This window comes from Rhopalosiphum padi, chromosome 4 (genome assembly GCF_020882245.1).
Source record: "Rhopalosiphum padi isolate XX-2018 chromosome 4, ASM2088224v1, whole genome shotgun sequence".
NCBI lineage: Eukaryota > Metazoa > Arthropoda > Insecta > Hemiptera > Aphididae > Rhopalosiphum > Rhopalosiphum padi.
In genome coordinates this window covers 44975755-45264112 of record NC_083600.1, presented here as the reverse complement: position 1 = coordinate 45264112, position 288358 = coordinate 44975755, and the positions used below count along the sequence as shown (strand labels likewise).

The 288358-nt window shown below is 28.4% G+C and overlaps 18 protein-coding genes, 4 long non-coding RNA genes, 1 other non-coding gene and 1 pseudogene across 50 annotated transcripts; 21 read left to right on the top strand and 3 right to left on the bottom strand.

Moving 5' to 3' along the window:
- Positions 1-26635: 26635 nt before the first annotated feature.
- On the bottom strand, positions 26636-30316 carry LOC132930307 (maltase 2-like). The gene is made up of 10 exons (XM_060996099.1): positions 30046-30316; positions 29460-29618; positions 29156-29335; positions 28928-29082; positions 28544-28669; positions 28257-28474; positions 27997-28189; positions 27412-27836; positions 27206-27349; positions 26636-27116 (listed from the first exon to the last, which is right to left on the bottom strand). The coding sequence occupies exons 1-10, from the start codon at positions 30224-30226 to the stop codon at positions 27047-27049; spliced, it is 1851 nt and encodes a 616-aa protein (XP_060852082.1). The 5' UTR covers positions 30227-30316; the 3' UTR covers positions 26636-27046.
- Positions 30317-37179: 6863 nt separating this feature from the next.
- LOC132929860 (helix-loop-helix protein 2-like) lies at positions 37180-52070 on the top strand. Of its 3 annotated transcripts, none has more exons than XM_060995472.1 (5): positions 37180-37533; positions 42453-42591; positions 47119-47416; positions 50973-51075; positions 51246-52070. In XM_060995472.1, the coding sequence occupies exons 2-5, from the start codon at positions 42477-42479 to the stop codon at positions 51387-51389; spliced, it is 660 nt and encodes a 219-aa protein (XP_060851455.1). In that variant the 5' UTR covers positions 37180-37533; positions 42453-42476; the 3' UTR covers positions 51390-52070. The 3 variants fall into 3 exon arrangements, with proteins under 3 accessions (XP_060851455.1, XP_060851453.1, XP_060851456.1); XM_060995470.1 differs by having other exon boundaries at positions 37184-37533; positions 47116-47416; XM_060995473.1 differs by lacking the exons at positions 37180-37533; positions 42453-42591 and adding an exon at positions 45602-45807 and having other exon boundaries at positions 47116-47416.
- A 23757-nt stretch (positions 52071-75827) lies between these two features.
- On the top strand, positions 75828-82245 carry LOC132930310 (T-complex protein 11-like protein 1). 8 transcript variants are annotated; one of them, XM_060996100.1, is made up of 12 exons: positions 75855-75873; positions 75940-76018; positions 77725-77837; positions 77904-78056; positions 78147-78267; positions 78335-78448; positions 78523-78642; positions 80420-80543; positions 80616-80749; positions 80817-81001; positions 81076-81242; positions 81308-82245. In XM_060996100.1, exons 3-12 carry the CDS (start codon positions 77755-77757, stop codon positions 81508-81510), a joined length of 1404 nt encoding a protein of 467 aa, XP_060852083.1. In that variant the 5' UTR covers positions 75855-75873; positions 75940-76018; positions 77725-77754; the 3' UTR covers positions 81511-82245. The 8 variants fall into 8 exon arrangements, with proteins under 8 accessions (XP_060852088.1, XP_060852083.1, XP_060852084.1 ...); XM_060996102.1 differs by lacking the exons at positions 75855-75873; positions 75940-76018 and adding exons at positions 76272-76288; positions 76360-76513; XM_060996105.1 differs by lacking the exon at positions 75940-76018 and having other exon boundaries at positions 75828-75902.
- A 2406-nt stretch (positions 82246-84651) lies between these two features.
- LOC132929585 (probable dolichyl pyrophosphate Glc1Man9GlcNAc2 alpha-1,3-glucosyltransferase) lies at positions 84652-88889 on the top strand. Of its 2 annotated transcripts, none has more exons than XM_060995036.1 (8): positions 84652-85107; positions 85227-85499; positions 86538-86739; positions 86820-87041; positions 87103-87208; positions 87283-87416; positions 87877-88016; positions 88082-88889. In XM_060995036.1, exons 1-8 carry the CDS (start codon positions 85049-85051, stop codon positions 88437-88439), a joined length of 1494 nt encoding a protein of 497 aa, XP_060851019.1. In that variant the 5' UTR covers positions 84652-85048; the 3' UTR covers positions 88440-88889. The 2 variants fall into 2 exon arrangements, with proteins under 2 accessions (XP_060851019.1, XP_060851020.1); XM_060995037.1 differs by having other exon boundaries at positions 84659-84755.
- A 537-nt stretch (positions 88890-89426) lies between these two features.
- LOC132929587 (troponin T) lies at positions 89427-97947 on the top strand. Of its 5 annotated transcripts, none has more exons than XM_060995041.1 (12): positions 89427-89585; positions 90835-90888; positions 91961-91978; positions 92718-92744; positions 93374-93401; positions 93514-93858; positions 93960-94181; positions 94573-94665; positions 94770-94850; positions 95244-95322; positions 97433-97569; positions 97657-97947. In XM_060995041.1, exons 2-12 carry the CDS (start codon positions 90863-90865, stop codon positions 97753-97755), a joined length of 1155 nt encoding a protein of 384 aa, XP_060851024.1. In that variant the 5' UTR covers positions 89427-89585; positions 90835-90862; the 3' UTR covers positions 97756-97947. The 5 variants fall into 5 exon arrangements, with proteins under 5 accessions (XP_060851024.1, XP_060851025.1, XP_060851026.1 ...); XM_060995042.1 differs by lacking the exon at positions 95244-95322 and adding an exon at positions 94914-94992; XM_060995043.1 differs by lacking the exon at positions 92718-92744.
- A 2166-nt stretch (positions 97948-100113) lies between these two features.
- On the bottom strand, positions 100114-242424 carry LOC132929584 (ATP-dependent RNA helicase DDX54). Its single transcript, XM_060995035.1, has 13 exons — positions 242415-242424; positions 104576-104668; positions 104316-104495; positions 104066-104239; positions 103348-103556; positions 103126-103272; positions 102849-103017; positions 102536-102746; positions 102227-102456; positions 101936-102136; positions 101114-101445; positions 100749-101044; positions 100114-100571 (listed from the first exon to the last, which is right to left on the bottom strand). The coding sequence occupies exons 3-13, from the start codon at positions 104484-104486 to the stop codon at positions 100369-100371; spliced, it is 2343 nt and encodes a 780-aa protein (XP_060851018.1). The 5' UTR covers positions 104487-104495; positions 104576-104668; positions 242415-242424; the 3' UTR covers positions 100114-100368.
- Positions 104935-107145, top strand: LOC132929586 (GPI mannosyltransferase 3). Of its 3 annotated transcripts, none has more exons than XM_060995039.1 (2): positions 104935-105148; positions 105347-107145. In XM_060995039.1, exon 2 carries the CDS (start codon positions 105421-105423, stop codon positions 106909-106911), a length of 1491 nt encoding a protein of 496 aa, XP_060851022.1. In that variant the 5' UTR covers positions 104935-105148; positions 105347-105420; the 3' UTR covers positions 106912-107145. The 3 variants fall into 3 exon arrangements, with proteins under 3 accessions (XP_060851022.1, XP_060851021.1, XP_060851023.1); XM_060995038.1 differs by having other exon boundaries at positions 104935-105162; XM_060995040.1 differs by having other exon boundaries at positions 104935-105166.
- LOC132929015 (mitochondrial import inner membrane translocase subunit Tim17-B) lies at positions 107976-112862 on the top strand. The gene is made up of 3 exons (XM_060994039.1): positions 107976-108114; positions 111164-111344; positions 112298-112862. Exons 2-3 carry the CDS (start codon positions 111198-111200, stop codon positions 112631-112633), a joined length of 483 nt encoding a protein of 160 aa, XP_060850022.1. The 5' UTR covers positions 107976-108114; positions 111164-111197; the 3' UTR covers positions 112634-112862.
- On the top strand, positions 109339-110900 carry LOC132929014 (protein artemis-like). The gene has a single exon (XM_060994037.1). The coding sequence runs from the start codon at positions 109442-109444 to the stop codon at positions 110648-110650; it is 1209 nt and encodes a 402-aa protein (XP_060850020.1). The 5' UTR covers positions 109339-109441; the 3' UTR covers positions 110651-110900.
- Positions 113017-129739, top strand: LOC132929011 (acetyl-coenzyme A transporter 1-like). 4 transcript variants are annotated; one of them, XM_060994030.1, is made up of 11 exons: positions 113017-114450; positions 114514-115514; positions 123566-123836; positions 123951-124077; positions 125461-125620; positions 125695-125849; positions 126890-127080; positions 127535-127722; positions 128121-128247; positions 128504-128719; positions 129156-129739. In XM_060994030.1, the coding sequence occupies exons 3-11, from the start codon at positions 123618-123620 to the stop codon at positions 129375-129377; spliced, it is 1605 nt and encodes a 534-aa protein (XP_060850013.1). In that variant the 5' UTR covers positions 113017-114450; positions 114514-115514; positions 123566-123617; the 3' UTR covers positions 129378-129739. The 4 variants fall into 4 exon arrangements, with proteins under 4 accessions (XP_060850013.1, XP_060850010.1, XP_060850012.1 ...); XM_060994027.1 differs by having other exon boundaries at positions 122457-123836; XM_060994029.1 differs by lacking the exons at positions 113017-114450; positions 114514-115514 and adding an exon at positions 121964-122365 and having other exon boundaries at positions 122457-123836.
- Positions 129424-130107, bottom strand: LOC132929016 (uncharacterized). The gene is made up of 2 exons (XR_009662079.1): positions 129898-130107; positions 129424-129838 (listed from the first exon to the last, which is right to left on the bottom strand). It is a non-coding gene; the product is annotated as an uncharacterized LOC132929016 (long non-coding RNA).
- LOC132929012 (acetyl-coenzyme A transporter 1-like) lies at positions 130088-140294 on the top strand. 6 transcript variants are annotated; one of them, XM_060994032.1, is made up of 11 exons: positions 131412-133233; positions 133329-133419; positions 133735-134002; positions 134137-134263; positions 135548-135710; positions 135776-135930; positions 136416-136606; positions 137518-137705; positions 138678-138804; positions 139399-139614; positions 139758-140294. In XM_060994032.1, exons 3-11 carry the CDS (start codon positions 133787-133789, stop codon positions 139962-139964), a joined length of 1590 nt encoding a protein of 529 aa, XP_060850015.1. In that variant the 5' UTR covers positions 131412-133233; positions 133329-133419; positions 133735-133786; the 3' UTR covers positions 139965-140294. The 6 variants fall into 6 exon arrangements, with proteins under 6 accessions (XP_060850016.1, XP_060850014.1, XP_060850015.1 ...); XM_060994033.1 differs by lacking the exons at positions 131412-133233; positions 133329-133419 and adding an exon at positions 130088-130513; XM_060994031.1 differs by lacking the exons at positions 131412-133233; positions 133329-133419 and adding an exon at positions 131303-131395.
- LOC132930720 (acetyl-coenzyme A transporter 1-like) lies at positions 140469-147057 on the top strand. Its single transcript, XM_060996745.1, has 10 exons — positions 140469-141464; positions 141966-142198; positions 142311-142437; positions 143128-143287; positions 143362-143516; positions 143849-144039; positions 144679-144866; positions 145180-145306; positions 145544-145759; positions 146638-147057. The coding sequence occupies exons 2-10, from the start codon at positions 141980-141982 to the stop codon at positions 146857-146859; spliced, it is 1605 nt and encodes a 534-aa protein (XP_060852728.1). The 5' UTR covers positions 140469-141464; positions 141966-141979; the 3' UTR covers positions 146860-147057.
- On the top strand, positions 147282-155223 carry LOC132930719 (acetyl-coenzyme A transporter 1-like). The gene is made up of 9 exons (XM_060996743.1): positions 147282-148555; positions 148669-148795; positions 150583-150742; positions 150817-150971; positions 152042-152232; positions 152872-153059; positions 153375-153501; positions 153727-153942; positions 154728-155223. Exons 1-9 carry the CDS (start codon positions 148337-148339, stop codon positions 154947-154949), a joined length of 1605 nt encoding a protein of 534 aa, XP_060852726.1. The 5' UTR covers positions 147282-148336; the 3' UTR covers positions 154950-155223.
- On the top strand, positions 163007-163970 carry LOC132929900 (uncharacterized). The gene is made up of 3 exons (XR_009662172.1): positions 163007-163219; positions 163286-163596; positions 163665-163970. It is a non-coding gene; the product is annotated as an uncharacterized LOC132929900 (long non-coding RNA).
- On the top strand, positions 171393-179215 carry LOC132929812 (acetyl-coenzyme A transporter 1-like). Its single transcript, XM_060995390.1, has 9 exons — positions 171393-171655; positions 171769-171895; positions 173463-173622; positions 173697-173851; positions 175820-176010; positions 176952-177139; positions 177596-177722; positions 177962-178177; positions 178807-179215. The coding sequence occupies exons 1-9, from the start codon at positions 171437-171439 to the stop codon at positions 179002-179004; spliced, it is 1581 nt and encodes a 526-aa protein (XP_060851373.1). The 5' UTR covers positions 171393-171436; the 3' UTR covers positions 179005-179215.
- On the top strand, positions 184924-185394 carry LOC132928912 (uncharacterized). Its single transcript, XR_009662068.1, has 3 exons — positions 184924-185059; positions 185159-185260; positions 185318-185394. It is a non-coding gene; the product is annotated as an uncharacterized LOC132928912 (long non-coding RNA).
- LOC132930721 (acetyl-coenzyme A transporter 1-like) lies at positions 187218-193613 on the top strand. Its single transcript, XM_060996746.1, has 9 exons — positions 187218-187909; positions 188015-188141; positions 189589-189748; positions 189823-189977; positions 190498-190688; positions 191227-191414; positions 191871-191997; positions 192222-192437; positions 193268-193613. The coding sequence occupies exons 1-9, from the start codon at positions 187643-187645 to the stop codon at positions 193487-193489; spliced, it is 1653 nt and encodes a 550-aa protein (XP_060852729.1). The 5' UTR covers positions 187218-187642; the 3' UTR covers positions 193490-193613.
- LOC132929438 (acetyl-coenzyme A transporter 1-like) lies at positions 200187-208363 on the top strand. 2 transcript variants are annotated; one of them, XM_060994780.1, is made up of 9 exons: positions 200187-200496; positions 200624-200750; positions 201775-201937; positions 202008-202162; positions 202641-202831; positions 206370-206557; positions 207172-207298; positions 207742-207957; positions 208055-208363. In XM_060994780.1, exons 1-9 carry the CDS (start codon positions 200278-200280, stop codon positions 208271-208273), a joined length of 1605 nt encoding a protein of 534 aa, XP_060850763.1. In that variant the 5' UTR covers positions 200187-200277; the 3' UTR covers positions 208274-208363. The 2 variants fall into 2 exon arrangements, with proteins under 2 accessions (XP_060850763.1, XP_060850764.1); XM_060994781.1 differs by lacking the exon at positions 200624-200750 and having other exon boundaries at positions 200187-200374.
- LOC132930540 (acetyl-coenzyme A transporter 1-like) lies at positions 213756-223896 on the top strand. 2 transcript variants are annotated; one of them, XM_060996473.1, is made up of 11 exons: positions 213756-213870; positions 217193-217266; positions 218229-218386; positions 218527-218653; positions 218902-219061; positions 219136-219290; positions 219391-219581; positions 219928-220112; positions 222412-222541; positions 222681-222896; positions 223157-223896. In XM_060996473.1, the coding sequence occupies exons 3-11, from the start codon at positions 218291-218293 to the stop codon at positions 223331-223333; spliced, it is 1437 nt and encodes a 478-aa protein (XP_060852456.1). In that variant the 5' UTR covers positions 213756-213870; positions 217193-217266; positions 218229-218290; the 3' UTR covers positions 223334-223896. The 2 variants fall into 2 exon arrangements, with proteins under 2 accessions (XP_060852456.1, XP_060852455.1); XM_060996472.1 differs by lacking the exons at positions 213756-213870; positions 217193-217266 and having other exon boundaries at positions 218042-218386.
- Positions 233339-237977, top strand: LOC132930541 (acetyl-coenzyme A transporter 1-like; annotated as a pseudogene).
- An 8971-nt stretch (positions 242425-251395) lies between the features above and the next one.
- On the top strand, positions 251396-260368 carry LOC132930212 (acetyl-coenzyme A transporter 1-like). Of its 2 annotated transcripts, XM_060995950.1 has the most exons (10): positions 251396-251534; positions 252838-253069; positions 253918-254044; positions 254269-254428; positions 254497-254651; positions 255302-255489; positions 257282-257466; positions 259050-259176; positions 259654-259869; positions 259999-260368. In XM_060995950.1, the coding sequence occupies exons 2-10, from the start codon at positions 252860-252862 to the stop codon at positions 260209-260211; spliced, it is 1581 nt and encodes a 526-aa protein (XP_060851933.1). In that variant the 5' UTR covers positions 251396-251534; positions 252838-252859; the 3' UTR covers positions 260212-260368. The 2 variants fall into 2 exon arrangements, with proteins under 2 accessions (XP_060851933.1, XP_060851932.1); XM_060995949.1 differs by lacking the exon at positions 251396-251534 and having other exon boundaries at positions 251955-253069.
- A 6489-nt stretch (positions 260369-266857) lies between these two features.
- On the top strand, positions 266858-266976 carry LOC132931076 (5S ribosomal RNA). The gene has a single exon (XR_009662326.1). It is a non-coding gene; the product is annotated as a 5S ribosomal RNA (ribosomal RNA).
- A 10963-nt stretch (positions 266977-277939) lies between these two features.
- LOC132930550 (uncharacterized) lies at positions 277940-279325 on the top strand. The gene is made up of 3 exons (XR_009662250.1): positions 277940-278213; positions 278281-278499; positions 278569-279325. It is a non-coding gene; the product is annotated as an uncharacterized LOC132930550 (long non-coding RNA).
- The last annotated feature ends 9033 nt before the right edge of the window (positions 279326-288358 follow it).

Genomic DNA, 288358 nt, shown 5'->3' with positions numbered 1-288358 from the left:
GGCGATCCCACCGCATTGTTATTCGTTTCCAATCTTACGTTTGTGAGGAAAATACACGAAAGTGTATTATATTTAATATTGACATAACAAAACGATTTTTAACATCTTCACAAACCTATAGGTATCTCTAAAAATTTAAAACCATCAATATAAGGTATTTTATAAGAAATATAAGTGTCTAATAATTGATATGTATATTATTTAATACATATAGTTATTACTAATTTATCATTAGAAAAGTGCTTTCGTATAGATGTATTATAGTTAGTAGGTAGTAATGAATTATATGTACGTCAAGTAAAAATAACGCGTATAGACAGTATACCGTACTTAGGCGATGTTATTATAATATTATATTGCTTGGTGTGTGGACACACGTCGTCGGCGGCTGCAGACAGAGCCTGCAGGAGTTGGTCCGCCGAGCAATGATGTACACAGATATACAAGAGAGATATAGAGAGACGTGTCTGCGTCGTAGCCCAAAAAATGTACTATACACACACACATACTCGTGTAGGTACATACAAAGATACAGACACACAGCCGACGGGAGTATATTATAAAACTTTGCACCTGCTCTCGGGGCGGCAGCGGGAGTATCGAGCAGCCGCCAGCGGGTAAACGCAGGGAGAGCTCGCGCGACTGGCGCACGCCACCGATCGGTCGGGTAATCTCGCCGCCGCCGCCACCCACTACGAGTCGTTCGCGCGCGAGGTACCTATCCAATACCAATACATGTGCGCACGAAAATATAACAACAATAATAATAATAATAAATAATATTAAAATATATAAAATCATGTGTGTGTGTGTGTGTGTGTGTGTGTGTGCGCATTATGCGCTGCATATCATATTATACGCGTATACATTGTTATTTCCACGCACATTGTCCGGGTGCAGCAGCCCGTGTGTGCCTGGCCTAGGCCAATATCACATATTCTGCGACGGTGGCACGTTTTGGTGTATGGAAAAGGGTTGTGCGTTTTGTTGTCCGATGTATACGCGCGCGCGCTTGGTTGTTATATTATATTATATTATATTTTATCGCGATGATGATAATGATGACCGGTGGCACGCGAAATCCGTTTCACACCGGTCGTTTCATTTCATAAAAATAATAATAATATGTATAGTATATATTATTGTATAGTGTTCATCCGCTATAAACGACTATATGTGCACCATTGCTACTGCTGCAACAGTTGCACCGCTCGGTATTATATCTATATCATTCGATGTATTTACATAATGTTGTATAGGTGCGCGTATTGCACTACTGTAGTAAAGTGTATATACCTATAGTCATATATATTATGTATTATTATTTCCGTCGGCGTGATAAATACAAATAATCGTACAAAAACTACGTTTTCCGATTTCGATGTGGTCGACTGTAACTCTTCGTTGTCTCACTTGTAAGCGATTTTGGGTACTTAGTAATTTTGTAAAATTAAATTTTTTGTAAGACTTTTTTCGTCCATTTTCGGTAGAAGTTTAAGTAACAGTTTCCTACACTTATGTTCTTTTAATTTACTATTGTCCTTAATAACAACGAACACCGTGCATTATAGGTATTCATCCTGGGTATATAATCTACAAAAATGCACGTGAAACATATTTGTTATAGTTAACGTTATAAAATGATTAACTGTAATGATTGTACAATAGTAACCGGTCTATACATTGCTGTTGTATATAATATTATTTTTTTTTTGATATTTGGAAAATCAATTAGATGCGGGAATAGAATTTCTGGTTGAAAATTCATCGCAAATATTACTCATTCTTCATTGTCATTGATCTTAAACACAATAGATCTATTTCATTTTATTAGGTATATTATAATATACCATTGTAAGTATTAATGTATTTAAAAAAAAAATCTTTAATGATGACCATCGTCAGTTGGCAGGTCAGACTATCGGCTTTATCAAATATCACCTGGTATATAAACCTACGAGAGTTTCTATACATATTATATAATATGATCCCTAATTTCCTATAAGTGAATGTAAAAAACATCAATAATTTTAATTTTTAGAGAAATATATTTTATTTTAAACCAGTTGAAAAGAATTAATTAGTATTTATACATTTTTTATTGACATCTGATAGGTAATTATTTAAAATAAATTAAAAATTTTTAACAGTAAATTTTATTATATTAAGAATAATTGTATTTTTTTATTAAAATATTCAAAACAATGTTGGACTCTCCCCTTCCTACATTTTTTTTCGGCTGCGGTCTTGGTACATTTTATACTAGTGTTTTTTTATGTGTATGGCACAATTAAAAACCCGTATTAAATTACTAGCAAAAATACAAACAAATATTACACCCTTTTTTAAATTCATTAGATACATAATATATTATATTATTATAGGTACCTAACCTATATGACAACCTACAAAAATATTCAATTAGTTTAGCTGAGTCATCAAATATAATTGTATGTAAAATAAACCCGATCATCTCCATTTTACTGTATTTGGTTAGCATTAACAATAAGTAATTTTCTTAATTGAGAGACCAGTGAAATATAAGTTTTAAAATAGAGTGGAAAGTAGTGCCAGGGAAATAGAATATCTGTTGATGGGGGCGTTAAAGTTTTTGGATCATTTCCAAAATATACGTCCTAAGTATATAAAATTAGATGAACATTTACATTTATACATATTAATTTTACTAGATTATTTCACTTATATTTATATTTAAAAAAGTTTAAATACTATTTCAAAATTTTATTTAATTTCAAATGTATGTTAACTGGTACGTATACGCACAGAACACCAATCAGTATATGGTGCAGTGAAATCACATAAAAATAAAACTTAACTAAAATATTAGGTTTATTGCCATTTATTCTTTTTCAAAGATAGCTCTTTTTCTATAGGGTTCCAATTTATTGTCAGTTATTATACAATTTAGAATAAATTTAACTATTGGTATAAAATATAGTACACTAATTTTTTTTTTTTTACTTAATATGCTGTGCATACATTTACGAGTAAGTATATTTATGAAAAATACGATATAATATGAACACTTCATACTATATTTTTATTTTGTACGTAAAAATGAATATAAACACGTTATATTTTATTATATCAGTAAAATTTGATAATAGTTTATGAAATATTTGGATTTTTTAGTGTATTATATGTACTATATTTTAACGACTAATTTCTATATTAGAAGATTCTTTGAAAATAAAAGAATTTTACATAAAATGTATTTATTTATTTTTTGATATTATGTAATTGTGTATTAATAGTGTCTAAATTATAAATGTAACTCAGAGTAAATATGTAATCACTAATCACTAATTATACAGTATACACTTATATTTAATAAATTTTACATAACTATATAATGGTTATTTTTATCAAATTCTACTAAATCTTTTGATAATTTTAATTTTTCGTGTTTTTACAAAGTATTCTAAATATTTCATAACAATGTTTGGATAGTATGAATAAATTATAATTTTTAAAGTATATTTTAATACTGATATTAGTGATATTTATATAGTAATATATACCTAATAAATATTTTTTACAGTATTTTTCAAATTAAATTTAAAACATATATCATGAATATTCATAAAATGTAATTAATAATTATATATTATTAATAGTTAATTAGTTAATAAATCGTAAATTCAATATTTTTATCATTTTAATTTTTTTTAACGGGTATTTTAAATTTTAGTAACGTTTAAAATTAAACATTCATCTGATTATTCTGATTATATAATCTCGTAGTATCTAGTCATCTAAATATAGGTAGTTAAATAATATTTGACTTTTATAGGATCAATCGTAGTAATGGCTATTTCAAGTTGATTATAATATTGTGAAATAAGTTGTTTTACTTAATTTTGTTAAAAAATAAAATAATATATTATATAGATACAACTATACAAGGACACGGCTAATGCCTCAGGATAAAGCGATAAGTATTTCTTCAAAACAAGATTTTGTAGAAGAAATTTAATTCTCAATTGTTTAAGTAGTTTAAAATTGTTAAATATATATATTATATATATTATATATATATATATATATATATACTAGCTGTCCCCGTGCACTTCGTCGCTCGTATAAAATGCATCCGTGTTAAGTTTGGTTGTCTAATAATGCTAACAATGCTATCATTTAGCGTAAGGATAAAAACTATTTTTGGTTTTCTGATTTGGAGTACGATTATATGATATCTCTGACATGTCAATTTTACATAACTGTCCCGCCTAAAGTTGCATTTTTTCAATCGATTAACCTATTATCATTATGTATCATTCGTTAAAAATAATCTATATTATTCAAATAATCGCACAGCTCTAAATATTAAAGAGGTAATATATTGAGATCATTAACCGAGATAAAAACTATCATGCGTCATGACGGAGATCATAATTTCATCAAAATCGATTGAGTAGTTTCGGAATGCATCGAGAACATCATACTCGTCGTACATCAAATTTTTATGTATAATATGTATTATTTAGGTATTTTCGTATTAATAGGTATATATTTTTATTGAATATTACTTAGACTTAATGTGATAAACAATGCAATTTGGGTTTTATAATAAAATAAATTATAATATAAATATATCAATATCAGTTTGTGATTGTGTGAGTATATAGTAGTCACCGACACCGAATCGCCGCCTATATATACTCGTAGATAATCAATTTACACGTTAAATATTTAAAAATATTAGAGCAAGGCCACCCTTTACACCTAGGGGTATGAAAAATAGTTAACATCACTCACTCAGACCTACTGAATATATACACAAAATTTTATGAAACTCGGTCAAGCCGTTTCGGAGGAGTTTGGCGATATACATTTTTCATTGTGAAACGAGATTTTTATATAGGCATATATTCAAAGAATTTAATTTTTATGCAATTTCACTATCAAACAATTTAACATGTAGTTAAATGCCTATTTCAAGTCAGGCAAATAATGCAAATGAAACATTTTGTATTATTTTAACAATTTAACTATATTTTCTATTAATTATTTATTGCTATTTTATATAAAAAAAAAACTATATTTTATTTATTAATATGTAAAACACGTAGGTATATGAAATATGTTTAATTTCGTGCCCATCGGTACTATTGTTTTAAAACTTAAATCATAAATATAATATATATACAGTCGAGTTGCGATAACTCGGAGTTGAAGGGAGATTAAATTTCGTTTCGAGATAATATGTATTATTCGAAATATCTAAATGACTAAATTAAAAAATCAAACTAATTTACATTGATTACGATTCAAATTATTAATCAATAATAGTCTGTGAAAGATAAATTGTAATTTTTGTAAAATGTTAATGAATATATTATATTGTATATTTTAAATTTCTATGTCTGTAACTTAATTTTTAAAATTACTAATACGTTTTCTTTAAATTTTAATTAATTAATTCGTATACTATATTATAATATAGCATATATTTTGTTACTATCATTAATTTTTATTAAATTAAATATAAAATTAAAAATAGCATCTTAGACACATACGTCATTATAGTCTTATTTAAAAGCAATGCTAGGAATAACAATAATTTTTTTTCTAACATAGGTCAATTTTCTGTTAAAATATTATTTTCAATTGTGAGATGGGGAGGTAGTAACCTATTTTTACTTATTTTGTAGAATAAATATGATGCATATTATAATATAGGTGGAAGTTTAGGTCATGGTGGGCGGTGAACTCATAACGTACAGTTAAGTGTGTTTTTCATTTGATGATGAGTAGGTACCCGACAACAGCCTTAGGTAGTATATACAATGCTCATAGGCCGTATGTCATCATATTATTATAAAAACCACAAATTAATCGAATACGTATATTATTATATGAGGACCACACTATATAGGTGTTGGTCCAAACACCTATCTACCTAAATGTGAAGGTGCCCCTATTGTTTTTATTTTTTACCAAAAACATTAAATTATGCTCGAAATAAGTATTAGATTTATCGTTTTTTTTTCGAAAAATTACCGTTTATTAGTAAACATGTATATATTTTTTATTATTGAAAACACAACACTACGGTGGTTACAACTTACAATGAGTCCAATAGCGCCCGTGGTTATGGAACAATTTAAATTAATTTAAAATTATTACTCCATAAGGTGTTGTATGCACGCGTACAAAAGGGTGTTGGCGTATACACTTTTTAATACAACATGATTCCATACATTATTCACACTCCCTTAGACGGTGTATATAGTATTATAATAGTAATTGCCACCCGTCGAAAATTTTAGAGGTCTAGGCTTTGACAAGAAAAAAAGTGGAATAAAAGTAAAAAAAACCAAGTGGCAATGGAAACTGCTCTTCTTTATATTGAAAAAAAATGGTATCGTTAAATTACAGAATAAAAATGACTTATACATAGTTTTGATGTACTATTTTAAATAATTTGGAAATCATATTAAATATGATTTAAAAATTACATATGTTATAAAAATCGTAAATAATTAAATAACAGTAAATAATTATTATACATTTTAGAGATATCAAATATTGTTTTTTATTTTCAAAAATAATATTAAAGTATAATTATAATTGCGTGTATAGTAAAGTTATTTTTATGTAATTTATAACTCTTCTAACTTAACCTATTCTTCTACTAGTCTATACAAAAAAATTAAAGCAAAATGTATGTATTTTTTAAAAAAATATTCAGATATAAAATAATATATCAAAAGAACGTATTCAATTATAGGAATAGCAAATGATAATTATATGAAATTTTGATTGTTTCAATAATTAGGATCATCTCTATATATATTTACTTTTTTAAGCAGGTTCTACCACTATTTATGTAAAAAAAAGAATTCCTTGTAATGCAATTAGTTTAATAACATATTATGTTCAATGTAATTGCATACAATCATTTTTATATTTCATTATTTTTCTGAATTTAATGGTAATATGATATTAAAAATAAAAGAACTAAAAAATCTCGTAATATGCAAATTTATTTATTTTCTTCTTCATCATTTATTATAAAATATCATAGTTTAATTCAATAGATTAGGTAATTTACATTTTCTCCAATAAAAATTGTTTATAACAAAATAAATATAATAAGACACAATTATATAACTTATGAACAAATTCACAATTCATAACACAGTATAAGTACTATATAATTAATTAAATTATTTTAAAATTACTCATATTGTGATATTTTGTTTTCTAAACAAATTCATAACTAAACCTTTTATTTTATATATTTTGTGTTGTGTCAGTGTATTATTACTATCCAAAATATTCTGCAGTTGGTATACGAATATAACATTGTTATATTATATCGTATTTTCATATTGTATATTTATACTTATATTTATAATATAATAGTGTAGTCATTTTCAGAATGAATTTTTGTGCATGGGGTTTTGTGTATAATGTATATGATTCACAAAAATACTTGACTTCACCCTTTCTTATAATCGATTTTAATACATTTGACATTTCAGGATCGAGCATTGAGACAGTATTTTTATTACAGTTGATTTTCGTTTCACTAGACATTTCTACTAGCGTTGCAAAATGCGTATACAATCATGATTGCAGTGCCAAATCCCGAATATTCCATTATGTTACTCTTCGGGATATGGATGTTTTCTTCGTCGGGTAAATACATGTATTTATTATACCATGTTCCATGTTTCATTTTTGTCCAGACTACCTACCTGCCTGCCTACCTACCTGAACTGCTCGTACCCAAAGGTGGATTATTATATCGGATGCTTTGTATTGTGTCTCGTTCCCAGGGTATAAGATCTAGTTGTTTTTTTTGTTGTTCATCTCTTATATTGCACGTACGTATAATAATATATATATTGTGTTCTCTTCCATCTGAAACTGGTCGGAAGTCGCCCAGGAAGCCCGGTTTCTTGTTCAAATAACAAGAAAAGTATAGGATTTCATTTAAACGCGTTGTTTACTCGGTTAATGGATCGAATTATATTATTTTTTTGGCATTTCCTTTGCACTTAACGTTTGTCAAAAAAAAAAAAAAAAAAAATCGACGATATTTGCTCTATTATTCAAACGCAAGGCTTTCACCCTCAAAGAAAATAAAAAGTAAAGATTGTTAATTAGATCAGCCCGGTAAGATGTGTGCGAAGAACGTCTGATATTTTTATTTATTGTTATTAATTTCGTTTTTTTTTTGCGCCGGCTGCTGTGACCAAATATCGTGTTTTCAACCGTTGTCATCGGCGTGCGGCGGTGGCGCGGCAAAAACCATATAATAAATAAAAAACAATCAGATGTGTTTATCTACATACGATTGTACGCAGGCAACTATAGATGGATGTATTTGATAAAAAAACATATTTATATACATACCTCGATATCTATAGGTACGTGTATGTATACGGCATATACGCATTCGGAAAATCAAAAATTCTATCAGCATATATATATTATACATATACGTGTATGGCGGCGACGATGATAATAACGTCCTATTACAATAGCCCGGTAATAACTACCTACGTGCGCTCATAAATAACACCCTTAACGAGACAGCTGTCCCGCAGTAAGACTGTATAGGGGGCGTTTTGAAGGTGTCGGAGATTGCGTTTTCGCCGTCATCCCCGCATATACAGCATAGTACGCGCCATCACACCGGGTCATAATCATATACATGTATGATTATTAAGCGTGTACTTATAATGTGTGTATACTTTTAGTGACGAAAAATGATTCGTGTGTCTTGTGTACATCTGGTGCAATGATGCATGTTATGTAAAGGCCTAGAATGGAAAAATAATATTTATAACTTTAAGACGTAATAGAATAATAATATTTAAAAAAGGATATTATATTGTTTTGTTTTGATTATTCACGAAGAAAATTTAAATGTTTATATATTTAAGCATTTAGTATTATGCATTCTAACTTATTTATATTATAAAGATGTAAGAGTATATTTTTTCAAAAGATTCAAAACAACATAATTTATATTTTTTTCTACTTTTGTGACTGCTATAGTTTATCACTATAGTATGGATTTATTGATTTATTAAACAAAATTTTGGTCAACGAATACTATTATATACCTAATACCTACATAATTATTATTTATTATATAGGTATATTTTCGTTCCCGAGGAAAGAATTTTTGAATAGAAATCTTATTTAAGTGTTGAAGAATATCATATATGCTCGTGGTATTCGCCTGAGTATATTATGTTATTATTGTATATTATGTTTAACATTCGTGGCCAGAGGATGTCTGACAAGAGCTTGTCTCGCTCATAAGGCCTCCTGCATGTTTTTGTTATTGCAGGTCAATTCCGATTTGTTTATTCTTTCGCAAAAATCAATGTTATTTTTCGATATGAGAACGTCATCCGAAACCTTATACACGTCTTTACTGGGCGTAGCCGACTGTTATTTGTGCTACAGACCGCGGGTGGCCGGATGTCGGATTTACATGGTTTCACTGTAAATCTCGAAGAACTATCGCCGACGTTTCCGGCCCGATCATAAAAAGTCCGAAAAGAATTCTCTCCGACAAAATAGAATATCACAAAATATTATATCTAATTCACCCTTAAATTACATGTTATGTGGTTGTCATTACGGGCCCTGGTCTGAGCGCGCGTTCATAATCGGACACGAGCATCCATATAATAATTACGTCTGGAGTCCCGTAGGGACGTCTCGTTCACCTGTCTTATTTCATCTTATTCCACTTTTTTCTCTTTTTTTCCCCACTAATTTCCATCAGAGATTTAGAGATTTGTGAAGGACGTCCCATTCAAACGTTAATCGTCATTCGATGCCGACTATTCGAAATCTACAAACGAAAAGAGCCGCTCGTTCGATGACCATCAATCGTGTAAGAGCCGCAACCCTTTATATAGTTTTCTTTATACTTAATTTTTTTTGCCCGTGAACTGTGATGTAGAGTATGAACATTTTACCAATATTTATAGTATTTTAAAATTGTATCGAACGATATTTATGTACATATTATAAGAGAGTGAATTTATACAACACCTATAAAACGTGTTTTTGAAATTCTATGATTTAATATAAACACAATTATTTTTCATTTTTAAATCATATAGTATTTTATTCTTTGAAATATCACGATTTATGATAATATATAATATGTATATACAAGTATAACTAACTACGTTCAGATTTCCTTCATGAGTTCTTTTACGAATACCAAACAACATTATTCACATAGCCCGATTATTTATGAATAGATAATACCTCCGGCACTGAAATTGCCTAATATAATATCACGTATAAATTCGCAATCTATTAAAATTGAATAGCTTGAAAATAAAAATCTGAAATAAAATTGAAAACGTAAAATATTTTAACAATGAAGGAAATAAAACTATACTTGATAGATGATGGTTTTATTTTAACTTGTATGCCTTGGAGGGATTAGTCTAAAACAAATATGAATAATGAATGAGTCAAAAATAAAAATAATAATGATATCCGAACATATTTTAATGTATTAATTTACGACCAAAGATATAATATTCATAAATCCCTAACGAAATACCCATGTCAAAAAGTAACGTGTACGATATATTTTTGGTAATACATTTTTAAATTTTTATAAGAACTAAAAAATACGTAGGTATCTCCTATCGGTAATAATTATTTAAAATAGCATATACTACCTAATATTATATACTGGAAACAAATGTTACTTAGGTATTAGTTAATAATAATAATTAATAACTATTGAAAACTATTAGAAGACTATTATTGACTATTTCTATTAATTGTATTATTAAACATCGATGAAACTTAATATTTTTATATTTTAATTACATACAATTTTAATATGGGTACATAAACATTCTCCTGACTTTAAGACGGTATTTTTTTTTTTTTTGAAGACTAAAGTTAGTCATGTGTAAATTAATTTTGAACTAAATTTATTTAAATTTTAAATACACTAATATTAAGACCTAGTTCATTAATACTTAGATATTTATAAATGTATTTATACATTTCTATCGCACCATAAGTAATTTTTAAAACATTATGTTTAACATAATAATATTGTATTCATCGAAAGTGAATTATTGTTATTTTAAGGTTGTTGTTTATGAAATCGATTGATTTCTCCTATTTATTTTGTCTTAAAAATACAATTATTGTTACCTAACTTTCAGTTTCGTTTAGGGGAATATACTGTAATTGGTTAAAAGATTTTTGAAACAAGTTTTATGTGTATGAATAAATATTAATTTAAACAATGTCACGGACGGTATATCACTGACGCGGTGACGCATTTAACATTTCGTTCATCGGCCTTATAAATATTTTAATAACCATATTTATATTTTATAAATTATATGCATATAGATTATAATGTGTGTAGGTACTGTAGGTATAACATTATTATTATATTATCGACCCATCCGTTAAGTTTTCGGCGTTTGAAACCGGTCCTTTTATGACTTTGGAATTTAATGCGTGTAAAAAATATACACTTTTACATACGCGCATATAATATATACGCGGTAGTCATTATTTATAATTTTTAAATAATAAAAAAAAAATTACTGCCGATGACCAAAACGATTTTTCAAGAACCGAACAAAAAATAATATAATTTTATATGAAATAGCTGCGCGAGAGAGACCGGGTGATGCGATGGTGGCGAGCGAGAAACGATGAATAATGTGAAATAAAATAATATAATACAAATGAATATATACGCGTATAGGTATACAATATTATTATATATACATATTCACCCCTCGTACGTCGGACCGCGACGATGACGACGGCTACGACGACGACGACTACAACAATGGACGTGTTCGCGCCGAAAAGTTGTTGGGGTCCGCGAGGCGGACAATGAGATATTTCGCGCATAACGTCTCCCCCTACCCCCAGTGCCGCCGCCGCGCACCAAACTGCCGGCTCCCCTGCAACCGCCATTGAAACGGAATGAGAGACGCGCGAGCTGATGTATATATGCGATATAAAAATATTTGTGAGCGAGTCGTGCGCGCGCGGTAAGACGAGAAGTGGAGAAAAATAAATAATAAAAACCTTTTTGCGCCCCGCGCGATTTTATATTTCACGTTATTATTATTATTAAAGTAGTGTGTGTGTGTGTGTGCGTGCGCGGCGGAAGAATGTCCTGCACCGGGGGCGAGAACGGTGCAGCAGAGTTTGTGCGCGCGCGTAACCGGTTTTCGTATTTATGTCGCGCGCACAGTCGCCTCTGCAGTTCATCCCTCTGCACCGGTGCACATATATTATTATTATTATATGTATATAGGTGCGCGTATATAAATGGCATACCTATATACCTATATATATATTATGTACTCGCACCGCTGTAATACCGTATATTTATATAGGTCCCCGTGCCGGTGACGTGCGTGCGTGTGTGCAGCATATATACGTTACACGACGAAATTCACCCTCTGTGGCGAAATCCCTCGGGTACAGGGCGGCGCGTTTGTACGGTGTATACTGTATAATATTGTGTTGTGTAATGTGCATATCGTACATGTATAATGTGCACGTCGATAGTCGTACGGTAGTAGTGAGTATAACGATATAGGTAGATGTATGTATGTATAGTGTATACACGAGCGAGTATTTGAATTTCGCCGCCGACCTCTCGAGACTGGTCATGTGCGGCGCGACAAACGACACCGCGTGATAATCATAATTATACGCATATTATAACACTGCACCAGTGACTCTGGAAATATCATATGGCCTGGTATATCGATAAAATGGTTTATAGTCGTCGTGTGTTGCGAGTCCGCGGTAGGCGTTCTATTAATATTTGATATACATATGTAATAAGTATACTTATAAGTACTTATTAAATATTGGAGCCGCGATGTCGTCGATTTCGGCAATGCACCTCACGCCACCGTCGTCGCCTAAAAGTGGTCCGATAATATTATATAGCTGGTGTATACCAGTGGATGCGTACGTACCTATGTAACATTAATATACGATAGTATCATGAGCAATTATCTCGTGCACGTCCTTCGTTGAATAAATATATTCGTCTATTTTCGCGCCTCGCCTAAAACTATGCGATTTTGCATATATCGTATAATAATAAGTAATAACACTTAAACGTCATATTATTATTTTATTACACCACACCGGCTCTACGAGTATATCATTACAAATTATATAACTGCTATCAGGTCTATACGTTCTCATTAAATCTCTATATCAATATAATAATATGCGTATATTACTATAATATAATAATGGGTATACGCGTTTTATATATAGGCAGACACTAGACGTACTTTTATGTATATATGTATATTTTTATATGAGGTGGTAGTGATTTGTTCATAGATCCAGGACTGAACAATACACGTGCATATTATTATGTATAAGCAGGCATAATTTATAATGAATTATTAAAGGGCATTCTTGTTCCTGTTTCTTGTTATCTTATATCCTATACGTATACAATATTATTGCCGCCAGTCACCCTTCGTTTTATTATTCTTTTTTTGCATTCTACATAGATTTTGCTTATTGTTGATGAAATACCAAGAAATTCTAAACGAACGACAAAAAAATATTTTTCGTTTTTCCTTTAACTGGGCAATAATAAGCGAAAATGCAAAAAAACCTTCTCTATTTTTTTTTTGTTTGATTTCCGGTGTTTTTTTTTATTATGTTCAAGTTATAAGATTCTGATAATTTAAGACCCTATTTTTTATTTATTGTTCGTTCACTTGTAGATTAAGTTTTTATTTTTATTGTCAGAATTTGTGATAGATAATAAATAATAATATATCTAACGTGAATACATATTTCTCTCTTTTCTGTTAGTTTCGTATACTTAATATGTATAATATATTTTATATTTTAAATTTAGTATCTAATAAAGAATAACGATTATATTCTACAATAAAAGTACTGTTTGGATACTTCCATGAATTTCATACTTTATTAAATTAATTATCTAGTTTTTAATATGTTAAAAGAAATTACCAATATTATATAATTTGAACGTAATATAAAGTAGGTAAAATTGAAATTAATCTTGAAACACTCTAAATGTAGTGTATTGATATTATATAAAATATTGTTATTTGTTTAATTTACTATTTTAGTTTCAATGAACAATCGTCGACCTAATGACGAGATCACTGACCGAGACTATAGTTCGTAATTTATATTTTGAAACAAAAAAAGTTACAAATGTGTGTTTTTAAATGAAAATATTAAAACCGCAATTTTCGAGCGCTTTGTTTTACTTGTCAGTAAGTGTTAAGGTTATAATAAAATAATCATAGCGACTAGCGATTAACGACGAATGACGATAGAACGATAGACGTATAAAGTATTACGTGATAAGCAAATAACAGAATCTATGTATATTTGAGATGAGAAAAATATAAAAAGTTATACAGTACATATACATTTTTAACAGTTTTCATTGATACTTATAAACGTTTAACATTATTACGACGTGGGTTTCATTCATTATTGTATATAATTCTAAACCCCACCTGGTTATACAACTTATATATTACACTTGTATTCTAAAAATGGTTTTCAATTTTACATTGGAACATTATAAATGAGGTTTCGTAAATGTCTCGTATAGGTAGATTTTGCAGTGTATACATTTTACGTACCTATATCTATAATATTATATACATATCTTCAAATGTAAAGATGTATCTACATAATACATGTATATTGTCATATTTATGATTTATACGTATCATTTGATATTATATGATATACGTATCTGCAGTTTATATTATATACATGAACATTTGATAATTAAAAAACGTTTATTGGCAAAATGCCAATTTATAGGACTCATGTATAACAAATATGTACCGTTTTCAAAAGATCCCAATGTTTGTTCGACTTTTTGTTCAAATTGAGATGTCTATCAGCGATTGGAGAGGAAAGGGTTTGCTGTGTGGGAACTCGAAATAACGTCCCGTGAAAAACCTTTCAAAATCCTCCGATGCGCTTAAATTGATGTGACCCAAACGGGCAACAGTGATATTTTGAATTCATACGATTTCGGTTGATTTTTTTCAAAATGACCGACCCCCATTGTCAATGTCGCGAATCGCGCCCACCTGCATTCTCAACGATGATCGTGTGGAAAAAAATGATTTATATATTCAGCCACCCCAGGAATTTTGGTAAAAACGATATTTGCGAACTGGTTTATAACGCATAATATATTTTAGTATATACATATATATATAGGTATAACGAAGTATTTTTTCGATTTTAGAATTTCGTAAAACCTCCATTTGTGTTTTATTCTATATATATCCACATTGTTCGTAGTACAGACATAATATCACATTCAATATAATATATAATAATAACCATAAATCCAAACGTTTTCTTCCCGTGTATAATATGATGTAGTCATAGTGAACAGTGTGCATATAAATTGTATTATATTTATCGATACGTTCTTAGATATTTCTAAGAGGGGCGTGTACAACAGTGTATAGCGATATAAAACGTTAACCACGGTTCCCGTCTGATAGACGGTTATCGGAACGGACCGTGAAGATTTCCAGAGTCACAAATTTAGACGGCGTGAATATCATCATCGCGACCACCGCGAGGACGTGCGGTATAGTAGTGGCAGTAATAATCTATGCGCTCCTCAATTGGCTGCCGTGCCAGACAGGTGTGCATCGTATTAATATATATATATATATACATAGTGTACTTGACGCGAGCCCGAAAACTATATACTGTATAATCGCCGTGTACGACGCGTTAATATACCGTGTTCGGGTTAGGTCACCGATCGGTTTTTATATGTATATTTTTTTTTCGTCGCGGCTGAACGGTTGGCGTGCACCAAAATTCTCGATCGGCCGTCTCGTCTCGAATGCCGTGAACTCGAATGAAATCAATAATATAATAGTAATAAGAAGAAAAATGCCCAATGTAAATCTATACTCCGCGGAGCGAACGGAAACGATTTGAATTTCAACACCACTGATTATGTTTATCCGGTAAATAAACGCTGTAACGGATTGCGATAATTTGACAGAATTCAATACAGCTGCAGCTGTCGTTATTGCGCGAGTTTGAGGCCGAAAAGACGTAAAACGGGATCGTCTTGGGATACCGTTGTTTCCATCAGAGTTCTATACTTATTATTATTAAAATTATTTTACTTTTAGAGTACTCATATTTACAACGTATACTGATGACTCAACAATATACTTTCGTGAATATATTTTCAATACTTATTCAAACGAATCACTCATTTTTTGCGATTCTAATTACTCGACAATGTCCGACCGACATCATTGTTGTAATATAAGTCATACTGCAATTTTAATTAACTACATAACTATTTAAAAGTTTTTTAAAAATATTTTTATAATAATATGATGTATGTAGATGTGCATAATATTCCATTTTTTTTTTAACAAAAACGATGTATGACGTGGTCATTTTTACTTCGTATATTTTACACAATGTGCTTGGTAAGTAATTGATTGTGCGTTATGAAAAATTGAACGACTGTCCTTCGGGGACGACAAATCTCCTGATTGTCAATGTCGATTGTATCCAATAGTTTATCCTGTGACGTGTTTGATTTTTATCTGACATTGTCACAAAGAAACAAGAGGGAACGCGCTACTGTCGACTGGTTCTGGTATATAGTAGCCAGTTTGACAGGATCATACATAGAATTCCCTCTGTTATGCGAAAATGCTAATACAATATTAGCGTATATAATGTATATATACAAATAAATATAAATTGGAAATAATGTGTATATATGTCTTGTCAAAATATATTATGATTAAAAACTACATCAGACGATGAAAAAATCTAAGCCGAATATATTAAACGTATGTTGAAATGTTATATATTATGATTATTATTTACATTTAGTATCCCAATTTTAAAACGGTATGTAATTATTACAAAAATATATAAGCATGTATAAGTCAATACACGTCTACAATATTTATATAATTGATGCGAGAGACTTCAATTTGGATGTATTTTTGTATAGTAGATATTATTATTTAAATATACCTATCGTAAATATATATATTATTTATTAATAATTTAAAAATAAAATCATTGGATTGTGGGTATACTGGATACCGTCCAATATCTATGGTAATCAAAAACCTATTATGAAGTATATCTCGTAGTATAATGTATTTACAAACTTGAAAAAAATAGATAATCCGGTGAAAATGAAAAAATTAATTTTTTTAAATACCCTTCGGCTATTTTTTTTTTATTATAGGCTAGGTGTTCTTGTGCTACCCTTGTATACGCATTTACTAATATGCGTTCAACGGGCGCTGATTTAAAGGGTGGTAAATAATAGCAATGATTAGATGACTCGTCGATTTTTGCACCTTTTTTAATTAAAAAATCTAACAAGGGTATTTATTTCATAAATCATCAGGTCCTATCTATATTTTTTTAACCGTCACAGGATCTTGTTATCCCGTCAGTTTTTAGTCCTTTAATTATTTCTTGTAAAACCGTTTAGTTCCAAGCATCTTTTCGATTGTTCCAATAATGCACAGTCACAGCGTAGCGTCCTATTTTATATTTCCTAAAGGCATAACAATAATAATAATTTATTTGTTTACTTACTTTGAAACGAAACTAATTCATCATGTGATCGCATGTTAACTTTGAAAAATAGTAATATATTTATTTACATAAAATAATTATTTCTATATTTCCTTGTCGAGATTTAAGATATTCGATTATTTATTATATATTTATACAAAATTTCCTTAAATTGTTTTGTATAATTAAATAAAACATATTTAATTATTATTAATAAATATTATTTTGCTAATAAAAACCAAATATAGTAGGATTATTATCGTGATTATATTTGTACTTTAAATATATGGTTATTTAAAAGAAAGAAGTATTTAATCCTTTTTTTGTAAAAATATACGTACCTTGCTACTTCTTTCAAATATAGAATATTTATACTGCAGATAAAAATATTACATTAAAATTTTTATATTACGATATAATGATGATTTTTTTAAATTATGTGATTATGTTTTACTTTTTATAGTTTTATCACTTTAAAATGTAAACCACAAGATTATTCACATAAAATAACTATTTATCTAAGTTTACATAATTACGGTAGCAAAAACAAAAACTAAAAGTGATTTAGTGTAGACATCGTTTACTTAATTACTTGTAATGTTGTAGATGTGCAGCAACAGTTTTCATTAGTTATAGCAATCATTACTGTATATTGCTTAGAGCTATTTAAAATTTAATAAACATAAATTTACTTACGTCAAACTAAATACCAGAAACTTAATAAAATTAATGTTTTTTTAATATGAATTAGAGCTATAGATAATCTATAAAATGGAATACAAAAATAATGTACATAGTATAAATACATACCTATAGTTATTAGTGTTGTTAAAATTATTGTATATTAATATGGTTGGTATTTATAAATCAATCAATAAAAAATGCATAGATATATAATATCATTTTGTAACTTGGACTCACAGTTAATAACGTTAATAAATAGTAATAATTTAAACTGAATTCGAAAAATACTTTAAAGATATTTAAATTTGGTCTAAGTTTTTAATTATATATTACTTTTTAATAATCTAGTATATAATCTCCTCCCATAAACATCGAATTGATTAGATTTATTTATTATATTGTATGCATTAATATTACAGAATCATAAATGATAACAACTTAATTCTATTAATTTATTCATCAAAACACAGCATTTAAGAATTTAAATTTAAGTATTTAAATGTTGTTATAGGAACTGAAACTATTAACATACTTATTAAAAAGTATCTACTAACAAAAAATTAAATATCTTACAAAATCTATTATAGTTCTTTTAACACATCATTTGATATCAGTACAATTTTTTATAGAACAACTTGATATAGAAACAATTATTCAAAATAAAAACCAAACTGTTATATAATAATGTAATAATATAATATGCACTGTAATAACTAATAATGTTCAAAACCCAACTACTATATTTTTGTTTTTATATAGGTATAATTAATTTAAAATAGAGAATACATTTTAATTTTACTTGCTTCAATTGTTTATCTAAATTTTAAATTGTCTATTAATTATCCTGGTTATAACTCAGTAATTTTGTTTTGGTTATTAACTATATACGCGACTTAAAAAAATTTAAAACCTAACTCTTAACTTAACATATATCTTATACTTACTATAGTAGTATAGTTATAATTTTATGAAATTTCTGAATTCTCATTGAATTGTAATGGCCAATTAAAATATAATATAATAATACATAATATTATGTACCCAAGTAGGTATATTATATCTGTAAAGATTAATATTCACTTAGGTATTTCCATAAAATACTTTTTTGGATTTTTGACAAAATATTAGACGCTGTATTTATTATGTTAAATGAACATGTTTATTTACTAACTAGTAAAGTAAGATTTAAGTATCGAACAAATAATATAAAAAATATCCTTTCAATATTTTGAAAAATTATTTTTTCAGTATTTATCTTTTCAAGTATTTAATAAAAAAATAGAAATTTATTGTCTTAAATCGTAAAATATATCTAAACAAATTAAATTAAAAAATACAAATTATGCTTAATTAATAAATATAGATTTTTTGTCTTAAATCAGTATTCTAAAAATCTAAGGAAACTTATTTTTTATGGACACTATCGTAAAAAGATCCTAATTAGTTGTAATAATATTATAGTTTAATTTATAATAATAAACTATAATTTTGAGATTAATATCAATTTATAATATATTATTATTTTATATACCCCTTTAAGCAGACTTAACTTTAATCATTAAAGGATATTATCCTTTTTTCAGGTAAATTGATATAAATCTTCATTAAATTATTATTATTAATGAATGAATTCTAAAATAATAAATTATATCCAAGACATTGTATTACAGAAATTTTAAATCAATAATAAATTGTGTAAAGTAGGTACAATATTTTTAATTAATTGTTAAACCTTTTGCATTGATTAATTAAAGTATAGTTTTAAAAAGTATAATTTATTTTTAAAATTGGTTTTTTATAATTAATTCGAAGTTTATCTAAAAGTTATTCCTCTTAGCAATACTTCGCTAGGTTACAATTTGTGAAAAATAAGAACTATAGTATTATTTAGTAGTTACTAAATATTTATGACCGAATTAATAAAACGCTGAATCTAAAAATTCTACGCATAAGATACATATTATTATAAATGCTGCTTATTACGCTATGTATTTAGTTCTAAAAATTAACAGAGAAAAAAATAAAAAACAAATAATGTCATTTATCATGCCATGTAAAAATGTTATAGTTGGAATTAAATTTTATTTTTGAAATCCCCACACAAAAAAATGGCCAAAAAATGTGTGTTTTCGTTGGTAGAAGAAGATTATAAATAGATTACACATTTTTTAATTTTGATTATTCATTTATTTTCCTGTGTACACACATACACTAAACAAGTGTTATTAATTTTATAACAAAATACAATAATATTACAATAATATTGGCACGTATAAATAAGGTATAATAATAATATTCTTGAACCACCAAGTAAACAATAATATTAATGTCGTCTATGGTGAATGTGGTGATGTAAAATATAACACAGTATACATCCTATATTATGCAAATAATATTATATTACATGATATTATTATTATACATCAATAATAAATAATATGTAATCAACGTAACAGTAGCTGCAAATAACAAACTGAACACCGATATAAGTACACACGCACTCGTATTTGTCGGGCAGGAATATACTCGTGTTTTGACTTCGTCGTCATAAGTCGTATGCATACATAATAATATACGTCATATACAGTAATGTAATATAACGTTTAGTAATTACGCATACTTATACAGACACGCGCGTACACAATATACACATATTAGGAACTCATATACATATATATATATATATTATAGGTACAGATATTTACAACTCGTTGTCGCGACGTATACTATATAACGTATAATATACTATAATAATTTATTATGCTCGTACGTGTGTGGCATAGTTTCGTTTATACTATACGGTCGTGTGTGCGGCGGCTGCCGAGAGTGGTCCAGAGGCGGCGGCGGCGGTGGTTGCAGGAGCAGCGTCGGTCGCACGCGCTAGACACGCGTCTCGGGCGGCCCGCAGCCTCCTCTGCTCACGTACGCGGACCCGATGGCATGGCGGAGCCTGAGGAAGGAGGACGGCGGTGCCGAGAAAACCAGGTGCAGATCCCGTGCGAGTGAATACAAAACGCGCGCGCGTCCTACACATACGATGTTATAATACATATTAGATATATGTATATATGTATATGTATAAAATTATACATCGTTGATATAGGTACGCATGGAATAAGACGTGATATGCGCATAGATATAACTACGATGTAATAGTTTAGAGGCGCTAGAAAACTAAAATTTAGAATAAGACATGGGAGCAAAGATCTCCATACCCGCCATCATGATGAGTGTCACTAGAGCTTAGCAATCACAGAAGCCCTGTAAAATCAAAGTTTGAAATAAACCATACAATAAAATCCCTTTTTTCATGTCATTAAAATAAAATGTAAACAACAAAATGAGTATGACGTATAATTTATGACTCCGTATTCGCTTATAATTATACGAAAATGTCTATGAAAAATTATTATCGATAATCTTATTAGGTAATATTTAATTTATGCTTAATATTGCCAGATACCTGAATTTGTTTTACCTATATAGAAGACTAGAAGTATTTATTTCATTTCTTCCTAAATCATATACTCATAATCGGTATTTACATCCGTAATATTAATATAATAACAGATTATTTATTATTTTACACTTTAAACCGACGAACATTTTTTTATTATTTATGGATTTGAACTTAAACCAATATGGAGTATAAAAAGTTCTAGAGTAAGCCCCCCCGTCTCCTAGTTATGCCGATGGAGTTACACTGCAGCTGTTACAGACATTTGCTATCGTTTCCTTAGACACCTACGTTCGGGTTGTATTTTGAAGTGCCACGCGACCGCGGGTTCTTCCGCACCAATCGTATAGGTTGTGTATTGGCGCTCACCGCGCGGGCTACCGGCGACGACTGCTACAGTCCCTTCGTCCGGATTTAATCGAGCTGCCAGTAAACCTGTTGTGCTCTGAAAAGGGGGATGCACCGCGCGGCACCCTAGGGCGAACGTCTCTTGAAGGTGGCTTCCCAACAACGACGACGACGACGACGAAGACGACGAAGGCGATGACGATAATAATAATTAATGTTGAATGGGCCGATGAGCAACAACCCCCGTATATGTGACGACCAAGGCCAACGTAGAAACGAATACCTATACTGATCTCTGCGATACGACTCACGGCAGCCCGTCATCGTGTGCCTATATAATATTACAACGATTAACTGTATAGTGTATACCATTTAATATTATAATACACATTATATGGACTTAACTATTAAACACATAATAGGTATTATCGGGTGGAATAAGTGCGTTGGTATACCTATAAATTATTATATGTTATGTACAACAACTTTAAGAGAAGACCATAACATTGTTATACAATAGTGCAGCCTACGGGTTTCACGTGATGAACGTATCTAACGAGTACGACGTACGTCTATAATAAACTATAATAATAAATACTAAAAACATGTTCGCGCAGATGTAAAGTAAATTATTGAACACTTATATAGATATTGTAAAAATAAATTAATAATAATATCAACTGTTAGTAGCTATTCCGCAAAATCTGAAAAGATATAGGTGTGACTTATTTATTATATAAGAAAATTAATTAAAATACACTAAACTTGGTATTCAAATTTACTTCTACGCGATTTGCATATTATGTACATAAATTGCTGCAATATTTTCACGAATAAATATTTAAAAATTACTGTGAAATACCCTCAAGTTTAACACTTACACAATGATTGCAGCAGATACGAAGTATCCATCGTGAGCTACGCGTATGAAACGATCGGCAGTAATCGTTCACAACATGACGTATTGACGCTGTTAATCGTATACGATCAGAAAATCGCACGTGCCAACATTTATATTTTTCGAGAGTTGTGTCAATGGTGGCTGACGGAATAGTGCCATGTGTTCACAATTTTAATATCAGTCGGATCTTGACGTCGTTAGTACGACGTATAATATTTCCCGTATAACCTATTATAGTATTTTTTGCTGTATTAATATTTATTATACTTTTTTATTCGTTTCGAACAGAATTATTCATCATAGTCTGAACTATATAAATAATTTTTTATATGCAGGACGATTACGAACCAGTTTCAAAATCCTAGTTATAGTCTGGCTGCGGTGACTATTAATTACCAATGTATTTAAACAAGATGATACATTTAAGTGTCAACCCTCATTAATTCGAAAAGTTGTAACTTTTTTTTGAAAATGTATATTACATAATTTGATATTATTTCAAAACACAAATTCTATTTTTTTCTGTATAGATAGTTAGTTATAACTTGAATAACTTTATACTATATAGAGTATGTATGCCTATAAGTTGTAACTAATTAACTATTCATTGACATTTTGAAACAACGAATATCTTAAAAAATATCCAAGCTGCTACACAACGCGAAATAAAAAATATATTATGTTGTCATTCAAAAAAATAAAATACTTCAAAAAATGATAAAAAATTATGAAATTACAATTTTTTTTTAAAAAAACGATATTTTATGTCAAATTAAATATGTAAAATAGTTATTTTCAAAAATTAAAAATTAAAACTGAAATGATGATTAGACACATCTTAATTATACATTTGGTTATAATAATATAAAATTTGGCAATGTAGGGTCAAATTATAGTAATTATCTAGAATTAATATTCATTATTTATAGGTATTTAGCTGATGAATGATTTTAGTATATTTTTACTATGCAAGAGTGTAAATAAATTATGATGATAATATGTGTAATCATAATATTAATTAAAAATCAAATTACTATACTTTTTAGTTGAACTTTCATTAATGTATGATAAAAATAATGTTTGGTTTAATATTATTTATTTATAATTTATTATACGCCTTGTACTTTTCGTTCATAATTTTATTAATAAACCATACCTTCTATTATTTATGGTTAGTCTCGTGTATTATATTTTATTATTTTGTTATATTTTTTGTACCTATTTCATAAAAGTAATGGATTAATAAAAGATTTTTTAAAAGGTTAATTATGTTTTTCATATAGCTAAATATTGAAACAGTTTAAATATAATTTAGATTTTAGTATATTTTTATACAAGGACCTCTTTCTAATAAGATATTGTTGCTAACCCTTTTTCCATTTTTTAAATTACAGAACATGTATAGACAATGAAAGTGAATCCAATTAAAGAAACCGTTGCAGGTATACCTACAAGATGTATGTATATGTATATACATAAATATATGACCGATTCGAATTTTGAAAAGTGAAATTACAATAGGTAAATTGTTTTTTGTCTCAGCCTATAGTTATAACAATAACATGTAGATCAATTTTTTTTGGAGTAAAAACGTGATTGTCTTCAACATATACTGATTTTTTTTTAAAGAATATCGTTTATTCGTTATATCATAATTTGTTTGAATTAAATATCATGATTTTTTTATTCAATAATTATATGAATCCGGAATTTCCACGTGTTGTGTATAAGTATCACAGACATACTAAAAGGATCTCGATCATCTTCTGTACTGCCGATCTTGTTAGAAAATTATAGGGGCAAAACTAATATGAGGTCTTGTTCTCTACACACGTGGCACGCAACCGTGCATCGCATCGAAATGTTCACATTAATAACTACTTTATAATTTTACGTTCAGTACGGGTTTCTTCTTCAACTTAAACTTAAATATATATATATATATTAATGTTCTCGATTTATGGCATCGCGAGTAGTTCGAAAGTAAAAAAAACACCTGTATTTATACAATATTTATTTCATACAATTATAATAGTACAGTAGTATGCATGGTGGCAGTAGCCGTTGCAGTGCCTTCATAATATGCCCAAAATTAATATTATATTATTAATATTTTATTCGTTATTAGGTCAATAATTATTGTTTAAGTAATATTTTAAACAAAGAGAACACGCAATATAAATATGCTGTTGTATAAATTATAAATATCGAATAAAAAAAAATATATTTAAGTATTTATATATTATCGAATAATGAAACTGATAAATATTTAAAACAAATATAAAATAATAATATATATAATATATAATGTTGTTTTTAAATTTTGTTCGTTATAAATAGGGCTGGGATTTTAATTCCTTAAAAAATATCATAAAATGCATTATAAGAATAAATTAAAATGTATTAAAAAATATATTACAAGCGTATTTTTATTTTTTAAATAGGTAATAGTAGTATTAGTATAAATTGTGAAAAAAAGTTGTGCAGAAAGCTAGATTTCAACTCATAGTTTTAAATAAACCACGTTAGTCTTACCATAGACGTATCGTCTAGAATCGTTGTTTAAGTTTTGTCATTTCGACTATTGTCCCATAACATAATATGAATCATGAGAACCTACTTTATATTCTGTTATATTTATAAAAAAATATGTTGGTGTGTAAAAATCTTAAAATAAAATTTCATTATATAAATAAATTTTCTTTCTAAAAACTCTAAAAGGCCCTAAAAATTAAGAAATTACCTAAATTTAAACAATTTCAAAAAATGCAAAATAAACTTTCTTATTTTCATTTAAAAGTATGTAATAAACAAATTCGTGACAATACTAGCATCGCACAGGAAGTTATGGAAAACAATGCAAAATACATCGAAATATCCCAGCCATAGTATTAAGGAATTACAAATTATAATATTTTGTCATGTACAAACATAATAGTCATGACTTACAATAATCTAATATTATATTTTCATGTGTATCACATATGCAATTAAGTTCAATAGGAATAAAATATTTAAACATAAATTTGTTTATAAATTAATTAGGTATAGTATAAATAACGTGCATCGTGCTTGATCGTGTTAATAAACTAGAGCGTACTCATTGCACATACGTTTATTATAAAATTGTCGAAACGACATTGGTGTCATATTAAAGACATCGATGAGTTGTGTTATTGGACATTGTAATACAGCAAGTATAGAAGTCGTTCGCCGATAAGACACGCGCACGTGGTGAGGACCGATTACGGATTATAATAATAATTAATAATACTAATACACAAATGGTACTTTGGTCATCAACTAATATTATGTTTCTGTCGTATACTTAGACACATTTAATCTAAATATTGTATTAAATGTATTATATGTATGGACCGGTAAGTGGAAGTTTACAATGTCTTACCCATAGCACAGACGAAAACAACAAATGCGTCCATACGGACCACACGTAATATTATACGGTTAACACGTCGTTTTTTGTCACTGTGACAATGCCAACAATTCAGTTGACAGAGTACGTCCACAACATTTGGGACGTTGGAAATTAGTGTTATGAAAAAGATTATGACGGAATTAAGGTATATTTTAGTTAAATGTCGACGTGCGTAAACATCACAAATAGGTGCTACCTATAACGTGTTTGTATTATATATTTTTATATCGTACATGTACAACTTCTGCGTGTATTTGATTTTAATAGTTACATACTTACATACGTCAATCGATGAACATCATATTATAGGATTAATTATATAATCAAAATTAACTTAGATTTAAATTAGTATAATGTGCTATGTGCATAATGTCAAAAAATGTAATAAATGTTTATACTATGTAATTGGGTTTTCATTCGTTATTATTAGTTTTTTGCGAACATAAATTAAACACGTAGAGTTTAAATTTAAACAATAATAATAACTTAAATTTTATTTAAATTATATTATCTTTTGTTTTTAAAATATCTTGTCTAAAAATATTATCATTATTATTATTTATTCACTAAAAATTATTAATTAAAAAAATGACTCCAAAACAAGTGCTGCCGAAGGTCTCAAAGTAAACGATTTAGCACTAACAATATCTCTGTAAATTATATAAACCATTCATTATATTTTATAATATCTTTTAAAGATATTTTAAAGATTAATTTAATATATATGAATTATCTTTACCCATTATTTTGTTCAGCATACAAACTAGAAATTTTCACAACCAGTTTAGGAAATAGTCTCTTTTTGAATTTTTGAAGGTTAATATTTTCCAATTCAGATCCAAGGTTAATGACAATAAAGTAAGTCTTTGAAAATGTATTACTTCTAAAAATTAAAACTAAAATGATAGTAATAGTTTATGATAATTTTCATTTCCATATTTTTACCTTGAAAAAGCAAATACGTATTCTGATATTTCATACAATTCTAAATTTCCCGTACAAAATATTTCCAACTTTCTCAGATTTTCAATTTCTTTGAATATCTTCAAATGACTACGTTTAGCGTTCTGTTCAGATTTGACGTTCACAGTTACATAATTTGGATTAATAGGTAACCATGTCTTCGTCTTATTGGAGAATCCAGCTTGAGGCGAGGAATCCCATTGAAAAGGTGTACGACCACCTTCACGTTGAAGTAAATTGTGTTTATCAAAAATCTGATCATCTCTCAAATAAGTATCCGTCATTCCCAACTCATCACCCATATAAATAACGGGCGTTCCTGGTAAGAGCAATTGTAACATGTGAATACCATCTATCAATTCCAATCCAAACATCGATGTTGCTCGATGTGCATCATGATTTCCAATCTAAGCCATAACAATATTTTACAAAGTATTTTTTTATTTTTATTTAATTGATCAAAATTCCTAAACAAATTATATTTCTTATAAAACGTATGATATTATATCACAGTGCTCATAATTTGTCTGTATCAATAGAAGTGTCTTATATCTTATTTTTACTTACAAGCCAACTTGACCATGCTCCAGATGGCAAATTTGATATCCATTCTGTTATAATCTCAACATATTTTTTTGCAGATCGATGGCGTAAATGTAAAAGACATACATTTAGTGGGAAATGGGCTCCAGTATTTGTTTCATTTCCATAAAATTTCATCGTATAAGTATTATTTAAATAAGATTCAATAGTCATAAATCTGTGAATTGTATATAACAAATTTAAATTACTATTTTTTAGTTTTTACATTTGTTTATATTGTGTACCTTGTTTGGCCATCCTTTTTCTTATACTCATCTAATAAAGATCTCCAGTCATTTACTTCATAAAAACATTCGTCTAATGCCTGTGTATAACCAACTTTTTGTAGTTTTCCATCGTTTAATATAGGTGCATCTAATAAATCCTGCCTCTCATGTAGGTGTGAAACTGCATCCATTCGAAATCCGTCAACACCTTTATCCAACCAGAAACGCAGCATATCCTTATAAAAAATAATCAATAAGTTAATTAAATAATTTATTTTATCATTTGATCATAAAATTGTATGTACTTTTATATCTTTGCGGACTAATGGATTCCAGAAATTTAAATCTGGTTGTTGCTTATAGAACTGATGTAAGTAATACTGCTGCCGTTTTTCATTCCACTCCCACATACTATTTCCAAATATTGACATCTAAGTAGTAAATTTACACAACACTATAACATATTATCTTTAAAATCGTTTATTTTGTTTAAAACAGTAATTAATTTTAATATATTTTTTTTAATACTATAGCTGTTGACTGTATTTTATTAGTCTTAATAACTGATATGCACACCAAAAATTTAAAGATTCATATTTTTAGAACTTATAGTATCATATGTCATTAATAAAATAAAATACTTGTATAAATTAGCATTCAATTATTAGTTTTCTGTAATTTTTACTCACCCAATTATTTGGAACTTGTCTACTCCCATTTACATATATTGCATCAGCCCAAACGTAATAATCTGTATACGGTTCTTTTTTTTGTACAGATTTAATAAACCATTCATGTTCATCACTTGTATGGTTTGGTACCATATCTAGTATAATTTTAATTCCTGTACAATTTAAATTTATTAGTAAAAACAATTTTCTATATAATACTACAAAACAACTTAAAATTATATAAACCATTTTCGTGAAGTTTATTTTTTAACTCATCAAAATCTTCCATTGTGCCCATAATTTCATTAATTCCTCTGTAATCCGATATGTCATAACCCATATCAATTCCTGGTGAAGGGTATATTGGAGTTAACCAGACAGCACATACTCCTAAATACTTAAGGTATGGAATTTTTTCAATAATTCCTAAAATATTTAATTTAAATGACAATTAAGACATACGGAAAAATGTATAGTGAAAATAGTAAAAATACATAATATAATAATCTAATGGTAAACAAATAAAATATTGTTAAAAATCTTATATTACCATGCAAATCTCCAACGCCAGTGCCAGTTGAGTCCTTAAAAGATCGAGGGTATAATTCATAAATGATGCATGTTTGCCACCAATCTAAATTTTTTTTATTTTTCTTGCTCGAAATGTCTTCTTTTAAAATTTTTTTTTTTCCTGGGCAGTTTGAAATACCTTGTTGAACATTTAAAAATAAATATATAGGATTAATGGTATTATTAACATTAATGTACCTATTAGTTGTAAAATAATGTGTTTTGTGTGTATGTGATTTTGGTTTTGAAAAATTAAAATTCAATTGTTAACTTTTTTTAAATAATTGGGAAAAACTAACAAACAATAATTAATTTTTCTATTAAAATTTAAAAATAATAGTTAACTCGTAATTTCCGCTCAGAATTATGGTTTAGCATATTTAACAATGTAACTAATTTGTTACGGTGGCCTACAAAACTATGAAGTACCTCAAAACCGTATAATACATAGTAAAAAAATTCTTTTGTTTTTTATTATTTATTCATAGTTACCCTCGAAAAAATTGAAATTTGGGTGTGATTTACAGACTTGTTTGTAGATTTATATTACATAAAAATTTATTTACTTTCAACTCTCTTATTTTTATCTTCGTGTTCTAAATTTGTTTGATCTTTGAAAATATTAGAAAAGATATTGTTCGATTCCAGTTCAATGTTTGATTTTTCGTCATTCCAAAGGTCAATTAATTCCTTGTTACGAGCTTCAACACCAAGTATAATGAAACATAACAATATTAAATATAACATTTTTTAATATATAGAATAATTAACTAAATCATAAGTAACTTAGACATCATTATATGCACGAATGAATGACTGTTCCAAGAAATTATGTAGACATTAATTTAAATACTAAATAAATAATATTTATAAATTATAAGTACATCATTTAATTGTGTTTTTGTATTTATTATTTTATGATTATAATATATTTATGATATTTCAATTAATCCTTAAACTGTCACAAATTATTTATATAATATAATCACGCGTCATATGTATTTCAAAATCATGATTCGTGCATGAATCGTATATTGGTATACTTGATAATTGTTTTCTTCTATTTTACTTCTATTTTTTTTTCTATTTTTCAAAATATCTTTGTAATTTAATCTCTTCAATACCTGAAGTATAATAAGCTTAGTTATGATTATAGTGATTATACTATAAACAAACCACATTAGTTTTACCGTATACAATATCGTCTAGAATCGTTATCTATAGGTCTCGATACTTCAACTATTGTATGATAATATAATATGAATGACGAGTTCTATTACTTTATAATCTGTTATATTTATATAAAATCATGTCGGTGTGTAAAAATGTTAAAATAAAATTTAAAATTTATATGTTCTTTCCAAAACTCTAAAAATGCTCTAAAAACTCTAAAATGCCCTAAAAAAATAACAAAAAAACTAAACAATTTCAAAAAATGCAAATTAAACTTTCTTATTCTCATTTAAAAGTATATAAAACAAATTCGTATAAATCTTGGTAATACAAGCATTGCACAGTAAGCTCTTGAAAACAATGCAGAGTGCATCGAAATCCCACCCTTTTTAACATTTCGCTTTTAAATTTCTAAATTTACATAAACATAATGCTAGGAATAATATGAACATCGAAGTTCTAACCATGTTAAAAGTTGTATAAGACTGGATTTGATTTCCCAATTTTTAAACTTTTGTTCAAGAAAAAAACTATAGTTTTTAAAATTTTTAGCAATACTTTTATTGATAATACTCTTATTTATTCTCTATAAAGATTAAGTTAAGGTCTTGTGATGCTTTAAAAGTTTGAACTATAAAATATAAGTCTGCAACGTTATTTTTAAATGACTATAATATATGTTCGGAATATATAGTATACGTATATACGGTGAATTTAACATTAAGATATTATAACTGATAATAATACAATATGATACGGCCGTTGTCCGTCGATACGGAGATTTTATAACTTTAGTATACGTGTGACTGAGACAACCAACGGTCGGTGTCAAATGCAAAATTATACTCAGAAATAATTTCTAAAATACATGTACTTAATAAATTGTACTATGTAAAAAGTAAGTGAATTTTTTGTTTGTTATACTTAATTCAAAATACAACTAAAATAATTTTTTGTGAAATATAAAAAAAATCTTTAATATATTATTATAATACAAAATAAAAGTGTGAATGTACGAACCTAAAAAACTTATACTTAATTTCCCGTTCCACAAATTAAACAATATACCTAAATAACTTAATATTTAATTGTTTTAAAAATCTTAAAACATACCTACTTGCTTCTTATTTTTACTATTTATCACTACCATCTTACATTTATAGTAACATTTTTTTTCTTTGTAGACACGAAATAATTCGAATCATTAAAATTATTTTTAACACTACGTATAAAATTTGTAATGCATACATTATTAAAATTGTAACTCATTGTTTATCCATTTATAAGAATTTAAATTTTAACTATATATCTTCCTTTTTTTGTATTAACTATTAATGGATTTTATGTAGTTTTTGAATTAATATTTTAAGCTTAATTATTTATAATATAAGTAAATACTTGTATAATATGTTATTGCATTGCGATTTACGTCATGCTAAAGTGTCATTATTATCATAATATATACCGGATATGTTTATAATTTATATACTTTCATAGTAAATATTACACCTGCACTATACACTTTTACATATGCTTCATATTCATACTGCAGCTGGCTTGAGATTCCTATCAGCGACTTCAGCATATTTTTTATATCTGCACATCAAAGGATTTGAAAAACATTATATGGTCAACAAATTAGTTTTTAGATATATACTTAAATGTCGTACTTCAATACTAAATATATTTACTAAGTATACTTCCCATTTTCCACAGTCAAATGTTTTTTTAGTGGAATATGTATACTATGTATCATTATTTTTATTATGAAAATAGTTTATTTAAATGTATTTAGTTTAAAATTTAAAATTTAAAATTATAAAAAATGTATCTTTTTTACCTGAAATAACACAAAATGATGGGCGGCCCCCTATTCGGCCAAACTATACCCTTCCCTTTTCGGCCAGTGTCACTTTTCGGCCAGCACAGTGTTAACAACTTATGAGTTATGATTGTATCCAAAACTATGATTTAAAAAAAAAAAAATTATTACCTACCTAATACTTTATGAAAAAATAATAAAGTAAAATAATATAAAATAACAAAATGTTACAATAAAATGTTATAATATAATACATTATTCGAATAAAAATTAATATAGTATTATAATACCTATACAAAAATAATTGTAATAATAAAATAAATTAATCGGCAATACAATAAAATGTTATAATATAATACATTAGTCGAATACAAATATAATAATAATAAAATATGCATTCAGAAGTTTTATTTTTTATAATTATATGATATTTGTTTGACAAATTTGTAACGACATATTTTATTATTTTTATAGTCTTCAATGTAAGCTTCATTTCGTTGATTTTAGGTTAATATCTATATAGTTAATAGTTATATCAATTAATAAAGAATTTTAATTAATACCTTATTAATTTTTATTCGAATAATGTATTATATTATAACATTTGATTGTAACATTTTGTTATTTTATATTATTTATGTTATCATAAAGTATTACTCATATATAACTCATAAGTTGTTAAAAGAAAACTGTGCTGGCCGAAAAGGGAACTGTAAGTGTTGACCGAAAAGTGACACTGGCCAAAAAGGGAAGGGTACATTTTGGCCGAAAACGGTGACGCCCCAAAATGATTTCGGTGACTTTAACGCTTAGTCATTCAGTCTTCTATTTACTCGTAAAAATTATTATACGAGACAATTTTCTACGATAACAACTATTTTCAATTTACGCTATCATAATATAGGTACTTTATAAACGTTATATTATATATGTTTATAATGTTAATAATATGTTGTAGTATCATCATTTTTGAAGCATTTATCATATATATATATTATATAATAAGACTCGAAAGTTATCCCTGTCCATTTCACCCTATTATTGTTATTATAGTGTGGCATTGCCTGCCGCCGCCAACGGGCGTTCAAGTCACTATATACTGATGCACGCGCCTTCGTTAAGTACGTTGTTTAATGAATAGGCGGTGGCGGCGGTCAGTGTATTTTATTTAAGACTTCATAAAAAACATCGACCATTATATCCTCAATATAAATGGATCCAACGTTAAGGGTGGTCGGTCGGGTGAACAAACTAAAAAAAAAAACAACCCATCACTAGATGACCATTTATATATCTTCTAATTATATTCTAATTTTAAATCATCATTTATCTTGATAAAAAAATGTATACGTATAAAAAAAACCTCAACCACCGCCCCGCCGGGCTTTTCATGTTATAGGTAGGTATGTATAGAGGTAGTTTTTTTTACGTGTACCTATATAGGTACTCTTCCGTTAGGCAGATGCATTTTGAACATCATAAAATATTCGAATGTTATACGAAGTAATGAGAAATAATTGTTTGTGTAAAATGTTTTGACAATGAACGCAATAAATGGTTTTTCGTTTTGTTTAAGGGTAAATCGTATCATAAAGTATTTTAAAATTAAAAATACATATTGGAATTAAGTAACAACCCTCTTCTTTTTTTATATTATTTATCCAATGTTCAATAAAATATCATATAAGCAAAATTATATTATTTTGAATTCAAAATTGAAAAAGTATTTAGGATTTTAGCGATTATTGCACAATTATGTATTTTTTTATTTTTTTATTGTTCATAAGATTTGAAGTTTTACTATTATATAGGTATTAAAAATTATTTTACCAGAAAATAAATTAATTTTAGTTCTGAAGAAACATTGAAAAAAATCCCATAAACATTGTATTCTTGTTATCGTATAGTACTATCTGTGTTGGTTTTCTAAAAATTGAACAATATAACATTTTGTTACACTGCAAAGGCGTTAATGGAAAATTGAAAACGATAGATCGTTATTCACATCAATTGTGTTCGTGAACCCTGGGAATAAGACTATAAAAAAGCCAAGATATTTACTTAAGATTTTTAAATCGGGTTTTTGAACAATAACGATTATAATGTAAATCTTTACACCCTGGTGAGTGTAATTTATAGTATTTTATCGATACATTTTTTTTCACCATTATTATTAAGGCAATTCCAAGTACTCGAAGATAAATATTTTTTAATAAAATCGATTAATAACCCCAATTATAACGCCGACATTGTTGAATGCTGTTATTTTATTGTTATCATTATTATTATTCAAGTAAACACTTGTATACAAATATCGAATGTATTATATTATCATTATATTATTACATTTATCAATGAATTTACTTTTTACCTTTCAATTTATATAGTGATGCAAACTTAAATGAGTTTATTTAAATTTATACAATTTAAGCCAATGATCATAGAAACAACATATAATTGTTGATTAATTATGATGGACGTTTTCATTTATTATTTAAAATACTAATATTGGACATTATAATTTACTTAAAAATTAATAGGGTGGTAAGGGAATCTATTTTGCTATTAAGTAATAATATACCAAAATTCTCATGATTAAAATTTCCTTAGATTGCTAATAGAAAAACTCCACGCGTTATTTTATTACCTACCTATTTATTTGATTTATATCAATAAATTTGAATATTAGAATAAATCACAATAATTTATTGTAGCAGGTATATATTTTAAAATTATTAAAACTATTATTTGCCTTTGATCATTAGATTAACAGATTAATGATTGTTAAGACTATTTATAAAAAACATTTGAGATTTAAAAAAATTTCTGTATACACATAAAATTAATTAAAATAATAATACGTACAATTTTGAAAATTTAATCTGTAGGTATAACACAATAAATTTTCAATAAAATTATTTTTATTAATCGTATAAGTTTAAATTATTTGATTTTTTACTTGTAAATTATTGTATATTTTACGAAATTATTATTTTATTAAACACATTTAAATTATCTGAATTTGATTAAAGAGCTGATATTTGACAAAATGCTATACAGTTGTATTCCGGTATTAGCGTTTTATACATTTTAATTTTTAACTGTCGTGTTCTTATATTAATTGTATCTGACCATCACGTCATTTAGTATACCTACTGTTCAACTAGTTTGGAAAATTAAATTAGTATACTTCAGCGTTTTGATAGAACTAACCAGCAGTAGCCCATAACTGTTATCTATTTCTTATTTTTAAAACCTGTTTAAACGGTTGCTAAAAATGATCTATTTACCGTTTATCCAAAAATGATCTATTTATCTCAAGAAGCACATGTTCGACGTGAGATTGTACCTACTGGTAAACAGGTTCTGTCTGGATGATTTCAAAACTAAGCTTCAGAAGTTGTTATAAACAGCTTAACAGCATCTCATCTTGGAAATAAATTAGAATATTGATGGACGTTTATGGTTTGTATTTACATTTATTTACATCGGCTTAATAATATATTAGTAAATAAAATGCATTTTATGAATCTAACCAGTATTAATGTGTGTATCATATATACGTAGATACCACTTCAGCCTGCGGGGTCACACTTAAATCGATTAAACATGCACATTTATAATTCGATACTTTAATCTATATTTTTCAGATTTTAGACTTTGGATTTAAACGTTGCGGATACATCCACAAACGTGTCCTCCCAATACGCGCGGCGGATATGGAATTTATTATTTGTTCGGTTTGCGACCATTGCAACTCGCTGTCCGCGTATTTTTTTAAATGTAAAAGAAATCGGCCGATTCGTGGGTTGGGGGAGAAAAAAATCGCGAGACGCGTAGAATTCGGGTTTGATGCGGGATGGGACCCGACGACGCGTCCGGAGACTTTGATGAACGTCGACGCAAAACGCGTTTTCTCCGACAACGACGACTTATGTAGAGCAAACCGATACTATACACACACACACACACACACACATACGCTCGTGTTTAAGTATACGCGTTTTGCGCGGCCCGTGCTCGGACAAAGGATTTTCGCCGGTCGACTCCTATTACGATACACTTACACAAAACACACACATACACAAACACACACACACACACACACACACTTTATTACGTATATGTATATATAAATACATTTCGAGACGGTGGCGGTGGCCTTCGACGGTAGTCTGGTAACCGGAGGCATGGTGGCGGCGGCGACGGCGGCGACGACGACTAGAGAAGTGCACCGAAAAAACGACGAAAAAAAAACCGGTTGGCGTTTTAAGTTCCCACGAGCTGCTGCCCGCCAGCAACAGAGTGCTCAATGCGCGCGCCGCGAGTGTGTGCGTGTGTATGTGTGTAATAAATACTCGTCTCTTGGGTCGTTGTTTTTTTTTTCGTGGGTACAATTCTTTGCCGCCACCCGACGGTGGGGATGGCGCGTGCCTTCGGTGTATATGCTCGCCGCGCGCCGCGTTTCCAGGTGTCCGGTCGGGCGCGCGCGCGCGCGAGCCACCGGCGGCGTTGGCGCGGCAGTGGGGATGACAAGAGCCGCCGCCGCCGACATGGCCGCGCGCTGTTCCCTTATATATATATATATATATATTACATACAACGCTGCTATTATAATATATATATACATAAATGCGTATATGTGTATAGTGATATTATAGACGCGAACTGCAGCGCGGCTCACCCCCGTCGGCGTGTCGTCTCTCTCTCGCTTGCCACCGTCCCGTCGAACAGCGTATACTCCGCGGCGACACCGGCGCCGCAACCCCTGAACACGATCAGTCGCGTTTCGAACCGCACACGTACACGACGTTCGCTTCCCAGCTTACCCACACGGCCAAGCTGCACTTCCACACGCCGCACGGTATCACAACAATATTGTAATATTATTATCGTCGTCATATTATACCTATCCAATCCTCCGACGAAGCCGCCGCCGCTGCAGCACTCCACTGCTGTGCCGCAGGATCGAGTTTTCCACCGCCGCGGATCGCATTCGATTATAACACAGCTTTATACTGTGTTATTTGCCGTACTACCCGATTGTTTTTTTTTAAAGGTAATTTGTTTTCCATAATTTATAATGTAGTTATTATATTATATATTATTATTTACGACTATATTATTATGTTATTATTAATTTTTTTTATTATTATTATTGCTATTTGTGTTATATATTTATATTGTGATTAGTCAATATTATTTTTAACTCTTGTCGTATCACTAAAAAAATTCGATCGAAATTTCACGTCTAGGCCATATATAATCTATAGCAAAATATCTATACGCAATAATATAATACGTACATATTATATACTGTTATTGTTTGTTTTGATAAGTTCTCTTGGTGGAAATCATAAATTTCGTTATTTATAATTTATAAAATATTTATTTTATGCTAAAATTAAATAAATTTTCAAGTAAATATCTCATAAATATCTTAAGTTAATTAAAAAATATTTTTCACATTTTTATTTATTTATTTTACACAATAATTATACTTAATTTTAATTTTTTAAACTTTCCCGAAAAATATTAAAATAATATTTATATATTTTAAATCGGTATTAAAACGGTCAATTTGATTTCTTTAAAAGTCCGTCATACTACAGGATCTAAGGAGTATCCACCAAGTAAATTGTAATCTCTTCTACTCACGTTTAAAAAAAAATGTATTGAATTTTAATGTTTTCATATTTTGTTGTAGTTCAATATCACGAAACTTTACGGTTAAAATTTTTTTTGCCAAATTCTTTAAATTTATTTTATAAAATATTATAGTGTACCTACCTAGTTGTATAGGTACATATAATTTTGTTAATTATCTACGTATATTAAAAGTCTGCTATACACTAAATATATAATAAAAGTATACATTTAATAAAAGTGTCGGTTCTCCATATACATGGTTTTCAAATTTCCCGACAGTTAAACAATTATAAATCATTCACTCCAACCTCTCCCCTCGACCACGTTTTCTTGGGGCTACTCTGCCCTTCGGCCGTGGTTAATTCTACTCGCGTTGTTGCTACGTTTTGTTATTGTAAATTAAATCGCTCAGTATGAATGGGCGAAGGGGTGATGGAGAGAGAAATACATCGAAAAGCAATTTTTCTGTTTCCGCTTCGCACGGGTTGTTTTTACGCGGCGTATCCGGTGGAGTAAGTAATAACTGGTATACTCAAATGGCGGGAACTCTGTTTCACTCAGCGGGGAAAAAAGGGGTACCACACGTACGCGTCCGGTATAATATTTGTATTATTATTTATTTATTATAATATATTGTGTGCCCGTTTTACTGTGTACGGATTTAAAATTCGTATATAGACGTAGGTAGGTATATAGAGTAACTATATAATATATACGTATATGTATAAGGCCGATGCGGGCCTACCGAACACGTACGCGGGAGCGAATAAATAATGTCATGCGCGGTCACGATCCCGTATTATACATATTGTATCGTATTATGAATTTATTTTATTTTAACGCGAAATTTACAGCTCCGCCAGGTTTACGACGAGAGTACCACCTATTATAATGTACACGGCCACCGGGGGACCGCACGTGAATTTCTTTTTATTTCGATATACGATCGATAAACTTTTCGTCTATATAGGTGTATACAAACAATGCGCGCGCGTTTAATACGGCGGCGCGTGAGTATAAAATAGTATTATAATATATTTCATAGTCGTAAAACCGAATGTGCGGAGACGGTTTTTCGTTTCTCTCGCCAAAGTCATTGGCCAATACGCGTCGTTGACAACGGCAATAATAATATATGATAATAATAATATTATATTATATATCCGATATCACGTTCGGATTAAACCGCGATCCGTGCCGCGGTGACGACTTCTACGGTGGCGGCGCGGGGGGCACCCATAATCCGTATTACAGATACGTGTCATTAATCGTCCAAGTAATTTGTCATGTCGCTGTAGGCTGTACCTCGTGTGACTGTGTGTGTTTGCGTATAAGTGGCTGTTCCTTTGTGCACGCACAATGCGGGTTGAGCTCCTAAACAGAAGACACTGTCTAGTAGTTTAACATAAATATATTTGTTTTTGTTTTTTTTTTTCATTATTATTATTATTTTATTTCGCTGTAGATCGCTGCAATTTATCTTTATGTGTAAATTACCCGTGTGCGTCCCGTATAATATATCACGCACACACACACACACACGCGCGCGCGCGCGTATACCGAAAATATATATAGTCACATAATAATATTATTGTAGGTATTGTTTATTATTATGTAGTATGTGCCTATACGCCATATACCTAATGATATTACTGGCCCAAGAAAATGCGCGACAACGGTATCGTGTGTCACACGCAGCACGCGCGCCGGTACTTAACCGTCGGCGACGGGCGAGGTGAAAATAATGCATATACATCATGTCCTTCGACAGACATATTTTAAGGATACGGGATCCAGACACTATAATATGCATGTTTCATGCTGGTACTCGTAAGACGTTCGGTTATGAATAACAATATATATAATATAATAATCGTATTCGGTAAACCTATATATTAATATACTCGTATATGTATATAATAATATTGTCTATATTGGGTTTTTGGGGTTATCGTGCGTGTGTATTTGAGTCAACACTTTTTTTTTAAGTCTATGCAGGTAGTCGTTATGCTAAACATGTAGATTACCATTGTTATTTGGCGTTCTACAACTACGGTTGTCGTAGTCGTAATCGTCCGTTTTTATCCATTGCATGCACGATGCGGATGACGTTAATTGTAACAACTATATAAAAAAACAACTTACATACTCTGCTATAATGATTATCTATCCATTATAATAAAACGATAAAAATATACGGAAATTTATCGAGTTATAAGCTTCTAAATACGCAATTCGATTCTACAGTACTTTGAACTTCCATCAACGACAATCCTTGAACAGTCAGATGGATTTCCGATTGTTTGATAAAACATAACTTGCTTTCATTTTCACTATTCTTTTCTGAAGGAATAATCGTCATACGTACCACTATTCTTATTATTTTCAACCGAATATTATTTTTTATTGGTTTCATAAGTGTCTAGTAAATCGCGTAGTTCACATCAACACCACAGTACATATACATTCTTATTTATCATATAACTCAATAAAATTCAGTCACTGTGTGTAATTTCAATCCGTTTAAACAAAATTATAGTTTTTCATGTATTGTTAATCCTGTCGTCAAATCTCGAACCTACCGCACTAACAAGTAGACACGGTTTTTAGGTCACCAGAAGTTCCATTTTAAAATTAGGCTACTCATGTGTAGAATATAACCTAGACAAACCCGCCAGAACGGAATTTCAACATTGTCAAATCGTTTAAGTATATAATATTATAAACCCGTCGTGAACAACTACCACCCTTGCAAAATGGGAGACACGCAGAGTTGATGTGCGTGTGTTTATAATGTACGAGTGTATCGGTGAATAATTTTCCCCCAAACGGTTTCCGTAGTATTATACTTGTGACGCTGCTGCCGTTGGTGCGCGATGTAGAAAAATAGAAAGAGAGCGATGAAACGGTGGTGTGGTGGAGGGAAACGGGGCGGCAGCGTACGATCGCACTCGAGCATGAAACTGAAAAAAAATATATGTATATACAAAACCATTAACCAACCCTCCATTATAATAAGCCCTTTACGCACGCACGCAGGCACAACCCCCTGTAGAATGCGTGTATAGAGAACCGGTTTTCGTGGGGCGCGCACAAATCCCGGGCCCGTCGAAGTGTACGAAAAAAGAAAAAATTATTATGCATTCGTATATATAAAAAGCCGCCGCGCGAGTTATTCAACCGACCGCGATCGTAATGATATATTCCAACGAATTATATTCGAATAAAAAACATGTACCCCGACCGCGATTACCGAGCATATATTATAATATTTATATGATTATCATAAAATAAAATTAGAATACATCTGTATAATATATTTATATAATATCGAGTTCAATTTGTGGTGTGAGACATTATCGTCGAAGAACGTTCCGATGAATGAACTAACGAAAAACAATACGTCACCTTATTATGTTGTACGTGTAAAGGCGGTACGACGGCGACAGATCCGAAGCTATGATTAACGTTTTGGAATAATAAAGCTTGTAAAACCAGTTGTTGTTTTAAAAACGTGCCGCGGCCAATTATTTATATTATATTGTTTCTAATGGGTTTTATTTTTCAAACCAACTGACGTTTACCTACAATTCTCGACGACGAACTCGCCGACAAATTGTTTAGTTTGCGATAAGGCATATACAGTGTACACACACGATATATCGAGCGCAGAGCAATAATATTATTTATCTAATATTATATACCTAATCTATGTAGATCTTGCGTATAGGTCGTGCTCGTGTTTGGGAAGGTAATGTCTCTAGTGCCGCGCGGTTATATATTATTATTATTGTTTAGGTTACAACCACGGTTGTATATTGAGGGTTGATTGGAAAACTAGTAAATCGATTATACGACCGTCGTAAAACCACGCAACGAGGGTAATATAGACCATAGACGTGTTATATATATAGGCGCACACACACGCGACATTGCAGCTTGCGCGTAAAGCAACAGGCGCGTGGTTAAAGGCAGGCGATTTTTTTTTTATACTTTGTTTATTAAAAGCAGATGCGACTCGCACGCGTGCATATATAATAAACATCTTGTTTATCAGTACAAATATTGGGACCAAAGACAATAATTAATAATCCAAACCGGCGGTGGCGCCCCGGGGAGGTGCAGGTTGAAACAATATCTGACCCTAAAAACGAAGCTTCATACACCGCAATGCGTCTTTTACAATATTATATTATCATAAACGACACCGCAGTAATATTAGTATATAATATTATTATCTTTATCATATGTCAATTTGTGGTGTGCTACAATATTATATTCTCGCAGTATATATCAACAAACGTACTAATTCCATTTGTACCATTTCAGGTTTTGATCACAAAAGGCTATGCAATGATGAGCATTGGCGAAGAATTGAAATCCACCATGCCGTCCTTCATGCAATTCTGCTCCAGAGTTGACCAAGGAAACGTACAGGAAGACTGGTGGACCGCCGGATCCGACGCAGGTAAGGGTCGACATAACCGTTGCAGTTATACAATATTATAATATTTTAATCATTTATTTGACTGTGGTGTAAGTACGTTTACTCTATATACACGCTATATGTGGTGAAAATATTATGATATATGCATATATATATAAAGTGGGGGAGAGGGAAACGAAAATTCGTTACAGATTTGTCCGTTTTGGCTAGCGATAGTACACAATAACGAGACAAGAGCTCAACCGCCGGAACTCGGAGGTTTGTGTTTTATTTTATTTATTGTTTTGGTTCTCACACACTAGGAAATGAGTTGTTACAATGTTACGCGGACCGTGAACATTTTGCCTAGTCTCCCCACGCACCACAGTACATTGCAGAGTTCTCGTCACCGCTCGGGGGTGAAAAATTCAAATAATTCGCTCAGGTGCGGAGTAATAATTATTATACACTATAGCAGCAACCCTTCTGTATAATACGTATATACTATATACATGCTTTACATGTCCGACAGGGTTGCCGCGCATTAAATCGAGATTATCCGTAGGTATACGGCGTGGGACATAATAACCTAATAAACAGCCCGGAAGTAAATTCGGTTCGGGTGAAATTATTTAATTTGACGGTTGGTCAGTTTTTCAGCTCAGGTGGCAGCGCCCACTACTGCGATGCAACTGTTGTTCTGTTCATAGCGTTTCATTTGTATGTAATATAGTCTGCGACCATAACGCGCAGCGTATATTACATACTAATATACATTTGTCGTGTACAAAAATCGTCCGGCAAAACGAACTGTATTATGCATTTGTTTATAATATATATTATTACGATGTTTTGACCAAATGTGCGCGTCAAGTCCGCGAAATGTCCAGACCGTACCGTTACCAGACAGATCGAGAGGGTGGAAAAAGGTGAACGCCTTTCATTAACGTCTTTGGGCACCATATGTTGCGTGTTTGCGTCGCGTTCCCGTTCTCGTCTAGTCTAGAGAGACCATATGGGCTATATATACGCGCGGTCTGTTCCCAAGGAATTGAAATATATGTACGTCATATGGTCCACGACATAAGGTGTATGAATGCTCACGAGTACCTATATAGTAATATCTACTATTTATACCTTGGAAAAAAATCGTCTACCCGCTCGACGTTATATTGTTTTCCAAGTTTCTATTGATCTCACGTGTATTATTATATTACAGGCGGCGACTTATGTCCGAAACTTAAGTATACATAATACAGAGTGATTATTTTAACATTAAACACGCATTGTCTTGAAAAGTATTATATTTTTGAAAATATTTTTTTTTACAATTTAACCACATCATTTTTGTATAATATTCGTTAAGAAAAATAGTATTTGTTTTCATCATTATTATTTTTTAAATTTTTAAATATTATTGATTGACAATATACCTACATTTTTAATTATCTATAATATTTTAGACTAGAATATATTTCTATGAATTTTGATACATGCAAATTGAATTTTAATCTAAAAGTTAATTAGTTGTAGCATTATAACTTATAAGTATTTTAAGTTAAGATTAGTAGTGTATACTGGCGTACATAGTGAAACATGGCTTTGGTACCCCGAAACTATGCAAAATGTTGCAGGTCTACTAAATTCCACTTATTTTAATTTGAATACTCAGAATAAATTTAATATTATATTAAATACGGAGCAATCCGATTTTTTTGTATATATATTATATATGTATCAGAAATATATTCTGCTTAAGAAAACGAAATTAATTATGTATATTATGCTGTCATTCAAAAAATAATTAAAATACCTTATATAATTATGAAACGATAAGAAATAGAAAAGAATATTACTTTTTTTTATTCAAAATTTTTGTAATGATTTGAACAAAGTAAAAAAAAATATTTTCAACAACTAATATTTTTCTAGATAATGAGTATTTAAATAATCATTGTATTATATATTATACAATATATGTAGGTAACTATAATATAATAGAACTAAAGGTAATACACGCACCGCCACCGCGAGGGCAAAAATCTCAGTGAACATTATATAATTTATAATCATTATATATATATAATCTATTAATACGATGTATTATTATTATACACATATAATACTTGCGTACATATGTATAGGTGTATTATATAGTGCACAATGCACATAAACGCACATAAATTCGATTTCCGACGGTTTGACCCGATTGTTTATTATTTTTTTCACGAAATAATAAATTATTTCACTCTGGACATACGTAAATGTACTATCACGTTGGAACCACGTGAGGTCCGCCGAAGAAAAAAAATATTGTCTACGGAACATAATAGGCGACGCAAACGTGTAACTCCGGTAGTGCAGGTATATATAATAATATATAGAATACAACGCGGCCTTACGTAATCGGGGTGCTCGGTCGTTTGTGCGTCTATTGTCCGCTCGTCTCTCTTTTACCCCTCCCGGCGTGCACATCACGAATTCCCTTGGACGAAGGGTGCTCCAACGCAATTTGAAAAAAAAATTGTTACATTTGCCCCTTTGGCGTGCATAACATTTATTATATTATATATATATATTTATATTCACGACGAAATACCGTACTTAACCGACGTTCTTTGTGTACACGGTCGGAATCCCTGTGGCAAACTCTTACGACGCACACACGGGCGAATACACAAACGCGCACACACACACATACGCGCACATACACTCACGCACGCACACACACACACACACACACACACACACAACCCCATAGGCCCTCTCCATTGTGCGCCGCCCAGACCTTTAGGCGGCTTTGCACAGCACAACATCCCCGTGTATAGTGCTGTGTGTGCATCGACAGTGGTGGAGAGCACAAAAAGAAGAAAAAAACTGGTTTAAAACACAAAAGGTTATACCTTATACCCTATACCTACATATATGTATAGGTATAGGTATATATGTATATATTTATGTGCGCGTACCTGGCGCGCGATGTTTGTACGATAAAATGCGATCTCGAAATTCTTCGGAGCCCAAATACCTATTCGCTGCTCGTAAGCGATCCAGTTTCGTACCGGCCACCATATTGTCCGCCGGTACGTTTACCTAGTTCGTTTTCGTGCTCGCGCGGTCGTGTAACAAAGGCGAAAAACGCTTTTCTCCGCGCGTTAAGGCGCCTATACGTATATACATATCACTGCAGGCTGTATTTCGCACTTATGGAGGCTACAAGTCCACCGTCGCCGACTGATTCTTCTAGTCAACAACGGGGTGAGTTTCGAAACGCGTTTCTACCCGTATACACATTATAATAATATGCAAATCACCCCTATATAAACACAACGTTATTGTGTATCGTCCGCGTATTCTTATCGCGGTGATTTCCACCGACGACGATAGATAAATTACAGTATATTATTATTATTCCACCACTATAATATATGATAATAATTAATAATAAATAATAACATATACTATATCATATACCTATTGGCTATCAATATTAATGAGTATAATTTAACGACGATAATATCTGTCGATTATGATCAGAACCAGTTTTCTTCTGAAATTAAACTGTTCGCTGGCGCGAACGGTCGCGCGTCGAACATCGTCTTCGTCCATATAATAACGCGCGTCGTCGCCGCCTTGCCGTCGCGTATTTATATTATATTATGTCTATATCGTTATAATAATATGTAATATAAATTATTCGGGAATTTTTTTATTTAAACATTTTCAACTGGTGTCGGATGTAGACATTGTAGACGATGTAGTTCTTATATCACTTTGAACTCGGGCACCGTTTCAATGGAATAAAATAATTTTAATAATAATAAAACGAAAACTCGACGTTGAGTGTGTCTATTGTTTGACGGCAATACAGAAGAAGGGCCGTGTTAGCGTTTCCGGTTTTGTTTTCCGAGCGGACTAAATAACCACCGATGACGACTCGCCCCGTTGTAAAACCTAAAAAAGTAAAAATTCAAATACACAACGCGTGGTCGGTACTCTTGCGGATGACGGTGGGTCGGTTTGTTAATGGTTGGAGGGGGTGGGAGTGAGGAAAGTGGTTGCCTAATGGAACGATGACTATATATTATATATATATCATATTATTAAATAAGTACACAACAACAACAACAACAACCATAATAATAATAATAATAATAATAATAATAATATACGCTTAATCGGTCGGTTTGTATGCAAATACGCGTACATCGCGTCACTACTATAAGCCGCGTGTACACAAAACGAGAGAGATAATATATATAGGTATACCAAACGACAATGGCGGTTCTTATCGCTCGTGCGTGAGCTCTTCAAATTTGGTTTTTTTTAACTGATAGACATAGGTACATTATTATATTTGTATTATCTGCTTCGCATTATAAATTACAATAAGACACTAAACAAGCGTACTCACACACACACACTCACACATATTATAAATTATAATATACAACAATATTGTATAACTTATACTTGTACAACTCTATTTACTATTTTATGCGTAAATATGGACTGTTCTCGTCGCTACCTTTAAACCGAAAAGTAATACGTTGTTTCTACTTTCAGAAGCATTTGCACACAGCCAAAAGGAAGAATGGCTATCGGACTCGGATAGTCAAAACACCATTATTTGTAGCACGACCAGCTCGTCACCCGGGCCCTCGTCATTGTTGTCCACGTCCACTGGTGGTGGCCAGAAGGCCGGTTCATCCAAAGCCAAGCAAGGCGGTCGATCCAAAGATACTCCGGCCGGACAAAAACCCGCCCAAGTGGTGGCAAGGCGGAACGCGCGCGAGAGACGCCGAGTGCAGGCGGTCAACTGGGCATTCGCCAGACTCCGGAAAGTCGTTCCACTGGAAGAAAACAAGTAAGCGCAATATACCATTACATACTATTTTGAAGAAAAACATTGCATTATTATTATGATATATATTTATCGCGAACAAATTGGGCGATCTGATTGACAAATTTTCACCATAATCCATAAAAAAAAAATTATTTCAAAGATAATTTGCAATTAAACATTAGATATGTAATTTATTATCTAAGAGTCTAAATTATTCAAACACAATATAATATATTTTATTTTGAGAATATTTTTAATATAATTCTGAATTCTGCGGACCGTGGTTTCATTGTATACCGAACACACAAAGCAAAAATACGCACGCCCTTCGGCGTGTTTTATAATACTCGTATAAAGTGGTATAAAATGATCGATCAAAAAAAAAATAATAATAATAATAATAATAATAAATATTTATAGGTGCATAAAATATTGACGTTTTCTTCGCATACATCATGATTACCCTTTTCGTGTAAAAAAATATATAATTTTTATAACACAGACATTGCCAAATATTATAATAATATATGATAATAATCCACTAAATATTGTAGGTTATGTAACAATTAATGTTGTATAAATTAGTTAAAATGTGTGATATTACAAAATTAATTCTTGAATTGTGATGTTCAAATGTGATAAAATTAATCGAAGTTTTTTTTTTATTCCGTCGAGTTCGATATGTATAAGCAATAACAACAAGATTTTAATGGTTACCAGATTACTCTTCTTCGATACGTAAAACAACAACAAATTTAGTTTCAATGACAGTAGTTGTCAAGTACTTGAAATTTGTTCAACGGCTGACCTCATAGAATTCGATAGTTGCATGTTATATAGTACCTAAACATAATATTGTCACATGCATCCTCTCGCGTATGGTCTCACGTGTATTTAAACCATAATACAATATGGTATGATATGTCTTTCTACATGTTATAATATCTCATTTTTGTTCTCAAGGCCCTCCTAATCACCGTCGTTAACCCGCGTCCGTGCACTGTTCATGAACCGAAATGTTTGTTTAAAAAATTAAACCTTCCCTTCCGACTATTCACGGACGTTTAGTCGTATTTTTAGATTATATTACATTATATGTATGCTATGCGCGGGGCTGTAAAATCCATTCACATTCGTATATAGTGTATACTGTGTTGTAACAAAAAACAAACCCTGCACCACGGTCCCGACCACATATTATCTCGGAAATTCTCGGAAGTCCGTTTGGTTAGGTATAAAACAAACGATTTTCTTTTTGTATGATTATCACTACACGCGCCGGGTATGTATGTGGAATGGTGGATATCCGGAGTAGTGTAATGTTTAACGACCGAAAAACTGTATGTATATTATTGTATTAACATATGAAATCCACTTAAGTTTTATATGGCGTCATTATAAAATATACTTATCTATATGGCTATATATATAAATATAAGTAAATATATAAATTGTACATAAGACTTTACAAATCCTACACATACCTTGATAAGTAATATATAGCTTAACAATACACAGTAGACCCGAGAAGTTTCACGATAAAAATACCAATAATTTTAAGCCGTCTTTGATTTATCAAAAACAAATTTAATGACTCCGTTGCACCCGGCGAAAAGCGTTCGATCAAACTGTCGAAAAGTTCACTCGCCTACCATCAACAGTATTATATTATGTAAAAACGAAGGAGAGATAAAATTATAATATAATATATATATTTATGCGTAATGTGTAAAATAATAATTTAATATAAAAGAAGGAACCACCGGACCGCCACCGATAATAAAATGGAATAATAATAATAAAAACTGGTCGTAATAATTAGTGTTAGCGTGCGGCGGCGGCAATTTTATACAAATATAAGTAATAACGTCTTCTCGGGCGGCACTTGAGGTCAAACTATATACAACGATGACGACGGGACAGGTGATGCGGTGGCGTGTCCCGTGGCACGAGCCGCCCAAAAAAAAACCAAAAAAGCACCTGCAACAAGACGCGGTCGTCGTCGCCGTCTTCGTCTTCATCGTCGGTAGCAGTTCGACTCGTTCCTTCTTCCTTGTCCTAGTCCTCCCATGTATAATATATATTATGACCGACGACCGAATCGTCTACTCCTCCGCCGCTGGTCCCCGTTATTAATAATAATATTACACTGCACATACACGCGTCTCATCAATATTATATTATATACCTATATATACACGAGACGTGCGCCGGCTAAGAGGAAGAGATTAAAAAACATTTCGGGTGGAACCGGTACACGGCGGCGAATGTACATATTATTATAATATTTTGACCAGCTTTTCACTCTCCCTCCGTGCCGCCCCTTCGCCGGCGCCGCTGTCTTATTTTTCGGCAAACTGGTTTTTTTTTTACACTTAGTAGTCGTGTGCCACCAATGAAAGAATTGGATAAAAAAAAAAACAACAGGTGCTTCTGGACCGCCGACACCAGTCAATTATTATTGGCGATCGCACCTACTTTACGACGTCCGTATAGTATTAATGTATATAATATGTATGTGTGTGTGTGTGTGTGTGTGTGTGTGTGTGTGTATGTATTATAGGTATCATATATAATATATAGGTATATACACAAGTTTAAATGATGCGCGCGTCTGGCGCGTGCCTGGCTCGATTTTTGTTTTAATAACTGTATACACGCGTTTTCGGTCGTCCCGCGGCTAATGCCACGCGCGGATTTTGAAATTGTTATACTCATCCCGTCGCGGTCACGTAAGAATACGATTACGCGCTAAAACACATAATATTATTGTACCACCACAACCACTGCTGTCTGCTGCTGCGGGTTACACTCCACGTAAACAATTTTTCCTTCGTGTTTAATACACGATTTCCTCGCGAATGTATTACATATGATATGGACGTTTCTTTTGCAGACGTGCTAGCCTCATCCCCAACCCCTCTCCCCAAATTGTATTCGTGAATCGGAGATTTATTCAACTCATTCAGATTTTCGGAATTTCTAGAAGTATATAATATAATACTATTATTATAACATCATATTCAGGGTTCCACGTGCGGTAATCGAGTACGTCTGTCTAGTGAGACCAGAAAGTGTGTAACATAATAAATTATTATAAAAACACTAATATAATAATAATAGTAATAATAAATATAATTTAAGTCACATGTCGCCAATATTGCGCTCGTCTCGGCCCATTTGTGTGCTCGCGAGTCGTCATCGTCTTCGTCGCCGTCGCCACAGATGTTGTTTCCGCACCCTCGTTAAGAACTTCCTGTGCACCAGAGCGTCGTCTCGCGTAGCACCTACATACAATCCGTCTGCTCTGCAGCCGCGTATAAACCGTTCAGTGCCGTTTCGGGGGCGGCAAATCACTTTTCGGGGTCAAAAACGGGAAAATGTGTGCGCATACTCTTTACAGCCGCGTGTATATAACACACACACACACACACACACACACACACGTGTTTGATAATTAAATACATGATAGTGGTTTCTGCACCGTTTTATACTCACACTGTATTTACTATACATCGTAAAAACCTAGAAAAACGCTTTGGACGTAAACTATAATGTGCTCGTTTGCTTGTTACAGGAGCAAGAGAATGAGCAAAGTGAAGACCCTACAAATGGCCATTGAATACATTAACCAACTGCAAGGTGTTCTATCTTTGCAGAGTCCACTGCATAATAATCACGTGAGTATATTATATTGGCTTATTCCATCACCAACTCCGAAATAAAGTTTTAAATACATTATGAATTATTTTACCTTTATTTTGTTATTCCCATTTTTAACGATATTTTGTATTATGATATGTGTGTGTAACATTTTAATAAGACCGAGTTATTTATATTGTTTTTATAGCCCGAACCCGAACATCATCAATTGCTAACGACGGCCGACATCAACCTGTTCTCCGACATACAATACAAAATCGAACCCGGCGAGCTTCAATTCCGCATGCCTCCCAATTTCTACACCCAACTATTGACTGACCATCAAAATTGACATGGAATTTCTTCGTGTGATTTTTTTTAAAAATTTCATATATCATGTATTATTATAGTTAAAAACAATTGTCTACTGGCTTAAATCAATCACGAATGACGAGAGTCTTAAGCCTGTTTGTTTCTTTTATTATTATATTATTATTAATAACATCATTATTATTATTAATAACATTATTATTATTATTATTATTATTATTATTATTAGACAATGATATTTTGTTTTTGTCACGGTAAATTTTCTTCTAAACATGTTATTGCCACTTTAGAACAGATTATTAAGGTGGTCAAATACTGTAATGATTACGAATTGTTTTATTCGAATTTCAACATTCATTTTTTTTTTTTATATATGACTCATAATATTTATTATGTTTTTGTTAACTTTTGTTTGTACATTTAAAGTCTAGTCATTACGCTTTTAAGTTGATTACAATTAGGTACACTTTTTTCTCTCTTTATTTCATCATTATCTCCAAAGGTACGTTTTCTCTGCAGCGTCAAACAGTGGATCAGCTCGACGTTTAAACACCGAATATAGTCTGAACCAGTAATTATAACGCTAGAATCCGCGTCCAGACGCTGCAGAGAAAACGTACCTTTAATAATATACATGTAATATATGAATATTATCTAAATTATACCGTATATATTGCTAAATTACAAAACTATTATTTTATTATTTTCGTAATTTTTTTGTATCAATGAAACTTTAATTATTTTTTATACCCATTATATTTGCTAAATATTTTTTTAAGGTATTTTTATAACGAATTTTTACTTTTCTAAAATATTGTTACCTACCTAAGTAAATATATATTATTAGGCTATGACTATTGACTTTTTGAAATTGCTCATTTTAAAACCACTACGGTTACAGGGATAAAAGTTTAAATGTTTTTAAACATTTTGTTGAATTATATGTAATTTATAATGCTCCTGTCTGTACAAAGGCATATTGTATTATTTTTAAGTGCCTTATTTCTATTTTAGTGTTAAGTTTATATTGTAAATTATTTTTACTAAAAAAAAAAATATATTTTTTTTTTGTACATATCAAAATGTGAGTTATCCATTCTTTACCAAGTTCAATGTATTGCGAACTTGATCATGATAGCGATGATTTACCTTTCTAGGTTTACAAGATTGCATGCAAAAAACGCTCCAACATTGTCAAATCTATAATTATAAAATTGTTATAACAATACGATCTAAAATTTATATATTATCATTTTCAAAAAACAAATACTGATTAGTTCATGCCTTGCCCAGAGGTTTAAGGGCTCAAATCCTCTACCCCAATCACCGGCGATCTATTTTGAGTACGACCTTGTGATCAATCAACGTTAAAATATAAAATATTTTTGAAGCGATTAGTAATGTAATTATAATTGTATTATTCGTTTCTAGTGTCGTCTATAATATATAGCCAATATAGACGAAAGTGTATTATATACCTTACCTAAATGTACAATATACGCCATCGTGATTTACCAGTAAACGTTGACCATAAATAAAATTAATTTAACATTTCAGAATCGTATTATCTATGTAAAAAGAACTACCAATGAAACTCGTTTACAATCGTGTGTTTTTATCGGTACAGATACTCAACTCTCAAATTACTATTCAAACAATAATTAATTCGTTTACATTTGTTAGATATTTTTATTTATATAATACTATATTATTATAGTCATTTTGTATATTACCCATGTTTAATAATTATTTTATAACTGTCGAATCAAATTACCAAAAAAATAAATACGTCACATATCACTGAAGTGCAGGTAACAATTTTCTTCTAGGTATTTATAATGAAAATTTAGTTTTTTTTAAAAGAATACATATCTATTGCTGAGTGCGATGTTGGAACGCGCAACACAATTTTAATTGTTTTCTATAATATAATTATGTAAATACGTAAAAAAGCAATAGTGCAATTTAAATTCATTCTCTTGTAATTGTAATTGTCAACACTTCTTTATAACTTCTTATTTTGAACCTCTTAAAAAAACGGGTTAGCCTTGATATTATGCTCTTATCGACCATTGTTAACGCAGCGGTACGATACCGTTCACTGTCCGGCAACCGGAAGTATACTTATTGTTTGCGTTAAAAAAAAAAATAATATGTACATACACGTGCGTACAGTGGCGCCAATCCGATGGTTCACTTATAACCAGGTCTTTTAGATTTATTCGTTAAACTACAATATTTAGGTACGGGTAAATCCATAAAGCGGTCAAATATATTGAATAAAATAAAATACATAATAGAACTTACAGGACTTATATGTATAACTTATTTAAATTATGTAAATTACATGCCTAAACATATTATATATACCTAATATTAATTTGATAAGTTCTGTGTAATGTACAACGGTCTATACAAACACAAACCCGCAAGTATAATTGTTATCATAACTTAATTGCATAATGTTTAATACATTATACTGCAGTTCAAAACCTACCATCAGCAGCATAACCAGAATTTTTCAAGGAAGAGCAGAGAGTCAATACTTCGTTGGATGAACTTTGCGAAATATTCATCATCATAATTCATAACTAGTTGTGTTATCGTAATGCGAACTACTACAAATACAGAATACTGCACAATAATAGTTATTAGTTGATAATATTTCATCCGTGGTTTAATATTCCCAGTTAAATAACTATATACTTTATATTTTATATACTACCCATTTTTTTTTTTTGGGGGGAGGGATTCTCCTGACTATGCCTGATTTGATTTACCTACAATATCGTGTATATAATATAGGATCATTGTGCTGCAAATACCTGCAGCAGTGGCAAGAGTGCACGCGGATAATGTAATCATTGTGATCGCACGGGTAATGGCGCAGTGTTATAGAATAGAAATGATTTATAAATTTGTGAAAATTGTCGTAGGCACTGCAAACAATTAATGGATTTATTTATTAACATGTCGGTTAGATCGATCGACGACAGACGAGACGGTATTATGTAGGCGCATCAGCTCACGTACAATGGGTTCCGGCGGCTAATCGCCCTTTTTTCGGGGTTCGAATTAATTCACGAAAACTATATAATAGGGACTATCCCCTATATATTTTATACGTATATGTGTTCGGAATATATATATATATACACAATACATATAAGCGCGTGTATAATTCCATTATAATAACATTCACTGTTATAAACTTACCTAGGACAATATATTATATAGAATACAATATATATATATATGGCGTGACTAAGAACATTATACATATCATGTATAAGTTATATACATAAGTGGTGACATATTATACTTTTAAAATTTGCAGGAAGAAAATATATAATGGATTACGTACGGTGCAAATCTAATAGAGATTTTTTTTTTTTTATTTGTCTAACTGACAAATGCGCTCGGGCTATAAATCATTTCACTAAAAATAGTATTTCACGCCTACGCGTACGTTTCACTGAATCCTCATAGACCGCCGGCGTCTCGGCAAACAGCAAACGAATACGCGCACCCTTGCAGTTATGCAACATCCCTCCAATACGGACAGCATTATTTAAAACAACCCAGTGCGCATATAATATATCAACAAGTCCCACGAGAAAATAGTGCACCGCGCTGCCCGTTTGTAAGATGGTTTTATTTAATATTATACTATTACTATACATACAAATAAATATATATGATTCTATGAAATGTAGGCCCATACCTTATGCATATGATAGTTTAAGTAAATTATATAATTCTCTCGTGTGCCACTGCATGCAACACGTTTATACAATGAGTGATGAAGAGTAATAATGTATACCTAAAAAAATTTCAATACTTAGAGAAAATGTGTTTATGCCGTTTATTGGAATCCCCGAATAAAAATCCGAGAATAAAATCGCCAAATTTAATAGTTATTAATTAAAGTCACCTATATTAATACTTGCTTAGGTCTAAGGACTAACCATATTATATTATAGATTATCACTTTAATTCGAAAGTCGTAAATTACAAATTTATTTCATATCAGTTATATTTACTTATCTTTCTTTAATTTTAAAAGTGAATTTCTCTGGATAATAGTTTGGTTATTTTGGCAAACACTCAGTCTGTGTCGTCTGTCATCTGTGTCTGTGAAATCATTATAGTGTATTTAATAACTTTTATTCGCGAACTTTTATGTCATTATGTATGTACCTAATATTTTTAATGTTTATTGTATTATTACTGTGTAAATTCCAACCTGATTTGTCTTTATAAGTAAACGAAACACAAGTTCCATTTTCACATTAAAAATAATTGTAAAACATATTTATTACCTATATATTTTATTATTATTATTATATTTTTTTTTTTTTTTTTTTTTAAATAATTCAAAAATTAACAAAAATCGTATTTTGTAATAATTGTACTGTTTTTTGAATATTTTGTTTTATTTAGGTATGTAAAAATGTAAATAACTTTAAAAAAATGTATAACCGTAAATATAATAATATATTATTATAATTTAGGGAATCAAATATTTGTAAATGGTTATTCTTATTTCATTAACTATTAATGTAAATCGAATTATTGTTCATTAAAAAAAATATATTTATATATTTTAATATAATTTTAAAAAATATATTTTTATCAGACTTTTTTTGCCGATCTTTAAATAAATATCTTAAATACCCGTTTATTGGTGTCGGTTTTGTGAATATGGGCATTGGAGACAATATCTTTTATAAGAACACAATTCCAATTTATTTATTTATTTTTAGATTATTTAAAGTGATAATTTTACAATATAAGAATAATAATTTTGTGAGGTTGCGGACTGTTAAATGTATAATTTATATACATTAAATATAATTTGTATTTGAATATATTAAGGAACAGATATGTTGTAATTTGTAATAAGATAACATTATTATTATAATTTAAAACTAGTTTAAGCAAACATTTATTTATGCAACATATTATAATTTTAGTATTTAGTAAGAATTAAATTAATATTAGTAGGATAAAGACGATTATTAATCAACAAATAAAACTAGGTTAGCTGTGATGTACAAGGTATAAGATAAGGTGGAAACGAATTCTTTAGTAGATATAATCTCAGTTTTTTGGTTAAACAGAACAAAACAGTAAATAAAATGCTAATGTTTTAATAATCATATGTTTCTTATTTTATTTATATACTTACGTCTGAAGTAATTGGTGTATGTAAACGAAAAATAATACAATGTATGAGATATGAGAACATGTATAATTCATTTTAATAAGTGAATATTAAAAAAATTTTAATATATAACATTAGACATTAGTACATATGTGGACGGTCTTCGGTAAGATAATGAAAACAATTTTTGTCGTGCCGTAGTGGTACTAAATTAAACTTCCACCCCTTGAAATGTTTTTAAGACCACTACTGTCATTGTATACAATATTAATATATAAAATAATAATGATAAAATACAAGAATAATATTTTTCAAAACAAAAATGTTAAAAGAATGTAATGAACATACAAAAAGCCCCTATAGCGGTTATACAAAACAAAATTAAGGTACAACTTTTACGGTTTTACTTGTAATAGTTTTTAATAAATTTTCTATTATTATATTTAAAATATATTATTTATTGATTATATGAATATACATATATTAATTTTTATCTTCCGGACAACCTATTATATATTTATATTACAATGTCTAATATAATATAATATTAAACTATATTTTCGCGTGAAAAATCAAAGGGACACATTGTGGCCTGTGGGACATTGTACCTGTATAATATAAAATAATACACACTCATCGTATTATAACTCTACACAGAGAGGGTCGCAACCCCAATGAACCATTTTGGTGTATTCGTTAACCCTTTGACGTTATCACAGTACCACTCGTACGCGCGAGCTCCGAAATCATACAATATAAAATTAATAAAATATAATACGCTCATTTTCGCGATCAAATCAAGAACTATCGAATATAGACTATGTGTCATTGAATTTATTAAATAAATCAAACTTAATAATTTATCTGATAGAATGATAATTTCATATAAATGAAAGTTTTCATAATTTAGTGCAATTTTTAAATTTTTTACATCTTTTAGGTATCTATCATTTCAATGGTTTTCTTAAAATAAAATAGTTTAAAAATAGGTTTATAATATTTAAAATATATGATAATGAGCAATTGAAAGTTTTTATATATTATGTTAAACGAGTTTAACTAAAATGTATGAATTATGATTAGATGATTAATTTTATTTTAATTCGCACGATGATAATGTGTGATTTTAAAGCTCTGACAAAATTTTTAAATTTAAATATTAATCAGGTATCTTGTTATAATATCCATTATTTGGAATTATAATAAACCTATTTAAATTATTAGATCAAATGTTATATGACTTACGTCCTACACGGTTACACGACACATTTTGAAAAACCTACAACAAACAACAACCGTATGTGGCGTGCTTGTGTTACTACAGAATTAAAATATAATAATTTATCGTAAATAAGACTTTGAATTCCTCATATTGTGTTGTTCGTTATTAACCAAATTAAATAATTTATTTTGAAAAAAAAATATTATCTGTATAAATAGAACCTTTATGCCAAAATTTGAGACTTCAATCATATGATACTATGAAAACTTACCAGAACCTAACTAGATTTTAAAAATATCTGTCTTGATATAAGTTATCGCTGTATAGATAAACTACATCAGTTGTAGTGATGTAGTTAAGAATTTTCAAATACATTTCAGTACTTGAATTGGGAGAAGGGAGAGTACCTCTTCTATTTTAAACATATTAGCGTGTTCCTTTATATTATATCCTAACCAATATTATATTTAAATATTCAGGTACGCACAATAATTAAATCTTTGGATTTTTTTCAATTTGAACAAAAATAAATTCTTTACTGCATTCCCCGTATTGATATACACTTATAGTCAATAAGCTCTATATGTAAATATAATTTTAATATTATAATATATAAAAAAATTTATCCACGCATTGTGCGTACTATACATTACATATATATACATGTATGATTTATGAAACGCACGTTTCAAGTGGTCCACATACATATATATTATATAATTATTGTGTATTAATATGCGCGATGTCGCGTCTTCTCCACGGGTCACGCAATATATTTCGTGTAACAAAATGACACATATTATACTCTCGTACGTATAAGTATATTGTATTATAAAACGCGCGGTTCCAATATAATATATGTATACTGTACCATGCATTGTACAATATATTATATTGTATAGGTACAGAGAAAAACGAGAGTATCGTCGTCGTCGTGGTACCTTTTTATAATATATATATATAATAATAATAATAATAATAATTGTGCGTGCAGGGCGGCAATACGATACCACGATACGCATCCATATATATATATATATATATAGCGTTCAGTATATTATATATAGGTATAGTGTATGTGTATGTGGAGCAAAGGACGAAGGGTGCATTGTTGAATAAACCGTAATGACCACCGCCGCCGATATATTGTAGGAGAAAAACGGACCGCGATCGACAAAGGATCTTTATATGTATTAAACATATATAAGCATACAGCGGGGCACAAATCGTATATGCGAGTACAATATGTGTATAATGCTGTATAACAATATAATACATTGGACACCGCGGATTTTTGCTGACTCGGCTAGGCGTATATAATATATTATACCTATATATATGTATGTGCTCATATTATACACGCATTGTACGATATATATTTATATGTATATAATAATAATAATAATAATAATAATAATGTAATTTTGCAGTATACCTACCGTGTGAATGCTATAATAATGCTATAGAAAGAGCGCATGTCGGTGTTGCGAATAATATTTTGTGCAAAAAAACTCATCAACTATCGCCGCGTGACGGGGGGTGGGAGTGGGAAGATTCTGAGTATGAAATTGACTTCATAATATCCAACCGAAATTTTCTCCAGAGGGCAGCAATAGTTGTATTAAGACTTGATAAAATGTATGTATGAGATACTAAAATGATGTATCTTATAGTGTACGAATTCAATAATTTTTCATGTATCTAGTATCTATAATAATAATAATAATACATAACTTCAACGGTATAATATTATGTTCAATAATATGATACCTATACATTTGAATTTAAATTCACATTTTTTTTTCTTGTGTACATGTTTTAGTTAAACATACAAGCGAGTGTGCATCTATATGACACAATTTTTTTAAACAAATCCTATATTATTATACAAAGGTATACATTTTTTATTCGGTGTGATCTTTATTTAAGGTTAGAACTATTTGCTGGAGTGTAGTGTCACCGTATATAATTATAATAACGACCGTTACTCGTCGAAATATATATACTATATTATAATATTCTTCATTAGCCCTGCAAAACTGCATATTTTTATTTTTTATACTGCAGAGACATATTCACGGTAGAAGATCACTCTGTCCGTCCCCTCGAGCAAAACCCATACATGAATCTTAATCATATAATAACAAAACAAATTTAAATTTTTTTCTGTGGTATAAATCTATTGCAATTTATATTGAATAATAAATATGAATGAGATCATCCCTTCCCTCTTTGAAAAATTCTAATCGCGGTAGGGTCATGTCTTTTGTATATATTCTTGTATAATATTATATAATATAAAACTACTCTAAGTACAAAACCAAATAAACGAATTTTAATATAAAACTTCTAAATGATTTGTAAATTGTATGGCATAAATAATAAATGTATAATGCACATCATGTAGCCGCGGCCTGTGTGGCTTTACCGTTTACAACTTATTTTGTACGCGATTGTGTAATATAATTCAATCTACTCGAAAATCAGTCTCACGCCGTTCGCGAGTAAGGTGTATGATGTGTATCCATGTTGGACCAACACTAGAACTTAAATTGTTTCTTCAAAACTGCAGTAAAATATAAAGGTAAATACTAATTGCCAATATATAAGCACTTAAAAATATTTTTTTCATTGGTATTAAATATTAATGATGATGCTGAAATTGGTTTAGCAGGACAATCACTCATTCAGATTGTATTCTGCACGGCTGCATATATAAGTATATAACACATTTCAAAAGGAAACTAGGTACTATAATAATGTCTTGTATAGACTTATAGTATAGATGAGTATATACTATATAGAGTGCAGTCGCATTTAAGTATGTTAGATAATATGTATAGTTGCACAATGCAACTTGCACTCCCTGAAATTAATGAAATTATAGTATGATACACAGAAAATAAATAAAAATAATTAACAAATATTGTAAATATTAATAATATAGCTTTAATAGAAAAATTCCATTTATAGTCTTTTTTTAAATTGTATAATACATGTATTAATAATAAATAATAATTAATACAATAATACCTCAAACATTATTAACGTATACATTTTGTTTTCTGTGAGAGTTGAGTGAGTTCAAGTATACGCTTACATCAAAACGTAGTGACATCTACCGAATAATAGACTATAGTAACGCATTATACCGTTAATGTTTAATTATCTCACACTAAAATAACATTATTATACGAATGAATGAATAATTTTCATAAAAAAAATAAAGGTATGCAATATTATATATTATAATATATTTACATTTTAGTTATTATTATATGATTATACTTCTGATCCATTTTTGCGATCAGCCTCAATAAATACTATATATATATATTACCAAAACATTTTGTATTATGAAATTAATCCATTATTTTCACATTGAATAATATAAGTTCATAGGTAGCTACTAGCTACAACAGTATAGCCTAAGGTTATGCTCAATTTAAATTGAAAAAATTGTGTTTTTTCAATCCCTATTTTGGTTTTGTATTATGTATAATGTATTATATATATAATTGTTATTGTAACGTATTATCTGCAGACATTGTGTAATATAATATAATAGTGTATTATAAATTTATATATAATATACTAATATGGAGTGAGCCCGGCCGCGTACTCGACAATATATCCTGCGACGCGTTGTACGAAGAGCGCACCGTTTCGAATACTTCAACCAGGAAGACAGCTGCAGCCAGCGCTGTTTTTATAGATTATTTATTTTTCTGGTTCGTCTAACGATTCTATACGTTTCGTCATTATAGGCGGGTTTTGATCGAAAACGATATGTTAAAGGTTTTTTGGTCAATCCATATCCGTCTTGTCTTCATTCATTTATAAATATAGGTAGGTATCTGGTATATATAAACTATATATATACATATACTCGTACGTTATACATATTATATATTATATAAGAGACGAGGCCCGAGATATATAGTATTCTATGCTATTATCCATGTAATATTATATTATATAAATGTTTATTTGTCCTTTTTTTATATCAATAATTTAATAGATTTGTATATAACACTGCTAGGTAACTGAACAAGTATATCAGTAAAACATTTGAGCACATCTCAGGTTCGAGTAAATCCTTTCAAATTAATTTTAATAAAATTATATTGGAGAAAAATTTTACTACCCACCCAATGTCACCAAAATTACGTAAACGGATATTTTTGTATCAATTGCATATCAATATATATCATACAATTCAAATAATATACCAGGTATACTGAATGTACAAAAAGTGGATAATAATGTATCAATTTAAACATACATAAATAGAAAGTTTGTAATTATTTTGTACATAACTTTAAACTATACATAGTATGTATTACATACATATTTTGTAGTCCATCTTAGCCTGTACAGTCAGTGCTTGAATTGGAGCGGGATGCGAAAAGACTGAGTTGTTTTCCTTTTAAAATTATTTTAGCGTATCCTGCTCAATTTTAAATTTAAATCTTCAATAAAAATTTTTTTTTTTAACTTTTACATCCCCCTACCATTTTTTCCAATTTAAGCACTGCCGGCACAGGCTGCAGTTTACTTTATAGCAACATCATATTATGACTAGATAGGTTAAGTTATAAACCACTGAGTATGTAATTTTTAAGTCAAGTTATTATACTCACCTGTTCACGAATTACAACTATACGATACGTCATACAAAGTGACATACAGATATCGATATGGTACCATTGTGGCATTGTACCAACAATAAATAATAATAGAGGTCGTATTATCTGCATGGCTGCGTATTATAATACTTACTATCACAGTTCCTCTACGTATCATCCCACGTTGCAGTTAATAACATAATTGAATGTGTTTTTATTTTTTAATTTATTGTTTGAAAAATCAACTAACCATTAAATGGAATTTACATTAAACTAACTTTTTATGAAGTTATGCATTTGATTTGTTTAGTATAGTAAGGTTAATTCTACGAGTTTTGATAACTGAAAATCATTTAGTACATAGATTGTCTAGAATGTTGAGTTATTAATTTCTGACCTATGATGAAATTTGAACAGTTTACAATAATAATGTATATACATATATTTTAAAGGTAGTTCTGTGTATTCAATCGAATGATCCGTATTCATAGGGTGAATACACATTATTATAAAGTTATTATTACCCAATTAAATCCCGATGACAGTCAATCCACTATCCACTCGCCTAAATGTAAATTAAGACTTCGCGAAACCGTTTGGATTATTGTTTCGGATGTGCACACGGTTTATATAATGGCTTTATTATAATAATATAGTATTATATTCATTCTATTTTATATACGTCTTTATACATTTTGTATAATGTTTATTATAGGTATATAATATAATGATATGTATAGGTTATTTATTAAGATGTGAAGGTTTCATAGTATATGATATACAATTATTTATTGGCCACTAATTTAACGTGTACCTCTATACCTATATAAGTATCCACCTAACACAAGTCGTATGCGATTATAATTATTATATATAATGTATATGTGTATATATAGACATAATATAGTTGACTATATTATGTACACGGTCGCGGCGGTCACCGGTATTTATGACCTATAAACGTTTTACTTAATAGAACTATATAAATTTCGAGTGCAATTAACGCACACCCGGTGGCCGGTGTGTATAATAATATAATATATATATTATATTATAGTATGGACTATAGTGTATTTTAAAATGTATTATAAATGGATCTAATAAAGAGGAAATAAAAAAATTTGCAAATAATTTGGCATACCTACTTATTATAATATAATATACACCTGTTATACGCTCGCAGGACATTGTTTTTTTATGATCTCGCCTAGCGCACGTGCTTATACAGGTATACACAATACACGTATAAACTTTTAATATCTATATTAAATTATAGGTATACATTCAGAGAGAATCTCATCGTTATCAATGATTGACCTATACGCACTGTTTTCACTTGTCATAACTCAATCGCTTAATAAAATAATTTGTTGCCAATTTAGCCTTTTTTTATAAATAAACTAAATAACTTACAACTTACAAAATAACCTTGGCATAAGGGTTGTAGATAAAACACGTATGAAAAGTATTAACAAAAAAATTTTCAAACATTTTAGATACAGTCGTATAATATTTACATTACATTATACTAGTAAATCCTTCATATAATTTTACATCAGTAAACATAATAGCTTTTGAAAAATTAGCCGATGACCTCAAATGTTGGTACCTCGATTTCAGAGCAAATAGATAATAGAACAAACTGCTTAACAGTATAACATGTTAATCACAGCGCTGAAAACATGATAATAATTCAATGCCATGTAATAGACGTGTTCAACGGAAAACTTCTATAATTATTATACAACTAAATCGCGTAAATTATTTCTCTCTCAATAAACACCTATTTGCCTATTTGATCACAAACGCTATACGGACGTCTATTATTATATCGTAAAATATAGATTGTATGGGTATATAAAATAAATGTATATTATATAAATATTAGTATGTATATTATATGTATATATATAGGTACGTGCCTATCGAATATAATATAGACAATATGCGTTTCCTTTAAAACGTCCCCGTTATTTATGCGTTTATAAACTGGTTTCGGTCATTTTTTTTGGTATCGAGAAAATCGCCGTTGAAATAATTTATTACCTATCCGATGTTAAGTGTATTACGATTCCGTGATATTATTATATTAAAACCATATTTTCGGACACAACACAACACAACCATATATATTATATTATATACGTTCGCTCCACGAGTGGTTTAATTGGATAATGACTAATTTCGAACCGATAAAAATATTTTTTACGGGTTTGTCACGCGCACGCACACGCACTTGCAAGACATATCCTACTTAATATATACATATAGAATTGATCTTACGCACTATAATAACATATTATAATAATAATATCATCAATGATAATTTATATCATATACGAAATATTTCACCATATATATTATATTATTTAGGTGTATTGTGTATATATTATAGACACGCACGCGCTATTACTTATTCTCTATGTCTACAACCTAAAACATATTTCATAAGTTGTTATTTTCATTTACACCGCTCAAAATCTGAATTAAATGTTATGTCTGCTGGACACAGGCACGATTGGGCCCAACATTTTGAAAGGGTAATAGGTAGTAAAATAATAAATCCAACAATAAAATGGCTGCAGGCCGAGGAAGCAGTTATTTATATTTTTTATTAAAAAAACTTATATACGACTATAACTACAGTGTTAGATCTTTCCAAGAAATTGTTTTCAATACTAATAGTTTTATTTCACAAAATATATATCATAATTTAAAGCTGTGTAGTTTAAGACGTTCAAGTATAATGCCTAATAAAGTAATAACAGTAATAACTGTAGGAATACAGTAGATTCTTTGACAAAGTTGTGTAAAAATTAAAATCAGCTTTTGAAATAACACCTCTATGACTTTAAACTTTGAAGTGTTCATATTAATTTATTAATTTTAAAAAAGCAACAATATTAATATTCGTTTTACATAAACGAAACAATTAAAGTGATAGTTCCAAACTGCATGCTTTGTATAACATTGCACATTTGCACAATTATAATGGAATACTGCATTTGATTATTATATAAGTATTATCTCACGATCACCACAAACTTTTCATATTTATACCACTATTTTTAAAATTTTAAATTAAATTCTATAAGAAATTCTTATAATGTATACCTGTTGAACTTTCTTTCGGACCGTCCAGCCATCCTCAAGGACCACGGGTAGTTCATTGTCGTGTTAACCAATATAATGATAAATCGGTTAATAAATATTCATTTCGTTTCTATACTTAATTATTGTTGATTTAACGACATTTTTGAACAAAGATATTTTTTTACTACTTTTTCAATAATATATTTTATAAACCACTATGGTGCTTTTCTAACAATCTTCTACAACTTTGACAAAGTTGTGTAAAAATTAAAATCAGCTTATAGTCTTGATACATAAAGTGGGATTAATATTTAAACCATTTTTTTACTTCCCTAATGTTTTCTATTTATTAGAAACATAGAAATCCAATAATCTCGAACACATTGTACCTTCATGAGTATAAAGTTAATCGCCACTGTAAACGTCAACAATTTGAAATACTTGTACCGTAACACCATTCCCATGCCGAATATATCTATTACGGAAAATTCTAGCAGATTGTTGAAGGACGAGATCGTTACAACTATTCTATCCAATGAGTAGGATCAGCCGAAAACAATCAAAAATAAAACAAATGAAATGCCTACGCCGCACCGCGGTTTCAATGCCAAATTTATATTATACAATAGTAGCCGTTGGCCAAGAGGAGCAAAGTGATTTAACTGGTGCACAGGAGCTGACACTAGCACCGGCACCACCCATAACGGATACGACACGTCGTAAACGTAACTCTTTATGGCGTAGAACTAAAAAGGTTATGAGACGAATGCTATATGCTGTGCTGCGCATAGTTGAAACAGTTTCAGTCGTTGTTGAAAAACGTATAAATATTATATATATATATATAATAATAATATGTTTATGTTCATGTTTGTTTGTTTGTTTATATTTGTTTATGTTTATATTTATAATGCTTAATATTGTTTGATTACCTATCTTGAATAAATGTTTTTGTTAACTTATTTCATATTGGTTTTTACTTCATATATTATTAAAAAATTACAAAATGTTGTAAAATTAATTTATACAATATGAAAATTATGATTTTCTGCAGCTATTTATACACAATTGGATTATTTAAATTCGAACGCAGTTAAAATATATTAAAACAATTGAACATTACCATAGGCGTGCGCAGACATTTGTGGAAGGATGGGCTAAGTCAATAAATATTAAGAAACCTGAACTCTGATGGAAGAAACAATTAAAATGTTACATACTTTAATTTACCTACGCATAATCACCCAATATTTAAGGCATAAATCATTCATATGATTAAAAACAGATACATATTTTTTTTAATTAAATAAGAAATATTGTAATTGCCAACACAGTTTAATACAATATTACACAATCTGTAATGGTAATATGACATAATAATATGTTTTATTTTTAAAGACATTTAGTTTATTATTATTTATTATCATTGTGTATCAGTTATTTTTCACCTACCTATTTAATGTTTTATGATTTTAAAAAATCAAAAATCGTTATGTTTAGGACATGTATTACTATGCATAAAAATTTTGGTACAGCTAACAGGGTGGTCCACGGTCCATCCCCCCCTTATGCGCGTACTTATGGTAATAAGTAATAACTAAGTAATAGTACTTTTTATTTTTTACTTAATACAATAACACACTGATCTTATAACTAGATATTTGATAATAATAATAAATATCAATTTAAATTTATATACTTTTATCAATTAGTAGATATTTTTATTTGATATGATATAATACTGTTACATTTTTTCGTGAGAAATATTTTAAAATTATGTTTATTTTCTGTTAGAAAAATATTATATGGTTTTTAAAATATATTATCTTCATGTTTTTGTATTAATTATTTATTACTTTGTATTTCAATTCAGTACCTAATATTTTAGAATTAATATTATGAAACTTAATACGAGTATTTTTTTAAAAATAGACAATAGAATATTATATTATATATTACTGGGTTGTTACTTGTTATAATCACAGATCGTATTTTTTTAGGAATTATAATTAAATCTTATTGTAATTTTGGTTACGATCGATTAAATTATTGCAGGTATAATGATTATTACTAATAAGTAATAAACGTTTAGGAAGACTCTTTATACCCATCATGTATGTCTCTCTACTATCTATATGTCTCCGTCTTACAAATGTACAATAATATTAAAACTAACCACAGTACAACACACAATCGATACTAATAAATAATAATTAACACAAATTTCCCATGCCGTGTGATTGACGATTGTAAGATGTGTAAGTCATTTTGATCTCTTAACCGTGGTTCTAAAATCAAAATTGACTGAATAACAACGAGCAAATGTATTAATTTAAATATTGAATTTGTTGACGATTATCCTATGATTTTACAAATTTCCGTGCGATTCCACCTATTTTTTTCACTCATAATATTATGTTTATAGACACACTAAGTCATAACATCGTATTATTTGGTTATTAATATCAATTAAATATCGTTCAAAATTAAATTAAATTACCTATATAGAAATAATAACTAGATTACTAAACTTGTAATCTCTAAAATTATTTTATTTTAGTTTTGTTAAACAAACAAAACGTTATCTATCGACTATCCAGTGCTTGATTTGGAAAAAAACTAGAAGGGGGACTTAGTGGATGTTGGATGAACGAGCGTTCCACACAAAATTCAATATCACATTACTGTGCGGAGCAAAGCCCCCCACATCACCTTCAGCCGCCCATAATCCCCAAAAATCATTACATTTATTATATAAAAATATTTTAAAATAAAGAAACACTTATTTATTTATTACACATCATCCAATGACATTATAATTTAAATTACGATTTATAAATATGTATAACATGTTATTATAATAACTCATCAATACACCTACAAGATCTTATCATGTATTATTACCTATATATAATATATACACCAATACACCCATTTACATGAATACAGACATACAGTATTGTACGACACAAACGTCGTCGAGAAACGATTTTATGATATACAGCACAACCCGTGGTTGAAGATATAAGTATGACGTAAAAGTTTAGCTACCGAGAACAACAAAAATAATATAAATATATTATATAATGCAATTTATTGAATAAAATAAAAAAAATTGTATTGTACATCGACAAATGGGCTTCGAATCAAACGTATATTATATACGTGTACATTAAAGCAATAACAATAGAATAAATATCACGTACATCGATCGGCGTCCGCAATCCTATGTGCGAAAATAAAAAGAATGAAGAAAAACGTCCGGGGGACTGTTGTCGGCGGTCGTACGGCGAAAAAATCGTATATACGCACGGCTTTCAAAAGACGCAAACTACGCGAATACGAAAAGATCGGGTTGGAAAAAACTCTGGAAAAGTCTTGAAAAAACGTGAAAAGTTTGTACATAATAAATAATTGCTTAATATTTTAACTTTTAATTTTTTGTCCGAGAGGGGGGATTTTTTCGTTCGGTGTGGGGGAGAAGTACGGATAAGGTTCTAGATTCTTCTTTTCCTTTTTATTATTATCATATTTATTATACTTATTCCTAATCTTATTATTATTATTAATATTACTATTTTCATTATTATTATAATTATTTTATTCTCATAATAACTTTTATTTAAATTGTGCGTTTATCGGCGATTGCACTATTGGGGTTTCTACGGTTTCTTGTTATCTGTTAGAAAACAAGAGACCGGTCTTATGTAATCGCTAATGAACCGGGTATAAAAGGCCCTGCAAAAGACCAGCATTCACAGTCACTGTCTTTCCTCCGTCGTAGCAAGACCCACCCCGGGCAGACTTGCGCGACTAGGGAAGGAAGGCATATGGTGTCTTTATTTTTTTACTTTTAGCATATTATGTTGCCTGCACATTATACTGCCTTTACTCGCATTATTAAATAGTGATTTTATTCATATCTATTATTCGCAGCTCTAACATTTCCTAAGCTCAATTTCTGGCATGCACAAACAAGATTCGACCTCGGCCTTGTTCCGCGGCTTATATAAGTCTGACACCTTTCGAGCAGTGCTTGGTATATTGCGTTTGCGCGAACACTGATCGTTACATCTGTATTAAATATTTGCGTTAGTACATATTTTTCATATTTAATTTTTTTTTTTTTTTGTTCCCTTATTATGCCATAAACAATCACTCGTAGGAATACGTTATTCGTAAGTGTTCAAGTATGTTTTCCAAACAGAACGTATATTCGTAAAAACCCCGTTTCCCTGTGCGTATTGTCATTGACGACACGCGCAGGGCTACGGCTGGTTACGTTCCGCAGAAATGACGATTCGCGCGTACGTCGGATCTAGTGAGCAGATGGCACAGTTCCAGTGACTCGTCAGAGTTCCGCGTTACGGGTGTATCGCTCTCGTTTGAGCTGCCCGTCTCGTGTGCCACTGTAATGATCTGACAACGCGTGCGATTCGATTCTGATCCGATTATTCGGTGGCTGCGACGCCGTTGAATGACATACGAATCTGTTCGAAACATTGTACACATCACGAAAACGTTAATTTTTTTTTTTTTTATAGTTTTTAAAATTGTAACGTATAATAATTGTCTACAATACAAGATTTTTTTTTAGTAATACATATATCCACGTTCATTTAGTTAAATTTATTATTTAGAAACACCTAGTTATGAATATATTTTTTTTATAGGGTTCCTTTAAAAAATGAGCAATTAACTCAACTGTGGCCAATCGATGTTAAAAGCGAATTAGTGTAAAATTTGTCGAAATAACACTCATAGATTTGACATTTTCTTCTTATATAATAATACGTGAATTATTCACTAATAATAATTATTATCATTCATCAAATTTTTTTCTTCTTATTATTATAATTACCTTATTAAAAATAAAATAACTTTTATTTAAATTGTGCGATTATCGGCTATTGCACTATTGGGGTTTCGACGGTTTCTTGTTATCTGCCACAGAACACCGGACCGGTCCTTTGTTATCGCTAATGAACCAGGTATAAAAGGCCCGGCGAAACGACCAACATTGATATTCACTGTCTTTCCTCCATCGTAGCAAGACCCACCCGGGCAGACTTGCGCGATTAGGAAAGGCATCTGGTATAGGAGTATCTATATTTTTTTTCGAAGATTTTTTGGATTTTTAGCATTATATTATGTTGCCTTCACATTATATTGCTTGTACTCGTATAATTAAACGGTGATTTTATTCATACCTACTATTCGGAGCTCTGACATCTCCTTAGCTCAAGCTCTGGTATGCACAAAAAAAATTCGACCTTGCCTTTGTTCCGTGGCCTATATAAGTCTGGCACTATTCGGCGGCACTGCCAGTGTTTGGTGTGTTGCGTTTGCGCGAACACTGATCGTCACATCTGTATTAAATATTTGCGTATTTTATTTTTTTTATATTTCCTTATTATGTAATAAACAGCCATTCGTAGGAATACATCTATCGTTAGTGTTCAAGTAAGTTTCCCAAACAGAACGTATATTCGTAAAAACCCCGTTTCCCTGTGCGTTATCGACATTGTCGACACGCGCAGAGATACGGCAGGTTACGTTCCGCAGAAATGACGATTCGCGCGTACGTCGGATCTAGTGAGTATATGGCACAGTTCCAGTGACTCGTCAGAGTTCCGCGTTACGGGTGTATCGCTCTCGTTTGAGCTGCCCGTCTCGTGTGCCACTGTAATGATCTGACAACGCGTGCGATTCGATTCTGATCCGATTATTCGGTGGCTGCGACGCCGTTGAATGACATACGAATCTGTTCGAAACATTGTACACATCACGAAAACGTTAATTTTTTTTTTTTTTATAGTTTTTAAAATTGTAACGTATAATAATTGTCTACAATACAAGATTTTTTTTTAGTAATACATATATCCACGTTCATTTAGTTAAATTTATTATTTAGAAACACCTAGTTATGAATATATTTTTTTTATAGGGTTCCTTTAAAAAATGAGCAATTAACTCAACTGTGGCCAATCGATGTTAAAAGCGAATTAGTGTAAAATTTGTCGAAATAACACTCATAGATTTGACATTTTCTTCTTATATAATAATACGTGAATTATTCACTAATAATAATTATTATCATTCATCAAATTTTTTTCTTCTTATTATTATAATTACCTTATTAAAAATAAAATAACTTTTATTTAAATTGTGCGATTATCGGCTATTGCACTATTGGGGTTTCGACGGTTTCTTGTTATCTGCCACAGAACACCGGACCGGTCCTTTGTTATCGCTAATGAACCAGGTATAAAAGGCCCGGCGAAACGACCAACATTGATATTCACTGTCTTTCCTCCATCGTAGCAAGACCCACCCGGGCAGACTTGCGCGATTAGGAAAGGCATCTGGTATAGGAGTATCTATATTTTTTTTCGAAGATTTTTTGGATTTTTAGCATTATATTATGTTGCCTTCACATTATATTGCTTGTACTCGTATAATTAAACGGTGATTTTATTCATACCTACTATTCGGAGCTCTGACATCTCCTTAGCTCAAGCTCTGGTATGCACAAAAAAAATTCGACCTTGCCTTTGTTCCGTGGCCTATATAAGTCTGGCACTATTCGGCGGCACTGCCAGTGTTTGGTGTGTTGCGTTTGCGCGAACACTGATCGTCACATCTGTATTAAATATTTGCGTATTTTATTTTTTTTATATTTCCTTATTATGTAATAAACAGCCATTCGTAGGAATACATCTATCGTTAGTGTTCAAGTAAGTTTCCCAAACAGAACGTATATTCGTAAAAACCCCGTTTCCCTGTGCGTTATCGACATTGTCGACACGCGCAGAGATACGGCAGGTTACGTTCCGCAGAAATGACGATTCGCGCGTACGTCGGATCTAGTGAGTATATGGCACAGTTCCAGTGACTCGTCAGAGTTCCGCGTTACGGGTGTATCGCTCTCGTTTGAGCTGCCCGTCTCGTGTGCCACTGTAATGATTTGACAACGCGTGCGATTCGATTTTGATCCGATTATTCGGTGGCTGCGACGCCGTTGAATGACATACGAATCTGTTCGAAACATATTGTACACTTTACGAAAACGTTAATTTTTTTTTTGGTAGTGTTTTTAAAATGATAACGTATAATAACTGTCTATTATACAAGATTTCTTTTTTGGTAATACATTTATCTACGTTAATTTAGTTAGGTTTGTTATTTATAGGCTCCTATATAATTAATAATTATGAATATTTTTTTTATTGATTTCCTGTAAAAACTGAGCAATTAACTCAACTGTGGCCAATCGCTGTTACAAAGTGAATTGTCAAATTTGTCGGAAAAACTCTCATAGATTTTACATCTTCTCCTTTTATATATTATTATATTAAATGTGAAAAATAGTCACGTTCGCAATATCTAGGATGGCAGCAATCGCATAGAAAAAAGGTCTAGGTGTAGTCGCCGCAGCCTAACGATTGATTATATTAATTACCCATTATTATTAACCAATTTTTCTTTTTTCATAGTCGATACAAATATACAAATATTATGACTATAATAGGTTATAGGTATATTTTGCATCAGAAAAAACTGATGATTTACAAATTCACTACATCAAATGTTGCGTTTCCAGCATTCCGTTTCAAATAAATAGAAGGGGTACGCTAAAAAAAAAAAAGCGGACTCCGTCCCCCCACGTCTATCCCCAATTCAAGCACTGTGACTATCGTATGCTAAGATGCTAAGAATAACATTTATTTAATAATAATAAAATACAACACTCGATTAAATGTGGTTATTAAAATGCATAACAAGTTATTAATTCATATGTGATAGGTACATGCCATTACAATTTAAATTAATTTAACAATTTATAATGCCGTGTAACAGTGAAAAAGTTGACATGATTTTAGTTTGTGGGAAATGCAAGCGTAATAATACTCGGGCTGCTGCTAGATTGTATGCAGAACGATATCCTGATCGATTTTACTCTCCTCCTAATTATTTTATCCAAGGTTAATCGTCTTTGAGAAATAGTGGTGAGCTATACGCACAGACCGTAAGACAGAAGGATGATTGGTGAAATCGAAAAGTGTTTAATGGAGAGGCAAATAAATGCCATTAATAGAAACTAGAACCAATGTATTTTTCCTACAAAATAGAGCATCTGCACATAGTGCACTTGTTGTTCAAGAATTTACCTACAGAGTACATATGAAAATCTAGCCCGCTAGATCTCCGGACCTTACACCATTAGATTTTTTTTGTGATGGGGACATTTGAAAAATGTAGTCTATTCAACTCTTCCTTTAAATGTTCAAGACCTCAAAAATCAAATTTTAAATGCCTGTACAGAAATTCAAAGAGGAAACGTTTTAGCAGCTACCCAAATTGAATTAATGTGTGGTCTGCAGTCATGTATTGAGAATGATGGACTAAATCTCAAACAATTTGTAAAATAGGTATTTATGTTAATTCATTTTTTAAATAAATAATTGAAATTACAAATGTTGTATCCATTTGTTTACACTATTCATGTACATAAAAAAAATTTTAAGTAAACGCACACTTCAAATCAAATAAAGTTAATAATAGCGAGCTGAAGCCCCCCCCCTCCATTGGCCGTATTATTATTTTTGTTTTTAAATCTACCAACGATTTAATATAGCGTGTATTTACTATTTACCCATTTATTAGAACCATAGATTAAGATGTAGTATTATATTTGTATATCTATACTGTGTAGCAAACACGTATTTTTGGAGTTCAATCTGTCAATTTCCCACCGAAATGCTTTTCAAACAATATTTTTTTTTAAAACGCGGCCATATGGTATAGATTCATACACATAGACTGTGATTATTAAAACTCTGGAGTACCTACCTATGTACCTATTGTACCGCTGGTTACAGAATAGTCTATCCTAGTATCCTATAATCAATGCTGCTTGTTCCTTCAGTATAGTGATGGTGGGCTATCCGCTAGCGTATTTAATATTCAATCACAATGAACGCGAATCGTCGTCGTGCAGTTTAGCAGTTGTACTTTAACGGACGATAAGTAATAGTCAAGTCCTACTGTCGTGTATAATATTATATTCTTCAATATTCTTTTGTTCTCACAACACGATACCAGGTTGTAAGTAAAAAAAAGACAGTTCTCTTTTCTTATATTTTAGCCGGTCGCCAGCTGCACTATAGTGTTATTATAGGTACCTACATCATAACATTATTTACTTATACCTATATATTGTTATGTATATTGTATATGTACGTATATATATATATATATATATATATAAATAGGAATATAGATACTTGTTCGCGGTTTATTGAATGCAATATGCACATATTATGAATACAATTAATTTTAGTCTATTATATATAGTATATTATATGTTTGTAGTCGAGGATCCAAAGGGTTTAAGGGGCTTTAAAGGTCCCCACTATTTGGACATATTATGTAATATTATTATGTATTCATAGCGCATAATATATTAATTATAGATTTAAATTTTTTTCAGAAAAAAAATGCATAAATTTTTAGATTTCCATGTTTGTCCTCGTTACATTTTATGCCTTACATATTATTATTATTATCACTATCGTGGCGTCAGTGGCGTGCACGTCAAACGGCGAAAAAAAAAGTAGGTAGACGCAGAAAAGAAAAAAATAGGTAATTAAAAAGACGACAAAGTAACTGTATAATATTCCTATAGTCATAAGGTGTATTAGATAAATATAATATACATTAAATGTATTAAATATTAATATATAATTATCTAATAATATAGAGTAAAACAACTAAAACGACAAAATATTTTATAGGTATTAGATAGATGCGATAATATGCCTAATCAATATATTATGAAATTGTACAATACTTATATTATTTATGTATTTTGATGTGGACCATCTATAGAGAAATCCGAAATATGTTTTAAAAACTCACCTGTACCTTGTAGATACATACTCGGCAGTCGGCGAAGGTATCGGCTGATTATACTTTAAAAGTAAAAACGATACAAAAAAATAAAAAGGATATTAATATTTACATTATTATATAACCAAAGTTATAAAAATGTTAAGTAAGTTATAGTGTAAAACACAACACGACATGCCGTATTACAACAATTAACAACATTAAAACATTTTGAATATGAGTTATTTAAATTAAAAAAATTAATAAAATAATAATTTTTTAAGTTTTAACCACCAATTGGTTTTAACTGCCAATATCTTATTTTATGATTTCGTCCTGCTGTCGCGATGTGTCATTCAATAATTTTTCAAACGACTACTGGCAACACTGTGACCAGTGAACATGAGATAATTTTACGGTGGATTGGTATCAAGTATTTACCTTCGGTAATCTAGCTATTGGTATGAACCATGGACTGAGATGAAATAAATGAGAATCATCGTAGGTAAATCTATAGTGAAAACAATAGTATAGGTAATAATATTATTATTTATTTTATCTTTATCAACAGCTGTAGCTTGTAGCTGTTACGGAGTGTGGACGGCATAAACAATAACATTGTCCTGAACTTAGTGAACTTACGATTTAAGGTATTGAATAGGTGTAAAGGCATTATATAATTTTTATTATAATAATATATTAAATATAAGGTAACAACACGATAATCATGTATATAAAAAGTAATTTACAATATATTTTTTAAAATACCTATTATCATTTTAGTAAAAAAATATCACAATAAATTGTATGAAAACATTTCACAAATTCGATTACTTTTTTTTATTTTATTTTGTACTATCAAAGTATACATTTTTCAATTTCGCTATAGGTAATTTTCCGGGAAATTTACAGCTCGGAAGGTGAGTCATAGGTATACTCATATCACTTAATCATAACCATTGTAATAACTATTTATGACGTTTTTGTGTAGAAGCCATCGATTAACGACTCGGAAATTTGGCTTGACGTTATTCACGCCTCTGCTAGTTATAATATACGTAAATACATAACAATTCCATTTACAATAATATACAACTCCGGATTCGTGTTCTGTATCCAATTATATTGTGGAACTAAGGATTTCGGTTAGTTTTGATGGTTTTATTTTTCCCAAAAACTGATTTCAGTTAAAATACGTGGAGTAGTTGTTGACGAAATAGTAAATTTCCGTGTATTGAAAATTCTAAAAACAATAGTAGCAAGGTCTATGACCATAAAAGGTGTATTAATGTATTATATACATAATATTATCAACATTAACAGTATCGACTCTATTCCTGGTTCATTGATTGCCAGTCCTTGGTCAATTCCTTTGTGACTGCTAAAACGACACCACATTTTGTTCTCGTATATATTTCCATTTTCCATTCAGTTGTGATACATTTTTGTGTTTAATTTTATTAATTTTCTCTCCGCTTTTCACAAAAACTACAAAATATTTTTTCTGTACGTACTTAATAAGACTCGTAATTTTTTTTTACTATTTTATTATTTTGTTATTTTTTGTCATCTAATTTCATTTACCTACTATGTAAGTACTCTGTATATTGATTAATCTTCAAAAAGGTACTAAATATTATACATTATTTTGGATTATATCTAGATAGCAATAAATCTAAAGTAATTTTTTTTTGTTTTGTTTTATAAAATGTAATTTAGTTTATTTCCTCATATTTGGTGTCAATTTATTAATAATTTCAATATTCATAATTTTTAGTTAACGGTTTAGGAAAATTAAAATTTTTTTTTTGATTTTAGTTATTTAAACTGATATAATTTTACATAATTTATATTTTATACATAATTAATATTGTTATGGGAAAGTCGTATCTATTATGATGAATGCTTTCTAAAAAATATAATGTCTATTATTAATATTTCTAATTTGTGGTATTTGATTGGTTAAATTTTGTTATTGATACTTATTTTACTATAAAAGCCATTATTATCCATTATTGAATTAATATATAGTTAACATAGAAAAATTCTTCCCGAAGGCAATAATGTAATATCATATAGAACATTTTTGTAATGAAATACACAAAAATGAGTATTGGGTTATTATCATTTATTCTATTAGAGCTATTTGTGTTGAACAATATTACTAATAACTAGAAAAACATCATGACCAAATCTATGTACATAGATATAGGTACCTTAAAATGTATAATGGTTATTGGCTTACTTTGAAAAGTTTTTGACTTATTTATTTTATAATAATCTAATTTACCAAAACATTTTTTAAATATAGATAAATAATTTATTTTAAAATTTTTTAATTTTTTTTTTCTTGCAGTTATTAAATCTTATTTTACACACATTTAAAATGAGTTCAGAAAATACATCCAATAATGATGAAGATAATAAATCAACACCAAATAGACCTATTCCCGGAGCTCGTCAAGAAATGTAATAGTTTAAGATTATAGTATTTTTATTTTTTATTTATTTTATATCTTTTATTATAATCTTCAGGTTAAATAATATAACTGCTGCTTCACCTCCAAGGTTCTTATCATTACCTGAAATTATGCTAGCTGCAAAAAAATTGGAAGATATTGCTCTTGTCCACGAGATAGCTGTTAATGAAAATTTTAAGTTGGAACCTCAAGAACCACCAAATAATAGGTAAAACTAGTAATTAATTGAACATAGTATTATAAACATAACATGTATAATTCTTTTTTATTTTTTTATGAATGTGTTTTATTCTATCAGTTTAATGAAACAAGTCAAAGACACAATGCACAAAGCATTTTGGGAGTTGTTGCGGGAGCAATTAAACAATGACCCCCCCGAATACACTCAGGCTATGACACTTTTATCCGAAATACGAACAGTAAGTAACATTTTTTGTTTACTATTTTAGTAATTTTACTAATTTTAAGAAAATAAAATGTTTATAGAGCTTATCAAGTTTGTTGTTGGACCAGCATACTAAATTAAAAGAAGAAATTAGTCAAGTTTTAGATGTAGAGCTTATACAAACACAGATAGACAATAACTCTTTAGATTTTGACGTAACTATAAAATAACATAACCAATAAAGTTAGAAATATTGATTGTCTTAACTTATATATTTTCTTGTCATTAGTATTATACAAAATTTATTCTGAATTTGATGTCAAAAATATGTGCTCCAGTACGAGACGATTCAATACGTGCACTATCACAATTAAATGATCCTGTTGATATATTTAAAGGAATAACAGAGGTAAATTACTAAATTATAGAATCAAATAATTACTTGAATGTTTGCAACTGATAAAATAATATTTACTTGTCTACTTATTATTTTATTTACTTTGATTAAGTAATTTTAATAATTTGTTATTATAATAATAGTTGCAATAATTAATTTAATTAGTGAAATGAAATAATTGCCTATATGATAGTCTGAATAATTAATCTAAATGTTTTATTATACCACAGAATAAATTATGAGATAACATATTATTATTAGTAACAGTTTTATAAGGTTAACAATTATAATATTAAATTAATGCAAAATAATTTTAATTAGCGTATTTAATACAATAAATTGTTAGAAATAGTCTTTTAAATGTAATATGTAATCTAAAATAGTTGGAAATAATTGTCATTGACAAGGTTCCTATGATATAGATTGTTCAATAAAATAATCTAAAAAAAAAAAAATAGGTGGAAACTGTTATATTATATATGAAGATAGAAGATATTATATAACATAAAAAAGGTAAATTTTCTTATTCTATTATTTTTATATTAGTTTGAAATTAAAGCAGATTAATAATTATTTTACAATTTTAATAAAAATAAAAATTAGTGCTATATTGTAAAATAAATGTCAGTTTCAAAAGGTTTGTTCAATACGCTATGGCTTATTTTTATTAAATTTTATTTTAAATGCATACATTTATTTTTTGTAACATTATAATCATATGTAATTTATTTTAATTTTTGATGAGGGTTCTCTGATCGAATGGTAATGTGGTTAAAACACTGTTGACATTCTGCTTTTCAGTATATGTGGCAATTAAAATTTACTAAAATTATTTTAACATTTTCAATCATATAATTATCATTAAAAAATGTAAGTAAAAAGATAAATTATAAATAAGTCTTACACCCGTATGCATAGTCTGACACTTTAAGGGCACTGCAAATTGCTTAGGTCGTACGTAACTACGGGACACCTAAGTGATATGTAATTTTTGGTTGCATAGTTGAAATTTAAGTAATCCGTATATTATGTATATTTACATCATTATTTTTAAATAAATTATAAATGTATTATTATTATTTTTTTTTTTTTAACAAATTCCTTATGCAAAATAGTTATAATAAAAATTAATCATACAAAGATTTAGAAAAATTAATTTTATGATAACATAAGGTTGAAGGAAGTTAGATTATTCTAATTCGAAATTTGATCAAATGATCTGATAGTGTTAAAAGCAAATAATAGATTAAGTTTATTTGCAAAGTACTTATAATTTAAAATAAATTAGATGTTTAAATATAATTTAATATTTACAGAATATTTATAATTATCAAATTCTTTATTTATTTATGGCAAATTATTAAAAATATACAAGTATAGACATTTTTCTTGAGACAAAAAAGTACATTTATTCAATAATTTAATGAGTACTTTGTACAACATTTATATTTTATACATATTTTTTATTTTGAAATTTCACTCATAGACTATAACTATTAACATTTTTAAGTAAATTAAATTGCTATTCATTTTTGAAAATATTATACTAATTATTAGATACCTATTTTAAAAATGTAATATATTGTAATATTACTATTAGTGCTTTACTGCTTTGGTAGACTGTTGTTTACATTAACAGTTGTTTAAGTTAAGACATCTACTTATTAATTTAAATATTGGTATTTAAAAATTAAAATATATATGTTGGATGCCATTGGTATTTATTTTACTTAACAATTAGTAACTATTTGAGTTCTTATATATTATATTAATAAATATTTGTTTTTAGAATTTGAGTTTGATGAAACTTGACATGGCAAATTTCACAATAACTGCACAGCGACGAGCATTAAATGCCTGTAGTGCTGATTATGAACGTGAGAAATTTGAAGAGTATTTAAAAGTTAAGCCAGGTAAATCCCAATTTTTTATTTTGTGTAATATTCAACTAAAAGTTTTTTTTATTCATTGAAAATTATTAACAGATGCCTTAAATCTGACTGCTGAGTGGTTAAAACGCCATATTAATTTTGAAAAGACTACAGAATCTTATCACGATATAGTCGTTCGAGCTTATATGGAAATATTTGATTGGGATGAACATGTTTTATTCCCAGAGGTAATAAAGTTAAAATGCTATGCATTATTAAGGTTATGTTTATAAAATAGTTGATTTTTATTTTCAGGCTTTATCGTTGGATAAAGATCGATACTTGGCAACTAATAAAATGCTAAATCTTTTGATTCTCGCAGCATCTACATTTATTGTGACAATATCAACAACTACATCTATTATGCCTAATAATATGGAATTCAAAAAAAATTTGAAAAATCTTATTTTATCTGTCCTGAAAGAAAATGATTCCAACAAGTATTGATTACTTTATTGACTGTATTAATTTGTAAATAGTAGGTTATTAACTCCATTAATTTTTCTCTTTTTAGTAAAAATGTCTTGTCAAATATTGTAGAACATATTGTTCTTTGCTGCAATAAGCATTTGTGCATATTTAATCCAGATGGACCACCTGTTTTACCAGATATGATCAATACACTTGAGACTCAAGTTTTGTTAATCCAAAACCCTGACAATAAAATAAAAACTCTAGTTGGTAATATATTGTGATTCAATATAAATAATAGTGTTTTAATTTTTTATTTCATATGATTATTGTAGAGAAGCGTTTCAAGGAGTTTATTACTGCAGTTATTAGTTCCGACAACGCAGTTCCCCAGCAATGCCCACTTGGTTTGTCTGCATTCAAAGATGAATTGGCAGCCGTTACTGGCAGTTTTTTGCATCTTATCACATACAATAGAAAAGTATTCTCCAAATTTTATGATGATATATTAAAAAATCTTCTGAATCAATGTGATTAGATTTAATTGTCTCTCAAATCAAGTAAACTAAAAATTAATATTAGCTTTTATTTCATCTAACTTTTAAACTAATACTTTTTTTAAATCATTGACTTATTTTTATGGAACATGAATTGTGACCAAATTAAAATCTAGAACATTATGGGATCACATTTTATTACTGTAGGTATAATATAATATTAATATTATTTTACAGTTTAATCCTTCAATGTGTATAAAAATCATTATTAGCACTATATCTAATATCACTTATACTATAATTTCTACTAATGGTTATTATAAATTATTATTATACTATTATAATATAGCTCTTATTAGTGAGCTAATAAACATTTAAAAATTATCTTTGTAAAATATTTATGACAAAATACATTTATACACACACTAGCTTGTTATACTATTCTGTTGAATTTATTTTATATTGTTTGAATGATCAATTGTTGATAAATGGAATTATACTCTGTACACTTGAATCCCTTTAAATTAATTTAAATAATGTAGGAATATACAGTTGTTATTTATTATTGCAAATTTTAGTAATAGTATTGTAATCATATAATAACTATAATATTTTATATTAACCCTGACTGATATTTTCAATATTGTTCTAAAGTTTATAAGCTCAAGTATTGTTATACTAATTTAATTTTAGTAAATAGATATACACATTTAATTTTATATAGAAACTAATGCGTACTGAATTTTAAAATATATAAAACATGATTTATTTCATAATTATTAATTATTATTATTGAGTATTAATTAAGGAATTAACAAAATATATTAATGATAATTAAATTAAAAATGTTGGTATGAATTAGGGATTTTTAGTGACTAAAATTGTGTTTATAAAATCTGTCAATAAGTACCGTTGTATGAAAATTTTATAATTATTATCAATAGCAAATAAAACATATTCCTGGACTGGTTTATGACTGTGACAGAAACATCAATAAGCCGATATTTTCTTAGTATCGCACTATCGCCTCAATATATAATACACTAATACATCGTGCTATACGTAACCAAAGAGTAATTATTTATTTTATTACAAAATGTTACATTTCAGTAAAAACTGTTTTTTTTTTTTTACTGGACTTTAGATACAGTAGAAGTAGATTTATACAATTATGACAATAAATAGAACAAATCAGTTTATTGAAATTTGATTTTATTTTTGTGCAAATATTTTTATAATTGTTTTTTATATTTTTTTATCATCAAATTAAATTACATTATAATAATCACCTTTTATGTAACATGCATATTTTTTACATTTTTAAGTAAATGTGGTACATCAAACAAATAAAATATTTTATTGTTGTTAATAAAAAATATGGCCTATCTTCAGAAATATTTAATAATTTTAAAGTACTTTGATTGTGTATGCCTTGATCACAGACTAGAAATTTTAGACACAATTCAACATTAAATCAGTTCTTAAGTACATCTTGTATCAAATTTTTAAAATTATTTGTTTATTCCAGAATGAAAAAGAAAATATGCAATCGAAATTTTCCACTGTAAATAAATATTTGAAACACTGTTAGCACTTTTTTGGTCCTTTCGTAATGACTACAAAGTCTTAAAAAACCTTTAATGAGGTCAAATTCTTTGTAATATTCTACTAATTCTTTTAAATATATCGCATCAAAACAAATAGGAAACATTTTTTTTATAATCAGCAATCAGATAATTAAATTTTTTTTTTCGAAGTTGACTAAAAAAAAATTTACTGAAACCAGGTTCAACATTTTGATTTTATATCGAATAGTCAATGGTTTGCGAACATGCAAATTTGTATGCTGCTAGTGATTTATAATATAAATTTAAAGCTAATTATTTTTCATTTAATGTCCATGAACACCTATCTTTTAATTGCATAGTCACCATCGCTTTGGAATTTACAGAAGAAAATTTATGCATATTTATTAAGTTTTTAAAATTATTTTTTTTTTTTAATTTTGAAATATGAACTAGTTTATTATGAATTGTTTTGTTTTTTTGTTGTAATTTTTGTTTTAAATTCAATTTTCTAGGATTATCTATTTCAATTGAATCAATTTTTTTTTAAATTTGGGTTAGGCATGTGTATTATATTTGTTATATTAGTTTTTTGAGTAATAGTGAGAGTAGAGAGTAAAGAAGGTGGATTTGAGAAAACTAACTCTACCATATTTGATTTTATTTATATGTTTTAGCTGGAGTTGATATTTAAAAAAATTCTTGTTCAGATTAATGTTTTTGACCAAAGTTTGAAGACATACATGATTGTTTCTCAAATTTATCATTATAATTATATGCAATGGCAGTGCTTATTAAACGGTGTTTAATAGAAAAATATGTGAAGCTATCAGGTGGAAAATATTCATGACAAATGTACTTATTGCAAAGTTTTTCCGGTTCAATTGTACATAAACTTGTGTTTCCTGTAAAAATAAACCAAATATAAAATTTTACCTTTCAAGATCATTGCTAGAAGAATATTTTATAACTTTATAAATGTTTTGACAATTTAAACTATTAAAGTAAATCAAAACTAGGAATGTCAGATTTTATTTCAATTTTAAAGTTTCCTTTTCCTTACAATTATTTATATATGTACTTTTCTATTTTATAGGGATAAAATTAAAAATTAAATACCAATAAATCAAGTATTATAAAAAAAATAGACACCTATATGATAAGGATCAAATTTTTTTCTATATTTTAAATAAAAAAAAATCAATTATTATTACTATTATTTTTATTTCTCTTCTCTCTCATCTTTTGGAAAGCTATAAAATCGTAAATTTGGAAAAAAATTCTTTAATTTGCCACAATTTATATATTGACACTTGTCGCCAGACTTTTTTTAATCGATTTAGACGCATTATAATAAAAATGACTTTTTGTCATAAAAGCACTAATCGCGGTAACAGAAAATTTTCCACTGACAGACAATAGTAAATGTGACAATACTGACAATTAACGATATCGGATTTTGAACGGCAGTAGTTATGTGGTAGGTAGTTATTGCAGCTCTGACATAATCTTGTCTTAAAAAACGTAACCGCTTTCGTCGTTTTAAAAAAACATTTCTCCTATATAATTCTAAGTTGAAACTGTGACTTGATAAATGGGGCGAGTGATAACAATATTATTTTATCATTAATCGTTATACCGGTAACGTTTAGAGTTTAGACTTGACGACTACAACGCGTCTCAATAAAGATGTTTCGTGGCTACTCGTTAGTTGTACGTAGGTACTAAGTACTCGATACATAAATATTAAATACGTTAAATCAATAAATAGTAATAATTATTAATGATTACTGGCTTTGTGGACAATCGTAATGTAGTCATCGTGGCTTTATCGTTTTGAAATAGTTATACGCCGTCGCTTTTGAACATGTTTTCAAACTATACTCGGGGCCCATTACAGTCATTATTATTATTAAAATGAATACATTCTGCCCGGAATTATACAATTTGTCTTTCACGCCGACTATGGATTTTCAGTGATGTCTTGACCTAGTCAGTAGTCTTCAAATTCAAAATGACAACTTCCTTGCACGTCGTTATAACGTGCGTGAAGTTACTCCTGTTGCCATCCTAGTGAGTTGAAATCCAATGTGGGATCGTCATTGTTATTCGCCGTCTTAAAAAATTTTGTTTTTCTCATTATTTATCCACAATCATGTTCATTAAATTGTTGTCTTATTTTATTTCGACAGTTTTTCAACTGATTTCGAGGTGCATCGCAACTGGCTGGCCACCACGTACAGTCTACCCATATCGCAGTGGTATTCAGCTAAACATTCGGAATGGACAATCGACTATCCTCCACTGTTTGCGTGGTTTGAATACTTTTTAGCTCAAATTGCTGCCTTTGTTGATATTGACATGTTGTCAATACACAATCGTAACTATTCATCAAATGCCACTGTATTCTTTCAGCGGCTCAGCGTCATCATTACTGATTTTGTGTTTTATTATGGATCTCGAAAGTAAATATCATTCAAATTGAATGACAATGTTTTATGATTTTGACTATTAAATACTTGTTATATGTTAAGATATTATTTCATTTTACCACTGAGATGAATAACCCAATATTAATTAATATTTTGTGTTAACTTAAACAGTTAAACATAGCATTTTAAAAGTAACTTAAAAACCGTTAATAATAAATAAGTTAAAATTAACAATGCTGTTTAAATATTTTGCAAACAAATTTCCTCTTTGCTAAGTCTAATAGTATATTTTTCTATTGATTGAAATTAAATTATAAATATTAGTATTTACATAGAATATGATATTATTCAAATTTATGAAGTACCCAATATAAACAATAAAGATAACAGACTGTCACTGTTATAGCAGTCATACTAATTTAAGGTGTAATACTATGATGACTGCTATAACAGTTATACATTTAAAAATCGTAAAAACGGTATAACCTCTATAGCAGCCATATTAGTTATAAGTTTATTGTATTAAGACAAATTTAATGTCTACTTATGACTTACAGTATGGTCAGGTAAAATGAAACAGATGACTTATTTTTATGAGCCATTTTCAAAATTTGTTAAAATTTGACTGTTGCTGAAATTACAGCCAGGTACCTGACGATAGCAGTCCTGTTCATCAACGTGTTAAAATTGCCTTTCGAATTTCCTATTATAGATTTATTTATCGTTGTCCTAAATTTTTTCATTAATTACTTTATGAATATTTATTGCAAAAATAACATTTTAATTAATTTTTTTTTTTACATATACATAACTTAAATTCTCATATATCTAACCTATAATGTATTTTATTAAATGGAGCAATAGCTTGTTAAGTATACTAGTATAAAACTATGAGTGGTTTTTTATTAGTTAAATTTGAAAATGTAAATAATAACATTTCTTTAACAACTAAAATAATTTAATAGTTTTTAACTAGTAATATTTAATAGAATAATGTGATGGTCGATGGATAAACATTTTCAAAACATCTGATATACTATATAATAAATATGAAATTGATATTATTTTTAGATGCGCTCAGTCAATCGCATTACTTGTGAAATCAACAAAGACTAAAAAGAAAAAACCTATGGATGAAAGTAACATTTCTGTTTTTGTCATTGAACTCTTGTTAATAGCTAATGTAACATTATTGCTCATTGACCAAATACACTTTCAGTACAATGGCTTTCTTTTCGGTATTTTACTTATATCAATATCTCACATTTTAAAGGTAAAAAATATTACTTTTAAACTATAGTTTAAATTTCTAATAGACAGTGTTATTTTGGCTAATGTTGTTGCTTTTTCTAGAGTGAAAACTATCGAGGTGCATTTTGGTTTACGGTTTTGTTAAATTTCAAACATATTTATTTATACTTGGCACCAGCATTTTTTGTTTATTTATTAAGACACTTTTGTCTTCAAAAAAATATTCAATTTGCATTGAAAAGACTTATAAAATTAGGTTTAATAGTTCTTGGTGTATCCAGTATCTCATTTGGCCCTTTTATATTCAATGGTCAAATTTTACAGGTACTATTAGAATATTAACTATACATAAACCTTAGTTCTAATAATTTAATTTATTTTTTAGGTTTTTAAACAGCTATTTCCATTTAAACGAGGTTTATCACATGCCTATTGGGCACCAAATTTTTGGGCTTTGTATAATACAGCTGATATTGGTGCTAAAATTACATGTATTTATAAATTCAATTTTTTGATATAAATTTTTATATTCCTATACTAATTTTCTAATTAAGAATTTTTTCAGATAAAGACTACGATTTAATAAAAAACAATAATTCAGCATCAATGACAAGAGGTTTAGTTCAAGAATTCGAACACACTGTTTTGCCATCAATAACTCCTCAGATTACTTTTGTCTTAACAATAATTTTTATGTTGGTAAGTTTTGGGTTATTTCTTGTTTGTTCTGAACTTAAAAAGTAAACATTTTTCTGTAGAAATATACTCTGTTTACAATGAGATCATTACTGGGTAGCTAAGTTGTGCACATGGGTAAGTGTGGCTCACTACACGATAGTGTAATAGTACAGATAGTTGCTTCGACCAAATAGGTGTTATTTGACCTTTGCCTGGCAAAAATTGTTTGCTGCCTGGTACTGATCTTATCTTCATCAGATAATAGTTATACTTAAATTAGATTTCTATTATAAAGAAAGTTTTAACAATCAATGGTCAAATGGTGTATAATGTGTTTATAATACACTTTAATAAATAACAATAAACTATAGATGATGGTTAAGATTCTATTGATTCTAATATGCTATTTTTGATTTTTTTGTTTATATGATATATATTATTGACCATTGCATTTATTAAAATATTGATTTGTCATTTTCAGCCATGTTTATATAAACTTTGGAAATCCAATAGAAATCCAATTGATTTTGTCCGATGCCTTGTGTTATGTGGTTTGACTTCATTTATGTTTGGTTGGCATGTTCACGAGAAAGCATTATTGCTAGCTGTCATACCATTAACGTAAGCCATTCAATGTTTCTTATTATCTAATACTTAAATAGAAACATGTTTATTTTTATTTACAGACTTCTAGTATTTTCCTCTACAAATGATTGTTCCATGTTTACAATGCTATCAACCATATCTACATATTCTGTTTTTCCATTATTGTTTAAACCATTTGAATTCATTACTAAATCACTATTACTTTTAGTTAATGTTTCATTTTTGTATAATACTGGTAAATTTAAATCATTGAATCGTATAGAAAAATTGTATTTAATAAGTCTAGGACCATTGTTGTTATTGACCGAGGTTGGATGGATGGTTTTAAGGTTTGATCAAAGATATCCATTTCTCCCATTGATGCTTACTTCATTCCATAATAGTATAGGTGTTTTTTATTGTTGGATAAAGTACTACTTTTATTATATTTGCCAATAAATTATAAAATTTTAATAATTTACACGTGTGCTGTTAAGAAAGAGGGCATTTTAAAAATAAGGATTTATCAATATTTGATTAAGAAATGTTTTAAAATTTTTCAATCATGTGATTATAAAGTTCAAATCTATTGTTCTTATGTTTATTATTTAACTAAAAATATATTTATATATGTTATTGTGGTATTGCACATTTGCACAGTAGAAAATTACTTAAATTTTCATAAATTCATGTTTATATTTTTCTCTATTCTGTTAACTACTATGTGAACATATAAAATACAAAACAATACTAGTTATTAAGAAATTGTAAATTATTTAGCTGTTAATAAATTAGTACTATTTTAATTTTAACATATTACCCACATACCAAGCCTTATATAGTTATATGTATTGTAAAAAATGTGTGACATTCATGAATTCTGCTTGAATATAATTAGATTTTCATTTATGATTGTTCTATATATAGGTATATAATACATATATGTATGTAGGTATAATAAATAATTATACAATATACATATAAATTGTGAATGTATAATGCCTATTGCCTGTTCCTATCTAATAAAAAGAGCCCGCTATACCTACATATACAAATTATACTATACATGATACATGTGCATAATGCATAAAGATGAATGACATAAAATGTCATTTAAGGTGTTAATTATTAATCATTCGTCGTCGTCGGCAAAGATTCGAACATTCTGGGTGACGGATAATAATACGTTCGTGTACGCTGGGAATTCTAAAATAAACCACAGATATACTCCTAATGTAATAATAAATTCCTACGGCGAGTGCGTTAATATTTTTGACACACTTTTGAAAGCCTCCCCCCCACCACCGACCCGTCAGTTAGGATCAAATGGTCTTTTTCGTCGTCTTCTCGTTATTACCATTATTATTATCGTTTTTTTCCTACCGCGTTTTCCATACGCAAAACATTATGATATCTATATCTAGTATGCACGTATTTATATACGATACAACTGGAAAATGCCAAAAATATCCCGGATAGATTTCCTGTCCGCGAGCCCCGGTTTGGTGGGGACGAGCTTAATTGCCGATCTCGAATCCGAACGGCGAACAGTCGTCCGGAGACGTTAGTGGGACCTCCGTCGCGTTATACATATATTATATTTTTGTAAGTACACCATCCATTCATAATATAAATTATAACACAATACTATGACTTACTGTACTCTAAATTTCGTTGATGTATCGTTGTAAATGCGTCCGCCAGACGCTTAATAATGAAATCTACTTGTTATTTTACTATATGTGTATGTATATTCACAAACATCGGGAGATTTCGTGACGGTGTGAAGGAACCCACCAAAAATCACACGTTGGAGTATTCGTGATTCGATCGAGGGTATAGGTGATGAAGGACGACGTCGGAAATAAACATAACATTTTCCGATGAAATCGATAACCTATAGTGTTCGTTCATCGGGTTAACGTCGTTCCGTCTTTGAATAATATACCTACCTAAAAATATGCGTTTCATGTTGGCTGCTTCAGAATAGAGGAGTTTTTCTGTTTTCGTCCACGCGTCGGAAAACGATATATTTCGATCACATACCATGACCATGTTTAATATCCTTGTTAAATTAAATAGTAGCAGCAGTTTTGAATTTTCCTTGAGTATTTATTCAGACCGTCACAATCGCGAGGGGTCTCACCAGTCACCACATTTATTCGGTGCAAAAAACCTACAACAGACGTCGGGGCTGTTGGATGCATATTATGTGTTAGAGAATTTTTTCGCAGTACCCATGTAAAATTGTCTGCTTTAGTATACAGTGTATATAGTGTAATATTACTAATCATATAGTTTTTTGTTGACAAAAAAAAATTGTTCTTGCTGGTCCATATAGGATTTTAAGGTGATTGATATACTGATATATTTGATAGGTATTTATTTATTAATTTATGTTTCGATATTGAATCTGATAGATTTCCCGGCGATAGTTTAGAAAACCGATCCGCGAATCGCGCATCCAACTATATAAAATAATGGACCATAATATGTGTTTTACTATATTGTATTACTGTTGAAATCCCGAACGATTTGTCTCTCTGCATAATACTATATACGCACTGGTATACTATGCGCGTTTTATATAAATAGATGCGTTAGGATTTTGTGGGTCGTAAAAAGGCAATGTTGGCAGCCCGAACCGGCAGCAGCTATTAATATCAACGGGATACACTGCCGCCGATCCCTCCCACATATTTTCAGAATTAACGTCTATCGGTCGTTTCTCCGCGAGAAATACATTTTCAAATAAAACCGCTAGGGATAGGGTGAACGAGATACCTACCCATTCCGTAAACTAGCGATTTACACGTTTCGAACGGGTTTTCATTTGGATTTTATTTGTTTACAGAGACTAGGCCCTAGACACACGCTTAATCATGTCTGACGAAGAAGAAGTGTACACGTAAGTCGTTTTATAAAATTAAATAATAATATTTCTACTGCAGATGAATATAGTATTTTATTAGCTAGGTATACAACAAGATAGGTTGGATAATTGAACTGTTTTTGTAATAAGGAATACGTTAGTAAATGATATTCACGAATATTATTGTTTATCTGGGACCTGGGTTATGATTTTAATTCGTTTAATATAATAAGTACATCGCATATATTTTATAATTTACGCTAATGTATTTTAAATAATTTCACTCCCTGAATAGTGGGTAGACAAGTATAGTGAAATTTGCATTATCTACGTAAAATGAATAGACAGTTATGACCCTGCTGTTCAGATCAAGTTTCATTCCAATACTGCACTATTACAAATTGCTATGATCTATTGTAATATTTACACATTTTTCGACGACCTTGTTATTTTATTTACCAGGCTATATTATTATCATTATTTTTATGTTTTAAATTACTCGACAATCACGACATTCTTAGTATTTATATGGCAGTAAATCGAATTGATTTTTCATATAAAAAGTTGACTTGTGCATGATTGTCCATTTCTAACAAAATAATAAAATATTTATAAATATTGTGTAGTATAAGCTGCCAATAGAATTAGATAATAGATTCTACATCGATATTTCTATTATACTGTAATTACGTTCATTGTCTTTAGTGTATACTTATTATTGTTTTTAAATCTATGTATTTTCTATTATCTAAGATAAATTTGTTTTCTCTTACCTAAATTATTACCTTTACTTATATTTTTGTAACAACTGACACGTGAAAAATAACTTTAAAAATCGTGATGACGTCTGGATAACTACACTTTTTATTAGACAAGTTGATACAATTTTTCTTGTAAACACTCTTTTAAAAACACTTATACAAACTACTATTTTACAAATTATGAGTACGGACGTTTTCACAATTTTTTTATAAATATTATTTTGGAATATTTATGGTTAGTGCAGATATAACTAGGAAAATTTTTAAATATTATAGGCTTTATCAATGTAATTAGGTACACATAAACATTTTATACATTTTACATTGAACTTAATATTATTTTTCAGTGATTCCGAAGAGGAAACGTAAGTTTCAAAATATTAAATCATTTTTGCGCTTTTAAATTGCTACTGCAAAAGCATTTGAAAAAGATTAGCGAGTAAAAATGTAAATGTAGGAGATACAAAAAAATTGTCTGTAGAGAGTGAAGAGTTTGAAAGAACAATTTCAAATGCATTGTACATATATATAAATGTTGAGCTAGAAATGAACTCTGTGACAAGAACTTAAAATTTATAGCGTTATATAAACGATTTATTAATAAATGTTTGCCAAGGAATTCACTTGCAATTTTAATTTCGATTTTCAGTCACTTGATTTTATTTCATTAGCTTCAACTTGCTTATTTTTGCACGCTTTTCAAAATTGTAAATACGTTATAAGCCAAATGATTTTGTGTATGAGCACCCGAATTGTTTATTTGGCTTATTCCTTATTAATAGAGTGTACAACGTAATGTGGTCGTAATTATTTTTACATTTCATTATAAATATACCTATATATTTTTATAATAATATATAAATTCTACAAAATGTTGAATATTTTGTACATTGCACTTTGATTATATAATTATTTATAACTATTTTGTAATTATATATAGGTAGTTTAAAATGCAATCATATCCGATTTCATAATTAATATAATAGCTTTACGAAGTAGCTACTGAAAGAAAGTAAAATTTTTAAATATAAATTAACGTCTGTACACTCTATATATGTTTGTGATATTCTTGGAATTTGTCTAAATCGTCAATTTTTGGCGCAGGCAACCGGAGCCTGAAAAAAGCAAAGAGTAAGTTTACTGCAGTGGGAGTTAAAGTAAAAATATGTACTGAGTTGATTCTAAAGTAGAAAGTAGAAAAGGCTTAGTGCAGAAAATCCATACAATAAGCCTTTAGTTTATGCAGTATTTTGTTTAGTAGAAAAATTAGAATGTAGACAAAATGGTATTAAATATTAATTTTATTAGTTCATTGGAAATTAGAAACTTTAGATGTTTATTCTAAAATATTAGATATAGTAATATTAAGATGTTTTGTATGTTTAGATATAGAACGATTAAAAACGAAGTTTTACTTGACTAATTTAATATGTGTTTTGAAGTATAAACATACATAAAACTGATTTTGTGTGCAAATTTTTTTAACAATAAATTTTGCGTGTCTTTACTATTTATTCATTTTGCCTGGCTATAGGCCACATGGCATCGTTACTAAAAATTATTTTTATTCTGACAATATATCCTGTTACAGTTAACTGGTGCCAAATTTCAAATGACCCATTTATTAATCACACATTATAAATAACAAGCCCCCCGCAGGGGAAAATAACATCAGTGTCATCAACCCATAAAAAACACAATGTATTGATATCGAAACTAATATATATTTTTCTTTTACTTTTTCTTTTTGCAAACTTTAGTGGAGATGGAGATCCCGAATTCGTTAAGGTAATTGGTCTATTTTCTGTTAATATTTTATGTAATTTCATAAATATTTACATTTTGCCTAGCTGTATTGAATTATTTTTATAATTGACCAATGATTTTTGATTTTAACCAGAGGCAAGAATTAAAATCTTCAGCCTTAGACGAGCAGCTTAAAGAGTACATTCAAGAATGGCGCAAACAGCGGTCAAAGGAAGAAGACGACTTGAAAAAGTTGAAGGAAAAACAAGCCAAGCGCAAGGTTATGCGAGCGGAAGAAGAGAAAAGAATGGCCGAGAGAAAGAAGCAAGAAGAAGAACGCAGACAGAGAGAAGTCGAGGAAAAGAAACAGAAAGACATCGAAGAAAAACGTAAACGCCTAGAAGAGGCCGAGAAAAAACGGCAAGCTATGATGGCTGCTCTTAAGGAACAAACCAACAAATCAAAAGGACCCAACTTCACCATCAGCAAAAAAGAAGGCGTAAGTGTTTAATTCAATCGTTGTCGAGGAACTTGATTTGTTTTCTTACAGTAATGTAATTTGAATTATTTTGTTTAATATTTCATAATATTATATTATAGGCATTGAGTATGACATCTGCCCAACTTGAACGCAACAAAACCAGAGAACAGATCGAAGAAGAAAAGAAAATATCGTTGAGCTTCAGAATCAAACCGTTGAACATCGAAGGATTCTCTGTGCAAAAACTCCAATTCAAAGCCACCGAACTCTGGGACCAGATCATCAAGCTGGAAACAGAAAAGTACGATTTGGAGGAAAGACAGAAGCGACAAGATTACGACGTGAGTATTTATTATCTGTAGATGATCAGGCGCGTAGCCAGGAATTTCAAAGGGGAGGGGGTGTTATTAAAAATTAATTGATAAAATTATACATACAAAATTAATAACTTTACGTATACTTTATTGTCTTTATTGTACAAACGCATTACAAGTGAATAGATAATGTTTTATAAGAAAAAATTTAAATATTATTATTATTAATAAAAAAAAATGTAAATCTACGAGTATATACCACGGCTGCGGGGGGTGTTACTACATCTGTATAACACCCCCCTGGCTACGCGCTTGGGTTATATAATATTTTGTATTTTGTATGTATATTTTAAGCTCCCATATATTAGTAGTCGTAATATTTTGGTATCTAATGCAATAATAATTATTTGTATTTCAGTTGAAAGAGTTGAAAGAACGTCAGAAGCAACAACTCCGCCACAAGGCCCTAAAGAAGGGTCTCGACCCTGAAGCCCTTACCGGCAAATACCCAGTAAGTGTGCATTATATAACATAATGATCGTATATATTTTGTATATTATATGACTCTACTATTTGGTTGTCGTTAGCTTAACATGTTTGTATTCGTTTACTTAGCCCAAGATCCAAGTCGCTTCCAAGTACGAGAGGCGAGTGGATACGAGGTCTTATGATGACAAAAAGAAGCTGTTCGAAGGAGTAAGTGTACACGTATATTATATAAACGTATAATCTATACAGAGATGTTAACGAAATAAATAGGGTCTGGAAGAGTTGATAGGCGAAAAGTCCGAGTCTAACTGGAATCGTAAATACGAACAATTCATGAAAAGAAGTAGAAGTACGTAAATATGTAGCGAATTTCGGCATGCTTTTCCCTTACAGCCAGAAAGAACCTGTCATATTTTATAACTGTCCATCAAGAGTAATGCAAAATCTGTATATTCTCTCTCGTTTCCCTACCCAGCCTATTGGCTATTACACCCGATTATAGATGTCCGTGTTTATAACACTTAGTTTTGGCCAAATTTGTGTTTTTTTTTTTACCTGCATGCCCGAACCTTTTCCTATTTTTTTGTTTGAATTTTTTAGGGTTATATGGAAACCACTAAAGAATCGATGGAAAAACAATGGACAGAAAAAAGTGACCAATTCGGTGGCCGCGCTAAGGGTAAGTAATAAACTAGCTTTTATATAGTCTGTATATACAATATACTAGAGGTTCATCGTCGTATTTTTTGATTTCAAAGTTATTTAGATTTCGTTCTAAAGTTACTTATGAGTTATGACTTATGAATTATGAATCACTGTAACCGAGTAATTTTGGTCGTGATTATATTGATTATTCACGCTGTTAAATTCCATCTCACTTAGTGTATGTGTTTACGTATATTAATCACAATATATCGTATAAAATACAAGCTATAAAGATTTTACAGCTTGTTTAAACTGTTCGGTGATTCTCAAAATCGTTGTATCTTCAGTTGTTAGATTCCTACGCATATTATTATTTATATTATACGCACATATGATACATCATATATTTTCTGTTTTATATTTAGCTTGCCAAATTATAGCTGATTTCAAATAAAGATATTATTTGATGTTTATGTAGAAAAGATTTTCTTAGACAATTTTAATTAAGAATTTTTTTCACAATCCTTGATCTATTAATAATTCTAAATACTTTGATTGTTATACAAAAATTGATCGTTTACTTACCTACCGTGTTTATAAAAACAAACATGTAAACATTTACTGTTTGCCACTTTCAACAACAAGGTAAAGTCATAACAATATTATTACAGTAGTTTCTCGACGTCTCAACAGTATAATGCAAGCCTGGATTAAGGGGAGCCAAGTGGGTCACGGTCCCGGGGCCCATTGATTTTGAGGGCTCATATTTATCTCCAAAATATATTTTTTTAATTTGTTTAAAAGAGTTCTAAAAAAAAATGATTTTAGTGGATATAGTAATTAGTAGGTAATTAATAATTATAAAATAAAAATTTTCTTAATTTTATATCACAAAAAATTACTAAATGATAATAAATATTAAATTTATATCCTAATTTCTAATAGTTGATAGCATAGTAATAATTTATATTAGGTATTTTTGGTTTATTTATATGAGGTACCCACTGGGGCGGATCCAGAAATTCATCAAGGGGGGGGGGGTAATTAAAATATATCCATCAGATACTATTCATACCTACTTAATAACATACTTATTAATATAAATATTAATTACTTATATTATTTACTTATTATAATATTCACCATTTAGAATTTATTCTTACAAACTGGTATCAATGACAACATTTTTATACTTTTATAAATTTATAAAATTTAAATATAATAAGCTCAAGGGGGGTATTTACCCTTTTACCCCTCCCTTGGATCCGCCACACATATTGGGTACCCATACATAATATTAAAATGATTTTACAGAAAATCATTGCAGGAAGTATTTCGAAACATTTTAATTGCTCTGATTATATTTAACTATCCCAGTGGCCAATTGTTTAGCCTAAAGAACATTTTCCAAGTCAACAAGAACAAAAAATAAAAATAGAGCAAACTAGATTCAAGAAAATTTAACTTAATGATAGTGAACTCAAAAAATGATATTTTGCAATTGATCGATTTTAATGAAACTATACAACAATTTGCCAAAGAAGAAAATTTAAAGTTATAATTCTTTAATAACAAATACAGCGTTTATATAATATATATATACAAAATATGTGTACAATAAATTATTAATTTATATAGCCTTATATAATTGGCTTACATATATATATGTATATTGTATATTGTACTGTACAAATTTTACAATAATAATATACGGTCTTTAAAATTTAATAATACAATTTTTGAAGTTAAGGTTTTAAGGGGGCCCGCTAAGTTTATGGTATCCTAGGGCCTAATCGATTCTTAATCCGTGTTTGGTATAATGTAAAGATTTATATGTAAGTAGTAACTAGCTATTGTATATCAGCTGACAGCTATCCACAAAGAATTATAACTAAATTAAATTGTTTGTCTCTCACTTAATTATTGAGAAGTCGAGAATTTACCAGAATTATTCACCTTTTACTGCTTTTTTTTTGCCATTATATGTATTTCACGTTAATTATGAATGAATATATCCCTTACCATCTAACTTACCTATATACCTATTTACCTTTTTTCATCAATAATTTTACGAAACCAGAAAAAATCGTGTTTCTCTGATCTAAAAACATGTTAATTAAACTTCTTGCGTGCCGTTTTCGCAGGACGGTTACCGAAATGGTTCGGCGAACGTCCGGGCAAGAAGAAGGATGACCCAGACACACCCGAAGAAGAAGAGCTCAAGAAAAACGAGGAAGACGAAGAACCGTTTGGCCTCGACGACGAAGAAGCTGAAGAAGAAGTAAATATACCTGTGATATTTACCACGATATTAGTTTATGATTGTCTGTTAAATGTTATTTATTAATCCATTGCGATTATTTTATAGGTCGAAGAGGAAGAAGAGGAGGAAGAAGAAGAGGAAGAGGAGGAAGAAGAGGAGGAAGAGGAAGAAGAAGAGGAAGAGGAAGAAGAAGAGGAAGAATAATAATTATAATTCCGCAATTAAAAAATATCTGAAAGACCAATATTTCAAAAAAAAAAAATCACGAATGAAATGAATTTAACTTATATACTCCTGCCTCAATGTAAAAAATATTTATTAAATGAATAATTGTACCATTTAAATACTGTTTGTTTGTACAGGACAAAAGATTAACAATAAACATTTGAGGATGAAGTTTATAGATTATTAAGTATTTAAGTATAATATATAGGAATTTATTTATATGGACGACAATCGGCGATACTATTGGCGCGGACGGGACATATTATTATTGTCAATCCCGTTATTGTCCTTAATATAATTTATTGAAAAAAAAAACTTGTGAATTTAAACGAGTCGTATTTAATTTAATTTTAAATGTTTTATATAAATTTATTGACTTCTATAGATGAAGTTTGTTTGATATTTTTAAATTTATAACCGACATTAAAAACGTCTTGTTTAATATTATTATATTATATTTATTTGTGTATATACAATTATACAATCTTATATTATACGTTAAACGTATATATATATAAAAGGGTACCTAAAATACCGTGTTCAGTACCTACAATCTATTATATGAGATTCGGAATTGTTTAGTGAATTAAAAAAAAATTAATATATTATTGATGGAAAAAAGTAATTTAAATCTCAAACGGTTATAACTTATAATATAATATTATATTAAATATTAATATATAATATTATACTTATACCTAATTAGGAAGGATGTGAAAATAATGATTAATGAATAGCTACACTGATAATTGCATATGATTACTCTCTATTTATGTATATTATATTTAGTTAGTTAAAATTATAATTTTATTGTCTTAATATATTTTCTAAGGCATTGAGTAGGGCTTGAAACGAATTAGGTGTGGCTGTACCAGCTTTACGAGTACTCAAAGAGTCTATATTTACTATTTAGTTAAATAATAAACTTACCTACATACCTAATAAATCGCTTATGACTTATAAGTTTTAGACACGGTTGTTAGTTTGTTACGAAATAGCATCAAGTTAAATAGGACCAAAAGCCTATTAAGCCTAATCGATACACGAAAACCAATCATAATAGTTGCAGATTAATAAATAAAATTGCAGACGTTATTAAACGGGCAGTCCCGCAACTTAAATGTAGAAGTGGTGGTGGATTCTGAGGCGCAATTATTTCCAAAGATGTTGGGATTTTCCCGTAGTATTTACCGACTTATTAAGTTATATACCATTTTAAGTGTACTTTATATAACAGTAAAAAAGAAAATATTATAAATACAATTTTAGTTGTGATAAAACTGACTGTAAAATACGAAAGGAATGACGGATCATCTATTAGTAAACCTCATCACCATGCGTGTGGGTGTGACTTGTGAAAGGTTAGTTTTTCGAATATGGTTATGCAAACGAGAAATTGAAAGGATGTGTAATAAGTTAATAAAAATAAGGTAAAAAGGTGGATGGGGTAAAAAATAAATAAATTATTTTAGTAAAATTATATATTTTTAGTCTTATCTAACATCATATTAATATACTTGTTTTAAAATATTTTTAACTCATTTTTTTTTTAAATTGTTATTACAATAATTGATTTGTTTGATATATCATAACAGAGGCAAGAATTACATATCAACCAAGCAGAGACCTTTAAGTTTACCATGGCTAGGAGAAAAGTCTATAAGTAGGTACCTACCTACCTGTTATGTTTTTGATGCTTAGTAAACTTATACCGCTAGTTTGGTAGACAAATAAGGTAGTCGTGGGCTTATAGCCAAGCATGGCACTTTGGCACTCCTACTTGAAATCTGCAACTTCTAGGACTTTTATTTTTATACTATTATGACTTGTTAATTATTTAGAAAAATAAGAAGGTTAGAGGTTTAAGGTTTTTCAGAAGGTTTAATGAAATTATTTTAAAATAAAAAATGTATCAACTATACTTACATAGTATAAATCATTATAAATAAATAAAAACATCTCTAAGCTCTTACTGCGGTTATCAATACCGCGTGGATAACCGTGGCTCTTACCTATATCATGTTCAGTTCATTAAAATACAATTATACCTTTACACAACTCACTAGTCACTATTGTTGAATCCAATACTATTATACATTCATACTAAGTATCTTTTGTGTTTAAAACAAATTAATTGTATTCTTATGCAGTTATGCCTGTTATATAATGGTAACTAAACTGACTACTTATGTCTAAGAGATCTTAAAATTTAACATCGATTTTATACTTTTCCTCGGGTTTTTGTAATTAGAATGCACTGGCATAGTAATTAGACAACTATATCATACAAGTTGTCTGGAAATTATCATACTTTGTACAAAAAACTAAATTGTCGTGTAAAATATAATAATAATTTTAATAGAATATTATATTAGGCACTCCAACGCTGTCTACAAATATTTTTGTACACATTTAGATACCAACAATTAATCTCAAATCATGCATGAAATTAGTTATTCATATACAGTGTTGTAATAACAGTAGGTCATGACTCATGAAGGTAAAATGACAATTCGTTCACCGTAATTTAGAATAGTTAATATTAAATATTTTTATAATACGTAATTATACCACAACAATGACTTTTTAAAATTAAAATTTGTTAAACTTCGCACTCTTCTTACGGATCTTGTCTTTTTTCACGGGTTTCCTGCCATTTTTCTTTCTACGGTGTTCTTTAATTATTCTCTGTTTTAGAATGTGTTTAGTGTCTAATTTCAGACGGTGTTCAGATTGCTGTTCCCGCAATTTAGCGTTGTGACGACCCCAACGAGTGTCTAATTTAAACCGGAACACTAAAAGAATAAAATGCAAATTTTACATAATTAATACAAGGGTAGTTAAATTATATGATAACAAGAAAATGGATAAAAAAAATTGGCAGATTATAATATTTTAGGAATAATTACTATTATTATTATTATTAATTTAATGATAATGGTTTCTAGTAAGATTACATTTATTGTACTTACAAGGTGCAATTTTCTTTTGTTCTTCTTCATCATTTCCTTCTGCCGCAGAATTCTTCAATTTTGATTTCTCCTGCCATTTTTCATACCTATCACTTTTGTATGTAATTGGTATCCAATGCCCAGACTCGGATTTGATTTTTTTCACTTGATTTTTTTCAAGACTCTGTTTACTTACATATTTATGACTCACTGGGTCCCATTTACGTTTATTTGAATTTTGTTTAGCTAAAGATTGTTCTGAATCTCCCATTAAATCCAATATTCCTTCACTCGATTTCAAATTATCAACAGCCAATCTGAATAATACAACGTGTTACGTCACACGTTTAAAAAAGTTATAAAATGTTTATTTTTCATTTACTTACCCTTCTTCTGTATAACAATCAGCTGGTTGATATGGTATGAAATGTTCAGACTTAACCGGTTGTTTTGGTTGTTTTGTTTTTTTAAGATTTTTTTTCTTTTTTTGACCAGTTACACGAGGTCTTTGAGTGATAATGTCGTTAAATGTTTCTTGAATTTCTGTTTGATTACTTGATGGCAAATCAACTTTTTTCAATCTTACTCCTTCAGGATCACTGAGTTGTTCACGCTTTTTACGATGATAGTTAATAACACTGGGCATATTTCGTTCTCTTAGTAATTTCATCTGAAGTAATGGTATTGAGTTTGTAGACTGGCCCATTTCAAAAACGGTCTACAAAACAACATGATATTAATATTATTACAATACTTAATTGGTATTTAAAATTGGTTTAGATTAATAAGTACTTTTAGTAAAATAGGTCTACAAAAATATTTAAAATATTGTATCAAATATAAATTAAATGTTATTTGTTTATCTTAATAAATAGCATACAATATTTGGTAGGTGCATTGATAAAAGGGAACAAATTAATATGTTAATTTTACATATTTTTTGATCATTGAATTGTAGAAATACTAATTTTACTAACATATTTTTATAAAAATAAAAAAATAATTATTAACTTATCAGTTGTCTTTAATAAACTGTGAAAAATTTAATAAGTAGCAGTGATATTTTACTATGTATAGAAAAAATGGAATAAGTTGACTTATTATATATTATAAAATATAATATTTAGTTTTTAGAAAAGTAGTGAATTTTAAGTTATTTAATTTATTCTCTTTTACTGTGCATCATACACTTGCAAACAATAACTTACAGTTTCTGGTCTAAAGTTTTTAATACGGCTAACAAAATCAATACGTCCCATATCTGCTGCAATTATTTTTTGAAACATTGGATGCTCTGCAATAACTGTTAAGTCAATTTTCTTAGCTCTACGAACACTATCAACTGAAGCGCCTGGCCTAGACTTGATATAGTTTTTATAACCATTTGTACACGTTTTCAGAGAGTTTATCTAGAATAATATATAAAATATATTATAATCTATATAATAAATAAAGAAATAATATGTTATTTGATTAAATATGTACAACATTTAACTTACCACATCAATAGATGATGTATACCAATTTGTCAGTTGTCCTAATTCTTCTTCCAACAACAATTGGGGCACTATACCGAAAAGGCCATCAGTATCATCTTCGGACTTGGGCGTTTCGAGTACAGGACTAAATGGACGGCCCAAGAACAAATGTAAATCTAATAAGTAACACATTTCATCACGTGTCACTAAACTATAGGCTTGACCAACTTTTCCAGCTCGAGCACACCGCCCTATAAAATTATAATGGGTAATGGTTATAAATTTATAATATAATAATAAAAATAAATTTTATATTTGCTGTTTACTTACCAACTCTGTGCACAAATAATTTAGACTTTGCTGGGAATGTATAGTTAATAACAACATCCAACTGTGGAATATCTATACCACGTGCAGCTATATCAGTTGTTATGAGAGTTTTTACACTGCCAGTCTGAAATTTACTAGCATTTATTTTTCTGGCTGTTGGGTCCAAATCAGAATAAATGAATGTATTTGGTATATCTTGAAAATCCAGAAGCTAAAATATACACGGACATGAAATATTATTTATGTAACAAGAATATACCTCAAAGATATAAGATAAAAAAAAATATTGAAATTATTTTTCAAGAGAACTTACTAAATGAATATAATCAACGTGATGTTTGGTTGGAGCAAAAATTATAGTCATAGAATCTGGTTTGACAACATACTTCAGAAGACATAAAAGAGCACCATCTCGTTCTTCAGGCCGTACATTTAGAAATCCTAATCCTAGTGTATCGGGTATTTTTGACTCCACATCCAATCTAAAGTTTAAAAAATTTAAGACAATGTTAACTATATTCAAAAGGTTAAATGGTTGAATAAAATCAAATTGTCATCAATATTACACTAAGAACAATAAAAATCTTAACCTTATGAGAACAGGATCAGAAAGTCCTGCTCGAGCAAATTGAACTAAAACTTTTGGCAAAGTAGCTGAAAAAAGTAAAGTTTGTCGAGTCTCTGGTAGACGAGCAATAATTTCTGTTAATTGTTCACCGAAACCCATTTCGAAAAGCCTAAAAAACAACAATATATTGGCTATAATATAGTAAATTGATTAAATAAATAGGAAACTGAATTGAGTAACTTACCTATCTGCTTCATCAAAAACAACATATTGAATATATGGCAACTTCAAGGACATTTCTACACATAAATGCAAAAATCGACCAGGAGTAGCTACAATAATATCTGGAGCACTGTGCATTATACTAAACTGGGCTTCCATTGGATCACCTCCTAATATAACGGCTGATTTCAAATTAGTAAACTTTCCTATTTCTTTTAAAAACTTCAATGTCTGAAATCATATTAATTTCATAAATTTATTTTTTTTTGTAAATGAACATTACAAAGTTTTGTTCATTTATATTGATATACTATAAATATATTCACTTACAAAAATCATACAGGGCTTTACTATTTAGATTAAAGTAGTAATTTAATGTAATATTATTAGTTATTATTATACTAATTTATTTTTTGATGAGAGTTATTATATAAGAACACAGTTACTAATTAATTTTACAAACATCAAGTAATTCTTTCATAACATTGATTAACCAATGAATGAAAATATTATGGGATACTTCTTTTAAACAATTACATACTATCAAATTAATCTCACACACATTTAATTCATTGATTTTTAGTACTATTCAATATACAAGATAAAATACACACATAAAGCTATAAAAATAGTTAGATTGGTTAGATAGTTTTAATTTTTTTTTATAATGTGTTGAATACTAAGGATTTTAAGACATTGTATTCTCTAGCAATTAAAATTAAATTTTTATAAAATATTACCTGAACAGCAAGTTCTCGAGTTGGTGATAAAATTAAAGCCCGTATTCCTCTGTGTCCATTTACAGTGTGCTGAGTCAATTTTTCAAACATTGGTATTAAAAAACAAGCTGTTTTACCACTACCGGTCCGAGCCATAGCTACAACATCACGGTTTTCCAAAGCAATAGGGATTGTCTAAAAGAAAAACAATAATGTCAAGTAATGCAAATAAATAATGTCAAGAATAACATAGTTTTAAATTTGGCCATACTTTTCTCTGTATAGGAGTGGGTACTTTGTAACCCCTTTTGAGTACTCCCTTTAGCACAGGGAAACTCAATCCCATGGCTTGGAAACCTCCAGATCTTTTGCCAGTTTTTTGTTTGACCTCTGGTTTTAATGTGGCTATATCATTAAAGCCAATTAACGTTTCTTCCTCCATTTTTCCAATCTGAATTCAAATGAAAAAACACATTATATTAAATAGTCAACAGTTATCATCAAGCTACAATATCAAACGAATAAACTTACTCGAATAAAGAAATAATTAAGAAATCACGATACTCAGAAATATTTTTGGCTATATTCGATATTATAATGATTAATACTACGCTATGAATATTGTTGTTACTTGTTTCCTAAACCACAGAATATAACCACGTGCCCTTTGATAATAATATTATTGATATAGAGATGATATTTTAATCTTATATTTATTATCTGTTATCAGTAAAATAATTTGAAGGCGAACCTTATTATTTTGAATAGCACTCATTTTATAAGTAGGTGGTTGGTACCGTGGTTGGTATTCGTCATATATATATTATCTATTATTGTGCCGCAAGCTCATGTAAACATTAGATAAGATGAGATTTGAATTCTTAATTCTTATACATTGACAACTTCTGTTTTATTGACTGTACAGTACTCAGTAAAACACTTGAAGTACCATGAAACTTACAAAATGCAAAATGCGGATACCTAATGAATAATTATATTTCATTAAATAAACTCTCCAAAGTCTCATTAATTCTCTTTAAAGCCTAATTGTATTATTAATTTAATTCATATTAATTAATGATCGTGTTTGTATTTTACAATTAGGTAATAGTTATATAGTAGGTATTTAATATTAATATGTTATAATATATTTACTCATTATAATTGATGTATTATGAGTTTAATGTTTATATAAAAATTAATCATCTTTAAATTAAATGTTAAACAAATATAATAATAAAATTAATTATCTTTGGAATTTCTATGTCATAAACACTGATTAATACTTTATGTATTTTTCAGACTGATGATCAAAAAAAAAGAAAGAAGATTGCCAAATTAATAAAAATAAATGTGCAATTGTCCATTGTTGAAACATGAAATATCCAACATTGTTGACTGTTGTTACATCTTTATTGATCATAAGATTGTTCCATCTATACATAGTTCGTTCATGGTATGTCCCAGATGAATACTGGCAGTCTTTGGAGATAGCTCATTACGTTACTTTTGGTTATGGATATCGCACTTGGGAATGGATTGTTGGTATAAGAAGTTATATTTCCATCTCATGGATTGTTATACTCTATAAAATTTTAAAATATTTCTCATTGGACACATTACAACTTTTAATATGGAGTCCACGCTTTCTACAAACATTTTTTTCGACATTCTCAGATTATTGTTTTGTATGCTGGATACAAAAGCACGCTAAATGTTCAAATGTATTTTGGCCAGTAGTATGTTATATGTCAAGTCCGTTTTTGGCATATTGTTCGACACGTACCTTAGTTAACACATTGGAAACCAACTTGACAACAATTGCCTTGTATTATTACCCTTGGTCATTGAAAAATAAAGATGTAAAATTTTTATGGATAGTTGCTCTTGCTTGTATTATACGTCCAACGGCAATAATAGTGTGGTTTCCATTAATTATGTTTGATTTTTTTGCTCATAAACGTTATGCTGTAAATAATCTAATAAGGTATATTTGTATTGGATTGACATCACTTATATTTTCTATAACGTTAGATACTTACCTTCACGGTTCTTTTGTTGTTACACAGTGGAATTTTTTGTATTATAATATTATAAAAAAAGTCAATGCTCATTATTCTGTTGAGCATTGGTATTGGTATTTTGTCAGTGGACTACCACCAGTGTTGGGACCAATATTTTTTATATTTATTTATTGTTTTATCAAAAAATTAAGGCACATTAATTTTTATGATACTGATTCCAAGTTGGCAATCACAATATTTTGGTCTTTGTCAGTGTTAAGTATGGTTTCTCATAAAGAACAACGATTTCTATTGCCATTGTTTCCAATGATATTCTTTATTACATCTCAACAAATTTCTATGGTCTGTAAAAAGTTTATAAAATTAGGAACTTTAACGGTTATATTAAATATCATAGTATTAATTTATTTGGGCCGGTATCATCAGATAGGGTCTACTAAAGTTATGTCACATTTAGCTGAGATACCTCAAAATTCAACATTATTATTTCTAATGCCATGTCACTCAACTCCACTTTACAGTCATCTTCATTTGAATATAACTACAAGAATCTTAACATGTGAGCCAAATCTTAATGGCATATCAAATTATATGGATGAAGCAGATATATTTTTTGAAAATCCAAAGAAGTGGCTTGAAGAGTCGTATTCAGCTGCAAGTAATAATAGTTTTCCAACACACATAGTTATGTTTGACGAACTATCAAAAAAATTACAAGCATTTTTAACTAAAGGAAAATATAAAAGTATTTTATCAGTATTTCACACTGATTTTCCATCTGTCAGAACTGGGCATTACATAAACGTGTTTTCATGCATTGCATATCCTAATTATATAGTATAATTATTTTGAATTTTTTTTCAGTAAAATATAAAATTTATTGTTTGATTATATTTTAATTAACAATGTTATCATTTTAGTTCTGTTAAAAAAAAATATTGAAGTTTACATTAATTAATTGAAAACTATAAATTTATGTTAAATATATGTTACCAAATTATGTAAAATTTTGTTTTTAATCATAAATTGTTAAGTTATCTTATTTTATATTACAAAATTGCAAATTTGCAAAGTTAATACTTAATGGTTTTTTTTTTGAAACTAAATACCTTATGTTCATGATATATTGTAAACATGTAGTAAAATTATAACGGTTATTATGTTTCATTGTGAACATTGCTGTAATTTTTACTTATTTACAACCCAGAATGAATGCAAAAATTAAATGTCAATGAAATAAAAAAAAAAAATTAAAATTAAAACTTAACAGTTTGATTGTCCAATGCATTATTTCAATAAGGTAATCATTAACAAAACATTAAATATAATATAATATCGTGTAATTATTTTTTTAACCGTAAACAATTGTTAAATGATTTTTTTTTAACTTTATTAGAAAATTTTAAATATTCAATTATAAGTTATAAGTTATAACTTATAACATATAATTTCAAAAATTAATTTTATCTATTTATAAATTATCTTGTATAAAAATATGGTAATAATTTGGACTTATTTATTTACAAAGAAATACTTTAATAATTAGTAAAAACTGAGTGTACTTAATAAATGTATTTTGGTAGGTATAACTAGTTTTCATTAATAAATTCTGGTTCAAACTGATTTTAGGTATTAACTGTAACAGAAACATGATATTGTATTTTGTATAGTATTACATACAAACTCTGTAATATTTGGCGTGACATACTTTTACAATACATATAGATAGACAGATAGTCCTCATTTTGTACGACGTACATACAAGATTAGACAATTTATTAATTATCTTCGGGCTAAATACACTGAACTAGTTCAGTGGCTAAATAATTATATTTTTATCTCTTAATTTTGAGTTTATGGCGGGAATTATATATTTCTTACAACCTCCTTGAAATCGAGAAGGTTTGAATAATATTAATTTCTCACCTAACCATCAAACTTAAATATCATTGATAAAAATATTATAAATATTAAATAAAATCCACAGTATCTATAGAAATAATGGAATAAGAATAATTCTCTTCAATCTTTGTCGTTCTACTAAACGTAAGTAAAACATTAATAATTGCTCATGCTTGATAAATATTTTTTAAATTACATTAAAATAAAATCCATTGATAGGTATACTAATATATCTATATAATTTATCATTGTATCTCTAAAGTTGTCAATGTAATATCAATATTCACTATTCAGTGGTTATTCAATGATTACAAAGGTTATATATTTGCTTAAATTGGTTAAATGTTATTTTAAACTTGTTAGTAGTAATTAGTTACTTCTCAAGTTTAATCCTTATCCAACATATTAAATAAGTGGTGTTCTTAAAAAAGAGTAATTAAAGTGTTGTCACTGTCAAACAAGCTTTTTATTTGATTATGGATATACATATCTTTGATCAACCACATTTAAACTTAATTTTGATGATTATCAATAAATGTGAAAATAAAGTTAAATGTACATATAACAAATTATTTTATTTAGATCAATAGTAAAAATATGTTAAATGTTCTTTTAATACTTAAATTCTCTATACATTAAAATAATAATTATATATTAAGTACTGTTTTTTCTTCATCCAATTACTAATACATAATTGGTTAGTATAGCTAATAATTGTTTTCAATATTTTGAATTTTAGATTTAAAAATTATGATTTGGTAGGTTGAATCAATTGATATAATACAAAATATAATTTAAACATTATCATAAATGTATAAACTAATTAAAAATAATTAGGTATAAAAAAAAAAGAATTTCAAAACATATTCATACTGTGTTTAATATCATAATTAAGCTATAACCATACTATATTGAGTAATCTTTAAAATTTAAATTAAGTAAATGTCAGCAAATTATTTGTTTACTCTCTTTGACGAATGTCTTACACAGAATTTAGCAAATTTGAGTTCATTAGCCAATAGGTATAATTTTATGTTATATTGGAGATATTTTACTTATTTATTACTGTTATATAATATTAATCAAATTTGTCATGTTATGTGTAAGTCAAAGAAATAGGTAGCAAATAATGCATTGACATTTTAAATAAATACTTTCATAGTTACCCCCAGTATAGTGACATAATGTATTTGTATTTTGTACCTATTTATAATTAATCACAATATTTAAAAATGTATATATTTTCTGTTTAACAACTAAGTATTATTAACTAATTTTGTAATGTATATTTTAAGATAGTTAAATAAAATAAATTTTAAGCTGTTTTTATGACTGTATGAAACTAGTTAGTAGTATAAAAATATGTATATTATTTAAAACTAATTATTATTAATATTATTTAAAATACTGAATTGAAAATAGAGTGTTATGATTTCCTGGGTTTTCTTAAATATTTTGTTATTCCAGGAAAATGTCTACCTTTTGTGGAAAATTAGAAGAAAAGGAATTATCATTCATTGGAATTGATTCTTTTGAGTCACATCTGCTGAATTGTTCTACTTTTATGTTGTCTCATTTTCATAAAGACCACATGCGTGGAATTCAAGATCATTCTTTTCAAGTGACATTCAATAATACTAAAAACATGATGCTTTATGCATCACCGTTGACAATAACATTTTTAAAACGAAACAAAACCATTAATCTTAGAGAAGATAAACTTATATCTCTTGAAATTGGTTTTCCTAATTTATTGAAAGTACATTCTGATATTTTTGAATACATTTGTGTGACCCTCTTACCAGCTGGACATTGTCCAGGATCAGTCATGTTTTTAATTGAAGCTGGTGCACATCGCATTTTATATACTGGAGATTTCCGAATACAATTACAAGATTTCAAACTATTTAAACCACTTTTGATAGATAACGAAGGTAATCGTGGTCCTAAGAATATATCTGCATTGTATTTAGACACGACTTTTGCATCAAAAAAATATTATGAATTTCCAATGAGAAAAGAGAGTAGTGCTAACTTGATAAAATTAGTTGAAGAATGGTTACATCAAGACCCTAATAATAAAATTTGTTTGTGGATGCCTGGATATGTAGGCATAGAATTTGCCATAGTTGAAGTTGCTAAACATTTCAAATGCTCTGTTCATGTGCATAAACAAAAATATGAAGAATTGTATAGTTCAATAGCAGAATTAGACAACTTTGTAACTCCAATTTATACTAATAATAGAATACACGCATGTTCAAAAAATGAATGTGACACTGATAATATTAACTGTATGAAATTAAATAAAAATGTTAAATGTGTACAGCTTAATGCCCTAGCATTTACTAAAGATGTGATAAACACTGGTGGTCATGTAATTGTTAAAAATAATATAACCAGAGTTTGTTATTCTAGTCATCCTAGTTGTAAGGAATTAAGAGAAATTGTCAAGTTCCTTAATCCAGAAAAATTATATTTTAATGTAATAGTTAATCAAACACATAAAGAGATCTATGATATTTTAACCGAAAACAATTGGACTCCTAGGGCAATGAAGGAAGATGTTAAAGAAAATCCAAAAGTGGTTTTAAAACTCTCCAACAAATTTAAATACAATCAAAATAGAACAGAAGTTTTCAACAAAAGACCAAGAATTGAATCTCCTGAAAGAGAATGAATCTTAAACCTAATTAATTATTATTTTTAAATAATAAGATTATTTTGTAAATGCTTACTATTATTTGTTTAGAATAATGCTAAATGCTATTAAATAATGCTAATAAATTTTGAATTACTATCTATAAATTTGTGTATGTATGTGTGTATATATATAATCATATTTGCATATTTGTCATGTTAAATATTTTGATATTTAGTATGTAAATAAATAAGGATTTTAATAAATGGTTTACAATATAAAATTATTATCAAGAGACTTATAGAAACTGTTTCTAAATAAATAAATAAATATAATTATAAGATAATGGTTTTTGAAATTAATATCTATTGGTTATAAAATTAGACTTAAGTATATTATTTATAATTACAATGATATTGCTATTTATAATAACTATGTTTTTGAATAATAATTTTGTATTAAAAATCTCCCAGCAAACATTTAATAATTTAGAAATGCTTAGGATTTTATTTTCATGGATATTTTAATAATATATACTACTCGGCTTTTCAGATATTTTAAAAACCTAGTACAGCAATAAAAAACCATGGAAGAATTTGGAAGAGAACCATGTCCAATGAGAATATTAGAAGATCTTGGTGGAGCTTTTGCTATGGGTCTCATTGGTGGTGGTATTTTTCAAGGTATAAAAGGCTTCCGTAATGCTCCTACTGGAGTTAACAGACGTTTTAATGTAAGTTCAATTTTTTTCATTTTAGAAAATTCTAAATAATACAGAAAAATCTTGACACGTCACATTTGTATAGGATGTACTATAATTTATAAATTTAGTTTATTTCTCACATTTATATATTTTTTCTAAGTATAAATAATATATAACTAACTATTTAAATCCAAATTTTTTTATATTTAAGATTTAACTTATAAATTTGTTGAGTTTTTCAATTTTAAACTTCTAGCCAATAATAAATGTTATGTTAATTTATAAACAAGATTCAAGCAAAATAAAAATAATTAATAATATATGCTTTAAAATTCAAATTTCAAGAATAATATATTATACAACTTTAAGAAATGATAACAGCATCCAGCAGTTTAGTTTATCCATGAACTGTTTATATTTTTATGTATACAAATACTGCGGATAATTTAATAATACTCAATATTGATTTTAACTATAGTTCAGATTTTACAAGTCTATAAAACTATAAAAGCACTAAAAATATTTTCTTAAGTCATAACAACCCATTATTTAACATGTTTTAATATAACATATTAGCAGCTTATAAAACTATTAAATGTTAGGGCTATTTAAAAATTTTTAATTATAAAATTAGTAACTGTTTTGTAGGCTTACACTAAGATAATTATTATTAAAAAAAAACCATGAATATATAAATTATTTTTGGTATACATAATTTATTTTTATTTTAGTATTATGATAGGTTATATTTATTTTTTTCAAAAAGCAAATTGTATATTTAGTAGGTATAATATAACTCCATATGAACTTGTTGTTAAACTTATTATCAATACTGAAGCTTCATAGAATATAGTATAATTAAGGGCTGGCGGTATTTTTGGTTATTACATCCAAATTGTTATGAATTATTATGTATGATTTAATTATATTATTTTAATTTTTAGTCAGTATACTAACTATTAACCAATGTTGGTATTTTATAGGGAGCTTTTCATTCTGTTGCAACCAAAGCACCCAACATAGGTGGTAGTTTTGCCATATGGGGAGGATTATTTTCAACCATTGATTGTTCACTAGTGGCCATCAGAAAAAAAGAAGACCCGTGGAATTCTATAGCTAGCGGTGCTTTGACTGGTGGTATATTAGCAGCACGTAATGGAATACCAGCTATGACAGCTAGTGCTGTTTTTGGAGGATTACTATTGGCAATGATCGAAGGGTTTGGATTATTTTTTATGCATATGTCAGCCGAACAATTCAGACCTCAACCACCAGTATTTGAAGATCCAACTCAAATTAACCAACCTAACGCTAGTTAATTCAACAAGCCTATAAATATTTCTCTTAGAGTTATGTATAATATTCTTATATGTAGTTATGCAATCAATATACTTGTTACTTTTTACTTAATTATATAGAATTTATGTGGACAAATGATGAAAAGAAATGGCCTTCTACGATGACATTTTGACGTTGGCCTTAGTTGATAAATTATAATATTGTCATTAATTGTTTCTCATTGAAATAAAATTTAATTTTTATTATGAATTTACATCATAATAAGACTGTGAATACTATAAGTATGCATATTAAACATGCCAGTTAATACATTATACATATACATAGGGTGTATTACGATGTTCTGACAAATTAAATAACTTGTGTTCTAATCACAATTTTTTTTATTTTTTTTTTTCAAAATAGTCAATTTATAAACACATTGAACAAAATAGTTTTAACGTTTACAGTATTTAATTCGAGTAATCCGTTTATGACTTGAATGTTTAAATGTTCATTCAACTTTCTGCTACTGGGTAATTTAACATAACCAAAAATAAAAACCAGTAGTCAAAACAAAATTTTTATCTGGAGTTAATGATAGCCATATTTGAATACTGATGTCTGCGGACAAATTATTTCGTTTGTCAGAACTTTGTGATACACCTTGTATATATAAATAATTTTCTGCAAGTTAATATCTATGTTGGATACCTATTTAATTTTGTATAATATTGTTATAAGAAAACGAGCTAAAAGTGTGTAGTTGCATAGTATAGTCAAATCGACTAAGTCAATAGTCATTATATATGGTCATACTTAGATTCACAAATAAATATAGGTAAATTACAAATTACATTTTTAGCTGTAAAATTAGAGATATTACATTTTTTTTGTGCTCATTAATATGTAAATTGTAATGTTCTAAAAAACAACGACTAACGACAAAATATTATTTTAGATTTTATAGTCTCACGCCAATATAAATGGCATTGTTGCACGATTTTCACTTGATCTGAATCGGGCGTATATGGTCTATGATTTGAGGCGCAAATGGGCTAAGATAAATGTGTTGCGCCGATTTTACAAATAACTATTTTTTATAGTATGTTAATGTATATCATATACATGTATGATTTATAAAAAGGTAAATAAAATGTTAAAATGTCAACATTTTCAGAAAAATAAACTAAAAAAGGCTATTTTTGATTTTTTTGAAAATAATTAAATAAACAATAATTTTGTTTAACTTTTTTATTAAAATATGAAATATTGAAATACTTGTAGTCCTTGTCCCGGTGAGTCTTTTAAAATAAAACAGAACTATTATCCATTATTTTAGGAGATTCGCAATGGTAAATCCTCGCGGGATATCTTGTACTTATATTATAGTAGCATATTATTTTGGTTGATTTTTCGGTGGGGTATCCAAAACGTCCATAATGGCACAGCGAAATTCAAATAATTCGTAGACACCTATTAATTCTAGATAAACTGTACACTATTAGCTTAAAAATATACATCGAAACGTGACAAGTGTCGTCGGATCGAATAAAATTAATTTCACTTTTGCAGTGGATATAAATATGTCTATAGGCACGAATAAAATAATACCTAATAAACTGGGCTATTTTTTCGATTTTGTGGAGGAGAGGTGTACGGAAATCGGAGGACAACACTCTCACCCACGACCCACCAAAATACGCCGCCGACGCCCGTCTGAACGTCGATGTTTCGACTAGCACTGCCCTCCCAGGCCCATCACGTTAACCGGTACAGGACGACGCACGACGAGGACCAGTGGTGTTTTGGTGTATGCAAAATAAGAGCGCCGATCGGTGACCGGTGGTGGTAACTGGTAAGTCGTCTCGCTCGTTCTACGGCCGACGCGACGTGATCGCGAGCGTCATATTTTGCTCAGGTGCATACGTGCCACTAGACACTCTGGCGGTCCGGTGGGCGCTGTCGGCTTTGATCGCGCGGTGCGACAGACGACTGCGACAACGATGCTTCCGGTATACCGATGGTGGTGATGGCGATGGCTTATTGCGGTGGCGCAGATTTCACGGGCCGTGTTTGCTTAGAAAATAATCGTCAGCAGTGCCGACCCGCGGCAGACGTGTGTTCCGGGTACTGTGCTGATGTGCGACGTCGGCGGCGACCGGATGATATGCGCAGACATGCCGAGACGAAAATTAAACAATAGTGCAGTAATATGCAGTAATATGCGGCGGTTGGCCACCGGTTTCACATCACTTCACTCGTGTTTACGTCGCGTCCGTCGCTCCCCGCGCAGCAGCAGTCACCACGCACCAGCCCGTATAAACAGGATCGGATTTAGGAATGTGGAGGTGTTAGGCCCGTTCTTAGGACCCTTAGTGATGTGGCTATTATTTTTCAATTTCACGTAATGATTTTTAAAATTATTTACAGCAAACAATTAATATTTTAATCATAAGTAGTGTAGAAAAAATGTAACTACATTAAAATAATTAACACGAAAATTAAATAATATAATATAAATAAAAATAGTTGATTATATTAATATACTCTTGCAATTTGGAGTGGGCTGGGGTGCGTATTAGCCGCCGGCTACGGCACGACGGCACACATCGTCACTCGTCACACACCATATATTATATGCATGCAACATAATGCATTATGTTGCATTGTTGCACCTTTAAGTTTTACTCTGCGGCCCGTATTATTTTATCAGTTATATTATATAAATCTTCAGTCTCCCAGGCATAATTACCCACGGGCCACTACTGATGATGACTGTAGTCTGCGTGCGTTCGCTGTATCCATTGCGTGCACAGATAATATGTATAATAAACATTTATTATTATATATATCTGTGACTGCGTGCACGGTGCAACTATTCAAGATTGTCAGTCGTTCAAGTCGTCGAAGTCTTATTAAGTAGCTACCTATTAATTATGTATCAAAATATTATATGAAGTGTTTCACGGTTGTTTGAAAAACCTATTTTATGTATTAATATATTTTGTAATAGGTATTAATGGTATTATTATACATTTATACTATTATACCATATGGTATTTCAAAATGTAATACCTTTTACACATATGTGTAATGTTTTTGAGTAAAAGGTATTACATTTTTTTGAAATAGTAAATTAATGTAAAAACTTAAACAATATAAATAATATATTATGTATATCTACGCACTACGTAAATATATACGTTGCGCATGTTGAGTAACGTAGGTAGTGTCTTTTCTGAACAACAATACTATGACATAGGAACAATGGCGTGTCCAGGAATTTTAATAGGAGGTTATGTAATATGTTATAAGTAAATCCAGATGATTGTGTGGGGTAGGGCCGGCAGGGGGTGTGGCTGAACTAAAGATGGAAATAAGTTATAAGTGTATTATATTCCGATTTTTATTGTATTGTATGTAAATGGGTTTATTTTAGATCTTTGTCTATACTATAAATATAAGCCTCGTGGAAAAACTTTGAAGCAGCTGCTGATAACCGATAATTGATTACACATAAGCTTACTTACTAATATAAGTTTTGAAATTTGAAACTTCCATCCACGATTAAGCGTGTTGGTGAAACGATATACCTACACATGTAGTAAGTTAATTTTTTTTCTCATTTGGGCCACGGTCACTTGTAGACAGTTTTTTGAAAAAAAAAATATTTTTACGTCTTTGTAAGAGTGTATGGTGTTTGCGAGACTTCCAAAAATAGACTAGAATGTGTAAAAAACAAAAATATTTATATTTTTCAAAACAAAAATAATTTCAATGATCTAAAAATTCACTACGAAAGGCTTTTTTTTTTTAAAAAAACACCTCGTTAGATATATGCATTATCTGGGTGAAGGAAAACATTATGAATTTCGAAACTTCACATTCATACACACACAAACACACACATCACATCATATTCAGTATTCACATCTACGCCTAAGGCGAAGTATAGTTGGTACTACAAAAATACATGGGCTTGCGTATTAACATAATAAAGAAAATGTAATTATTATACATTATTTGACACTATTTTTTTGAGTTTATCTCAAATCGAATTCGTACTCCGTAATAATAATGAATTTAAAAATATTAATTGGTATGTAATTAATATTTACTAATACCCACTACCAGAAGTGGCCAAAGATGTTTTAGTACAACTAGTACAAGCAACTATAGCAACGTTCGAAAAGTTTGAGTTTAGCACGATGTGAAATGTATAGAGTACCCATACTAATGTTGTAAATCAAAAATGTCAATTAAAAATTCGTGTATGAATAAGAATAATAAATGTAATCGTATACACAGGACCCCCACAAGTGGGGGGGGGGCGAAGAGCTGATGGACCTCGAGTACAGGGGCCCGTTGAAATTTATTCGTAATTTTTGAAATGGGCCCGGACAAAAATTGAATACAAGAGCCCGAGATTGCACACATCACATGCACACATTGCAGTATTGCACTGCAGTGGCGTGGCGAAGCTAAATATTTTATCGGGCAATTCATTTTTTGAATAACCCACCACCCCTTGATTCTTACGCAGTACTCAGTATATACTACCCACGTAGAATACTATACACAACAAAAAAATGTTACTTTATTTTAAATGCTATGATTAAAGTATTAACAACTACTATGTATGTGTTTTCTTTGTATAACTAACTATTTTATAACTAAGTTCTTATTCTTATTAAATATCAAATGAATTCAGATGATGTAGTTAGGTAGTCAAACAATTTCTTACTAAGTCCAGTACCCATCAATCCAGCCACCCGGTACACACCCTTTATACATGATCGGGCAACTGCCCTTCAAAATCACGGTCAACACACGCCACTGTAATGCACTGTAAAACATCATGTTTAGCACGGTTATTGTCTTTCAGTGCAGTGGCCGCAGCACAGTGTAATCGAACGACGAGGCACGCGGGACACCCAATATGTAATAATATTAATAATAATTAATAATAATAATAATATAGGCGGTCGGTTTTCGCAACCGGAGACGACCGACGACGGCGCGCAAGAGGTGATGACGAGACAGCCGCCGCTGACAGCCAGCAGGCGACCACCGCAGTGCCAGTGACAGCCACGTCAACGCGATCGCGTCGTCCCCGCGCTACCTGCTGGCCGGCTGCCAGTTCTGCGCGCGCGGTATTCGCGTCCCAGTGACCCGGCCCTACGCAGACGACCGCCCGCCGCTGCAGATCTCGCCGACGGTATACGACTCGGACCGGCATTTACCTGCACCCGACGTAAATCGTAAATCACCGTCGCCGCACGACCGGAGAACAGGTTTCCAATCGCTCCGGCGACGCGAACCGCGGAAACCGGCAATGACCGCCGTCTGTGCAGGCTGCGGCAAGACGCGTCTGCAATAAAATATTATTATGACATAGTACTCTGACGCCGAGTCAACACGGCGATTTGCGAACACGCGCGTTTGACGGCGCTTTTTCGACCGTCTCCGCCGCTAATGATATCGTTATTGCTGACGATGCACTCGTTCGACTGGACATCAAACTGCAGTCGTTACCCATCTCTGCAGATGCTGTGTTATTTATGATTTTATTTTTCGTCGCAGGTCGACCGATTATAGGCGTGCAATATCGTGTTATTCAGTAGTTTATAGCAGGGGTGGCCGACTTTAATGGACTTGCGCGATCGACATCCAAGATTTTCTAGGTTGTCGCGATCGACCAAAAACCAAAAAAAGTTGTCAATAAAAAAAATATATATATATATATATATTATATATGCGTACATACGTGTTACACTTCTTTTATTCGATGTCTGTGTATAATCTCGTTTTTCATAGTTATTTATTGCATTTTCTAAGTATAATTTTTATATTCGTTGATATAAAGATATACAAATTTACAGAAAAATTCAAAAATTCAAGAAAATACGAAAGTGAGTCGCGATCGACTCAAATTCATCTCGCGATCGACTGCAGGTTGGCCACCCCCTGGTTTATATTATAGTATATAATACTGTACTGTACAAATACTGTGCACGTCCGTGCATAATGCGTTCTAAATACTTTTTTTCGACGATTCTATTCTACATTCCTTTTTAGAATACTCCAAACGGCAAACATAAATAGATTCGCCAGTGGCAGTGCCGGATATTTTTTTTTATTAAGGGGGCGATAACGGGTGAAATTTTTTTCTGGTGGGACATTCGTTCGAAAAATATTATTATTTGGGACTCGGTTTACCACTCCCGCTCGATAATCGGTGAAAAGTGACACGGAAAAAAACGATAGGTCAAAAACGACACAGTGATAAACGACAAGGTGAAAAACGTTAAAAGTTTATTCAATTATTATTTTAATTATTAATTATTTTTAAATATACATAGAAATTCCAAAGCATCACGTTTATAGAAATAAACTTTACATTTATATTAATTTTTACACTAACGGTTTTGATTTAATACCTATATTAATTAAGTAATAATATGTAAGTTATATTTGTTAACGCAATGATACCTGAGTGTGTACTATTCGATAACTATGGATTATTGTTATTATTATTTATACTTAATCTAATATTTGGAAAAAGTAAAATGCATTTGTCATTTTTTACCGTTTCGTTTTTTCCTAGGGTACCATATTTTCAGGAAAGTATTGCTAAAAATGTTTGGTTATAATATTAACAAAATAATAATAATACAATTATATATGTTATATTTCTAAATAAATAATCAAAAAGTATATCTAATTTATTATTATCATACTGAAAATGTACTATACAATAAAGCTTCAAATCTCCTCCGTTTTCTTTATTAATACTAATTTACAATTTATTCATTTACTTGCTTATTTTAAACATTAAATTATAAGGGGGAAATGGAGGGGCAAAATCAAATGTTGGCGGGGCACTTGCCCACTCTGGCCCTCGTGTAGCACCACCCCTGATGCATCGCAATACATCAAACTGTTTTAAGATTTTAAGAATATTAACAATTATTATTTATTATAAATGCGTCATAGACATGCAAATATGCGTATAATAATATACAACACAGTAGGTAGTTGGGTAATTTATTGGTCAAGTATAAAGGTGCTATACTGCTATGTGCAAGTTTCCTCACCACCTTAGCACATAAAACAACACCATTGTATGGGTGCCGTTTATAAGCTTGAGGTATTGCACCTGGCGCGTTTTTTTTATTGTGGTATCCCCGTTAAGGCCTAATCCACATGTACAAATAAAGCGTTAATTTTATTCAAAATTCAATAACAAAGTCATTAACTGTTAAATCAGTATATAATCTATATTTATATAAAAATTAATCGTTTAAATAAAAGCTGAGTTTGGAGAAGGCGCAGGTGCTTTTTTTTACTTAAACTAAGGCCATCTATCCTTAATCCTTTTATAACTAATTTTATTTACAATTATAAAATAATATTAACGCTATTAAAATAGAGTCTAATAAACTAGATACAAATATAGCATACGACCTGCAAGCTGCATCTTAATTGTTTGATATTACTACTTAATCGCACTGTTGGTTTTTTGATTTGTAGAAAAAAAATAACTAATCGACATTATTTAATTTAAACACTATACAAATAAAAACTTAGATTAAAAAAAAATTTAAAACTTATTGGATATAGTTAAAATAATAGTCACTGTCTAAATATTAAGATATAAATAAACAAATTCTATTTATTTAAACATTTACATTTTACACAATGTAGGTATACAAAGTCGGTGTAAACATAATAACAAATAACAATATATTTATTTTATTATAATAATAATATTTATAGCCAGCGCAGTATTAAAAATGTTTTTATTAGCCAACTAACATCATATAATATACATTTTATTTATAAATTGAGTGTATTGTGTAGACTGTAGTTGATTATTAGTTTTTTATTTTATTTTACAAACTCCTTCTCAGGCCCATTTGGACTTTGGCAACCCGATTAAAAGACTTAAAAGACAGTGGTGTCTTGACCTGCTAGCCTAAAATTTTCTACTATATCGTAGTACCTCCACTGGGAGGCTTCTACAGTTTGTCTAATCTGCCTTTTTATTTATTTTAGCTTATTTACCATCGATTGATCTTATTATCCTTTTTATAACAGATTGAATAAAAAAAAATTATGAACCAAAAAAAAAAAATTTCTTTCGTTTATTTTTAATACCTAATATACATATATATATATATATTATATTATTATTATGCACATCGTTCACATTTTTCTTATTAACGATATTAAATTAAATTTAAGTTTAAAAATGTTATGTACTTATATCTATTAATGTATCAACTCTGTTGACGTATAGTGTTAACTTTCAGTTAAGAAGATTTCTTGTTAAATCATCGTAGGTTATTTAAATTAAAAAAAACTCTACAAAATCACTATAGTTTATTATAATTCTGATTTTTAAAAATATTTATTTAGTAAAAATTATTCTGTACCAATGGATGTTGCATATAATATAATGTACCTATACCGATGGTCTATTATATATAATCATGACAGCTTTATAGAAAATATTAATTCATAAAAATTGTTCCCTTTATTAAAATTTAATTTATTCATCCGTGTTTACTTTGAGTAATATATAATATATTATAATATGTATAATATTTGTATTTAATTGAGAGATGTTTAGATTGAAATCGTGTCAAGTGTCGCTTGACATATTATAATTTCTCAACGGAAAACTACTGATGTAAGATAAATAATAATTTATTTTTATTATAGAATTTATTGAAATGTTTACATTTCAAAAGATTTATGTAGTTTCAACACCGGTTCTTCACGGTTCGGTTAAAGCGGCTATACGGCCAGACGGGTAATTTTATTAATGATCATACATAATGACTATATAATAGGTATACATGTACAAAACATAATATCCGCAAATAAAATGTAATGGATTAAAAGTATCTGTCGTTATTCATCAATAATATCATTTGTAAAAAAATATTTTAAAAAGTTTAGACTTATTACACGCGATTTGGTGTTGTCAGTCTTCCAAGTCGCTTCATGGAGTTATTTGTTACGACAGAATATCATGTTGACGTAGGGACACCCAGCATTGAATACTAGAATGCGCCGTCATTGATACCGTCAAACAAATAATAATAATAATAATATAATAATATGACCTAGTGAATAGAATTATATATTATATTACGTATACGCGTATGTATTGTATAGGTTGGACACCATTTGCTCTAGTTTTCGGCTATGTAAATATTGAAAACTAAAACATATTACTATGGCCCATCCTGTATATATCTAATGTTTTGTGTTCATCAATGTAATACTTCGATTGTGAAACACATATATCAGAATAACAACACGACACGTCGTATTCGTATATAAAGTATAAGTGATGCAAATAATATTATAATTTTATATATTATGTATAATTTTTCGCTTAGTTTATTGAACATATATATTATTTATTCTTCGTAAATCTTCATCACCTGGAGGCGAACGGCAAAGCACCTATACACGAGTAATGTATTACAATATATAATGTAATACATACAAACACTCAACATAATTATTGAGTATTACAAAATTATAGGCAAAACACTACCTATATAACCTTGATTCTACGCCGATGGTAGTTTATGGTCACGACTCGCAGAGTCGCATTTTGTACGCGTGTCGTAAAGAAATTATGTGAAAATTGAGAAATAGTGCAACTAAAGTCATAGTACGATGTATGATAGGCGAAGCCGTAAAGGGCGACGTTGGAAATCATCATAACATTTTCTGAAATCGATAACCTAGTCCTAGTGTGTGCTTTCATCGAGTTAATGGCGTTCCGTCTTGGAAAAATATATACCTGATATTATATGTATATGTTGTTGGCTGTTTCAGGATAGAGGAGTTTTTCTGTGTTCATCCATGCGTCGGAAAAGACATCTTTCGATCATACATATAAGTGACGTATACCATGTATCCAAGCCCGGCTCTTAGGGTAGGCGACAAACGCCTACGGCGGCATTTTAACATTTTTGTATTATAGAATTGACGTAGTATTTATACACGCAGACGCGGCAAAACTCAAGTTTGCCTAGGTGTGTTTAAACACTTGAACCGGGCCCGCATGTATCATGTTCAATATCCTTGTTAAATTAGATGGTAGCAGTAGTTTTGAATTTTTCTCGAGTATTTATTCAAACCGTCAAAACCGCGAGGGGCCTCACATTCATTTGGTACAGAAAACGTGCAGCAGACGTCGGGACTGTTGATTGCACGTATTATGTGTTAGAGAATTTTTTCGCTGTGCCAATATGAACCCGTCTGCTTTTATGACTCATTTGCTTATATTAGAGTCAAAACGACTGAACCCGATTTTCGCATATATATAATATGTACTAACACACACCAAAAAATTCGTCTGTTCGACTCATACACCGGTTAGTTACCTAATGACAATAATATTTATACGATATAAGAGAGTGTTTAATATAGTAAAAGTGCCTTTAAAAGAAGGGCTTGTGTAATAATTAATTTTTGAACATTGCAGTATAATATAAAAGCTCGCGTGACGACCCCGTTTTAATCCACGTTGCGTTGTATCTTCAGGATACTTAAAATGAAGTGTATCCATCTGTTGATTCTGTTGCATTTGGAAGTGAGCTATGAAAGTTTTTGGGTTAAGGTTTTTAAGTGGTCTTCTATTTTTTGAATTAAAATTTTTGTTTATGTTTACGTTTCTTAAAATACATAATAGTTATAGCGATTGTAAGTCATAAATTATTTGTATTTAATATATATATATATTTGATTAACCAATTGGTACCTTATTAACGTAATATTGCCATTTATATGTATCATTGGGAAATACAGACGATTTTGAATATTTTAAGATAGAATTTAATGAGTAGGTATAACCCGTTTGTTTGCTTTTAATCCAATATAGATACGAAACTACAGCGATCGGCATAAATAAATACGTTTTTATTATTTTTCGTTATTGTTAGTTTTTCAGTGTTATACGTGAAATGTGCGAATAGTGAAGTGTAAACAGTCAACATGACGGTACCGCAAGCAGAAGATGAACAAGAACATCTTTCAGCATTGACAGTAGTCGATGATTCGAATTCGGCCGATGTTCCGAATTTGAAAGGTGATTGGAATAACATTTTTATATTGCTGATGCTGTACACAATACAAGGCATAGCAAGTTTCGGTTTTATTATAGGAGTGACGGTACTTATGCAAACCAACAAAAATATAACTTATAAAGACCAGGTATAGATGATGACTTAATTTTAATAATTGTAAAATGCTTGTGTTTCCGAATAAATATTGTCGATAAAATTTTATACTCCATCGGAATACCAAAGACTTTTTTTTTTGTTTCAGGCTCTTTTTAGTATAGTTACATGGCCATATAGCTTGAAAATTATCTGGGCACCTTTAGTAGATGCGTTCTGTGTACAAAAAATGGGAAGACGAAAATCTTGGCTAATACCTGTTCAATATTTAATTGGTATGTGTGTCGTTGGTTTGTCATAAAAAATATTATAATTCAAAATACTTATGGAGAGCTTATAGATATTGATAAATATTAGCCAAACTAAGTACTATATACTCCTGAAAATTCTTGTGGCTTCAGTTTCTTCCTCCCAAAGCATTTCATCTTTCACATTTTAAGTGTTCTTGCTCAGCCTACTATAGATTGTAACTATAAATTGTGCTTTTGTATTGTTTATGTTGTTTATGTTATAAATTATTTTGATACTTTTTAAGATGCTTTAAATATAAAATACTCATGTTATCTTATATATATATATATATGTTATCGGATAGGCTGAAGCTTATGGTTTACTAGAACATTCCCCCGTAAAGTATTGGGAAATATCACGAAATTAAATATTTCACGAACGTATATCTTTCTTTACCCTATACTAGGTTACAGTAAAATACCTAAAGTTTATATTAATCAGTAATTGACGTTAATAGATAATAATGAATACTTTGCTAGTTTAATAACGTTAATTACTAAGGATTTATGTTAAATCCAAACAATATTAGTTAATTATGTTAATTATATTTAAATGTTTGTATTATAATTATTTATTTTCACGTGATATAATGAACTATGGCATTTTGAATTGTATAATTTTCGAACTACTAGGTGCATTTTTTCGTTTTACACTTCATCTTATCGTATAACGATATCGATGCGATCCGCAACGTGAAAGACTGACAAAAATACTATCTATAGACTACAATATAGTTACATTAAAGAACCTACTAAAGTAGTAAGCCCCACTAAGCATTTTTTAAACATAACTAGTAGTTGTAGTAATGTAGTTAGAGTAGTTAGACACAGGACTAACCTATAGCAGATATTGTATGTCATAGTCTGTGGTTCTATATCTACTGCGGCTACAATAATACTATCAAATACTTTTAAGATAACATAACATTTTTCATCGTTTGTAGAAATTATTATCGATAATCAAAATCAAAAAATCATTATTTTTTGTTTTTTTTTATGAACCATCATAATTACAAGTTTTTTAAGCAACTATTGTTATTTACTAGAAAATAATGTTATTTTGATGTATAACATCGCATACTGTAACATATATTATATTATATAAATGTATATTGTACATGTTTTAAATATTATATATTATTTATAATCTACTATAAGCACGATTGTCATTTAAGGCAGAGAATAACTTATTTAACACAAAATTAAATTATTTGTCATTTAGTATTTTGAATTAAAAGTGCAATACTAATATTTTTTGAAGTTTTTCAAATAATGTCACATTAGAAAACTATAAATGATGATTAAAATAAACAAATTCAAGCAGCGGAGTGTAATGTCTTATGTATTGAGACTGTTTGTGTTGGACAGGAGGATGTTTCATTTATATAGGCAATAATATTAACGAATGGTTGCCAGAAACTGGACAGCCAGACGTATTGAAATTGTTTTACGCGTTTTTATTCCTTCAAATCTTAGTAGCCACACAAGACATAGTTGTCGACGGTTGGGCACTAACAATGCTAAAGAAGTTTGTATCATTGTTACCTATTTTAATAATTTAAATATAAATAATAAAATTAATTGGATTTTTATTTAATATAGGAATAACGTGGTATATGCATCAACTTGTAATGGAGTAGGCGTACCACTGGGCATAACGATTGGCTCCTTTTTTCTTGTTTTATTTACATCCGAGAATTTTTGTAACAAGTACTTACGATTTACACCGGTTACAGGTGGAATAGTGACCAAGGAATGTAAGTAAATACAATAAAACCTATCATAAAAAAAAATCTCATGTTATTATTCATTAATGATTGATAAATGTGCATTTTTAAGAAATAAGTAAAAAATAAATAAAGACAGAAAAAAAAGTGGTGAGATTGAATTGTAGCATTTTCTTCACGATTTCATGTAAATAATCTTATAGCACAATATACGAGTATATTTATTATACCCTATGAATCATACACACTGTATATTTCTTTATATATTACAAAATCTTATTATTTAAATTAATGAATTAAACGGTCCATAAAAATTATAGGGTAATCATAATTTACAATATTAAAAACTTTGATTTTGTTAGGTTTTAACATTAGTCAGGATAGATTTAATGAAACTATTTACACTCATTCACGAAATATATTTTTTCACTTTTATTTGATCACATATATATATAAATCCCTCGGTTTTTGCTATAATTATTTTAAACATAATGTTGAAGTTTAAAAAATTAAATCCTAGCTGATTCATATTTATTTTGTGTGATAACCATCCGTTGTTTTACTTTATTTGCATAGTATTAAACTACGTATAATAGTAACTTCACTTGTTTTATTATGTTAAACAAACCTAATTAAAATAGTTAAAATAATTATAAAATCTAATCTAAACTTTTATGGTCTTCCTTTTCTGTTCTAAACTAGATCCGAAAAATACAGGTAATACAAATATTAACAGCCGAAAATGGTAATGTAAACTTAACTTGAATTTATGACCAATTTTAATTAGTTATACAGCTTATAGCAAATTAATTAACCCACCCATGTATTATATGCTTGAAATATTTGATTTTAAGTTTATAATTCTCCATATTAAATAATATAGTATATTAAATTTATTCGCAGTATAATTTAAATATTTATTAAAGTTTGTAAAAATATCAAACTCCCCCCCTTTAATTACCAATATTATTATTATTATTGGTATTATTGAAAATAATAATTTTTAATTAGTATGATTAGTTATAATTAATTTTACAAAAATTTCACAGTAAACTTTTAAATTTATACAGATTTATTTTACTGTTTGGCCGTTCTTTTTATTTTAATAACAACATTGATTTTCATCTTCAAAAAAGAAAAAGATTACAGGTCAGAGGACAACTACATAAAGCTCAACGTTTTTCAAAATTACTTACTGATATGGGATATTTTAAAAATACCTAGTATCCGGGTATTGATGACTGCATTGTTGACAGCGGAGGTAAATTTTTTTATTTAAGGTATAAGTTTTGATCACATATGTAACATGACCACATAAAATATATTTAGTTACATCAATTATTTATCAATTATCTCTAAATTTCAGACTAGGACACTAGGTCAATATTATTGTGGTATCGAAATAGTTCACAGCCATAAATTTCCAATTATCAAATTAATCGTTTAGACTTAGTTCGGTGATACATTTTTGCTAGTTATTTATAATAAAAGATTTTTAATAAAAAAATTATTGTTTAATCCTAAATAAAAAAATCGTTGAGACCAATATTAATACAATTATATTACTAATCTTAAGTATGAAAATTGAAAATAAAATATTATTGATTTTTAAAAATATTTCCTGACATAATTAACGTAGATTTAAATAATAAATATTTAGACCAAAATTCATGTATACATTAGTACTCGTACATATAAATTACGAATGATTATAGATTGGATTTGCTACAACTGACCAAAGTTTATTGATTTTGAAACTCATTGAAACAGGAGTACCAAAAGAGAATATTATGATTATAAACTCATCAATGTATATAGTACAAATTATTACTCCGATCATTGTATCAAAATACACTTCGGGACCTAAACCAATGAGCGTATTCTTAAAAGTAACACCCGTCAGGTAAATATATTTTATAATACTATCTGGGAAATTATACGGAAAAATTAATATTATAATTTCATGATGAAGTAAATGAAAACAATCTTCATACTCATAGTTGTATAACTAATAAATATATAACAAAATAAAATAATTAACCATAAATCATAATTCATAATAGTGTTTACTAAATTCTGCTAATACATATTATTTTTACTGCGACTTTGTTTTATAAAATTCGAAAGTTTCTATAGCACCTTGATTTGATACTATTCTGATGTTGGAACTTTCAACCTATTATAATAACAACTAATTAAAAATTGAATTAAACATATGCGTAATATTTTTTTTAAACTACCCATACAGTATATATACAGAGGTATATTTTTTGTTTAAATGTTATTAATTATTTATTTCAGATTAATTTGGAACATTACGTTTATTATATTTATATATTATGCAACACAATTTCTTACAACTTATGGAAATATAGGTTTTCCAATATATTACTATGCAATTTTAGTATTTATATTCATAATAATTAACGTGAGTTAACAATATTAAATACTATTTTATTTCAAATAAAGAAAATATCACGTTAAAATTAATTTTACCAAATTAATAATTTTTTAAATGTATGAATGGAAAACACCCTACTCAGAAATCGTTTTAGTTTACTGCACAATAATTGTTAATTTATTATATTTTAAATTAATATTTCTAAAAAAATATGTATTAATTCATTTAAATATTCATAATTCATATTAACTCAATATTCAATTGTATAATTTATATTTTATAGATTCTAAACATGACTATGAGAGTGGCTAAGTTCGCTTTATTCAATCGGATAAGTGATCCTCGTTTTGGCGGTATTTATATGACATTATTAAATACATGTTCATTTTTGGGACTGTTTTCATCAAATTCACTTGCGATGTCAATGTTAGATTATTTAACATTCAAAGAATGTTTGTCAAATTATAATAACAATTGTTCTACATCAAATCCAAACAATGTAAGACTACATTCATAAATAATTAATTAAAGATAAAACGAATACAAAAAATAATCACATTGTATAATTAATTTGTTATTTAATAATAAATCAATAAACAGATTTTAGATGATTTTATGTAATTATATTCTAACATATTGCATTTGTATAGATGCTTTATTTTTTTTATTTAACTGAATTTATATAAAAGTAAATGACGAGTTATATCATGGCCTATTTTACTTTTGTTAAAATTTAATCGTCAACTGAGTCGTTAGTCAGCGGCATTTTCGTCCTACATTCAAAACAATATCAAAACAAATAACAATCAACATTTAGTCAACTTTTTTTAGATATTATTTAATGATATTGTGCTATTTCCATAATTAATTGATAAAGCATTAATTTGGTAAACTTAAATTTAATATTAAATTGTTTTTTCTCTTCATCATTACAGACGTGTAAAACAAATGGAAGTAGTAGTTGCACTGTGACAGTTAACGGTTATTACGTAGAATCGGCTATGTGTATACTGTTTGGAATCGGATGGTACTTTATATTCAGAGGCACTCTTAAAAAACTCCAAGTTAAGAGCTCTTCTCATTGGATGGTCAATGTGAAAAATAATAAAGTGAAGAAAAATGAAACAACTGAGTACACAATGGTTCAGAATTCATAGTGAAGGTTATTATCTTGCTCATCATTAATAGGTCAACCAATAATAGTTTTGCGTTTTAATATTTTATCTTAATATTACTATATACCATTGTATATCATAATGTTTTTTATTAGGGACGTTATACTAAGTTAAACTAAATAATGTGTATGTTAATTTTTTATTGTCAATTAATTATCTATGATTATACTTGTACTTAACTTAAGATAAATGATTTATTTTTAAATGATACTAAATTATCTCTAGTTAATTATATAGTGTTATAAACAGTATGTGAAAAAATATTAATATTATGTAAAATTTTACACTTAATAATTTGTAAAATTGAGTACATAACAATGATTAAATAAAAAATTTACTACGAAGTCCGCGATGTTACGGAAGATGTTTTGCCTATATTTATTTTAGTTCAAGCAATGATCACAATACTTGAAACCGGCACGCTTAAATCTGCATGCACTATGCTGTAATCGAAAAATGATGTTATTAAAAAACCGTATGAACTGAAACTATGTGTAATTACTAATATATAAGGACATCATTATTGTTCTGGAAACTGTTCTCGTTTATTACGATCTTCCATCACTGGTTGCAGCAGCAGTAACAGAACGACACAGTGGACGGACACGTGACGTTTTGTACGCGTGACTGGCATTCATCAAGAACGACCGACGGCATGCAGAAAGTGGATGATACAGCTTCCGACGATGAGTGACAGCTGCAGTATGGTACAACGAGCTGACCATCGCGGCTAGTGACGACGAGAACCCCCCACCAACCTCCCCCACCAATGACCCTTCAGTTAGGATAAAATGGTCATTTTCTTCGTCTTATCGTTATTACTATTATTATAATCGTTTTTTTCCTAACACGATTTCCATACGCAAAATATTATATATTATATTATATTTATATATTATATTATATATTGATATCTATAACTAGTACGTACTCATTTATATACGATACCACTTGGAAATGATCCAAAAATATCTCGAATAAATTTCCTGTCCGCGAGTATCTAGTTTGGTGGGGACGAGCTTAATTGCTGATCTCTAATCCGAACGGAGAACGGTCGTCCGGAGACGTTAGTTGGATCTCAGTCGCGTTATATATATATATATGTATATTATATTTTTGTAAGTACACTAACTATACATAATATAAACTATAACACAATATTAAAACTTTGTGTACTCTGCACTTCGTCACTAACTATTGAAGTAGAATTTTTACTATGGCAGGCAAAATGGACCAAGATTTTGGAAAAAGATAGACTATCAAATGTTTTTAACGCGTTGTCTCAGTGCAATCTACATTTTTTCCGTCAATTTCTTATTTTTTAAATGTGTTGGGACCTTTGTCTGTACCCATCAACATCAACACCTGAAAGGATGTTTTCAACTTTAGAACGCCTAAAAACGTTTTTATTGTTTTTAAGAAACAGAACCGGATAAGAAAGATTGGTAGGACTAGCCCTCATGAGTGTATAAGTGTATGTAGAGATATTGAAATTGACACTGAAGAAATTATCCAAAGATTTTCTAATACTTTAAGGAAAATTAAATTTATATAGTAGTATTATAGTACGTTTTATGTATTTTATTTTATATATATATGTATATTGTATATGTATATATTTAACTTGTATACTAAAGTATAATAAATTATAATTACTGTAGAGATATAAGTTAATGTACGTAGTTACCTACCGAAATTTTTAAACAAATGTCATGTTCTTAATTTAAACAATATTATTATAATTTCATATTTTATTACATAATATAACATATTTATACTCTAACCCCCCCCCCCCCCAATATATTTTTCTGGCTACGGCCTTGACGATACAACTTGAAAGTGAAACAAAGATATCTCGAATAGATTTCCTGTCCGCCAGCATCTAGTTTGGTGGGGACGAGCTTAATTGCCGATCTCGAATCCGAACGGCGAACAGTCGTCCGGAGTCGTTAGTTGGACCTCAGTCGCGTTATATATATATATGTGTATACTATAGTTTTGTAAGTACACTAACTATACATAATATAAACTTACTAAAAATATACTAAAACTTACTGTACTCTATATTTCGTCAATGAATCGTCGTAAATGCGTCCGCTAAACGCTTAATAACGAACTCTACCTGTTATTTTACTACAGATGTATATAAAATATTCACATATCATAAACATAGAGTGATTTCGGTAGAGGGTAGCCACAAAAAATCACACGTTGGCGTATTCGTGATTCTATAGAGGGTACCTAGGTGATTAGGCGAAGGACGACGTCAGAAATCAACATAACATTTTCTATAACAAACTGTGTGCGTTAATCGGGTTAACGTCGTTCCGCCTTTGAATAATATACCTGAAAATATGCGTTTTGTGTTGGCTGCTTCAGGATAGAGGAGTTTTTAAGTTTTCGTCCACGCGTCGGAAAAGGATACCTTTCGATCGTATACCGTGTACCATGTATAATATCCTTGTTTCAATAGATGCGCTAACAACAGTTTTGAACTATTCTTGAGTATTTATTCAAATGGTCAGGATCGCGATGAGGGGCCTCAACAGTAACCGTATTCATTCGGTGGAGAAAACCTGCAGTACACGTCGGGACTGTTGGATACGTGTATCAAGTGTAAGAGAATTTTTTCGCAGAACCCATGTGACATTACCATCCGTCTGCTTTAGTTTTAATGGATTCACGGTTAATTGACTCGTTTACCTATATCAGAATCAAAACGGCCGGACCAGGTTTTCACATAATATACTAACACACAGCAAAATGTTCGTCTTTACAACTCACACGCCGATTAATGGGAATAATTAAAATTTAGATAAATAAATTAAAATGTATACATACATTGAAAAAACGTGTTGTATATACAATATAAATCAGTACCGGTATTTTGTTCTTATTGTGAAGTTTTAAATTACCTTTTCACGATTAACCAAGCAGTCGCGAATGTTATTAGTACGATATTATGTAATGGCTCAGTGTACAAAAAGGCGTTTTGTTCAAATTTTTATATGCTTTCGTTGTAATTACGTCGTGTTACAATAAACAAACGTCGAGATTTGAGTATGGTAGAAAAATTAAGTACTTAGGTTATTACAATATTTTATTTTTATTCAAACAGACTGTTACATAACAGCTTAAATTTTAATATATACCTAACCCAACCTAAACAAGTATTTTTATTATTTTCTGAGGGTCATTCAACTTTGCGGCGATCTGGTTGCCAATCTTCTTTAATGTATATAGAATAATATTGTAAGTATCATACCTGTAGGCTGTAGTATACTAGTTTAGTGAATTTCTAATCAATATCCAGTTATTTTGTTTACGTTAAAGGTCATCAATGAAATTTACATTAATGAGATAAATAATTTGATATATTATTTATTTGTAATAAAAACTTATCCATACTTGTTTTTTAATGAATAAAAATAATATGATATTACAAGTTATAGGCTATTTATATTTATAGATATTATAACAATTTGTCTATTTTAACATGATCATTAATTATAAATTGACTTAGGTTCTATATATAGAATAGTAAATGGACATTTTAATAGTTAATGATAATAATATTTTTTTTTTCGTATGGCGTATGAGTCCGGGAGTAAGCCCGAAGGCCTAGTTCGGACGCCTGATTCGCAGAAAATTTATTTGGGCACCCGTAGGTTTCTGCCTTGCCCGGGGTGGGGGATGGCGATCTCTCTCTCCAGACAACGTGACTAGCCCGAAGAGAGGTGCCACCCGTGACCGAAGTTCGAACCGGCGACGGTGGGCATCGCAACCGACGCGTTAGAACGCTCGGCCACTTCGTCCCCCATAATAATATTTATATGACGTAAGAGAGTGTTTAATATAGTAAGAATGCCTTTAAAAGAAGGGCTTGTGTAATAATGGAGTTCTGAATATTGTATATGTATGCTAAACAAGAAGATCGTGAACAAGGCCCTGTTTCAATTCACGTTATGTCGGAATTGTTGGATGTATGTGAAGAAATAATGAAGTGTATCTGTTGCATTTAAAAGTGAGCTATGAAAGTTTATGGCTAAGGTTTTTATGCGATCGTCTATTTTTTGAATTTAAGTCTTTGTATATGTTTGCGTTTCTTAATACCCATCGTAATCAAGGCTATTGTAAGCCATTAATTATTTTTAAATAATATTTATATATTTTATTAATTAACCATTTTGTGTATACCTCATTAACGTAATATTCCATTTCTGTGTGTCATTAAGAAATACAGACAATTTTGAATATTTTAAGATAAAGCGTAATTGGTATAACCCGTAACAGGATAAGGTATGAATACTATGAATTCAAAATTTTTTTTTGTTTTTAGTTACTGCGGGTTATGCGTGTAATGATTGTATAGTAAATACTAAACCGTAGACATGGCGGTACCTCAAGAAAAAGACGGGCAAGGAGCTGTAGCAGCAGTTACAGTAGTTGAAGAGTCGAATTCGGCCGATGTTCCGAATTTGAAAGGTGATTGGCATAACATTTTTGTATTAATATTGCTGTACATAATACAAGGAATAGGTACCAGTGTATACATAGGAGTGCCGATTATTTTGCAAGGCAACAAAAACGTAACTTATAAAGACCAGGTAAGTACAAATGAAGATTTAATTTCAATGATTGTAAAATTTTCGCGTTTCCGGATAAATACTAAGCTTTATTATCAACGGTTATTTATACTCTATATCGAGATATACCAAATAATATTTGTTTTGTTTTGTAGGCTTTTCTTAGCATGGTGGCATGGCCGAACAGCTTAAGAATAATATTGGCACCTTTAGTAGACGCCCTCTATATACAAAAGGTAGGAAGACGAAAATCTTGGCTAATACCAGTTTACTTTTTAATCGGTAGGTGTGGTGCACCATAACAATTATTATAATTCTAATGTTAAGCATGTCGACTATAAAAATTAGCTAATTAAGAAGCAAAACTGTAATGATAGGAATCACAGTTGTATATTTTGAGGTTTTTACATAAAATCATGATATATATATTTATTACTCTATTATTAAAAATAAAAAATGATAAATATAATAATACCATGGAAGTAATTCTGCTTTAGGATAATTTTCTTAGGTAAAGCTAAGAGCTTTTGGATTTTAATGGGAACTAAAAGTCACTATTTGTTCCATTACTTTATTTAGGATTAGTTAAAAATTATGAACTATGTAAGCTGTACTTTGTGTACTTGAAGTATAAAAATATTTTTTAGATACTACTTGCTTTTTATGAGACTCATAAATCATAATGCTATGAGAAGTTTTTACCTACTAGAGCGCCACGGTTATTCAAATGTTTGGATATTAATAAATAAATCTTTCTCCGGTATCAGTTATTAGATATTTTTATTTTAATCATAAACATGATTCATGATAATAATCAATAAATAGATTTACTAATATTTGTATAATAAATATAATATATTTAAAAACTAACAGTGTACGTGAGTTTAAAATAAGTTTCATTGCACGTACATAGATGTAGACTTTATTAAATTTTATTCATAAAATATTCAAATACATAGTATATTTTTTTAGATTGTTGAACTCTACGATAACTTTATAGTATATATATATAATATCTGTATTTTTTTTAAATTAAATATTTTATATATTTTAGCAAAATGTTATGATTTAACAATTTAAGAAACTAACAATAAACACAGACTTAAAACATTCAAAATCTCATTCCCAATAATAATTTGTTGATAATATTAAATCATTTGCTTATTTTATGTGTATGTACCTATTGTACCTATTATACATGTTTTAAATATATATTATATATATGTATATCTTTTGTCGAATAAAAATACATAAGAAATAAGAATAAAAGAAAAAGAAAAATAGGTTATTTAAAGCAAAATCAAAATTTTAATAAATAATTTTTACTTTAATTTACATTTTTTATACATGAAAATTTGATAATCTTCTTATTAAAAATTTTAATATGATGCAGTACATTCAATTTTTTTTTATACAATTCTTATGGTACCATCACTTATATCGCTCACAATTTAGTCTTTAAAACGTGGCATAATATAATTATAAGTTATTTTTCTATATTTAATACAATTTGCTAATATAGTAGTGGAGTTAAATATCCATATTAAAACCATTTATGTCGGATAGGTGGGTGCTTCATTTATATGGGAATAAATATTGAAGATTGGATACCTGCAGATAGGGGAAAGCCAAATATATTAAAACTGTTTTATCCGATTTTATTCATTCAAGTTTTGGTAGCTACGCAATTCATAGTAATCGACAGTTGGGTACTAACAATGCTAAAGAAGTTTGTCTTTATTGTTTCCTATTAATTTGAATGTAAAAATAAAATAGATTTTGATTCTATTATAGAAATAACGTGGGTTACGGACCAACTTGCAGTTTAATTGGTGTACCGTTCGGTGCAACGTTTGGCTCTTTTATTCTAGTTGAGTTCACATCAGAGAATTTTTGTAATAAATACCTACGATTTTCACCGGATACAGGAGGAATAGTGTCTTTGCCAGGTAAGTAAATAAAAGTAAAACCTATCTAATATAAACTTTTAGTACTTACCTTGTTTGTTGTAAACCAGATCTGAAAAATAAAAATGATAAAAATATTGTCAACCAATATTGTTATTGTAATTTGTAAACTTGAATGAATTCATGGACAATAAATGTAATTATTTACACAACAAAGTTTTATTTTTGAGTATAGGCTTTTATGTATATTTATAAACTCTCTAGTGTAAATACTTGAAATGGCAAGTGTGGTATATGTGATCACATTTTATTGTCCTATATTAATATTTTTATTAAATAAACATTTTATTATAATTATTCGTAAAATAATTCTATATATTGATACTGATAAAATATTACGATTTACAAAACTTTCAATTTCCCTTTATAATTTCCATAGTTTCATAAAATTACCTAATACTTGTATTAATTATTAGTAAAGTTTTTTTTTTAAATAATTTTTATAATAAATTTTAATTTTTTTACAGGATTTTTTTATTCTTGTGGTTTTCTGTTTATTTTAATATCAATTTTAATTGGCATTTTCAAAAAAGAAAAACATAACAGATTAGAAGACAACCACATGAAACTCAACATTATTCAATATTATATAATTTTATGGAAAGTTTTAAAGCTACCTAGTATCCGGGTACTGCCGATTGCATTGTTGACAGAGAAGGTAAATATTATGAATTAACCTAATATTTTTGTACGCACAACTCTCATGAAATTGTATGAATTTGTCACGTCACAACAGCATCTATTTTTGAACGAGACTCTTATGATTCTGTTATAATTTTGAAACTAAATAAAACCACATAGGTACCTATTATTTTTTTAACTTACAAGGAAAGCCCATATTTCATTTAGTGTGAATAAAACAAGTAGTGTGAATATTAACTACAAATTGATACCAAATATTGTCGTACGGGACAAATTGCAATAATTTTCCTAATTGAAGGGCTATAATACATAAAAACACGAGGAATTCATATCTGACCTAAAATTTATTTCGATTATTTTCATGAAAAAAATCGATCTAAAAACCACCATTCAATTCAAAGAAATTTGAATTGAATTCAGTCACTATTGTAATTGTAATATTGTGGTCAAAATAATGAAAATTAAATATTTTTTTTATTATTTCCAATGGTTATAAGTGAACATTTCATTAAACACGAACTATACATTAATTCAAATGGCGAATTCTCTAACTTGGTCAATTTTGTAAATAGAAAAAACTATTTATACAAAAAAACGTTTTAAAAAAAAATCTATCCAAATAAGTAAAAAAAAATAGTTTTTCTATGTAAAAAAATGTGAGTTGTATTACGCATGTGCACAAAAGTTTAAACAATTTGAAAATTATAAATAATTTTGTAATTAAGTACCCCTTAGGCCCTCTAAAATATTTACTTCAATACAAGGTCATCCAGCTGAGATATTTAGTGGTACTTTAAATCGTAATGACGCTTTATATAATTTAACAAAACAACAATTATACAATAATTAATAAAAAAAAACATATAAAATGCATAAATCTAATTATTTTTATACATTGTATATACTTTATATAATTTATAATTAAAGATTGGATTTGCTTCATCTGCGATTACTGTGTGGATTTTACAACTCATTGACGCAGGAGTACCAAAAGATAATGTTATGCTTATAAATTCATCAATGATTATAGTAAAAGTCATTACACCAATTATTATATCAAAATACACCGCGGGACCTAAAACAATGAGCATATACTTAATAATGTCACCCATCAGGTAAATACATTTGTTTTAAGATATTTCAGAAACTATAACGGTTTCATGACTAAATCAATGATAATAGTCCTTTTAGTTTTATAACGTATTAAAATGTAAATATATTTATAAAGATAACCCGAAACGTGATATTAAGCGGCGGTCTTCATAACCACACACTTTCAAAAAAAAGTCGTTCAAATCCGCACACTTTTATACGATTCCACACAGTTTTACGAGAATCAAACCGCCTGATATCGCACACAGTATCAATAAAGCACAAATATATCTAAAATTGTATCATTATTTAGAACCGTATATCAGTTATCATATTTAATCTAAATCATAAATTCATAAGAATATTTGAAAACATAGGATGTACATTTATTCTAATATTATTTTAATATTATTTTTTATATATACTTAATTTCAACATAATATTTTATATTGAATTATTTTCATAACAATTTGTATAACATCAATAAATGTTTAATTTTTAACTAGCAATTAATTGTGTGTGGTTTTGAATAATTTACCTACCAAATTTCCCATTTTAACAATAGAAAATATGTATGTGGTAAAAACGGTTTAAAATGTACGGTTATGAATGGTAGGTAAGTGTGTGGTTTTATACATTTAAACGATGCCCGTTACTAATATACTTATATTTGATTACAATTTTACGTTTTTCAGTATTGTTATTTATGAGTATACTCTTATACCTACCTGTTATACCTAATAGTCATAAATAAAAAAATATGATATAATAAAAAAGATAAACGATAGGTATTTGCCAAAGTCAGTGCATTTTACCATCTGCTTATTAAGTTTCTATTTGATCACTGGAATACCCCGTTTGGCGTTTCATTGCTTAAAAACTAACTTAATATTTAAGTAAAGATATGCGTAGTATTTTTAAATTATAAATAAATTACCGGTTTATATGCCGGTGTATTCTTGTTATGTTTAAATTATTTTAAATATTTATTTCAGATTAATGTGGAATATTACATTTGTTATATTTATATATTATACAACAAAATTCATAACAAATAATGGAAAAATAGGTTTTCCAATGTATTTCTATGCAATTTTAGTATTTCTTTTCATAATGAATAACGTAAGTTAACAATATTAAATACTATTTTATTTAAAATAAAAGAAATATTACTTTAAAAATAATTGTTTATTTATTTTTAATAAAATCAAAGATAGCCATTTTATAGAATTTTTTTCTAAAAATATTGACTTTACACAATTTTATTTTTATGATTCTTATGATTTTTTATACTTTTTCTAGTTTTGAGAAAAATTGTGAATTACTTAATACCACATAAGTGCAAGTGTTATCAACCATTTGGCTCGCGGGGTCCTACTCCTATAATAATACAAAAATATTCTCAAAACGAAAAAAAATACTAAAAAATATGAGATAAATGACAACTTTTTCAGAATAATAAGCCAAATTGGCTATCGTCGATATTTTAGAAAATTATTATTTTAACTTTTTTATCGAAACATTAAATTAAAATACGAAACACTTCTAGTCCTTGTCCCCGGTCTTATTAAAAAAAAATATTGGTAATTATGATATCTCCATTATTTCATGAGGTATTGTAAGGGGGAAACTGTATTTTAAATTAATATTTCCAAAAGAATATGTGTATCAATTCATATTGACTTAACGTTCAATTGTGTAATTTATATTTTATAGATTCTAAACACGACCATGAGATTGGCTAGACATTCTTTATTTAGTCGGATAAGTGATCCTCGTTTTGGCGGTATTTACATGGCATTATTAAATACTTTTTCAAGTATGGGAGTATCGTTATCGACTTCGCTTGCGATATCATTGATAGATTTTTTAACGTTGAAAGCATGTTTATTAAATTATAATAACAATTGTTCTACAACAAGTCCAAAAATCGTAAGGCATTCATCCATACTTAATTATTAAAGAGATAACGAATACAAATAATAATTACACTACACAATTTATTCGTTATTTAATAATAAATAAATTATTCAATAAATATAAGTTAATATTAACTTGTTTTTTTTTCTTTACAGACGTGTAAAACAAATGGGAGTAGTTGCTTTGTATTAGTTAACGGATATTATGTAGAATCGGTTCTGTGTATATTGTTTGGAATCGGATGGTACTATATTTTCAGTGGTACTTTTAAAAGTGCTCAAGTTAAGAGCTCTTCTCATTGGATGGTCAATATGAAGAATAATACAGTTAAGAATAACGAAACAATTGAAAACAATGGTTGAAGAGTCATAGTGAAACTTATTATCTTGCGCATGAATAAACTATAATAAGTCAACCAATAAATCATTTTGTTTTTAATATTTTATAATATTATTGTACCATTGCAGTATTATATTCTTTTTTAGGGTTTTTTTTACTAAGTTACACTCTACTGTAATCTGTACGTTAATTTAATTGCTACCTAATTAATTAATTAATCTAATTTTAATTATCGTTGATTATACATTTATTATACTTGTACTTAACTTAATATAAATATTTTATTTTTAAACGATACCAAAATTACTTCTACTTAATTATATTATTGTATTTAATCTACAGGTTTTTAATTGGCGGACTTTTATTTTATATCGAATTTTAAATGAACGATATAATGATTTATTATAAACAGTAAGAACAAAAATAGTACAAACAATAAAATAATAGTGTGTTTAATGTTTTCTATTGCTCATTTTCCGATTTTCACTTATATGTGGCACACAAAATGTTGTGTTTCTTATATTATAGACTTGAACGCACCATGTCAGCGCTCTTATGTTTTTCTTCGTTTCTATAGGTCGGTATGTTTACGATATAGGTACGCTTTTCGCGCATTCGAAAAATATAATGTATCTACGCGTACCCATACGATATTTATTCAATATCATATTTTTGGATGTGATCATATTACGATCGTCTATGGACAGCGATCGGTATTAAAACGTTTTTTTTTTCGTTATTTTAAGTTTTTGTACGTTATGCATATGCTAAGTGCTCTGACGACTTAGATAATAATAATTATACAATATAATAAAACCCTCTACACTCTATAGTAATAACTATAGACAACATTAATCATATTCTTTTGATGTTAACATTGGTCTTAAAAAACAATTAGTGAGACAAAACACCCGAATTCATATCGCAACTGGTGCCAACAAAAAACTAAGAAAACTACGATTATCAATAAGAATATGCTAAAGGGACCTGGTTTACTGAAATACACCAGCTATAAATTATGAATAATATTAGAATATTAATCCCTCTAGGAGAATGAATCGCCTTGGTTACAATAAACTATGCAGTACCAATATAACGAAGAATACCATATTTGGACATGAGCAGAAAGGCCACATCCTGTCACATATCTAATTAGATCATCGCACATTCGCAGAATCCTAAACTGCGTAAATAGCTCGTGAACTACAAATGAGTCACATCCTTTGACCAGAAGGGACAGAGGAATAGTAGGAAGGGGGAAACTGACTATATAAGGGGGCCCTGAGGAGGACCCCGTCAGACGTGATCTACCAGAGCCAGCACAAGCACCTTCACGTCACTCGACGCTATGAATAATTCATCTCGACTTAGTCTAATTTGCTAATTATTTGTTCTTAAACTAATTTACACATTTATTAATTTATCCATTAATTCAAATTTTAAAGTTTTTACATAACTCTATTTATTTAACCACGGCATATCCCATTGCTGTTTGGCTCACTACACATATAACTCGCATATAAGTAATACACAACATTATACAATAGCAATAGGTTTATTTTAGATTAAAATATTATAATAACATAATTATATTCATATTTGGTCAAACCCAGACTTCTACTAATAAAAAACTCCCAGCGTAATTAGAATTTATAACTTCTAAACCATAAGTATTGTCGGGTGATTATTGTTAATGAACGTGTGATGAGCACTTATAGCATTTTATTATTGCCGCCGCCCACCAACAAACACACACATTTTCATATTAGTTAATATCGTTGAAACTGTGAATAATATAATGTGTTAATTTTAAATTCATCGGCCGCCGTCTCTTTAACGTGTTTGTCCATAGGCTTATAATTATTATTCATTCAGTATTGTTTTTCTTATTCTCGCGCTCACAGATGCAGCCCAACATAGTCGCAAATTTTTTTTTTGATACATGATTAATGATCCGCAATTCGCCGCATTTTTATTATTTTTATTTTAAACGCAAAAATTAATTATTAGTGTTAAATCTACAGGCACAGATTGCCATATGACGGTGCCACAAGTAGAAGATGAACAAGAACATCATTCAGCATTGACAGTAGCCGATGATTCGAATTCGGCCGATGTTCCGAATTTGAAAGGTGATTGGCATAACATTTTTATATTGTTAGTGCTGTATACAATGCAAGGCATAGCAGGTCTAGGTTTCTATACAGGAGTGGCGATACTTATGCAAACCAACAAACACATAACTTATAAAGATCAGGTATAAATAATGACTTAAATTTAATAATTGTTAAAATTTTCGTTTCCGAATAAATGTTGTCGATGAAATTTTGTACTGCATTGGAGTACCAAAGACTTTTTTTTTGTTTCAGGCTCTTTTTAGTATAGTTACATGGTCATATAGCTTGAAAATGATCTGGGCACCTTTAGTAGATGCGTTCTGTATACAAAAAATGGGAAGACGAAAATCTTGGCTAATACCTGTTCAATATTTAATTGGTATGTGTGCCAATAGTTTGTCATAAAAAATATTTATATAGAACATTTTTCTTTTACTAACATAATTTTTATATTATTTAGTAGCTAAAGCTAGTACAGTTTTATAAAATGAATATTTTAAATAAATAATGATGATATTAATTATAACCATGAATTATAAAAAAAACGTATATAATATATTATAATCATGGAAATCGATATATTTATGTCTGGAATAAAACAGCACTTAATTTAGGTTACGGATATAAGGTTACAATTTCTTTAGTTACGTACGTTTATTCTAATTATACTTCATATCAAATACCATTAAGATAAAATTTTTTACTATGGACCACGACAAATACTAAGTTGTTAAGTAACTATTGTTATTTACATCAAAATAATGTTATTTTGATGTATAAAATCACATACTATAACATACATTATATATAAATGTATTGTACATATCTTAAATATCTATATATTTATGATCTATTATAGGCACGATTGTTATTTAAGGTGGAGAATAACTTATTTAACACAAAATTAAATTATTGGTTATTCAGTATTTCAAATTAAAGTGTAATACTATTATTTTTTGAAGTTATTGAAATAATATCACATTAAAAAACTATAAATGATGATTAAAACAAACAAATTCAAGCAGTGGAGTGTGATGTCTTATGTATTGAGACTGTTTGTGTTGAACAGGAGGATGTTTCATTTATATAGGCAATAATATTAACGAATGGTTACCAGAAACGGAAAAGCCAGACGTATTGAAATTGTTTTACGCGTTTTTCTTCGTTCAAATTTTGGTAGCCACACAAGACATAGTTGTCGACGGTTGGGCACTAACAATGCTAAAGAAGTTTGTACCATTGTTACTTATTTAAATAATTCAAATATAAATATTAAAATTAATTTGATTTTTATTTAATATAGGAATAACGTAGTGTATGCATCAACTTGCAATGGAGTTGGCGCACCACTGGGCATAATGATGGGCTCCTTTTTTCTCGTTTTGTTCACATCAGAAAATTTTTGTAACAAGTACTTACGATTTACACCGGTTACAGGTGGAATATTGACCAAGGAATGTAAGTAAATACAATAACACCTATCATAAAGAAAATCGCATGTTATTATTCATTAATGATTGATAAATGTGCATTTTTAAGAAATAAGTAAAAAATAAATAAAGACAGAAAAAAAAATTGGTGAGATTGAATTGTAGCATTTTCTTCACGTTTTCATGTAATTAATCTTATAGCACAATATACGAGTATACTTATTGTACTGTATGAAACTCCCCCCTTTAATTACCCAAATTATTATAGTTTGTATTATTGATATTTATAATTTCTAATCAGTATGATTAGTTATAATAAATTTTACAGAAATTTCACAGTAAATTTTTAAATTTATACAGATTTATTTTACTGTTTGGCCGTTCTTTTTATTTTAATAACAACATTGATTTTGATCTTCAAAAAAGAAAAAGAATACAGGTCAGAGGAAAACTACATAAAGCTCAACGTTATTCAAAGTTATCTACTTATATGGGATATTTTAAAAAAACCTAGTATCCGGGTATTGATGACTGCATTGTTGACAGCGGAGGTAAATTTTTTATTTAAGGGTTTGATCACTTACGTAACTAGACCACATAAATAGTATCTCTAGATTTCAGACTAAGCCACTAGATTAATATTGTGGCTTCGAAAAAATGGTATACTTTTATTTATTAAAAATTATAAGTTACAATTTTAAAGACATTGGATTATAATTTAATTGTTGTGGTTTGCTCGGATTAAATACACCTAATATATCTTATTAATATGAATCTCATTAGGTATTGCCGGTATTGGTATAAGGCAGTGTTTCCCAACTTGTTTTACTCCCGAAACCTTTACAAGAGCTTTAACGTTTTGTTGAACCCCCAAATAATTGTTAGAGCTATTCTATGTTAGAAGCATAATTCCATTCAAAAATATTATTAATTAATTTATATTTTTTCAAATTTCTCACGGAACCCTTGGCGCCGGCTGACGGAACCTTTAGGTTCCGCAGAACACCAGTTGAGAAACACTGGTATAAGGTATTACCATACTTAAAATATTTAATCTACCTATAATATTCTAATAGCTAATGTAAGTATAGAATTGGTGTATGTTTACGTTTTTGTTATGCAATCAACTGGGAAATACACGTATAGTTTTATTATTGTAAATTTTTATTAATTTTAACAAATTATTACAGATTGGATTCGCTACAACTGAACAAAGTTTGTTGATTTTAAAACTCATTGAAACAGGAGTACCAAAACACAATATTATGGTAATAAACTCATCAACGTACATTGTAAACATTATTACTCCGATCATTATATCAAAATACACTTCGGGACCTAAACCAATGAGCGTATTCTTAAAAGTAACACCCGCCAGGTAAAAATATTTTACACCGAATTCTGCTAATACATATTATTTTTACTATGACTTTGTTTTATAAAATTCAAAAGTTGTCATAACGCTTGATATCTTCCCATGTTATAAATAAAAATATACGAATAGATATTTATCAAAGACAACAGATTCTAATACATTGATTTGATTCTGTTGTGATGTTTGAATCTTCAACCTATTACATCAGCTAATTAAAAATTGAATTACAGATATGCGTAATATTTTTTTTAAACTACCCATTCTGTATACAGTATAGTATGTTTTTTGTTTAAATGTTATTTACTATTTATTTCAGATTAATTTGGAACATTACGTTTGTTATATTTATATATTATACAACAAAATTCCTTACAACTTATGAAAATATAGGTTTTCCAATATATTATTATGCAGTTTTAGCAATATTATTCATAATAAATAACGTGAGTTAACAAAATAAAATAATATTTGATTTCATATAAAGGAAATATTATGTTAAAATTAATTTTTACCAATTAGTAATTTTTAAAATTTAAGAATGAATGAGAAAAACCTTATGAAGAAAATTTTAAGTTTATTATAAAATTATAACTACATATTTTAAATTAATATTTCCTTAAAAAAAGGTATCAATTCATATTTACTTAATGTTCAATCGTATAATTTTTTATATTTTATAGATTCTAGGCATGACTATGAAAGTGTCTAAATTTGCTTTATTCAATCGTATAAGTGATCCTCGTTTTGGTGGTACATATATGACATTATTGAATACGTTTTCTTATTTGGGAACGTTTTCATCGACTTCACTAGCGATTTCAATGATAGATTTTTTAACATTCAAAGAATGTCCATTAAATTATGATAACAATTGTTCTACATCAAATCAAAACAACGTAAGACATTCATTCATAACTTATTAAAGATAAAACGAATACAAATAATAATAACACTGTACAATTTATTTGTTATTTATAACTAATTTACTATTAATTGATTTTTAGATTCTGAACGGAGTGATGAATGTATTTATTTTACAATGATCTGTTTTTTAAAAATTTATTTTTTATTTTTGTGTCTGTCATCTTTTTTTGAAGTACAAAGAATACTTTGATTTTTGACTTCAGCATTTCTTTGAATGGGAAAATTCATTTAGTTATCAACAATTATTTATTTTGAACTTTTTATAGACAATTAAAATTTTCGATTTTTCTAAATTTTTTTTCTTTTAATGCTGATATTTGGCTTTCTAAAAAATCTTTAAATTTAATACAAGATTTATTATAAGTTGTACTAATCGTAGTAAAAAAAATATTAACAATTTTTGATTATAAACATTTAAAGTTCAAATGTTTTTGAAATATATTAATATCGTAAAAATTTGCAAGGAATTTTGAAGTTAAAAATTCATAAAATTTTTGTGATTTATACTGATGGTTAAAAAACCTAAAACAAGGTTATCCATAAGTTGTCCTTCACGTATCTTTAAAAAAAAAACCTAGCATCAATATAGAAACATGTTATGAGCGTATGAAATTTAGTTTTTTACGAAATCGTGTAAAATAATGATACATTACAATTTAAATACATGCAATAATATAAAATATCTTACTAATTAGCCTAGATTGACAAATTAACTCCGTTCATAATCGTTTTTCTAATACAATGATACCTGTCATTGCATTCAAATTTAATACATCAATATAGTGACCTACTCTCCATCTCTAATATACAGCAGACCGATACCCATTTTCCCATCTTTTTTCTATTACAGACGTGTATAACAAATGGGAGTAGTTGCATTGTAACAGTTAACGGCTATTACGTAGAATCGGCTCTTTGTATATTGTTTGGAATCGGATGGTACTATATTTTCAGAGGTACTCTTAAAAAACTTCAAGTAAAGAGCCCTTCTCATTGGATGGTCAATGTAAAAAATAATAAAGTGAAGAAAAATGAAACAACTGAGTACACAATGGTTGAAAATACACAGTGAAATGTATTACCTTGCTAAACTATATTAGGTCAATCAATAATAGTTTTGCTTTTTAATATTTCATCTTAGGTAATCCTAGTTTATCTATGTTAATTTTGTATTGTTAATTAATTTAGTTATCGTCGATTATACTTGTGCTAAGTTAAGATAAATAATTTATTATTAAACGATATTAAATTGTCTCTACTTACTTATAAAGTGTTTAATTTAATCTTCATTTTTTTATAATAAATTGACTTAGTTTATTTAATTGTTTTGTTAAATATGAATAGTATAATCATAAATTGCATAAATAATAAAAAAATGTGATTAATGTTTTCTACTACTCACACTCCAATTTCTACTTAAGTTTACTAAAATATTGACCTTTTTAAAAATATTTCTAAACATAAAATTAATTTCATCTTATTGAGTACCTACTATACTACAAATACTGTGCGTAGCCATGCATAACGTTTTAATACATTTTTTTCGACCACTGTTTTTTATATTATTTCCAATTAGAAAATAAATATCATTGAGACACATCAAAGTTTTAACTGTTCAAGATATTAAGTGTATATTAACAAATATTATAGTCTTTTTCGACATACTGGAATCTAGACGTGTTCGGCTAAGCACAGGGTCGCTATGTTTGCAGGACACTAAATTTGGATGGGTCATCACCGGAGAGGTATTGTAGTAATTTGGCCCATGATTATAAATTAATTGGCCTGTATAGTTGATAGTGTCTTGCACTTAAATGGCCTGCTATATATAAACCATGCGTAATATTAAAAAAAAAATTGAAATGACGCCACTCACTGTTTTTATGCAATTCTAAATGTCATCAAAGTTTACCATGTTTAAATAAATAATAAAAATAATGTTATCTAATAAATAGAAATAAAGTTCATATTGCATCAATTATAGTTTAATATTTAATTGTTAACTTATATTAATTCATTTTATTGAAATAAAATATTATATATTATGAATTTATTAATAATATTTTACATTAGCCATAACACAATGGCTAAAGTTACTTTAGCCGGGTAATGTATACATACTCCATTTCCTAATAGTTTTTATTCACGGCTAAAATCCGAAATTGGATAATATGCACATTAGCTTAATTCGGACTTTAGCCGTAACATATATACTATACGATATAGTGGTATAGGAATTATACTGAATACGCACACGAAATAATAAGATAACCGGGCTCTTATATAATGTATTATGTATACGCTCCCAGCCCAACGTGTTTGATTATTTTGATAGGTAATTTTTTGGCATAAAATACTTAGTCGCCATGGTGCAAATCATCGGATTATACAGACAGTTTTGAATATTTTAGTATAGAATTTAATGAGTAGGTATAACCCGTTTGTTTCGTTGTCGGTATAAATACAATACGTTTTTATTATTCTTTTGTCCTAGTTAGTTTTTGAGTGTTTTGCGTGCAGTGAGTGAATAGTGAATCTAAACAGTAAGCATGACGGTACCACAAGTAGAAGATGAACAAGAACATCTTTCAGCATTGACAGTAGCCGATGATTCGAATTCGGCCGATGTTCCGAATTTGAAAGGTGATTGGCATAACATTTTTATATTGTTAGTGCTTTATACAATGCAAGGCATAGCAGGTTTCGGTCTCTATAAAGGAGTGATGATAATAATGCAAGCCAACAAACACATAACTTATAAAGATCAGGTATAAATTATGACTTAATTTCAATAATTGTTAAATTTTTGCGTTTCCGAATGAATGTTGTCGATGAAATTTTGTACTGCATTGGAGTACCAAAGACTTTTTTTTTGTTTCAGGCTCTTTTTAGTATAGTTACATGGTCATATAGCTTGAAAATGATCTGGGCACCTTTAGTAGATGCGTTCTGTATACAAAAAATGGGAAGACGAAAATCTTGGCTAATACCTGTTCAATATTTAATTGGTATGTGTGTCATTGGTTTGTCATAAGAAATATTATAATTCATAATATTTATAGAGACCTTTTTTTCTTTTAATAACATAATTTTTATATTATTTAGTAGCTACAGCTGGTACAGTTTTATAAAATGAATATTTTAAATAAATAATGCTGATATTAATTATAACCATGAATTATAAAAAAAATATATACGTATATAATAAATTATAATCATGGAAATCGAAATATTTATGTCTGGAATGAAACAGAACTTAATTTAGGTTACGGATATAAGGTTACAATTTCTTTAGTTACGTACGTTTATTCTAATGGATTATAATTTTTTAAGCTATATTTTAAACGCATTTAAATAAATCCTTTTGAAAAAGAAGTAAATGTTTAAACTTTAATCTTCTTATTTTAAAATCAGTAGAGTAAGTTTTAAAAAGTTTAAAATACAGAATTTATTAAAATTTGTTTTCCAAATGTTAAGATTTAACAATATAAGAAACTAATCGATAGCAGACATAAACCTTCAAAATTTCATTCAAGAAAATAATATTTTGTAAGTAATAAATTATTTGCTTATTTCATGTGTATGTTACGGTAAAAGTACAAACACTGGTAAAATCAGGTATACACAAAATAGTTTGATCAAACCCGAATAATTATTGTTATTTGAACTATTACAATCGAGATTTAGTAAATATTAGGGCAGACAAACAGCGTTAATAAATGTCCGATATTTTTTATTAATTATATAGGTAATAGGTATGTAAATATTTGGAAAATATGTTCTAGGTTTTTTTATAAGCGTAGTATATAGTTATTTTGATGAACAAGTGGTCATTATAGTATTTGGTGAAAACGGACTTTGGCGGAAAAAGGAAAAATACATTTTTGGTGGAAACAGGCATCGTCCAATTTATTAATTGTATGAACATGATAATGAACTATAATATTTCTAAATGCATAATTTCTGAACTACTAGGTGCATTTTTTTCGTTTTACACTTCGTCTTACAGTTGGAAATTTGTTCTTATTAAGTATTTTATTAATAATGTTAAATTTGTTTTCGATTTCAAGTTCATCCATATTGAAAATAGTAATATAATAATAGTAAAATAATAGTATATTGTGTTAAAATAGTCTCACTCAAAAAAATATAACACAACATTTACCAATATTTTAACACGTAACGATGATATAACAATGTCGATCTTATGTGTATCATGAAAGACTGACAAACATATTTCCTACAATATAGGTAGTTACAATAAAGTACAAAAGTAGTAAGCTTCACTAAGCATTTTATTAAACATAACTAGTGACTGAAGTTAGACACGGGAAAAATCTAAAGTAGATATTATATATATCTTAGTCCGTGATTCTAGCTACTGCGGCTATTATACTACATATCAAATTCCATTAAGATAACATTTTTTAGTATGGACCACGACAACTACTAAGTTGTTAAGTAACTATTGTTATTTACATCAAAATAATGTTATTTTAATGTATAAAATCACATACTCTGACATATATTATGTATAAATGTATTGTACATGCCTTAAATATCTATTTTTTTATAATCTATTATAAGCACGATTGTTATTTAAGGCAGAAAATAACTTATTTAACACAAAATTAAATTATTTTTATTCAGTATTTCAAATTAAAGTGTAATACTATTATTTTTTGAAGTTTTTGAAATAATATCACATTAAAAAACTATAAATGATGATTAAAACAAACAAATTCAAGCAGTGGAGTGTAATGCCTTATGTATTGAGACTGTTTGTGTTGAACAGGAGGATGTTTCATTTATATAGGCAATAATATTAACGAATGGTTACCAGAAACGGAAAAGCCAGACGTATTGAAATTGTTTTACGCAGTTTTCTTCGTTCAAATCTTGGTAGTCACGCAAGACATAGTTGTCGACGGTTGGGCACTAACAATGCTAAAAAAGTTTGTACCATTGTTACTTCTTTTAATAATTTAAATATAAATATTAAAATTAATTGGATTTTTATGTAATATAGGAATAACGTGGTGTATGCATCAACTTGCAATGCAGTAGGCGCACCACTGGGCATAATGATGGGCTCCTTATTTCTCGTTTTGTTCACATCAGAAAATTTTTGTAACAAGTACTTACGATTTACACCGGATACAGGTGGAATAGTGACCAAGGAATGTAAGTAAATAGAATAACACCTATCATAAAGAAAATCTCATGTTATTATTCATTAATGATTGATAAATGTGCATTTTTAAGAAATAAGTAAAAAATAAATAAAGACAGAAAAAAAATTGGTGAGATTGAATTGTAGCATTTTCTTCACGTTTTCATGTAATTAATCTTATAGCACAATATACGAGTATACTTATTGTACTGTATGAAACATTCATAATGTATATTTCTTTATATATTACAAAATCTTATTATTTAAATAATTGAATTAAACGGTTCATAATAATTATATAGTAATCATAATTCAAAATTAAACACTTTGATTTTGTTAAGTTTTAACATCAGTGAGAATAGATTTAACGAAACAATTTACACTCACTCACGAAATATATATATTTACGTGTATTTGATCATACATATACATATATATATATATATATATAAATCCATCAGTTTTTGCTATAATTATTTTAAACATAATATTAAAGTTTAAAAAATTTAATCCTAACTGATTCATATTTATTTTGTAATATGGAATAGTCATCTTCCGTTGTTGTACTTTATGCACATTATATTATAATACGTATAACAATAGTCACGTCACTTGACTTATTATGTTAAACGAATAAAAGTTAAAGAATCTAATTGGAATAATTAAAACATTTATAAAATCTAATATAAACTTTTATGTTTTTCCTTTTCTATTCTAAACTAGACTCGAAAAGTATAGATAATGAAAATATTAATAGCCAAAAATATTAATGTATACTCAACTTGAATTTATAACTAACATACCAATTTTAGTTGGTTATACAGCATTTAACAAACTATAATTAACTTACCCATGTATTAAATGCCTGAAATAATTGATTTTATCTTTATAATTTATTCTTCATATTAAATATATTTAATTTATTTCCAATATAATTTAAATTTGTAAAAATGTCAAACTCCCCCCTTTAGTTACCAAAATTATTATAGTTTGTATAATTGATATTTATAATTTCTAATCAGTATGATTAGTTATAATTAATTTTACAGAAATTTCACAGTAAATTTTTAAATTTATACAGATTTATTTTACTGTTTGGCCGTTCTTTTTATTTTAATAACAACATTGATTTTGATCTTCAAAAAAGAAAAAGAATACAGGTCAGAGGAAAACTACATAAAGCTCAACGTTATTCAAAGTTATCTACTTATATGGGATATTTTAAAAAAACCTAGTATCCGGGTATTGCTGACTGCATTGTTGACAGCAGAGGTAAATTTTTTATTTAAGGGTTTGATCACTTACGTAATTAGACTACATAAATAGTATCTCTAGATTTCAGACTAAGCCACTAGATTAATATTGTGGCTTCCAAAAAATGGTATACTTTTATTTATTAAAAATTATAAGTTACAAGTTTAAAGACATTGAATTATAATTTAATTGTTGTGGTTTGCTCGGATTAAATATACCTAATATATCTTATTAATATGAATCTCATTAGGTATTGCCGGTATTGGTATAAGGCAGTGTTTCCCAACTTGTTTTACTCCCGAAACCTTTACAAGAGCTTTAACGTTTTGTTGAACCCCCAAATAATTGTTAGAGCTATTCTATGTTAGAAGCATAATTCCATTCAAAAATATTGTTAATTAATTTATATTTTTTCAAATTTCTCACGGAACCCTTGGCGCCGGCTGACGGAACCTTTAGGTTCCGCAGAGCACCAGTTGAGAAACACTGGTATAAGGTATTACCATACTTACAATAATTAATCTACCTATAATATTCTAATAGCTAATGTAAGTATAGAATTGGTGTATGTTTACGTTTTTGTTATGCAATCAACTGGGAAATACACGTATAGTTTTATTATTGTAAATTTTTATTAATTTTAACAAATTATTATAGATTGGATTCGCTACAACTGAACAAAATTTATTGATTTTAAAACTCATTAAAACAGGAGTACCAAAAGACAATATTATGGTAATAAACTCATCAACGTACATTGTAAACATTATTACTCCGATCATTATATCAAAATACACTTCGGGACCTAAACCAATGAGCGTATTCTTAAAAGTAACACCCGCCAGGTAAATATATTTTATAAACCGAATTCTCCTAATACATATTATTTTTACTATGACTTTGTTTTATAAAATTCAAAAGTTGTCATAACTCTTGATACCTTCCCATTTTATAAATAAAAATATAAGAGTAGATATTTATCAAAGACAACAGATTCAAACACATTGATTTGATACTGTTGTGATGTTTGAATCTTCAACCTATTACATCAGCTAATTAAAAATTGAATTACAGATTTGCGTAATATTTTTTTTAAACTACCCATGCTGTATACAGTATAGTATGTTTTTTGTTTAAATTTTATTAACTTTTTATTTCAGATTACTTTGGAACATTACGTTTGTTATATTTATATATTATACAACGAAGTTCCTTACAACTTATGAAAATATAGGTTTTCCAATATATTATTATGCAGTTTTAGCATTATTATTCATAATAAATAACGTAAGTTAACAAAATTAAATATTATTTTATTTCACATAAAGGAAATATTATGTTATAATTCATTTTTACCAATTTGTAATTTTTAAAATTTAAGAATGAATGAGAAAAACCGTATGAAGAAAATTTTAAGTTTTTTATAAAATTATTACTTCATATTTCCTTAAAAAAAAGGTATCAATTCATATTTACTTAATGTTCAATCGTATAATTTTTTATATTTTATAGATTCTAGGCATGACTATGAAAGTGTCTAAATTAGCTTTATTTAATCGTATAAGTGATCCTCGTTTTGGTGGTACATATATGACATTATTGAATACGTTTTCTAATTTGGGAACATCTTCATCGACTTCACTAGCGATTTCAATGATAGATTTTTTAACATTCAAAGAATGCCCATTAAATTATAATAACAATTGTTCTACATCAAGTCAAAACAACGTAAGACATTCATTCATAACTTATTAAAGATAAAACAAATACAAATAATAATAACACTGTACAATTTGTTTGTTATTAATAAATAATTTACTATTAATTGGTTTTTAGGTTCTGAACGAAGTGATGAATGTATTGATTTTACAATGATGTGTTTTTTTAAAAAAAATTTTTTATTTTTGTTACTGTCATCTCGTTTTGAAGTACAAACAATACTTTGATTTTTTACTTCAGCACATTTTGAAAGGAAAAATTCATTTAGTTTTCAACAATTATTTATTTTGATCTATTTATAGACAATTGGAATTTTCGATTTTTTTAAATGCCGATAATTGGCTTTTCAATAAATCTTTAAATTTAATACAAGATTAATTATAAGTTGTACTAATCGTAGTGAAAAAAAATAATCACAACTCTTGTTTATAAAAATGTTTATGAAATATATAAATATCGTGAAACTTTGCAAGGAAATTTGAAGTTCAAAATTTTTGTGATTTATACTGATGGTTAAATCCATAAGTTATCCATAAGTAGAAAAAATGTTATGAGCGTATGAAATTTAGTTTTTTACGAAATCGTGTAAAATAACTATACATTATAATTTAAATACATGCAATAATATAAAACATCTTACTAATTAGCCTAGATTGACATATTAACTCCGTTCAGAATCGTTTTTCGTTTACAATGATACCTTTCAAAATTAACACAACATTATAGTGACTTACTCTCTATCTCTACTATACAGAAGATCGATACCTACTTTTCCACCTTTTTTTTTATTACAGACGTGTATAACAAATGGAAGTAGTTGCATTGTAACAGTTAACGGCTATTACGTAGAATCGGCTCTTTGTATATTGTTTGGAATCGGATGGTACTATATTTTCAGAGGTACTCTTAAAAAACTCCAAGTAAAGAGCCCTTCTCATTGGATGGTCAATGTAAAAAAAAATAAAGTGAAGAAAAATGAAACAACTGAATACACAATGGTTGAAAATACACAGTGAAATGTATTACCTTGCTAAACTATAATAAGTCAACCAATAATGGTTTTGCTTTTTAATATTTGATCTTAGTTAATCCTAGTTTATCTATGTTAATTTTTTATTGTTAATTAATTAAGTTATCGTTGATTATACTTGTCCTTAGCTTAAGAAAAATTATTTATTTTTAAAAGATATTGAATTGTTTCTACTTACTTTTAAAGTGTTTAATTTAATCTTCATTTTTATTAAATAAATTGACTAAATTTAATTAATTGTTAAATATGAACATATAATAATAAATTGCACAAATAATAAAAATAAATGTGTTTAATGTTTTCTACTACTCACACTCCAATTTCTACTTATGTTTACTAAAATATTGACCTTTTTAAAAATATTTCTAAACATAAAATTAATTTCATCTTATTGAGTACCTACTATACTACAAATACTGTGTGTAGCCATGCATAACGTTTTAATACTTTTTTTTCGACCACTGTTTTTTATATTATTTTATAGAATATTCCAAACAGAATATATTTACCATTGAGACACATCAAAGTTTTAACTGTTCAAGATTTTATGTGTATATTAACAAATATTATAAATGTATTATGGACATGCAATCAAAGTATTACTAAATACACATTACGTGTATTTATGTAAATAATATATAACATAATAGTTAATTTATTGGTCAAGTATAAAGGTGTTATGTCAGTTATGTGCAAGTTTCCTCACCACCTTAGCACATAAAACGACTCCTTTGAATGGATGCCGTTTAAAAGCTTGAGGTATTGCACGTGGCGCGTTTTTTTTATTGTGGTATCCCCGTTAAGGCCTAATCCACACGTTCAAATACAGCGTCAACTTTACCCACATTTTTCACCACCAAGTCATTTACTGTTAATGATCAATATTCGTTTATGGATTTTATGTATTTTTTAATGTATTTATATCGGGATAATTAATGAGAATATTGCTTAACAATTTAACAGTAACAAATAATAATAAACAAAAAAACAAATGGTTTCAATAAATTTATATTCCAAATTAAAATTGGTTAAAATGACACTTTATTTGCACCAAAGTCCTTATAGACGTTACCATACAAGCAATATTTGAAGTTTTATATGCCGTTAATTTTGTTTTATTTTCTTTTATGAAGAAAATTAAATTGAATATTTTAAAATTAAATTTGCAGTATAATTATTGTTGTTTTGGAATAGAGATTTCTTGTTGTAATTAACCACAGCAATTTTAATATTTCACCAGATATTTAAAATAGCATATTTCATAGATTTTATATTGAATATTCAACGATATTTCAGCTTTTTTAGACTGTGTATTACTTTACTTAGTCTACTTATAAAAATATAGAAGCATACTTAAATATTTATTGATTATAGCTTAATGTGAAGTTTCTGATTTATAACTGTAGAGTAACGACTATGAGTTCTAATATTTACTACGATTACCAAGGTTGGTCTTACGGTACATTTTACCTGCGGCGTCTATTGTGTCATCTACCGGTCCGGATATACTAAATAAAAGTCTAAATACGGCGTCATATACTTTTCTATGTTCTACTGTTTGGAATCTTAACTAGAGGATTTGGTTTTTGAATGAAATTTAATCTTTTACCAGCTATCAATAAATGACTTCACTTTATTTTAGTTTCTGATTCTTCTAATTATTTTTGTATTCTTAGAAGGAGTAGAAAGTTTTAATTAATTATGTCTTTTATAGTTTACTTATTCTAAAGCCATGTATACTTTTATAGCTAATGATATTTACAATAATTATAAAATAATTTTGACGGCATTAAAATAGAGCCTAAGAAACTAGGTAGACAAAATAGCATACGACCTGCAAGCTGCATCTTAATTGTTTTATATTACCATAGATCTGAGTATAAGGTGTATGCATATTACTTAACCGCACTGGTGTTTTTCTGTATTTGTAGAAAAAAAAATTAATTGACATTATCTTATTTAAACACTATACATATAACAACTTAGATTAAAAAAAGTTAAAAACTTATTGGATATAGTTAAAACAATCTTCACTGTCTAAATATTAATACCAATATGAATAAACGAATTCTATTAATTAAAAATTTACATTTTACATAATGTATACAAAATCGGTGTAAACATAACAAATAATAATATGTTTATTTTATTATTATAATAAAATGTATAGCCAACACAGTATTAAAAATGTTTAATAATATATTATTAGTTATGATTTTATGCAAACATTGGGGTTCGTTATAATTTTATTTTTGTTGTTTATTTAAAAGTATATTTTAATCAACGGTTGAAAATGAAAACGTAATCTAAATGCTCCATATCAGCACGAAAAACAAGGACTAGAGTCCCATTTATCATAGATACAAAATACAAAATTACAGATAGGTAATGAAATATTTTTTTGTTTTACAAATTAAGTTATTGATTGATGAATATTGATTAACGATTGAGCATTTTAATGCATTACAACGTATACTCTGAAATATTTTTTTATATGTATATATTATTAAGTCGTTATTATGTATGCTCATTAATAAAATCATCCGTCTGGCCATCTGTTGGCCACTGTAACATTATATAGAGTTATTTTCCGCGACAGAATACCAAATTATGTTGACGTAGGTAGTACACCAATAGTCGAATACTCGAATGCGCCGTCACTGTTGCCGTCAAACAAATCATAACACAATGATATTAGTATAATATAATGATTTGGTGTATTAAATAATAATAAATTATATTATACAGACCGAACCGCCGAACACCGTTCGCTGTCGTACGCGAAAAATCGTCGATCGATGACCGGTGCAGACGGCAAGTCACCTTGCCTGTTCTGCGGACACCGACTGCGGCGTGACGTGATCGCGAGCGTCATTTACTCAGGTGCACGCATGCTAGACACTCTGGCGGTTTCGGTGGTCACGTTAGGAGAAGTGGCAGGTCGGCTGTTATGAATAGTGTAATAGCGACCAGCACCACAGACCGCGGTTACCCCCTTAAATGGAGGTAAATAAGAGATTGTAACACAGCGATCTACTACACGTCGACGTTTCGCATAGCACCGCCCCTCCCGGCTCATCACATTGACCGATACAGGACGACGTACGAATCGGAAGACAACACTCTCACCCACGACCCACCAAATTACGCCGCCCACAGACACCAGTCGTTCGTGAAAGTATATCGTCGAGCATCATCACGATTGATGACCCGTAGAGACGAGTCGTAGTGAATTAGTGAGAAACACGTCAGGAGAAGTGGCAGGTCGGCTGGCCTAACGAATGTTGTTATTGCGACCAGCAACATAAACAGCAGTTGCCTCCATCTGGAGTGCGATTATTCTGAAAGCTGTAGCATAAGAGAGTGTAATACGGTGATCTGCACGTCGAAGTTTAGAGTAGCACCGCCCTCCCGGATTTACCCAATTCCCCAATTTACGGTAATAACTCGTCCGGTCGAATGTGCGTAACTAAAACTAGAATGTATAATGCAAAGTTATACATAATGACAATTGACAATAATCCTTTTAGTTTTATAAATTATTGAAATGTAAATGTATTTATAAAGATTTACTGAAATACATTATTAGCCAGCGGTCGGCATAACCGCACATTTTTAAATTCGCACACTTGTATACATAGATTTCACACAGTTTTCCTAAAACCAAAAGATCTAAAATGTTCGGTTATGAATGGTAGGTAAGTGTGCGGCTTTAAACAATGCCTGTTATTAACATACATATTTTTGATCACGATTTTACGTTTTCCAGTATTGTGAGTTTACGGTTATTTCTATAAAAATCTAAATTATGAATAAATAAAAAAAGATAAGCGATAGGTGTTTGCCAAAACCAGTGCATTTTAACATTTGCTTATTAGATTCCTATTTGACCACTGGAACACCCCCGTTTCATTGCCTAACAACTAATTTAATATTTAACTAAAGATAATAGATATGCATAGTATTTATGAATTATATTCTGGTATATAGTTTTTTCTTAATTATTTTTAAATATTTATTTCATATCAATGTGGAACATTACGTTTGTTATATTTATATATTATACAACAAAATTCATAACAACTAATGGAAAAATAGGTTTTCCAATATATTTCTATGTAATTTTAGTATTTCTATTCATAATGAATAACGTAAATAGTAAGTTAACAATATTAAATACTATTTTATTTCAAACAAAGGAAATATTGAATTAAAAATAATTTTTAAAATGTAGGTATGAAAAATAACTCTACTCAGAATTTGTCTAGTTTACTGCACAATTTTAAACATAATATATCCAGTGTCCTGTAAGGATACACCCGTTGCGATATCTCCTGAAATAATGGATCGTAGATCTCTGTTATTTTAAAAGACTCGTATGGACAAGTTTATAACGAATGATGTTAATGATGTGATAAAAGTGTTAATTTTACCATTTGTGAGTTTGGTAAACTAGAAAGAACAATAATATTATAATTGTTTTTTGCACATAGATACATATGTATTGTGCGGAAGAAGAAGGTATAATTTTTAGTGATTTCTTATACCACTAATGATTTTACGACAGCCCAGTAGGTAGGTAGATCTATACATGTTACCTATAAAGTTCAAAAAAAATTTGACAGAGAATAGGTGAAATAGTTTTTGGCCATGAATAATCAACATAATTACGAAGTATACGTTCATTTCATATCATTATAAATTTATAAATTTTTATCATGGTTGTCTTCTAACAAGGTTGGCAGCACAGTGTAACTGGTCGAAGGGGCTGGCGGACGGGTACACCGAATTTAATAATATATTATATAGACGGTGTTGGCATAAACAGCGAGGACAGCACGAAAGAGGCGATGAGACGGTTAATTGTTATAATTTTTTTAAAAGATAAGGAAAATTACAATAATAAGGACATATAATTAGTTTTTTTTTTTGGAAAAACTGTCAAAAAATGGCCGTGAGCCCTTTATTTTTTTGATATTTACATGTGCTGATGTGCGTATATTGTTTCAGCAACACACCTAACTATGGATGTAAAGTTTCGAAATTCAAAATCTACTATTTCGTCCAGATAATGCATATAATGTAGATATAAAAAAAAATAACAGTTTTACGAGGCCTTTAGTAGTACATTTTTAGATAATTGTAATTACTAATTATTATTGTTTTCAAAGGCAGGGTGATGTTCTGTTATGTATTTTAGCTAATTTGTGACCAAATTTTGTATTGCAATGTTTCTCACTTTAATATTAATAGATCTTACCCTTTGGGCTTATTGTTCTTTTTGATGAATAAAAAAATTAGATTAATTATTATAAACAAATATAATAGAATTTTTTATTGTAGAATGATATTATAACGGTTAAATTTGTTTAAGTGGTATTCATGTTTTCAATAAATAAATAATTAGATTTTAATTAAATTTATCTGTAATAATAGCTTACCTATTATAACAATCACATATTATTTCAAGTCATTGTTATGTTCATTGACATTTTAATGGATTTTTTCGACTATAGCCAATTCATAGAATTTTAGTAAATATACCTTGTTAGTTGTTAACATTATTTGGTCATCACTATTAATTTAAATTCAGTAGGTATAGCCGTATAGGACATAGGTACAAAACTGCAGCGATTGGTATTAAAACGTTTTTAATTTTTTTCGTTATTTTAAGTTTTTGTACGTTATGCATATGCTAAGTGCTCTGACGACTGCTACTGCTAGTACTGTCCACGGCATATCCCATTGCTGTTTGGCTCACTACACATATAACTCGCATATAAGTAATACACAACATTATACAATAGCAATAGGTTTAATTTAGATTAAAATATTATAATAACATAATTATATTCATTTTTGGTCAAACCCAGATTTCTACTAATAAAAAACTCCCAGCGTAATTAGAATTTATAACTTCTAAACCATAAGTATTGTCGGGTGATTATTGTTAATGAACGTGTGATGGCCCTTATAGCATTTTATTATTGCCGCCGCCCACCAACAAACACACACATTTTCATATTAGTTAATATCGTTGAAACTGTGAATAATATAATGTGTTAATTTTAAACTCATCGGCCGCCGTTTCTTTAACGTGTTTGTCCATAGGCTTATAATTATTATTGATTCAGTTTGTTTTTCTTAAACACGTTGCTTTGCCAAATAGAAGCTTGTGTTAATTCAAGGCCTATGACTCTGACTCCATTAGGAAGCGACCCCTCAGAACCGGGTGCTCTTACTCCAGCCCACTTTTTAATTGGTGGTTCATTAATATTAGCACCTGAACCCAGCTTGGCAGACGAGTCAACAGAGCATCTACATCGATGGAAGTATGTGCAAGCATTAATGCAAGCGTTCTGGATGAAATGGTATAAGGAATACCTGCCACAGCTCCAAGTGCGAGGTAAATGAATTAGCAGTAAGCCTCCAGTGAACATTGACGATATAGTAATCGTCAAGGACGAATGTACACCACCAGCAAAATGGCGATTGGGAAGAGTAATGCAAATGCACCCGGATTCGGCGCAGAGATAAAGCGACCAATAGTGAAATTATAGGCGCTGCATACCGAGCGTCCATCGGAATAAGTTGAAAAACTTAAAATTTTCATTTTTCAACGGGGGGGGGGAGGATGTTGAGGCCAAATAACAATTTATTATTGCCGCCGCCGGTCGACACACACGCACACATACACAAACATGCACATTTTAATATTAGTTAATTATTATCGTCGAACCTGTGAATTATATAATATTATGTTCATTTTATACTCATCGTCCGCCATATCTTTAACGTGTTTGTCCATAAGCTTATAATTATTATTGGTTCAGTATTGTTTTCTAATTCTCGCTACGCACAGCGTAGTCGCAAAGTTTTTTTTGTGTATATTATTAATTGAGCTATTTTCATCAATACTCATACAAACACATACAAATGTCGGTCGGCCTATATATATACAGGGTGATTTTTTTTATCGTGAACCAGTAAATATCTCGGTAAATATTAGGAATTTTAAAATAATTTTTTTTTAAACTTTCTAGGTTTTACTATTTTACACTGTGTTACAATTTTGATAATTTTAACTTCCTCCCTTATTTGATAAAAAACTATCAACTTTCGATTTTCAAATGGCAATACCTATTTTCGATAACGAAAATTGATAAACATACTGAAAAAAATAATTTTAACGTTTATAGAATTTAATTTCAGTAATCCGTTTGCGACTTATTACCGTTTAAATATTCGTTCAATTTACTGCTACCTGTTAATTTATCAAACCCAACAGTAAAAACCAGAAGTAAAAACGAAATGATATCTTAATTTAACAATACCCATAACGGTCATAATCGATAATAAATCTTAGGTAGCAAGATAGATAAACAATACTGTTAGAAAAAAAAAATGTCCTATCAACACTCCCACCAGAACACGGTGGTGTCAGTGAGCGACTAGCCTGCCGCAGCGAGGTTGAATCAGTTATAAAGTATAAAAATAACATATTACAATTTACCATCATGGTTACATAGTATATCACTGGTTACTGACTCTTGGTATAGATCTTATCACGTATTATTTTAATAAATAAATGATAATTAATGGCGGTTAACTGTTTCTGAAAACATGTGTTTATTGGTTAATCGTTAATGTTAATTTTCCATTATCAAATATCGAATATTAATTATTAATTAATTATTATTCTTTGAACGTTTAACCACAGAATACGTTTTAAGTAAATACTATGTAAATGTGTATTATTTTAAATATAAATTTAAGGTTTAAACCAATTATTTCAATGCATATGTATTTTGTGATAGTGTTTTAATGTTGTATTTTGGTTAAACAATTTGAATTTAATTAAAAGTATACTTCTATCCAATCAGCAATAGTATTATGTGTATGGCAATTAGTTTTCATACTTTTTGGTAAGTTCAATCTAAAATTAATAAATTAGAATTTTTTTTTTTATTAAATGATTTATGCATAATATTATTGGCAAATAATAACCATGGTTCAAATATTTTAATTTTATTTCAGTGGCAATTCGTAAAATTGGTGTAATTAATCAAAAATATCAGTGAAATATATGACTAGCTCAATTTGACCAGCAATTAATGCAAATTCATATTGCTTTCTACTGGTGAACCTATCTGATGACTATAAATTAATAAATAAAATAAAATTGGAATAAAGGAATAAAATATACATATATCTATATTATATTTTAATCTTTTAACAAACTAAACAATCTATTATGTAAAAATGAATTTTTTTATGAAATAAATAATTTGATGTTTATTATAATTTTTGTTCATTTTTTAGGAAATTTATTTTATTTTATTTCAAATTCCAATTGCATTTAATAGTACTAACTTTTAATTCAAATATCTATAACAATATTGAATGAACAAATACAAATTGCTGTTTTGGTTAGTCACAGCATAATACAGTGAAACTTCTAATTAACGGTCACCAAAGCGACCATAAATAATGATCGCTATTTAGAGGTAGCCCCGTCCTATAAAGGTGACAATACATGACATAACACTTGATGGGACCAAAAAACCTAACCGTTACATAGAGGTGACCGTTAACAGAAGTTTTACTGTACACCTCACCTGATAACTTAATAAGTATGTATACAATTTTTTTTGTATAGAATCAATTCTATAAATAATTTAATGTTTTTTTTTTTTTTTAGTTGCATTCTGATAAAAAAAAAAAAAAACAGTGCAGCATCAAGACCAACTACTTCTAAATTTGTAAAAATTGATGATCACATTAATAGTTAATTGTATGTTTAAATAATTAGTTAAGTTATTGGTACATAACATAAGTAGGGCTATGGAGTTTTTATTAACCTAAATTGGCAAATTAAAATTTTTTTTACATCTGAGTGTCATTTTCATGCATTATATTAAAAGATTTTTATATCATAAAATATTAATTAAAAATTAACATAATTTCAAAAATAAGTGTAAAAATGAATAATTATTTAAAACATCCATAGCCCTAAAAATATGTTGTACTCTATGTATAGAGTAGATAATGTAAAGTATGTTCATTGGTCAATGTTCATTTAATTTGTATTAATTTATCTAGGGTAGTGGACATGTTAAGTGTTAATATTTTTTATTAGGTATGACCTTACCCAAATCCTGCAAAAATTTGCACTACGGAAATTTGTTCATGTTCTAGTAAAATTATTAATAACTAATGTGTTTATTGCCTTTGGTAATTTAGTATTGAATTAATGTCCATTATTTGGTCTATTCACATACAAGATAGTTTTAATATAAAATGCAAATCATACATTATACGAAAAATATATACCAGAATACCTTATAATTATAAATGGAAAATCGGGTAAGCACGATGTACAACGGGCTCTAGGCCTATAACCTTGCATCAGATAAACAACACAGGACTCATTTTCTCGATGCACTAACCATTGTAATATCAGTCTGATGTAGGTTATTTGTCATGTCACTTAATTTGTGTAATCAAAATAATTTACTTATTCTATTATTTTTTTTAGTAGGTATACATAGATTGATTTGTAATTATTTTTATTTTTAATGAAAAGAAAACCTTTAATAGAAGGGGCATTGTAAAAATGTATAATTAAAAAAAAAGAAGAAATGTGTGACCTTAACAAGCCCGGATTAAGACCTTCAAGGGCCCAGGGGCCAATACACGGTTGTGGGCCCCCATCAATAAAAACAATTCTTTAAAATTATAAATGTAGGTATACAATAAAACAAATTTAAAATTTTTTATTTAAATATGATAATAATAATAATAAATGATAATATATGAGAATAAAAATATTAAAAACAATTTTTTTTTTTAATATATATTTACAAATAAAATTAAGTATTGTTTAAAGTAAAAGTTTTTTTTCTAGCTTTTTGAGTAGGAAATATTTCTAATGTTTTATCGAAGCTTAAATTTTGAAGAACATCATTTTCTGTTGATAAAATCATTAATGATGACAAATTATCTTGTGTTTGTGAAGATCTATTTTTATTTTTTATTCTGGCCAACTTCGAAAATGCTCTCTCTGCAGTACAATTAGCAACAGGAATGGTAAGATTTATTCTTAAAGCAATATGAATGTTAGGGAAAATATTAATAACATTACATTCCATCAAATGTTGGTTTTAACTGATCCCAAAACTGCTTGAAATGTACTATTTCATATTTTATTGAATCATCATCCTTATATACACTAATGAATTTGTTAACACTTTCCTCAACATCATTAGTAGATTCAACATGTAGTCTAGTTAAGAATAATACTGAATAATAATGCCCATTCCCTATACACACAAACCTGGTTATGACGCTATGTGTCCCCACTTACCATGCTATAGGTGGTAAACACGGTCGACGGACCCCATTGCACGTTAGTTCAAACAAGAAAAAAATTAAAAATAAAAATATTCTTGTAGGTTCTATAAAAAGTGAAAATTATCACTCGATGTAATTTTAAGACAAGAAGACTATGGGCCCTTTACACACGTGGGCCCCAGGGACTTGGCCCCCCCTTAATCCGGGCTTGGACCTTAAACTACTTTAGTCTTAGCTCTATACCCTGAATCCAAGTACATATGGCAGCCATACACATTTATGAATTATTTTTCTAAATACATAGAAATTGTTGATTTACTTTGTTTTAAAATGAAAAAATGTTATCTGTTTAATATAATCATTTACTATAGTAATTAAGATACACCATATTGTTTTTTAAAAAATATTTATTTTGTAATTTACTAGTTATAACTCATTAATCTAACATAGAAATATAAATTATATTAAATAAATACATATGTATTTGTATGATTAACAACTAATAAACGCTTAAATAAATTAACAAATAACACGACATATCTTCTTAAATACATATAAAATAAAAGCATAATATAAATATATATTGTAATATTATTATATGATTATAATATACATAATATGTAAAAAACTATAAAGAATTGGATTTTCCAAATTGACAATTTTTGATATCTCTGTATATGTATTATATCACCATAGCATAGAATTGATTGAGTGATGAAGATGACATATTTCATATAAAAAAGATAAGTATATCTATTTCCTAATTTTGCAGTATTATTGGGTCTTCATATTGTTTTGATTCTCAGTTGAATTAATCCTCTGAATTCCTCAACATTAAATAAATATTTTATTTAATTGTTAACCATAAAAATTATTTCAACGTTAAATCAATTACAATGTTCTACTCTATAACTAAAAAAATGGATATGTGGTCATGCTTTTTAGAAAGTGGAAAAAATAAAAGGAAAGCCGCTCTTTTGTACAGCCAACGATTTGAGCTTGAGAGGCATGTTCCTAATTCCAGTATTTTTTTAAGATTGGAAAAAAACTTAAAAATGACTGGAAGTTTTAATAAAACTAAAAATAAGAAATGTACCAAAACTACACAAGAATATACCGAAATTGTTTTACAGAAATTTGAAGAAAATCCTAATACATCTTTAAGAATAATATCAAGTAAGTAAACATATTAACTTGAGCATACAAATAACTGTTATTTATTAATTATCATGTATTATTATTTATTATTATTTATTTAGAAGAAGTAGGAATTTCTTATAGTTCAGTAAAAAAAATTGCAAAAAAAAATAAATATCATCCATATAAACGGAACACTGTTCAGCATCTAAAATGTGATGATTATGAGCAACGTCTAGTCTGGATTGCAAAGGTGCTTATTTGAATTGTATTTTTAAAAGTTTTTCTTTTTTTAATTTTTACTTATTAAACATACGGTACTTATTGAAATTGAAGATAACCCTCAATTTCTGGAAACAATACTTTGGACTGATGAAGCTAAATTTCACAATAACGGCAATATAAATAGTCAGAATATGCATTATTGGTCAAATGGTAATCCTCACTGGCACACTGAAAAGAATTTTCAAACACGCTATGGCATTAACGTTTGGTGTGGTATCTTTTATGACACATTGATCGGTCCTTTTTTTTATCTGAAAATTTAAATGGCGATAAATATTTAGAATTTTTAAAAAACGAACTCCCCATTCTTTTGGAGGACATACCTTTATCAAGACGCAAAAATTTAGTTTGGCAGCAGGACGGTGCTCCAGCTCATAATAAAAATACTGCCGTAGAGTATTTAAATTTCACTTTTGGTACAAATTGGATGGGAACGTACAGTCCAAAAATATGTTGGCCACCTCGTAGTCCCGATCTGACTTCACCAGATTATTTTCTTTGGGGTTATCTTCAAAGTGTAGTTTACAAAGAAATGCCTGCTAATGTAAATGATCTTAAACAAAAAATTAAAGATGCTTGTTCTAATATCCCAAATTATGTGTTAGTGAAAACTACTACCTATGAATTACTTAAACGACTGGCAATTTGTTTGGAAGTAGATGGTCATCAGTTTGAACATTTATTAAAATAAATTATTAATAAACTTTAATTGACTACTTACAAGTATTGTGTATGTGTTTGTCTGTTTTAATTAAATTTTGAACTTAACCAATCCTTACTTTCCTTACCAATATTGGATGCTTTTATAAATTATAAGGTATATTCACTATATTCTAAGATGTATGTATTTCAACCATGGTTACTCTTAAGACCGTGGTCCATAGTTCTGTGATAATATTAACTTCATAGGTTTAATTTAATTTTAACTTGATTAGGTTTTTTATCATTTAAATTGAAACACAAATTTAATTAGTAGTTCTTATACTAAGAACATTTTAGAAAAATTTAATATACTTAAAAAAAAATTGTGAAAATATTTTATCAGAAGCTACATACATTGAAGTCCAAAAACCAATGTTTGATGGACGAAAATAAAAAGCTGGAGCAAGAAATGGAAATATACATAGAGGATGCAGGAAATGCAGAAATAAAATTAGTAAATTATTTTTAAGTTAATTAATATACATGTATTTTGTAAGAGCAATTTTTATATAGTTCAATTAGGATCATGTACCGATTTTAACATGTTAACCACCAAAAAACTGCTGTCATCTGTGATTCTCAAATTTTCAATGGTTTTGACCGCTGGTGTCCATTGTTGAATAACATTGGAAAATATATTGCATAGGCGGCCATATGGCGGTTAACATATTAAATATTTAATATTAACTATAAATATGCGTTAAAATCCACTTAAAATATTATAGAATTTATTAGGGCAGGGTTTTTGAAATTGGAGTGGCTTTACTATAACAATTTGTAAATAATTTTATTTACTTTAGAAAGAAATGAAAAAGAAAAATGAGACACTAAGAACAAAATTAGAAAATACAGAAAATGAAAATGAAAGTTTAATGCGCAAAATTACTACATTGGTAAGACAAATTTAATATGAGACTATAGGTACTTAGTGTAATAATAAATAATATTACCTACCTACAGGAAGAGGAAAATGAAAAAATGATAACCATAAAACAAATTGACCAGTTATTAGAAACCAAACTTGCTAAGTTTGAAAATAGAATTGTTAAAAGCTTAACAAATTCTATTGATGACATCTCGAGCGTAATCAAGCAAGTTCTTCCTTCTTCAGCAGTCCCTTCCTCTTCAGCAGTTCTGAATGAAAAAATTCAGATGAATTCGCAGACCTGCAGATTAAACAAGTACATAATTTACATTATAATATTTACATTACCATAATACTATCTAATATATTAATCACACATTTTCTGTTTAAAAACCAGAAATTTAGAATTCAGAAATTATTATTTAAATTGTATACTTACATAAAATTTAATTTAGTGCACAGAATGGTGGTGTCCCATACACTCAAATTTCAAGTTATTGGTGAAATCAGTAAAGCCAACGTCATATGAACACGACATTTTGATCAAAAGCGCCAAATCACGGTTTGCGTACTGGTCAAAAGGAGATACGGTAATATTATGATGAAGCATGATGCAAATAATCAATGTGTAATAGACAATAATGTATTATTTTCTATAACAGGTTTGTTGTTGCACTCTGGACAGAAAACGCAAAACACCGCCAAATACATATGTTTTGCCATCTTGTTGGCCAATAGTAATGCCTAGTGACATGGATAAACTAAGCAATTCATTTTCAAAACTTTAACTACTGTCAATAAACTATTCAAACTACCTATCAATTATTTATGACTTATTTCAACGTCTTGAACATATTAATCCTATTGGTTAGTGGCTACTAAAAAACTAAATACTAATTAATAAATGTAAAAAAGTTAATGAAAAATTTAAAAAGAGTGAACATTTATAAAGTTGTTTTATTATATGAAACAAAGAAAATAATTAACATACTTACATATTATAATGTTTTGTACTACTATAGCATAAAAAAATACTATAGTACCAATACCAGGGATACCATTAACAATATTAACTAAATTAATTTGTATACCATGGAACAATATTATATCTTAGTTCATGTTTCAAAATTAAACCTAATCAAGTTAAAATTAAATTAAACCTATGAAGTTAATATTATCACAGAACTATGGACCACGGTCTTAAGAGTAACCATGGTTGAAATACATACATCTTAGAATATAGTGAATATACCTTATAATTTATAAAAGCATCCAATATTGGTAAGGAAAGTGAGGATTGGTTAAGTTCAAAATTTAATTAAAACAGACAAACACATACACAATACTTGTAAGTAGTCAATTAAAGTTTATTAATAATTTATTTTAATAAATGTTTAAACTGATGACCATCTACTTCCAAACAAATTGCCAGTCGTTTAAGTAATTCATTTGTAGTAGTTTTCACTAACACATAATTTGGGATATTAGAACAAGCATCTTTAATTTTTTGTTTAAGATCATTTACATTAGCAGGCATTTCTTTGTAAACTACACTTTGAAGATAACCCCAAAGAAAATAATCTGGTGAAGTCAGATCGGAACTACGAGGTGGCCAACATATTTTTGGACTGTACGTTCCCATCCAATTTGTACCAAAAGTGAAATTTAAATACTCTATGGCAGTATTTTTATTATGAGCTGGAGCACCGTCCTGCTGCCAAACTAAATTTTTGCGTCTTGATAAAGGTATGTCCTCCAAAAGAATGGGGAGTTCGTTTTTTAAAAATTCTAAATATTTATCGCCATTTAAATTTTCAGAAAAAAAAAGGACCGATCAATGTGTCATAAAAGATACCACATCAAACGTTAATGCCATAGCGTGTTTTGAATTTTTCCAAAATATGCAAAAATATGCAATAAACTTTAAATATGCAGAAATATGCAAAAAAAATTTTCACCATTAGCTTCTAATTTTGATGATTTGTGGAGATAACTGATAAAAATCCAAAAATATTAAAAGGAAAAAATTATGCAGTTGCATAGAAATCCGTGCTCTAGTAATAACAAAGTAACGATAGAAAAACATTGCACTAGGTCTCAATTTGATGTTTGTCCTTTCATTACAGTAGACGAGGTGTCAAATACAAAAAAATTGTTAAGAAAAAACGCAAAAAATATATCATTTTTATTAGGTGATCGGGGTTATAAACGCTGTGCATATAAATCTAATTGCAAAGCAAATAAATGCAAATGCAAAGCATCTGGCATTTTATGCAGTGGCGTTGTTTGGACCGCACATACAGGGTATACATATGCGTATTTAAAATCCAATATTGTAGTAATTTGGCCGACGATTATAAATTAATTGGCCTGTATAGTTGATAGTGGCTTGCAATTAAATGGCCTGCTATTTATATGCCATGCAAAATATTAAAAAAAAAAATTGAAATGACGCCACTCACAGATTTTATGCAATTCTAAATGTCATCATAGTTTACCATGTTTAAATAAATAATAAAAATAATGTTATCTAATAAATAGAAATAAAGTTCATAATATTGCATCAAATGTAGTTTAATATTTAATTGTTAACTTAAATTAATTAATTTTATTGAAATAAAATATTGTATATTATGAATTTATTAATAATATTTTACATTAGCCATAACACAATGGCTAAAGTTACTTTAGCCGGGTAATGTATACATACTCCATTTCCTAATAGTTTTTATTCACGGCTAAAATCCGAAATTGGATAATATGCACATTAGCTTAATTCGGACTTTAGCCGAAACATATATACTATACGATATAGTGGTATAGGAATTATACTGAATACGCACACGAAATAATAAGATAACCGGGCTCTTATATAATGTATTATGTATACGCGCCCAGCCTAACGTGTTTGAATATTTTGATAGGTAATTCTTTGGCATGAAATACTTAGTCGCCATGGTTCGTGGAAATACAGACAATTTTGAATATTTTAGTATAGAATTTAATGAGTAGGTATAACCCGTTTGTTTCGTTGTCGGTGTAAATAAAATACGTTTTTATTATCCTTTTGTCCTAGTTAGTTTTTGAGTGTTTTGCGTGCAAAGAGTGAATAGTGAATCTAAACAGTAAACATGGCGGTACCACGAGTAGAAGATGAACAAGAACATCTTTCAGCATTGACAGTAGCCGATGATTCGAATTCGGCCGATGTTCCGAATTTGAAAGGCGATTGGCATAACATTTTTATATTGTTAGTGCTGTATACAATGCAAGGCATAGCAGGTTTCGGTCTCTATAAAGGAGTGATGATAATAATGCAAGCCAACAAACACATAACTTATAAAGATCAGGTATAAATTATGACTTAATTTTAATAATTGTTAAATTTTTGCGTTTCCGAATAAATGTTGTTGATGAAATTTTATACTGCATTGGAGTACCAATGATTTTTTTTTTGTTTCAGGCTCTTCTTAGTATAGTTACATGGCAATCTAGCTTGAAAATGATCTGGGCACCTTTAGTAGATGCGTTCTGTATACAAAAAATGGGAAGACGAAAATCTTGGCTAATACCTGTTCAATATTTAATTGGTATGTGTGTCATTGGTTTGTTATAAAAAATATTATAATTCATAATATTTATAGAGACCTTTTTTCTTTTACTAACATAATTTTTATATTATTTAGTAGCTACAGCTGGTACAGTTTTATAAAATGAATATTTTAAATAAATAATGCTAATATTAATTATAACCATGAATTATAAAAAAAATATATACGTATATAATATATTATAATCATGGAAATCGAAATATTTATGTCTGGAATGAAACATCACTTAATTTAGGTTACGGATATAAGGTTACAATTTCTTTAGTTACGTACGTTTATTCTAATGGATTATAATTTTTTAAGCTATATTTTAAACGCATTTAAATAAATCCTTTTGAAAAAGAAGTAAATGTTTAAACTTTAATCTTCTTATTTTAAAACCAGTAGAGTAAGTTTAAAAAAGTTTAAAATACAGAATTTATTAAAATTTGTTTTCCAAATGTTAAGATTTAACAATACAAGAAACAAATCGATATGCAGACTTAAACCTTCAAAATTTCATCCAAAATAATAATTTTTTGTTAGTAATAAATTATTTGCTTATTTCATGTGTATGTTACGGTAAAAGTACAAATACCGGTAAAATCAGGTATACACAAAATAGTTTGATCAAACCCGAATAATTATTGTTATTTGAACTATTACAATCGAGATTTAGTAAATATTAGGGCAGACAAACAGCTTTAATAAAAGTCCGATATTTTTTATTAATCATAAAAGTAATAGGTATGTAAATATTTTGAAAATATGTTCTAGCTTTTTTTTTATAAGCGTAGTATATAGTTATTTTGGTGAAAAAGTGGTCATTATATTATTTGGTGGAAACAGACTTTGGCGGAAAAGGGAAAAATACACTTTTAGTGGAAACGGGAATCGTCCAATTTATTAATTGTATGAACATGATAAATGATAATGAACTATATTGTATTAAAATAGTCTCACTCAAAAAAATATAAAACAAAATTTACCAATATTTTAACACGTAACGATGATATAACAATGTCGATCTTATGTGTACCATGAAAGACTGACAAACATATTTTCTACAATATAGGTAGTTACAATAAAGTACAAAAGTAGTAAGCTCCACTAAGCATTTTATTAAACATAACTAGTGACTGAAGTTAGAAACAGGAAAAATCTAAAGTAGATATTAGAGATATATCTTAGTCCGTGGTTCTATCTACTGCGGCTATTATACTACATATCAAATACCATTAAGATAACATTTTTTACTATGGACCACGAAAACTACTAAGTTGTTAAGTAACTATTATTATTTACATAAATGTATTGTACTTGTTATAAATATCTATATATTTATGATCTATTATAAGCACGATTGTCGTTTAAGGCGGAGAATAACTTATTTAACACAAAATTAAATTATTTGTTCTTCAGTATTTCAAATTAAAGTGCAGTACTCTTATTTTTTGAAATTTTTCAAATAATGTCATATTAGAAAACTATAAATTATGATTAAAATAAACAAATTCAAGCAGTGGAGTGTGATGTCTTATGTATTGAGACTGTTTGTGTTGAACAGGAGGATGTTTCATTTATATAGGCAATAATATTAACGAATGGTTACCAGAAACGGAAAAGCCAGACGTATTGAAATTGTTTTACGCGGTTTTCTTCGTTCAAATCTTGGTAGCCACACAAGACATAGTTGTAGACGGTTGGGCACTAACAATGCTAAAGAAGTTTGTACCATTGTTACTTCTTTTAATAATTTAAATATAAATATTAAAATGAATTGGATTTTTATTTAATATAGGAATAACGTGGTGTATGCATCAACTTGCAATGGAGTAGGCGCACTACTGGGCATAATGATGGGCTCCTTTTCTCTCGTTTTGTTCACATCAGAAAATTTTTGTAACAACTACTTACGATTTACACCGGATACAGGTGGAATAGTGACCAAAGAATGTAAGTAAATACAATAACACCTATCATAAAAAAAATCTCATGTTATTATTCATTGATGATTGATAAATGTGCATTTTTAAGAAATAAGTAAAAAATAAATAATGACAGAAAAAAAAGTGGTGAGATTGAATTGTAGCATTTTCTTCACGTTTTCATATAAATAATCTTATAACACAATATACGAGTATACTTATTGTACTGTATGAAACATTCATAATCTATATTTCTTTATATATTACAAAATCTTATTATTTAAATAATTGAATTAAACGATTCATAAAAATTATATAGTAGGGGAAGGCGGGGCAGAACCGTACTACTAACTTCTAGGCACTGTAAAACTTACAACATTTGAAAAATTTGAAACTGGATTGCGTAAATATATAACAAATATTGTTAGCTTCAATAATATTGAAGAATTTTCAAAAAATCTTAACTTAAACTAAAAAAAAAATCCAAATTTTGAAAGTACCCAAAAATACGATTTTGCCCCATAGGTGGGGTAAAACTGTATTAGTCTTTGGGCAAAACCGTATGGATGGTTTTATGATCTAAAATAGTAGAACAATAATAGGCACCCTTTGCAATACATATTAATATCTCCCATCTCCAAAAAAAAATCTTGAGTAAAGTATTTTGCATTTTTATATTAGAATAAAAAAAAATAATAATTCATTTAACAACTATTTTTCACGTTATTATGTACACAATTTTGTAGGGTAGTTCTTTACCTTACATAACAAACTTTTTAAATAATATTTAAACCAAACATGTTTAAATATTCATGTAAGTAACAAAATAATGAAAATAAAATAAAAATTAAACATTATACTTATACGGTTTTGCCCCACAGTAGGTGTATTCAAATTAACAGCAATTAACCAAAAAGTATAAGCAACATTCCTCCATATTATATCAATAAATAATCTGTACTTAATTTTACGTAATTTGATGCAGTTTTTTTTACATCAAACAAATATAAGTATAAAAGTTTTTAATGACAATATATGAAAAAAAAATAGTGGTTACACATATTTTGTGATAACAAGAATTTGAGCGGGAATTTGTTAAAAATGAGGTTAATAGTTATCCATAACAATAACATTAACGCCTAACGGCCATGGACAAATTAACATCAATAATTTTTTTTCTATCTTGACTTATTGTTCAATAAACCTTATCATACGGTATTGCCTCTCGTACGGACTTACCCCGCCTTCCCCTAATCATAATTCAAAATTTAACACTTTGATATTGTTAAGTTTTAACATCAGTCAGGATAGATTTAACGAAACAATTTACACTCACTCACAAAATATATATTTTTACGTGTATTTGATCATATTTATATATATATATATATAAATCCATCAGTTTTTGCTATAACTATTTTAAACATAATATTTATTTTTAAAAAAATAAATCTAAACTGATTCATATTTATTTTGTATGATGGAATAGTCATCTTCCGTTGTTGTACTTTATGCACATTATATTATAATATACGTATAACAATAGTCACCTCACTTGACTTATTATGTTAAACGAATCTAAAGAATCTAACTGAAATAGTTTAAACATTTATAAAATCTAATATAAACTTTTATGGTTTTCTTTTTCTATTCTAAACTAGACTCGAAAAGTATAGATAATGAAAATATTAATAGCCAAAAATGTTAATGTATACTCAACTTGAATTTATAACCAACATACCAATTTTAGTTGGTTATACAGCTTTTAACAAGCTATAATTAACTTACCCATGTATTAAATGCCTGAAATAATTGATTTTACGTTTATAATTTATTCTTCATATTAAATAAATTGTATATTTAATTTATTTGTAATATAATTTAAATTTGAAAAATGTCAAACTCCCCCCTTTAATTACCCAAATTATTATAGTTTGTATTATTGATATTTATAATTTCTAATAAAATTTCACAGTTTACTTTTAAATGTATACAGATTTTTTTTACTGTTTGGCCGTTCTTTTTATTTTAATAACAACATTGATTTTAATCTTCAAAAAAGAAAAAGAATACAGGTCAGAGGACAACTACATAAAGCTCAACGTTATTCAAAGTTATCTACTGATATGGGATATTTTAAAAAAACCTAGTATCCAGGTATTGCTGACTGCATTGTTGACAGCAGAGGTAAATTTTTTTATTTAAGGTATAAGTTTTGATCACATATGTAACTAGACCACATAAATAGTATCTCTAGATTTCAGACTAGGCCACTAGATCAATATTGTGCCTTCAAAAAAAGTCCACAAGCATACTTCATAAATTTAGGACAAGATATTTTTAAAGCACACGTCTAATTTCCAATAAACAAATTATTCGTTTAGACAGGAGTATTCAACCTTCTATATCCTGCCAAATAAAATATATATAGTTATTTTATCTGATGTATTCAATAACATCAAATGTGCCACAAAAGGCACGCGTGCCACAAGTTATCGAACCCTGTTCCCTGGCTTAGATCAGTGATAAATTATTGTAATTTACTGAATCATTTAATCATAAATAAAAAACGAAAAACTAATTTAATCAAATGGTATACTTTTATTTATTAAAAATTATAAGTTACAATTTTAAAGACATTGGATTATAATTTAACTGATGTGGATTGCTCGGATTCAATATACCTAATATATCTTATTAATATGAATCTCATTAGGTATTGCCGGTATAGGTATAAGGCAGTGTTTCCCAACTTCTTTTACTCCCGAAACCTTTACAGGAGCTTTAACGTTTTGTCGAACACCCAAATAATTGTTAAAGCTATTCTATGTTAGAAGCATAATTCAAATCAAAAATAATGTTAATTAATTTATATTTTTTCAAATTTCTCACGGAACCTTTGGCACCGGCTGACGGAACCCTTAGCTTCCGCAGAACACCAGTTGAGAAACACTGGTATAAGGTATTACTATACTTAAAATAATTAATCTACCTATAATATTCTAATAGCTAATGTGAGTATAGAATAAAATTGGTGTATTCTTACGTTTTTGTAATGCAATCAACTAGGAAATACACGTATAGTATTATTATTGTAAATTTTTATTAATTTTAACAAATTATTATAGATTGGATTCGCTACAACTGAACAAAATTTATTTATTTTAAAACTCATTGAAACAGGAGTACCAAAAGACAATATTATGGTAATAAACTCATCAACATACATTGTAAACATTATTACTCCAATCATTATATCAAAATACACTTCGGGACCTAAACCAATGAGCGTATTCTTAAAAGTAACACCCGCCAGGTAAATATATTTTACTCTACTGTCTGGGAAATTATAATGAAAATTTAATACTATAATTTCATGATGAAGTAGATGAAAACGAATTTCATGCTCATAGTATTAAAGCTAATAGATATCTAACAAAATACATTGATTAACCGTAAATCGTAATAGAGTTCACCGAATTCTGCTAATACATATTATTTTTACTATGACTTTGTTTTATAAAATTCAAAAGTTGTCATAACTCTTGATACCTTCCCATTTTATAAATAAAAATATAACAATAGATATTTATCAAAGACAACAGATTCTAACACATTGATTTGATACTGTTGTGATGTTTGAATCTTCAACCTATTACATCAGCTAATTAAAAATTGAATTACAGATATGCGTAATATTTTTTTTAAACTACCCATTCTGTATACAGTATAGTATGTTTTTTGTTTAAATGTTATTAACTTTTTATTTCAGATTACTTTGGAACATTACGTTTGTTATATTTATATATTATACAACAAAATTCCTTACAACTTATGAAAATATAGGTTTTCCAATTTATTATTATGCAGTTTTAGCAATATTATTCATAATAAATAACGTGAGTTAAAAAAATAAAATAATATTTGATTTCCTATAAAGGAAATATTATGTTAAAATTAATTTTTACCAATTAGTAATTTTTAAAATTTAAGAATGAATAAGAAAAACCTTATGAAAAAATTTTAAGTTTATAATATAATTATTACTACATATTTTAAATTAATATTTCCTTAAAAAAAAGTATCAACAATTCATATTTACTTAATATTCAATTGTATAATTTTTTATATTTTTTAGATTCTAAGCATGACCATGATAGTGTCTAAATTAGCTTTATTTAATCGTATAAGTGATCCTCGTTTTGGTGGTACATATATGACATTATTGAATACGTTTTCTAATTTGGGAACATCTTCATCGACTTCACTAGCGATTTCAATGATAGATTTTTTAACATTCAAAGAATGCCCATTAAATTATAATAACAATTGTTCTACATCAAGTCAAAACAACGTAAGACATTCATTCATAACTAATTAAAGATAAAACAAATACAAATAATAATAACACTGTACAATTTGTTTGTTATTAATAAATAATTTACTATTAATTGGTTTTTAGATTCTGAACGGAGTGATGAATGTATTGATTTTACAATGATGTGTTTTTTTAAAAAAAATTTTTTATTTTTGTTACTGTCATCTCGTTTTGAAGTACAAACAATACTTTGATTTTTGACTTTAGCCCCTTTTTGAAAAGGAAAATTCATTTAGTTATCAACAATTATTTATTTTGAACTCTTTATAGACAATTGAAATTTTTGATTTTTTTAAATGCCGATAATTGGCTTGTCAACAAATCTTTAAATTTAATACAAGATTAATTATAAGTTGTACTAATCGTAGTGAAAAAAAATAATCACAAGTCTTGTTTATAAACATTTAAAATACAAATGTTTATGAAATATAAAATATCTTACTAATTAGCCTAGATTGACAAATTAACTCCGTTCAGAATCGTTTTTCGTATACAATAATACTTGTCATTGTATTCAAATTTAACACATCATTATAGTGACCTACTCTTCATCTCTAATATACAGCAGACCGATACCCATTTTCCCATCTTTTTTTCCATTACAGACGTGCATAACAAATGGAAGTAGTTGCATTGTAACAGTTAACGGCTATTACGTAGAATCGGCTCTTTGTATATTGTTTGGAATCGGATGGTACTATATTTTCAGAGGTACGCTTAAAAAGCTCCAAGTAAAGAGCCCTTCTCATTGGATGGTCAATGTAAAAAATAATAAAGTGAAGAAAAATGAAACAACTGAGTAGGTTGAAAATACACAGTGAAATTTATTACCTTGCTCATGAATAAAATATAATAGGTCAATCAATAATAGTTTTGCTTTTTAATATTTCATCTTAGGTAATCCTAGTTTATCTATGTTAATTTTGTATTGTTAATTAATTTAGTTATCGTCGATTATACTTGTACTAAGTTAAGATAAATAATTTATTATTAAACGATATTAAATTGTCTCTACTTACTTATAAAGTGTTTAATTTAATCTTCATTTTTTTATAATAAATTGACTTAATTTATTTAATTGTTAAATATAAACAGTATAATCATAAATTCCATAAATAATAAAAAAAAAATTGTTTAATGTTTTCTACTACTTACACTCCAATTTCACAAAAAATTGTTCAATATTTGAAAGCAGAATTTTAATCAAAATTACTGAAATATGTTAATTATTTGTTTTAATACGAATATATCAATAAAACTATTTATATAATTTATTTATCAACAGGTGGGTAATATTGTTATTGAGTACCTACTATACTACAAATACTGTGCGTGACCATGCATAACGTTTTAATACTTTTTTTTCGACCACTGTTTTTTATATTATTTTCTAGAATATTCCAAAATCAAAGTCTTAACTATACGAAATATTAAGTGTATATTAACAAATATTATAAATGCATTATGGATATGCAATCAAAGTATGACTAAATACACATGACGTGTATTTATGTAAATAATATACAACTTAATAATTAATTTATTGTGCCAAGTATAAAGGTGTTATGTGCAAGTTTCCTCACCACCTTAGCACATAAAACGACTCCTTTGTATGGATGCCGTTTAAAAGCTTGAGGTATTGCACGTGGCGCGTTTTTTTTATTGTGGTATCCCCGTTAAGGCCTAATCCACACGTTCAAATACAGCGTCAATTTTATCCACATTTTTCACCACCAAGTCATTTACTGTTAATGATCAATGGTTGATTATGGATTTTATCTACATCTACTTTTTAATGTATTTATATCGGGATTATTAATGATAATATTGCTAAACAATTTAACAGTAACAAATAATAATAAACAAAGAAACAAATGGTTTCAATAAATTTATATTCCAAATTAAAAATGGGTAAATTGACACTTTATTTGCACCAAAGTCCTTATAGACGTTACTTTACAAGGAATATATATGCCGTTAATTTTGTTTTATCAAGAAAATTAAATTGAATATTTTAAAATTAAATTTGCAGTATAATTATTGTTGTTTTGGAATAGAGATTTCTTGTTGTAATTAACCACAGCAATTTTAATATTTCACCAGATATTTAAAATAGCATATTTCTTAGATTTTATATAGAATATTCAACGATATTTCAGCTTTTTTAGACTGTGTATTACTTTACTTAGTCTACTTATAACAATATAGAAGCATACTTAAATATTTATTGATAATAGCTTAATGTGAAGTTTCTGATTTATAACTGTAGAGTAACGACTATGAGTTCCAATATTTTCTATGATTACCAAAGTTGGTCTTACGGTACGTTTTACCTGCGGCGTCTATTATGTCATCTACCGGTCCGGATATACTAAATAAAAGTCTAAATACGGCGTCATATACTTTTCTATGTTCTACTGTTTGGAATCTTAACTATAGGATTTGGTTTTTGAATGAAATTTAATCTTTTACCAGCTATCAATAAATAGTTTCTGATTCTTCTAATTATTTTTGTATTCTTAGAAGGAGAAGAAAGTTTTAATTAATTATGTCTTTTATAGTTTACTTATTCTAAAGCCATGTATATTTTTATAGCTAATGGTATTTACAATTATTATAAAATAATTTTGACGGCATTAAAATAGAGCCTAAGAAACTAGGTAGACAAAATAGCATACGACCTGCAAGCTGCATCTTAATTGTTTTATATTACCATAGATCTGAGTATAAGGTGTATGCATATTACTTAACCGCACTGGTGTTTTTTTTGGATTTGTAGAAAAAAAAATTAATTGACATTATCTCATTTAAACACTATACATATAACAACTTAGATTAAAAAAAGTTAAAAACTTATTGGATATAGTTAAAACAATCTTCACTGTCTAAATATTAATACCAATATGAATAAACGAATTCTATTAATTAAAAATTTACATTTTACATAATGTATACAAAATCGGTGTAAACATAACAAATAATAATATGTTTATTTTATTATTATAATAAAATTTATAGCCAACACAGTATTAAAAATGTTTAATAATATATTATTAGTGATGATATTATGCAAACATTGGGGTTCGTTATAATTTTATTTTTGTTGTTTATTTAAAAGTATATTTTAATCAACGGTTGAAAATGAAAACGTAATCTAAACGCTCCATATCAGCACGAAAAACAAGGACTAGAGTCCCATTTATCATAGATATAAAATACAAAATTACAGATAATGAAATATTTTTTTGTTTTACAAATTAAGTTATTGATTGATGAATATTGATTAACGACTGAGCATTTTAATGCATTACAACGTATACTCTGAAATATTTTTTTATATGTATATATTATTAAGTCGTTATTATGTATGCTCATTAATAAAATCATCCGTCTGGCCGTCTGTTGGCCACTGTAACATTATATAGAGTTATTTTCCGCGACAGAATACCAAATTATGTTGACGTAGGTAGTACACCAATAGTCGAATACTCGAATGCGCCGTCACTGTTGCCGTCAAACAAATCGTAACACAATGATATTAGTATAATATAATGATTTGGTGTATTAAATAATAATAAATTATATTATACAGACCGAACCGCCGAACACCGTTCGCTGTCGTACGCGAAAAATCGTCGATCGATGACCGGTGCAGACGGCAAGTCACCTTGCCTGTTCTGCGGACACCGACTGCGGCGTGACGTGATCGCGAGCGTCATTTACTCAGGTGCACGCATGCTAGACACTCTGGCGGTTTCGGTGGTCACGTTAGGAGAAGTGGCAGGTCGGCTGTTATGAATAGTGTAATAGCGACCAGCACCACAGACCGCGGTTGCCCCCTTAAATGGAGGGAAATAAGAGAGTGTAACACGGTGATCTACTACACGTCGACGTTTCGCATAGCACCGCCCTCCCGGCTCATCACATTGACTGATACAGGACGACGTACGAATCGGAAGACAACACTCTCACCCACGACCCACCAAATTACGCCGCCTACAGACACCAGTCGTTCGTGAAAGTATATCGTCGAGCATCATCACGATTGATGACCCGTAGAGACGAGTCGTAGTGAATTAGTGAGAAACACGTCAGGAGAAGTGGCAGGTCGGCTGGCCTAACGAATGTTGTTATTGCGACCAGCAACATAAACAGCAGTTGCCTTCATCTGGAGTGCGATTATCCTGAAAGCTGTAGCATAAGAGAGTGTAATACAGCGATCTGCACGTCAACGTGTAGAATTTCTCCGCCCTTCCGGGCCCATCTCGTTAACCGACACAGGACTACGCACGACGAGGACCGGTAGTGTTTTGGTGTACGTGAAATAAGAGTGTCGTCGATCGGTGACCGGTGCAGGTGGTAAGTCACCTCGCACGTTCTCCGGGCACCGCGACGGCGTTACGTGATCGCGAGCGTCATATTTTACTCAGATGCACACGTGCCACTAGACACTCTGGTGGTCCGGCAGGCGCCGTCGGCTTTGATCGCGCGGTACGACAGACGATTGCGACGGACACACGACAACGCGGTTTCCGGTATGCCGATGACGGTGATGGCGATGGCTTATTGTGGCGGCGCGCAGAACGCGCGGGCCGTGTTTTGTTCCGGAAAGAAACGTCAGCAGTGCCACCGACCCGCGGGTGACGTGGTTTCCGGGTACGGTGCTGATGCGCGACATGGGTAACGATCGGATGATGCGTGCAGACATGCCGAGACGAAAATTATAGATCAATGCACAATGCAGTAACATGTACGAGTAGTAATTTTACGGTTGGCCACTGATTTCACAACGCTTCACTCGTGTTTACGTCGCCATCATCATCGCGTGCTAAAGCCGATCGGTGTCTATTTTGCGGTCATCACGCACCGGGCCGTACAAAACGCCCACGCAACACTATTAGCGGAATAAAATCTGTCATCGCTGGTAATTCTGTGTTGTATAATAAATTGTTAATTTATTTATTTATTTTTAAATAATTTTAATGTTGGATTGGCTGGCGATAAAGATCACCCGTCATTATCAATGTCACCCCAATTTACGGTAATAACTCGTCCGGGTCGAATGTGCGTAACTAAAACTAGAATGTATGATGCAAAGTTATACGCGTTTAATTCGAATTATATGTATAAACGTTACACGCTCGTTCGAAAAACTTATATTAAATTATTTTTTAATAGGTATTACATAAATAGGTACCCTTTGATTAAAAAGAATGAATTTTTTTCGGAATCTTTTGTTATTGTAAAAATTAAAATTATAATAAATTGAACAATAATATACATTGTGTTCACGCGAATGTATTATGCATTACGTAACGTAATTTCACTAAATATAAACTTTCATTACATCTGTATGATATAATTGTAACGTCATAACGATCAATACATATATATATAACCATATACGATTTGTTAAATATGTTAAAATGTTAACAAATATATTATGTCGAATAAAATATTTTCGAATGAAACGGTATATTATTAAGATGTAATATTGTAATGTAAGTAATAGGTTTATCAATGTTTTACACCTTTAAGTAAAAATATAATTTTAATTTGAAAAGCATAATATATACCAAAATAAGTCGTTTAAAATTTATTATTATTTATTAGGGCCACGATTTCAATGCAAAGGACATATTTTTTCGGTTGATCTTACACAATGCTTTCTAAGTACATTACTCGTTTTATGTAACTAGGGTTTCAAAGCTACAAATTTTATTTTGCATTTTTTTGCATATCCTGTTGTCATTTTTAGCCTTATTGGGTCATTTTATTTGTTTTTAATGCATATTTGTTCAATATACGATAAAATTTAGTCTATTCAAAATATTATCTAAAAATAAATCGTTCAAAAATATCAGAAGAATTAACTACAAACGATAATGGTCACATGAAATTTGCTCATAATACATCCGTGGACGCCGAAAGGAGCTTTTTAACGTACAAAAATATTCTTTCGGATAATAGAAGATGTTCGGTGTTTGAACATATTAAATAATAAATTATTGTTCAATGCAATGCTCAAAATTTAGTAAGTACAATAGGCTTACTTTGAAGTTTAATTTTACGTACATTTTAATATATACATATTTTTTGGTATATTTAGAATGAATAATATTTCCCCAAAACGACAAAAACATGTGCGTGTCAGCATCAAGTCATCATTTCAAATTATCAGTTTTTTTTTTTTTTATAAAATAATAAATATTAATAAATTATAGCTTATTTATAAATTATAAATTGAATAAAAAAAATATACGGCATTTTAAGGTCATTTTTCATTGTTAAGGTTATTTTTGTGGTAAAATGCATTTTTTAAGGGCATTTTTGGCTATTTTTAGAGCATGTTTGTATGGTTTTAAATGCATTTAAATCCGGGCCCTAACTAATTATAAACATGTCATAAATATATCTTAAAAACTTATTTTAAATTTATATCAACCTAGACATTCAGTGAAACCTTTGCGGTCGCTAAATATCTCGGTAACGAGGTTCATGTGATATTGTTATCTGCTGCTGGGCCGCTTCACAATATGAACTGTAAATATAAATGGATATTTACCTATAATAGCAGTATAGCGGAACAATGTTGAAAGTCCTTTTTAATGGTTATTTATTGATAAAATATAATAATAGAATACTAATAGTATTATGTAAAATTGCACACTTAAGAATTTGTAAAATTGAATCCATCGCAACGATTAAATAAAAAATTTACTACGAAGTCTTTGATGTTACGGCAGATGATTTGCTTATATTTTTTTTAGTTCAAGCAACGATCTCAATACTTGAAACCGGCACGCTTAAATCTGCATGCACTATGCTGTAATCGAAAAATGATGTTATTAAAAAACCGTAAGAACTGAAACTATGTGTAATGAATAATATATAAGATTATCATTAATATTCTGGAAACTGTTCTCGTTTATTACGATCTTCCATCACTGGTTGCAGCAGCAGCAGTACCCAACAGAACGACACAGTGGACGGACACGAGACGTCGTGAAGATGTGTACGCGTGACGGGTATTCTCCAGGAACGATCGACAGCATGCAGGTAGTAAAGTATTTTTACATTACATCATGTTTATAATAAACTTTTATTTTTTTACAGGTATTTTTATTTTTGTGGTTTTCTGTTTATTTTAACATCAATGTTAATTAATTAATTGGCATTTTCAAAAAAGAAAAATATAACAGGTATGCTACCCATCAGGTAAATACATTTGTGTTTATATATTTCGAAAATTATAACGGTTTCATGCCTAAATCAATGACAATAATCCTTTTAGTTTTATAACTTATTGAAATGTAAATATATTTATAAAGATTTACTGAAATACGTTAGTAGCCAGCGGTCGGCATAAACGCACAGTTTCTAATTCGTACAATTGTATACATAGATTCCACACAGTTTTCCTTAAACCAAAAGATCTAAAATGTTCGGTTATGAATGGTAGATAAGTGTGCTGCTTTAAACAATGCCTGTTATTAACATACATGTTTATGATCACGATTTTACGTTTTCCAGTATTGTGAGTTTACGGTTATTTCTATAAAAATCTAAATTATGAATAAATAAAAAAAGATAAGCGATAGGTGTTTGCCAAAACCAGTGCATTTTAACATCTGCTTATTAGATTCCTTTTTGAACACTGGAACACCCCCGTTTCATTGCCTAACAACTAATTTAATATTTAACTAAAGATAATAGATATGCGTAGTATTTATAAATTATATTCTGGTATATAGTTTTGTCTAAATTATTTTAAATATTTATTTCACATCAATGTGGTTTTGCCTTTGGGCTTATTGTTCTGTTTGATGAAGAAAAAAATTAGATTAATTATTACATACAAATATAATAGAATTTTTTATTGTAGAATAATATTATAATGGTTAGATTTGTTTAAGTGGTATTCATGTTTTCAATAAATAAAGAATTATATTTTAATTAAATTTATCTATAATAATAATTGCTTACCTATTATAACAATCACATATTATTTTAAGTCATCGTTATGTTCATTGACATTTTAATGGATTTTTTCGACTATAGGCAATTCATAGATTTTTAGTAAATATACCATTATTTGGTCATCAATATTAATTTCAATTCAGTAGGTATTAAAACGTTTTTATTTTTTTTCGTTATTTTAAGTTTTTGTACGTTATGCATATGCTAAGTTCTCTGACGACTTAGATAATAATAATTATACAATATAATAAAACCCTCTACACTCTACAGTAATAACCATAGACAACATTAATAATATTCTTTTGATGTTTACATTGGTCTTAAAAAACAATTAGTGGGACAAAATATCCGAAATTATGACGCAACTGGTGCCAACAAAAAACTAAGAAAACTAAGAGCATTAAGAAGAATATGCTTGAGGGACCTGGCCTACTGAAATACACCAGCTATAAATTATGAATAATATTAGAATATTAATCATTCTCTAGGAGAACGAATCGACTTGGTTCACAACAAAATATGCAGTACCAATATAACGAAGAATACCATATATGGACATGAGCGGAAAGGGCCACATCCTGTCACATATTTAACTAGATCATCGCACGTTCGCAGAATCCTAAACCACGTAAACAGCTCGTGAACTACAAATGAGTCCCATTCTTTGGCTAGAATGGGCAGAGGAAGATTAAGAAGGTGGAAACTGACTATATAAGGGGGACCTGAGGAGGGACCCCGTCAGACATGATCAACCAGAGTCAGCACAAGCATCTTTATGTCACTCGACGCTATTAATAAGTCACCTCGACTTAGTCTAATTTGCTAATTATTTGTACTTACACTAATGTACACATTTATTTATTTATTTATCCATTAATTCAAATTTTAAAGTTTTTACATAACTCTATTTATTTAACCACGGCATATCCCATTGCTGTTTAGCTCACTACACATATAACTCGCATAAAAGTAATACACTACATTATACAATAGCAATAGGTTTATTTTAGATTAAAATATTGTAGTAACATAATTATGTTCAGTTTTGGTCAAACCCAGACTTCTACTAATAAAAAATGCCCAGCGTTATTAGAATTTATAACTTCTAAACCATAAATATTGGCGGGTGATTATTGTTAATGAACGTGTGATGAAGCCTAATAGCAATTTATTATTGCTGCCGCCGGCCGACACACACGCACACATACACAAACATGCACATTTTAATATTAGTTAATTATTATCGTTGAAACTGTGAATTATATAATATTTTGTTAATTTTATACTCATCGGCCGCCGTATCTTTAACATGTTTGTCGATAGGCTTATAATTAGTATTGATTCAGTATTGTTTTTCTTATTCTCGCACACACAGATGCAGCACAGCGTAGTCGCAAAGTTTTTTTTTGATATATGATTAATGATACGCAATTCGCCGCATTTTTATAATTTTTATTTTAAATGCAAAAATTAATTTTTAGTGTTAAATCTACAGGCACAAATTGCCATATGACGGTACCACAAGTAGGAGATGAACAAGAACATCATTCAGCATTGACAGTAGCCGATGATTCGAATTCGGCCGATGTTCCGAATTTGAAAGGTGATTGGCATAACATTTTTATATTGTTAGTGCTGTATACAATGCAAGGCATAGCAGGTTTCGGTTTCTATAAAGGAGTGATGATACTTATGCAAACCAACAAACACATAACTTATAAAGATCAGGTATAAATAATGGCTTAAATTGTAAGATTTTTGTGTTTCCGAATAAATATTGTCGATACAATTTTATACTCCATCGGAATACCAAAGACTTTTTTTTTGTTTCAGGCTCTTTTTAGTATGGTTAAATGGTCATATAGCTTGAAAATTATCTGGGCACCTTTAGTAGATGCGTTCTATGTACAAAAAGTGGGAAGGCGAAAGTCTTGGCTAATACCTGTTCAATATTTAATTGGTATGTGTGTCATTGGTTTGTCATTAAAAATATTATAATTCATAATATTTATAGAGACCTTTTTTTCTTTTACTAACATAATTTTTATAATATTTAATGGCTACAGCTGGTACAGTATAATATGTTATAATCACGGAAGTTGATATATTTATGTCTGGAATAAAAACGTACTTAATTTTTGTTACGGATATATGGTTAGAATTTCTTTAGTTACGTACGTTTATTCTAATGGATTATAATTTTTTCGAGCTATAATATTTTAAACGCATTTAAATAAATCCTTTTGAAATAAAAGTAAATGTTTAAACTTTTATCTTCTTATTTTAAAATCATTAGAGTAAATTAAAAAAGTTTCATCGTGCAAAAATGCAGAATTTATTAAAATTTGTTTTCCACATGTTATGATCTAACAATATAAGAAACTAATCAATATGCAGACTTAAACCATCAAAATTTCATCCAAAATAATAATTTTTTGTAAGTAATAAATTATTTGCTTATTTCATATGTATGTTACGGTAAAGGTACAAATACCGGAAAAAATCTAGTATACACAAAATAGTTTGATCAAACCCGAATAATTATTGTTGTTTGGACTTTTACAATCGAGATTTAGTAAATATTAAGGTAGACAAAAAGTGTTAATAAAAGTCCGATATTTTTTACTAATCATATATGTAATAGGTATTTAAATATTTGGAAAATATGTTCTAGCTTTTTTTTATAAGAGTAATATACAGTTATTTTAGTGAAAAAGTGGTCATTATAATATTTGGTGGAAACGGACATCGTTCAATTTATTAATTGTATGAACATGATAATGAACTATATTGTATTAAAATAGTCTCACTCAAAAAAATATAAAACAACATTTACCAATATTTTAACACGTAACGATGATATAACAATATCGTTCCGACGTGTACCATGAAAGACTGACAAACATATTTTCTACAATATAGGTAGTTACAATAAAGTACAAAAATCTAAAGTTGATATTATATAATATGTTAGTTCGTGATTCTATCTACTGCGGCGATTATACTACATATCAAATACCATTAAGATAACATTTTTTACTATGGACCACAACAACTACTAAGTTGTTAAGTAACTATTGTTATTTACATCAAAATAATGTTATTTTGATGTATAAAATCACATACTCTTACATCTATTATGTATAAATGTATTGTACATGCCTTAAATATCTATTTTTTTATAATAAATTATAATAACGATTGTTATTTAAGGCAGAAAATAACTTATTTAACACAAAATTAAATTATTATTATTATGTATTTCGAATTAAAGTGGAATACTATTATTTTTTGAAGTTTATCAAATAATGTCAAATTAAAAAACTATAAAAAATGATGATTAAAACAAACAAATTCAAGCAGTGGAGTGTGATGTCTTATGTATTGAGACTGTTTGTGTTGAACAGGAGGATGTTTCATTTATATAGGCAATAATATTAACGAATGGTTACCAGAAACGGAAAAACCAGACGTATTGAAATTGTTTTACGCGGTTTTCTTCGTTCAAATCTTGGTCGCCACACAAGACATAGTTGTCGACGGTTGGGCACTAACAATTCTAAAAAAGTTTGTACCATTGTTACTTATTTTAATAATTTAAATATAAATATTAAAATTCATTGGATTTTTATTTAATATAGGAATAACGTGGTTTATGCATCAACTTGCAATGGAGTGGGCGCACCACTGGGCATAATGATGGGCTCCTTTTTTCTCGTTTTGTTCACATCAGAAAATTTTTGTAACAAGTACTTACGATTTACACCGGGTACAGGTGGAATAGTGACCAAGGAATGTAAGTAAATACAATAACACCTATCATAAAGAAAATCTCATGTTATTATTCATTAAAGATTATTAAATGTGCATTTTTAAGAAATAAGTAAAAAATAAATAAAGACAGAAAAAAAAAGTGGTGAGATTGAATTGTATATAGCTTTTCCCTCACGTTTTCATGTAAAAAATCTTATAGCACAATATACGAGTATACTTATAATACCCTATGAATCTTACACAATGTATATTTCTTTACGTAAAACAAAATCTTATTATTTAAATTAGGTAATGAATTAAACGGTCCATGCCTGCAATAATTGATTGTAAGTTTATAATTTATTCTCCATATTAAATAAATTGTATATTTTATTTATTTGCAATATAATTTAAATTGATATTAAAATTTGTAAAAATGTCAAACTCCCCCTTTAATGTATATTATTATAGTTTGTATTATTGATATTCATAATTTCTAATCAGTATGATTAGTTATAATTAATTTCACAGAAATTTCAAAGTAAAATTTTTAATTTTAACAGATTCATTTTACTGTGTGGCCGTTCTTTATATTTTATTAACAACATTGATTTTGATCTTCAAAAAAGAAAAAGAATACAGTTCAGAGGACAACTACATAAAGCTCAACTTTATTCAAAGTTATTTAATTATATGGGATATTTTAAAAAAACCTAGTTTCCGGTTATTGATGATTGTATTGTTGACAGCGGAGGTAAATCTTTTTATTTAAGGTATAAGTTCACATATGTAACTAGACAACATAAATAGTATCTCTAGATTTCAGACTAGGTCACTCAATCAATATTGTGGCCTCGAAAAAAGTCCACAAGCATACTTAATAAATTGCGTACCATAGATTTTTAAAGCACACGTCTTATTTCCAATAAACAAATTATTCGTTTATACAGTGGTCATCAACCTTCTATATCCTGCCAAATAAAAGATATATAGTTATTTTATATGATGCTAGCATGCCATTCAATAATATAAAATGTGCCACAAGTTATCGAACCCTGTGGTTTAGTTCAGTGATGAATTATTGTCATTTCATAAATCATTTTTAATTATAAATAAAAAACGAAAAACTAATATAAACGAATGGTATACATTTATTTTTTAAAAATTATAAGTTACTAGTCTAAAGACATTCGAATTGGTGTATGTTTACGTTTTTGTAATGAAATCAACTGGGAAATACACCTATAGTTTTATTATTATAAATTTTTATTAATTTTAACAAATTATTATAGATTGGCTTTGCTACAACTGAACAAAATATATTGATTTTAATACTCATTGAAACAGGAATACCAAAAGACAATATTATGGTAATAATCTCATCAACGTACATTGTAATCATTATTACTCCAATCGTTGTATCAAAATACACTTCGGGACCTAAGCCAATGAGCGTATTCTTAAAATTAACACCCGCCAGGTAAATATATTTTACACTACTGTCTAGGAGATTATAATGAAAATTTAATATTATATATTACATGATGAAGTAGATGAAAACGAATTTCATGCTCATAGTATTAAAGCTAATAGATATCTAACAAAATACATTGATTAACCGTAAATCGTAATAGAGTTCACCGAATTCTGCTAATACATATTATTTTTACTATGACTTTGTTTTATAAAATTCAAAAGTTGTCATAATGCTTGATATCTTCCCTTGTTATAAATAAAAATATAAGAATATATATTTATCAAAGACAACAGATTCTAACACATTAATTTGATTCTGTTGTGATGTTGGAATCTTCAACCTATTACAACAGCTAATTAAAAATTGAATTACAGATATGTGTAATATTTTTTTAAACTACCCATACTGTATACAGTATAGTATATTTTTTGTTTAAATGTTATTAACAATTTATTTCAGATTACTTTGGAATATTACGTTTGTTATATTTATATATTATACAACGAAATTCCTTACAACTTATGAAAATATAGGTTTTCCAATATATTATTATGCAGTTTTAGCATTATTATTAATAATAAATAACGTGAGTTAACAAAATTAAATATTATTTTATTTCACATACAGGAAATATTATGTTATAATTCATTTTTACCAATTTGTAATTTTTAAAATTTAAGAATGAATGAGAAAAACCGTATGAAGAAAATTTTAAGTTTATTATAAAATTATTACTTCATATTTCCTTAAAAAAAAGGTATCAATTCATATTTACTTAATGTTCAATCGTATAATTTTTATATTTTATAGATCCTAGGCATGACTGTGAAAGTGTCTGAATTTGCTTTATTCAATCGTATAAGTGATCCTCGTTTTGGTGGTACATATTTTACATTATTGAGTACGTTTTATTTTTTGGGAACGTTTTCATCAACTTCACTAGCGATTTCAATGATCGATTTTTTAACATTCAAAGAATGTCCATTAAATTATGATAACAATTGTTCTACATCAAATCAAAACAACGTAAGACATTCATTCATAACTAATTAAAGATAAAACGAATATAAATAATAATAACACTATACAATTATTAGTTAATAATAAATAATTTACTATTAATTGGTTTTTTGATTCTGAACGGAGTGATGAATGTATTGATTTTACAATGATTTGTTTTTTTTTTTAATTTTGTGTCTGTCATCACGTTTTGGAGTAAAAACAATGCTTTGATTTTTGACTTCAGCCCCTTTTTGAAAGGAAAAATTCATTTAGTTTTCAACAATTATTTATTTCGAACTATTTATAGACAATTGAAATTTTAATGCTGATATTTGGCTTTCCAAAAAATCTTTAAATGTAATACAAGATTATAAGTTGTACTAATCTTAGTAAAAAAAGTAGTCACAATTTTTGTTTATAAACATTTAAAGTTCAAAAGTTTATGAAATATATTAATACCGTAAAAATTTGCATGGAATTTTGAAGTTAAAAATTCATAAAATTTTTGTGATTTATACTGATGGTTAAAAAACCCAAAACAAGGTTATCATAAGTTTTCCTTCAAGTATCTGTAAAAAAAAAACCTAGCATCAATGTACAAAATTTTTTGAGCGTATGAAATTTAGTTTTTTACGAAATAGCGTAAAATTATGATACACTACAATTTAAATACATGCAATAATATAAAATATCTTACTAATTAGCCTAGATTGACAAATTAACTCCGTTCAGAATCGTTTTTCGTATACAATGATACCTCTCATTGCATCCAAATTTAACACATCATTATAGTGACCTACTCTTCATCTCTAATATACAGCAGACCCATTTTCCCATCTTTTTTTCCATTACAGACGTGTATAACAAATGGAAGTAGTTGCATTGTAACAGTTAACGGCTATTACGTAGAATCGGCTCTTTGTATATTGTTTGGGATCGGATGGTACTATATTTTCAGAGGTACTCTTAAAAAACTCCAAGTAAAGAGCCCTTCTCATTGGATGGTTAATCTAAAAAATAATAAAGTGAAGAAAAATGAAACAACTGAGTACACAATGGTTGAAAATACACACTAAAATTTATTTCCTTGCTCATGAATAAAATATAATAGGTCAATCAATAATAGTTTTGCTTTTTAATATTTCATCTTAGGTAATCCTAGTTTATCTATGTTAATTTTGTATTGTTAATTAATTTAGTTATCGTCGATTATACTTGTACTAAGCTTTAGATAAATAATTTATTTTTAAACGATATTAAATTGTCTCTACTTACTTATGCTGTGTTTAATTTAATCTTCATTTTTTATAATAAATTGACTTAGTTTATTTAATTGTTTTGTTAAATATGAACACTATAATCATAAATTGCATAAATAATAAAAAATGTGTTTAATGTTCTTTACTACTTACACTCCAATTTCAACTTATGTTAACTAAAATATTGACATTTTTAAAAATATTTCTAAACATAAAATTAATTTCGTGTAATCTTTGAGCTTAAGAGTTCTATACACGATTCCCCATAGAGTATCTATACAGGAATAAAAAAAAAAAATTGTTGAATATTTGGAAGCAGAATTTTAATCAAAATTACTTAAATATGTTAATTATTTGTTTTAATACGAATATATCAATAAAACTATTTAATATAATTTATTTATCAACAGGTGGGTAATATTGTTATTGAGTACCTACTATACAACAAATACTGTGCGTGACCATGCATAACGTTTTAATACATTTTTTTCGACCACTGTTTTTTATATTATTCCGAATCAGAAAATAAATATCATTGAGACACATCAAAGTTTTAACTGTTCAAGATTTTAAGTGTATATTAACAAATATTATAAATGCATTATGGATATGCAATCAAAGTATTACTAAATACACATTACGTGTATTTATGTAAATAATATATAACATAATAATTAATTTATTGTGCCAAGTATAAAGGTGTTATGTGCAAGTTTCCTCACCACCTTAGCACATAAAACGACTCCTTTGTATGGATCCCGTTTAAAAGCTTGAGGTATTGCACGCGGCGCGTTTTTTTTATTGTGGTATCCCCGTTAAGGCCTAATCCACACGATCAAATACAGCGTCAATTTTACCCACATTTTTCACCAGCAAGTCATTTACTGTTAACAATCAATATTCGATTATGGATTTTATGTATTTTTTAATGTATTTATATCGGGATAATTAATGAGAATATTGCTAAACAATTTAAAAGTAACAAATAATAATAAACAAAAAAACAAATGGTTTCAATAAATTTATATTCCAAATTAAAATTAGTTAAATTGACACTTTATTTGCACCAAAGTCCTCATAGACGTTATTATACAAGGAATATATATGCTGTTAATTTTGTTTTATCAAGAAAATTAAATTGAATATTTTAAAATTAAATTTGCAGTATAATTATTGTTGTTTTGGAATAGAGATTTCTTGTTGTAATTAACCACAGCAATTTAAATAGCATATTTCATAGATTTTATATAGAATATTCAACGATATTTCAGCTTTTTTAGACTCTGTATAACTTTACTTAGTCTACTTATAAAAATATAGAAGCATACTTAAATATTTATTAATTATAGCTTAATGTGAAGTTTCTGATTTATAACTGTAGAGTAACGACTATGAGTTCTAATATTTACTACGATTACCAAAGTTGGTCTTACGGTACATTTTACCTGCGGCGTCTATTGTGTCATCTACCGGTCCGGATATACTAAATAAAAGTCTAAATACGGCGTCATATACTTTTCTATGTTCTACTGTTTGAAATCTTAACTAGAGGATTTGGTTTTTGAATGAAATTTAATCTTTTACCAGCTATCAATAAATGACTTCACTTTATTTTAGTTTCTGATTCTTCTAATTATTTTTGTATTCTTAGAAGGAGTAGAAAGTTGTAATTAATTATGTCTTATATAGTTTACTTATTCTAAAGCCATGTATACTTTTATAGCTAATGGTATTTACAATAATTATAAAATAATTTTGACGGCATTAAAATAGAGCCTAAGAAACTAGGTAGACAAAATAGCATACGACCTGCAAGCTGCATCTTAATTGTTTTATATTACCATAGATCTGAGTATAAGGTGTATGCATATTACTTAACCGCACTGGTGTTTTTCTGTATTTGTAGAAAAAAAATTAATTAACATTATTTCATTTAAACACTATACATATAACAACTTAGATTAAAAAAAGTTAAAAACTTATTGGATATAGTTAAAACAATATTCACTGTCTAAATATTAATACCAATATATGAATAAACGAATTCTATTAATTAATAATTTACATTTTACACAATGTATACAAAATCGGTGTAAACATAACAAATAATAATATGTTTATTTTATTATTATAATAAAATGTATAGCCAACACAGTATTAAAAATGTTCAATAATATATTATTAGTGATGATATTATGCAAACATTGGGGTTCGTTGTAATTTTATTTTTGTTGTTTATTTAAAAGTATATTTTAGTCAACGGTTGAAAACGAAAACGATATCTAATCGCTGCAAAACAGCACGAAAAACAGTAAAACAAGGACTGGAGTCTCATTTATCACAGATACAAAATTCAAAAGACAGACATTAAAATATTTTATTTTTCAATTTTAATTATTTATAATAATAATAACCACTCAGCATTTTAACGCATTACAACTTATCCTCTGAGATATATGTTTTTACATGTATATATTATATATATATATATATTATTAAGTCGTTATTATGTATGCTCATTAATAATATCCTCGGTCTGGCCGTCCAGTGTAGGTACCTACACCAATAGTCGAATACTCGAATGCGCCGTCACTGCTTCCGCCAAACAAATCGTAATATCAATAATATTAGTATAATATAATGACTTGGTGTATAAAATTATAATATATTCTTATATTATATTGTACACGCCGAACACCGTTTGTTCCCGTATGCGAAAGATCGTCGATCGGTGACCGGTGCAGGCGGCAAGTCACCTTGCACGTTTTTCAGACACCGACTGTGGCGTGACATGATCGCGAGCGTCATTTACTCATGTGCACCGGTGCACGCGTGCTAGACACTCTGGCGGTTTCGGCGGCGGGACACGTTAGGGGATGTGACAGGTCGGCTGTTAGGAATAGTGTAATAGCGACCAGCACCACAGACCGTGATTCGAATAGCACCGCCCTCCCGTCTCATCACATTGACCAATACAGGACGACGTACGAAGACAACACTCTCACCCACGACCCACCAAATTACGCCACCGACAGACACCAGTCGTTCGCGAAAGTATATCGTCGGGCATCAACACGATTGATGACCCGTGGAGATGAGTCGCAGTGAATTAGTGAGAAACACGTCAGGAGAAGTGGCAGGTCGGCTGGCCTAACGAATAGTGTTATTACGACCAGCACCATAAACAGCAGTTGCCTCCTTCTGGAGTTTTATTATCCAGAAAGCTGTAGAATAAGAGAGTGTAATACAGCGATCTGCACGTCGAAGTTTAGAGTAGCACCGCCCTCCCGGGCCCATCTCGTTAACCGACACAGGACTACGCACGACGAGGACCGGTAGTGTTTTGGTGTACGTGAAATAAGAGCGTCGTCGATCGGTGACCGGTGCAGGTGGTAAGTCACTTCGCACGTTCTCCGGCCACCGCGACTGCGTTACGTGATCGCGAGCGTCATATTTTACTCAGATGCACACGTGCCACTAGACACTCTGGTGGTCCGGCAGGCGCCGTCGGCTTTGATCGCGCGGTGCGACAGACGATTGCGACGGACACACGACAACGCGGCTTCCGGTATACCGATGACGGTGATGGCGATGGCTTATTGCGGCGGCGTGCAGTACGCGCGGGCCGTATTTTGTTCCGGAAAGAAACGTCAGCGGTGCCGCCGACCCGCAAGTGACGTGGTTTCCGGGTACGGTGCTGATGCGCGACATGGGTAACGATCGGACGATGCGTGCAGACATGCCAAAATTATAGAAAGTTATAGAACAGTGCACAGTGCAGTAACATGTACGAGTAGTTATTTAACCAGTGCGACGGTTGGCCACTGATTTCACATCGCTTCACTCGTGTTTACGTCGCCATCGTTATCGCGCGCTAAAGCCGGTCGATGTCTATCAATATTAAGCGGCCATCACGCATCACCGACTCGCATAAAACGCCTCCGCAACTCTACTTGCTGAATGATATCTGTCGTCGCGGGAAATTCTGTGTTTTATCGTAAATGGTTTATTTATTTATTTATTTTTAAATAATTTTAATGTCGGATTGGCTGACGATAACGATAATAACTCGTCCGGTCGAAAGTGCGTAACTTAAACTAAAAAGTAAAAATAGAGTGTATGATGCAAAGTTATACGCGTTTACTTCGAATTATATGTATAAACGTTACACGCTCGTTCGAAAAAATTATATGATATTATTTTTTAATAGGTATTACAGAAATAGGTACCTTTTTGAGTAAAAGGAATGCGTTTTTTTCGGAATATTTAGTTGTTGTAAAAATTAAAATTATAATAAATTGAACAATAATATACATTGTGTTCACGTAAATGTATTATGCGTTACGTAATCTAATTTCACTAAAAATAAACTTTTATTACATCTGTATGATATAATGTAACGTCATAACGATCAATAAAAATAACCATATACGACTATATAGAGTTTGTTAAATATTTTAAAATGTTAACAAATATATTATGTCGAATAAAACGTTTTCGAATGAAAACGTATATTATTATGATGTAATATTGTAATGTAGGCAATAGGCATATCAATGTTCTACACCTCTAAGTAAAAAAATAATTTTAATTCGAATTTATAGCATAATATATTATACCAAAATAAATCGTTTAAAATGTATTACTAATTATAAACACGTCATATAAATAAATCCTAAACACTTGTTTTAAATTTATATTGATCTAGGTATTCAGTGAAACCTTTGCGCTTGCTAATATTTCGGTGATGAGATTCCTGTAATATTGTTATTTTTGCTGACGGGCTGTTTCTCCGTATGAACTCTAAGTACATAGATACTTACCTATAATACCAGTATAGAAGAAAAATGTTAAATGTCTATGTATGTAAATGAACAATGGTCGTTTATTGATAAAATGTAATAATATAATATTTATATTATTCGCAATTTCACACTTAATAATTTGTAAAATTGAATCCATAACAATGATTAAATAAAAAGTCCGCGATGTTACGGAAGATGTTTTACCTATATTTATTTTAGTTCAAGCAACGAACTCAATACTTGAAACCGGCACGCTTAAATATGCTTTAATTGAAAAATGATTATTAAAAAACCGTACGAGCTGAAACTATGTGTAATCATAATGTAATATAATATAATAAAAGATCATCATTATTATTCTGAAATTGTTCTCGTTTATTACGACCTTTCATAACTGGTTGCAGTAGCAGTAAAAGAACGACACAGTGGACAGACACGAGACGTTGTGTACGCGTGACGGGTATTTGCCAGAAACGACCGATGACATGCAAGAAGTGTATGAAGAGACAGCCCCCGACGATGAGTGACAGCTGCAGTTTAGTACAACAAGCTGACCATCGCAGCAAGCTAGTGACGACGAGAACGCCGCAGAGTACCTTGGCATGTCCTGTGCTCCTGTCGGCAGCCGACACGTCGATGTGCTTAGGGGGATGTGTTTGATGATATATTATGTATATCACTGCTGCGTGTAAATATTTTGATGTACCTAATTCGATTTGTTAATGTATTCATACAACGAAATCCTAAGTTATTTTCTTAAAGATTAAATTAGATCAAACATTATAATATAAAACACTCTTGCTTTATCTTTTATAGTATGATAGAATCATCTTTTTAAATTGTAAAAAATATTTATGATTGTTTTTTTTTTTTGAAATAATTGAATTACCACGCTCACAATTCAACTTCGCATCTGGTTGGCAACCTCCTTAATGTATAGATGAATATTAAAATTATCATACTTGTTAACGTAATATACCTGTTTTGTTAATTTTTAATAAGTATTAAATTATTTTTTTTACATTAAAGATAATAAGTCTGTAAAATGTACTTGTAATCAAAATTACACTAAATATAACGTAAATAATTAGTTATATTATTTATTTGTAATAGAAATTTATCCTTAGTTGTCTTTTAAGTTTTTATTTAAAAAAAAAATAAAGTATTACAAGTCATAGGATATTTATATCTATATGTATATATTGTAACAATTTGCCTGTTTAAATATGGTGATTAGTTATACATTTACTATAAATAAAATGGTAAATTGGTATTTTAATAGCTAATGACACTAATATTTATATAATATAACAGAGAACTTAGTATAGTGAGAGTGATTTAAAAAGAAGAACTTTTGTTAAATGAAATTTTGAATATTGTATGTGTATGATTAACACAGAAGCTCGCGAGAACGACCCTGTTTTAAACCACATTGTGTTGTATCTTCACGATACATGAAATAAAGTGTATCTATATTGATTATGTTGCATTTGGAAGTGAACTATTAAAGTGTTTGGTTAAGGTTTTTACGAGGTGGCCTTCTATTTAAACCTTTTATTAATAATTTTATGTATATTATCTAATTAACGTAATATTGCCATTTGTATATATTATAAGGAAATACAGACAATTTTGAATATTTTAAGATACAACTTAATAGGTATAACCCGTTTGTTTGCTTTTAATCCATTACGGAGACAAAACTGCAACGATCGGTATGAATTGATTTTTATTATTTTTCGTTATTGTGTGTACTGTCACTGTGTGTAGTGTGTGAATAGTAAAGACTTAACCGTGATCATGACGGAACCACTAGCTGAAGACGAACAAGAAAATCTTACGGCAGTGACTGCAGTAGTTGATGACTCGAATTTGGCCGATGTTCCGAATTTGAAAGGTGATTGGCATAACATTATTGTATTAATATTGCTGTACACAATGCAAGGGATTGGTGTCAGTTTAACTATAGCAGTGCCGATTATTTTGCAAGGCAACAAAAACGTAACTTACAAATACCAGGTAGATATAAATAAAGATTTAATTTTAATGATTGTAAAATTGTCGCGTTTCCGGATAAATACTATGCTATATTGTCCATGGATATTTATACTCTATCGAGATACTAAATAATGTCGTTTTGTTTTAGGCTTTAATTAGTATGACGACATGGCCTTATAGCTTAAAAATAATGTGGGCACCTTTAGTGGATGCCCTCTATATACAAAAGGTAGGAAGACGAAAATCTTGGCTATTACCAGTTCAAATTTTAATCGGTAGGTGTGGTGTACTATACAAAAATTATTATAACACTAATTAATGTAAAAAACGTCGACTGTAAAAATTAGCTAGTTTAAGAAGCAGAACTGTAATTATAGGAATCAAAGTCGTATATTTTAGGGTTAGTTACATAAAATCATGATGTATACTTTTATCACTATATTATATAATATAACATACATAAGTTAATCAACGCATTTTTAAATAAATGTTCCACAAAAAATTAAGAAAACAAATAAATCTATAAAAAAAATTAATTTAAATAAAAAGAGCACAATAATATAATAAAATAATATCATGGAGGTAGTATTCTGCTTTAGGATAGTTGTCAGGTTAAGCTACAACTATTATAAGAATAAAATTACTATTTGCTCCATTACATTGCTCAATGTAGGATTAGTTATAAATTATAAACTATGTAAGCTGCACTTTGTGTACTTGAAGTATAAAAATATTTTTGTTGGTGTACTCCGTGCTTTTTATAAGATTCGTAATACTACGGGAAGCTTTTACCTACGAGAGTGCCACGATTATTCAAATTTTTGAAATTAATAAATAAATCTTTCTCCGGTATAAGTCATTACTCATTACATTTTTTTATTTTTATCAACAATATGATTTATGATAATAATCAATAAATAGATTTACTAACAGACTTGTATAACCTTTATTATTTTTAAAATATATTGCATATTTTTTAGATTGTTGAATTCTAACATAATTTTATAATATATATATAATTTTAATAAACTGTTATTAACTTTACTAAAAACTTTAAATTTACATTTTTTTTACTAGAAAATTTGATAATCTTCTTACAACAAAATTTTAATTTGGTGCTGTACACTCAATTTTTCTTTATAAAAATCTTATGGTACCACTTATGTAGTTATGTGGTTCTCAATTTAGTCTCTAAAACGTGGCATTATATAGTTATAAGTTCTTTTTCTATATTTAATACATTTTGTTAGTATAGTAGTGGAGTTCAATATCCATATTATAATCATTTATGTCGAATAGGTGGGTGCTTCATTTATATGGGAATAAATATTGAAGAATGGATACCTGCAGATAGGGGAAAGCCAAATATATTAAAACTGTTTTATTCGATTTTATTCGTTCAAACTTTGGTAGCTACGCAATTCATAGTCATCGACAGTTGGGTACTAACAATGCTAAAGAAGTTTGTGTTATTATTACCTATTTTATTAATTTGAATAAAAAAAATAAAATGGATTTTGATTTTACTATAGGAATAACGTGGGTTATGGATCAACTTGCAATTTAATAGGTATACCGTTTGGTGCATTGATTGGCTCTATTTTTCTGGTTGGGTTCACGTCAGAGAATTTATGTAATAAGTACCTACGATTTACACCGGATACAGGAGGAATAACCACTTTGCCAGGTAATTAACCTATTTAACATAAACTTTTATTACTATTTTTCTGTTTTTAACTAGAACTAAAAAATTTAGATGATAAAAATAATGTCGACCAAAAGTTGTATTGTAATTTGTAAACTTGAATTCATAGACAATCAATGTATTTGTATAAAAAAGTTTTATTTTTAAGTATCGATTTACATCTATATGTATACACCCATTCATGTATTAAATACTTGAAATAGTAAGGTTGGTTTATGAGTTTACATTTTGTTGTCCTATATTATTAAATACACGTTATATTTTAATTATTTGTAAAATTATTGTATACTTAGGTAATGATGCAATAATATTATTACGATTTTCAAAACTTTTTACCCCTTCATAATTTCTTTATTATCATAATAATATCTACTACTATCTGCTATTGATTATTAGTAAGATTAATTTAAAGTATTTTTACAATACATCATTTTTATAATAAACTTTCAATTTTTTACAGGTTTTTTTTATTTTTGTGGTTTTCTGTTTATTTTAATATCAATATTAATTGGCATTTTCAAAAAAGAAAAATATAACAGGTTAGAAGACATCTACATGAAACTTAACATTATTCAGTATTATACAGTTGTGTGGGAAATTTTAAAGCTACCGAGTATCCGTGTATTGGCGAGTGCATTGATAACAGTTGAGGTATAGATTATAAATTAAGCTAATAATTTTTCTTGCATAATCCACATAAACTTGTATTAGTCACGTTACATCAGCATCTTTTTTTGAACGAACTCTTAAGAGTTAAGTTTATATTTTTTACCACATTAGGCAAATTATTTATTTGTTTAACTTACAAGGAAGGCTTGTATTTGATTTAGTGTGAACAAAACATGCAGTGTGAATATTATAGCTACCCCAGAACTGTCTGTTGTCTATATCGTTGAGCCGTTGAGGTAAATAGTTTTTATTATATCAAATTTGTGATCAATGACAAGATAGTTCTAAAATAATTTAATTTTATCATGTTAATTAATAAACATAGGGATTGTAATATCGTGGTCAATGGAAGTTAGCAAACTGATATCCTTTTATTATTTTATCAAATATAGCCGTATGGGCCAAATGGCAATAACATTTGCTAAATTACGATTGATTGAATTTTTATGAAAAAAGTTCATTTTTATTTAATATTAGGTATAAGGTTGGACATAAAGATGTGTTAATAATGTGTTCTAATTAATGTATGATTTCCTAAGAGTTGCTTTAAATTCACTTCAAGCTGAAAATATATTAAATTAATTTTAAAATAAAACAAATACCCAACAGTTTCAATAACTTTTTCTAAGTATATAAACATATTCATTTAGCTCTGAATTACCAATTTCTTCAGAATCGTGTTAGAGGTCATTTTCTACAGTGATACTTAATACAGTGGATTCTGCCTAATGTGGGCACCAAAATATAAATGTGCAAAACAATAATGGGCAAAATGGTCTGGTCCCAACATAAATGTATATTAACAAAGTTAAAAAAACCCGCGTAATAGGGCACTCAATTCGGTTCATGTGTGCAATTTTTATTTTATCATAGTGTTAGAATATATATGTTACCGGAAATGTTGACATTTAGGAAATGATGACAATTCCTAGTAAATGTTGACAATTCCTAAAATCGGAAGGAAATGATATCATCGCCTAGTATATGTTATCATTTCCTAACGATAGTAGGCAAAGATGCCAGATTTTTTAAATTTAATCTGACTTATTTAAATATTACTTTTATCAAACATAATTATTAATTAATCTAGTATCACCTTAATAAATAATCAATAAATAAACAAGAATTTTTATAACATTTTAATTTATGTAATTTAAGCTTTTTAAAATTTTTTTATGATTTGCAACGTAGTTACTCATTTTTATTTTCACATGGCAAACTTCCATGACATTTAGAATTACAAATTCTAGATGCCGATCTGCAAGCACACCTGTTCGTCTTGCATTTTGTCTTACATTGACATCGGGTATATCCTTGTGCCCCTGAAATACTATTTACAGTAGCTGCCTCCCGAAGTGATAATGGTTTTTCTGTTTGACCTGCCGATTTTAAAACAGTACTTAGATCCAATAAATTTGCTTTGCAAGGATTTATTTCTGATCTTGTGTACATATGGTTATCGCAATCGACATAAACCCGTGTTTGATATAATTTCATGTCTCCGCATAGATATATAAAATAATTTTATAAGTTTATTTTATATACCCGTGTATCACCGTTTCTCATTTAATATGAGTTCGACAGCATTATTAGTCCGATAGTGTCTACTATATAGAGAGTGTAAAGGACTATAATATATAGTTTTATTTAATTAATTTATAATAATTATAATTTGTATCGAAACAATATTTATTAATTTTTACAGTAAAATATACATTTTTAATATCATTTTATAAAAAAAATAAATAAATAAATGTCATTTTATGCATTTTTTTATATATATATTTTTAGATCATCAAATTTCGGGCCCTAATGATAACATTGCCTAATAAACTAGGGAAATGATGACAATTCCTAGGTGGTGATAACATTGCCTTCCGCTTTTAGGAATTGTCAACATTTACTAGGAATTGTCGTCATTTCCTAAATTGTCAACAATTCCGGTAACATATACATATGTATTTATAAACGACTAATCTGGTTTCGTCATGTCTATGAGATTGTGTTTATCGAAAGTAATAAAAAGCATTACCATCTAAACCTTAAAACCCTTTTCTGCATATTATTGTACAAAAACGGCACAAATTAGTTTTTCGTAATTTTGATTGTTGAAAATAAAGTTACAACGTTAATGTATACACGGCCAGATTTAACGCAAAAAAAGCGAACAATTTTGATGTAACATAGGTAGATGTACCTAGCGGTAAAATTGTGAATTTTCGTATGAAAAATAAACGAATGAAAATATTATTATTGTGCTAAGTGAAAAACTATCCACTTACAACAATAACAATTTGATACTAATGATACTACCGATCTTAGGTAAAAAAAAATACCATATTGTAGTACTTTTTGTCAGGAATATTTTAAAAATAAGTATGGATTTTTAAGAATAATACTTATTGAAATGTATCATAAGCTAATTTTGTGCCCAAATTCTACAACTAGATCAACTTATAGGGGTAGTTTCACTTGAATATTGTTTTAAATATTTTTCTCATTATCCTTGTGTTTTTTTTACAACAAGAACATTTTAATCAGAAAAAAATAAAAATGCATGCAGAAAGGGATTTTGTTGACATTTTTTGATATTATAATTTTTTTTTTTAACCAATTTCGGTTTTTATGGGCAACCGCTTAATGTGGTCAAACAGGGCTGGTCTCAATGTGCTCACATTAAGCGGAATCCACTGTAAGTATAATTAAATAAATCAACAATTATACAATAATTATTAAAAATAATAAATACAAATTCTATAATCAAAATGATTATAATATGACAATTATTTTTTCTAATTATAATTTCAATTTTCTATTTATATATTTAAGATACTATTAAAAATGGAAAAAAAACAACTACCCAACTAGAATATTTATTTATAAATTTAAGATAATATTCTAAAAAATAACTTGAATAAACCCAGATTTTAAAGAGAAAAAATATTTTCAAAACAATTTGATTGGGAAGATTTTTTCTATAATAAGAACACGTAAAACCTATCCATCCCTCGGTTTCTAACCTCATCCATTTCAAAAACACCTCGTAGCCCGTAGGTCAACTACGATCAACTATGACAAAGGACCGTTTTTCATCTTATTGCCAATATTAAATATTAAAAGAGATATTTCAAGTAATATTGATCCAAATAGAATCTTAAATGTATACTCCAAAAATAATAGGCGTTTGAAATTATAGTCGGAAAAAATGAATGTTCTATTTTCATCTAGATTATAGTATTTATTTATTTATTTTTTTTTTTATTATAGTTCTTGCTATAAATTATTTTAAAATTGAATTAACAATACCTAGTTAGTTTAATTTTTATAAACTCGAGCAATTATGAAATGGTACGTTGAAAAATTATAGTGGTTACTGTATACCCCCTCGATTTATTTGATTACCTACCATATCCAATGCTAACTACTTAATTCTTACCGTATATCAGTGTGGTAAAAATATGACTGACTTTTTCTAAATTACTTTTATTACATATATTATTTATATCATTTATGATTAAAGATTGGATTGGCTTCGTCTGTCATTAATGTCTGGATTTTACAACTCATTGACGCAGGAGTACCAAAAGATAATGTTGTAGTTATACATTCATCAATGATTATAGTAAAAGTCATTGCACCAATTATTATATCAAAATACACCGCGGGACCTAAAACAATGAGTGTATATTTAAAAATGTCACCCATCAGGTAAAAACATTTGTGTTTATTTTATATATTTCGGAAACTCTAACGGTTTCATGACTAAATCAAAGACAATAACCGTAATAGTTTTATAACTTATTTAAATGTAAATATATTTATAAATATTTACTGAAATGCGTTATTAGCCGGCGGTCGCTATAGCCGCACACTTAATTTTTGACTATCTATTAATTGTATGTGGTTTTAATTTATTGAACTTCCAAAGTTTTCATTTTAACAATATAAAAATGTGTGTGTTATTGAACGATCTAAAATATTCGGTTATGAATGGTAGGTAAGTGTGCGGCTTTAAACGATGCTTGTTATTAACATACATATTTTTGATCACGATTTTACGTTTTCCAGTATTGTGAGTTTACGGTTATTTCTATAAAAATCTAAATTATCAATAAATAAAAAAAGATAAGCGATAGGTGTTTGCCAAAACCAGTGCATTTTAACATCTGCTTATTAGGTTTTTATTTGAACACTGGAACACTCCCGTTTCATTGCCTAACAACTAATTTAATATTTAACTAAAAATAATAGATATGTGTAGTATTTATAAATTATTTTCTGGTAAATAGTTTGGTCTAAATTATTTTAAATATTTATTTCAGATCAATGTGGAACATAACGTTTGTTATATTTATATATTATACAACAAAATTCATAACAACTAATGGAAAAATAGGTTTTCCAATATATTTCTATGTAATTTTAGTATTTCTTTTCATAACGAATGACGTAAGTAGTAAGTTAACAATATTAAATACTATTTTATTTCAAATAAAGGAAATATTATATTAAAAATAATTTTGATCTATTAATAGTTTTTAAAATGTAGGTATGAAAAATAACTCTACTCAGAATAGCACAATTGTTAACATAATATATCCAGTGTCCTGTAAGGATTTACCCGTTGCGATATCTCCTGAAATAATGGATCATAGATCTCTATTATTTTAAAAGACTCGCAGGCACAAGGACTTCTAGTATTTCATATTTTAATTTAATTTAATCCTTACGGGATACTGTATAATACGTTAACAATAAATTGTGCATAAACTAAAAAAATTCTGAGTAGGATTTTTAAAATTGGGACACTGTATATTAAATTAAAATTTTCAAAAGAATTGGTAACAATTCATAATTACTTGATGTATAATTGTATTATTTATATCTTATAGATTCTAGGCATGACTATGAGATCAGCTAAATTTACTTTATTTAATCGTGTAAGTGATCCTCGTTTTGGTGGTACTTACATGGCGTTATTAAATACTTTTTCAAATATCGGAATATCGTCATCGACTTCGCTTGCAATTTCAATGATAGATTTTTTAACTTTCAAAGAATGTTCATTAAATTATGATAAAAATTGTTCTACATCAAGTCCGAATAACGTAAGACATTTATAAATAATTAATTATTAAAGATAAAATGAATACAAATAATAATAACACTACAATTTATTTTACTTGTTTATTTTTTTCATTACAGACGTGTAAAACAAATGGAAGTAGTTGCATTGTAACAGTTAACGGCTATTACGTAGAATCGGCTCTGTGTATATTTTTTGCAATAGGATGGTACTATATTTTTAGAGGTATTCTTAAAAAACTCCAAGTTAAGAGCTCTTCTCATTGGATGGTCAATGTAAAAAATAATAAAGTGAAGAAAAATGAAACAACTGAATACACAATGGTCGAAAAGTCATAGTGAAAACTCGATCTGATTCATTTGAACTTATGTATTACATATTGTAATATTTAAATATTAAAATATATATACACAAAAGGTTTTATTATACATTTAGAAGTTCACTACCTAATATTTTTTCATGCTCGTATTTATTTATTTAAAATACGACATTATTGAAAACCTGATTTTATGAATCGTTTATGTAAAGATATCTCCTTGATTATTCTACATTTATATTTTGCCTAAGTATGATTGACTTTAGTATATTATGCTAGTTTAATGGTTTTATAAATCAGAACTTTAGCTATCTTTGAAACACTATAATCTAACTAAATAATAAATTGTTTCATATACCCTCCTTATAGTCCAATGTAATGTAAACATAAAAAAATACATTCATTTTTTTATTATTGAACTACAAATTTAAAATATTAAATTAAAAATGTCTTTATAAATTATTTAATAATATTTTGGATTGGCTTGGATGAATATATAATATTTAAAGTTTACATTCTATAATGAAATGTATGTTATAATATCCTGGAGATACTTATTATTATATTACCATAGCCCTTTCCGTTCTACGTTTTTAAGTGATGAATACTTATATGATCTACCAAATCAATTATTTATGAATACTTTAATATCTGTTATATTGTGCATAAGATATAGTGTACAAAACTAAGCTGAAAAAATAATTATATGTAAGTAATAAAATGTCCAAATGTATAATTTAGTACTTATAAATATTAGCAGGCTAATAATAATTAGAATTTAAATATTAATTTAGAAAACTAATTTTGATATTACACAAGAAATAAGAAAAGACGAAAAGTGGGCTGGGATTTTAATGCCATAAAAAATCTCAAAAATTCGTTTAAAAAATTCACTATAAAAATAAGTTATATTTATTATAGCTTAAAAATTTTCTGTTTTCTTGTTCATTTATTCTAAAATAATAATTTAAATATTTGTACTTATGTATCATGTATGTAATATGTATGTATATAGTGTAATAAAAATAATAATACACAATTGCTTATTGTATGTATATAAAGGCGATAATTTGAGCGGAAAGGTCTTAAAAGATAAACATTAAAAAAAAGTAGAAAATTATAATCGTCTATAAATAGTTTAAAAAATAATCAAATATTACTCAATACTCTGGAAATTAAATTATTAAAAATTCTCGTTTTTCTTAAATTTTTTTTGTTTTACTCGATTTTAAGAAAAGTATTAGAAAATGTTTACTTATAACCCCTCAAAGTACCAATTAAATTCAATTTTCTACCAGAAACCACCCTTAAAGTTAAAAATCGAAACATTTTCACTACCTAAAAAGGTGATGATAAACATAAAAAAAACCCATATAATGGTAAAAATAAGACTAATACATTCTAAATACAATTAATAAAAAGTTGAATTATATATAAATATTAGTTATGTTCAATATTAATTTTAATGAAAGATTATGTCTTACTTTTTTTTTAAATTCTTTATAATTCTTCATTTTTGTACAATGATTGTTAAAATAGATATAATAAGAAAAAAAAATTGCTAACATATAAATTAGTTACCTATTATACATTCTTGTTTAGACAAAGCGATAAAAATGTGTTAAGCTGTCTAATAATAAATTATTAAAAAATGTTATAAAAGTAAAAACAAGACTCCTTATTAATCACTTAAAAATGAATATAACAAAACATTATAATTAAAAAATTATATAATATACTCGTATAAACCCGTTCTCTAATGCGAATTAATTTAATTAATAATTAACTGCTGCATATAAACGTAGTAAATTAGAATTACAAAATTAGGTATAACCTCGATTCTATACCGCCGATAGTTTATGATCGCCACTACCTATATAGCGACTTTATAGTGCAACTGCAGAAGCCATAGTACGATATGTATTATAGGTGAAGGACAACGACTGTTGGAACTTGGAAATCAACAATGGTGCAACTAGGGAGGTGCAAAAAGGTCTTTAGCACCCTTCAAGGTAAAATTTAGCACCTTTTGTATTTTATAGGTAATAATTATTGTTTAAGTGAAATACCATCAATTGATAAATTGTCAACAGTTTAAGCACCCCACGTTTAAGAGGTCTAGTTGCGCCTATGGAAATCAACATAACATTTTCCAATGAAATCGATAACATAGTTTGTGCGTTCATCGGATTAACGTCGTTCTGTCTTGGAATAATATCTATACATAATATATTATATACCTACCTAATATAATATGTGTTTCATCTTGGCTGCTTCAGGATAGAGGAGTTTTTCTGTTTTCGTCCACGCGTCGGGAAACGACATCTTTAGATCATATACCATGTACCATGTTTAATATCCTTGTTAAATTAGTTGATGGTAGCAGCAGTTGAATTTTTCTTGATTATTTATTCAAATCGGAAATAGGCAGTGTTTGATTTGGAAAAAAACTAGAAGGGGTAATCAATGGGTGTTGGATGAACGAGCGTTCCACACAAAATTCAATATCACATTACTGTGCGGAGTAAAGCCTCCCACATCACCTTCAGCCACCCATAATCCACAAAAATCATTACATTTTATATATAAAAATATTTTAAAATAAAGAAACACTTATTTATTTATTACACATCATCCAATGACATTATAATTTAAATTACGATTTATAAAGATTATATAACATATGTTATTATAACAACTCATCAATACACCTACAAAAAACTTATCATATATTATTACATATACACACCAATTACACCCATGTACATGAATATTGTATTGTGCGACACAAACGTCGTCAAAAATCGCTTTTATGGTATACAGCACAACCCGTGGTCGAAGATATAAGTATGAAGTAAAAGTTTAGCTACCGAGAACAACAAAAACAATATAAATATATAATGCAATTTATTGAATAAAAAAAAAAAACAGTATTGTACATCGACGAATAGGCTTCGAATCAAACGTATATTATATACGTGTACATTTAAGCAATAACAATAGGATAAATATCACGTACATCGATCGGCGTCCGGGGGACTGTCGTCGGCGGTCGTACTGGTTACCGCGATCGCACCCGCTACCAACGCTAACGCCGAAAAAATCGTATATACGCACTGCATTCAAAAGACGCAAACTACGCGAATACGAAAAGAACGGGTTGGAATAAACTCTGGAAAAGTCTTAAAATCCCGTGAAAAGTTTGTACATAATAAATAATTGTTTAATATTTTAACTTTTAATTTTTTGTCCGAGAGCGAGGATTTTTCCGTTCGGTGTGGGGGGAGGATGCACGGATAAGGTTCTAGATTCTTCTTTTCCTTTTTATTATTATTATTTTTATTATTCTTATTCGTAATCTTATTATTATTATTAATATTCTTATAATAGCTTTTATTTAAATTGTGAGTTTATCGGCGATTGCACTATTGGGGTTTCTACGGTTTCTTGTTATCTGCCACAGAACACCGGGTATTAAAGGCGCGGCGAACGACCAGCATTGACATTCACTGTCTGTCCTCCGTCGCAGCAAGACCCACCCCGGGCAGACTTGCGCGATGAAGGAAGGCATCAGGTATCTATATTTTTTTATCTTTAACATATTATTATGTTGCCTGCACATTACATTGCTTGTATTCGTATTATTAAATAGTGATTTTATTCAAATCTATATCCATACCTATTCGCAGCTCTAACATTTCCTTAGCTCAAACTCTGGTATACACAAACAAAATTAGACCTTTGCTTTGTTCCGTGGCCTATATAAGTCTGGCACCGTTCGGGCGCACTGCCAGTGTTTGGTGTGTTGCGTATTTTTTTTTCTTTATATTTCCTTATTATGTGATAAACAGCCATTCGTAGGAATACGTTGATCGTAAGTGTTCAATTCTGTTTCCCAAACAGAACGTATATTCGTAAAAAACCCGTTTCTCTGTGCGTTATCGACATTGTCGACACGCGCAGAGCTACGGCAGGTTACGTTCCGCAGAAATGACGATTCGCGCGTACGTCGGATCTAGTGAGCATATGGCACAGTTCCAGTGACTCGTCAGAGTTCCGCGTTACGGGTGTATCGCTCTCGTTTGAGCTGCCCGTCTCGTGTGCCACTGTAATGATCTGACAACGCGTGCGATTCGATTCTGATCCGATTATTCGGTGGCTGCGACGCCGTTGAATGACATACGAATCTGTTCGAAACATTGTACACATTACGAAAACGTAAATTTTTTTTTTTTTTTTGGTAGAGTTTTTAAAATTGTAACGTATAATAATTGTCTATAATACAAAATTTTTATTTAGTAATACATATATCCACGTTCATTTAGTTAAATTTATTATTTATAGGCTCCTATATAATTATGAATATTTTTTTTATTGATTTTCTGTAAAACCTGAACAATTAACTCAACTGTGGTCAATCGCTGTTACAAAGTGAATTGTCAAATTTGTCGGAAAAACTCTCATAGATTTTACATCATCTTCTTTTATATATTATTATAAAAAATGTGAAAAATAGTCACGTTCACAATATCTAGGATCGCAGCGATCGCATAGAAAAAAGGTCTATGTGTGGTCGCCGCAGCCTAACGATCAATTATATTAATTACCCATTATTATTAACCAATTTTTTTTTTCATAGTTGATAAAAATATACAAATATTATTGTTATAGGTTATAGGTTATAGATATATTTTGCATTAGAAAAAACTGATGATTTACAAATTCATATCAAATGTTCCGTTTCCAGTGTTCCGTTTCAAATAAATAGAAGAGGTATGCTAAAATAAAAAGAAAAAAGAAAGCGGACTCCGTCACTCCACGTCCACCCACAATACTTACAATGCTTACAGTGCCACTTAGTCGAAAATTCTTAAAATATGCTCTGCACACGCTGGTTAGTTAATGATAATAATATTAATATGATATAAGAGAGTGTTTAATATAGTAAAAGTGCCTTTAAAAGAAGGGTTTGTGTAATAATGAAGTTTTGAATATTTTATGTGTATACATAACATAAAAGCTCGCGAGGATGATCCCGTTTTAATTCACGTTGTGTTGTATCTTAACGATACATAAAATGAAGTGCATCCATCTGTTGATTCTGTTGCATTTCTGCATATGCACTGAACTATGAAAGTTTTTGGCTTGGGTTTTTAAATGGTCTTCTATTTTTTGAATTTAAGTCTTTTTATAGGTTTATGTTTCTGAATATACACATAATACCTAGTCATAACGATTGTAAGTCATCAATTATTTTTAAATGATATTTATATATTTGATTAACTATAATCATTTTCTGTATTGGCACCTAATTAACGTAATATTGCCAATTATATGTATCATTGAGAAATACAGACGATTTTGAATATTTTAATATAAAATTCAAAGAGTATAACCCGTTTGTTTGCTTTTAATCCAATATAGGTATAAAATTACAGTGATCGGTATACGTAAATATGTTTTTATAATTGTTCGTTATTGTTAGTTTTTCAGTGTTATGCGTGCAGTGTGTGTAAACGGTAAGCATGACGGTACCGCAAGCAGAAGATGAACAAGAACATCTTTCAGCATTGATAGTAGTCGATGACTCGAATTTAGTCGATGTTCCGAATTTGAAAGGTGATTGTCATAACATTTTTATATCACTGTTACTATACTCAATGCGAGGCATAGCAGGTTTAGATTTATATACATGAATGACGATACTTATCCAAACCAACAAACACATGACTTGTAAAGACCAAGTTTAAATGACGATTTAATTTTAATAATTGTAAAATATTTGCTTTTCCGATTAAATATTGTCGATGAAATTGTATACTCCATCGGAATACTAAAGACGTTTTTTTTTGTTGCAGGCTCTTTTTAGTATAGTTCCATGGCCATTTATGTTGAAAATGATCAGGTCAATTGTTTAAAATTTTTAAAAATAAGTATAATCATCAATAATTTGGTTAATGTTTTTTGTCACCATTTTGAACACCGCGACCTCACAACACGTCATGGTCAAAATAATATATGTCGTACGAAACTGTTTACGTATTAGCCAAGAACTGGTCAACCGATTCTCTGACTAGTTTTGTTATACATTTTAGAAATGGCGGAGATCTGAGGTCGAAAAATTAGTACTCTTTTGGTTAGACCAGTAGTCCAGTAGCAGATTCAGAGGTTACTCACGGGGGGGAAAAATTTTTAAAAGTTAAATTACCTATTTTTAAGTAACCTGTAATTTATTGGAGACCCATTATTTTCATTATTTCACCGACTAATGCTTTATGTATTATTAGTAATATCAAAAAAATAAAACGTATCAGCTTTATGCTCAATTTTATAATATAAAAATAACGTAAAAAATATGGCCCAAGGGTGAAGGGGGAGGGGGGCGATCGCCCCATCCCCCCCTCGTAACAGCCACTGGGTCAGACTATGTGTTGTATTAAAAGCATACAGTACATGAACGAAATAAAAATAGTAAAAATAATAATATTAATATTTAATAAAATTAATAATATTAATATTTTTTTATATACAAATATTATAGTATTTTTCTGTAAAGAAATGTTATAACGATTATGTAATTTTTTTATGTAGTTACATGTTTTCAATAGATAAACAATTTTATGTTTAATTTATCTACAATAATAGTATAATATACACATAACAATCACATGTTATTCTATAAGTTGTTATAGCCATTGTAATTTTTATGGATTCATTCGACGATATACCCAATGCCCACATTTTAAGTGTAAACATCATTAGAAAATTTTTGCCATCGCTAAAAATGTCTAGTTTTGAATATTTTTTGAGTATAATAAGTTAGTTCGTTTATACTTCAATATAGGTACGAAAACTGCAAAGACCGGCATAACTATATTTTTATTCTTTTTCGTTGTTTTTAGTATATGTGAATTTTGTGTATAGTATCAGTAATGAGAAGATTAAACAAGTACCGCAGTTAGAAGATGAACAACAAGAAATCTCGCTACATTGACAGAATTTTGATAGGTTAGATTGATGTAACGTTTTTGTAATGCAATATTCGTAATGCGATGCATCAGTTTAACCGTAAGAGTTGTCACTAACTCAATCAAGGTTTCGTAACTCTTTCGTATCCATAGTAATTTTTTTATGATTTTCAAGCAAGATCTGAATTTTAATTTTTGATACCGGTTGCTTGCGTGACTTTGCACCAGCCAACACCCTGATTACCTTCAAAAGTTCAAAATTATAATTTTAATCATAATTTTCATATTTTTAATAATTTTTTTTTAACAAAACATGAAATTTCTATTTTAACTGAAATTTAAATTCGCGATAACCCACATAACTATTATATTTTTATTTATTTTAAATAATAAATTAAAAATATTGGGTCGTAGCCTATGTGGTCTACTCGGTTTAATATAAATATAATACATCAATACATCAACTATGAATATTTATCTCATAACACATAAGTTAAAACTATAATTATAATTATTGACAATCTAAAGTTATACAATCTAATGACGAATGCAATAATGGCATTGATGTATATTGTTTCTGTAACAACATTTCATAGAAATTATACACAAAAGATTATTTGTATACAAATTTTTATAATATTATTAATTTTAGTCGTTGATTAAAGTTTGCAATTGTTATAATTGACAGTAATTTGACGATTTAAAAACTCATTTCAGCAGAAATACGAAAAGACAATATTTTAGTTATAAGGTAATCAATAAACAAATAAGTGAAAATGATTACACTTTGGTGTCTAAACTAATGAGCGCATACTTAAAAATGACACCCAGCAGGTAATTACTTTTTAATAAAAATAATGAAAATTACCCTATAAAGATTTTATAACTTATGGTAATTTAACTAAACATATTAGATACCTTTTTTTATTCTTCGTTTTTAAAATTGTATAATGTATATATTTTATCTGTTTAAATTATTTTATTTATATATTTCTGATTAATTTGGAACTTCACATTTGTTTTGTTTATAAATTATATAAAAATTTATGAAAATTTAGAGTTTTTCTAATATAATACTATGTAGTTTTAGTATTTATATTTATAATAAATAAAGCGTGTTGACAATATTAAGTACCTAATGTGTATTTTGTTTCATGGACGAAAATACTAATAAGTTAGAATTAGTTATAACTGAATATAACCTATAAATTTATTACAAAATTGTTAATAAATAGTTCTACCTAATATTTCACTTGAATAAGATGTAGGTATAAATTCATATACTGATTTTAAATTGCCTAATTCATATTTTAATACTTTATAGGTTCTATAATCGTTATAAGAGTGAGTAAATTTGCTTTATTCGACCGATTTTAATGACATTATTCATTCAATGCACTTTCAAATTTGGGATTATATTGTCTAAGACTGATATTTATTTCATATAAATAGATAGATTTTTTGAAATTCGAAGAATGTTCAATAAATTATAAGAGCTATATTATTATTTATCCAATTAAAAAAATATAAGACATTCTTTACAACCAATTAGAGAGAAATCAATTATTAATAATAATAATACAATGTTTATTTTTTTTATCCTAATATTTTTTATGTATTTTAAATTCTGAACAATTTATTACGGGTTTACAAAGAATTCAATAGAACGTTTTTTTCTTATAGGTTTGTTGTTTATCATACAGTAAAAAAAAAATAACTGGTGTTTTTATCTAACATTTTGAATTTGCACAGGCTAGTGATTTTTTTTTATTTAACTTTTAACTTACTTTATATGATAGCTTTAAATCATAATATGACCTATTTGTCTGTTATAGAATAACAATCATTAGTAATTTAATGTATATTTGTAGATTTTAATATAATGATTTCTCACTGTTGACATAATTAATTTATAAAGTATGCAATTAATAACTTCATTAATCAAATTGTAATTGTTTTTTTTTTCATTCCAGATGTGTAAAATAAATGGAGATTATTGTATTGTATACGATTTCTAAGTAAAATTGGCTCTGCGTATACTATCTTGGTACAGTATTTTCAGTTAAATATATTTAACTTATCTAAAGTTTCTTATGCTTCCAATATAATGTACTGTATAGTATTGTAAATATAAAACCCCATTTCGACTATAATAATATATTGTGTATATTATTTTAACTTTTATAAATTTCAATAATCCATTTAAAAAATACTTTATTGATTATTATATAATGTTGTGAATTGGCCAGTAACGATGACATTGAATAATAAAAATAATATAAATAAACCGATGTTATTATCCAGGATAGGTGACACTTATTCTTATATCATGGTCCTTTCCACTACATGCTTTGAAGTTATGTTACTTAAGACCCACCAAGTCAGTTTTTTGATAAATACTATACACGAGATTTACTATCATACCGTCTACATAGTTATGCGTCTAATGACCAAAATTCAAATATTACGTTAAATTAATATTTAATATTAATTTTTATTGACATTAATTAAAAGTTGAGTTACTTTAATTATAGTTAGGTTATAATTGCTTTAAAATTCACAATAAAAAGGTAGTTTTCATTTGGAAACAGATATTTATATCGAAGCATAATACTCTAAAATAAAAAAATGTAATTTTTATGAAATGCCTGGTGAATCATTCTATGATTTTTGTAATTCAATCAACTTAAAATTATTTATTAAATAGAGGCATCAATGCGTATTTCGTTATATAATTAGTATTTTTTGAAGCTACTCTACTATGACTAGCGTAAAATCTAATGGCATTGAATATAATTTTGATTGTGATGCAAGCTATCGTGGATAAGATTCAAATCGAATACGTTTAGTTTTACATTCTCTTTAGTAGGCATAGTGCAGCGATCCGTACGATTTCTTTTTTGTCAACTTTTCGTTTGTCTTGAATCACATGAGTTAAATAACGAAGAATTAACATCATGACTGTACCGAAACTTGGAGATGAACTACAAAAACCCGCGGTTGTTGCAGATGATTCAAATTCGGTTGAAAAGCCAAATTTGAAAGGAGATTGGTTGAATTTTTTCCTATTGATGTTGCTGTACACGATGCAAGGTATACCATTAGGCATTTCATCAGCAATGCCGATCATTTTGCAAAGCAACAAAAATGTGTCTTACAAAGATCAAGTAAATAAATATCTGATTTAATATTAAAAATTGCCCATCTATGCGATCGGATAATATAATATTTCTAAAACATTTTTTCCAAATCTACAAATTTATAAAATTCACCGTGATAACACGAACGTGATCGTTTATTCTTGTAGGCTTTGTTCAGCTTAGTGGCGTGGCCGTTTAGCTTAAAACTTATATGGGCTCCTTTGGTAGACGCTCTCTACGTACAAAAGATGGGAAGACGAAAATCTTGGCTCGTACCGGTTCAATATGTAATGGGTACGTATATTAATATAAATATCCCTGTGTTATGCAAATTTAATTTAATTCAAACGAGTGATGAGTAACTCTTTAGATTGAGTTATTATTCGTTTATATTAGCTGCATTCGTATGCAACTGATGCATACGTGCATTTCAAGAATCCAAATATTTTAAAAACACTAATTGAATGGCATAGCAATATTTTATTTTTTAATGTGCACATATTTGCAGTTGTTGATTAATTAAAACTGTTTGTGTAAAACAGGAGCATGCTTCATTTACATGGGCAACAATATCGATGAATGGTTGCCAGAAACGCGAAAACCGGATATACTGAAATTGGTATTCGTATTTTTCTTCGCAAAAATGTTGGCCGCCACTCAAGATATAGTCGTTGACGGTTGGGCATTGACAATGTTAAAAAAGTTGGTGTTATCGTTAACTTTTTTATTATTTAAAATTAGCATAATATAACAAATTTAATTTTGATATTTCACAGGAATAACGTAGGCTATGCGTCTACTTGCAATGCGACGGGTCAAGTGATGGGTATAATGATAAGCTCTGTGTTTACTGTATTGTTAACATCGGAAGACTTTAGCAACAAGTATTTACGGACTATACCTGACGTGGGCGGAGTGTTTACTATGAAGAGTATGCGAATTAAACCAGTTTTAGTAGATCTTTAGTGGATAATAAGACATATTGATTGTAAAAATATAAAATAATATTTACTATTTCATAATTTGTACAGGTTTATTCTATGTGTGGGGTATTCTATTTATATTAATAACAACATTGATTGCAATTTTTAAAAAAGAAAAAGATAACAGATTAGAGGACGACCATGTAAAGCTTAACATCGTTCAAAATTATTCACTACTATGGGATATTTTAAAACTGCCAAGTATTCAATTATTGGCAATATCGTTATTGACAGCTAAGGTAATACCTTTTTTTAATGCCTATTTTTCTATCTATTTAAGCATAAGACGCAGTTAATTACAATTTTTAATTTAAATTTTTCACGTAATCCGAGGGTTTTTAAATATTCTACTCGCGGCGGTTACATAATTAATTAAAATAACCAGTTTTCTTATGTTTTTATTTATTTTAAATTGGCATACTTACCGATATTATTATATTATATTGAACCTTGAACCTCTAAATAACTATGTTGTGATAATGGTTTAATACATTTTTTGAGATTATTTTTGTAGGACAATTTACAATTTTTATTATTTTATTCGTTTTAATCATTATAAAATGTGCATTTTGTATGTTATTAAAGATTGGATATGCTGCGACTGATAGTGTGTCGATATTAAAACTCATTGACGCGGGAGTGCCAAAAGACAATATTATGGTTATACACACAACAATGTTTATTGTAAAAATCATTTTGCCGCTTATTATAGCAAAATATACTTCTGGTCCAAAACCGATGAACGTATTCCTAACAGCATCACCTATCAGGTACATATACATAAATACTTACTTATCATATTTGAAGACATAACTACTCGACAGTTTAATAAATACAAATAATTTGTGTTTACTTTTTAATTCTATTATGACTTTAAAATACCTAAACCACAATAATTAATGATCACTAATGAGTGGATACACATTTTGGCTACGACTATGTCATCTTCCAATGTTCCGTTTGATAATTGGGTCAGACTGTGGTTACTGGTTAGCATTACGTTTCGAAGGTAACAAAATAAAAATAAAAAAAACAAGTGCCTATTCCTAGTTATTTGCTTCTTGCATAGCATTTAAATTGTGTATAGGATTCTTTTTGTATCTGATTTGATTATATAGCCGATGTATACCTTCTTTTACGACGGTAAAAGTCATAAGAATAATATTATGTTTGTCCAGTAGTCGGTTATTATTAACAAAATATACCTACTACTTATAACTGGAATGTGGCAAACAAGTATGCGTACCTATCAAAATATATCATGATTTCTGTGTATACATAAATCTATAAGATACCTATAGTGATATTTCTATACGTTACATAATTTAATCATTCTTTTACAAAAACTATATGGCCACAGTGTCTCCTACTGTGTCCTACTAAATATATATCGAAAGTTAATTAATATTTAGTATTGACGAAATTGTCGTGTCAACATATTTCATTGATCCTTATATATTATGGCACTTGTACCAAGGTAATATACTGCATACAAATACACATGATTATCTAAATGTTGATTCTAAAAATACATTGACACCCATTGGGGCTTCATTAATTGAAAATAAAAACATGCATTTAAGTATTGTTGTGTTTAGAATATTGATCCGAAGACACCGCAAGTATTGGGTGTATATAAGGACTCCGGACTCGTATTTATTTCGACGAGTATTTACGAATAAACATAAATATTGAAAATGTTCGTAATCTTCTCTGTTTTGTGGCTTATATAATATATATCAAAAGTCATTAATTATTTTACTATAGCTAAAAATCAAATTATATGAACTTTCCAATAGTTTTAATAAACTATATAAGTACTATTAAACTATATAAAATAAGTATAAATTTTAACCTAAATTTAAGTTTAATATTAATCACGTATAGGTGAATTTCCTGTTTTTTTTTTTTATTGCTTTCCTAAATATTTAAATCATTTTTTTACTATAGTTCTATAGTATATACTTTTCATTTTCCAGACACAAGCTCTAAAAAAATATTCTAGTATTTCGATTACATAATATATTACTCCAGTCCTATTATTTACATTTCCGCATTCCTAAAATAATCTTCTTTATTTTCTATAATTGTACACACGATGTAATTGAACATATCATGTTGATAATTTGATATCTTTCTACAGTCTTTTTAACTGTCCTTCTATTTCACATATATATTTTAGCATATATTTTCCCCGTCATCTTCTCTTTGGGTTTTCTCAAATATAATATGCACAAAATATTATCGTCTCTTTAACACAGATTTATATACATGGAAATTCACCAAGTATGCCCCTTTTTTATTTAATTATTCAAAATCTTATTTTTGAACTTTTCAAATATATCTTAAGAACGTATTTTCAAATAAAAAAGATTTTTGTATCACTTAGGACCGGATAAGGAAATTATTCGCCCATTGAGTTAGACGATTTTAATTGGCCTTAAAAATGTTAATGGAGTATTTTGCTTATTGTGACGAATTTTTTTTATTATTATTCAAAGTTCGAGATATTCAAATAAGATACACATATCAAATATTTCTGAACAAGTATTACATTTGATTATGCAAATACTATGTATTGAATAATAACTGAAAAATCTCGTGTAAATAAATAGTGTAATACAATACTTAGCCGGTATTCATCAATCATCACACGAGTTCAATATATTTTGCGAAAAGCGTTGACAAGATAATTATTATTGCCGAGTATGCACGATTTTTTAAACGCATTTTTCGTTCTGATAGTCACAGGATGGACTCTCCTTACGTTAAAAACTCGTTTTCAAAAAATATGGTCTGAGAATTTAGTATACTTAAAAATTAAAAAAAATAAACAGATTTTAAGTAGGTGCATTATAAAAGAAAAAAATAGATGTTTAAATTTCAGGTATTTTATGTTTTAAATGTAAAGCGATTTAAATGATTTAAACATATTATTTTTAAATCTCAGTATTTTACTTGCATTGTATTAATTATAATATTGTTAAATGCTTGTAAAAAATTAAAACATATAATAAAATACATTTATAAATTATCTTCATTTTTAAGTGGTTTTAAATATAATTTCAGATTACTTTGGAATATTTCATTTGTGGCGTTTATTTATTATACACCAGTAATGATAACAATGATTAATGGGATTGTTAATATTCCAATATATTACTATGCACTTTTAGTATTTATATTAGCAATACATGATGTGAGTAATAACTATTAATTAATTAATTGGTAATTCAAATTAACATAATATTAATTCAAATACTATTATAATACATTTTAATATCAATTAAAAAAAATATTTTATTTGTATAAATAACTTTGTGGTTTAATTTGTATAGATTCTATCTAACGTTATGACTGTAGCTATGTTAGCTTTTTTCTCTCGGATAAGTGATTCTCGTTTTGGCGGTACTTACATGACATTATTGAATACACTTTCAAATTTGGGAACAGCATGGTCGTCTTCAGTCGCTATTGGAATGATAGATTTCCTCACGTTTAAAGAATGTTCATTGGATCCCAAGAATAATTGCTCTTCACTAAATCTAAAAAACGTAAGAAATTTATATATTTTTTATAGTTGATAAATATAATATTATAAGTAATGACAATAATTAAGAATATTATTATATGTTTGTATCTATATGTCAACATTAGTTTATCGTTATAAGCTTTTAAAACGTAAACATTTTTTAGTTATTTTTTTTAATCTATTTAGATTTAAACTTTTTAATAGTATTAAAATAAATATTTAATAAGACATTTGTCCTTATTAAAATTATGATAAAATTCTTATTATTTTTTTGTAATATAGATATGCGAAACAAATGGAGGCGACTGTAATGTCATTGTGAACGGTTATTATATAGAAACGGCTGTATGTACCATAATCGGAATCGTTTGGTTTTGTATTTTCAGAATTGTCCTTAAGAACATTCAAACTAAGGATTCTTCTCATTGGTTGGTTAATATAAAAAAACCTACCGGTTAGAAAAATAAAATAAATGTAAAGTAATTTTTTATTATCTTCTCCCATAAGACCATCATAAGCCATAACGGGTGAAGATTTCAAAGGTCTAAATATCTATTGTCATTTATTTATTATTTTAGTATTACAATGTCAATAATTGTTATTAAGTAGGTTCTCTATTGAGAATTTAATTTATAATTGTATAATAATGTTTATAATTTATTAATTATTGTTAAATGTTAATTGTAAATTGTTAACTTTGATGATGTTAACTGTAAATTGTATCATACTCCTACATACCGGTTACATACCGGAATAAAGTAAATCATCGCAATCTGAAGATATTTGTAAATAACAAACCTTAAAAAAATAATACCCATGACTAATAAAGTGGTCTGATAATAAATAGCAAATTTGAAAGATAATATTACAGTATTTATTAAATGTTAAACGAGTTGTATTAAATTATAACTTGTATGACAATTTAATTATAATTATTATTTTATATTAAAAACATTATAATATGTATATTATATAATAATATGATTTAATCAATGAAAAATATATTAACAATATTAAACATATTTTTTTTTTTTGTTATAGTCATTTTAACTAAATAATAATTATGTATGCATTTTCCCAAATATATATTTTTATTTTTAAATATATGATTTTATTATAGGTATCTATTATAATTAGTTTTGCGGGTTTTAAGTTAAATAATAGTAATATGAAATAGAAATTATTATTATGATTAATAAAATTCTGTAGATTAAATTTAATCAATTCTATTTTAACATTCATTAAAAGTATTTCTTATATTATTATTATTGAATTTGTATGCATTAAAAAATAGTAAAATAAATCCGCAAAGTAAAGTATATATAGGCTAATATAATATATTTATTATCTATAGGTACTAGTTATATTATATATAATTGATAAATAGCGGTAATCATAAAATATGTTTATACTGCGTTTTACACATTCCTATAAATAAATCTAATCAACTATTTTTTTAGTTTTTCCAGAAAATAATTACTTGCCAAGCAAAATCTAAAACTATCGGTAATGTTTAAATATAAACTTAACGTTCATTAATAATTATTTATCACAGCTAATAATCAGAAAAAATAAGCCAATAATAGACATTTAATGTCTATTATAAGTATTTGTCTAGTAATTTGTACTGTATTTTATTCATATTGTGGAATAATTTTCAAACTATCATAGTACTAAGTTGTATAATAAATGTATAAACACAATAATTCAAAAACCTATATTTTTTTCTATTGTATGAGGCTATATAGGATTGCATATATATTACGATTTAATACGGGGTTTATTGTGACATGTATTTTTTTTTATCTTGAATTACTACAAAAATCTTTAAAATTTATAAATTAAATAATTTTTATGAGCGATTAGAATATGAAAAATGCCTTATATTTACAATAGTGTGATTTGGTATACTCGCAACTTGTATAATATATTATGAATTGTGATGGATTATAAAAACAAAATTGTACATATTAAAGCCATTGAACAATTTCTTTGAAATAATGTTGTTATTTAACCAAAAAGTTAGATTAATTTAATTTTCTTATAATATTATCAAAATCTATTCTAAAATTTACCGAAATTTAATCTTAAATTGTTTTAATAATTTATGATATCATTATTTACATGTCTCCAATTTAATGCACAGAATGCAGAGGTTACAAATAGCATTCAATATTTATACTATATAATATATTATATTAATATATAATAAAATTGTATATATGAGATTAGTAACAGTTGTGGACTAGTGTACATAAAACATTTGTCTGGGTTGAAATTTTATAATAGAGCTTTATTTTTTATAGGTGAAAAAGTACGTCAACGTTGCATGAGTTAATTATTGTTGTTTAAACAAACATATTTTCTCATAGAAAGCTATTACGTTATTCGTTTAAGAATTGTCTAGTCAATGTATATAGCAATGTAAAGAGATAATGTTATGCTTATAAATTCATAAATTATTATAGTAAAAGTCATTACACCAATTATTATATCAAACTATTTCACGGGACTTAAACAATGAGCGTATACTTAAAAATGACACATGCAAACATGCGTATAATAATATACAACACAGTAATTGATTTATTGGACAAGTATAAAGTGGTTTTGTGCAAGTTTCCTCACCACCTTAGCACATAAAACGACACCATTGTATGGATGCCGTTTAAAAGCTTGAGGTATTGCACTTGGCGCGTTTTTTTTATTGTGGTATCCCCGTTAAGGCCTAATCCACATGTACAAATAAAGCGTTAATTTTATTCACACTTTAATCGCAGTCATTAACTGTTAAATCAGTTAGTCTATATTTGTATAAAAATTAATCGTTTTTAATAAACGCTGAGTTTGGAGAGGGCGCAAGTGCTTTTTTTCATTTATCCTGAGGCCATCTATTCTTTTATAACTAATTTTATTTACAATTATAAAATAATATTAACGCTATAATAGAGTCTAATAAACTAGATAAAAAATATAGCATACGACCTGGAATCTGCATCTTAATTGTTTGATATTATCACTTATCCGCACTGTTGGTTTTTTGATTCGTAGAAAATGTTGCGTTTACATTACAAATTACAGTGATAGGGGTGGGTCACGGAAGACAAGGGTGTAGCATGATTGCGCCTGTCCGCCTTGACGCGGGTGATACAATCGCCATTATCTATCCACACTTTTAAAACATATTCACCATTACCGCTATCTGTAAATGTTTGACAGACACCTGTAGTCGAAACTATAGGTCGCTGTGATGATGAGAATGTTTTGATTGTGTGAACTGTTAATCGCTATTGTATCATCCATTATATAATTATTCGCATAGAACAAGTGCAAAGTATCGTGTCGTCCCACAGCTCATCCTATCGCCATTTGATAGAATTATTGACAACCGTAGATAATTGGATTAGCTTAGATTTGGCTCCGGCATAGAGTTATCTGTGTCCAGAACCGTTTCTTCTAATTCGTTTTCGTCCATAACTTTTTCAAGATTATTTGTGTTTAGATCGAATTCTGGTATGTTATGTTGAACAATTACGCTTGGTGATAAAATATTTTTGTTCTCTTCCGGAGTAACGCTATTCTCGTTTATAACGTTTACGTCTTGGTCCATGTCGTGTACATCCTTTAAACAATATTATGATTGAATTATTTTCAGGTATAGTAAATTATTTACTAGAAGCGCGATCTGCAGGATTAATTTTTTTTTAGTAAGAGTCCCCTCTATTGCTTTATCTTATTTCTGTTACGCCTGGCGTTACCACAAATATTTATCATATTATTTTTACACGATAATTATACTAAAAAATGATAGTTATTATCTTGTAAAATATTTTATACATGTTGACTTTTGAGTGTTGTTTCGTAAGAAAATTAACTATAAATGTACTGATCAGCTATAGACGTATATTTTATGTAAAACCTCTCGAGGCTATTTAAATGCCGATCAATTTTTCCGTCAAAAACTGCCCATTATTACTTATCTATTAGTCCGATCATTGTATTGAAGCGATACCTAAGACTTCTGAAAATATACCTTTATGAATTCGGCATGAAATCTATTTGAGATCGATTGCTTTATATTTTTTAATTTTAACCTTAAAATTCCACAAATTAGATTTAAATTGTTCGATAAATATTAATTGTTGTATCATTTCTTAACAAATATTATTGAATAAAAGTGAAAAAGTGGCCCGGTCGATCTCAAGTATACTTAACGCTGAATTCAAATTCATTTTCGGAAATGTTATCGCGCCAGTACAACGATCGGATAGATTGATGAAAAATTAGTAGTTTTCGACGGAAAATATGTTACGAATAAGTTACGCGCTTTCCGATAATGTAATCTAAATCGTTGTTAAAAACGTGGAATAATGCATTATTTTTTGTTGATTTGTGTAACAATCGCACAAAGTATACATTATTTCATAAAAACTTCCGCCATATTTTTTAAAAGACAAAAATGCATACGTAAAACTCTTCTTTCTTTACCCTTCCCCTTACGTACGTACAAATTCATATCACTTCCACACTTATAAATATAAACTGTAGTGTCGCACAATAAGTGACGTTCTAAGTGACTGAGTCCATACTTTTACGAAATGTCGAAGAATTTTTATTGAAAGTCTCAAAATATAAGACCATAACGAATAAATAGGTATAAGGTGTTAAATAGAAAAATTAAATTTTTTTATACCGTAGTGTCTGTAGTTGTCTCTGTTAGCTCTAATACTTCTGCAGGTTTATTATTTTGTTCTGTTTCTAAGAAGTTTTTAAGGCACTTGCGGTGACAAATCTTATAACAATCTGTACATTTATAAATCTTTTTGAATATTTTTGTTCTCTCGCAATACAGACATTTTCTTAGGCAAAAAAAGTTAAGTATCTTTACAAAATTATGGTTCATATCCATTTTTTAAAGATAATGCTTAGGAATTCTATTTAAGTTACACCAATAAATATTATTATAAAACGTTCATATAATATAATATTGATTGAATGCTTGTGTTGCTAATAGTTTCAAACAAATAGGTAACGTAATTAATTATTTTTGATTCAGCCTGATAATATTTTATTTTTTTAAAAGATCGTTTACATTAAACATTCTTGTTTTATTAAATAGAAATTCCAAACAATTCTACTATAATTGGTTTAGTTATTTTCCCAAACTCCATAGATGCATGGATGTAATATAATTTACTAATGTAGTTAGTGCCGCAACTACCGGGAGTGCTAAGGGTGCGAAAAACCCCATGGCCCCGGGCGTTGGCGGCTGGACCCAAATTAATTCATAACAATAAGCCTGTGGCCGAACTATTTGTAACTTTTTTCTAAATATTATTATGGTTACAATTTATTATATCTCATCAGAATGAAAAATGTTTAGACTATAACCTGTAGGAGCATTATTATTCAATAATGCTAATAATAACAATTTTGTGTATTTAGAAATTAAATTATTTATTATCTAAAAATAGAAGGATTTTGTATATAAAATTGACGTATGTCTAATAGGTTATCCACACCGCGCCGCCACCCACCACAACACGTTTCATATTAGCATAATATTGTATATATGTATAAGGTAATTTTTTAAGCATGCTCACCCCATTTTCATGCTTAAATTATTTTCTCGCCCAGACCCCACCTGCAACAGATAAATATTTTCACATAAAATTAGTGTGATTTAAGTATAGTCGAAGAGTTAAATCACTTATTACAATAATTATAAAGGATACTATTTTTGAGAAAACTATATATCGGTTTTATATTTTATTTTATATTCGACTTTCAAAAAAAAAAAAAAAGTATATAAATTTCCAATAATGTTTAAATCGTTTGAGACAATATTTAGACAAATCGATATATGTTATACCCTCAAAAATATTATTTTCTATCGTTTTTTTAATGAGTGATTTTACTCTAAGATTTGGTATACTCTCGGCAATTTATCAAATAAAATATATAACAATAATAAAATAATTATCAGCGTGGTCCGTGATGTGTTACGAAAGCTGTCATACTTGTTTTTATTTTAGTTCAAGCAACGATGCTAATATCTGAGATAAGTTCACACGAATTCGTATGTACCGCACTGTAATCGATAATATATTATTATGATTTTTTTGTTTTTAATTTTACAGGTCAATATACTAGAATTAGTATTAATGGTTATTATAATATTATCAGAATATTTCGTATTTACTACAATATCTTGACGTTTTATAATTTGTGTACACAACTTCCAAAACTACCTTTTGGTCAGCGACAACTATGATTTTTTTATCCAAAATACGCACTCACACACATGGGCGTCCCCAGGAGGGGGGGCAAGACGGGGCACTTGCCCCCCCCCCCTGGAATGTTATTTCCACAGCAATTGATAAAATTCCCAATGAGAAATTAGCTTCTAAAAATAGGTCTACCTATGTTACTATAATGTCAACGCACGGCTATCCATAAAAAGTATCATTAATAATAATCGGATTATTTAATGAAAAAGACTAATGTATTATAATAATATCTAATTGTAATAATGACGAAATATAATAATATGCTATAAATAAAATGTATAAAAAAATTTTCATTTATTTTTTAAATTAATTTTGCCCACCCCCTCCATGGAAAAATGTCTGGGGACGTCCATGCTCACACACACACACACACACATATACGTGCGTGGGTGCCCATAACATAATTATCGCATTGGAAATGGTTGGAATGGTTTTCCGCCTACTGCGGCTGCGGCAACAATGATAACGGGACGACTGCGTGGGTGGCCATACGGAGGACGCTCGGGACGCCGTACAAACGCGGCCGTTGTTTATCGACTTATCGCGGACGACCGACGACACGCAGGTGGTGGCTACGAGACAGCCTCCGACGAGCGACCGCTTATTGCGGTACGACACGCGGGCGATCACAGCGATGACGAGAACACTGCCGAGTACATTGTCGTGATAATGATAATAAAGTCACCGCCGCCGCGCGTATAACTGGACTTAATAACCATCGACCGTCTGCGTAATAATTAATCACACCGTGTTCCTGTCCGGTCATTTCTGCGGCGCGCAAACGATAAACATCAACGATATTGGTATATTTTAATTATTTTATATTATATATAATAATATATCTTAAACGGCGTATAAAAATTATTAATTAAAAAATCAATTTTTTTGTTATTATATTCGAATCGAAATTAAATTAACAATCAAGATTATTCTCGCACGTGTTTACCAGATTATGATATGTTTGAACTCCTCGAGTCGGCGTTTTTATTCGTCGCTTTAGGTTAGTTTATACTATTCGCGCATTCGACAATCATATATATCTACACGTACCCGTCTGATATAATATGCTAATTATAATCGTTTTTGAAAAGTGACTTTTTTTAACGTTTTCGTGTGCGTATATTGTTTGGCAACACATCTGATCACGGATATGTAGTTTCATGGTTCAAAACTTACACCTTCACCTGCTTCACCCTGCAGATATTGCATAAAATGTAGTTTTTTCGAATAAACGGTTTTTAAAAGCCGCGGGTAGTAAAATTTTTAAACAATAACAATTATTTGTTGTTTTAAAAAAGGTAGGGAAACGTTCAGTTAAACGTTTTAGTCTATTTTTAACTGTCTCACGAATACTCTTCATTCTTAAAATACGAATAACTTTTATTTTTTTTTAAAACCGTCAACAGGTGGGGCCACTAGGAAAATAAAATTGAATTTTTCAACGTATTCTTATGCGCGTATATTGTTCTGGCAACACACCTAATCGGAGATATAAAGTTTCAAAATTGTAAATCTACTCCTTCAAAAAAAAAACGGTTTTTCGAGGCCTTTCGAATAATGAAATTCTAGATTATCGAAATTATTATTGTTTTAAAAGATATAGCCTATTTGTAGAAGTGTCACACACCCATAAAAAGACGTATAATTAGTTTTCGTTTTTTTTTAAACCGTCACAATAGTGGCCGTTTAGGCTGGCGTCGTACGAAAGAAATAGATATCTATAATTTTCAGTGATTGTTTACACCACTAACGACCCCTGCTCCACGCAACGCCACTGATGATATATGTACTATATACATGTACCTATACAACGTTCAAAAACATTTCGACAGAGAATAGGTGAAGTAACGTTCGTCTATATTATCAATAATAAGCATAATTATCACTGAGTACGCACATATTATTGCAAGTGTTTAGCATATCGTTGTGTTCGCACGGGAACGACGGCACAGTGTGACTGGACGACGCGGGGCTGGCGGCCGACGACGGCACGCAAGAGGTGATCAGACAGCCGGCGGCGACAGGCGACCACCGCGAGACCGGGACCTAACGGACGATCGGCCGTCACGCGATCACGTCGTCCCGCCGCGGCCGCCTCGTCCCGGATTACCGGTCCGCCGGTTCTGCGCCGCAAACGCGCGGTATTCGCGTTTACGCGTTCGAGCAACCGGCCCTGTCGTCGCGGTGCCAAAACTCCGACCGGCATTTACCTGTCCGCGCGCGAATCACCGTCAACCGGAATCGGAAGAGTAATTTGCAGTTTCCCGACAATACGTCGTCCATAGTATAATATAATTATAATTATTAAAATGATTACTCTGACGCCGGAGTTTAAACACCGCCGCCGCCGCCGCCCGGTCGAACGAGCGACCATCACGCGCGCATTTCCGACAGACTATCGACAAACCGTCGACGACGACGACGAAGCCGCTCGACAGTAGTTGTACGTCAACGGGTAGGCCCGTCGTCATCTGTCATTTTGTTTTTCGACGATCGGCGTTACGGTGAGATCGGTCGTACCGCGAACACGATATCCCAGATGGCAAAAAAATTTAATTTTGATAATTTAAATAAATAAATTTATTTTATTTTCCCACTTTTTTGAATACGATATTATTTTTTCTAATATTTTTGTATTGTCAGTTGGCCAACGAAGTATTACGTATTTTATAAATTGTACGTAATTAAAATGTTTATATGATGTTATACGATATCGTAATACACTGACGATGCCAGGATTTTTTTTCAAGGGGGGGGGCTGATCAATTTTTGTAAAATATAATTTAAGATTAGAATTTGTAGTTTTCTCAATATTTCAGCAGGGATGGCTGCAGCCCTCTCAGCCACTGTCGTATTGTATATTTATTTATTTTACGGGCGGAAGCCTTGCAATTGAAATATAATACACCGTTTCGTATTTACATATTTTGTGAAATATACACGAATAATGTAAACTGTAAGTATGAAAAAAAAAACAAATTTATAATTCGGCTATATTATAATGATACAACCAATCGTTTTATTTATATTTTAGGTAATATTATTATTGTATACGTATAGTATCGCGTGTATCTGTACTATTCAAACGGTTTTTCGTCTACGAACGTATATTTTAAAAATACGTTTAATTTAGAAAGCAAATAAACAGGAAACTGTTATACGCTTCGACGTTCAATTATTTAAACATTTTAAAAATAGGTATAATCATCGATGATTTGATGCGAATGTTAAATTGCCGCCTTTTTGAACACCGCGACTTCACAACTTGTCACGGTCAGAAGATGATGTGTCGTACAAAGCCGTTAATATGTGTTCGCCAAGAACTGGTCAATCGGCCCTCCGACTGGTTTTGCTATAAATTTGAAAAGCGGCGGAGATTTGACGTCGAAAAATTAGTATTCTTTTGGTCAGACTATGTATTATATAATACGCATACAGTACACGGACGAAATGAAAACTACCTACGCCATTAAGTTGAGCTTATGGCGGTGTAGGGAGTTATAGTATACACGTGTGATTAAATTAAATTGCATAATATAACCATTGAATTGTGAACATATAGACTTATCTTATCAAACAAAACACCATTGGTACAATTCTAGATGTTAATATTATCATTAATAATATTTTTATTTTCTGATAGATATATCGTTTCATATACCTTAATTATAATCGATTTAAAATTACTTTATTGACTATTATACAATGTTTTGAATTGGCCAGTATCGATGACATTGAATATTAAAAATAATATAATGAAATCGATGCTATTATCCAGGACCGATGACACTTATTCTTGTATCATGGTCCTTTCCACTTCATGCTTTTAAGTTATGTATACTTAAGACCCGCCAAGTCAATTTTTTGAGAAATACTATACACGAGATTAACTATCATACTGACTACGTAAATATGCCTCTAATGACTAGAATTTAAATATAATGATAAATTAATATTTAATTTTAATTTTAATTGACATTAATAATTAAAAGTTGAGTTACTTTAATTATAGTTACCTTATAATTGCTTTAAAATTTAAAATACAAAGGTAGTTTTCATTTGGAAACAGACATTTATATTGATGCATAAACTCTATAATAAAAAATGTAAGTTTTCTAAAATATTGTAATTATACATATTTAAAGATTTTAAATTGTATGATATGTCTGGCGAATCATCCTGTGACTTTTTTCAAATAAAATTATTTACTAAAATATAATCATCAATACGTATTGGTTATATAATTGGTATTTTTTTACTAATCTAATGGCATTGAATATGATTTTGATTGTTTTGCAACTATCATGAATAAGATTCAAATCAAATATGTTTAGTTATACGTTTTCTTTAGTACAAATAGTGCAGCGATCCGTACAATTTCTTTTTTGTCAACTGTTCATTTGTCTTACATCACATGAGTGAAATAACAAAGAATTAACATCATGACTGTACCAAAACTTGGAGATGAACTACAAAAACCTGTTGCAGATGATTCAAATTCGGTTGAAAAGCCAAATTTGAAAGGAGATTGGTTAAATTTTTTCCTATTGATGTTACTGTACACGATGCAAGGTATACCATTGGGCATTTCATCAGCAATGCCGATAATTTTACAAAGCAACAAATACGTGTCTTACAAAGATCAAGTAAATATCTGATTTGATATTAAAAATTGCCCATCTATGCGATCGGATAATATAATATTTCTAAAACATTTTTTTCCAAATCTACAAATTTATAAAATTCACCGTGATAACACGAACGTGATCGTTTATTCTTGTAGGCTTTGTTCAGCTTAGTGGCGTGGCCGTTTAGCTTAAAACTTATATGGGCTCCTTTGGTAGACGCTCTCTACGTACAAAAGATGGGAAGACGAAAATCTTGGCTCGTACCGGTTCAATATTTAATGGGTGCGTATAGTAAAATAAATGTCTAATGTTAATGTTATACAAATTTCTTCAAACGAGTGATGAATATCTCTTTAGATTAAGTTAAGACATGTTTGTATTAGGTGCATTCGTATGCAACTGATGGTATGAGCATTTCAAGTATCCAAATATTCTAAAAACACTAATTGAATGATATAGTAATGTTTTATTTTTTAATGTATAATATTCGCAGTGTACATATGTATAGTATTGGATGTCTGTAATTAGAACCATTTGTGTTGACCAGGAGTATGCTTCATTTATGTGGGCTACAATATCGACGAACTGTTGCCAGAAACGCGAAAACCGGACATACTGAAATTAGTATTCGTATTTTTCTTCGCGAAAATTTTGGCCGCCACTCAAGATATAGTCGTTGACGGTTGGGCATTGACAATGTTAAAAAAGTTGGTGTTAAAGTTAACTTTTTTTTATTATTTCGAATTAATTTAATTTTAATAAGTAAAATAAATTTAATTTTGATATTTCACAGGAATAACGTAGGCTATGCGTCTACTTGCAATTCGACGGGTCAAGTGATGGGTATAATGATAAGCTCTGTGTTTACTGTATTGTTAACGTCGGAAAACTTTAGCAACAAGTATTTACGGACTATACCTGACGTGGGCGGAGTGTTCACTATGAAAAGTAAGCGAATTAAACCCGTTTTAGTAGATCTTAAGTGGAAAATAAGAAATATTGATTGTAAAAATATAAAATAATATTTACTATTTCATAATTTGTACAGGTTTATTCTATGTGTGGGGTATTCTATTTATATTAATAACAACATTGATTGCAATTTTTAAAAAAGAAAAAGATAACAGATTAGAGGACGACCATGTAAAACTTAACATCGTTCAAAATTATTTACTACTATGGGATATTATAAAACTGCCAAGTATTCAAATATTAGCACTATCGTTATTGACAGCTAAGGTAATACCTTTTTTTAATGCCTATTTTTCTATCTATTTAAGCATAAGACTCAGTTACTTACAATTTTTTTGTTATTTGAGGGTTTTTAAATATTTCACTCGCGGCGGTTACATAATTAATTAAAATAACCCGTTTTCTTATGTTTTTATTTATTTTAAATTGGCATACTTACCGATATTATTATATTATATTGAACCTTGAACCTCTAAATAACTATGTTGTGATAATGGTTTAATACATTTTTTGAGATTATTTTTGTAGGACAATTTACAATTTTTATTATTTTATTCGTTTTAATCATTATAAAATGTGCATTTTGTATGTTATTAAAGATTGGATATGCTGCGACTGATAGTGTGTCGATATTAAAACTCATTGACGCGGGAGTGCCAAAAGACAATATTATGGTTTTATACACAACAATGTTTATTGTAAAAATCATTTTGCCGCTTATTATAGCAAAATCCATTTCTGGTCCAAAACCGATAAACGTATTCCTATAACAGTAACATCCATCAGGTACATATACATAAATACTTACTTATTATATTTGAAGTAATAATTTACGAGTATTTTTATTAATTTTTTAAAATTGTTATTCAGATGTTTTTGATCATGTAGTACATTTTATTATACGAATATTAAGTAATAAATACACGAGTTCAATCAATTTTGCGAAAATTATTGACGAGATAGTTATTATTGCCGAGTATGCATGATTTTTTAAATGCAATTTTCGTTCCGATAGTCGCATTATTATTATGAACGATAAGTTGAAATTTCCAATGTTCATTCGTTGTTCTAAAAATCATCTAATGAATAAAGTAAAGTTAAAGGGGGTTATTCTTTTAAAAAAAAAGTTAATATAAGCTTGTGACTCGTTACGTTAATAAAATTGGTCTTAAAAAATATGGTCTGAGAATTTAGTAAAAAAATTAAAAATTATTACAGATTTTAAATAGGTGCATTATTAAAGAATAAAAAAGAGTGCATACGTATGTTATTTGGTGAATCCTTCAATATTTTTTATACATGTTTATGTTTCAGGTATTTTCTGTTTAAAATGTAAAACGATTTAAATGATTTTAAACATATATTTAAATCTCATTATTTTACTTTCATTGTATTAATTATAATACTGTCAAATGCTTGTAAAAAAATAAAAAAAAATAAAATACATTTATAAATTATCTTCACATATAAGTGGTTTTAAATATAATTTCAGATTACTTTGGAATATTTCATTTGTGGCGTTTATTTATTATACACCAGTAATGATAACAAAGGTTAATGGGATTGTTAATATTCCAATATATTACTATGCAGTTTTAGTATTTATATTAGCAATACATGATGTGAGTACTGAGTAATAACTATTGATTAATTAATTGGTAATTCAAATTAACATAATATAATTCAAATACTATTATAATACATTTTAATATAAATTTAAAAAAAATATTTTATTTGTGTAAATAACTTTGTGATTTAATTTGAATAGATTATATTCAACACTATGTCTGTAGCTATATTAGCTTTTTTCTCTAGGATAAGTGATTCTCGTTTTGGCGGTACTTACATGACATTATTAAACACACTTTAAAATTTGGGAATAGTATAGACGTCTTCAGTCCCTATTGAAATGATAGATTTCATCACGTTTAAAGAATGTTCATTGGATCCCAAGAATAATTGCTCCACGCTAAATTTAAAAAACGTAAGAAATTCATATATTTTTTATAATTGATAAATACAGGTAATGACAACAATTAAGAATATTATATGTGTGTATCAATATGATAACATTCTCAAAAATGGTTTTGTTAAATTTTTTCACAGACAAGTTGATTATTGTATTTTAATTTAAAATATAAGAAACTGAGGCCTATATGTGGGCACGTGTGGGTTTATGATTGCGGTAACAATCACAATTAAAAGAAAAATTTACAAAATTACAAAGTATTTCAATTGAAAATACTATATACATTTTTATATAATATTATAATAAACTATTATAAATAGACAAAACAGATAAACAGTATTATTTATTTGTTTCGTTGAGTTTTTAAAACGTAAACATGTTTTGGGCATTATTTTTAATTCATTTAGATTTAAACTATTCAATAGTAATAAAATAAATATTTAAAACGTTTTTTTCTTATTAAATTTATGATAACATTTTTACTTATTTTTTTTTTTTGCAATATAGGTATGGTGAAACAAATGGAGGCGAATGTAATGTTGTTGTGAACGGTTATTACGTAGAAACGGCTGTATGTACCATAATCGGAATCGTTTGGTTTTGTATTTTCAGAAGTGTCCTTAAGAACATGCAAACTAAGGATTCTTCTCATTGGTTGGTTAAAATAAAAAAAACCTACCGGTTAGAAAAATAAAATTAATGTAAAGACATTTTTTTATTATGTTCTCCCATAAGCCATAACGGGTGAAGATTTCAAAGGTCTAAATATCTATTGTCATTTATTTATTATTTTAGTATTATATGTCAATAATTATTATTAGGTTCTTTATTGAGATTTTAAATTATAATTGTACAATAATTTTTATCATTTATTAATTATTGTTAAATGTAAAATTGTACCATACTCCTACATACCGGTTCAACAAGAATATAGTAAATCATCGCAATCTGAAGATATAACTTATCCATAACGAAATCAAGAAATTTTCTAACAGACATATGAATAGACTAGATTTGTACTCAAATGCAGCTGCTGAACAACTTTTTAACATTTCTTATGACATCATTCGCCTCAAACGCCTGAAGCTGTATACGACATAGTTTAAGTCACTAAGGATATTTATTGCCTCATTGGAGATACTACTCTTAAACATAAATTATTTATTATTGTTTTAAATTATACATCCATTGTGCATTGTACTTATAAATCCTTCAGATCGTTTAAATAAAGAAGCTTTAGGGTAGTTAATAAGTATTTTCTACTTTTTTTTGAACAAAATATGTATTCAACACATAGGTAATAATTTTATAATATAATTATATGAATAACTTAAATAATTTACCTAAAATTAATTTCATTTAATCAAAAAGTTTCAAAATGTCGTATTGAAATAATTAATGTGAAAAGACTAATTATATTTTATTGAATAACTAAATACATTTATGATTTATAGGTATTTAGGTAAAATGAATTGCAAAATAATACAATAATTTAATAGGTACCTACATATTTACTTTACGGAGTAGTTAATCTTTACGCCTTGTAAATTGATGACTTAATATTCAGGTATCTGAGTAGTTGTGTGCCATATTACGCGATTCAATAAAAATTAAATTAAACCGGTAGTAAATTAGCTATTTCATTATCAAAAAGTCAATAACTGTATATAAGATATAGCAAACGGTAAAAAAAATAATACTCAAGAGTCGAGACTAATAATGCGGTCTGATAATAAATAAAAAATTTGAAAGATAATATTTCAGTATTAAATTTTAAACGATTTGTTTTAAATTATAATTTGTATAACATAATTGTATGACAATTTAATAATTGATTTTGTATTAAAAACATTATAATATGTATAATTTAGTGAATGAAAATTATATTAACAAAATATTTTTTTTTGTTTTAGCAACTATAACTAAATAATAATTATGTAAGCATTTTCCCAAACATATTTTTACGAAGACTATATTATATAGATATTATAATTAGTTTTGCGGGGTTTTAGTTAAATAATAGTAATATGAAATCGAAATAAGTATTATGAATTATAATTGATAAAATTCTGTAGATTAAATTTAATCAATACTATTTTAACATTCATTAAAAATATTTCTTATATTATTATTTGAGTATGAATTCGTATGCACTAAAAATAGAAAAATAAATCCACAAAGTAAAATATATACCTTTATAGGCTATTATAATATTTATATATATGATTGATAAATAACGGTTATCATGAATGTTTTACCGACTTTTACACATTCTTATAAATAAATCTAATCAACTACTTTTTTTAATTTAGAGAATAAGAAGAATAAGAAAAAATAAGACAATAATAGAGACACATTCAATGTCTATTAAATATTTGTCTAGTAATTTGTATTGTATTTTATTCATATTGTGGAATAATTTTCAAACTATCATAGTTGTATAATGAATGTATAAATATATTTCGAAAATTTATCTTCTTTTTTATTTATTGTATGAGGCTATACGATTGCAATTATATATTATAATTTAATACCCGGTTTATTGTGACGTGAATGTTTTTATCTTGGATTACTACAAAAATCTTTTAAATTAAATACTTCTTTATGATTGATTAAAATATGAAAAACGTCCTATATTTATAACAGTGTGATGTGGAAAACACGTAACTTGTATTGTGAATTGTGATAGAAACAAAATTGTGTAGGTATATTAAAACTATTACCTAGGTAAACGATTTGTTTGATTAATGTTGTTTGTAACATAAAAAAATTTGATTAATTTAATGTTCTTATAATATAAACAATATGTATTGTAAAATTTACTGAAATTTAATCTTAAGTTGTTTTAATAAGTTATAATATCATTATTTACTTAGTTCTAATTTAATGAACTAAATTTAGAGGTCACAGATAGCATAAAATGGCCATATTTATACTATGTAATATGTTATATTAATACATATATAAGAAAAGTGTATATATGAGATCAGTAGAAGTTTTGGACTAGTGAACATAAAACATTTGTCTAGGTTGAAATTTTAAAATAAAGCTTTATTTTTTACAGATGAAAAAGTACGTCAACGTTGCATGAATATTATATTGTTGTTTTACCAAAACTTGCGTGGACACAAACATTTTTTCTTATAGAAAGCTTTTACGTTATTCGTTTAAGAATTGTCTAGTCAATGCATTTAGTAATGTACCAACCCAATAAATATAAAGAAATAAAAAAAATTTAAATGCTAAGGAATTCGCCCACTTGCTTTTACTCATTATAATATACAATATTTTTTAGTTTATTTATTTTAGTAAATATATGAGTATTATACAGTCACTTTTTGAAACGTCACTAAGATTTTTGCAAAAAACTTGTATTTTCATGATTATTATTTGAAAATATTTCTGCTAAAATTTTCGTTAATACCTGTTTTGTGTTCTATTAGAAAGTGTTCAATATCGCTTGAATGAAATCCATGATCAATCCTAATTGGAATTTTCAAGATAAGATAGATTAATATACATATAAATATTTAAATATTAATATTTATGATATAAATCCAATAGTGGTGTATTAAGGATCTTTCTATCCTGGGCAAACATTTTCTTCATGTCTTCCTCATTTAATTATCATGAAGTGTATAATGTTTAAAAAAATTTAATTTACCTATTACTTAGCAAATACTATTTATAGAAAATTAGAACTATTTAAAAATTGTATAATTCATATCTATTTAATAAAAACATTTATTATTGTTAAGTGGTTAATATGTTAACATAATAACATTGCAAAAATAAAACAAAAAAACACCAGAGTTAACACGTTGAGATGTAGTCGACAATAGCAGCGTTGCCTGCTCTGAGGCCGTAATCGATGTAGGTTGTGGATAAATAGTACAAAAATCTATATGGACTTATAATTCACCCGGTTATCAGAGTAATTAATATAATGGCAATTATTTTTTATTGACCTTTTGAGTTTGCATTTGAATTAAATAATTTATTTAAAGATAAATAACAATGTTCACTATTTTGTTATAATTTAAGAACATTAAGTATGGGAACTTAAAACTGTTACTCATATTATATTATCATAAATTTATGATGAAATTTTTGATTTAGGTATTTTAAGATATTATCTATTTATACTATGAACCTACTTTTGCTGTTTTATGGTATTTACAGAGAGATGTTATTTGTTATTATATGTTAAGTCCGGATATTTCTAAATTCGCCATGCTCCTTGGTCTTAATTGATATCCATAATAATATTAGTAGTGCAATAAATTGAAACGCAATAATTGTAGACTTAAACATAATTTATATGATGCGACGTGTTTTTTTACTATGCTTAACATATTATGGTTATAAATTCATATTATTTGCATGTGATTTCGTTGTTTCATTATCAGATAATCGAATAAAAATAATTGATATTCGAAATGGTTTTATATCGTTTACACCAAATTAAATCTTAAAGTACTTTTATAGTCAGCCATAAATATTAGTAAAAAATTAATCTAGTATTTTTTATTACATATAAGGCACTCTAGTGGTAAAATATCGGACTAAAATTCGATCTTGACATATTTTGCTAAAAGATTACTGGTAATATTAAGGAATGGGCTTTAAATGAAATAAATATTTTTTTATGGTATTAATTTAGAATTGAATTTCATTAAATTATAAATACATTTACACAAATATAATATTCTAAATATTTTTAAATAATTCTGTGATAAATTCATGTTTCTTGTATACATTTGCTATTTTGTAGTTTTTTTATCGCATTACATAGTAAAGAACGCGTAGGCAATTTTGATCATTATGAAAATAAAAACTTTAAAATGTATATTATTTTTAATTGTTCTTATATGATAAAAAAAATTGAGATTTCATATTACTTAAAAAGATGTTATTAATTTTTAACACTTTTATAAACAGTAGTAAAAACCTTAATATAAAACCATATATACTAATATAAATAATGTTGTTGTTATTCCTAATATAATGATTTATACTTAAAGGCACGATTTTCATCAAGTAATAAACATGGGAGATTTAAAAAAAATACATATAAAGTTATAATTAAATATGCATTTAAATATTTTTAGTTTTGTACTAAATTAAAAATCGTTTTCTAGTGATGACATTTATTAATATAGTAAGTCGATGCCACAACTAAATAGCTATAAATACGTTATTAACTATTAATTAGTTAATAAACCATGGTTATTATCATTTTATATTGATGTACAACTATCACACAAACCTTAATATAATAATTAGATATAAACTTATTTATATTTTTATATTCATCTAAGGTCTACCCTCTCGAGAAGGCACTGGTACATTATATCTATTGCTTGAAATGGTTACTAATATAATAATTATATGGTCTACTGTAACAGACAATTATTTTAAGTACATTCGCGCTTGCGTATGCGCTCAACTTGATTTTATAATAACAGTGTTTTGATTTTTCTACTCAGTTGTTTTTTCTTATTCTCGCTAATGCCCGATCGAAAAATATATTACCTTATAAAGTATATACCTATATATATATATTTTGGAAACAAATACCTACTGGTGTTAAATATTTCTTATTAAGATTTTTATTAAGATTTTATTAAGATATTTCAGTTTATTGAAAGATATCTTTTATAATGGACAGAAATTGGTAAAATATTGTTGCAAATAATAAAATAAATAAATCAGACCAGACAGTCTATGTCAGTGAACATTCGATCATTGGACTACAATAATTATTATAGTAATTATATTATGAGCACTCTATATAGTGTACTTAATAAACATGTCCATTAATAATGATTAATGGCCATAGGGTTTCATATAGATATCATAAAAAATAAAGAAATGATGAGTACTCGGAATGATACATGATTCTGTCATGTCATTTTTATATGTCAATGCCATTATTCTCTTTGTACGTAGCAAAGAGTTAAAAGATATTTTTTATATATACGTTTTGAAGTAACATTACACCGTATTGTGTTCTATTTATTTTGATAAATTAAATGACCTAATAAAGGTTTAGAGTAAAAGAAAAATAATATTAATTTATTATTATTGTTAATAAATAAACATAGATATATTTAAAGAATTTTGTAATTAAAATCTCTTATTATAATAAATTTAAAAATACAAACATTTTTGAGTACCTGCAGCCCAGTATAATCCTCTACGAATTGATTTCCTAACCCAAAAAATGCACTAATTGTTTCATATTAAATAAAATCGACTGTAACAGTTGTATTCCCGATGGTAATAAATCGATCACATACATACATAATATATTGAAATATTATATTTAATTACTCAAGCACTTTAAGTTGGCGGTAAACAAGTAACAACAATAATATAAATTGTTGAAATCATGTTCGTTGAAAAATAATAATGATTTATTATTTCTTTAATAGTTAAGTATTTTAAAATTGTATGTACGTCGTCATCAGCAAATCTCCCTACTGTTCTTAGGTAATTTTGTAACCAATGAAGATCTGGCATAATGAATATTTTTCCTCATTAAATTTAAATCATCCGCAGTTGTTGGAGTAATAGTATAATTTGCAACAAGCTGTTTATGTGCAAGTGTTTACATGGTCTTTTACAAACATTATTATCTTGTATTAATTAAGATAATTTAGTATAAATACGAGAAACCCTAAGCTTCAATTCGGATACATCATGGTCTTAATTTTTAAACGTACCTACGTTAGGACTCAACTTACACTATAAAAATAACGGGACTCAATTTTTATGCACCGCTATATGTACACATAAATATCGACACTCATCACGAGAATACATTATAATATCAATTCGGAATACTATTTAATTAAAAAAATGTATTTTTATAAACCTATATTATTTATTATGAAACAAGTTTTATATCTTAATAATTGTTGTAGTAGTATTAATTTATACTAGTATTTACTTATACTTAATGGATAGTAAATAATATTAGTTTTAATTTATTAGGACTGAAAATGTCACTTTTTCCCTCTCTACGACTTTCTTGACTATTGCGTTATATGGCGAAATGTATATTTATTTGTGGGCGGGGAAATCATTAAAATATATAGTCACGATGCCGTAGCCGGTAAGTGGTTAACTACATGACGCCGGTAACGTTACGCAGTTATCTCAAACGTCCATGGAAAACATTTTGACATACTAAGTACCACATGATATTGATTTTAACAAATATATTTTATTGGTAATATTATATTATACTATTCTAGTATCAATCATAATGAAGGTTTTGAAATTTCGGATTATGATATTAAAATACAGGTAAATGCTAAATAGCATGTGAATTGTAGTACAATAGTTATCTATTTTTCTTTTAACCGTCCAAAGACCTAACAAGATCCAGTTTACTACCAGAGACCGTCCGGAAATTTTAAAATCCGAGTATTTTAAGTGCCCAAAAAGTTGATGATAGATACAAGAAAAAAACGTAATAAAGTATACGCATTACATGTAAAATCGCTACATTCACTCTGCCCATAAAAATAATGAATAAAAAACCGACTCAATGTAAGATTTAAAACACATATTGACGATTTATTATTATTTTTTGCAAGCCAAAGATGGCATTTTACATAAATAAAACAGGTGCAAATTTTTCATTCATACCAAATGGCGCGCATCTGATAAACTGGATAAGTTGAATAATATGCGAACGTGTATTTACCTACAATCAATAAATCTTATACATCGACAGTTATTTTTGTATCGTGTTTAGTTGAATGAAGTTAAGTTAGGCCTTAATGATATATGTAAAAATGTATTTGAATAATAACACTATAGATTAATTTGCAACAGGAAATTATATTACAAGTACCTACACGCATACAAAATTCAGTCATAATATCTTACTTAATATTACGAAGCAAATATTTTAATATCACTATAATTCATAACGATGTCATTCGACCATCACTATGTTTGGAAAAACAGCATATTTTTATAGTACAAGTAATGGCTATCGGAATTTAAAATCAGTTATCGGTTGATCGCTTTGCGTACGACGTCTTATCCTTGTTTTTCGACTGATATTATAGACTCGGACCGGATCTAGGACGGGTAAACCGGGATTCATACACGAAAGTAACATTTTCTTACGTATAATATACTTTCTTGAGTATTTTGGGTATAATTAACTGTATAGGTTCATCGTTGTAATTTTTTTTTTTTATACAGTTTTACACAATAGTGGCAGGTCGGCTGAGTAGTAAATCAAACAAAGTACCGACGTTTTTTAATTTTCATTATTGAAAACAAGATATAGTAAATATTGTAATGATGAGTTTTAAAAAGACTTACGCTTATAAATCTTATAATACCTATTAATCGAAACAAAATGTTAAAAATGTCGAGAAATAGTTAGAAACATAAAATAAAGCTTGTAAATAACCCGTTCAGTGCGTCGAAAAAAAGTAATGTTCCGAAAACTATTTTATATTTGTAAAATTATCAAAAATCCACTGTCTATTCTAAAATCTTTAAAATCATAATAGTATACAGTGCCAAAATGAATTTACTTAACAGGTTATAATATGTTTGGTTATCAGATTTTAGTATTAAAAATTTCCGAATTTATTAGCTATAACCTTCAAAGAGTCGAACATTTTCAAAATCTTATAATACTGTTAAACAGTTTTTACGACTATTATTTGAATTCCTATCCTTTTTGTATAAGAAATGTTTTAACTATAGTTTACTGTGTAAGAACTATATTGTATATATATAATATATATTTAATAAATTTCTAATTATTGTAATATTATTTTATAGTAATCACTTTAGTGATTTTTTATCGGTTAATAACTCTAAAAATATTATGAATGTAAATTAATTAATATTTACATAAATATAAACAGACGATAATTACAAAAATTACCACATAAATACATATTTGTATTCGTGTGGAAAATTGTTCGTCTTTAAAACAAAGGTAGGCAACTACTCAACTGTCAGCGAAGTAAATTTTTTTTTCAAAAGTGTTTATTTAATTTTATAATTAAATATTTATATTTAAATGAAAATAGGTGTATTATTTTTATTATTTCCGAACGTTAGATCCGACTTTATGTAGATTTCACATTTTACCTGTCCCATTGTTTCTCGTCTCGCAATTTAATTTTTATAAATATGAAATCTTTAATGGGTTATAATATTCTTTAAAAGTATTTTTAATTTTGATAAAAAATAATATAATTTTTGTACTAAATATTATATAACGTTATATTATTACTTTTAATAACTAATTAGTCACAAAATATTCTAGTTCCTGTATTTTTCTAGTTAAGGTTATTTATTGCTGTTTAGTGTTTACGATAAATATAATTAATTTCTTGAATCAATTTTAAAACAAAATAGCTTATTAAATATTATACAATCAAATTATATAAATCTATCTAAAAACTACATGTTACATGAAACGTGTTGCTGAGGCGGCTCTGAATATTTCATGGATATATACTAGATGGAATTCCGGACGTAACTCTCTATATAAGTTTCCATTACACTGATTAGAGGGTTGAGTATTCCCCTTTCTCTTCTGGTTCGCATTTACCACATATGAATGTAATCGATTTTAATGTAAAGTTAGGCCTGAATTTCCTGCGGGAATAGTGATAAAAAGTTAGATAAGTTTTATGAAAAAAAATAATAAAAACAACATAGAGGATATTTAACAACATGCTATAGTTACCAGAATATCATTCGTATCGGCTACATCACTCTGAATCTGTTTCAAATTATTAGCGAAAATAATGAATTGAATATATTAATATTACAATGATGTATGTTTTATTATTTTCATTTTTGTGGTCTGTCATATCTTTTTGAACAGAAAAAATGCGTTAATATCCATCTTCAATAGTTTTTACGATAAAAAAGGGAATATAGTTGGTATTTTGGTGGATTTAAAAGCAACAAATTATACAACTCGTTTCTTAATAACTGAGATTTGAGGGGAAACATGAAAACAACGGACATTTTTTATTATTTACGCAAACCGAAATTTTGCTTTTCAATAATGTCATTTTTGTTATTTTTTCATAATTTAAAAATAAATAACCGTATATACTTAATTTTTATCAAATGTTTATAATATGTTTATTTGTCCAGTTGACGCCTTGGAAAGGTAATACAAGATCCCACATAAGTTGATCTTATAGCAATTTAAAAATATTTAAATATAGATGGGCATATTTTTTTTGTATATGCGTTTAAAGTTCATAATATGTTGAAAATATTATTATATTTTACCATGTACGCAATTATATTTTTAAAATATTTATATTTATTTTAAGTCGTTCCTTGTTTATACTGTATAACGTTATAGGTGTGTCGCATAATGACTGTATGTTTATATTCAATAAACTCTACTTAGTAATGCTGGTTAATTGTCTCTACTCAAAATCGTTTTTCGTATGCACTATAATATTTATGATCGAATTCAAGTTGAACACATCCGTAGGTTACACAGGCCTACTTATACACCTACTAACTATAATACTACAGTAGAACGTTTACCAACTAGTCGACTTCTTTAAATTTGTATTTGAAATGAATTATTTATACAATTAAATTCATAATGCAATTACAAATTAATACAGTATGATAGAGAAACGAAAGAATTAACCAAAGCCATTACTCGGTTTGTTTCTCCTCTTTTTTTTTTTTTGCCGATAACTACTTACTTATTATTATTATGTAACATTTATATGTTAATTTCTGTTATAATGTTAATATAATTAATTTAGCAAAAGCATCGTCGTTTTTTTTCTCCGTTGAGGATTTCCTGGCAGTGTTAAGATGGATAAAATATTTATTGTGCGATTAGTATAATTTTGAAGTCACCAATGAAAGCGCATATTAAAAATGTGTGGTTGACTGAATAGAGACGGTGATGCATACGTTGGACTGGACTGCAATATTTTGGAAAGCTTTGAATCTATTTAAATTTGATTTATTGCTTGCCTCAGAGCTATAATCTTTACATGTTTAAGTATAATTTGATAAACTAAGAGTTTGGTTTTTAAACTTGTACAGTGATTTTTAATTAAAGCATACACATTTGATTATTAATAATCACTATTTCAATTCGAATAATTTGTTTTTAAAACGATTTTATTAGGGCTTGTTTTATTTTATTTTTAATAACATATTTTGCCGAGCTAAGTGATTCACGGATTGTTGTACATAACTGATAAGAAAATTATCGATATGAAAATAAAAATCTGAATAACATATTTCAACATGATAAATAATTAGAATTACATTATAGCGCATTCTAATTATAGTAATTTTCAAAAAAATTACATGTTGCGTCTTTCATGGTACGTGTCGTTTATGTTGTAACTTATAATACTTGTACAACTATTATAATATGATAATTATAGATAGTTATTTTAGATTTACAAATAAATAGTAATTATATTGTGTATGCCAGTATTTTAGATTTATAAATAAATAGTAATAATATATATTATATTATGTATTCTAGTATTATATAATGCGCTAGCTAAATAATAAATATTTACGATATAATTTTATGATTCTTCAAACTATATTTACAAATTTCTTTACATTATTTAATAACCTCACTATAAACTTTAATACCTCATTTGGATTTTTTTTTTTTTGGTGCATTAAGTATAAATAATCTGGTTTTCTACTTTTGATTACACTGTGCCGCGTATTATGTTTTGCACCAACAATATCACGTAGCTGTTCGCCGGTCGGCGGTCACAACATAAATTATTTGAACATGTCTGCGAAATATATGCCCGGAATTCGGCTACATTATGAATAAAAAGCAAAGTAGTATTTGAAACAACAGTACGAAAAAAATTATATTCTTCAGTGGTTAAGTGGAACATTAGAAAAACAATGTGTGCCAACGAATATTTTTGAAATCTTGTCTCGATTAACGGCTGGTATAAATCTTCAATGAAAAAATGTAGGAAGATTCATCAGAGTCATCGTTTTTGAATATCATTATTTTCGATCATATATTATGTATTAACTGCAGTGCATCGTTCCAATAATTGCACACATTTTGCTGATATTTATAATAAAAAAAAATGTAATTTAATAAATTGCTTATTAATATTGTATATTATATATATTCAATTAAAACTATGGCTAAAAGTTTTCCTGGGTATGCTCTATAAATTAAAATAAAATGCATTAATGTTTTAAGATTGGATTAGTTGTTCACATGTTAACCCGTTACTAAAATATTTATTTCAGTCTTATGTATATAAGATAATATTATGCATATGTATTACATATATGTATAGTTTATAAGTACTTCATGTCTCAATGAAAATTATTCACTAACCAGATTATCGGGATCGTATTTAGTATTTTTTTATGCAGGGTGTCTGCAACGTGTTCGTCCTCGTACATACTACATACCGGGCCGCCTACTTTACAAGATTATAATATATTCCTCTATGCCGGGGCCTGACCTAGCATTGTAACTTATATTATATTCATATGGTGTGTGAACTGTGAATACTTGACGGAAATGACTAAACTAATTCAACTTTTAAAATATTTAGAAATCAGACACATCCACTGTAATCGTTTACCATCTGAAATATTATTTAAGTAATACGCAAGGAAAAATGAGATTTTTTATTTGGAAATTATTTGAAACATAAAAAATTAGTCAAGTGAAAATTGGCTGCCAGGAACAAGCATAATCAACTGTTTGGTATAAATTTCATATTATATTGTATAATATGGGTATGAATTTCTATTATAAAATGTTCATATACTAATCATATTATATATTAGAATAATTAAGTATGGAGGTGGTACTTACTGAGATAACAAAATAATATGTCGAAATACTTGTTATATAAATGCGTAGTTAATCAAAGATAATTTAATCAATGTTTACCTCAGTAGTTTATAGTATAATATATACTTTCAAAAACTTTTTGAAATAAATTCGATTTTACCGATCCTGTATCATTGTAAATACACTGAAAATTTCTACCGTCGGAATGATTTATAGAATCGGTCATATATTCGTAGAGCCTCTAGTCTATATTTTTTATTATTAAAATGATAATATGATTTTAATTATTCCTTCTTTTTTTAGACGAATTATCCTTCTCTAGATTTGGTAAACGGTGAAAAAACAAATATTCGGAGAGGAGTTTGATGAAATGTTTGAGTGTTATATTTTTGTGCTGAGAAAAACTTTCGTTACACGAGATATTTAGATAGTTGCAGTAAAGGTAAAAAAACAACAAATCAGTTTAATTATTCGATTTAGAAGGAAACCTCAATTTTACTTCCAAACCAGTTTTTTTTAAATTAATAATAACAAGACAATAACGGAGTTATCATTGAAAAGTATACTTAGGTCACTGTACTAGAACACGCACAATATAACACTATTAAGAGTTATATAATAGATACAAACTATTTGATTTCGGTGTTTTTTATCGTCCCACTTGGACACATCAACATTATATCGCCCCCCCCCCCACCACCGCCGTGGACTGTTTTTTATCTTCCAGTTGGCGGTTGTACACTCAATTGATATCATACGCATCGATAATGGTTTGATTTACAAAATAATCAACTTAGAGACCTGCCATCTCTCAGACCAGTCATAAAATACAAGAAATAACGTGTCATAATTAACCGCCTTCGAGTAGGCCATATTCGTATCGCACACGAAATCTCGCGGATTCATCATTAAATGAAACCTGATCTCCATCAACTAATTTAATATATAACCGAAAAATAGTGTAAAATATTATAATATAATTATATCAAATAATAACCTCGTCGTTGGTGCCAAAAATATATTTTACTACGCGTTATTGTTGTAAACTATAAAAAAAAAAAAATTAATTCCTAGTAAGTTATTTTGTTTATTTAAAGTAGCCTACCTACTTAACCTTGATAATCCTTAATTTATTTCGACCTCATATTTTTAAATTCTTGTATTGGTTTTTAAATGACGCGTTTGAATAACATTTTCTTTTGACGTTTTTAAGGAGTGTCCCAGACGTATTCTATTTGATTGGAGATTTTGTTTATTTAATATTAGTATATTATTTATTCATTTTATTATTTGTTAGAGTTATCCAAAACATTTTAAAAAAAATATCTAACAATTTTCAATGAATTAATTTGATTTTTAATTTTGTTGTGATTCAAAACATAACGCGATCCATATAATATTGTATGAATATAGAAAATCGAACAAGAATAAAAATTTAAAAGTACACAATAATTCCTATACCTATAGCGGTTTACTTGAAAATCCAGAAAAACTGAAAAGCCGAAAAAGCCCGTTAAAATATTTTCTCTACACCAATAACCGAGGTTCTTGCGTCGCTGCTTTTGAACATGGAAAACTAATGACATCGGGTAGTCTATCGACTCTTATTACATGTTACCAGTACCAAGATTTTATATATCCAATCGCTTACTAATCCAAGACAAGTGCGATATATCACGGAGTCGGCCGACTTATGAATATTTACTCGAACCAGCCGAATGCCTGTCGCTCTAGTTTACTTGAAGTATATACGAGTAAATTTCGCACCGCTGTTGCTTCGCCTAACGAAATGCGATCGCCGTGTCGAGATTAACTGGACTATCGCGTAGTATTAGGCGCAGTGAACGGATATTCAGTACCCTGAATCCGCGCATTGACGCATAGACGTCTGTACTAATATAATACAATATGTGATTAACTGTATGATTTAATTTATGATGGTTGCACCTAGTACGTGAGTAATATTTTATTTTTGTTATCGTGTTTTTTTTTTTTTTATACGTGATTATGATGTTATGTGTAATTCCCGATCAATATTATTAAGCTAATTTCTTCATGATATACCTATAAATAATATTTCGTATACGTATAATAACTAATAAGTAATACGTTGTTGATAACTATAATAGTCTTCGGGCGGTGAATAATTATAAATTATAATAAATAAATTACGGCCGACCAGAGTAACATAATATTATCGTCCTGTATCGTATGATGTTTTGTAAAAAGTAATATTTTTTACATTTGATCAACTAACATGTACTTACATATAATATATTACTATTACAAGTTACTATTGCATTTGTGAAATTCCTTTGGATGTGCGTTTAGTGTTGCTCATAATTCACCTCAAAGGATTGAACATTTCTAATAAGTGGCTCGCGAATAATTTACTTTGGCAGATTATACTTTGCACATACCTCGCAGACTTACCTCAACCTCGTGGTTCCGACTAGAAGTACATTAAATAATAACCATAAAACCAGTGAAAATGAAATTGGACATCATCTTAAGGTGAAGGTCGTAACCGTTAACCGATAACATTCTGTGTAGCCAGACGATGTGGATAACTGGTTTTACCGATTTAGTAACGTTCCTACATCAAATAGGTACTGGTTATAAACCTTTCAGTCTAACGTAGGACTTTGACCGATCATCATTGTGCATACTATTATACCTTCCTCAACCCTTCTAAATATCGCGGGAAATATTTACATCAAACATCATTACCAAGATTTTTAATAAATAAAGCGTTAGATAATATTATAATGTCTTATAGATAGGTATTATATTATGTTCGTTTTTAATTAACACACAAGGCTTCAAAAATACTAAAAACTTTTTTTTTTTATATCAATTTTAATCTGTATTAGTCGTGACCGATGCGAACACGTTCACAATTGTTTATAAAATTCTTACTTTATGAATAACAAAGTATTTTAGAAGATAACAATTAAAAAATTATGTTCAATTATAATATAAATATATATTATCTTTAGACAAAATAAATAATTAATATAATACTTTATTGGTTACTAAATTAAATGGATATTATTTTGAATTGATTATATTTATTTATACTTAACAATACTTTATCAAAATCATCGTATTCTCTTTTTAAAATTGTATAACATGTAATATACAATGACAGTAATATAAAAAAATTTGAATAGAATTACACTATTTTGTTTAGTTTGTTTCACCAATTTGTGTTCACTAGTAAAACTTAAAAACTAAAATATTTTTTAACGGCCAAGTACTATAGTATAATAAAAAATCATGATCAAATCAACCAAAGATAAAGATGATCCAGCTGGGGTACATGAAGTATCGCTCAAATCTAAGTCAGAAAAACCAAACCTGGACGGAGATCGGTTGAATATATTCCTATTAATATTACTATACACAATACAAGGATTTCCTATAGGCATATCCACAGCTCTTCCGTTGATTTTACAGAGTAAAGAAATGGTAACATATAAAGATCAAGTAAGTGAATATGTATATATTAATTTATTTTATAAAATTAATTAATTCGAAAAGGGATCAATTTACACATGACACATGTATTATAAAACACAAAATTCAATTTTTAAACTTAGATAAAGTGAATTTCTTTTAAATGAACCGTTTTTGATTAAAATACTATACTAGACGATTCATTTATCGGACAATATTAATTATTTAAAAATCTATAAATTTTGTTGAAAAACATTTTTTTTCTTAATTTCTAGTCAAAACAAAACAATTATTTTTTATCGCTAATATTTTTCTTTTTTTTTTCTTTTTGGAATGATAATATTATATACTTTTATTTTTTTCATTTTTTTTTTAAATTTATGTCATATTCTGAAAAAATACTTTTCGGAATGTTTCAATAAATAAAAATTGAGATTTGGACTAGTAGTTTACAAGTTATAACTTACTCGTATATGTATTTTAAGTTTAGGTGAGCCAAGTAGTAAACCAATATTTTACGGGGTATCCTTCATAGTTTCTCCACTCTGCTGAAAAAGTAAAATACTTAAACAATTATAATGTTAATATATTTTAAAATAATGAGTGTTCTTTAATAAAATAATCGCCCTGTATATATATAAATTGTTACTATTATAAATGAAATAATGACATGTATTAAATATAATTTTATTCAGTATTAACTTCAGCAATAAATAAAGGGGAATTGTGTCCGTGTTTAAAGTTTTAATTTTATCTAACGTCTTTAATTAGGTACAATTTTTTTCTATATCAAACAAATTAAATAATATATTTTGAATAATTATTATTTAATTTTTAATACTGTCATTAAAATTATTATTTTTTGTTTTATTTTTTAGGCAGCATTTAGTATGGCATTATGGCCTTATAGCATTAAACTCTTATGGGCTCCAATTATTGACGCACTCTATATAAACTCAATTGGTAGACGAAAATCCTGGCTATTACCTCTTCAAATATTAATGGGTATGTAAATACTAAATTCATCTTTTTCAACACATACCTAGGTATAAAATTATGGAACAACAAAGTTCATATGATAAATTAAAGTTATAGTAATGTCCTTCAATATTTCAACAGAGAACATCAACAGCACTATAATAATATCTGTATACAAATTTACTATACTGCTGTACTTGCAATACTTGTAAATTTAGAATTTATTAAATATAATTTGTGATATCGAACAGGGATCACATTTTTTTATATGGCCATCAATATGGATAATTGGTTGCCCGAGAAAGGAAAACCAAATCTTGAAATGATAGTGCGTTTGATCTTCCTTATTAATTTTTTATCTGCAACTCAAGATATCGCCGTCGATGGCTGGTCGTTGTCAGTGTTGAAGAAGTGAGCACTGCAATGGATTTATCTAATTTACAATACAATTTTGAAATAACTTTTCTTATTTTGTCCAGGAAAAACGTGAGTTATGCCTCCTTGTGTCCTTCTATAGGAGTACCGATTGGAATGTTCTTAGGTTCAGTTTGCTTCACTTTGCTGGTATCTGAACAGTTCAACGTCAAATATTTAGGAACTGCTACCGGAAAAGGAGGAATTATAACTATGAAAAGTACGGAAATAAAATCATATTTAATACACACATTTTAGATATTTTTCATACGATATTTGACTAATTTTCGTTTAGGTTAATTTTTCGTTGTATAACTTACAGTAATTCTAGAAACAATGTAATATCTAATTAAAATAACTCCTACGTACAAAACTATTAAGTTTTTAGTTTTTATAATTTTTGGTGTAGATACGATAAAAAAAATATGCCGCTTTATAATTATTTATCAGTAGCATACTAGCATATTTATATATTTTAGTAATTTACATCAGTTTTTAGAACTGTTAGTTAGTTTTAAATCTTTATTTTCATTACAATCCATTTAACAGTTTGTATACTAATTAGTACACAAAAATAGGTACATTAATTTGTATATTATTATCTACACCCACATTTTTTCACCCACTAGCCTGTTTGGCATACAATTGATCAGCCCACCAAGAAAAAATTTTAATTGCGCCTATAGAGAATCGCAAACATGTTTTTCTGTCATCCTTTATTAGCTAATGTTTCTTTTCTACATTTTTATCCAATCAGACAAAATTCATTGTCAAGAAAGCTTATTTGATTGACATTTGTGAAACTGACTATCTTTTATTACTGTCCAATATTTTAATGAGTTTTTTTTTTCATATATTTTATTTGCTTAGGTTTTTTTAATATTTGTGCTGTATTCATTTTTATGGTCACAACATTCATTGGATTTTTTAAAAAAGAAAAGCATACAATGGAAGATGGCCACAAAAAAATCAGCGTTTTTCAGAATTATAAGCTATTGTGGGACATTTTGAAGCTTCCTCGTATTAGAGTATTGACACTAGCGTTACTTACAATAAAGGTGAATAATGATAATAATAATAATAATAAATAATCATATTTCTTTCAAATATTTAATTTGACCACCTGACTTGGAAAGTACAATATTATTTTAATAAATATTTACTAAAGTGATTAAGTATATACTATATATCTAATGACTTATATTTTTAATATGTAAATTTATTTATTTTATTGCTCTAGAAATTATATAATTTCTGCTTCGACTACTAAAACGATTAGCATTATATTTATCTAAATACATAACATTTAAGAAAAAAAAAACAATTTTAAATTAAATTATTAGATATAATATTCATACACTTTGCAATGACTTTTGGCTATATTAGATTTTATATTTCGATTAATTTAAATTCAAAATTGCATTTTTTCTATTCGTCTAAAAAAAATATATGCTGATTTGAGTTGAGCAGTGTTACAAAAACATGTCAATGGCCTTTTGGGAAAACCACTGGTTCAAAAACTGTTTTCATTAAATTGTAATATGTTTACAACACTAAAGATTTTAAATGTTTATAAAATATTTATTTTAGTATTTTACATAGATATTTATCATTTTAATAAAATATTTATGAATTCCGGGTCATGACTTAAAGATATATTCCAAATTGTATTCATAATCTACATTTTTAATATCTGAAAAATACATGATTAATCGTATATGGTATATTAACATTATATAATTTGTATTATCACTGATTCTAAATACTAGTATTTTATGTTATCTTATCTTATATAATGTTTGATTATACTGATAAAGCCATGAATAAAATAATTTTTAGTATTGATGAACAAACACATATTATATATTTTTCGATATCTTTATTGTACCTATATTTGGTTGGAAAATTATGATTTTGGATAAAACTAATATTAATTCTGTACTTGAATATGGTATTGAAAAACATTTCATTATACATACTTTTTTTCAAAAACGTTTACAATTGTTTAAAAGTTAAATACTATAAATGGTTCGATGTAAATTTTGTCAAACAATTTCTGCATAGATTTTGTATTTATTGGTCTTTTTACTAAATCATGTAGGGTATAGGTTATACGGATAATATTTCTTATTATAAAAATAATAGCTTTGTCTATGGAACAATTAATTTTTTAAATAATTTGATTTTAAGGCTTATTAAATACTTCAATGACCTAAAAATAAAGTAAGTAAATTCCAAATGCATATATGTAAATCAATAAAGTAAGCAGACGTCGGGAAGCACTTACATAAAATAACTTTCCATTTATTGGTCTAAGACCACGAAATAAAAAATAGTGCTCGAACAGCATTAATTTACATACAATTCTAATACTATGATTACTACTTATTATATTTCTAGCAATATTTTACATAATCGTCATATTATTTTATTCAGTATATTTTGCATAAATTTGTATATTTTTGAATTTAATTAAATATTCTTCTATTTTAAACATTTATTTCACGTTTTTTAGTGGATAGAATTCACAGCCCTGATAATAAATATATCTGAAGAAATAGTTTAGACAAATTACCACTTTAAAATTTAAAAGCCGTAACAGTGTTTAAAAAAATTTAAAAATACATAACCAGTGGCCCATCGAGCTCTGAAGTGTCGACATTTTATTAGCATATGTTATATAATATTGGTATTTAATAGAAATAGTGTAATAAATAAGTATAATTATAATGTAATATTTAAATATTTTAAATACACATAATATAATATACTTTTATAAAAAATATTTCAGTAAATTACCATTTTGCTGCACTCAAAAATTATTTAAAACGCTTTATTTTTATATTTTAGATAGGATTTACTGTTATGGAGACTATACCGAACTTGAAATTAATTGACGCTGGTGTACCTAAGGATGACATTATGATGATTACTTCAGTAATGTATGCAATTAAATTTTTTTTCCCAATGTTTATATGTAAATATGTTACGAGTTCAAAGCCAATGAGTTACCATCTGAAAATGACGCCCGTCAGGTAATTAATAGTAGTTATAATAGTTATTAAATATACACGATATTGTTTTCAATTATTATAGCTTGGCGTGATATTACTATAAAGTTACATATCGATTGACTTTTGAAATTACGAAAAAAACAATTAACACTGTATATCATCATATTATCAACGATAACTAAAATATAAGTTATATCTAGAATGATATTTGTGGTACACCTAATAAGACAATTTGATTAGTTGTAAATACTACCCGATCTCTACCCGTACCACGAAAGCCTCTGCAATTTTTTAAACATATACAAAATGATAAGTGAATATAAATTGCAAAATTTCTTAAAATACAAGGTTACACTAGTCGAACACTAATATCATGTTTATACTTTATACGAATTTGACCATTATCACATTGAAAATAAAAATCTTCCTGTTTGAACGTGTGATCTTAACTAAAAAAAATCTTGATGACCTGATTAATTTTATGATAATAAAATACTTAATAATTACACATTTTTAACTATAATTATAGATTATAATATGATGTCAGAAATAATATTGCACAATATATATACATACACACACACACAAACACATAGTACCTATCTAATAAATCTTATATGCAAACACACGGTAGTATAAAAATATTAATAATTAGAACCCGCAGGATAGGAAAAAAATTAAACTTTTAATAAATTTTAATGAAATTCAAGGACATTTAATTATTTTAGACATGGTATATTTTAATAAAAATAAATAATTAAGTATAAAATATATTCAATCATCTCGTCATACTGACAAGACATAAGAGTAGCATAGAATTAATTATCTTTAAAGTTAAATTATTATATATGTATACGAGTACCTATTTGCTATAATTATGTAAGTTCAAAATCTATTATACTCAATTTCTATGGTAATTAAGAAGAATCGATTGTATCTCGATAACACCTATAAAATAATAATAATAATAATAATAATAATATGCAATTTCATATTAGTTGATGTAATAAATATTTAAATTAGGTTTATGTTAAAAATAAACTATAAGTTCAAAAATGTTCATCTAACCATTTACTTACACATAATGTTGTGTAGTTCATAATTTTTTTTTTTTTTTTTAGTTTATTTTTGATCTTTTAAAGATAAATCCATAATGCTTACGTAATCATTACAATCTATAGTATACCGTTCAACATTTTATGAGCATTTCTGACTTTTTAACTTATCTTCTATTCTCAAACGCCCATCTCATATCTGTGTACACATTTTTAAAAGATTTATGTAAAACTTTATGAAAGTTGAATGTTATCCAGGTAAAATAAAAACTAGACTATTAACTATCAATGTGATGTTTCAATTGTATTGGTACTAACTTTTTGTAGCTTATCTAAGTCTTTTTAAGTACAACGAGAACAATGAAAAAATTATTTTAAGAATGAAATTAGTGAGCAAAAATGTTTTTTATTAGAATTTAATTAGTGAAATAACGCATAGCCATAAATATATTTACCAACACGCCACTAATTACTATGCATGGAATTATTGTATGTGATATATCAGTGAAATAACATAATATATTTTTTTTTTAACGAAATATTTTTCAGATTAATTTGGGGTATTGTACTCTGTACGTTCGTTTATTATACACCAAGTTTAATAAAAAAAAATGGAATTGTTACTATACCAGCATATTATTATGTTATATTAGGATTTGTATCTCTTGTAAACGAGGTGAGTTAATAAGTCTACAATAATTTTTTGGTCTGAATATTTCTTTAATTGTAAATATTTATTTTTTATATGCTAAGACTTGTAATATCTCTAGCTATATAATATTGAGAACGTAAATATATATCGAGATAATACACGGACAATCATTATTTCAAACAATACAAAAAATTTTGAAAATATTCTTTTTAAATAGTTTTAAGTTATTAAAAAACAAAATGTTCGGGGAAAAAATCATATTTTTACTATTTTTTCATTACTATAATTTTTTAAATAATAATAATATATTTTTTAAATGCTGTTTTTACGCTTTAAATTAAATTATTTAAAAAAATATATTAATGATAGACGTCATACATTTAATGGATAATGAATCATCCGATATAAGATTATATTTAATTTAATCAAGCAATAATAGTGTAAAAAATTATGAGTTAAGAAAAACAAAAAAATAATACACAATTTTAATTTTTGTTTTAGATGTTGAGTTTATTTTTGATGCTGACACTACTTGCATTCTTTTGTAAAATAAGTGATCCTCATTTTGGTGGAACTTATATGACACTATATAATACATTTTATTTTTTGGGATGGTTAATACCAAATACTTTTGTTTTGAAGCTCATTGATCTTTTGACTTTCAATGAATGTTCAAATGATTCTTTAAATACATGTTACACAAACGATTTAAAAAATGTAAGATATTTTTGAATATTTTTATACAATAATTAAATCTTTTATTTTTTAGTACTTTTTTTGAACAGAAAATCTTCAAGTTCAAGAATTTTGTTTATTCTTAAATTAATTTTTTTTGACTTTTTTTAGTTATGCGAAAATAATGGAGGAACTTGTGGAATTTATGTGGACGGATACTATGTAGCAGTGTTCATATGTACGACTCTTGGGTTCATTTGGTACTTTAGTTTTAAAAATATCTTAAAAGAATACCAATTAGTGGAGCTTTACCATTGGATGGTACATGGAAAACAACTAAGTACTGATGAAGTAAACGAACCATGCATTATATCTTCAGCGTGATTGCAAACAATAATGACCATACTAAGTACTTGGTAGTCCAAGTATATTTTAAATATTATAGTGTTAATTAAAACATTTTGGTTTTAAAATAAAATAAAAAAAAATCATTTACGTGCTTTAGACGGACACTTAAATGATTGTAAAATGTGCTGCAACATTTTTTTTCTATCACAAATGATTATTATTCAAACCGGTTTTTCTATTTTGTGTGTAGGCATCCAATGAAATAAACCTTGGTACAAACGTCTTCCTATTGCACTTAGATTTACCCATGAAAACATCTAACGAGTGATCTAATGATAAACAGTCACCTATTAAAGGTTCACATAATATAAACTATGATATTATGTAACTTGATAATAACAATAATTATAATTAATATTTCCATGTCGTCACCTTGATAAGATTAGTTAACTTCATATCTAAGGGAAATAATAGAAGATTATATATAAATTGTTTCTACTGAATATAATCTACATAATATGGTAATGAGAGTATGCGGATGATTGGCGCTATAAGTGTAATAATCAACTGGAATATTTAATTTAAATTTATAAAAAGCGGTAAAAACAAAATTATGTAATAAAAAATAATATGATATTTTTAACATGGAAAATAATCATTTTACCCCACATTTCTCCTGCTATCCACTATTCCAATATCAATAGTAAACTTCCCTATTTTATGCAGTCGTTCGGACACGATAGTTACTTATTAGTGACTAGAAGGCACTAACTACTATACTACTTCTATGAATATCAATAAAACACCCCCTTAAAGGTCAACATCTGTTTAAAAAACCAGATAGGTCCGTACAAAATCTATGTGAAATGCATGTGATTTACATTTCGGTACCAAATGACCAAACAGTAATATAATTCAGAGAAATAAGTCTTAGAAAAAAAACATCGTTATGCAAGTCGATGTCCAATTCACAAATTACTAAACTAATTAAATTATTGCTTAAAATGATGTATTTTGGATATGAGTATATGACAATAGACAGGTACAGTATGTTAGTATTTAAAAATCTTGAAAAATAAATATTACCTTGTACAACTTATATTATATTATTTACTTAAAACAAATATTCAACAATAGTACAGCACACGTTAAGAAAACTGGTTGATAACTAATTCAGTAAGTAATAATAATTGATAATTAAATTATTAAAAGATATTATATATTATCTATAGTAGTATAGTATTATAATATATACTCTGTTCGGTGAGATAACACGCCGATTCCGTGCATTCCCACTCGACGACTATATTATGTCATTGAAATGGATCCAATTTTCTCACTCGATAGAGTATAGACCTTTTTTATCATATATGTATTATATTATAGATTGTTAAAAATAAAATTATTAAACGTTAGTGTTTGGTGTAGGACGTACGATATCATCTCATATTTAAATTGATTATGGATATATATTTATATAACAAGTGAGCGTATAACAACAACAATATTGAAATGACAAATGTCTAAAACGTGTGTAATGCATAAATTTTATTAAATATAATTTAAATATTATTATTACAATATTAGATCGATAAAATAAACCACTGACGTTGATGTTTCCAGTGGCGATTCGTATTTTTATTCATAACACACCGTGTTGGAAAACGCTATCGACCAGTGAATAGAATACTATTGTCCAACCACTCACTTGTAGCATAATAAGAATAGATCATATTTTTTATTTTTTAGGTAAACAAGTAATTAGCACGTATTATTTTATGTAATATTAGGATGATCGATGAAGTGTAAAAAATAATCTAATTTTTTAACCGACAACAACAGTTCCACAACTGTCCGTTATATACAGGTTTCACTGTATTTGAAATTTGGACAACACGTTGGTGTTGTACCTTGAATCTACCAGGTACCTATTTTAATATTATCCTTATATAATTTGTCGTTTAAAAATTGCTTATGGAATTTCTTGAATAATAATTGCACTGCGTTAGATTTTAGAAGGTATTACAATACCGACAATCCAATACACGAGTCAATTTTTAAGGACATTTTCTGTCATTTTTATGTCATATTTACATTTTTTTTTAAAAACTAAACAATTTAAATTGACAATATAAGTAAAATAGTTTGTCTCCAAAATCTTTAATTAGCTTTTGTAATTACCTAATTAAATATAAAAATATATCCTAATTTATATCGAATATTATATTATATGATTGTAAATATCACGAAAGTGTACAAATGTACAATAAATTAAAGATAAACTAAAATTATAAATTTAATAGAAAATAATAATATTGAATTTATAAATTCGAATTAATAATTAACATAAAAAATCACTATTTAGTGTGCAATTGATGATAACATTAAACTATGTAAATTCTTAAAATGTATAACTATCTTGTTTTATAATAATACATTGATATATTTTATATAAATTAAAATTCTGATTACTATTGGAATTAACACTTAATAGAATACTGAGATTTATTACAATATTATAAAAGTATTTTTTATCATATTCAATTCTATATTTAAGAATTTAAAAAAAAAAAATTATTTTCCATTGTTGTGAACGTGTACCTACTGGCTACTGTATTATAATTATAATTTGAACTACTATCTTTTTGATACATTACACAACATTTCTTTTGTATGAAATTAGATATTTATTTTAGATTTAGTGAACTACAGGTGTTAAATATTATGCCGGTATTAGAGTAAAACAGTTTTTTAAGAGTAATTTTATGAAAATAACTTAATGTTGTTATTATTATCTCAGAACTATCTGCATTTATAAATTCTCTTATTACACTCCTTACAGCTGTTCTAAATAAACAGCTAATTCCATAGTCCAAACATTATTCATGATGCTTCATTAACTAAATTAATACAACATTTTTAATCACCGTATATTATTATGTTATCTGTAACTTGTTCATTTCGTGGGTCTTCGATCCATTTCATCTTTAACACTATTTTATAATATTATCTAAAATATTATGTTCACTATACTATTACTTTGTATTGTATTTTCATGTTTTGTGTATGTTATATAATTGTTGAGCTATAATAATTACACTAGAAGCTAATAAAAAAAAGGTTTAAAAAAAAAGGTTATGTTGATCTAAGCATTTTTAAATGTATAACATAAAATCTACACCTAGTGAATATTCTATTTATTAAAAATAAATGTTCCAATACACAAAAACCCATCCATGTTACTATGTTAGATAACAAAATATTGATTAGAGTTTTAAATTTATAAAACTTACTTTTATTTATTTTTTAACTGTTATTCCGTTGTGAATATTCCATTTTAAATATCAATCAATTAAAACTCTAGGTATTTTATGGAGTCTGCATAGACTCAATATACATACACACCATATTATACAGTTACAAGCATAAGCGTGTGCAGACTCTGTTTTTGTAGGCGACATAAGGATAATAAGGACCTCTGCTGTCTCCGTACTCTCGCCCGTGGTTAGAAGTTAGAATATTATTATTTAAAATATTTAGTATCATGCAATTTTATATCCTTTTACCTAAAAATGTTCAACTATAAAAATTGAAAAGAGAAAACAGCATTATATTATTTTATAAAATTAATTTCGAAAGAATTTTCGTTAAAGATTAAATCATCTTACTTACATCTGACACAATTTTAATTAATTTAGTAATTAGTTCTGGTTTTCACTAACTAGTATAGTTGTATTATCCAAAAAAACAAAAAAATTGACCTTTCAAATATTTTAATATCAAGTAAATTGTTATTTTCATATTATGCATAAAGAATCATATAAAGATCTAATAATAAACCGCCAAACCGGGTTTAATAATATTTGCGAATGCTTATAAAATAATAACAAATTCAAATTAAATATGACAGAATAAGCTAAACAGATGTCTTACAGTACCAAATGTTTTTATTTTACATATGACCGTTTTTCCACCATTTAAGGTGATATCTATACACAAATTTTTGTTTTAAATAATTTATTAAACTAAATATTTCTCGTAATTAATTTACAATTAGACAATGAAAAATAATTAATTTTTAATACACAAATTATTCACGAATAAATTAAGAAAAACCGAATCTCTGTTTGAGGTTGACGATCGATTGAATCTGTTTGGGTAATATTTCATAATTTTTTAAAAAATAATAATATTCCCTGTAACGTTTGAAATACTACAACAGTTACTGTTGAGCATATAGTATTGCATGACTAAGGCTCTATTTTTATAAACGTAGTTTACATTTAAATATTTTCGCGGTCTTCGTGGTGGCGTTCTTTCCTGTTTTATGTTTCAAATTAGAATTGTGGTGGTTAAGCCTTAATTAAATGTGCTTAAAAATACGATTTAAAAAAAAAAAAAAATAAATTTATAATTATACTGATATTTGAATATTTTCTATCATTCCTAAAATTGGTTTTCTGTATGTTCTTTTTCAAAAAACAACATTTTTTTTTCAATAGATACTTATATTTTATATAATATGGATTATAGATTATAATGTATATATATGTATATATTTCGGCTCGCGGAAGTACTGCGAAATCAATTACCGCGACGTTACACATCCAAACGAGTTTTTTTTTTGAAATACCTAATTTTTAATAAAAAAAAAAAAATATCCATTCTAAAGTAATATTTTATTTTTAGATTCGATTTTCAAACAATAAAATTAATACACAATGATTTTAGAGCATTGATTTATTGTTATTAAAATAAAATTATTACGAGAATTGGAACATGTGATTCCCTACTACAAGAATATTTTTTTATTGAAAAGAATACAATATTACAAGTCTTATATCATGTTAGAAATCGGAAATAAAATCTAAATAAATATATATTTAATCTGGCTCGAATATTGTATAATATTATGTAAAATAATAATATACATAAATAAGTTTATATGCACATCCAGCTTTCTTGACAACGTTTGTGTATTTTATTATTTTATTAATAAACTGTAACTTTTTGATTTATTTAGTTTGCAAATTCAATTCGTTTATTTGTACACGTGTCAGGCACGAAGTTATAATATAATTATTTTTTATTCTTTATTTTCTTAACATTTTTTTTTTTTTATAGTTATTTCAATCTATATCAAACTAGTTCAATAAGTGTTATTTATTTTAATGTTTATTACAATTAAGATTGTTCAATAGCGTACCGAAAGACGTGGAAATGTTCCAACTCATTGTTTGTGTTATGGTTTCGAATAACCGCGTATATATTATTATATTGAAAAAATGAAAAGTTGGTAATATGCTTTATAATTTTTAGTATATTTTTTTAGTTTTCTCTGAAATTTGAGTAAACACCACAATGTTGTTTTTATTAATTACACCGTTCTGATTCAATAAAATTAATACAAATATAATTCAAATTCAATCAAGATCGGATAATATACGATCATTACGATCGATATAGATACGTCAACATTTAACACAGAGTAACGGCCCCTTTTGTGTAATAAAAGCGAAAGCAAATTAAATCCGGTGTTAAATAGGTATTAATTAGTATTAAGTTTATATGTATTTTTTTTTTAAAGTTATAATTTAGTATGCAATATGCATGTGATTGTAATTTTTATTAAGTTTACTTAGTATACGTGGATTAGGCCTACGTCGGGAAACCACGATAAAAAAAACGCGCCATTATGTGTAATACCTCATGATTTTATAAATAACATATCCGGTAATATATTTACTAGGGATTGTTATTCGATATAAAATCTAAGGTGGTGTGGAAATTTACACAGTTTCACTTGTATTATAAATAATAAATAAACTGTTTCTCCATTGCCCATTGGCCATTGGTACATAATATAGCATACCTATAAATTTAGCCATTTAAGAGTTTTACTTTGCGTATCTTTTGTCACTAGTAGACATATTTTAGTAAACCGTTGTCGTACAATTATTAGGTACTGTTTCAATATAGAGAAGCTTTAAGCTATTTTAAATAACAGCAAAATAACGATCGCTACAAAGTTAATAGTAATTATACTTATACTAATACAACGAGTTTCTAAAAAAAAAAAAAAAAAAAAAAAACAGTCAATGTTTTATATTAAATTACTGTAATTTTTTGTAATCGGTGGCAACTCTACTTAAACAATATAATTATTATTTTTCATGGTTAGCCTGGTTGATTATCCCTTTGTGAATATTGTTTCTTAGTGTTCACTTACATTATTAAACGAAGGTATACTGTCAAAATTCCAAGTTTCTATCTATTATTGTATAAAATATGCTACGTGTAGGTACCTATTTCTTGACAGTCAGTAAAAAGCAAGAACTTTATACATAGAGAATTAATTTTTTTCGATCTTAATTGAAATACTTATAAAGATTGAAATATTTCTTTCGTAGGTTTCTTAAGTAAACAAACTACCAATCAAATCAGTAGGTATATTATAATTTATAATATTACCATTTGCCGATTATATTGGATTAAAAACTTCAATCAATTATGTTAATTCTATAGGTTTTTAAAAATAATTTATTATGTAATGAAAAAAAATGTAATCAATACATTATTACTAGTAATAATTAATAATTATTATTAATTTAATTTATAATCACGACAAAATTCAAATATTTTAAAACTATATTTAATAACAATTGAAGTCTATAATTTCTTCGCCAACGACCATACCACGTTGAATACACCAGTTCTCGTCCGATCACTGAAGTTAAGCAACGTCGGGCGTAGTTAGTACTTGGATGGGTGACCGCTTGGGAACACTACGTGCCGTTGGCTCTTTTTATTTATATCATATAAAATAAAGATATATTTTATACTCTTCTAGAAAAAACATTTTAAGTTTTTATGGTCTTAATCAATTCTGCTAAGAATACTTTTCAAATGTAATTAAGTATTTGTTGCCATCTGTAATTGAATATAAATATAATTTATTTTTAGAAATATTCAAAATACCTAACAAATACTTTTTTTGTTTAGAAGTAACTAAATTTCATAATAATAAAAAAAAAACAATCCAGTATTTTTGATATCTTTCAATATTGCTCTAAACTTTTAAAGTAAAATTAAGAATGAGTTCAAATTTTGTTTTCAGAAATCGTATCCAATAAAATATAGATCAGTTAATTTGAAGAACGAAAACAGCATTGTCGACAAGGAAAAAATAAAAACCGTTAGACAAAACGTTCTATATCGTGATGGATCTTAAACAGAGGTACATATTTCGAAAATATATTATTTTAAAGAAAATTAAACTATATATTATACTACATTGGAATTATATGTAATTATTTAAATTGTTAATTTGTAACTCTGTACGAGTGGTTCCGCGCGTTGGTATCACGTCGTCGGTCTGTTACGACTTCAGATCGTATCAATATTGTGAAAATGTGAAATTATACATACAAACTTACTGTTTGGCGCAATCCCGCACGTCACACCGCGATAGCGTGCGTTCAACGAAACGTTATAATCCATTATAATATTATTTTTTTTTCCAGTAGAAATGCCTAATTTGTTTGAACTATAGTCAACTACTAGACGTTTTAAACGGTCAGTGCTGCACACACACGTGTGTACGAGGACCTTTCCAGTCCACTCGTAATATCGATCTTTCTACCGATTCTCGACGGGCATGGACCAATTGCGCCTCTTATATTTTTCGGTTAGTGTACCAATTGCGCTCTTTATATTTTACGGTCAATATATCAATTGCGTTTGTATTCAAATTATATTATTCTAATTGCCATGCTCAAATTATTATTAAAAAAATTATTATCATTCTTAAAACGTGCAAAATATAGACATCATGATTACCTTAAACTCAAAATCTTATTATTATTATTATATCTTTATGATTTAAACACCTAGTCTCTTATTATTATTAATATTATTTTATTATAATTTTCATTAACTCAACTGTATAAAGCCTATACGTTTCACCGACTTGGAAGACTTTTACTTTTAACTCGCAAAAAAATCGGTTATTAAGTTTTCCTTAGGTAATGTAAAATGTATTGAGCGCAATTGGTCTATCGACCCTAACATTTTTAGAGCGCAATTGGTATATCGACCCTAAAATGTTTCGAGCGCAATTGGTATATGAAAAGGTAATTTTAAGCGCAATTGGTAAACTCCCTTCTCGACGACTCGAACGAGTAATACCGCTAATATAGTGTTCAGCGTGCCGTGAAAGACACGTTTAGTGTTTAACCACGACTGTGCGTATATAAGCTGCGCGTACACGGGGCGGACGTATATGATTATTATAATATTTTTGAAAAACGTCCAACTCAAACTCAAACGTTCACGTACCAGCTACCTACCTATATATATATATATATATATTATTATAATTTAAAATAATAGTATGCGCGTAAACGTTCGTTTTTATTTTACGCACATGATAATAATATTATTATATACCTGCAGTGTATCGTTGTAATACCAACCGTGAACTTATTATACGGCGTGAGGTGTTTATACATTCGAGTCGTTTGGCGTTTAAAAAAAAACACGACGCACAAAACATATAGGCACCTACGTAAGGTGTGGTTGGCTGTACGCGTTTGTTGTTACCTATAATATTCGTCGTGCGCCGTCAAAAGTATACCCATTACGAGAACGTATGTTTGGGATTTAAATGATTTAATTTAATATATTAATATACGACCTACACTGAACTATTAATATTACTGACGGATAGAATATAATGATATGTATAATATTATGAACGTCACTTCACTGTTACATCACTGTCTTGCATTCACTTAGTGAATTCGCTCATGTCATTATATCACGACGAAACGGCCGGACGGCCACTTAATGAAATGGTTCCACATTTTTATGAAAAAAAAAAAACAGTCTAATATAGAAAATGGAAAATATATTTTTACATTAAAAATTAATTCTATAATTTTATCTAAATGTGTAATATTTCATTTGTCTATTAACATTGTTTTTGGAATGGGTAAAATATTCTTTTTTCACAATGTCTAATGAGTAACTTATGCAGTTATGCATAGTATAATAATTTCACGTTAAATATTCTTAGGTTGTCCCTAGCAACCAACACATATTATAAATGCGTTACCATAACAACCTAAAATCTTAAACATATTTATGATTCATTGTTTTTCTATACCACTGAGACAATTTACATTTTTTCTAAACATTATATTATTTAGTATAAAATCTGTAATAATAATTAATACTTTACTGTAAGCACATTTCTTTTTTAGTATTTCTTTTTTTTTAGCACATTTAATAATATAAATTATTAGGTAATAATTTATTTAAAAAAATATAATATGTTGAATGGAAATATGTAGTTATAGATTAAATTAGTACTTTGAACAACTTTTATATTGATTCTATATTTTTACTATAAAATTACTCAACACTACTCAGATTATTTAATGAAAATCTTGTCCATCAAGTTATTATTAAATTTAAATGATAATTTATTATGTATGATAAAAATAACATATATTTAAATATAAAATAAGAATAATATTAAATTGTACGATAATAATATTAATATCATTACCTAATTATCTTGTAAGTTTATTTCTAAGTTGGTATTTTGAATATTTATTTGTTAAATTGATTTAAACATTTAGTAATAAAGTGATTTTACTATTAAATAAATAAATTCTAAAAAAAACAAATAACTAAAATATGTGCTTATGTAATATATAATATTAAAATATTATTATATACAGATTTTGTTGTAAGAATAATTTAAAAATTTAAAATTAAAAGATTCGCAATGATAAATGAGTAATGAGAATAAACTTAATTTTCTCCGTTTCGCGAAAAAGGGTAAAACATTTTTCGGTACTGTTTAGTAAAATTTAATTTTCACTATATAAAGTGAGCAATTTCACTTAATTAATACAACATTACTACGGTGAATGACGATGCACTAAGATCGATTTAATCGGTTTCATATTAGATATGATAGCCGATAGCCGCGGCCACGATCAATTAGACTACACTTAATAATATTACCTATCTAACATGTTATCGCTTAACGATTGCACTCGGAACTTTTATGTACTTATTGATCATAACATGACATTCAAATAATCCATCTTTCTTTTTAAGTTAATTAAAATAATTCATTGTAATAGTATCTATGCAAATAATATTCACATAGTAATCGTTTTTAATTATACAATGGTATTACATTCATACGGCGAGTTTATATTTGATAAAACTGTTGGTGAAAACAAAATAACAATAAAACGTTAAAAAAAAATAATAATACTCGAAAACAAACGTAGATTAAAAACGGTACCTTCACACACGCACCGTGTAACGCACAAATTATTATAATATAGTATAGTTAGAATAATTGTAGTCGATGGTTTTCGAACGAAATTAAAAATACTCGCATAGGTCGCAGGTACGTTCGCTTTCCCGCACAAATAATTATTAAAGCACTCTATTGCAATACACATTAATAATTTACATCATATACGCGCGACTTAAACTATTATTATTTTTTTTTATCATTTGGTTTTTGTGCAATGACTATTCTATAATTTGGTTAATTTTTCTTCCTCTATTTTTCTTGCACACACACACACACACACACACACACACACACACACACACACACACACACACACACACACACACACACACACACACACACACACACATACACATATACTAGTCTGATTGTATTACGTTAATATAGTGGAATTGGTACAGTGTACAGTCGTCGTACTTGAAGGTGTATCGTATATACATATAAAGAGATCGCTGCGATATTCTTTACAATATTAGCACTCAAATAGCCGTTTCGTGTATTTTTAAACCTATTCGGCTTAAAAAACTTAACGGTTTTCGGGTTGTGTTATTGCGGGTAAGACTTTATCGTGGCTTGTAATGGGAAATCGCTCGTACGTATATATGTCGTCTTACAGGCGTTCAGCGTTTCCGTTATAACATACTTTCCGCGCGTAAAAATAGTACCCAGACAACAAACATTTCTCCACTCGTGACGTTCTGGCGATGCTGGAAAAACTGGACACCGAGAACTGAAAATGTCGACTTTGATTTCACGTACCTTTTTCCAACTAACTATTTGTAATGTTAAGGCTTGTTTCGTTTCTCGCGTAGGCTCCGTAGTTGTCGCATCGGTAGAAGAAAAATTACTTTGTTGCATCTTATGCGTCTTGAGTTTTCAAAGTCTGTAGACCGGATTGACAAATTAGTTGGGAAGATTTAAACGAAATCGACATTTTGAGTTCTCGGTGTCCAGCTATTCGCACGTTAATCACGACGATGATAAATCCGAAACCCATAGTACGATTTTCGTTTTATTCCGACGACCGTTTGAAAATCGTGACAAACCGAAACTATTATATGAGGATTTGTTATACCTCAAGGTATTCAGTTTATCCTAGTGGATTTATTACGGTGTATAATATAACGAAAAGTCATCTACGCGGAAATAATAATACATCAGTTGATCTCATATAGGCTTTTTATCGTGACTCGCTCAGAGCTGTAAGTAAGTACTCCATAATATTAAATTTAATGACGACGTTGACACACGAAATCCGCCCTCTTTCTACGCACGATTCCAAACTCGTCGGAAACGGAGAAGAAAATGATACGAACGTTGAAATTCAAACACCGCGATGTTTTCGATATTAATATTGTGTTGTTATTATTATTGTCGATCGCGGAAACCGGTTAGGAGCGATAAATATTCGTCGCGGCCACGGATATGTTAAAAAAAAAAAAAAAACGTATTTTTATATATCTGCGGTCGCGGCACGCAGTATTACATTATATTTATATATTAAATATATATACGTATTGGAGGGTATAATATAATATTATTATTACTATTATGGTCGACGTGTATGATAGCGATCGACGGATCGCTTTCAAAAAATGATACACGCCCGACGCGCGTGTGTTATTACTTATTATAAGTGTTATTTTTTTTTTATTTTTATTCTTCACACAACATAATATAGGTATTAATATTATTTATTACAGTCGGCTACCGTCATCGGGTAAAAGTGCAGCGAATTTCTCTCCGCCGCCGACTCTCGGACGATGATGGGACGGGCGGCGACACGGTGATAATAATATTATTATATATGTTATTTTACTGTCGGACTGTTGCACCGCGTGTGTAATAATTTCCAATAAACCGTGCAAAACAGCCAATGTAATATACGTCGGGTACCTACACCTATTATATCCCGATAAGGACCGGCCGAAAGCGAATTCGACCGTTTTTGCCGGCAAAACGGGAAAACGCGTTCGCGTTTCTCGCGGCGGCGTTTACGTAATTTTCAGCGGACGGCGAAAAAGCGACCAGCCGTCGAAAGTGGGTACGCGCCGGAAGACGTGAAAGATTTTAAGTGCACACGCGCGAAATGTGTTTTATGATGGTATAAAATTATGCGCAAGTATAAATTATATTATTATTTTATATTGACGAATACGTCGAAGATTGTGGCGCAGCACGGACGTTCGTGGTTTTCGACGAGAGACAATCCGTCGTAAAAAATTATGTGGACGGTAATAGATTTCACTAAAACTATATAATATAATATATTATAATATGGGCAGTTATTATACGTCGTGTCCCCGCGGTATATACGCGCCAAATTCAACCGATCGTTAATCAACGCTCATCGATGACGTATCGCGGTGTTTCGATAATAATATTATTACATCCGTAAAGCAGTAAGGACTATATGCAATAATATTTTAGACATAAATAATAATATGCAATAATTTGTGTGTACACGACTGAAATATGATTAATATGTACCTACCTGCGGCGTACGTACTATATACGTGCAGTGCGCCTACTATATCGGCGGCGTCTTCACTTTTAAGATAGTTTATACGAGCTATATAGGTTAATACTTCGCCACCACCCACGCGAGACGGTTAATTAACGTGACATAACGTCGTGTAGGTATTACACGCGAGTTTACTCGTCCACGTAGTGTATTTAGTAAACGAGCATTATTAAATACACGCGCGTATATGTACCGTTTAATTAGTGTGCAAATAATTCAAATGACCTTAAAAATGCCCACATTCGCATATTCCAATGTCCGCTTGCCAGCCGAACCGTTATTGCAACGAGCTCGCACATATATACCTATAAAGTATGTTATATCTATATTATTATAATATTATTCGTCTAAAACGCGATAAAACACGAACACATAATTCAATACATATTACTCTTTACGCACAAGTTAAATGTGTGTAAACCGTCCGACCTACGATCAATATTGCATTGTATAAATATTATCAAACACGTGCGTAATAATACAATATTATACAGGGTGATTTTTATTGTTATCTGCGGCTAACCGTCACCGCAATATTGTACAGTCAACGGCAAAGCTACATTACCGGATATTTTTTTTTTTTTTTATTATTAATTAAAGACCCGCGGCGGCTGTGGCCATTGGTCTGACATCATTATGGTACATATAGTATATAATTATATTATTGCTTAACCTAAAAATTAAAATTAAACATTCATATTGTATTAAACAATTTGGATTTTTTTAAGAACATTGAAAGATTTTGTGTTGACTTTGCTCCGGACTGAGGATTTATTATATAAATGTGCGGAGCGTAGTATACCTATGTTTTCTCGGTAGCTCTGGAAATTGCGGCATTCGGCGAGGATGTGCTTGACGGTAATAATAATTATTACTTTGAACACCACATGAGGGACATTCGAGAGCCTCTTCTTTAGTCATTAAGTGTTGACGGGTCATTAATGTGTATCCTATTCTGAGGCGATTTAGTATGGTTTCTTGTCTTCTGGAACTATCTAGGGTAGGAGGCCATGGCAGTATATTGACTGTTTTATTTTTATTTTTTATTTCATCGAGTTCAGTGGTCCGTTTTGACCATCGGATAATATTGTGTGAGTGTAAAAGTAAAGAAGTGTTTATACAAAAAATTACGTCAAACGGGGATTTAAAAAATCAGAAAGTCGATACAGTCGACGATTTAAACGAGATGACTGGGTGTAGTACAATAATGATTCACTGCGTAAAGCATTTCTACGAATAACAATAACAATTGTTATTATTGAGCTGGTACCTATAATAATAATAATAATGTGTAATATTATTATACGTTGTGGCTACGGAGAAAGGGTGTAGTCGATTTCCGACGTTTACAGCGCGTATGTTTTTTTATTAAGTTATATCTTTATAATAATATATTATGTGTATATTATGTACAGTCAGTATAGTTGTTCATTCCGCGCCGCGCTGATGTTGTACAAACAAAATTGTTTAATAAAATATCCGACAAATTGTCGAATTCGCACTGCCGCTGCTCGGGGATCGCGATATTATGACGTGTTCATTTCGCACATCTCATAGGCTACATGTTTTACGCGCTGTGCGTTACGTATAGTCGCGTTATCATTATATTAATATTATAATATTTGTCAATATTATCACGGTATCTGTATGTATGAATCTACGATGGACTGGATCGTATAGACTTTGAACGGTTTTATCACGCGTGTGGTATTATAGAATTATAATGTGTAAATAACGGATAGGCGTCTCTGTAGCAGGATCGGCGTTTTTATCTCCGTTATAGTTTAATTGTTTATACGCCATATTATTATCGTATTATTTCACTAGGAATGAACGATGAACGTTTAAACCGAGCCGTGACATTAGTCATTACTCATTACTGCAGTACTCACGTACTTCGTATCCATATAGGACGATGTAATGTGTACAGTCGGAGCGCAGTGGATGTACAATATAACTACTGTGCGAGACAAATAATGGTTTGGAAAAGTGTTTCTGCTATAATATTCAAAAACCCAAATCATAATAATAGAGCGTTAGCACGCCATCAATTTTTTTCACAAAGACACGCTAAACAAAAACCAGTTATTCTTTTTTGTTTTTATTCTATTATTATTCTCTCGCTTATAGCCTTTACAAGTCTTGTTCAAACCATGACTCTCCTTGTCGGTGATCTGACGAATACTATTCGAGTTTAACGGTATCGCACTCGAAACAGAGAACTTTTCTCGAAATAGGTTTACATTGCCGATTCCTGTCGTCATAATTATATATGTAGTGCAGCACTGCAGTGTATTATAATATTATATAGTACGCGTATCACAACAATTAATAAACGGTCGAAGATATAATTATATAAAGTGTATGTATACTATTAAAAATGTTAATAGCAACTTATCCCTAGCTAGTACCTAAAACTGAAAAATGTGTTTAATCGATTTATAATAATTGTTATTATTTAATATAATATTATATAAATACAATTGAAAAACTTCTTCAGATCCCATTGGTTTACGATACTGTGAGTCACAATAAAAAAAAATTTTCGTTTTACTGTATAGTAGGCGTCAAGGTACCTCGTCATTGAATAGGTAACTGTAACGGGTGTATTAAATTTAAATTAAATTATATTAATAAAAAAAGAATCTGAGCGATGATGGTTTGTCAAATCTTAGCATAAATAGGTATATACATCTAGCTTATATTAAATATGCTACTTTACTCAAAAAAAAAAACAAAAAAAGTTATCATGCTGCAGGAGATAAATAAAGACTAAAAAGTAAACAATGACTATATGTTTATAATTTATTAGCTCAAAAATAAATTAAATATTTTTAAATTTTATCATGTCTAGAAAATTATAAAAAAAAAAAAATGTTGTCATTCTGCTTAAAATCTAAAATTTATGATAATATTATTATAATATCTAATGCTATAGTAATTTCATAAAACGCGCGCAATGGTAGTGTTTGAAATTGGCACACGTCCTACATAATAATAATACGCACGTCATCGTCCGAGGGAGGCTGTACGTATAATATAATATTTTTTTCTGTCGACCGTTTTTTTTGTATAGCGACTTTAGCGTATACGCAAGTACACGCATATACTATATAGTATAATAGATGCGTACAGGGTGTAATATAAAGAGCTGAAAAATGGAATGGACTTATTATGCATAAGTTTAAATATTTTTCATATATATTAAAATAAAAAATTATAATAATTTAACTGTTTTGATTATTGATGATCGTAACGACATTTTTTTTTTAAACTATCGATTGGAACATAAGTTATTACATTGATGTTTATACTTACATTTATCAGTCGTTTCTGTTACACCCTGTGTATGTACGAATATTCTTCCCCTCGAATACAACCCTACACCTTTATATAGTAAATCTGTTCATTGCTTCAATTTATAAGAAATGTTGCGCACCCCCAGTGACAAACAAACGCACATTTTGCGTGCCTATATGGTACCCCTGCGGTATAACTGGTATATATATATAGGTAGGTAGACACGTAGTACTCGTATGCGCGTTTTGACTGAACAATGGACTTCGACAAAAGGGGCGCCCGCCAATAAACTAAAAAGGCTTCCCCCGGTTTTTGCGCATGCTGCTGTTATTATTCACATGTACGCGATTCGTAAAGCTATATTTATATACTCTCGAATAAGATATTTTTACTTCGTGCGTTTCTTACGATCTTACTGTATAAATGGTTTTTTTTACTAATTTTCTATCGCGCACTAATCGATTTAATACTGCTAAAATATATTCGTTACGGCCATAACATTACAACGTGAATATCATATTATATTTTATATCTTACGCCAATTAGTTTTTAGGATGAATTACAAGATTATGTTGGTAGAAAACAAATCGTTAACTAAATATACGAATTTTTTATGTTAACTATTATTATATATATAGTTACCTACTTGTACATTATTTTCAACTGTGCTTTATTTTATGGTGTTTATCGAGTGGTATAATCTGTAAGTTAATATCGTGTTGGATCTATCATCGGTCTAATGACGTGCGATTAAAACGTTTTAAATGAAACTTTACGACGGTCCTTGTAAGCGCCTAAGCGGGTTATAACATTATCCACTATAATATTTTACCGATATTTTATGTGTAAATATTTATGTTTGTTGAAAATGTCTTTTTTTGGAATTTTTGTTTTATCGATTCTACTAAAAAAAAAAAAAAAAACCAAAAAAAACCCTATTGGCGAATAGTAATGCATTAAATAGGTGACTACATATTCGAAGTATTTTCGATTACATAGGCATAGGTATACGTAAATGTAATTATATCATATAGCTAGTAGTACTGTGTTATTTTAAACGAATAAAAAACTATACGTATAGAAAAAATTATGGAAATTATACCGAACATAAGAAAGTTGTATAATAATTTATCGACATATCGATCCACTATTTGTATAATGTACCTATGTGCATTGAGTATCATTTAAGTACTTAATATAATAGGTATTACGTTTACGTTGTTAAAAATAACCTCTCATTATAATTCAAGTGGGCATATCTCTTTAAAAATGTATAACTTTACAAATGACCTACGGGACTTTTCGTGCACATTCGACCGTAGTCTACGCATTTATATTATACATATTATTATAATATTGTAGTATATATATATACCTATATAAACCGTATTATGTATATAACATATACACACACCTATCGGAATAAATATATATATTATTTGTATTCATATACATAGTAGGTATATAAATTGCGCGCATGTCTTTAACTGTCTTTCTCTCTTTCTCCGCGTTTATGCTCTGTAATTACACGTCGTTGTACGGTATTGCACGTCACGGAGAAAGGACGAATTATTGTTGTTGTTGTTGTTGTTGCTGTACATAGTATATAACATAATAAACGCATGTATAATAATATTATGTACCCTACCTAAACATCGACCGCACGACGCAAACTGCAGTGCCGTTTGGTTTCCCGCGGAAGATAATTGATTTATTGTAGTGGTGCACAGACGTCTGCGGACTTCGAAATACATATTAATTAGACGAATTAATGGAAACGAAATAATAATATATAACTCGCCAGTGTTATATTTTGTACACCGCGGCTATAGGACATTAACCTCGAGAGAACGCCATGCTGCGGACAGACGAGTAATATAGTAATAATATATTTAAAATATACATATATATATATTTATTTATATGTGGATGTGTGTAGTGTACATTCAAACGAATCGAAAGCATTACAGAACGGATTTGCTAATTCGATGTCATTTCATTTCTTAGTTCAGGCGCATTAAATATATAATAATATATAAATATAAACAGCCAACAAGGTCGGTTTATATAGGCGCGCTGCCGGTGAGTTGTCGTGCGTATTGCATTCCAGCCAAACAAGTTGATCAACAAATTTAATTTCGCGCAAAACCATTCATTCGTGTGTATAGTTATAACTATTTATATCTATATATACATGTAATAATAATTGTGAATTCATTTGTGGCAGGTAAAAAATAAAATGTTTTCAGTAATATTTTTTTGGTTACGCCAAATTACGGATTCAGTGCTCGTAAAAATATTAATCGATTACGTATTAATTTGGTAAACAGAAATACCTATACACACGTAATAGCGTTTCTAAATTTAATATTATCTGTGGTAATAATATCAACCGGGTAAAATTTAAATATTCATTTATATACACCGAGTGGCGAGTAGTATCGTTGCAGATTATGTGCTGAATAAACTTGAATTTCAATTACATATTTGCATCATTACTATGCCTTACATCGATTATAATAATATTAAAATATGTATTGTTTTTCAATACAATACGTGCTTAAAATAATTATTTACAATTATAAAAATAGATTTTATCTATAGTTTAATGTGTAATATTATTTTAAAAATTTATTATGACAATCAAATGATTTATATTATAGTCATAGGTCAAATTGATTTTATCTTTAATTGCGCATCGATGCCCCACAACTACACAAATACGAAAGTAGTACTTGTAGTACGAAGTACCTGCTCAACGGCCAACATAAAATTAGTACCATTTTAGTATTCAAAGTCTATAAAATGAACCTTTTAATAATAAATGGGAGGCTAGTAAACAATTTGTACGTAAAAGTTTCTCTTAATGTTTTTATTATGTATAATGTATCTGAATAATAATAAATCATCTAATAAGTAATATTACGAGAAATATAAAAATCATGTTATGTCTAAAAAAATGTTTAAACAAGTAAATACGTTTATAATATGTGTTTTAAATTCTGAACGTATCGATGAATATTTTGATTTTATTATGATTAATTTTTTATTATTTGTCTAGAAAGACACTTTTTATTCTCGAAGAAAAACAATAGGTAAATGCTCCTATCATATCATCGACTTTAATGGAAATTTCTTGTAGCAAATTAGATATAGTTGGTTTTTAGTGTGGTCAACATTAAAAATTATTAGTGCTTTACAAAATTATCTCATAGAAGGATTTGAAAATTTGAATAATATTATCAAAATAACTGTTAACCTTATTTACCAAAAAGTAAACTATCTACGCTCAGAATTGTTTTTATTCATATTGTACTCGTAAGTATTACGATTTGTATACAATTATTTTTTGAATTAAAATACATTTAAAACACATCCATTATAAATAACAATGCCTCAGAGACTACGTAGGTAGTATAGTTACACTAAATTCCTACAGAACAGCTGTTATATCTACTTTTCCACTTTTCCATGTTTTAATTTTTATAATGTTGAATTTTCTAAATTTGTCCAGTCTAATTGTTAATTAATTTGAAACAAAAATAAATTGTTACTACTATTGTTAAATTATGGGATTTTAATCATTAGAACAATTCGTTTTTACTTACCTTTCTCTTACTAAACATCTATGTTTCACTGTATTATAATCGATATTTAAATGGTATAATACATTACTATTTAATATACATCTCTTTCGTGTTCTCCAAAAACGACTATCAATGTTTAGATGACCTACTAACTTAAATAAATATTTTTATGTGATCTAAATATCATGGCGTAAATATGTTATTCTAATACGATTAATAATTATACAAAATATTTAGAACATGTATAATAGGTAGTAAAAAATAACATTTTCAAGTTTAAAGTGTTTAAACCATATACTATTATACAACTTATTATATAATATTATGTAGCTATATAGTTGTCACAATACTTATTAAATCAGTTATCCATATATATATATATACGCAGTATATAAGTCAAATATGGAACTTACAAAACTTATAAGATACAAAACATAATATATTATATCAATACAATTATTATCATTATAAAATTGATCTGAATTGTCGAAATTCGTGTAAATATAGTTGTCATAGCCACTATGTTATTTTTCAATACCATAATAATAACGCCATTAAAGTAATGTAGTATGCATCAGGCAATTGGATGATAATAAATAGCAATTAATTATAATATTATATAGACAATGAAAATATAGTCATCAAACACGCTACTCGTATATGACTGAATTTATTATTTGTAATATACCACTATACATTAGATACATTTCAGCTTAGATTATTATATAACTGGGTAATTGATTAGGGTTTGTGTATTGCATAGGTTTTGATTGTTTGAATTTGGTTACAAAATAAAAGTATAATTATTTTTCAAATCCTATTTAATGTTTAAACGAATACGCAGTATTTTGTGGTATTCAATATTTAAAATAGTTTAAACATTTACAGATTATTTTTCAAAACTTTTTTTTTAATATTGTAAGTAATGCAGAAAATAATGTCATCGAAGCATATATAATATATTATATGTATTTATAGAAACTATTCTTTTGGTTTTTGTGCAGATTATAGTAGTACCAAGAAATTCATTATTCTGAACTACTGAATATATGTATATAAAATAATATTTAATTTGTTATAACGGGATATTTACTAGAATTCAAATCTTTAATATTTAAATCGGATTTGAAATGACATATAAATTTACCATATATAAATATTTTACAATAGCGTTTTATTTTTACCCTACAGGTATTTCTACTTTTTTACTCTGATTTTAATAAGGTGCTAAATGATTAGTCATTATGTCTGCCGATAGTAATTTCCAGGATACGGATGACTACAGCAAACATATGGCACAAGAAATTGGATACACATGTATCGTACCGTACATCCTAATGAATAGCGTGGGTAGCTCGTAAGATAATATTTTCGCTAAGTTAAAGAATTTGCTTATATATAATATATTTTTAAGAACGAGACATTTGTTGCAAATTATATGATAGGTGTTGTCACACACGTGGACGGATTATAACATACTAATATATTTTTACAGACTTTGTTCCATGTGTGTGTATTATTTTCACCGTAGTCCCGAGTCTATATAGTGTAATTTATTATATTTAATTGGTTAACGTATATATATATTTAAATAAAAATCCATTAGTCACTAATCCTCAGTTTTATTTGGAAAAAGTAACAAATGTGATTCATATCAAAAAATACTTTTTTATTGAGTATTAGTATTATAATTTATGATATATTATTCATGGAAAACTAGAGAAAAAAATGGTCCATAATGTGTTTGGGTCAGAGAACTCGGATGTTAGTATCCTAACATATAGCCTTAAAGACTATTATTACAAGTTTTTTCGTAGGTATTAAATATTCCCACATAAAATGTATCTTCATAACGTTGTATTCTTATGCCATTTCATTGTTTTATATCTTGCACTTCCGCCGATACTATCTTAAGGATTTGATAAAAGCTTATAATGCCATAATATTATAATACATATTTTTGTTTGCACATTAACGATTTACCTTCCAATGTCTATAGTATATAGTTGTTTCATATTTATATTTACCTATCCTAAAATAATTTATAATAAAAATATTCAACTGAAAAAAATAAGTCGAAGTTGTGCACTTATACATAAACCATGATTTATATAATAGGCACCTTCTCTTCTTGTTTACCTTGAAACGTTATAACTATTATAACAACTGTCATCAACTATGCGCGTACTGTAGCATATTATCATTATTGTATTATTAACCTCAACTATAGAAGTGTATTAAAATTTTCTAAATTGCTTATATATTTAAAAAAATTGGATATTAAAAATAACTATTTTTGAGATATATTTTAATGTTGTACGTAACTTTAGGTATGTATTTGGTAAAAGTCGCCAAACTTGATATTTTAATACAACGTAATAACCAAAATATTTAAAATTTCTTGCAACTACAAAACTAAAAAAATTAATTTCAGTTAATGTAGTTTTTGTTACATATTAATTACCTACATTATTATTTGTGGTATTGTATTTTAACAGACTACTAAGTACTTAGTAAAATTATAATATTTTTTTGAGTGTTATATAGTATATCTAAATGTCAGCTCCAAGCGATACTTATTACAATTTACATCATATTTATATATTCGAATGAAAATGCACTTATATTTCGTAACAAGAAATATGGTAATTGTGTTAGTAGTTTTGTTAATTAGTAATTATACTTGTTTAATGCTTTATTTTTAAACATCAACTAATACTCAATGTTAGATTAATTAAAACGGTAAATTGAACACATAATAATCCTTATCGTTTGTTATTAAGTAATTAAAAACAAATTTATTTTTATATGTTAATATATTACGTTATTTAGAGTCTATTATCGCTATGATGACGTATAATATATATATATATTTGTATTAAAAATGATTAATTAAAATCATATAGTACATAGAAATATATACACTAAATAATTATGATCACATGTAAGTAAATGAAGGGAATAATAGGATTGAGAAAGCGCTCTTGTAGTGCCACCCGACAGATTAAATCAAAGTAAATTCTTATTAGTCAGATCCATTTAGACGTTTTTGTGGGAGTATCAGAAATGATGTGAGAGGATATAGTCGATCAATTAACAGATTTTTAAGATGGTTAACTTTGAAAAATATTAAAGGTGATATGATTTTATTCGGTATAGCGCCACATCCTATATGTTTAGGCAAGGCACTGATATTATTATTTTTTTTAAATGTGGAGGGGGCTTAACGGCTGTATGGTTGGAAATTTATACACGAGAAGTCCAAAATGTGTATGATTACTTACTGAAAATGAGGGATTTATTATAATTTATTTATATAGTTTAGACTTTAGACAATATGAGAATGTATTTATTATCGAGTAGGCACTATAATATATAGCCGCATAGGTACTTTATGTATTAATCAAATTATATTATGTGCAATAAATATTAATGTATTGCGTATCAATTTCATTGCATTGCATCATCAATATTTCCTTTGATTAAATAAATTAAACTTCTACAGTGTTTTCCTATACGAAGTAAAAATGTACATTTGTGTCTACACGAGAGTCCCGGGCAAGTTGAATTTTCATTTAGCCTATGTTCATTGTTAGAAGTTCGGCATCGCTAATTTCATTAATTAAATTAGTTATGTAAATTTTAAGTTTAAGCAGAGATTATTATTCCTGATGAGACGATACGATCCATAAATTTCAACAATTTAGTATCGATTCTGCCCGTATGTGTACAGTTTTGAAATAACTTATCTATCTATCACTTACCTACTAATTTCCTATGGTTACTCCTTAACTTATTAAATAAATAAACTATAGCTATATACTAAATCATATAACAATATTGTTTGACTTAATTATTTAACACAAAATAAACTTTATAAATAGTAATTAGTAGCCCACAATTAATTACTTATAAATAATCATTATAATCAAGTTTTATTCTCAGCTGATTTAAATCAAAATATTAACTATAAAATAAATATAATATAATAAAATTGTATAATATTATATTATCAATAAAACAACTATGTTATTTGAAAGCAATTGATGAAATTGTGATATGCAATTTAGTTCGAGAGTTTTATTTATTTCTCCATACTCTCCTATAGTACACTTAGTAGATAATTTTTCAGTAAAACAGTAGAGTTGAGCTACTTACATTTAAAATTTAAAATTAACAGCATTTATGGGTTAATTACTGCTGTTTTATGTGATGTAATCGGTGCGGAATCGACGTAAATTTTACACTATTAGAGAATTGCCTAGTAAAATCGATGCAATTGTGAACCAAGAAGAAGAAACAACTTTATGAAGATAAATTAACTGGGAGGCCTGAATTGTTCCTAGGTTGGAAGGATTTGCAGTACTATATGTAGATTAGCCATAAAACTACACAGGTCTGATGATAGTTTTATAAATTAAGATTTATTGCTTGTGGATAGAGAACATAAGTAATTTACAGTTGACCAATTTTTTTTTATTTATAAGATGTTGAGCCTAAGCTAAGCGTATATTGAAAATCTAACACCAAGGGCAAAAAATAACAAAATAAGTGTACTTATGTCTTATAGATACTATATACTCACACTTTAAAATAAATTTACCAAGTTGAAACAGATATAAACAGCTAAAAAAGTCCTATTAAAATTAAAAATATTGATTTAATCACCATGTTTGTATACACCTGTATTCAATGGACACAATAAATAAACTCCCCTAAAAAATTAAATAATAAATAAACCTAAAAATATTTTGCTATCGTATTACATTCATGATAATTCCCCCAAAACAATTTATTGTCATAAAAAAAATAGAACCCTCCAGGGCTCCAGCATTACGCCATTTACCCATAGGACACTACTTGGGGGCAGTTCTAATACAGTTATTCTCAAAAATATTTATATTTCTTTACTCATATTTTATGTTTAAAAAATTCATATTCACCACCATGCTAATTTTAACTAAAATTATATTTATACTATACATTTTATAGTTGTAATAATATGAAACTGTTTTTATATAATAAAATATAGACATTTTTTTTTTTGTAAAATTATTTCATTAATATTATTTATTGGTGGTTAAATAAGTGTATGAATTTTATAAAATATGAATAAATATATATAAATGCAATTTAAATTATCTCTATTACCCTTTAAGGGAATTAACATAAGTGTAATACTTATCCTATGTTTTTAGGGGGATTTACGTAAGTGTAATATGGCAGGAAAATATTTTTAGCCGAATTAACAATATTTTAGGGGTTAACATCAATATAATAATGTACACAGTAAAATTAAACGTATTTTTGTATTATTTATTTATTAATTTGGTTGAATTTGTTTGAGTGTATAATTTATTTTAAAAGTGGCTATATTAAAAAAAAAAACAAATGGAAACTCATTATGAAATAATGATATAATTTATTATGTAAATTTAAAAATAATTATCTATAAGCTATGAATATATTTTAGTGTTTAGATAAACTATTAACCATTTTAACGGTGATAGTGCGATGACAATAATATAGCAATATTGATAAGTAATGATAATATTATACATTTATGTACTCACAATTTTTGCATGAATTACTATTCAAATCATAAAATATAGGTATACTGTTAAATAGGTGTTACAGGTGAATGATCCTTGACCTCGAGTTTGTACAATAAAAAAAACAAAGCAGCTGTTTTCACTTTAATGAAGTCAAATAGGGGATTTTTCAAAACAATTTTTTAACTTCAATATCACGAAAATAACAAACCCACGTTTGAATTTTTCTTTTCGTATACGTTTTTACCAGTCATTGTGATTTCGGCTAAGTATTCATTGGTAAAATTTATAAGCATTATTAAAATATACTTAAGGTACTTAATTAAATATAAATATGTATACTTACTTATAAATTACATAATTAATTATATCTCTATATGCATGTTTATAAACATAATATGATAATAAAATAATAATAATACATATACGGTTTGTAATTGTTTACTAATTTATATAGCTATAATATTTTACATAATACATAAATATGTTTCATTCTATACGTGTGGTAATCTTAAACCGTGTTATTTTATTATTGCATATTATACTATCATAGTAGGTATAACAAATAACAATAAGAGTCCGAGTTGTTCAATTTAAGATAAATTATTATTGTAATTTGATGATGTCTGTCGTCCATTGCTCAATATAAGATTAATACGAATGACGAATTACGGTGCATTCGTCAGATCAGTATTGTGTTATAACTTACGAGTAAATACTTGTTTATATATACATATATTGAGTATAGCATAATAATACGCCTAATACATTATTTTGATACAAGCTTCATAAATTATAAAATTATTTATATACCTATTTATACCATGACACTATTCAACAGTAAATAATAATATAAATGAATGATTACAATATTATAAATAACAATAATAGCTGATGATAGGCGGGTGTACCTATTTAATTCAGTCCAAACAATATCGAGGGATTTGTTACATTATAGATGTATAACGTTTAATTTTTACTATACCTACTTGGCTGAATACAGTCGCACAATTTTTTTTCATATTGAATTTATTCTCTTTGAAAACACATTGTAGGCTGTAAAATCTAAACTTAGTGTACCTATCCAAACTTATTTTAATTTTACAGATCCATAATATTTTAAGTTCTACTATATTATTTTTTCCGATTAAAATTTTTTTATTGTAAGTTTGCAGAATATTCAAATAAATAGTTTTATATTTGTCTATAAGCTGTTATAGTGTTATAAGTTATATTTATAGTTGTTTTTATTTAAAAAATATTATTTTGTACTTTTATGTATATTATGTATAATATATATACAATACTTAAAGGTTATACACTATAATTATATTTTAATCGAGTTGTTTGTTTTTGTATTCTCGTATACCTATTGGTTCTTCGAATTTTCATTTAAGGTAGTTTGTTAAACCGAATTTGTTTTTCTTTTGTATTACTAATGTAGTAATGCATTATACAATAGTTATTTTGTTTATTATAACGTAATTTTTATCGTATATTTTTCTTCCATAATGACACATAGTGATTTGTGGTGCAAAAGTTATCCAACCAGTAATAATATTGTATAGATTAAAAAAAAAATAACGTTCACCGCTGTACTATTTAAGATTATAATTCAGTATATACATCTTTTAATTTAATTTAAAACTTATAAATTTAAGATTCTGGCAACCATTATAGGTATATTACTAAACACAAAATTAAATTATACAGAAGCTTATCTTAAAAAAAGGCAACAATAATTACTTGTTTGTAAAATAAATCCGCTAATTTATTTCTTTTACATAAAATTACAGTATAATAGTTTGGCAACGTTGCAAATTACCGTTTGCTGGATCTGAATGTATTGAAATTCGTATTCCTTGATCAATTGTCCAATGTTTAATTTAGTTTACCGAAGAACGTAATATAACAGACGTTCATAATTTATATTCAAATATAAACGACAGAGAGGGGAGTGGATGGGGGCTGGAAGTGTAATTTATATAATATGTTGTTGTTTACATTGTTGTTTTTATTCGTGTTTTTCATCAAGCTGTTAAAAATATGAACGTTTTCACACATAAAAATAAATTCGTTAAAAATACTTCAAATATTTTATAATACGCTGAACCATTATACATATTATATTTACTATGGTTATACACACTTCAAGCGGATTATATACTCTTATTGTACGGGTATTTATTTTCCGTTTCAAGTGCGTATGAGGCTTATTACCGTTAAAATTTAAACTTTCAAGAACAAAATCCGGATCAATTTCAATCGACGGATTCGTTTTATACGATATAATAATTTAGGCTATGTATATTATAATATAAACACGCGTATTTATATTTCAGACGCGTCTTTGTCAAACTTCGTTGTTCTCCTGCAGGTACAATAAAATTTGGACCGAATGCTTATGGCAGGATAATATTCAGAATTAACATAATATATATAGGTATTAATGTATTATAATATTATGTTATATTCACGAATACGAAGTCCCGTCATCCAGTGTTTTATATCGTTTTATTTTCGATCCCGTTACACCGCGCGTGTGTTATTTTTTGATAAAAGTACCTATGCGTGTTATAAAAAAAATATAATGTGCGCGCGCGTGTACGGTGAACCAGACGTTAGGTTTTGTTCTCTTGGCCGCGTGTTGGACCATAATATATTTTGCAATGATACTTACAATATCATTTAACCTCTACACGCGGTAAAAAACAAATTTCTTTCTCGGGGGGCCGCGTTCAGTTCTCCAGTGTATATTATTACATCGTAGGCATAGATAATATTATTATACTAAGCTGCGCCGCGGTAATACGGCGGACATTAATCCAACGGGCGGTAATGATCAAATCAGCAGAAAACACGAGTAAAAAAAAAAAAA

What these genes read in the sequence shown, in the direction of transcription:
- LOC132930310 (XM_060996105.1), top strand. Translation starts at nt 77,755, where the DNA reads ATGAGTTCAGAAAATACATCCAATAATGATGAAGATAATAAATCAACA. An exon ending in ATAACTCTTTAGATTTTGAC is followed by an intron (nt 78,449 to 78,522) that starts GTAACTATAAAA and finishes TCTTGTCATTAG; the next exon opens with TATTATACAAAATTTATTCT. An exon ending in GTATTTAAAAGTTAAGCCAG is followed by an intron (nt 80,544 to 80,615) that starts GTAAATCCCAAT and finishes AATTATTAACAG; the next exon opens with ATGCCTTAAATCTGACTGCT.
- LOC132930540 (XM_060996472.1), top strand. Translation starts at nt 218,177, where the DNA reads ATGACTGTACCGAAACTTGGAGATGAACTACAAAAACCCGCGGTTGTT. An exon ending in ACCGGTTCAATATGTAATGG is followed by an intron (nt 218,654 to 218,901) that starts GTACGTATATTA and finishes TGTGTAAAACAG; the next exon opens with GAGCATGCTTCATTTACATG. An exon ending in GCATTGACAATGTTAAAAAA is followed by an intron (nt 219,062 to 219,135) that starts GTTGGTGTTATC and finishes GATATTTCACAG; the next exon opens with GAATAACGTAGGCTATGCGT.
- LOC132929587 (XM_060995041.1), top strand. Translation starts at nt 90,863, where the DNA reads ATGTCTGACGAAGAAGAAGTGTACAC. An exon ending in CCCTTACCGGCAAATACCCA is followed by an intron (nt 94,666 to 94,769) that starts GTAAGTGTGCAT and finishes TCGTTTACTTAG; the next exon opens with CCCAAGATCCAAGTCGCTTC. An exon ending in AAAAGAAGCTGTTCGAAGGA is followed by an intron (nt 94,851 to 95,243) that starts GTAAGTGTACAC and finishes TGAATTTTTTAG; the next exon opens with GGTTATATGGAAACCACTAA.
- LOC132929011 (XM_060994030.1), top strand. Translation starts at nt 123,618, where the DNA reads ATGACGGTACCGCAAGCAGAAGATGAACAAGAACATCTTTCAGCATTG. An exon ending in CTGCATTGTTGACAGCGGAG is followed by an intron (nt 127,081 to 127,534) that starts GTAAATTTTTTT and finishes GAATGATTATAG; the next exon opens with ATTGGATTTGCTACAACTGA. An exon ending in CTACATCAAATCCAAACAAT is followed by an intron (nt 128,720 to 129,155) that starts GTAAGACTACAT and finishes TCATCATTACAG; the next exon opens with ACGTGTAAAACAAATGGAAG.
- LOC132929012 (XM_060994033.1), top strand. Translation starts at nt 133,787, where the DNA reads ATGGCGGTACCTCAAGAAAAAGACGGGCAAGGAGCTGTAGCAGCAGTT. An exon ending in ACCAGTTTACTTTTTAATCG is followed by an intron (nt 134,264 to 135,547) that starts GTAGGTGTGGTG and finishes TATGTCGGATAG; the next exon opens with GTGGGTGCTTCATTTATATG. An exon ending in TTCTTTTCATAATGAATAAC is followed by an intron (nt 138,805 to 139,398) that starts GTAAGTTAACAA and finishes TATATTTTATAG; the next exon opens with ATTCTAAACACGACCATGAG.
- LOC132929584 (XM_060995035.1), bottom strand. Translation starts at nt 104,486, where the DNA reads ATGGAGGAAGAAACGTTAATTGGCTTTAATGATATAGCCACATTAAAA. An exon ending in CCACTCCTATACAGAGAAAA is followed by an intron (nt 104,240 to 104,315) that starts GTATGGCCAAAT and finishes TTTTTCTTTTAG; the next exon opens with ACAATCCCTATTGCTTTGGA. An exon ending in ATTATTTGTGCACAGAGTTG is followed by an intron (nt 102,457 to 102,535) that starts GTAAGTAAACAG and finishes ATAATTTTATAG; the next exon opens with GGCGGTGTGCTCGAGCTGGA.
- LOC132929585 (XM_060995036.1), top strand. Translation starts at nt 85,049, where the DNA reads ATGACAACTTCCTTGCACGTCGTTATAACGTGCGTGAAGTTACTCCTG. An exon ending in TTACTCCTGTTGCCATCCTA is followed by an intron (nt 85,108 to 85,226) that starts GTGAGTTGAAAT and finishes TTATTTCGACAG; the next exon opens with TTTTTCAACTGATTTCGAGG. An exon ending in CAATATCTCACATTTTAAAG is followed by an intron (nt 86,740 to 86,819) that starts GTAAAAAATATT and finishes TGCTTTTTCTAG; the next exon opens with AGTGAAAACTATCGAGGTGC.
- LOC132930719 (XM_060996743.1), top strand. Translation starts at nt 148,337, where the DNA reads ATGACGGTACCACAAGTAGAAGATGAACAAGAACATCTTTCAGCATTG. An exon ending in TATTATTCATAATAAATAAC is followed by an intron (nt 153,502 to 153,726) that starts GTAAGTTAACAA and finishes TATATTTTATAG; the next exon opens with ATTCTAGGCATGACTATGAA. An exon ending in CTACATCAAGTCAAAACAAC is followed by an intron (nt 153,943 to 154,727) that starts GTAAGACATTCA and finishes TTTTTATTACAG; the next exon opens with ACGTGTATAACAAATGGAAG.
- LOC132930720 (XM_060996745.1), top strand. Translation starts at nt 141,980, where the DNA reads ATGACGGTGCCACAAGTAGAAGATGAACAAGAACATCATTCAGCATTG. An exon ending in ACATAACTTATAAAGATCAG is followed by an intron (nt 142,199 to 142,310) that starts GTATAAATAATG and finishes TTTTTGTTTCAG; the next exon opens with GCTCTTTTTAGTATAGTTAC. An exon ending in ACCTGTTCAATATTTAATTG is followed by an intron (nt 142,438 to 143,127) that starts GTATGTGTGCCA and finishes TGTGTTGAACAG; the next exon opens with GAGGATGTTTCATTTATATA.
- LOC132929860 (XM_060995470.1), top strand. Translation starts at nt 42,477, where the DNA reads ATGATGAGCATTGGCGAAGAATTGAAATCCACCATGCCGTCCTTCATG. An exon ending in GACCGCCGGATCCGACGCAG is followed by an intron (nt 42,592 to 47,115) that starts GTAAGGGTCGAC and finishes TTCTACTTTCAG; the next exon opens with AAGCATTTGCACACAGCCAA. An exon ending in GTTCCACTGGAAGAAAACAA is followed by an intron (nt 47,417 to 50,972) that starts GTAAGCGCAATA and finishes TGCTTGTTACAG; the next exon opens with GAGCAAGAGAATGAGCAAAG.
- LOC132929812 (XM_060995390.1), top strand. Translation starts at nt 171,437, where the DNA reads ATGGCGGTACCACGAGTAGAAGATGAACAAGAACATCTTTCAGCATTG. An exon ending in TGGAATAGTGACCAAAGAAT is followed by an intron (nt 173,852 to 175,819) that starts GTAAGTAAATAC and finishes AAATGTATACAG; the next exon opens with ATTTTTTTTACTGTTTGGCC. An exon ending in TATTATTCATAATAAATAAC is followed by an intron (nt 177,723 to 177,961) that starts GTGAGTTAAAAA and finishes TATATTTTTTAG; the next exon opens with ATTCTAAGCATGACCATGAT.
- LOC132929014 (XM_060994037.1), top strand. Translation starts at nt 109,442, where the DNA reads ATGTCTACCTTTTGTGGAAAATTAGAAGAAAAGGAATTATCATTCATT.
- LOC132930721 (XM_060996746.1), top strand. Translation starts at nt 187,643, where the DNA reads ATGCAAAAATTAATTTTTAGTGTTAAATCTACAGGCACAAATTGCCAT. An exon ending in ACATAACTTATAAAGATCAG is followed by an intron (nt 187,910 to 188,014) that starts GTATAAATAATG and finishes TTTTTGTTTCAG; the next exon opens with GCTCTTTTTAGTATGGTTAA. An exon ending in ACCTGTTCAATATTTAATTG is followed by an intron (nt 188,142 to 189,588) that starts GTATGTGTGTCA and finishes TGTGTTGAACAG; the next exon opens with GAGGATGTTTCATTTATATA.
- LOC132929438 (XM_060994780.1), top strand. Translation starts at nt 200,278, where the DNA reads ATGACGGAACCACTAGCTGAAGACGAACAAGAAAATCTTACGGCAGTG. An exon ending in ACGTAACTTACAAATACCAG is followed by an intron (nt 200,497 to 200,623) that starts GTAGATATAAAT and finishes GTTTTGTTTTAG; the next exon opens with GCTTTAATTAGTATGACGAC. An exon ending in AGGAATAACCACTTTGCCAG is followed by an intron (nt 202,163 to 202,640) that starts GTAATTAACCTA and finishes AATTTTTTACAG; the next exon opens with GTTTTTTTTATTTTTGTGGT.
- LOC132929015 (XM_060994039.1), top strand. Translation starts at nt 111,198, where the DNA reads ATGGAAGAATTTGGAAGAGAACCATGTCCAATGAGAATATTAGAAGAT. An exon ending in GAGTTAACAGACGTTTTAAT is followed by an intron (nt 111,345 to 112,297) that starts GTAAGTTCAATT and finishes GGTATTTTATAG; the next exon opens with GGAGCTTTTCATTCTGTTGC.
- LOC132930307 (XM_060996099.1), bottom strand. Translation starts at nt 30,226, where the DNA reads ATGTTATATTTAATATTGTTATGTTTCATTATACTTGGTGTTGAAGCT. An exon ending in TAAAAATAAGAGAGTTGAAA is followed by an intron (nt 29,619 to 30,045) that starts GTAAATAAATTT and finishes ATGTTCAACAAG; the next exon opens with GTATTTCAAACTGCCCAGGA. An exon ending in TACGTATTTGCTTTTTCAAG is followed by an intron (nt 27,350 to 27,411) that starts GTAAAAATATGG and finishes TTTAATTTTTAG; the next exon opens with AAGTAATACATTTTCAAAGA.
- LOC132930212 (XM_060995950.1), top strand. Translation starts at nt 252,860, where the DNA reads ATGATCAAATCAACCAAAGATAAAGATGATCCAGCTGGGGTACATGAA. An exon ending in TGGTAACATATAAAGATCAA is followed by an intron (nt 253,070 to 253,917) that starts GTAAGTGAATAT and finishes TTTATTTTTTAG; the next exon opens with GCAGCATTTAGTATGGCATT. An exon ending in CTGAAAATGACGCCCGTCAG is followed by an intron (nt 257,467 to 259,049) that starts GTAATTAATAGT and finishes AATATTTTTCAG; the next exon opens with ATTAATTTGGGGTATTGTAC.
- LOC132929586 (XM_060995039.1), top strand. Translation starts at nt 105,421, where the DNA reads ATGAAATATCCAACATTGTTGACTGTTGTTACATCTTTATTGATCATA.